General features: G+C 40.6%; 3 protein-coding genes across 8 annotated transcripts; 1 reads left to right on the plus strand and 2 right to left on the minus strand.

The window, feature by feature from the left end:
- Window positions 1-98,136: 98,136 nt before the first annotated feature.
- On the minus strand, window positions 98,137-111,148 carry QRSL1 (glutaminyl-tRNA amidotransferase subunit QRSL1). Its single transcript, XM_027454756.3, has 11 exons — window positions 110,684-111,148; window positions 110,405-110,564; window positions 109,077-109,175; window positions 107,532-107,628; window positions 105,908-106,084; window positions 103,466-103,641; window positions 103,250-103,362; window positions 102,013-102,205; window positions 101,502-101,619; window positions 98,998-99,203; window positions 98,137-98,577 (listed from the first exon to the last, which is right to left on the minus strand). The coding sequence occupies exons 1-11, from the start codon at window positions 110,981-110,983 to the stop codon at window positions 98,408-98,410; spliced, it is 1,809 nt and encodes a 602-aa protein (XP_027310557.2). The 5' UTR covers window positions 110,984-111,148; the 3' UTR covers window positions 98,137-98,407.
- RTN4IP1 (reticulon 4 interacting protein 1) lies at window positions 108,245-130,697 on the plus strand. The gene is made up of 10 exons (XM_072036145.1): window positions 108,245-108,335; window positions 109,815-109,872; window positions 112,474-112,625; window positions 112,960-113,028; window positions 113,293-113,417; window positions 118,003-118,051; window positions 119,571-119,707; window positions 121,744-121,927; window positions 123,277-123,369; window positions 130,562-130,697. The coding sequence occupies exons 2-10, from the start codon at window positions 109,818-109,820 to the stop codon at window positions 130,676-130,678; spliced, it is 981 nt and encodes a 326-aa protein (XP_071892246.1). The 5' UTR covers window positions 108,245-108,335; window positions 109,815-109,817; the 3' UTR covers window positions 130,679-130,697.
- A 1,118-nt stretch (window positions 130,698-131,815) lies between these two features.
- CRYBG1 (crystallin beta-gamma domain containing 1) lies at window positions 131,816-227,952 on the minus strand. Of its 6 annotated transcripts, none has more exons than XM_072036138.1 (23): window positions 227,672-227,952; window positions 194,262-194,391; window positions 172,008-173,497; window positions 165,043-166,504; window positions 164,782-164,958; window positions 162,456-162,503; window positions 162,239-162,357; window positions 160,695-160,848; window positions 159,610-159,749; window positions 157,087-157,213; window positions 156,740-156,775; window positions 156,214-156,356; window positions 155,352-155,478; window positions 155,097-155,242; window positions 148,859-148,985; window positions 148,634-148,666; window positions 146,724-146,833; window positions 146,332-146,461; window positions 142,675-142,814; window positions 140,759-140,882; window positions 139,348-139,506; window positions 136,351-136,513; window positions 131,816-133,551 (listed from the first exon to the last, which is right to left on the minus strand). In XM_072036138.1, the coding sequence occupies exons 1-23, from the start codon at window positions 227,851-227,853 to the stop codon at window positions 133,463-133,465; spliced, it is 5,556 nt and encodes a 1,851-aa protein (XP_071892239.1). In that variant the 5' UTR covers window positions 227,854-227,952; the 3' UTR covers window positions 131,816-133,462. The 6 variants fall into 6 exon arrangements, with proteins under 6 accessions (XP_071892239.1, XP_071892242.1, XP_071892243.1 ...); XM_072036141.1 differs by lacking the exon at window positions 227,672-227,952 and adding an exon at window positions 199,506-199,656; XM_072036142.1 differs by lacking the exon at window positions 227,672-227,952 and adding an exon at window positions 199,489-199,507.
- Window positions 227,953-241,510: the final 13,558 nt, after the last annotated feature.

Below are 241,510 nucleotides of genomic sequence, written 5' to 3' on the forward strand. Positions count from 1 at the left end.
TTTCATCTTCTGTGTTGGTTTTCCTTTTAAAAGCAGAAAAAAGGATGTTCAAAGTACTTCAACTTCCATTGTGACTCAGAGACAACATTATTTTGATTAGCATTTGTAAACATTATTGCATCAGGAAATAGAAATGTATCTGTAGGCTGCAATGCACTTTTGATATATAAAAAAGCAAATAATATAAATAAAGGTGCAATAGGGATGGATAATCATATCATTTGGAGTCAAGGACATCTTGTCCTTTCACAGTGTCCAGGTCCAGAGGTATAAAAGATTGTGTAAATCACATAGCAGGAACTTTTGAATCCCCAACTGGTCCCTTTTTCTAAGATGAAATGGGAGGAGTAGCTTCTAGATCTTGTTCATCTATGCATTTTTGAATCATATTTGTGTGTGTGCATTAATAAATAAAATAAATAATAATAAATAAACAAAGGGCTCCAACTTTCTCTGCACCTGATGGACTTGAGAGTGCAAAGGAAAGCAACAAAAATGCATGAGGTTTAGAAATTCTGTTAAAAAAAGTTTGAAGGAACTGGACCTGTTCCTCAAAATAAGGAAAAAACTCCATGACAAATGTCTGAACTAACCATCTAGTCAGTTTTGAGAGTGATGTAGGCACCTCCAGGATGTGATTCATCTGTTTCAGATGTCTATGTTGGAATGAGATAAATTACATCGCTTTTCTTCACCATCAAAAGTTTCCAGGGAGATCCACTTGATGTGGATGGTTGCTCTAAGGTGAGCCTTCTTTCCTTTCAATGCAAGGTGGTTGATAGGTTTTCAATTGCTAAAACAGTTTGTTATAAATTTGACTGTCATTACTATCTGTGAGCTTTACTACGGTGACATAAAAGATTGCTACTTTAAATTTTCAACAAAGATATCTATTAAGAGACACTTTCTGTACAGACAGTTTAACGAAGAAAGAGGGGACCTATGGACTGTGGAATACTCTTCACTGAAGTTTTCTGAGAATTATGTTTAAACTTGCCTCAGATCAGAAGATGGAGAAACTGACTTTTGATCCTTTTTATGTCTTCATGTCTATAGATTTCTAATCTGACATTAAGCCTCATGAACTAAAGGAAAGCCCTGGTTTGGTTTTGTCCCATTATCTAGTAACGTGATACCAAATAATTCCTGAGCATGATTCAGGGGTTGGCCCAGGCTGGGGACAGCTTCCTTCCAACAGGCAGTTTAGATTCAGCCACCCTTTTCTGGAGGCTAGGAGAGTTTAAGAATATGGATGTGGCTAGACATGTGAGTTGGCCTGAAGGCCAAAGAACAGGCTCTGTTACTTCTAATTTGTTTGTATTGATGTCACCCAAGAGCTTAGTTGACTTTGAGAGAAAGGTGTGCTTTTGGACAGATCTGAAGCCACACTGTGCCATGCAAGCCGACACCATCCCTTGAAGCTGACTGGGAAATCAAACAACCCATTGCTATATTCACAGGAATATCCCAGCCCAAACCAGGACAGACAGCAATTCTTATCCTCAGCATTTCTTGTTGAGAGTATTCCCAGAATCACAATGTCAATTCTGGTCAAACTTTCAGTCTTACGATTCTGGGTCTGGAAATCATTGTTTAGCTTACCTCCATAATTACTTATCTCTAATTAAGCAGCCTGATGTTTTTTTGCCTCAGATTGACATGCAACAGAAACCATGCTGGAATCCTTGTATAGTGATGGTCTGAATCATGGCAACAAGGCTCATGTCTGAAGACGTGTGTAGCGGAGTCCAATCATCATTTAATACCAAGTGGAGATTTACAATTCCACCAACCCTGCCTTCCATTAAAAGCTCTACTAACAAAAAAAAAAAAATGAATATAAAATCTCCACTAGAAGAGGGAACATAACCCTCAAAATATGTTCCGAGTGCTTAACCAAGATTTGTGCCAAACTATATTGTCCAGATGTCTAAAATGAGTTTCAGCCAGCCACCTCCCATCAGTGTTTCAGTCTTGTTCTGCAATGCCAGTGAAGGTGCAATTGTAAGAAAGGTCCAACTGTAATGAAGGATGCTTCAAAAAAGCTGGTGAGTTTTGAATTTGTGGCTGGAGCCTTGATGCTCCCTCAAGGTGAGTCCTTCCCACTAACAAGTAGCAAAAGAAGAGCCAGCCTAGCTTATGAAAAGACAGTGTTTCTATAGATTAGAGAATATGGACCTGTGAGTTTCTCAAGGCACAACCCTTATGGCAAAAACGGACATCAAAGAAACTTATCACCAGAGGATGTCAGCATAGATCAGCATATGTAGGCTAGACAGTGCACGCTGGAAAGCTGGATTTCCCTCTTCAAACATCTCCTTTGTAAAAAGATCAGAACCTAAAACATAAATGCATAACATGCTCACAGTCGGGGATTAACTAAAATAGCTCATAATATAGTTGAGCGAGTACTGAGAGCTGCAGTGCACTCTGGAATGAGCTTAAAATGGTTGAAGACCCTGGGATGTGCCACAGTGTGTAGAAAGTTTCAGTCTATACACAGCCAAGGAAAGTGAAGAGCTGGTTGGCAGCTCAGGATCCAGCAATTCTCATTGGCAATTGATGCTCCTAAAATATTTAAGCTTAAATGAATTGAGACTGGTAGATAAAGGCAACAGTAAATTAATGGTTAACTCAAAATAAATTCTCATGATTTCCACTCAGTGCTCTGACTGCACCTGTTTAACTAAAGCTTGTCCAAATTTAACTACATTGCTTTCTAGTACTTTTACATCACTTTTAAGTATTTTTACATTACTAGTCTCAGAGACTACTTCTATGCTCGCTTTTATAGATGACTTTTTATTTTTTTTTTTCTGCCTGTCATTTCAGCCAATCCTGTTTGCTAATATATTATACAAAACAGCACGAGTTTTACTTCTGTTCACTAGATTGTGAATTGTCTTTTGCAAAGTTAAATATACTTAAAACTCCCTATTGGGATATACAAATTAAGTTAGATTTAATCCAAAGGATTGAAGTAGCTTTAGCCCTTCTCTTTGTTAAGCTTTCTCATCGTATGTTATGTATTTAACTGGTAGAGATGCTGAGTGCTGTTCCAACCTAGAAAAACAAAGGAAGCAGAACAATGGGAGATTTAACAATGGCATTGAACAACATATGTCAGCATCATGAAAACACACAGCTATCAAAGGATGTGTGATTGTTCTGAGAGAGTATATTTTCTTTTCTGAGGGGAAAAATAATAAAAAAAATAAAATTCAGAAGTGCCTATTGGCCACCAGATAGCAGTGCTTCACTTTTTGCAGTTCTAAACTCAATTACAGTATTTCTTGCTTCTGTAGAAATATCCACATGTTGGGTCCTAGTGTCTTTATCAGATATATCTCTAACAGAATTCATTAGAGACTTCAGATGAAAAAAAAGTAAAGATTTTGGAAATAGGTGTGATTAGGTGAATCCTAGATCATTTCAGGATTTATGGGTTCAGGATAAATCATGGATATTGCAGCTTTACTGAACGGGGGGAGTTGGTTGTAGAAATATAATGGAATATAATTATCATTCCCAATGACAAAAGTTTGGACTTTTGTCATTGCACTTAAATAAAAAATCTTGCACTTAAATATTGTAGTGCTTCTTCCTTGCTGCTAATATATTTCCTTATTTGCATTAGTATTTCAGGAATAATTCAGAAAGGTGTGTTTTTTGGCCTCAGAACATAACCTTATTTTAAAGCATCTGCATTTTTCTTTATTTAAAAGAAAGGAACAGACTTTATAATATTTTTTAGCAAGAAGACACCCCCCATTTTTAGTGTAATTTGTTAAAATGGCAGAAGTGTGATATACTGTATAATAATTAGCAGTAATATAATGTTGTATAGGTTCAAGTTTCCTTACAAGAACCTTGCACCAGCCTCACTTTTTACAGACAGTTCCAGACCTCAGGCAAGGTGCACTGGGTAGAGAGAATGGGAAAGGCGTCTGGGTGTTATTCCATCATTCCCATCTGTCCCAGCTTTGATTTTAAGGTGTCTCAGCTGCTGCTGTAACCTGAACAGCCAGCTATGGTCCCAAGGGGATCATGCAACACTGCCTTTCATCCCATACCAGGTGGGAGAGGTTATAATGGAAACTGTCTCTGTCCACTTTACACAAGAATATTCTTCATTGTGGAGAAGAATATTGAAGAGCCCTGGCAGGGTTGCTTTCCTTTGGCAGCTCCTCCAGTGGCAGAACAGGGATCTGGTGATAGAATAGTCTAAGCCCTCGCTTATTGCTGTGATTCACGTGACTTCTCCCACAGGGAATTTCACCTTTTGTGGTGGTATCCATGTCCGCAGGGTGAAAAGGTGACTTTCTCTCTACCATTTGTGGTTTCATGTTAACTGTGACAACTAAAGCAACCTGTTCGCAAGGAAAAGTGGTAAGAAGAATGTTCTCAGCATTGTCATCCTTCTTTTAATTTAAGTTGATCACAGTTCCTTTTTTTTTTTTTTTTTTTTTTCCTATTATCTCTCTACAATCACAAAAACCCAACTTCCCCAATAACCAGCTTGAAGCAGACAGCCAGGAAATATTCAGAAACAGAAAATCCTCAGTTTGATGACTCTTCTCGGAGTTCCCCTATGTACAGACTATGCCTCTAGCAGTTAGGAACTTGACTCTGACTGTGTTCAGGGATTTAAAACACAAGCAAGCACCAAAACCATGGAAACATTACTCCAGGTGTGCTTCGGGCTTTGTGTAACTCTCTGAAGATCTTCCATCTTGGTACAGATTAAGGATTGTATATGGGGTAATACAGCTTGCAAAACGCCACCATTCCTAAAAAATCAAGTGGCTATAGCTTTGTTAGATGTTCTAAAACAATTAGGGTGGGACTGGCTTTAGGATTATAAATTTTTGCCTAGCACAAGCCCCAGCATCTGGTCCTGCAGCACAACCATCTGTGTTTCCAGTGCCTCAAGACCAAGCTCTAGCAACACCTGAGGACGCTCACGGAAAGCAGTCCTGGTGCTGGGGACAGCAAATGAGTCAGGCATGGATTGCTTAACATACGTGTCTCTTCACAGTTTGTTCGGGGATAAACACGAACACTTTTTAAAACCTATTGATTAGTTTGAACTAAAGACAACCAGGCATCTTCTTTTAAATGGAAGTAACCACTTCCAGAATGAAGCCGTCACACCAGCGTCTTCTTGTAGCTTACAAAGCGGACTCAGACCACTTTGATGATTTATCTGTACACCAAGACACCTGCCTGATCATTTGGCGAGGCAGAGTATCTTGGGTGAGCTGAGGGAGGATTTACACACAGCCACGACACCGACCGTGCCTCCTCAGCCCTGCTCCTACCATCTGGAAACACGGCTTTCTTCACCTGTCCCCCTATCATTCGATGATAGTTTAATAAAAAATTGATGTTTTCACAAACATAAGAGTTGATCTCGGAGTATTTTGCCACCCCGTGCCTCACACCCTCCACCACGAAGCCGGGGGCAGCCCTCAGGAGCCCGTGGGGGAGGCAGCGGCGGTCGGCGGGGGGCGCGGGCAGGCCGTGCCCAGCCATGCCGGGCCGGGAGGCGCTGAGGGCGGGTCTGAGGTGTGTGGAGGAGGGGGAAGGCGGTGGCAGGGCGTCACGGCGGCCATAAAAAGGCCGGGCGCGGCTGAGCGGCGCAGCTGGGTCGCTCGCAGCCACCAGAGGTGGGGGAAAGCGGTGTGGGGACGGCAGTAGGACAGCAGTGACGGGCATGGGGACGGCGCTGGCGGCGCGGCTCGGCTTGGGGCTTCTGCTCCTGGCACTCATCCTACCCACGCAGGTGAGCCTCGGCGGTGGGACGGGGGCGAGCGAGCCCTCCCGAGCCCTCCTCAGCCCTCCTCAGCTCCCCGGTGCCCCGCAGCCGCTGTGTCCCCTCAGGCTCGGGGGGCTCCTGAGGGAGCGGCGCCGCCATCTCGCTGCCCTGGGTGGGGGACAGGGCTCGGGGGGCGGCGGTGGGGCTGTGAGGTGCCTCCAAAGCTGGGTTAATTTCAAGAAGAAATGAGCTGAGGGTGCAGCGAGACCCTGCTCTGAGTCACATCTGGGGTTTGGGGGAGATCCTGGTGTTTAGGGCATGGTAGGAGTGGGGGGCTCGCTGAGGGGGAGCGGCATCGCTGCTCCCAGACACTGAGACCATGAGCTCCACAGACCTCCTGTGGGGAAGGGTCGGTGAGACAGCGGTAGGGAAACATGCAACAAAGAGCTTTCTGGAGGCTCTTTTAAATACTTTTAACCCTTTTCTTTATAAAGGAGGACGTCTTCTCTTTTCCATTGTCCTCTGTAGAGCAGGATCGTGCCTTGTGGGCACTGTAAGGAGGTTTGTCGGAGGTCCCTTATATCGCGATATCGTGGCACCCCTCTCTTTTGTAGGCATGCATGTGCCACTAGGCTTTGTCTTCAAAACAAAGATAACAAAAATAATATAACTTGAGTGTGTTGGATACTGTGTGAAGGCTGAAAAAAAAATCCGGAGTAGGTTGGGACTTGCATCCTGCAAGCTGATTAAGGAGGTTTCTCTGCAATTCGGTATTTATCACTTTAGCTGCTTTCAACAGAAACTTCCACACCGTGATTTTTAATTTTTATTTATTTATTTTTAAGTCCTGCAGTCCTGAATGGCTTCCAGCATGTTCCTGGTTGCCCCAAATCCTAACTACCAGAAGCTGTACTTGGTCATGATATCTTTCTGTGATGTTCTTTTGTTCAGTAGAAAATGCTCAAAGGATATGGCCATACAAGATTCAAATGAATTTAGCATTGATTTAATGGCTTCAGCACTGAGCTATTTTTTATATATATATTTCTGTTAAGGGTAGTTAACCTTTTCGGTAGCACTAGAAATATGACAATAAAGACCTTTTATGGAGGGTATTTATTAAAGTAGGTGTTCTTTTAGAAAATATTTTTACTTTAGCTGACTCTACCATTGTGTACCAGAAAGCTCTGGTACAATGCAAGTTTCCTGCCACAGAACTGAAGCCAAGTTTGCCAAACTATACTTTTTCAGGAGCAGATACATTATTCTTGCTCTTGCTTTTCATCCTTGTGTATCACACATTCTTTTCTAGGAGAGAAGAACATGTTAATTTAGCTTTGAAAATTTTCCTGTACGTGTGTAGGACATAGCTTGACAACGAAATTAAAAAGTGCAAAATTTTTATGTTCTACCCCTATAATTTGGGGAGGAGTGGAAGGAGACTGTTTTTTACCTTGCTTTCTCTCAGAATCTTCATTTATTAGTGTTATACTGACTTTCCACTGCGTTTCTTATGTCTGCTCTAGCATGCCAATAGGTTGTGGTTTAATCAGTATAATTCCATTGTTTTAAGATCTGTGGTTCAGTGCTACCATAGCAAGATAAGAGATGTGAGGCTGAAAAGAGAAGTCCATTTACACAAGCCCCACTGTTACTTGAAAGGGATACCCAACGCAGTTACAGAAATAAAATCAATAGGTTCTCCACTGTTTGCTCATATTTCTATTTGTGGCTCAATCTGCTAAAACAACGGATTCATGCAGTTATCTGGAAGTCTCTTATCAAAAGAATTGCTCTACATTTCATAGATTTTTTTTTTGAGGTTTTTTGAAACCTACTTCTCTATTGTTTTGGTAAAACTCCATAACAGAAAACATTTAGGAAAATGTTAGATTTATTTCTTTTGAATTCCAGAAACAGGACTTATTAAACAACTCTGTCCTCTGTACAACAAGAGGCATGAGCAACTCTGGATTATGAGTACTGTGACTGTGGTGCTACGTGTTGTAAATTACTACTAATTTATGTCTTCTGATTTAAAAACAAAACACTTCTATTTAACTTTTTCTACCCACATTCTAGATCTACTGCAATCCCAATGGAACAAGTCCAACACCTTCAAACAATTCTTCAGCAGCTTCCACTTTGTCAGCTGTCGTAAATTCACTGAACAGTACCACCCCTCACGGACATGGAAATTGCCTTCACTCTGCCACAAGCCTCCTTTTCATTCTCTCAGTTTCCCTTCTGTATTTTTGCTGTTAAGAGACTCTGGCAGGGAAATGGCTACCACTCCCCACCCAGTTTCCTGAACCATCTGAGATGGCTAGATCTTCGACCCAGCATGAAAATGAATCAGTCCAAACTCTGCATCAAACCGGCTTGGTTCCACTCCATACTGTAATTAGTACCTGTCTGACCTAGAGAATCACCTGCTGCTCTCACTTTCCAGAGCTGACCCAATATGAAAAGGATGTGACCAACTTCAGCCAGGAGGTAAAATGAGCTCTCTCACCAGATGAGTTTGAATTCAAAGTACAAGATGGAAGCAAAAAGACAGTATTGACAACTCCTCCCAATTTAAAGCTGAGAAGAAATGCAGTGTCCTTGTTGTTGTCCAGGTTGGATGATAACACTTCAGCAAGGCAGAAGGCTAGAGACTTTATCTACCACTTAGAATGACAACTTGAAGAGATTTTATCTTCCTTTTAAGTTCATTAAAGTCAGTAGCTCATAGAAGTGCTAGAAAACACAGAAAAGCTCAAACGGTTCTGTTCCTTTCACAGCCTGCATGGTTAAAATCAATGGGTAGTAGGAATGTATGCAAAAGACACAAAGTAACAGTGAGAAGGGTTTCTTCTAGATTTAATTTGTATAAAGTTGTTATGAGACTAAAACAGAACTCCAAATTTTGTAATAATCCTTATTTTTATTTCTGAGTTCTAACCAAATGGCTAGTCAGGCAGGGCTAGTTCTGAAACATTGAAAATAAACAGTCAAGGGTTTTCCTAAGAGTTGAATTATTTACCATGGGGATTTGGTTTTGACATTTTATTTAAATTGTTCATATATTAAACCCTATGTGCCAGAGTAATGAGGTGTGGAAACATTGGGAAAAGTACCAGGAGCTTTTTGTAAATGAAGTTCAGACAAAAAAAAAAGTCAAGGGATAACGATCTCCTCTTTCCCCTATTTCTCCTCCCAGTTCTACAAGTTGTACAAGTCCTTTTTGCTCCTGGAACTTTCCTTAATTATGAAGGATTTATAGAACCTCTTGAGTAATGTTTTAGTGCTGCTTTTTTTTTTTTTTTTTTTTTGGCACAAAGTAAATAACTTACTGTTTGTTTGGAAGAGTTTTCATTGTGATGGTTTACTTTAAACATGGGCTAATATTTGTGGTGGGGAGAAGGAACGGGGAGAGGAGAGAAAAACGCCAAAAAAAATAAGACATTAAATGATTAGGTGTTTGGAATCTGAAGACTGGAGTCTTAATTTAATCAATTTAAAAATGACCTTTGTAAATACTTTTTAAAAAACTTTCTGAATCAAAACTGCTACACTTGCACAGATTGTTTCTGTATCATTCAACCCTTTAGATAATAGCATCTGGTAGTTGATCAAAGCAAGCTCAGTTAAGGAAGTTCATCTACCTTAACAACACCTGATGAAGAAAAAAGTTGATAAAACAGGAGCGCATATGATCATCTCACTCTGTATATAGATATCTATCTCGGTATAAGATCATGTCAAATGAAAGTGGCTCCCAATTTTTTTTTTTTAATCCACATCTTCCAGTTACATTACCACCAATCCAGGTTATCAGATCCTAGTAGCAAACTAACACAAATTCCTGTCAGTGAGTATACATGGCATTTCCTTCTGCTTATCATTTGTATTGAGTAAACTGTTAATGATTGTATTTTTGTGTTTGTGTAATTATGCTTTGATTTACTAGCTACTGATTTTCAGTGGGGGGGGGGGGGAGGGGGAACCTGTAAATAAAGCAGTGGACAGGCAATGCATTCCAGGTGCACTTCCAGACACTCCTGCAAGAACTTGTAACTTGCCTGCGTTAAGTGAATGAGCTGTTAAGCAAGGCAGTGTATGTGATTAAAAACCTCAAGGTCTAGAAACACTGACGTGTGTTAGTTTTATTTCTCTCTCAAAGGTTTAGTGATATTACGAGCCTGGATTCTACTCTGAAATCAGTGAGTGAGATTTTGTTAATATTGCTAACGAGTAGCTTTTCTGTATTTATTACTCTTCCCTTTCAAAGTAGCGTGCTTTCATTTTAGGCAAACGGTGCTTAAACAGAGTTTTCCTTTGTTTCTTCTTGGGGCAGTGAGTTATTTCCCTTATAACAGCTAAAGCTGTTTTTCAGCTTGTGGTTATCGAGCCTGTGAATTAACTGCTTGAGGTTTCTGACTCCCACACGCTACATTAATATAAGAGGAGTATTCTAATAATACAAGTTTCACCATGCTTGATGAAGGACAGAGGCTAGAAGAAGCAGTAGTATGTGCAATAGAGCAAAAAATAAACTGGATCAGAACTCCAAACACAGGTATTTACAGTTCATGACATTCCAGAGTTGTGTTTTTTTTCCCAGTTATGCTCCTTTCTAATAACCCTGTGTTCTGCATGATCATCTTTACTCCCTAGATATGGAGCAAGGCACTTAAAAATGCCCAGCTACTTAGGCAGGCTGCACAACACTGCATTTTTTTCAGTGGGAAAGAGGCCCCCAGAGAGGCCTCCTGAGGCTCAGGAGGGCAGGCAGAGCGGCAGCCCTTTGATGGTGTTCCTTTACTTTTCCAGTAGGCTGAGCAAACCCAAGAAGCAGAAGGGGTTTATCAAAGCTCGCTGTTTGAGCCTATCTTGGAATCTGCGGGGACTATGGGAGTGCATTGTTCCCTTATTTAGCTTCCCTCTCAATGCTTCTAGAAGGAAGCATGAAGATAAAATGCTATACCAACTGCTACCTGGCTGTCTATCTTTTTGGTAAAACAACTTTGAAAACACAAACATTCAAAGACTGAGAACAAAGGCTGCCATGATAGGCCTTCGTTCTATGAAGTATCAGTAAAATGAATGAAACAGAGGAACATGCCTGGAGTTCAGCGTTTGCTAAGTATTTAAATGGACTAGGATGGTTGGTTTAATTGGTGGTGTTTTTTTCTTTTGATAAAAAAAGAAATAGGGACAGATTGCTTTTTAATAGCATTTAGGCATATTTAAACTCTCGAGTTTTCACCAGACCAGACGACCGATTTAGAAAAATGCTCGGGTCACCTTTGTTCCGTTCCATCACAGAACAATGGAATCACTGATGAAGAAATCCACGTGGAGAAAGAGAGCTTGATGGATTTATTTAGCGGAAGGGGAAGGCGGGAGGCCAGGGAGGAGAATATAGCCTCCCTACTTCATGACTCTCCCATTTTTTTAAAATGACACCTCTAATAAGTGGAACCAGCTCTTACCTATGCCTCTCACTTTCACAAATCTGCCCAGCTGGAACGTGTCTGGATAATGTATATCGCAATGACTGAAACGATTCTTCTGTTTGATGCATGGCACTGCTTTCGTTGTAAATGTGCTAGCCACATATGTCCTGAATAAAGTATAGCATTATTGTTTGAATGAAATAACCCACAGCGAGCACTTAAGCTTTGTGTGCAGCCTACTGTTCATTCCTCCACAAAATTGTATTCCTTACTTTTTTTTTTTTCCCAAATCAGTTTTCATCTCTTTCAGAAAAACGCAGGGGCTTTGAGCATCTTTCATTCAGTGAAAATCTCCAGGTGGTGAAGTATCCCAGGCCACAAAATTTAATTCACATAACAACCCAAGAGCTTCTGCTAGTGGCCTCCTTGTTTGTGAGATGAATTGGTGTGCCCTGAGCCTTTCTCCACGTGTGCGAAGGCAGGGTGTGTGGGGCTGTGGTGGTGTGCTAAGGGTAGCCCCCCTCTGTCTGTGTGGAGACATGATGTTATTAATGTCTCAATAAAAGACTTTTTGAATGAATGCAGCACTATTTTGCCAAGCTATCCCAGCTTTTAGCCTAAGCCCTTGGATGCTTGGGATTTGCTCATGCGATGCAAATGCTCTTGAGGAAGGAGCACAGTGTAATTTCATTAGCACGGAGTGGTTTCTCCGGAGAGCAGCTCTGAGGCAGCCTCTCGGGCTGTGGGAGGGCTCCTGGGACCCAACACTTGCAGGGCCTGGCCCTTGTCATGCATCTGCCCAAGCCAGCGTTTCCCTGCACTCGGGTTACACCAGGCTCCACGGCACAGCTCTCAGTGGCACCTTCTACCCGCGAGTGAGGCCGTCTATAAGCACGCGGGTATCGGAGGTGTTGCAGAGCAATTTGCACTTGGTGTGCATTCGGGCTCCGCGGGGATGTGACTCGCCCTACATGACTGAAATGACTTAGGTGGCAGCCGTGGTCGTTCAGCCACTGTATTGTAACAGATCCAGCTGGAAACATTTCTTGTTTTTGCATTACAGATAACTTTGAAATGGGATCTGCCGGCTCTGCCTCGCAGCGGCACAAAGCCCTTCATTATATCGCACACGCTGCACTCTGCGCGCCGTCCGGGCCTGCCGTGCCCCGGCGGGTGGAGAAGCTGGGGACTTTAAACCCATCGGGTTATCTGCAGCAGCTCTGAGAGCACGAGGCTGTCTGCGAGACGTGCTCTGAGGCGGGCTGCTTCCACCATTACGCGGTAGCCTTGGGGAAGATACTTGATCCTTGCGTTGGTTATCAGCCTTGGCTTTTCCAAGCAGAGCCCTCAGCTTCCTGCTCATGAATGCGTAATTGCTCCGGCTTAGTCTTCATCAAAACGTCTGTAATGAGTGACCTGGAGCTGAAGAAAAACATAGTTAATTTAATCCAGCCCGACCACAACCCTGATCTAACAAAATCGCGTCTAGGAAGGGCCATTCAAATCTCTTTTGAATCCAGCAGCACTCCCTCCAATGTATGTGCTATAAATACATGAATAAAACATTTTCAAGCTTTTCAGAAGCGATCCGAGACCCTTTCATGCTTTCAGCTTAGCGGGAGCTGTGCTTTAACAACTAATGGGGATACAATATAAAAATTGAGCACGCAGCAGAATTAAATCGTGGTAGCTTGGTTTTGCTGCATAAACTGAATGATCGCATTCCACCAAAATCTCTCTTGAATGACCTGGTGTGAAAAGTATTCTTTATGTGGCACAAATTATTAAAGGAAGCAACGCCTCTTTAAAGCAATTGTTCTGTTTCCCTCTTTTCAACAGCTGCCGCTGAAAACACAGCTTGGGCATTTTTCAGATTGCTTACGGTGCACAATTTGGACTTACAGGCTGCAGTCATAATACTGAAATGTGTAAGCTGCCCATGACAAAACCTGCATGTTTTTTTTTTCTACTGAATTATATGGAACACAGATTTTGGTTTTGTTAGGTAGGACATGACTTTGAGGCTGGGGAGGTACGTCTACCAGAACACAAGAACAAACGCTGATTGATCAGACCTGTAGGATTCAAAACTGATCGAGTGCTCAGAGCCATAATAGCAAGGATTAAAAAAACAATTTTAAGTTGGATGTAAACTCATGTGTTGGGGACCTTCACTGGTTAGGAGTCAGGGAGAATTCCCCCTGCAAGCAGACGACCTGCTAGCTGTTTAGGGCTTTCTCCCTTGAAAAGCTGGCTTGGGGCATGTTAATAGCACAAAAGCAGTCTCGATGGAGCCTTGGCTCTAACGTGGCAGTTCCAGGGTTTTAATGCTTAGATACAAACAAGTTTTAAACAAGCAAGAAGAGGCTTGAGGCTTTGGCAGGACTGTGAGGGTAATGGAAAGACAAGATGGCATTAATGCCCTAAGACATGAAGATGGTATTTGCTGTCGTATATCTACTGTACCTACTATCTACAAATCTTCCTGGTGTTTTCTAAAATTTGCTGGCAGCTAGTGTCCTTTCATAAGCTTACAGCGATATCATCCAATTCCATTTTTAGGTTAATCTCTTTCCTGTTTCAGGAAACTAATAGAAAACTACGTGCAGCACGGCAGAGTTTTTCAACTTGAAATTATTCTCTGCCTCCATTCTGAACTTCTTAGGCTCCCATAAGGTGTGCACTCTTGTAAAGTACTAGCAGAAAACGAGCCACCATGAAATATTACCAGGTTTATTATTATTTTTTTTTCCTGCCAGTCTGTGCTTTTACTGAAATTAAATTATCAAAACAGCACTCGGTTGTTTCTAGGACACAATGCAAACTCCACATTAACTTAGCCCTGGTAATGTGTCATTGATCTAAGCCCTCTGCCACAGTTTCGCAGTAAGCAAGGGGACATTGCCAGCATGGTGGAGAAACTGGTAAATGCAAATGCCCGTGACCTGAGCAGGCTGTCAGTCTTGATCCCAAAGCACATGATCCTATATGCTAGGGATTTGCGGATATCACTAGCTAGCTGATATGGGTCTGGGATTTGAATGGCTATTTCAATGTGTTTCCATTTAACATGTTTGTTCTCACTCAGCGATGCAGCCTGGTACAGTTCAGCTTCTACTTTGCTTGTGTTTTTCTCCAGTCTTATGTCGTGCATTCCTCCAAGCAGAGGCAGTCACTGCTGAGTGTCTGCAAAACCCCTACCAGCCATTAGCTGTTCGTCAGAAGGTTTCACATTGCTTTCCGTAACAGCCGTAATTAAAGCCCCTGTCTTCAGAGGTAATTTGGTGTCTGACTTCTAGTTCCTGTTGAAGTTAGTATCCTTTTGGGTTGCAGCCTGACTGCTTTCCATGTAAATTAGTAACGATACTGAAAGCTTTTATGGATCTTCTGGGGTCTCTGCTCTCTTTTCAGGGAAATGACAGTTGAGCTCCTTTCTTTTTTTGTTTTTCTTGCTTCCTCTGTTGCAGGAGATGCTCTTTTTTGGAAAGACCTTTCCATCAAGGTGGTAACTCTCACCTGTGCTACAGGAGGGTGGAAGTTTTTTTGAGTTCAGCTTTGCCTGTTCTGCATCGCTTGCCAGCATTCCTGCCACGGGGAGAGGCCCCCACAATGGGGGCAGTGCCCTGCAGGCAGCCAGGCTCTTCAGGTAGTTGAAACCAGGGATGCCTTGGGGGCTTGGTCAGGACCCAGGTTTGGGCTTGACCCAGTGCTGAAGACCTGAACTGCAGGTTTGTGCTGATTTTGGAAAAAACGGGAGCTGAAAGAGAGGCTTGAGTGAGAGGCTGATGAACTGGGACTCTGGCAAGCTGCATTTTCTTCAGCTGGACCCTTCAGATTCGAATTCCAAGGACACTGACATATGGTATTTACTCTTATCATTTATGTTATTGCCACACTAAAACTATGAGATGAGATAGTCTCAGACCTGAAAAGCTTGCAGGTTCATGGCGAGATTTCGCTGGGAGCAAGGGACGATGCTGCCTGCCCATGCAGGATCTCCTCCCTGTCCCCTCCACCTCCCTTGGGGTAATCACCTCCTCACTGCGGGGCAGGGGGGGATGATCGTTGTCTCTGGGGCAGTGGGGGACGATCACTGTCTCTGCTGTTAAAAACAGGTTGCCTTAAATGCAAGTCTGGAGTTACTTGGTGCAACAGCATCCAGTTGTTTGCCTAGAGCTGGGATGGGAAGGAGAACTGGGGAAGGTAGAGAGGGGGAAAACAAAAGGGGCTGGAATTAGGGTAACAAGGAGAAAGCAGAGTAATGACAGGATTGAAGGAGGCAGTGGCAGTGCAGAGTCACAAGCCTTGGGGCCGTGGGGGCAATGAGGCCCTCTTCCCTCCCACCTGCAGCAGGCAAGGCTCCACTGCCCTGCAGCCCCCTCGGGGCAAGAGGGAGCTGCCGGCTGCAGATTAGGATCAGGGCAAGCCCCGGGCTGGGACCAGAGCAGCAGGTTTCTCCCCAGGGTGGAAGCTGAAGCCGGAGCCCACGGTGGTGGCATGCACTTGTGAACTCCTCAGCTTGAGAGCATCCAGAGCAGGTTGGGAGAAACGATTATTACCCTTCATTTGACTCCAGTGGGACTGCATTCACAACACAGTGCTCAGCATGGGATCCCACCAGCACAGGAGTAGACAGAAAGGCCAGAAGAAAGCCACAGAGGTGGTGTCAGACTTGGTACATGTACTATAAGAGGAGAGCTGTAGAAAACTGTGTTTAATCAGTTGTGTTTAATCCTAGGAAAAGGAGGACAAACTGGGATTTCATTGAGTCTTTCACCATCCTGAAGAGGAGGGTGGGTTGGAAGAAGGCAGAGCTGGGCTGGGATCTGCTATGGGAAAGGGCAACATCGTGAAAAGACTGAAAAAAGAGAAATGTCTGAAAGGTGTTTATAGTAAATCCTTCACCAGAAGTCTTAACAAGCCCCAAGGATGTAGTTTTTGTGTTCAGTTTTGGACACTGCACTTAAGAGGTACAAGCCATTAGAGTTTAGAGTTGAGCAGCAGAAACCATGAGAGGTGTGGATGGAGAAAATGGGAAGAGTAGAGCTTATTCAGTTGTGAGGGAGAAGTGGGAAGCACAATGCACCTTGCAGGCGAGAGGCAGCAGCTAGGATGTGGGGAATTGCCCATCCTTTGTGTGTGCTGTCAAGAGAAAAATCACCCACTTCAGCTGCCTCAGGGAGGCCGTCAGCTCACAGGCAAGGCAGAAATAACCTCTGGGGAAAGTGGTGGAGAGAGTGAGTGCTGAGGTAGGTTGTTGAGGGGCTGTAGATGTTTCTGGAAACAGGTTCAATAAATGTCATTTGGGAGTAGTTAGATCTAGCTGATCATGCCTTTGGGCAAGGGGAGGACTGGTTGGCCTCTCATTGCACTTTTTTTTTCTCTAATTCTGCAATAATAGCATTGTTACCATCCCTCCATTCCCGTAAATGGGAATTTTCTTCTGAGAAAAATGACCCTTTAAACAAAATAATCCAAATGAATAATATTGAGTTGTTCTAGCTTCCCACTTTTGAGAGCACTGCCCTCCTAAATCAGTTGCTTGGATATTGAACATTCAGATGGTTCCTCTGAGATTTAATAAAGGCTATTTGCAGGTGGATAATACAAGCTTAAATGTCATGCCTGAGTTAGACCTCATCTTTCTGTGTGCGTGTGTTTAGTGCCTAAAGTAGACACAACATCTTTTGTTTCAACTGTGTTAATATAAAAAATATAGCCACAGATACCTCCAGGCTCATGCATTTACTATGTCATTTTATCCCTTTTGGTGACCAGTTGTCAGTAATCAGGAGAGGTTTGGAAGCATCTTTCCCCAACACCTGCTAGCAAAACTTGTGGATAGGAGTCTCCGGCTCCTACCCATGCCTCCAGTTAGCAAATCCTCATAACTGGATTGTCCTTTCAGGTGCTTGGGTAGAGCTCTGCAGGGTATGTTTGAAAAAGGGCTATCACAGCTTCACCACAGCCCTAACTATGGCAGATGAGAGGTGTGAAGACTCTTGCACAAGTAGACATCGGTCTTCAGAAGCAGGAGGAGGAACTTCGGCTTGCACAGCACTCCTTGAAGCTGGAGATCTGCAAAGCATGTGTCAAAGAGGCTGGCGTCTTTTAATGATAGTGCAGGGTGGGGTTGAGGAATTGTTATCAAATTACTGTTCTTTTGCTTCTGAAGTTAACATTTTTATCTTCTAATGAACATCCCCATGAACACTGATGCTGAGGGAATTCCTATAGACGAGTCTTGTGGTTTCTGGTACCTAACAGATACCATCCTTGCAAGCTGAGCCTTTAGAAAGACTCGCTGTCTTTTTATATGAGACAAGAGTATGTGATTCCCGTTTTCTCAATCAGGGTTTTTAGATTATGTTTTCCCTTTTCCCAACTTTTTGTTTTCATGGGGTGAGTAGGAACTTAATTTTGTTTGAGACTTCAAGCACCCTGCCAAATCCGGTTGATATGGCCAGTGGGTTCCAATGCCCAAACTGAAGAAATGTGGAGATGTGCATGCACCACACAATCACACAAGCTGGAAGTCAGTTAGCCTGGCTGAAAATTAAAGAAGTTTTAAACGACAGAAAATCTGCCATACATTTGATTGCATGGGGGAGGGTGTAGGGAAGAAGAAAACATTCAAATAAGGTGTTTGTAGATGCTCTCCTTGAAATATGCTTCTGTATATGGCAACACTTAACGTGGTGATAAATCATTGTCAAATGGCCTGAATTTACTGTGCTTGAAATTGAAAGAGGAGTTACTGAAATTTTCGTAAATGCACAGGAGACCTGGAGCTCATAATATAGTATGAAAGGTGTGTTTGTTTCATTGAATTTGCGTCTTTCAACCTTTCATTTTCTGTGGAAGGAGATATAATACGAACAACTTTTTTAACAGCAAAGATTCTCTAAAGGTTACAATAGTCTCTGTAGTAGTCTATTCAGCATGTTCAGAATGCAAAGCAGTTCCACATCAGAGTCTTTATGGGAGTTTTTTCATTACAGGAGGACATGCAAAGCACTCAACGATTTTTATTTTTATTTTTTAATTTTAGATAAGGGTGAATCAAAAAATGTATGGATCTTTTTATTTGTATTTTTACAAGACTTTTAAATACTTTTCCTATCAAACACAAATAGGAAAGTATCTGTATTTCTAGGTATTTGGGGGCTCTTTTGAATCAGTGAGCAAAGGAATGCTTAATGCTTTGAAACTATCTATTGTCGGCGCTATCAATTATTTTAGCATCTTTTCAAAAGCAAAACAGGATCCTCACCAGACCAGCTTTGTGTCCCGTTTTTCTTGTTCTGACAGATTGTCTATCTGTGCTGTAATGAGAAGATGGTCAGACTAGCTTAATGCTTAGCACATGATACTTCAAAATGCTTTGTGAGTATCAGCAAGCATATCAACAACCTGTGTTTCTCCAGTGAATACTTGTGTGGCTGAACACAAGCAACAGATCTCCACTCTTTGAATAATCTTGTGGGAGTCATTATATACAGGTGTTAATTTTAAAGCCTTTCGGATATTAAGTAGGGAAAACTCAGACCTTTTTGAGAAACTAAGCTAAGACCCATTGGATTTCTTGTGATTAGTAGAGTTGTCTGCTGAAGGCTCAGTACTACTGAGGTCTGGTTTTCTAATTTTAGCTGGGATTTTTGTTGGAAGCCAAGGACTGCAGTATTGAATTCTGAATGAAGCAGTTGTCTTGTTATTGGCAATGTATAGGGACTGAGTAAAGCTTTTGGGACTCTACTAGTTCTTTTTGGTTTTACTTACTTTTTCCTACCGCTTTCAGGACGCATCAAGAGAGGTAAAAATCTGTCTTGAGCCTTGGCAAGAAAGACAGAGAATGCAGTATGAAAACTCTGTATCTTGATGGTTTGTTGTTAGAAAACTGTTGGGAGGGGATGTTTATTTTCTAAAGAGCTCTCACTTATCAGAGATGTAAGGCTGTCATGCCAAGCAAGGTGATAGAGAAGAAATGGAGCAGTTGATTGTTCACTTCTTGATATCAGAAACAGTTAGATGCTAACTTAATAAGACTTGACTCGTGATGTGTGTTGTGGTTAGAAAAATGATAACCTCTTCATCTCAGAGGAAGAAATAACTCGGAAAAGTTGAGGAAACTGCACCTGGGAGATTTCTAAGGAGGGGTAATACAAGGGTAATACCCTTGTACATGTTCTTATTGCTGAATGCTCAACATTTGTATGTAAGAAAAATGCAATGAGGAAAATCAAATGGGATATGAAGTTTTCTGATTATATGTTATTTAGTTTACATGACCTTTCCTATTTTCTTCTTATTTTCCATTAGAAATTATTTCCTTTTGCTATTTCAACCATTTTCTTCCCCACTGTTCTATTTTTAGTGTTAATTATTTTTTTCTTGTGATATCCAGTACATGAATCTGTGTCTGGTTTGGACTATTTTAGCATCAGCTATAATGTCCCCCTCCCCAGTCTTAAACTGTGCATATTTCTGAGAGGCTTTTTTTATGATCTAGAAATTTGTACTGTGTCTTAAAGATCTGTTCCCTTCATTTCTGCCTCACTAGCAGGATTTTTTTTCCTCATAAGAAATTATTACTTTTTATACAACTATGTAGAACCAATTCCTTTTACAGCTTTCTGTAAAAAAATCTGTTATTTTCCTCTGCTTTAAAATCATAAATTGATAATACAGATGGTAAGAATATTCCGAACTTGTTGAATCATTACAAAAGCTCTGTAATTGCATTTATTATTAATGCTTCTCATTAGTAAGTTCCTTGAGTTTACATTGGTCCTTTCATCCAAAAGGATTGTGGTACTGTGTAATAAAGCATCCATTACATCTTAAAACACCCCTGGAAGACAAATGAATCCTTGCTGAGGGAGGAACTGAGGCAAGGACTTGTTACCAGACAGGAGCAGTGAGCCAGTGGCAGAGGGAAGAATTATTCTCCTGAGGCCCCACTTCTCCCCTTGTGTTTCAGCCACCTGAATTTGTCAGGAAACTTTGAACGAGCTGTATCTACACCTCACAAAGTCACAAGCATTATTTTCTTACAGGACAGCTTATTAATAAGAAGGGTTTCTTGCATATTATTGGCACCACCTGAGATTTTTGCTTTTCTCAGATTAAGGGAGGAGAAAGTGATTGAGCTAAACAAGAAAAGATTGGGAAAAGAGCAAACTGAAAACTGCCTACAAAGAATGCTCAGGCTGCCAGACTGAGGGTGTGGAATGAGCTGACCATCAGTCACGTTATACAGGCTATAAAAGAAATGAACAAAATACAGTTCGTCACATAACAAAACAGTGTGTGGCACAAAGGTGATTGGCATCCTGCAAAACTAATTATGTTCCTCAGTCTGCATTCGCCCCTCCTGTTAAGCCTAGAAGCAACCTAAACTAGTTGATCTTTACTCCTATACCAAATGCAAAGATTTCCTTCCCAAAAGTAGAGCCAGTGAACAGGACGGAGTACCATTTACATTGCAGTTCAAGAGCAACAGGAACAAAGAATTATCTGAGGTGACCTCAAAGCTCGACACTTCTTTTGTCCAGGACATTAATTACAGAGCCAAGGACTCCCTTTCCCACGACTTCTGAACTAGCACATGGCTGGAGATGGGGCTGCTAAAAAACACACTAGAAATCAGAGCAGGCTTCCTCCCTCTCTCGTGCTTTTCCAGAGGTTAAGCCTCTGACTGCCTCTCCTTCCCCAGCAAATGCAGGTGCTTCCCTACACGGGTTGGTGTAGGGTGCATGTTTGGTGCATGAGGGCATGTCCAGGAGAGGGGAAGCAGCCTCCCTCCACCCAGAAGAGAAGGAGACCACAGGAGAACAAGAAAACGGGGAATTTCTTTTCTCAGCTACTGAACAATGGGGGCTGTGGTCACAGAGGCTTGTCCTTAACGTGGCGTGGTGGTGTGACACTTTTGCTCAGCTCTCTGCAGCTTTACATCTGGCAGTGGTACTTGGACACGCACCTGAACTTCCTTCCGAGTTCAAGCCCATGGTGCAGCTCTCCTTTGGCAGCACTCTCTGTCCCCAGTGAATGGAGAAACACGCACTGTGGTGCTAGCATCAAATGGCACTCACCTGTGACCGGAAAAAAGAGACAGAAATGTATTCAAGAATGAATTTTGTCAGCTACCCTGGATGAGATTTTTTTTCTTTTAATAACAGCAGAAAGATGTTCAGAAGATCTTGTTTGGTGTTTTTTTACCCACTTTGGCACTGGAAACCTGAGTAGCTTCCAGTTAATCACTAATTTGCTGGAACTAGAGCAAAAATCAACATCCACCATTCTGGGGAAGGCAAATGCCTGAGCTGTTTGTAACAAATGGTTTCTGCTAATGGCATGATCCTTATTCTTGCTAATGAACAGAAACTTGCTTTGATCCATGGGAGTAAGGGAGAAGGACAAGCTACATATTAGGTACTGCACCTCACTGATGGATGGATGGGTTAAACTTCTGCCCATGGCCCTTCCTTGTGATGTAGGGGGAGTTTTGTGGGTGGGGGGACTTTATACCCATGAAATGACAGGAACATTTCTCAAGGACTTGGGAGAAATGTGCTATAGGATTTGGACTATCTTTTACTGAACCTAACAGTTCCTTTCACTTTCCAGACTTGCCAGTGTTAGACTGCAGCCGCACAACTTACCTGGTTCTGCTACTTGCTCACCTCCCTGTTTCCTGTCTGTTTAAGAGCCCACAGAGATCACACACAAGATCCAGGGGGGAAGAAAAGGCCATCAAATTGCACCAATCCACTTATGTCTGATCTTCTTTTTTTTTTTTTTTTTCTCAAAGAAAATTATTTGGCTTTAATTCTTGTGATAGAGTTACTTCTAATCAATGCCTGCACCTCAATTTGTTTCCCTATCATTTTAAAACACAAACAACTCACTACAAGTGGAAAAATATTTTTGCAATAAATTGACAGCTTATGAGACAGAAAATAATGTATCTGAGCATCAATCTTGACTCAAAATTATAAGTAATTTTCTCTTTGAATCTAGCTTCATCCTTCTTAGGTAAAATAATCCAGCATACCATTAATTCCCTTTTAAGGGTCATTTGGATACAAGCAAGCACAGAGCTATTGGTGACTCAGTAGATGAATAAGTTCAGGAGACTTGAAATGAAACACTTTCATTATACTGACAGTAATTTCATATGATTGCATGAACTGGCTAAAATGTGATGAGGAATTTGGAGAGTAACACAAAAGTCTACCTGGCAGAAGAATAACATGAGATCTGTTTAAGAGGAAAAAAATGCAGCATCAACCTAGAGTTTGTCCTGATTTCAAAAGTAAATTATACTCAAAAAATGCAAAAGACCAAGAGGTAGAAAGAAAATTGAGTTTCTTTCCTTGTTCCTGAAAGTGTACATCATGCAGATGTGAAATTTTCTGAATCTTTTTCACACTTTTGACTCTAATCATATCAGTTTCCGAGGCAAATAATGTAATTTTCAGAATAGTCTATGGTTTTTGTGGCTGATGAAACAAATACCTAAAGTGGTGGGAATCATCATGCAACAGAGGGACTGTGAGGTATTCTCAGACTGAAAAGTTCCCAGCCAATAAGAGACTAAATTATATGAGCTAGATTGACCGTAGGGAAAACTGAGTCCTGACAGTAAATGTCAGGAAAGATATATTAATGTACAGTAATGGAGTTAGCAGATAGCCTTTCTTTCTTCTATGGCAACTTCAATAATCACTAGCACGAAATGTCTATTAAGTGTATTTTTAAAAGACATAAACCAAGCTAGACTATTCCTTCAATAATCACTAGCACAAAACGTCTATTAAGTGCATTTTTAAAAGTCATAAGCCAAGCTAGACAATTCCTTATATAAATGCTTGAATTAAATTTAAAGACTAATTGGATGTATGTAGGGAAATAAATTGGTACAAAAAGCTCCCAGACACTTTGTAATCATAAAATATGTTTTAATACAGTGATTTCTTTTGGCCTTTTAGGAGAATTAGGTGAAATGTTCAGTGTATCCTTAGTTTATTTTGTTGCCATTTTGTAAGGAAAACAAGGAGCACCTGCATCACGTTTCCAGCCACTCTTTCTTGAATGACCAGCATGGGTGACATGAAGGCACCTGCTACCTGAACCCCTCTCCTGTGAAGGGTTAGAGCAGTCCTGGATGAAGGGCAGCCATCCCACGCCATGGCAAGTTCTTGAGGTTTTTGAAGTCTCACTGTATCTTTTGTGGGAACAAAATACAAAGCAGCCCCTTTCGAATGCCTTTGTGAAAGAGAGCTGCGTTGAAATGCCTGGTTTGAGATCAAAGACCTCAGGCAACCAACTGGGGATTTTAATTCTGGTCACAGGCAAAACTCTGTTGAAATGTTCCTCTGAGATGTTCCAGCTTTGATGTAGCTGGATATTTACCTAAATACCACTTTGACAGTGTCCTGACCATGTCTGTGGTTTTGGTGCCTTTGTGCTAGCTGGAGAGGAACTTAAGCAGGGAGAGCTGATAGACGAGGAGTTATGAAAGGCCTGGAAAGGGAACATGAAAACTTGATCAGGTGTTAGCTCTCTGCAGGAACCAGCCTGCTTAAATTGAGACTTAGGTGCCTAAAGCCCAAGGCTCAGACAATAATCCGGCCTGTCTGCTTCCTGCACTGCAAGACACCTCCACACTCTGCTTGAAAATTTCCTTGGTCCCCTATTCATGCCTGAAAACACCTGTTAGACAAGAGACAGGTATCTCCTGCTCCCCTGAGCCACCAGGGCTGGGGCAGGCAGGCACCTGAGCTGCGTGACAGCTCCGGGGTGGCCTGGAGGCCTGGATGTGGCCGGGGCTGTGACTGCCTCTATCTGAGGGCTTGGTGTGGGTGCTGGGACAGGACACACTGGTCCTGAGGGAGCATCAGGCCTGGCTGTGGTGCTCAAGTCCTCATGCTGCATTTGTGTGCAGCCATCCACAGAAGGAAGGGATAAGGCCTTCCCCCAAATCCTCTAAGGCCAGGGGGTCAGAGGGCTGTCTTCATCATACAAAGTCTAAATCCAGCCTTTCTTGGGCCAAGCAGAGCTTAGAAATCACGTTTTTTGCCCATGGGAAATCTCCCTGCCCTTCGCCAGATCGTTCTGGGAATCCCTGCAGCCAGGGCAGGTGGACTGACCCCCGTCCTCCTGAGGGACATAAAGCACCTGGAGTTTTTGCAAGGCAGCGTGCAAAATGAGTGCTGAAGTCAGGTCTGTATTACAGCTCCATTCCTATATCCTCCAGCGTCAGTGGTGGTAAGATCAGGCCTTTAATATACTTTGCAAATGTGTTGCTGGGTATGACACCTCATCCTGCTGCAGGTGGTGGGTGTGGAAAGCAGGGATTTTTTTAGAAGTTATCTGCATCTGTGTAGATTATATTATTTTTATATTAGACAGGTAAGTGGAATGAAGAGTATACAGTCTTGTGGGCACTTAAGTGCTGGCTGGGAGAATTTTCTCATTCTCGTCTAGAGCAATTACAATACCTGCTCAGTACTAGTGAAAAATTAAATGTCAAAGTTGGGAAAGTCTGGGAAGTCATGGCTTTGTTCTCCCAGGTGCAGTAACTTAGATGAAAAAGCATCTCCCTGTGAATCACATTTGCAGGCAGCAGTAATAACAGAAAACCAGGAACCCAGAAATAAGCTTCTGTAGGATAATGCATCACACACACGCTAATGGAGCATCTGGATGTGAATGCCACTGTCTGTGGTGCATCCTCCCCCACAGAGACTTAAATGCTTCGCTTTCATCACATGGACAGACAGGTACAAAAGTTCAATTACTCTTGGAGATTCATGTAGTAAACTGGGAAATTAGAAACTGCCCTTCAGAAAGAATTACACACAGAGACAGAATTTGTGGCTCCTGCACGTCCTCATAAAATCTTTCAGTTTTGTTCTAAAGTTTGTCTTAGAAAGACAGCGCAGTGCCAAAGCGGCCAGCAAGCATTTATGGTAACTCAGCTTCAGCTCTACCCCTCACACACTGCACTGCATCTTGGACCGAGTGGCTGATTTCTATATCCCACTCCTCACCCATAGAATAAATGACATATATATATTTTTTTTTCCTCCTAGAATATAGGTTCCTCTGCTTCAATACTATTTCTTCTGATGCGTATGGAGGAGGCAATCCTGTTTAATGCCTCTGAGTTTCTACAGTACGCAATTATCAATGTTAATGTCTTCAAATTGAGGGAGTGATTGGATCTAGCAGACTGCTTTGTTGTTTGTGTGTTGTGCAATTATCAGCATTCATCACAAACAGGTATGTCTAATTTTTCCAGCTCTCAGCAAGCTGACTACAAAGACGGCATTATGAGCTGGGTTAAACTTACTGGAGCTGGTGAGTGAAATGGCTGCCCTTCTGTTATGAGTAAATGCAACAGGCACGGAGCTAGGCAGATAAAAAAAGGGAGGGGGAAAAAGGGCTTGTTCGATACATGAGCTGGGATTTGAACTGCTCACAGAAGAGTTGAAAACAGGGAGCTTTGCTGGGCTTTCCCAGGGTATTGTTTAACTGTGTGCACAGAGCTCTCCTCGATGAGCAAACAGAAGGTGAAAGAGGTACTGGAAACAGCAAACTGGAGTTACACTGGAAATATGCTCTAAGGAGATGTATACAAAAGAGAACGCACGTAAGCAGCATTGCTAGAAACTGATTTAGAGCAAGGAGCAAAGGAGCACCCACTGTGCCTGGAGACATTGGGTTTTGGCCAGCCTGTGTGAACACACAGGCCTGCATCAAAGGCTGTGTCCTCAACTCAAGTGCAGTGTATATATGTATATATATATATTTCATTAAGAAAAATATTTCTGGTGCTCAAGGACACTGCTGTATGCCTTGTCTGTGGTGTGGCTGGGAGGCTGGAGCTGCACTGACAGTCTGCTCATCAAACCAAGCAAGTTTATTACCAATGAAAAACAATAAGGAAACACTGCTGTAAAAAAAGAAAACCCTTCACACTTAGAGATTTATCTGATGCTTAGAAGAGAGAGAAATCTTTATTCAGTAGGATACTTGGCCTCTGCTTCTCCTTTTCCTGCATTTTTCTGCTCTGCCTTGGCACAAATGTTACAGCTTGCCCAAGAAACATGATGGGCTTACAAGCACAAAATCACAGCCTGCGTCTTTAGGCAAATCACCTGGCCCCATGGCAGCCTGTTGCCATCTGGCAGCCACCAGTGTACAAAATGAGGCATGGTTACGGTGTGGTGGGAGGCCCTGAAGATGCAGGGGGGAGTCTGTGCATGCCCCCGTTGTGTCAGGAGCTGAGGACCAGGTGCATGGCCAAGGGACCGAGCTGGCAGTGGCTGGAAATCCAACAAAGCTGCTTTGTTTGCAGGGGTGCAAAGGGGGCAGCTCAGTGTCACAGGAGGGCTGCCAGGTGACAGGCACAGCCTCTGTGATGCCCAGCCCCACACGAGTGCAGGAAGGAGAGGAAAAAAAGAATTGCAAAGCTCTGCTGAAAGGAAATTGCAGGGGAAACACGTGCAGTGCAAACGCCACTGCTGCTCTGGAAACCCAAGGCAATGTTTCCCTTTGTCTTGATAGTAACAGAAAGTGTTAATTCCTTGTTCATAGGCTGCAAGCGGTGTGGCTAGGCAGGAGGTAAACCCCTGCTGTGAGTGGGTTTATAGAGGTCAGCGTGCCCAGAGAAGCTGCGAGGTGTGGCAGAAGGGCAGCTAGGGGAGATGGGATGCTCCTGTTGTGAAGGCACAGCTGGCTCCTGTGTCACTGCAGAGGATCCTTGCACATGGCTAAGGTCAGCCAGCTAGAGCATTATCTGGGAATATATGGACAGATATGTTTTGCTGCACAATTATTCATCCGAAAAGGGTGTAAGCACATCACATGCAGTAGACACCAGTCTTGATGTCTGCACAGAGCAAAGAAGAAACTTCTTGTTCACACGCTGCCTAAATTTGATATAAGAAAAGTAACACCACGACTAGGTCTGAACTGCAGGAAACAACATAAAATTTTCAAATCGCCACTGGTGATGCGGGGGAGCCATCCAAAAGCACTACTGAGGAAGAATTTCAAAGTTTCCTTGGCTGCAAACAGAATAAATAAATGGAGTGGGGTCTGAAGAATTATTTGTTGTTGGATTTGGTTAAACCCCCACTAACATGTTGTTAAATCACTGCAGACATTTTAAAAATTGTATTTTTGGCCCAGAGCAGGTTATACAGGGAAGAATGTCCCAGTCCATTCTCTACAAGTGTTACCAAGCAAGCATTTAATGTGTCTGCACAAGCAAAAGGAGAAGTGAGAGGCTGATGGGCAGTGGAAGGGGGCAAAGAAATGTCTAATAGGGGGGCAGATTAAAAAAAGAAGCAAGAAGGAAAGGTACAGCAATACTTCTTTCTATGCATAATGTTTTAAGTCTTTTGATGATGTTTTGTGGGTGCTTGCTTTGGTTCTTACTTTTCAGTCTATTACCATACAAGCAGGTCGTGTAAGGTTTTCAGGTCTCTCCAACACAGGCTCTGCTTACAAAGATGACTGAATATTTTACCCCGTGCCTCTGAATATTTTGCTGCTCTGCGTGCACTTTGCTCTGTGGATAGTAGTTAAAATTCTAGTGGGCTGCCCTCCTATTAAAATACCTTTAATGTTTTATTGGGATACCTCCCACTTGAAAATGGCTTAGCACATAAAGGTGCTCTGCTCATTTAAGGAAAAAATACACTGCATTTCTGATGCAGAGGCAAGATCATTTCAGCAGCTCTCCTGTAGATTGCTCTTTATGCAAATGGTGCCTTGGGAACCAGCAGATGAAAGTACTTCAGGGTGGGATGGTGATGCAGATGTTTCACCTACCTGCCTGGAAAAGCTCTGCTGCTAAGAGAGAGAGGAGCTCTGTGGGGAAATCAGCTCCCCTGCACGCTGCTGGCTTATCTCATTCTGCTGGAAATTTTGGTGTCTACACTCAAAACTAATAACTCATATGAAGTAAGGAAGGAGCAGCCAGTGTGTCTGTTTCTGAACATTTTGGTTTAAGAAGATAAATTCATAAGTTTGAGTTGCTGTATCAGTAGAGAGGGAAAAAAAGAAGTAAAACTGAAAAGGCTGATGTGGACTAAAATGCAAGAAAGAGAGCAGGTGAAATCTGAGTATGAGGAAAATGTAAGTCTACATATGTTAGTTGTTTTAAATGGCCAGGACAGGGTTTTCTACTCCCAGAGGAACACATGGGGCAGTTAACACTGAAAAGAGCATTTCCCAAGGCAGTTTAAACAAAAAGAAAGCTGCACTTTAGTGAAGAGAGGGCAGACCAATTCATCCAGGCTGGGAGCAGAGGGGAGGAGGGATTTCAGCTCCAAAGCTGCTGAGTAAACCTTTTTACAAGAATCGGCCTCGGCTGGGTTTGCTCAGCCCTCATTTTAACACGTTCGATGACTGTCTGCACAAATCTTTCTCTGAGCTTTCTTGTTTGTTGTTGTGGTTGCTGTTGTTGCTTTTAATTAAAGCATATGAATAGTGCATATCCATATTTTGGGGGTGAAGCAGAGCCAGCCCCAGCTCCGCTCCCTGCAGAGCAAAGGCCTCATTCAGCACCGGCTTCCAGGCCCCAATCCGCCGCTGTCTGTTTACGCTCCATGGAGATGCCCACAAGGGGCTGACTGAGCAAACTTTGTTTTTCGTGCCAGCACTTCAGACTGGCAAAGGAGGGATTAGCACCTGGGGGGTCTGCGGATAGCTCTAACGCATGGGTGTGTGTACGGAAAACTTGTTGTAGATAGCAGTAACCATGGCACGAGTTTTCTGTTTGCCATCCTCACAGAGCATTTCCTTGGCCACTGAACCAGCCTCCAAACAGCACCCTGTTATTCTGGTAGTCCGTGTACCCACAGTGTGTGGCATGAAGCTAGGGGAGGCACTGTCAAACACCCGCTACCCGAGACACAATGGGTACTGCAAAGAACTAATGGGAGTTTTCTGTAAAGAAAATCCCCATACTTCCCCATAGCAGTGGCTAAAACCTTTCAATCATCCTCTGCAAGGAGTAAGACGTCGACTACACCACATCAGAATGTATTATCCCAAATGGCGTCTGTAAACCAGACCCCTGCCACTGCTGTTTTGGAAAGGCTATGTAATAAATATCTTTCCAGCTATATAATTAAAATACTACTGCTGCCTCTCTCAGGAGCTTAGTTAACAGCCGGCTGCAAACATGGAGTAAACTTGTAATTCCAGTGCTACGGTACAGACCTGCTATGTACACCTAATTTAATCAAAATGTCTGGAAAATAGTCAGCATCTGAGGGACAAAATGCCTTTTTCTGTTGTGCAACAGCTCTTACTGGAATCTCTTCAACTCCCACTGAAAGAGAGCAGACGTTCGCCTCTTCCATTTCTCCTCCCTCTCATCCGTCCAGAGGAGGAGAGTCCATTTCCTCCACTGATTTAATTAAGGACTGAAAATGCAATTGGAAAAGGAAGAGTGGAACTGAAGATTTATTTTGATATGCAGAAATCTGGGGGGTTGTGTGTGTGTGTGTGTGTGTTTTTTGTTTTGTTTTGTTTTGTTTTTTCCTGCTGTTGTTGTTTTGTTTTGTTTTTCCTCATGTCTGGCTGAGAATGGCTCTCTGAGGGGTAATGGCTACTTGGAGCAAGATTTGTCAGATGTGTCCTGTCCACCTTCCAGACTTGAGAACTGATAAGGCAGAGAGGGAATATGATGGCCTGAGTGCTGCTAAGGGGATAGAAGTAATTGTGCCTAGAATGAAAAGACCATCAGTTCCAGAAGCAAAGAGGCTTCCATATTTTCTGCACTGCTCAGAAAAGTCAGGGGAAAAAAGTAAGAGGGAAGGGAATACTGATCATACTCAAAATTTAATCCCACTGACAGTACCCATCTTCCACTCAAATTAAAATTTCAGGGCAGAAAAATGAGTGGGGAGACAAAAAATATGGAAATATGGCATACTTCGTTAGTTACATGAGGAATAAGGAGTGGTCAAATCTGACCTGCAGAGGAAAGTTAAAGGAGGAAAGTATTAGCAAATCACCAAGGGAAATGTCTTCAAACTAAAATGCTGAGGCCTTGCTGCAAGGTATTGTACAAAGAATTAAAAACAGGTTAATGTGCTCAATATGGATGTCTCAGGCTGGGATACTTAGTATGGTAACACTCCAGAAGTCAAATAAGGTGATCGTGTCATTCCTCCCCAGCTTTAGCATTTCAAAGAGATCCATTTTTTTCATAATTAAGAACTGAAGGTGCTGAAAAGAGGGTTGGAAGCTTGTTGTAATCATGTGGGGATGAAAATTTAAATACATGAGTTGCAAGGAGGAAGGAGAGATGCAGGTGCCTGGGGCAGGTGGACACACCGGTCAGTCTGCTGTTTTGGGGGAAAACCTAGCTGCAGTGGGACTTATGCACGACATCTCAAATGCTGTCAAAAACACTGCAGTCCTAGTTCAACCTACTGCCAACTGTTTTGAAGGGGCTTGCAGGTAGGAGGAAACGAACCCTAGGCATGAATGCAGAAGTGTGGCCAGCAGGCATCCCATTTCACCTAAACATGCTAGTGACTTCTCCAAACCAGAGGGGGTGACAAGCTGAAGTGAGGCAGTTCACTCGCTCACGGCCACCCTGCTAGCTGCTGGAGTACCAAACATCACCTGCAGCACAGCTCAGGATCAGGACTGGCAATTTACTACCCATCAACTTAAAAACTAAACTAAATGAAGCTGCTTTTGGTATGAATGGCCAAGAACCACATTCTGAAAGGCAGGAACAGAAAAAAAAAAAAAGAGAGAGAGGAAGTTTGTTTTGCTTTGTTTTTGGATTTTTTTTTCTTTGCTAAAATTACACAAGAAAGCAATTAGAAGAGCTAATTTCTTTTTGATCTGCTTCTTGCAACTATCTCTGCTTGCACTGGCAATGCTTTTTTTTTTTTTTTCTTTTTTCTTTTTTTTTTTCTCTCATTACATGAAAACCCAGCCTTAACAAGACTTCACACAGAAGATGGTTACAGAAATGACTCCAAAGGTGGCAGTATCCTTTAGGTTGCAGGGAGAGAGGTAATGCCTACACCTCCCTTGCAACGGGCTCATATGTCAGCGATCAGGGAAGCCTGGGACAGTGTTTCTTATTAGGTTTCTGTAATATGATGCACACCCAGATAAGTAAGCCACTCATTTTTGTGTCTTGAGAGAAAGGAAGGGGGGAAGTCTGGGTGAGTCTGGTGGGGTTTTTCTCCTCTCCTTTTCTCAGGCTAGAGGCTAGCAAAAGAAGCCTGTGGTGGCTACAGGGAGGCTGTGACACAAGCCCTAGAGCAGTCAAAGGTACTTCTGTAGGCCCTAGTTCTGCCATGTGTACTACCTCAGAGTAAATCTCTGAGAGGATCTGTTTGTTTATAAAATTCAGCCTTCTACACATATTGAAAGGGAAGATCAGAAGATTAGGCATGCTGCTGGAGGCAAGGGTGGAGTCCAGATGGAGATGTATTGAGATTCTGATGGTAAGGGAAGAGCAGCTGCATAGACGGCTCAAAATGTGCCCAGCAAGAATATGTAGAGCATGAACTGTTTAATAATGAGGGGGGTGGCCATCCACGAGAGGAAAATTTTATCTAGTGGAGTAGATTGAACTTGAAATACTAGCACAAAAAAAAAAAAAGAAAAAAAAAAAGAGAAGGTGGGGGGTGATGGTGGAGGAGGGAAGATATAATGCATGTGAAGAAGGCATGGAATTTCCATCAAAGGTCCAAAGTCATGTGGTTTGTGAAGAGAAGAAGACTAATCATTAAGGTTTTCAGACCTAACTGAGCATCTAAAATAATAATAAAGAAATATCGTCACATAGAAGATGGAGAGATTTTCTGAGGTGAAACAGTGTCTGTTGAACAAAGAGAAGGTGCATTGAGCCAGTTGAAAAGTGCTGAACTGAGACTTACTAAAAATCAAGCCAAGACTTGCAAAGGATATTAAAAATAAACCATGAAGGATGCTATGGCCATACAAGTTGAGGAGACAAAAGAAGTTCAGCTTTCACCTTAAGATAAATTAAAAATCATTAACACATTTCAAATAAAATTAGGAATGTGTTAATGAAACTTACAATGTGAAATTAGGAAGTACTGGTAGTGTGAAGGAAAATGAGAATATTATGAAGAAAGAAATAGATAACCTTAAAAAATGAAGAAATATATATAGATACGTGATGAAGTTTAACAGAATGAGGTCAAATTCATGAATGGTGACTGCTAATAGCAGTTTATGCTACCAGAGAGGGCTGTACAAGATGAAAGAAAGATAAAGAGGCCTCTTTGTAGCCTGTGTAATATAACCATGACAGAAAGAGAAAGGCTAGCCCAAAGTTGTCAGGGAGAGTATTTTCTCCTTCATGTAGAAAATATGAATCCTGTAGTACTTGTACTTGCAAGGTACTTGTGAAACCTCTTTTGCATAGTTTCTGAAATTCAAGCTGCTCAGAAGCATGAATTCAAGTGGAGCAGTTGCCAAAAAGGGCAAAGAGAACACCTAGAGAGTCTGTAACATGAAAGGAGAACACAGGAGCCCGGGGAAATAGCAGTGGGGATGACTATTGGTGCACACTATGCACTGCAAACTTCTACGGTACACTATGCACTGCAAAATTTGGAGGAAAAAAGACCCAGGGCAAGGCTGAAACGGGAATCAGAGAAGTAAACTAATTATAAGTAAATTTGAATATTTATAATCAGTAAGGCATTGCTGTTTATAAACAATATTTTTAATCCTTTTGCAGTGCATAGACTAAGGATAGGATGTTAAGTTTCTAACTGTCTGAGGAGGGAGGTTTTATGAAGACTTTCTAACAGGAGCAGAGGGGACGGAAATTGTAATGAGTTCTGTGATGGAGCTTAAATGTCTTACAGAAAGGTATTACATGATGTCATTCCCTGCATGAACAGGGAATTGCATTTAATAGCCCTTATAGTCTTCCAGTTCTAGGAAATGGATACAAAACAGGTAGAGGGAAACAAAATACAGAGGTTGAAGTACAACAGGGAATTGTTCAGGAACTGGTAATCCTGACAGTTTCTCAAAGTGAGGGTCCTGACTAAAGTACAGAAAAAAATGCATAAAAGAAGAAAAATATTTGCTAAATGAGGACTATGTGCTTGGGAACCAGTAATGAGTGGGATGAAAGGATTTTCCTGGTACCTGTTTTTCACTTTTTATTGCTACTTGACTACAGAAAGGCTTTCAGCTTCATAACTAGACCATATTTTGGTAGCTTGTTATCTCTAGAGAACAAATGTTGCATCTTATAACAGTCTCTGCGGGATGTAGGCTAATGCCCTCAGATGGAAATTCTCCCGAATTCCAAACAGCTTCAGATTTGAAGTTTACTTATTAGGCCATTATTTTATTCACAGCAGAGTGCGAGAAATAACTGTTCTTCACTTGTATACAGGTATTCACCTGCAAACAGAATTTGTAACTTGCTCTATTTGTCCCAGAGAAATGAGCAATAGCATATGATTTGGGGTGACCAGTTACATAGTGCACAGAAAAGGGAGTCGTATCCTGGAGAAACTGGGAGAGGTAGCATGTGTGATGAAGTATGTGACATGACACGCAGGTTTCAGGCATGGGTGCTGGGCAATGTACGCTGACCAGGAGATGTGGTGACAAGGAGGAGCTGCAGAGGTCTGTGTTTTGCCACTTGCTGACTATCATCCCTGTGCTATGCACAGCAATGCTCTTGAGGTAATCTGTCACCTCTGCTGCTTCTAATTCTCTGTCAAGAGAAGTCAGCAAGCACTCCGGCTTTTGCTTTTGTATATAAAAGGCCCAGCTGTTACTGCAGTTATGGGATTGCTTTTATTTTGGTTCTTCTCTGAAAACTGTCCCACAGATTTGATGACCTCTCTTCCAACTGTAGGCTCTTATCCTTTCATAACAGAAACGTCTCCTGCTTTATCACAGTCCCACTGCCTCCCTCGGGTGGTGTTTTGGTGCTGGCCAGAAGTGCTCCTGCAGTGCTTGAAAACATCTCGAAGGACTGCAAGGCTTACTCACTCACCAATAACAGTTCTGTAAGGGTAATTTCTTCCTTCTGTCCCTTGAAACACAAAGTCTTCAGCATGTTCGTAACACTGATGTCAAATCCAGACTGATGATGCCTTCTCAGTTCATCTCAGCCTGCCCCTCTCTGTTATCCCAGGAAACCAGAGGATGAGGGAGAGGTGGGATAATTTGGGTGAAGAAAAACAAGCATAGTGCAAAAACTTTGTATATTGACAAAATATTTACTTGTCTTCTGCTGCAATGTTCCTGCTCTTCAGGTTCACATTCTGCCTATCTGAATTAGGTGAAATAAGGGTTAAAATCTTCTTCTGCTCTGCAACCCATGTTTGGGGCATCCCAGGAATGCTGGACCTCAACTTACACATGTAGCACACCTGGCCACAACTCAGGCATGGTCTGTTTAAAGCTTCTAGATGATATGTGATAGACCCGAGCACTGTGCTGTGGTACATGGGATGTTTCTGTCCTTGAAATGGAGGCAGTGTGGAAATGAAGGCAACTACCCCTTCCCATAGTGTGCCCTGGTGTTCCTCCAGTGCTAATGTGAGGTCTTTCTGTTTAGAAAACGCAACCTTGCAAGTGGAACAAGATTTTAGTTTAGAAAAACGTTACTTTCCAAGCTGCCCATATAGGTACCACTCTCCATGTGACTGTAGGTGTTGTGCGTGCATTGCAGCAGCTCCCCAGTGCTCCCAGGAGACCCCACGCCCACCATCCTGGCTGGTTTTGTGATGTGGAGAGTGAAGGCTGGAGACTGCTGAGAGCTCACTGAACATGCTGGAGCTCTCTCCTCCCTCAGCTGGCAGCTGCCAATGCATTCCCACAATAAAATGCCTAATTAGAAAGCTTTTGCCTGAGGAGTGAGCGCATGTAGAGCTAAATTTACTTCCTGACTTCAGTAAGTTTCACTTTCTTCCCTAATTATTTATTATTTTCTCTTTTCAAGCAGGTGCTAGCTACTCTTCCTTTTCATATGTCTAAACTGTGTCTCATCAGCATGGATGAGCAGGCTGCCTGCAAGGCGCAGCCCAGTGCTCTGCTGCCTTTTCAACGTGGTAATTGGACTGGTGAAAATTTGTGGGAGTGCAGGGGAGGTTTTCTATACCTGCTTTTGTATGACATAGTACATTCTTCTTAGATTAAACATTTACTGGAGGAAAATTGGGTTACTGTTGTATGGAGCCATACCTTTGCTTTGCCAAGGACTGCAGTCTGGTCAGGTGCCACCTCTTGTGTTCAAGCCCTGTGCTCAAGCCCTTGGATTCCTGTGACCCACCCACTGCTTTTTCAGTGCTTCAGGGATGTAATTTGATTTTTGCTGTCAGCTTTACTGCAGCGTTAAAGTGCAGGGAATCCTATGGCTCTCATCTATTTAGGCAAAATATAGAAAAATCAAGAAGAAAGCCTCTTTTCCCTGAAACCCAACAGTCCAATGAGTGCCATATAATAAAATGGTATTTTAAAAAGCCTTTGATGGAAAGGAGAAGCTAGCTGAATGGCTCTACACTTGCAATCTGTATTTCAGATCACAGGAAAAAGAAATTTGGGGAAAAAATTAGGGCTGTGCTGCATATTTCATTTCTTTCTTTTGATAGAAAATTTGCAGGTACCAGCTTTTCACGCAGGCAATGGCAACATTATTGATATGCACTGGAGGGCTGAAACTTTATTTATGCTATTTCTTGTTTTCCTAAAGCCCATTATTTATAAGGATCCACTGCAACATATTTTAGGCAATTAGCTCATAAATAATCAGAACTGTACATTTAAATGTTACCAAGCATCTGCATACAGACAGAAACTGGAGGTGATTGACTGCTGTCCCTTCCCAAACAATGGAGCTGCTTCATGTAATAAAGAAGAAAAATTAAATCTGCTGTCTAGCAAAATGTTTTTTTGTTAGAATTGCAAGTGAGAAAATTAGAGATCTAGACATCGCCTCATTTATGAACATACAGACGTTTCTGGCGGTTTAGTAAGTGATGCAATGTTTATTCTTTCAATAAACTGTTTTAAATTGGTTGTTAAGCCGTAGTTGTAATTCACATGAACTGCAGGGGAATTCAGAAAACTAGAGCAAAATTCATATAAAATTTGAGTGAGTGCAATGGGAGATTTCAGTTCAGTTTTGCTCAGAGAAGGTGGAAATCTGGGTTTACAGCAATCAGTAGGATGGTCTGAAACAAATGACTTTCTTAATCCTTTTTTTTTTTTCTTGCTGAAACCTTTGTCTTATTTTCCTGGGAGATGTTTGTTGCCTTGAGTAGCTGTTATTTAACAATCTTTAATTTAGTTTTCTTCTGAATTTGGACTGTAATGTCAAAATGAGTCTCCCTGTCTTACCAAACATGCCCCCATCCTTAAGAGACTGTACCTTCTGTTCTCACATGTTGCTTTGATTGTGCAAACTTCAGGGTTCAAAAACTTGAGTTTGTCTTTTGGTAACTCACAGTTTCCTAAAGTAGTTTCAGGCAGTCCATGCAGGTGTATATGAAGTGTATATGAAGATATTTCCTCTGAAAACAAACAAACAAAACAAAACAAAACAAAAGGGCTCTCCTCCCTTATAATACCAGGAAAAGAAAATGGCTGTGCCCCCCTTCAAACTAGGCAAGCCAGGGTACTGCAGTCTCTCTCTCCAAGCAGAAGGACTATAAACAAGACCCAGTTTTTGTATTTTATAATATTGAGAGGCTTCTTCCTTGCAAATTTTTAATTAGTTTAGAAAAGCACAATAAAGCCTTACTAATGATTTTCCGTGGTGCCCAGTACCAGGACTGGAGGCAATGGACACAAAGTAGAACAGAGGAGGCTCCCTCCGAGCACCACGCAGCACTTCACTGTGCAGGTGACGGAGCACAGGCACAGGTTGCCCAGAGAGGCTGTGGGGTCTTCGTCTTGGAGATCTTCAAAAGTCCCCTGGACATGGTCCTGGGCAAACAGCTCTGGGTGTCCCTGCTTGAGCAGGGGTTGGAGCAGGTGGCTTCCAGAGGCCCCTTCCACCCTCAACCATTCCGTGTTTCTGTTTTTTATTGCTGCTCCAAACTCTGTGCTGTAAACCTTTTATATGCCAAATAAGCCAAATTACACTCCCCAAAACCAGAGCAATGCCAGTGGTGGAAGAAAACTAAAAGGTTTTCTTTGTCTTACCGTAAAGACCTGAATGGTACTTTTCCACAATTTTGGCACAGTGCAGGAGGTTAGCTGTGGCAAAACTGCACTTCCAGACCCCAGGCTACATCACCTCTTCCATACCAGGGCTTTTAGCTGTGCCTGTGGCTCTGCATGGCATGCAGCTCGCAGGTGTGCTTCACGCCCTGCTTGCACGTTGCACAACACAGGCAGGAGGAATGACAGGGCAGCTTCCAGCTCCATGCAATGCTCAGCTTCCAGCTGTCTGCAGCTCTGCCTGCTGGAACCTGCAAATTCTGCGTCCCTCCAGGCTGCTCCTAGACCCGGCTGGTGAGTTGGAGCTGGGCAGGAGCTGCGGGTTTGGGGTCTGGAGGCCATCAGGGCTGAGAAGCAGAGCATGCAAGGAGGGCTCCAGGTGCTGGTCAGGCTCATGAGTTTGAGGGTGTGTGGTGGAGATGAGCAGGGGGGTGGAAAGGTGTGTGTTGGCTTGGGTAAACCAGGGTAGAGACTGCAAGGGACAAGGGATAGGTTGTTCTTCCTGGGGCAGAAATCATATCCCCCTGGTCTGCACAGTGTGTGGCGAATACATCTCCACTTTATTTCTGATGTCTTTCTTAGGGTATAATGTTCTTCTTACTGCTGGTAGTGGCTGGGGAATTGCAGTTGCTGTCATCATCGGCAGGAGAAGCAGATACTCAGCACTCCTCTGGACTGACCCTGAGGAGTGAGACACCAAACTGGGGAGTCTGAAAGTGAGACACCTGAACAGCAGCCAGCCACCCTAGTCACTTATTTATACACTGGATGAAGCTCTCACTTCACATGTTTCGCTGTGGCACAGGCAGCCAGGAAGTTTCAGCCATTAAGTGACTTAAACAGCAGCCACCAGCAAGCCCAAACCTTTCAGAGGTGATGAATTCAGCAGGACTTCTGCTCTTTCACCAGGATTATTAGGCCTCAGAGCCAGGCACTGCCAGGTGTGCATAGTGTTACTGCTCTGCGCTATACCACGGGCCAACCATGGAGAAGACCTGTGGTGACCCCTGCTTTGGCTCCCCCAGCTACAAAGCGATGTACCAGCTCCTTTAGGTTAGAGGGGCTGAGCTTTTTGATGTTGCTACTTGAGGTTTTTTGTGGGCTTGGCCTGCTGTAAGTGTTCAACCCTTCTTCGAGGCCCTGGTGAGTTCCCACCTGGAGCACAAGGGGCAGGATTTCCTCAGCAAGCTCTCCTCCCGATGAGGAAGGATCCTCTTGATGTAACCTGCCTTTTTCAGGCAGGAAAGAGAATAGGTTTGCCTGGAAGCGCCTGGATGTTTGTCAGGTACTCTAAGTTCATTAAATAAAACGGAATGGTGCTTTTAGCAGCATTATTAGCAAGATGAAGATAATTTAAGAGTGTAGGAGAGTGCTTCATTTCCTACCTTTAGCAATAAACTGAAAATAAAACGTAAATGTCAAGTGGCAATGTGGCAGTGTGCTTAGCAACCAGATTCTCAAATGTTATGAAAATGCCAGCAGCAGTAAGTCAGTAAGCTGCGTGCTCGTGCGTTCGTGTACGTGTAAATAATCTGCCTTCCCTTCCTAGGACCCAAGTGTTGGCAAAGGTTATTTTGTTCCTTTCCACTTCTCCATCTGAGCGATAATTAGCTTAATGAGATTAAAAGATAGTGGAGAGCCAACATAACTTTGATAAAAAGGCAGACCTGGAATCTCCAGACACCGTAACATGCCGTGATATTAGCCTGGCAATCAAAGTGGTATTAGCATGGATAGCAATGTAACAGACTTCCAGGCTCTTACCGGTGCCAAAGTTGGTATGAAGAGTGGATGTCTGATAAGCATGACATTACAAAAGTTCCCTCAGGTATCGAGATGAAGGTCAGATATATTTATGGGGATTAAGAAAGAAAGGAGTATGTAAAGGCACAGCCTCCCACCTTAGGATGTTTACGAGCCCTTCGTTTCCATTGCGAGACAAAGGGAAGGCATTCTTAGGATTTGGAAAAACTTCTTTCAGCCATCATCAAATAAGGAAATTACCCCACACACTATTCAGGCCATAGTGCTAAGTATTAGCATGGGCCTACTGACCACCATTTCCTTGTTTAAATGTTTTTCTGATCATACCGCGTTACATTTCTTTCATTTCTCAAATATTTGTTGAGTATTACCAGTTCTTGCACATATGCTCTTGTGTTTTTCTTCCTTTTGCTGTTAAATCATCCCCTTCAGGGCATCACACATAGTTTTGCTGTTTTTCACTGAACTACCTGTGTTTTATCAATACCTTTTAGGCAATGAGTTACCAGGTCTTACCATGCTATCTGAAGAGTGATCTCATGAGAGCAGTAACTAGTGCTCCTAGCTCTGGAGCAGCTGCATTTTATGAAGCAAAGAGATGTTTTTCCCTTCCAGCTGCTTCCAGCAGCCCACAAGCACTGAAGGGCTGAGCTACTCCACAAGAAATCCCTTCCCATGGCACCAGTGGTGTGTAAGCTTTACCCGTGAACTGAGGCTGGACATGGTGCTAGGAAACTGAGAACAGCCATGGGCACCACCAGCAGCAAAAATCCATGAGCTTTTCCTGGAGACCATGGAAACTTTGGGAAAAGATGTCATGTGTGTAATGCAGATGGAGTGCTTGCTACTACTGCACGGCTTCCCAGTGTGACCAGTCACTGGTTTGAGGGTTTATAGCCTGAAAGATGCATCCTGGATAAATGAAGTGCCTTATTTAGCTCTCTGTTACTGTTGGATTTGTTAAATTTTTCTCAGTATACTCTTTCTCCTCCCATATTGATCTGTTTCATGTGTGTTAGGGAGCATTTCTTCACTCAACAGCTACAGCCCTGGCGTCCTGTTGTCCTCTCTGCCATAGATAGCAGCCTGTGTGCTGCTTGGCTCTTCCCATTTCGGTCCCTCTGCCTGAAGAGAAAGGCTAGGGGTCCGAGTAGAGCTTTGTGTTCTTTGTCATCCCTTTAAATACCAAAACACATGAAAGGCAAAGCTCTCACTGACTTCACTGGGGACAAAATTTTGTGTAATTTAAGGACTGGGATATTTTTTTAAATAGAAAATATATGATTGGATATAGTGTGTCTATACCTCCAGATGGATGCAAACAAAGCGTTCTGTCTTAAAAGTACAATTATCATCAGTTAACCTAACAGGGAGGCTGAGACCATGAATCTCTTTCTAAAGCTTCCCTGAATCCCATGCTCAAGAGCTGTATGGCTTGGTAATGACTAGATCTGGGGAGGAGCTGGATTTTTTTCTCTTGTGAGAAATGCCACTGGTGAACAAACCTTCTCTTTCTTACAAAGTTGATTAGAATTTAAATATATATATATACATGTATTCCTTTTCTGTGGGAAAAAATAAAAAACATCTGAAAGCAATCAACAGAAAAAAAAAAAAATGAAGTCCTGATTTTGATGTTTGTCTTTAAAAATTTGAATCTTTGAATCTTAAAGGCTTGGAAAAGTTTTACAAGTCTTTTTGCAACAGCAAACGGAAGAGTTGTGTTCTAAAGAGGTAAAAAAGAGCATATGCTAGAAAAATTGAGCAGATGCTACTTCTGAAGACAGCATTTATATTCCAATATTCTCTTGAAACAAATCTGCCTTCCTCTTTAAAAGCAATTTCCAAAGGAAAAACTCTTGCAAAGTAAGTGGCTGATGTCAGGGAGCTCACTTTTTCCACCTTTGTTTTGTTTGCTTAGCTCCTCTGGCGCACAAAATCCTCCAGAAATATCATGTACATTCACCACTACATAACATATGTGGACTTGCTTTTCTGAGTTACTGCCACAAACCCACAGATCTGGATTTTGTAGGCTGAAAACCACTAACAGAGCTGGCCCCAGGCTGTGTCACTGAGGCATGGGCAGCGACAGACACTTTGTCATGGTCCTCCCTGGAGAAGCAGCGTGTTGGCTTGTTTGCTAGAAACCAGAGAGGGGCTGGTTTATAATGAATGTTGCTACTAAAAATAACAGCCCATTAGAGGAAAAAAAAAAAAAAAAAAAAAAAAAAAAAAAAGTAGATTTGGGGTCGAATTAACTTCTTCCTCTGAGTTAAAGAAATAAAAACAGCTGGCTTTCCTCCTTCAGTGTCACTGCTGTTCCATATCAAAGCACCAACAGTAGAGGACTTTGGTGAAGTTCTGATTTTCTGTATTGTGACTTCCATTTAAACCTCTCATATCAATATAATGACCCAAATGTACATGTAGGTCAGTTTAAGTTGCGATGATCTGAAAACAGTGTATGGGGCTGCCTGGCAGGATGAATATCCAAACAAAAAGAGATCCTATTGGTAGTGGTTGAAAGCTCCTCTCAAGTCTGACTTTGGCTTTGTAACTGTAAATGATCACCAGCATGCTTTTAGGGGCTGGTATGTGTAAGGGTTGGTAACTCCTCCAGCATACACTTCTGCGTGTAATGCTATGGTGCTCTGCTGCTATATGCTAATCGAATTTTTGGCCCCGTTGATACTGATCCAAACCTGATCTGAGCTACAATGCTGTTATCCCATGATCTTCACAAAGTTGCATACTGCACCCCACAGAGTTTTATTATAGTTTGATTTTGTGCAATTGCTTTGCTAAATACCAGCAGGGCATAGATCGTGGCACAGTCTCCCATTTGCTGGAAGAACTTGAATCCAAGGAGGAAAAGTGAGCTAAACGGGGAGCTTGCAAATGTTACTCAGACATCAAAGTTGGGAATAAGTCAAAGCATCAAGAAATCTGGACAGCTCATATGAGAGAAATTCCTGGAGGCCTGAACAGTGCTGCTTTCTGCAACAATTCAAATTACTTTTGCTGGCGTGTTTGCTGCTTAACGCCACTTGCACTCAATTAATAGTGCCTATGTGCATAATATAAGCAAAACTGCAGTAGGCAAGAACATAATAATGAGTCTGCTTGCTTTCTCCACTCCCAACAAAGAAATAACACAAGCCATCCATTTCTCCTTGATGATTTGAAAGTCCAAATAGCACATTTCTACACTATGTGCATGTTTGTGTGCACTAAATTATAACATTTGCATTAGGTGGATGTTTATGAAATTATATTGTAAAGATTCGTGACTAACTGCCTTTATTTTTATTTTTATTTTCTCCAAAATTTCTGTAACCTTGATTATTTCCTTTTTGAATATAAGAAGACTTGTTTAGGGATTAGATTCAGCTTTGCAGCCTTGCAGCCTGGGGAATTTTTCTTAATGTGCTTGCTGGCTCATATTTCAGAGCTCTGATTTTTTATTTTTTATTTTTTATTTATTTTTTTGGGTGGGGGGGTTAGGGGATGGAGGAGGAAAGGTGGGGGAGGGATTTAAAACAAATGCAACTGCCACCAGCCTTCTGAGTGTCAATAAATGAGTTCAATGCAGTTGTTTTCTGTCATTAATTTCAATCAGGAATATTTTTACCAAGACATCTCTTCTCGGCTCTCTAAATTGCAATTATTCTCCTGACTGAGAATACATGTTGCCTACTGAAATTCTCCTGTATGGTTTTATGTAGACTTAATGTATTGATCTCATCTCGCTCCAGGCTAGAAGCAGAGCTTCTCACATGTTCTCGCATTTGAAAATTAGTTCTGCCAGATTCCTGTGATTAATTTTTCAAGAGAATTTAACTTTCAGAAATAGGGGAACTATCAGAGGGGTTGTCTTAATGAAGCTGTTTCCATTTTGCTCCTCGATGACTGATAGGTTTTATCTTACACAGTTAAACTATAACACTGTGATGAAAAGGAACTCCAGAGAGAAATAATCTCTGAAGTTATGCTGAGTACCAGCATTAGCTCTCTTCTCTAGAAGGCTGACTATGTGAATATGCACATATACTATTTTTTCAGAGGTTATTTTTTCGGTCTGATCGCAATGTTTTGCACAGAACACTTTAACTGTCATTTAATCGGATTGATATACTTGCTGAGGAAGATTAATAGATTCACAAAGTTCCTAAGAGGATTACTAATCACAAAGCTGGGAGAGTGGCAGTGGTTAGTTTCTAAAACCCCAATTTAACAATCTAATGAGACTGCAAGCATAGTTCTGAAGAGTTTTCTCCTCTGTGTGCGCGTGGGAGGAGAGAAAGAAAATATTTTCTGCCAAAATCTCTGTGATGCTGCTGCTCACTGTGTACAGGGTACACGGGCTGCATCTAGGATGCTAAGTACAATGTCTGACCCTACGGTCTTTTTAATGGGATGCGTGCAGTGAACTCGAGACCAATGATGGGCAGTTCACAGCGAGAGCTGGTAGCATGTTACAGAACATTTTCTAATCTTTTTGATCAACTCTGGAAGAAAAGAAAAAAAAAAAAAGAATCCATTAGCATTATGAAATAAAAGAGCTGTACAACTTAATTACAAAAAATGCCACTCACTTCTGCTGGTTCTTTGATTGCTCTGACACATCCAGCAAGGTTGGAGCCCAGCATCAGTGGGCTTTTCTGCCAGCACCCACCTCAAAGGCAGGCAGGCTCATAGGGAAGGAAAGAGAAGAGAGGGAATTTTTAGGATTACAGCTGGAGGCAGTCTAAAGCCGATGACTTAAAAAGACATGGAATCTGCTACAGAAAGTGAAATATTTATCAAGCTCCAAAAAGCTTTTGCATTCACATACTCTGATCTTCCAGCTAGTATCAGCCCTGGGGCTTCCTTAATTCCAATTTGAAGTCAAGCACGTTTTTAGGGGGAAATACTTGTTTATTACTATTATTGTTATTATTTAAGTATTGAGGGGTAGAGAAGCCACCAGAAAATCTAACAGCTTATTCTATTATCTCACAGCATATACAATTAAAGATTTGCACCTTACTATTTTTATTTTCTATTTGTCTACCTGTAGGTTCCTGCCTTCTGTTATACGGAATGGCTCTGTATCTCTAGTATTGTACTGTATGGCTGGTATTTATAGATAAATATACATTATATAGATATGTAGCAAGCTGGGATTAGATCAAGGTACAGAACTCCTGATATTGGTGTTCAAACGATATTTTCTGATCCTTCATTAGTTCCTAGGACTCTCCTCTAAATACTGTCTTGTTTGTTAAACTCTGTTAACCTCTTTCTACAACTGTGACCACTAGAACGAGTTGAGGTTCTCTAATAATGCTCACATCCCATAAAAAATACAGAGGCAAAACAGAATCTCTTTTGCTGCCCTCTTCTCCTCCACTGTTCAGCATGAGATCTCTTTCAGATGGTTGCATAGGAGACCTGGCTCAGCCCATGGTCCGTGGTGATGCCCAATTTCTCACCAAAGATGCTCTTTCCTGGAAGAGAGACTCTTGGCCTGTGAGTTTGGCCCACAGCCTTTGTTTTCAGATGTTTGATTGCATTTTGTTTGCTCCTTTATGCTCTGTTTTGTCAATATCTCTAGTGTTGAGCCCTGAGAGCCTCTCCTCCCAACTGTTCCCATTCTCTGTTCTTCACGTTACTTGCATGCTTGGACCCATATCAGTTTTTATACCTCCATTTCACTCATCAAAATATTGCAGAATGAATACCTGTGAGAACCTGTTAGAAACCCACCTGTTCAGTTATGATTTCTTGCTTACACAACCTGTGATTTTAATTTTGAATCTGGTGCTCTTCCTTCCTTCCTTCCTTCCTTCCTTCCTTCCTTCCTTCCTTCCTTCCTTCCTTCCTTCCTTCCTTCCTTCCTTCCTTCCTTCCTTCCTTCCTTCCTTCCTTCCTTCCTTCCTTCCTTCCTTCCTTCCTTCCTTCCTTCCTTCCTTCCTTCCTTCCTTCCTTCCTTCCTTCCTTCCTTCCTTCCTTCCTTCCTTCCTTCCTTCCTTCCTTCCTTCCTTCCTTCCTTCCTTTCTTTCTTTCTTTCTTTCTTTCTTTCTTTCTTTCTTTCTTTCTTTCTTTCTTTCTTTCTTTCTTTCTTTCTTTCTTTCTTTCTTTCTTTCACCATGTTTAACGCCCCATATTCATATCTAAATTTATTATATCAGTGCTGTTACTTTAACAACCAAACCTGCAATGTCACAAAAAGATCATTACATGCATTGGGCAAAATTGATTTTCTGTAAATCCATGGTAACTAACATTAGTTATTCCATCTACTTTTTAACTGTACTAATTGTCTCTCCTCTTAGCTATTCAATTATATTGACTAGGATTGTTGCCCAGCTAATGATCTGGTATTTATTTATCTTAACTTCTTTTAAAAAGGCTTGGCACGATATTAGGTCTCTTCCCAACCTTTGGATTTTCTCTAATATTCAATAAGTTTTTGAAAAATGACACAGTCTGATCTGTACAACTCCTTGACTAACACTTTTTGGCGCAACTTTTAATGATTAATTTTTTTTTTAATGTTTTTATGTTGTTTAGATTTAACTACTCATCATCCCTCTCAATTACAGGTCAAATAAAAAGCTTTTTAGCAGCCTCTGATTTAACTATACCATCTGTCTTTTTTTTTTTTTTTTTTAAATTGAAACTTAGCAGGGAACTTTTGAACAATAACTTCCAATAAAAATATGAACATATATTCTAAAGCCAAGTTCAAAAACAGATCTGTAATCAAATAAAGTTATTTAATTAGAAGGCATAAACAGAATATTTGGATAATCCCACAGAGGGACAATGAATCTCCAGAAGTTCTGTACTGCCAAAGTCGTCTGGTTGAAATCTGCTCATATGTCCTTGAAGAAGCTTAAATGTGGCCTGAAGTATATTACAGAGATCTCTTCACTGGGTTAGTGGAAATATTAAACACCTAACTTGCTTGATGACTGATGTGGTTCAAGGTGGAGAGACCCCTTGCCTGAGAGAGCATTTCCAATGTGAGAGGGAGAGATGTACCAGCAGAAGGGAAGGGGCAAGGGGCTGCACTTTGGTTTTAAAAGCTGCACAGAGGATGGGCATGGGAGGTGGTTAGGAAATGCTCCAACCTCATGGCTCAGTGCCCACTGAGAAGCGGGTGACGTGGACAACCAAGGCTTGCAAAAAAAGGGGACTGACAGTGTGGTGAGCACAGAGAAGCCCTCAGGGTGCCTTGCAGCCTGCAACTCTTGGGATCAGCAGGGTGGGAACTGCCGCTATTGCCACACAGCCCTGATTGTAAATGAGCATATCTAGAGATTAAATCATCTGGCAATGGAAGCAGATGTCTCCCTAGATAGCAAACCCACTGGCACAGCTTTATTGAGTCACTCTCCATCTCCATCCTTGGTACGGAGAATAGCCCTGTGGATGCTCTCCTCCAGGGCAGGGTTTTATTTTCTGAGCTCTCCACCTCTGCATGCACAGGGTGGATTTATGCACTGTGGTACCTGCAGGAGCAGAGGCGCCTGCCTGGACCATTGTGCCTGCTCGGCACTCCGTTTTGGCAGCCCCACAGTGGTGCTGGGAGGTGGATTGCTGATATAGTCTGATGCTGAAGATGTCCTTGAGCTTTTTCATTTATGCCTTTCAAGTGCGGGGAGGCTTCTTAAGAGGAAATGTGAGGCCCTCATAAGCATCTCCCCTCTGAAGAAATCTTAACAGCTTATATACTTTCCCCCTTTACTGTTGGGATTCACTTTACTGGTAATGCTCCATTTCTGAAAGCTGAGCAGCTGTACAGCTACTTACAGTAAACAAAATCAGCTGGTTAGAAGCCTGCAGGTGATGCCTGTGGAGGGCAGGATGCCCCGGGAAGGAGCACTCCCACCACCACGGCCAGGTTTCCTGCTACCACCAGCCACCATGGCCCCAGGGTCACTGCATGTCTCCTTCCCAAGCTCTCTGATGAGCTTCTCTCCTCCAAGTGACCTGCAGGTCGGGAATATAGAGGCATGAATTAGTGGTGAGGCAGAGAGACAGAGCATCTTCTATGTCTCTCTCTCGTCTGTATGGCATTTCCTCTGCTTCCTCACCTAGATCATGCAATAAAGGAGAGAACTTACTAACAGCTTTGTTTTCCAGTACAGTTTTGTGTTTTCTACCTAGTCACACCACAGTAGTGTGACAGAACCTCTGTCGTCTAAGGTAAAGTTGCTTTTGTAATAAAAATGGTTTTACAGAGACATTCAGAAATCAGGAAATTAGACTCCTGTCAATCAGCCCTTTCCTCCTCTTCCCTTTTCAGTAAAGCAGAACTTATTCTCGACTTCCTGGAAGTGTGTAGCTCAGTTTGTCAGTAAATGTTTTGACTTTTATCAGTGTTTATATTATAGGATTCTACCCTGAAATGCTCTTGGTGAAGTGGGGGCTTCAGCCCTAATCGCATTGGTGGCAGCACCTTTTCTCTTCTGCTCTGTCAAGAACCATTTCAGGGAAGAAGTTGGGGGATTTGTTTCACTGGTCAAAAGCTAATCTATGATCCGCAAGAGTTCAGAATAAATGTTGCTCTGCAGTATTACAAATCTGGAATATTGTCTCTTTAGGACCATTTGCATCCCCAAAAAGACAAAAAGAACATGTTCAAATCATGTGTGCCATAGTCCCAAACACCCTCATGAGGACAAGCTGATTCTTTTTTTTTTTTTTTTTTCTTTTCAGGAAAAAAGTATTTATCTATGTTTATTTTTACAATTAGATTGAAACCCCGATTTGTAAGACATCTCAATGGTGCAGTTATAAAACCCCTGTGAGCAAATACAAGCCACCCTTTGTCCAGGCACACTGTTAAAATGACAGCAGGGTAGCGTGAACACCTTTTTAAAGGCAGCAAGTTGGTGTGAATTTCCTATATTGTGTGAAGACCTTCTCTCTCCAGCTGTGGCAATGAAAGGAGAAAAGCAGGGCAGAGGGGGCCCCATTAAAAAAATAAGCAAGAGTCCCATTAAAAGTATTTTCTCACTGTCTGTATAACTTATTTAAATGAAAGTGACATTTCTTTTTATTTTGATGTAACAGATTCACTCAAACCCTCGGGTACATTGCTCCCAATTTACTAAAACCTGTGTGTGTGCCTAATGTAGTCTTTCAAGGATAACTTTTTCAAAGTGTGGAAGACAGCTTAGTTGCCATCAAAGCAGTAAAATCCAGCTTTTCAATTTTCCTGTTAAGGTTTTATTAAGCCATTAAGTGTGCCGGTGCCAGCAGGGCATCCTTGCAAACTTAAAGAACAAAGGCAGTTATTTTGTAATATGCACATTCCAGGACATTTAAATTATTGACCAGGTATGTAAATAATTGATAGCTCACAAACGTATCAGTGTAAGAGCCCTGGAAAGCGTCGCATACATTTGCCAGGGAGATGGTGAGGTCAGGCCTTCTGTAGAGAATAATGATTCATTCTTTCTTTCCTGACTTGAATGCCATTATCCTGCTCAGCTGCACGAACACATTTAGGCTCAAACCAAGGAACAAACTCTTGACACACGTGCTAGGTACAAGGAACATTGCATAAAGGTGCAATTTAGCAAGAAACATGTGGGTCTGTTTTCATTTCTGCCCTGGCTCTGAGCTCAAATGGCCTTGGTGTTGGCACTTTTTAATTCAGTTGCAATCATCAAGCTTCAAGGCTGATGATTTGCCTCCCCTGGCTCTTGCCATAGGCTGGCTGACCATTTTTTTGTATACCATGTTTAGCCCAATGCCCAAGACTTAAAAAGGGGGCATGGAAACATGAGAGGCGAGCATGGTTAGAGGTGACCTGAGCTCGGGGTGCCCCAGTAAAGAGGGTGAGAGGAGTGAAGAAAGGCCATTGGGAAGTCCAGAAGAAGGAACATCAAATGAGGCTAGAAACCCTTCTTTAGGAGGAAGATATTGTGTGTCCTTCCTCACCAAATGAGAAAAAAGAACATTTTAAGGGTAAGGAATGGCATGGGAAGGTGAAGTGTAAAGAAAGAGCCTGAGACCCTTCATGCTACTGATTCATCAATAAGTTGGGGCCCATTTTGACATCCTCCAACCCCTCTACCCCCTGGGCTTTTTGCCAGTCAGATAGTTCTCATTCTGTACTTGATTTTTTTCTTCTTCTACAGTGTAGCATTGGCATTTGCCTTTATTGAATTTCTTCATAATGATTTCATACCCTCCTTTCAAGCTACCATAGATCACTTTTAATTTTAACCCTGTCCTCCAAAACATTTACAGCTTACAGTTTGGTGTCATCCAGTCTGTGTACTTTCCCCCCATCATTTAGTTGTTAATGGAAATATTGAGCGAAGGAGAGCAGATACCACCAGGACTCCTCTTGACAGTCTCTCTCCCCACCTGACAGTGACTCATCAATAAACCTCTGTGCTAAAAGCAGTTTTTCAACTCCTTGTGCCGATACCTAAGGCTGGTTACAGATAGACTGTATTTCTAAAGCTTGTTTATGAGAATGTAATGTGAAATGATTGTAAGCTAGGTATATAGCTTCCCCCTTAGTCCACAAGGCTAATTACTGTGCCAGAAAAGGACATTATTTTCACATAAATTATTGACAAAAGCAAACTGTTTTGGCTTTTTGTTATCTTTTAGGTACATTCAAATTGGCTGTTTGCATTTTTCTGGGACAGCAATTAATCTGTTCTGTAATTCCCACGTCTTTCTTCACAATGAATTCGTCTTCTACAAACCTCTCCCACCAGCCATGCAATATTGAAAATAATTGGTAGCAGTTTGATGGTTACATTGGCATGGCATTACTGTAATGACATACAGCCATGAACACCCGCCTGACCTGGAAAACATCATGTGCCATGTCTTGGTCAGAATATCGTGAGAGACTCAATGAATGCCAAATCTTCCCCAACTCGGGGAAGGTCAGTGATTGCTTGGAGCAAGTAACCCAGTTATAGGTGAGGAATAACATCAGGCAGATAAATGTGAGAAATGGGGAGGAGAGAATTAGGCTTCTTAATGACAGCACTTTTTAATTAGCTAATTATAGCATGGTATATAGGTAAACAGTTAAACTGTTTTTGTGAGAAGGTTTTTGTTTGTTTGTTTGTTTGTTTGTTTTTCCTGACAACTATTTACAGGCACAAAAAGAGATGTATGATTTTAACCTTCCTTTCCAGAGGTTCTTTGTTCTGGAGGCTGCTGCTCTCCAGTGGGTTGTTCTTCAGTGGGTCATTTTTTTTCTCAGTCCTGGTTGTAGATGATATCCAGAAACTCCTCAAAGTCAGGGAAAGTGATGGCTTTTGTGTTCCCCCTGGAGCATCTGATTCAGCTGGGTGCAAACATCACTACAAGTGTACGAGGAGGGAAGATAATAATTTATTTAACTTATTTAAAGAGACAGAATAATAAACAAATTTGAAGCCAGCTACCTGTCTTATGCTTCTGAAGACATTTTCTTAAGCTGAAGCGCTATAATATGTATATAATACATATTTTCAGAAGAAAAAAAGGCAAACAGTTGTCACCAAATATATGTCTGAACTTTAGCACACTAAGTCTAAGCTAGTCACTTTGAGCTTCATTTACATCACTAGAGAGCAATAGGCCCAGTTAGAAGGTAATTCATCAGGCCTACTCTAGTTACATCTCTTTATATTTATCTCTTTCATTCTGTCAAGGTACCTGTTGCTCCCTATTCAGTATAAGCGAAGCCCAAGAGGACTTGGATATCTTCAGGATGTCTGTGTTAGATCAGACAACTGTTCATCAAGCATGTCTGAACTTGTTTTCAGAAACAGAGTTTTGGGGCTACTTCAGTCCTTGCTTTTAAAGAAATACAGTACCAGCACTTATGGAAGAGCCATAGAAAGTGAGTTAATAGGCTTGAGCTGGAGGCCGTTGAGCCCAGGAGGATTCAGGAATATTCAAATTTCATTCTTCTGAAAGGCAAACTAATTACCATCATCAATTTTAATGTTACAAAGCTTCAAGCAAATGCAAAAGCATTCAAAGACCAGTCGTTTGTGCTTTGCTTTCAGTACAGAAGTAGCTGAACATTTGTTTTCCTAATCTTTTATGCCTACTTTATTGTCATATGTTGTTTGACATTCAGGAAATAACACACTCTTTTAATCAACAGTGTAGGATTGCATTAAAACTTGATGGCCCATGGCTTAATGGCAAAACTGACTAATTAAAGCTGTGGCGTAATATTTGGAGTCAAGTTCTGGTAAGCTCTGGGCTGTGTGGAGAGCCTACCACTAACTAGGCCTCCTCAGGAGACATGCACTACTGTGCTCTTCTAGGGGTGGATATTGTCATGGTTTGGGCTGGTATGGAGTTGATTTCTTTGCAGAGGCTCACACAGTGCTGTGCTTTGGATTTGTGATGACAACAGGTGTGATAACGTGGGGATGTTCCAGTTAGTGCAGAGCAGTGCTCGCACAGAACCAAGGCCTCTCCTGCTCCTGGTGCTGCCCGGCCAGCGAGGAGGCTGGGGGTGCCCCAGGAGCTGGGAGGGGACACAGCCAGGACAGCTGGCCCAGGCCGCCCAAAGGGATGTCCCACACCATGTGGCGCTGTGCTCAGCGACAGCAGCTGGGGGAAAGGAGGAGGCAGGGGGGATGTTGGGGTGATGGCGTTTGTCTTCCCAAGGAGCTGTGCCGCAGGGTGAGCCCTGAGCTCCTGGAGGTGGCTGAGCCCCTGCCTGCTGATGGGAAGCAGCGAGTGGATTCCTTGTTCTGCTGTGCTTGTGCGTGGCAAAAGCCACGCACAAGCCATGAGGTCTGGCACTCTTACCTCTCCAGTTCTCTCCCCCATCCAACCAGGGGCAGTGAGTGAGCAGCTGTGTGAGGCTTAGCTGCCTAATGGAGTTAAACCACAAGTCCTTTCTGACACTCAGCATGGGACCAGAAGGGTTTGCAATGATGACAGATTTAATTGCAGCATGGAGCATGCTACTCCACATTGGACTAGGTGATCTTGAAGGTCTCTTCCAGCCTAGATGATTCTGTGATTTTGTTATTCTGTGAAATTGATAGATGCTATAGCTGTTTAACTGCTAATTGGCAGGCTCCTGTGCTTGCCATGGGGCTTGCTTGCCTTACTGTATGTTAGAGTCCAGTGCTCGTTCATAGCTGCTTTTTCTTCTGTTGTTTTATTTTTCTACTGCTTATCATTTTGCTTTGCTGTGCCTGGGAACATTTTGATAACAGCTATGGCCATCCATGCGGGCTGGCAGGCACCCAGGGCATCGCTGCTGTTCCTGTGCTGCTGTACTGGACAGTAACCACAACACCGAGGTATAGCCTATGGTGATGATAACAGGAGACTGTTGACTAGTTTTCCAGGCACAATACCTCTTTGGCCAATAGTCCTGTAACTGGAATAAACAACACCGAGAATACCATTACCACTAAATATCGAAGCCGCTTTTGGTGCAAGCCAAGGAGGAAAGCTCTGCACTGACCAGACCCACAGTAGACTGATGGGTATCTTGTGTCTCTGACAATTTAATAGGAGGATTTTGATTACAGCTGTGAAGAAAACCCATGCTGAAACAGCATAGTGTGAGATAGGTTTCCTATTGTGTCCCAGAGCCCTCTTCCTTCTCTCTCACTGTCTCACAGATCACCTAATCCATCAGGGGTGAAAGAAGTCTTAAACTTTGGTTTCGCTGTCATATCTGATATGATGAATGTTTTAAAACTTGTGCATAGGATGTCTGTTTTGTAGCATCTTCCTTTATTCTGCCAACTTATAGAATGAAGTAAAAAACAGTTCAGGTACCTTACAAGAAGATTACCTTCCCGGAAATGTTTGAAATCCACACAGTACGGTATGTACACTGCTCTTGGGTTTGCCTATTGGCACGTAGTACTTAGAAAAGGGAGTGTTTTGGGAAGGAAAAGGGTCACACTATTTCAATTTTTCAATATTTCTATTTGCCAGCTCTGCTTTTTCTAATTCTATCATCTAATAGGTTTGGAAATTAAATATTTAAGTTTGAACAAATGACCATGTGGCAAACTCCTTTGAAGGAATCAGGATGGAAAACGATGTACACATCACTCTCTGGGGAGAGCATATCACAGAGCCATGAAACCTGTCTGGATCTTAAGAAGAACACACAGAAGTGAGACATAGAATGACAGACTTCCTGACATAGACTGAATTGTTGTGTTTTTGTTTTGTTTTGTTTGTTTGTTTTTAAAGGAATAATGTGATTGCACTCAGTATTATGGTAGGCAAAAAGGTACATACAATCCATACCTCCTTTGTTGTTCAGCATAGAGCAATTAGGTGCAGAGGGGCAAGCACTTACCACTGTACCCAAACCTCACCCTGCAGTACCTGTTTTGGGAATTAGAAAAACTTCCTTTAAGTCTTCTCTAAAACATTATTCTTGTTCTAGGGATATATTAAGTAAATGTATGTCTTTCATGGTACTTCTCAGCTGTCTTGTAAAAACAGTATTTTTCTATGTTAAAGCATAATAACTATTCTAAGTAGTAATACTAATATTGGCCCCCTTCTTCCTACTTCTTTTCTTTGTGGGATGTAGTTTTGTCCTCTGCCTATCTGGCTTTTTCTGCTGGTTAATAAATAGGGAAGGAAGAATCTCATCTCTGATCTTTATGACCTTTCTCTGAGAGATTCAGCCCTTTTCAGAGGTCCTAGTATCCCTCAGAACAGGAAGCTTAATATGCACTAGGGATACTCTGCAGTCTGTCTTCAATGTCTGTATTTCATGTCAGAGAGACGAAAGAGACCAGGTGGTGTGATAAAGTAATTATGCACTGGAATCTAAAGCACACTTCACCTCATCACTCTGTAGCAGCAGAGATGAAAAGAAGCCATGATAATGCCAACACTTACCTGAATGAAAAGATTGCTCTGGCTGTAATAGCATTCATTTGTTCATTCATATTGCTCCTTGTACAGGGAGTTCATCCAGGAAAGAGAAAAACTGATTTAGAATACAAAAAATATGTGCATTTACCTAGCAACTAACTGGATATATTCCAGTACTTGCTGAACCCCCTGTGGAGCAATTCTTATTGATTTGTCATGGAACCTATCAAAAGACCTATTCCTACTGTAGATGTGCTGTCTGTGAGACTGAAACTGGTGAACCGTATCGTGCTCTGTTCCTGGAAACCTTTCTGCCTCTGAGATCAAAAGAAAAATTAAAGTGTCTTATTCTTTTCCTGTCCTTTTTGTATGCTGGTATCTCTTCGCTCAAACAATTTAGATGCTTCTCAAATGAAGTTGGCAAAGGCTTCAGAGTGGGAGAAGTTTACTTGTGTATGCAGGTTTGTTACTAGGCAGTATTCCAAAAAAATAACCACGCTAACTATGGTCTGAGATAAGGTCTGCATAGTCTGGCCTAAGTTAATCATAAACTGGCTTCTTCTGGCTTGATTTCTGCCTTTCACCATACCATTTAATAAAAGCCAAATAGAAAATTTTGTAGCTGAGAACGAAGTTTCAACAAGAAAGGATTACAGGTCCTTGTCCTGAGAGTGGCTGCACAACTGACCACCTCTGTGAAAGCAGAACTATGGCCAGACTTTACCCAATGATCTCAGGAACCTATCTTGTAATGGCCTGATAGCATCAGATTTTGCTCTGAGACCATTTAGACGCCCATGCTGATAAGTAAGCAGATTCCAGGAAAGGCAGCTTCCTCCCCTCCCCCATGGTAGTATTTGGAGAGTTATTCAACCAAGAATGGAAAAAACACACAGAGAGCACTGCTAGGAGAATATTGAATGATCTAATTGAGAGAGAGGGAGTGAGCGGTAAAGCTGATGTAACAAAAATGATGGGAATAGACATGTCTGAAAATACTTGAAATTTATGGTGTTATCACATTTTTTTATACTCTAGAGCATCACAATTTACATTCAAACAGTCTGGTAGGTTTAAATTTTAAATGAAGCTGGCTTAGAATTATGAATAAGGCCATTAAGTATTGCCTTAATAACCTTTTATTGCATAGAACAACTTTTATAATTGCAGAGGGGAAAAGAACTTCAAGCATTTGCATTTGAGTAATTGATGGGCAATTTACAATGTTTGTTTTCTATTTTCCAGGGAGAAATGAAAGGGTTCTAATTCTGTTGTTGACATTTGCTTTTCTCTAATGGGATTTTCAGAATCCAGTCCTATTGATCTGGAGCAGTGTGCAGAGCTTATAGAAGCAGCCAGCCAGTTTGAACCTTGGAGGGGGAAGATCACATAAATTCAGGGGATGAGAAGTGTGGGTCTAGTTTGGGCCAACTGGTCTGTGCATGCTTTCTGCTGCTCTGTAGGGATGCCAGCCTCACTGGTCTTACTATAATTGCACGTTGCACTTCAGTCCAAGGCTGCAACAACATCCATAAACCCAGAATACAAAGTATTCTCAGGGATTAGGAAATGAGAAATAGGTCTGAGAGTGAGTTCTTTAGAAAAAAGTGCTGCAAGCCTTTTACATGGGAAAATACATGGTCCCACTGATATGAGTGACTGTTGAATCAGAGCAAGTACTTACACAGAACGGGAGGTTCAGATTGATTGGCATGATCTTGGCATTGCAAAGCAGGATTCAAATACAGCAATGAAGATTAAAAGATTGCAGTGAAACAGAAACGCTGTTGGCTTGACTTATGTGAGAAGTTCGACTTGATCCTTACAGCGTTCCCTGCTGGCTTTAAAAATCTGTTGATGGATTTCACTTTACGCTCCAGGTTCCTTCAGGTCAAGGCTAAATTGTGCTTTACCAGTGCTGCCCATGCAGTTTTTGTTTTTGGATAAATATTATGAGTGTTCTTAGCCTGGCAGTTTTCACTAGCACTAAATGGTTCTTAGTGTTTTAATTGACTTTGGCCAACAAACGAGGAAAGTAGAAACGGAAAGAAGCATGTGGCAGCACAAGACAGAAGTATCAGTGCTCAGGTACATCTAATGCAGGTGGATTTCTTAGAAAAAATACTTGAGTTGAATAGGAGCTTGCAAGAGACCAACGTGGAAGTGGCAGAAGGTGAAGAACACCTAATTAAAGGTATCTGCATTGACAGAAATGGTATTTTATAAGGCACAAAGCAAAAACTTCAAATTCTTCTGAAATGTCCAAGTGTCAGGGGCTTGGAAACTTACTTTTATCATTAACTCATCGTGTTTTCTAAAGAAACTCAGAAATTAATGGCTTCCTATTTATAAACTCACTGGTATGTAAATAATGGAAGGTTATTATTATGACACCAGTTTTCAAATGCATTTCAGAGGAGATCTGGTAATCTATGGATAAATACATCTGCTATGTCTGTACCAAACAAATCACTAGGAACTGCACTAAGGAAAAATTGGTATCTGCATGGGTAAATATGATATATAGGAGAAGAGCAAACACTGAAAATGCTTAATGCTTATTAATGCATCATAGTTTTATTTTATTTATTTTATTTTTTATTTTATTTTATTTTATTTTATTTTATTTTATTTTATTTTATTTTATTTTATTTTATTTTATTTTATTTTATTTTATATTTTATTTTATTCTGAAGAGGTCAGCAGGGACATTGATACAGGAGATCCAGCTGACAAAGCCTGCTTCAGCTATCAAAAGGCATGCAACAAGGATCTCAAAGAAACTAGGCTGCTATGGCTATTCATCCTCATAAATATGAAACTAGATAAATGAGGAGTGAAAAGTATTTAAGAGTCATGGAGAGTTCTCCCAGTGGAAGAATATCAGCCTGCGGGGCCTAATATGACTTCATGTTGGGGAGGACTGGGGTTCAATGTCACTGAAGGGGTTGAACAGGCAGACTGTGAACAAACTGGTAGTAAGATATTCGGGATAATAAAGGCAGAGTGCAAAAAGTGAAGAATCTGCTAATACTGGGTAATAAAGCAGCAGGTGAAATTCAATATAGATAAATGTAAAATGAGGGCAAAATACAATTCTAATTTTACCATGTTGGATTGTAAGCTGCCCCCTTTTTCATGTAGAAATGAGACGTTGTTACATAGACACTGCTAGGAAACTTGGCAAAGGAGAACTAAACAGATTTTTGTTGTTGTTGTTATTATGTTGTTGCATACTGCTCTGATGTTTCAGCATCATGAAACCTGTCCCAGCTCTCTGAAAAGGTATAACAGAACTGGAAAAGGCAGAGAAGAGGGAGTGAAAACCTGAAACAAATGAGAAATGGCTAAATAGATGTGGCCCTTTCAGCCTGGAAATTACACATCTGAGGGAGGGTCTGAAAGCTGTCTATAATATTGCTACAGGGTATGAGGAAGAAGGGTAATGAAAAATTGCTTATTGTATCTCACAGCACGAAAGGTAGGAGTCCTCCAAAGAAACCAGTGTGCAACATATTCCAAACAAACAAAACAAATCATTCACATAAATGAGCTGTGAAACTTCTGACACAGGATATAATGAAAGTTAGAAATTTGTTCAAAATGCAGCTGTATAAACTCTAGAAGGAAAAAAAAAATGCAAAGATGAATAAAAAAAAAAAAAAAGCAAGACCCCAGGGGCCCTTGAATGGGAGATCTGGGCATGCTGAAGATAAGAATATACAGCTTGTAAATTCAGGTGATAAATAGCTTCCGGAAAAGTGTACAAGAAGGTAAGATGTGAAGTTGAATAAGGAAAGATTTTAAGATGACAATAGTTTTTCCTCTTACAAGTCTGTGGTGAGTTTCCTTTTTGCATCTTCAGGTGTGGAAGAACAAAAGTAGTCTTCTAGTTCAGTAGTCTTCTAAAAAAATAAACTTGGACCTGTGTTTTACACTGAAATGATTTGGAGCTCTAGTCACCAATACTTAAGCCTTCAAGATAGACTTATTATTTAAGTGCCATCATATGACATGTTGGAAAGCTTCCTGTGGAGCAATCTGCTACAGCCAAGGTAAATTTTTTGAAGGTTCAGTCCTAAATATGATTTTCCTTTCACCAGACGCTAACTGAATGCAACAGCATGACGTTCTGCCTTCACTGACGTTGGCTTGTGCTTGCCACAATATGAACTTGTCGCTATACTCACGTACTACACACTCTACACAGAACTGTACACCTGGTTTAATACATAAAAGCACTCATTTAAAGCTTCCTTGGAAATATCTGTTTCTTGGAAGCCTTAAACATGGGTGTAAACTCAACTGAAAAAAAAAAATGTAACTGGAAATGAAAGACATTATCTGGTGAAAACCACAGTTTTTCTCCATGGGTGTCTCCATATACAGGCAAAGTCTTCTCTAGGAATGTCTGCATAACTTTCAGCAATCCAGAGAGATTGCTGAAAACAACTGATAATGGGGGTTTTGAAGCTTGATGCAGAGCTGTTATCTGCAAATAATAGTCAGAGCCTGTGCTGGAACATCAGCTTGTGTTACAGATACCATTTGAGACATAATTTTGTCTATTTTCCTGTGCTTATTCAGTGGATCATTTCTGAAACGCTCTCCTAAGGTGCTTTCAAAGATCCTATGTAGATCTCTCATTTTTCTATGAAATCACAGGAGGTTTGTGGGTTATTTGGTTGGGCAGGTGTTTGTTTCTTTGTTTGCTTGTTCATTTTTATGCAAAAAGACGCTGTGGCACGAAGGTTGAAGGTCTTGCTCACAGTAAGAGGTAGGAATGGGTCCAGGTCTGCTTGTTTCCCTGTACCTTGGCACCTTATCTGCTGACTTGCATTCTCTCTTACATAATAAACAGCATAGCCAATGCCAAATTTAGCTCTCTGCATCAGGGCTTATCATGGAGTGCTGCGCTCATCATAGCCACCAGCCATTTCATTCAGAGCTCCTACCCACCTGTCATTTCCTAGAGGTTAGTTCTTGTGTTTGCCACAGAAAGGCGGACATATTCCCCTTGATATTTAATTTCAGAGTTGCATATTTATGGCTTTGACAACTTATTCCAGTCACTTTCTGGATACCTGTTCAGGTAGTGTGAAGGAATCTTCTTCATTGTTATTGCCATCATCAGGACCACCAAAGACATCAGATGAGGATGGGGTGGGAGATACTGTAGGACAGTGCCTTTCTATTTTTCCCTGATGATAAGAGACACTGTTTTTTTTTTTTTTTGTTGTTTTGTTTTGTTTTGTTTTGTTTTGTTTTTCCTCTATGTTGAAAAATTTCTATCAGTCCATCTCTTTGGAGTAACAGTGAAAGCTCTCTCAGAGAGTGTGACCCATGTTGAGGTTGGTCAGGAGGATAGCTTTATGTGCACACGTGTACATGACTGTGAAAATCTAATCTGCCACCTCCTCTGCTCTTATCCCCCTGGTAATCTTAGTATAAATAAGTCACAAACCGAGCAGAGAAATATTCTTCTGTCATTTAACTCCCCTCTGTTCAAAAAAAAAATGCTACTCTATATACCTTACTCTATGCTCTCCCATGACTGCAGAAGGCTTTTTTCAATAAAATATTCTCAAGCTTACAATAAAAGTCAATACATCATGTGTCTGAAAAAAAATATATTTGTAACATTAATGGAAGCAAATTGCTTCCACCACTTACCATCACTTCCTACATTCTAAATCACATCTTATGAACACGCCATTGATGCTGCTCATTTTTCAGTTCAGCATTGGCATATGCCACTGGAATAAATGTCTTGACAAGCAGTTTTCATAACTTTTTTCCTTCTTCTTTATATAGTAACTCAATACAGAATTGTCAGTTTTCCCACACACTGTGTTATATGTTTAGAATGCATTATGTATTAAATTACTTTGAAATAGTTGGTGCAAACTAGCTGGCATCTCTCTGATTACTCCTGAGAAAGCTAAACATAATATGATTGCACTTTTAAATTATCTATAAGCAGTTCTGTTCCGTCTTCAAAGGTGAATGCTCAGCTGTATTTCACATCCAGTGCATTTTTGTTTAAAGCTTGCACTTAAATGGGAATATAGTAGCACATGAAAAACAAAAACAACAAAAAAACCCTAATGTATGTTGTTAAAATTTCCACAGATTTGAATAGTTTTAGTGTTTATACTTCAAGAGAATACAACATAGAGCATAATTAAAATAGCAACGACAAAATCATAAGGAATTGTAAATTGGAATCTAAAGTTTAAAGGCTATGTTCTCTTGAAAGAGAATGTGATTTCCAATTTATAATGGCATTTTGCCACTTTGCCTCTCAGCATTGCTTTTTCTCTATCAACACCAAAAAGTCTTTTGTAAGAAAGGAGAAATGGAGAAACTGTCTCTGCAGTCAGATGTCTGCTTTCTAATCATGAATTGCCCCCAGGTCCATGAATTGTATTAATAAAAGTTGATAAGACCTTGAATTTGAAAATGACACTATGTACCAAATTGTTTTCTTATTAAAATGAAACTTTAAAAAGACCTAGCTGAGTAGCTATGATAAAACTAATAGTAAAGTCGGGGAAATAATTTCACATGAAAGGAAGTTCATAACATGACTGCCAAGCCTGTTGAAAGTTGGTTGCATGGGGTTTTAGTGGAAAACATTTTTTAGATGGCAGTATTAACTTGGAAATTTCTTTGCCAAGTGAGGAGACAAAGAAACCCAGCTAAAATCTAGGGAAATCTGTAGTCAGGACTTGCCTTGAAAATTATAATCATATGCTGTAAATAAACATTTGTGAAACTTTGTGTTAGAGAAAGAAATAACCTGCTATGTCAGGACTTGATCTGAATCAAATTGTCTGGTAATATGAATAGACCTGAATATCACAATTCCATTTCCATCATACATAGAATAAAATAGGAAAATGATTGCTAATGGGTCTTGGGCACATGTGGTAAAATTCTGGTGCCTTTAAATAACTAGTGTAGCACCATACTGTACTAAGTCCTAACTCTAAAGACAGCTCACAGTCTATATAATATGGTAGATGATCTGGAGGATGATCCACAGCAACTCTGTCTGAGGACTACTTTCCATTCATTGCTCAGGCTACATTTGTAGAAGGAAAATGTGACTTTCCTCCACAGCCCAAACCTTTGACAACTGTTTGTATTCAAGGCTTTTTCCTCTCCTTGCTTCCAGTTTGCTGTTCACTGGCCCATAGAAGTGCCCCAGCCTCCTTTCTCACCTATCACTGATTGCTGCCCAACAGCTCCAGGAGGGCTTGGTGTCCTTGAGTATAACCCAAACTCTAGGAGGAAATACAAACACACACACACACCCTTTTCATACTTGTTTATTTGCCCCTACAATGTGTGCACCTCTATTTTTAGTTTAAATTTTGTAGACAAGTACTTTTATTTGCTTTTAGTTTAACCTTGTTTACCTTGGAGTGATTTTAAAGTAATTACCTGAACTCTTATATTCCCTATGGCAATCTTAAAAAAAGAAAAAAAAAAATCTGGCTGGTTTCCAGGTTGACAAGCTCTGTACTATATTTTACACGTTGTCTGAAGTCAAAGAGGTTGTGTCTCCACCTGTCTACAGAGGATAGTTTGAGGTTAGATTATAGAGGAGTTGGAAAAAGAAATGTCTCCTACTTATCATTATCAGCCGGGCAAGATCTCTTGCATGTAGCAAACAAGGAGAAGCACACCTCATCTCCAAGGGCACTTTAAACTTCTTATTAATAGATTGATTTTTCTTCTGCAGGGAACATCATGTGTGCTTTTAATATAGGACAACAGTTCCTCAATAAATATTGGCTGTGATTTAAAAGTGCATGGACAGTTCCATTCTTTTAGTTCATCTTTTCTTCATTTAATCCATTTAAACCGGGAAAAAGAGATGAGAAGACTGTGATAGGAAGGCAGAAATTAGATAAATATAGCTTCAGGCTAGCTAATTGGGCCTAGCAGATAGTATAACTGTGGCAGCACAGTATTGAATTAAGAACATTTGTTCCTGGTCTAAGGAGGGTTTGCAGCCTGTGCTGTGCTCAGTACTACTTCAGGTACTTTGTATGTAGCACCTGAGCCAGCCAGCCTGATCACATCTAGTAAAGCTGCAATGTAACAACTCACACAGCCTTAGCACTCATTTAATGGGCAGTGTTTTGAAATATTCATGTGGAGCTAATTCTGCTTCCTGGAAAATAAATGGAGTGTGACTCTCAGGTCCAACGATGGACAACTACTTCCCTCTCTTACCCCCTTTCAATATTCAGTAATCAGTAAGCTCGTATGGCTTGGAGTATCATGTGTGAAAATTTTAATATTGTTGATATGTATGGATTTTTAACTGACAGTTAAGGAAGAAAAAGCTATGGCAGCACACTAAAATTAAATGAAAATACCGTTGGTTAGATTAATTTTCATTAAGAGAGAAACTAAATGTATTTGGTAATATGAATTGAAATATCACTACATGTCATAAATATATCACTGTGAAGCAGCCGCCTGCTTGGCCCATCACAGATGAATGGGCACCAAGTTTATACTTAGAAACCAATCACTCTTACAGCTGCATATCCCTTAATCAGACACTGTGGAAGAAGGGGAGGTCAGTGCTCTTGCCATACACATTTTGAATCTCATTGTCTAACTAACCATGGCTGGGAAACAATGAGCATTAGGAAAATGTATCTCCCTTTCTAAGTATCAGCTAAGAAGCCCTGATCCTCGTGTTGCACATCATAGAATCACAGAATCACAGGATGGTTTGAGTTGGAAAGGGCCTTAAGACCATCTCTTTACAACCCCCCCTGCCACGGTGAGGGACACCTCCCACCAGACCAGGTTGCCCAAAGCCCCATCCAGCCTGGCCCTGAGCACCTCCAGGGATGGGGCACCCACAGCTTCTCTGGGCAGCCTGTGCCACTCCCTCACCACCCTCTGAGTGAAGAATTTCTTCCTTATATCAAATCTAAATCTACCCTCTTTTAGTTTAAAACCATTACCCCTTGTCCTATCACTGCACCCCCTGACAAAGAGTCCCTGCCCAGCTTTCCTGCAGGCCCCCTTTAGGTACTGGATGGCTGCACTGAGGTCTCCCCAGAGCCTTCTCTTCTTCAGGATGAACAACCCCAGCTGTCTTCATGTATTGAATAAAGGATAGCTCTTTCCAGCATTAAGTATAATATGTAAGAAGTATGTATTACATACAGCAGGTGACTAAACCCTAGTAAAAGGTAGAGGAGCATTTTTACGACTCACATAAGCTGGACTATTTGCTTTGAAGCACTCCCCACTGGTGCCTTTATGATATGTAGCCACTCCAGGTGGTGGGATCTTCTAGTAACCTTCCTCTGGTTCTTGTAAGGTGGATGGAAAGAATCCGAGGCCAGATGCTCATATGCTCATATGCTACTAACTGTCACTGCTCTGCTGATCCTCAGCCTCTCTAGGCCAGTCTTTGCTACCTGATTAGCAGACCTAAACTGATTTTGTAATTATCACAAATATGTAATTAGAGTGGATTCTCTTGTATCATGGATGGATTTAATTCTGAAATGGAGGTAATAAAAAACTGTTCCTTGCAATTGATAAAAGAAATCCTATGTTATGTCATGCCCTTGAAAGTCCTTTTTTAATGAGGCTATAAATCATGATGCCATAAAAGCAGCATGTATGGAAATTTGCTGATTATTCAAGATCCTGATCTTGCAGGTTAGTAAGCAAGTTTAAAATATTTATCTACTAAATGTAGATGTCTACATCTGAGCTACTCACCTTCAGCTGTCTTTATAGTTGACAGAGATAGAGTTGTAGATGAATAAAATTCATGATGTGTAAGATTCATGTCATCTTAGAGTAGATTTCTAAATTTAACTTAGAGGAACTGTTCCTTCAAACCACCCATTTTCCTCCATCAGATGCAAAGGAATCCCAGAGTGTCTAGACATCTGCAGTATAATTATCTACATCAGAACCAAAGTGAAATGTCTCTCATTATCAGTGATTTCACACTGCCTAAATGTTACTATGACTGAGAGAACCTGTGATGCTGTCCTTATTTGCACTGCAAAACCAAGAGAAGCAAAACCAGTTTATGAAACCCTGCACCTCCCCTTTTCCCTTAAAGACTAAGACTGCTCTATTAGGGAGCTGTGTTGAGTTTTGCTTGTTTGGATATGACTTCTGCTCCCATACCACCCCTCTGAGAAACCTAAGAAACCACTGACCTGTGGATGGAGGTGATGCTGAGACAGAATCACAAATTTCTTCTTAGTTTTGGTGCAGGTGAGAATCTGCTGGCTCACATAATCTAGATCATAGTGTCTTCATGCTCCAGAGAATGTCATCATCCTATAACTCTGAGCATCTGAGACAGTATAGTCTGCTTCTACCATGAGACTCTGCAAGGCCTGCAAGTGAGGCACTTACAGCTCTTTCTAGGAGGCAACAAACATTAAAATACTCTTCTGAAGGCTCTAGCGGTCCCTGAACTTTATTTAGTACCAGGGTTGGAAACGAGAGCAACTTTCAGGTTTGGAAGATAAATGCTGAAGAATTAATTTTATGACTGGGTCTTGCCAGATACTCATGTTTAGACATGATGTATGGTGCCTGAAGAGACAGGTTAATAATGTAGAGTGCTCCGTGGAGTAGGGTTGACTTGGGATTTAGTTAAGGCTACTCTTTGGCTTCATTTGCTGTTCAAAACAGTCAGAGCAACAAATGCTAGATGTTTGCAGATGGACAAACTGGCTCTTGGAGGGAGGCTAGTGTGGGGCTCCAACAACAGTTGCAGGGGTTAGAGCTAAGTTTGGGAACAAGGTTTGGCTTCTCCTTAAGGCAATGGACAGCTGCAACAGTTAGGCATTTAGCTGTAGCAGAGATAATCGCTGGGTTACAGGCTGGTTTCGTAAGGCAAGCTGGTTTTCTGCCTTTCTGTGGCCTACAGCTAAGGTGGGGGCAACGGTTAGCAGGGCCTGATGGGAAGTAGGTGTCTATACAGCAGTTTAAGGTTGGAACTGGCGGACAGAAGGGAAAAGCTCATTCCTTCTAGCTGTGATAGTATCTCCGGACTCCTAACTGTGGCCAGACATCAGGTTAGTGCAACAGAAGGCAGGGCCAGAAGAGTGGCATTTAAAGGTACCGTACAGAAGGCACTGTGGACAAAGACACAGGCTTGTACCAGAAGGCAAGAATACTCCGTGCTTCTCCACAGCCTGCAAAGGAGTTTCAAAGATATAATCAACTTTGGGGTTGGGAACAGCAGAGCTTGAAATACTGGTTTTACTATTTGAGTCCTTAAAGGTGCTATGGTCTAGGGGTCAGGCAGGTATAGCTTTTGCAGTTGCATAACACAGTCTACAACTATTCCGAGTGGAGTTTGGGGGTTTGAGGGCCAGGCCCTGAAGAGCTTGGCTTATTACAAGTTCATGCAGCCTCTAAGATGAAGAGCTGTGCAAGAAGCGGAGCATGGTCTTCATATTACTTCAGCCTCTTTCAGAAGACTGTACACACACATGTAAATTATGCACATGCATGTATACACATGTACTTTATTTATTTTCTCTGTTTGGTTAAGGGGATAATAACCCTCTTTGTGCTAGGGCTGGCAGAGGTATTAACAGCAGGACCTGAAGAGGTATACTCATTTCTATAGAATTCAAGGTTTGATCACTTATAATGAAGAGAATTTCTAGAAGGGAACAATAACTTACAGTTTGCTTTTTTCCAGCTTGTTTTCTCTGTGTTAAGACTGGTTCCTAAATTCATGGCTGGGAATAAAGTTGAACTTTTAGTATGTAGGACTATATATATTTAGTATATAGGACTAGCCTAAGCCAAAGTCTTGTCAACTCATTTTCTAAAACACTCTACTCTAGAATGAACGGCAGAGGAATTGTTTCCCCACCCCTGTTGTCCAGCAGCCACATGCTACCCACACCCCTAATGCCAATCATACCAAGAAACATCTCCCAGAAGCAGACGCATTCATGAGGAGTTTGCTTCCTTTTGGCACCAGACCTCGTCCTAATCCATTAGACTTGCCAAGACCAAGTATAAACTGAGTCCTTCAGTCTCTATAACCCAACCCTAACTGTAACCATAACCTCAACCCTAGCCACAGGCTTAATAATAATAAACAGCTTATCCAAACAAGAAGAAAGGATATGCTTTCCTATTGGTAGCATTCCAGTCCACAGGCATTTCAGGATCTGTAAATCAAACTAACTCTTCAGTTGAATCTTGACTTAGTTATTATAGCCCAGAACTGCTTCTTCCTTTTAGTTCTCCCTCAAATTTAGATTAACAAAGAAACCATTCTCTCCCATGGCCCTACATCTCATCCTCTGTCATTGAATCCTACACCACTGAGTTAGATCTTCAGTCCCTTTTCCATAACCCTCATCCTCTCTCCAGTCTTATTCTTAGATGTAAAAATTATCCAAGAAATGTAAAAATCAGTCTAGCTTCCAGGAATAGACTTGCCATTTTTAGACTTAAAACAGTATTTTTTTTCAGCATGAATCTCTATCGCACCCCTCTGCAAATGACATATCCATGAAAAAGCTCTTCCTGCTTTCAGTAATTGTAACCCTAACCACTACCCTAAACTTTCTTCACTAGCATTCACTAGCATTCCAGAAACTAGGTCCAAGTAGGACCTAGCAAATATCCTAGGAATTTGTTCTTTCCAGTCCAGAGCCTCACATCTAAGATCATCCTGAAGCTAGGCTTACCTGCAGCTGGAAAGATCCCTATCACAGCAAGAACAATTTAATTTCAGCACTGACCCTTGTTCCAGTTCAGAGGGCCTTGCATTTTACTTTGACCTTCAGCTGTCTGTTCTTTGCAACCCTATCTCCAGCACCAGTTCTAACCATGGAACTAAATATATCCCAGAAATATCTACCTGCACTAGCAAAAAAACATACACGTTTTTCCTTCCTTCTTCTGACCACATTTGCTTTCCACATCAGTGAACCATGCAGAAATGAGCCTCGCCTCCACTGCTGCAAATGTTCATGTCATACCTCTGTTCTGGCTCATTTTCTTCCTGCCCTACAAGTGACACCAAGGTTGCTGTTCCACCTTTGAGTCTGGTCTTTGGCCAAAGACATCGTGTGGGAGAGCAGTAGGCTTAATCCTATAAATATAGCGTCTGATCCAGGAAAACACCCCTGATGAATGGTTTCCAGACCTTCCGGATGTTGCTTTTGCTTCAGGAAGAAGACACGGATAGTGTGTTCCCACGAGTCTTTGTGGCTTTTCTCCTGGCTGTATGGACAATCTGGGCCCAGCAGAGGAGCTTGGACTAGTGGAATCCCGTTGTCCCAGAGACATAGTATGATCAGCAAGGCATGCAAAACTTCTTTCTGCAAAGGCCACAGGCAAGGCTTCTTGCTGGTGTTACAATTGCACATTTACTGGATGAAATCTTGATACCCATGTCTGTACTGCAGAGTTGCTATTTCCCCATGAAATCTCATAGCCACTGACTCTTACTGTGAGTGTCTGTTGAACCAGCAGGGATAGGCAAATCCACTCTTGACAAAGTTGTGGTAAAAGTTTCTGAAGCTGTTCCCCAGATTCTCTACCTCTGGGTAGTGAGAGTGGGAAATGAATAGGAACTCATCAAAGCATTTCTTTTCCTTGAGTTGCCAGGAAGTACTGGTGCTTTTCACAAGATCCAGTCCCACCCGCTGTCTGGCCTGGGGTAGGTAGAGCAGCAAGCACCAGCCTCGATGAGTGCTGCAAGCCTCCATGGCTCACCATCTTGGCCAGCCAGACAAAGGAAGAGTTGCCAGCTATATGGGGAAGTGACAAGCGTCCCTGCAGTGGAGGAGTAATTGTCATGGTCTACCATCACACGACAAAGTGCAAATACAGTGACACACGGTCACTGGTCAGCTAAGGTGTAACTTCCTTATTGACAACTATGAGATGTATTAGATTAACTCTGTGTCTATTACAAATAAGCAAAACTGTAGTTAAATGATACTTGGTAAGGTTTTACACATCATCATAGAGCATCCCAGATTCTTGTGTGGTTTCTCAGGTCCTGGCAATGCTCCTTGATTTTTTTGGTCCTGATCTTCTCTCTTTAGTTTTCCTCTCCACTCAGCTCTCCCTATCAATCACTCTTTACGTGCTCCTATGTGCTATACTAAACTGCTTTTTTTGCATCCTGTCACAGGTTTTATCACATCTACTCCAGATATTTGACTCTTACTTGGCATTTCTTTTTACTTGTTACAGTCTCCAAACCGCCTCCATCCAGTTTAAGTTCTTACAGAGCTAGGTTAAACACAAGCAAGACTTTATCTGTTACAAGGTCAAGTTTTTCCCAGGTCCTTGCATAACACTTTATCTAGCCAGGTTGTTTTGAGACCCATAATACTATCTGAATAACAATGCCTCCCTTTGCAGCTTGTTATGTACTGCAAAGTCTTCTTTAGGAACCTCTAGGTACAGACTGTCCTACAGATTTTGGTGCATTGGCCAGACAGGATAACAGACCCACATGTCCCCATGAAGGGTGGGAGGACACCTGATGTACACTGGCAGGGGATTTTTCAGATTTGTTTTGTCTGAAAAGTGTCTATTTACATGCATCAAAGCTGTGTGCAGAGGATTAATTTTCAAAGCATGTAAGGGCTCTGATTTAAAAAGTAGACTCTCACAGTAATATCCTTAGACCTACCCCAGTAACCCCCACCTGGACCAACACAAATGTAAGCCATTCTCCACCCTGATAATGCTGCTGTATTAGGTCAGCAGGCAATACACCTAGCTCCTCCACCTTCCATGCTCTACGTTTGAACCTTCCCTAATTTATTAGCACGAGGGGAGCAGCAGCATCCCTCCTGTGAACAGTAAGTTTTCTCCTCGTCCTAGCTGTCCATGTCCCTGCTGTCCAGCCCCTCTTACTTCCTGCTACCCTGACAGGCAAATGAGCCCTACTCACACCTGAGTTTAGCCCTCACACACTGGTCTTTGAGTTTTCCAGGATCTGGCTGTAAACTTTGGACTCCGCTGTTGGTAACTCTAATCCTTGTTCAGCCTAAAAGCTGAAGTTAAACCTCCCACTCCATAGACTATTCAAATCACTTTCTCCTTAACATAAACCGAACTCTTCACTCCCTGCTTTCCTAAATGTTAACTCTAAACTTAGCCCTAATCCCACTGCAATCAGTCATCCTATTACCCCAGCTTGATCCGGTGCTGGCTTTATGCCAAATGACAGTGAATGTTTTTGGAGCCTGGTGCCTAATTTATTTATTTATTTATTTATTTATTTATTTATTTATTTATTTATTTTAAGTACACTGTAGCTCATTGTATTCAGTGCCATTTATTTCCTCATTTGTTGCCAATTCTCTTGTTGATGCTAATGGGAAAATAAAAATCACACATGATCTGGGCTAGCAGTCAAGTTATGGTTGTGAAGGAACTAAGGTTTGGGGTGCATTATACTTCAAAGCCAACGGAACCAGAATTTAGAGGCACGGTTAGGTGTCAAAAGTAGGGCTTCCACTACCTCGTGTCTGGATCCCATCCCATTTTGGAAGACAGTCAAACCTGGTTGATGTCCTGGAAGATAGCCCTTCCTCCTTTCCCAACTCCCTATTTCCTCCTGATGAGGATGTCTGCATATTGAACCGCTCACTGAGAAGTGCCAAGGTGTGACCAGAACCGTGGACCAGATGGGTTGAGGGGGATGTCTCTTGTTCGTTGTCACAGCCACAGCATGATCACCACTGCAGCCCGCTACCAATCCCACTGTGCGGTGTTTTTATTGTAGAATCTTGTCTAAGAGCAGATGAGGTGAACACTCCCTCAAGAGACACGGTAGCCATAATTTTAATTTGCAGAGTAATAATCTTTATTCCATGGCAGTGTCACAAGTGAAACATGGGCCTGAACAGTCTTCTTTCCATGAGGCTGCAGAGAGTTAAGGTACAAGGACCTCCTTCATACTCCCTGTTAATTCAGCTGAGCACCTGAATCATGCATACCATGGGGCAGACATGAGCCAGCATAATGGGTGCTATTTAGCATTGCTGTGGCATATTGTTTAACCTAAAAAACAACAGAACCTGAAATTTTCTTGACGTGGCAAGAGGCTTATTTTGCTGAGACTAAAGGCAAATAGGTAGGGGTCCTGTGACAAAGAAAAACTGGCATCTACAGTAACGGAAGTCCTTAAAAACAGTCCCTGTCTCTGCTGGTAATTGTGTACAAAAAAATTATACGAACATATTAACACGATACCTTCTAAAACTGAATGCAAGCCTGTTGAGACATGTCATGTTGGCAAGGCTAGAGAATGAATTCACCAGTTATGTACAGCTAGCAGTAATTTATTTACCACAGCTTACAATGCAGGCCTGTGTGAAGGCTGAATTCGTCGTGGTGGGCTTAAAGGCAGCCTGCACACACCTCAGGAGCAGTTTGGTTTTTCTGAGTGATGACGAAACCGAGGATTTAAAAGGCAACTTCCATTCACGTTTTTATTTTTTCATGTTTGCCCTTCAGAATCCCTCCGCTGTTGATGGAGAGGGGGCAGAAGGCCGTGCTGTGAGGCTGGGTTTCAGCCATGCACGGGGTGTGTGGCTCTGTCTCAGCCCGAGACATTACATACAGTGTCTAATCCCGTAAACCATAAAAATCTCACGTGAATAGTGCCATTGATGAAGCTTGCAGGTAAGGGACTGCTTGTGTGAATGGCTGCTTGAAGGGCAAAGTCCTCTAATTTTGGTCTATAGGAAACTTTCCTAGCTGTGTTTTGTGTAAAAACACCTAAAAATCAGATCCTAATAACATTCCTGGCAGACTTGCAGTGTGGCAAGGAGGTCTTGCTGATATATAGCTTATCATGAAAAACGATGAAGTGATAAAGGTCCTGGCCAGGCTCCTGTCAGAGCCGATCGGTTGCTCCTGGAGCAGAAGCCGCTCCTAAATTTCACTGGGGCTGGACCCTGGGACTAGAAGTAGGAGATAGAGACCATGCCTGAAAACACTGTGAAACACAGCAAAGCTCACCTTCCAGTCCGAGTATTGTGCCCAAGGGAAAAGGTAGGAGGGGGGCGAAGGGGAAAGACTGCTGTTAATGAGGTTGTCTGTTAATGACGTGAGTCATTCCTCCGGTGTCTGCAAAGAAGCACTTAATTCATCTGCCAAGAATAAATTAACACTGTAACTGCTTTGCCACTCTAATTACCTTGCGAGCTGAAAGGAAATGAGGGTTTGTTGTTCCTTAATAACCTTTTCTTCAATGAACTCCTTCAAACATTTTGCACCAAAATTAGCAGGGCTATGGAGGTGTGCGTGGAGCAAGATCGGTGTTTTGCTGTGAGTAGCGAGGTTTGTTCATTCTTACAGAACATGGAGAAAGGAAAGTTTAATTCTCTAAACTAAACAGGTACATTGGATATACATTGCAAACAAGTGTCTCAGGATAAGATGCTGGGAGAAAATAATTCTCCTTGCCAAGACTGCTTTGTTACATACAAGGAAGATTTTGTTTTCCTAAATATTTTAAAAGAATATAAAATACTGATCATTCAAGACCAAAGATACAGATGATCTTTTATTACTATTAGTAGTAGTAGTAGTAGTAGTAGTAATAGTAGCATTCAATAACTTCTTTTGTGCAAGGCACAAGTACAGAGGTAATTCAGGTAATCATTTGTACTCATATTCTGATAGAGCAATAAAGTTTTTGTCATTGAAAACTTTTCCTAGTGGCCTAAAGAAGGGAATATGAAAAACCATATATTCCTAGGAAAGTGAATTTGAAGGATCCAGATATGCAAATCTCAAATTCTGTGTCTATTTGCTCTTCTCAGGAAGTTTCAAATGATGCCACAAGCGTGGCTGTGAACATTAACTATGGAGTAAGTCCTATAGTCTTGTCTGTCTGGCCATAGCATATGCAACTTGTTTTGAGGAAAGCTGAGATGCAGTTGTATTCATACAATAACCTTATTCCTATAGGGTTCCCAGGGCAGAATCAAGCTCTTTATTATGGTTATAAAGACCTACGAATTCTCTACAGGCAAGTATTTGTGGGATTTCTTTTTCTAGGCTGAAAATGTCACAGAACTAAAATGCTACAGTGTACATAAAGGAGAGATGAGCTTATTTGGAGACAATAGTTGAAGAAGAAAGAATCAAGAAATGCCCTTTGGGAATATTTGTACCTGCAACTCCCCACTCAAAACTAGTATTTACTGTGAACAGGCTTTCAGAGTCTGCCTAATGTGACAGTTGGTTGGATTAAGTACCAATTATTCATTACTTAGTCACCGAAATGTCTGACAGTACATCAGTTTCTTAGCAATTGTACAGCTGGTTAAGAAAAAAAAAATCAATATAACACCTACTCAACAGAATTTATTGACTTTTGTCAAAATTAAAATGTTACGTGGAGATGCTTCTGATTCAGTGGAAGCTGCAAACAGATATTCTCTCCCAGGACCACTGTGCTTGATGAAAAGGTCTGTTGCAGCTCCTCTGCCATGTGCTGCCTCCCAGCTGAGCTCCTGGACAAGTGCTCCCTGATACTCTTCCTGCAAAATCTATCCTGGCAAATTAAAAGTGTGAATGGGGATAATGAGCTTGATTGCTTAAATATGCTTTAAATGAATGAGAAAGCACTTGGGTAAGAAAGTCCTGGGAAACAGTGGCCTCTTCTACATCTATGGCTGGGTTTGGTGAGGACTCCCAGAGTCACGAATATGCCTGTGGTGCTTGGGTCCCCACGAACCAGATTTCCTCTCAACCCTCTTCTGACTCCAAACAGCTTGTTTTCCTGGTTCCTCTGGCAGGTACCCAGGGCTTGGAAGTTTCCAGCTCCAGGGAACCTGGCCAAGCAGAGGCTCTTTGGTGCTATTTGGTAGATATAAAATATTTTGTTACTAACAGTGAGTTTTAAATTCTGCTGGGGATGAAACTGTTTTGAAAGGCTGACGTTTTCTTCACAGAGTTTCATATTTTAAGATGCCTTTATTTAAGAAGTTAAATGACACTTTTGGACTGAAAGTATAGGAGAAGACAGGCTAAAAATGCTGAAGACTGAGATACAAATTTGGTTCCCATGCAAAATGGGTAATTCTATTAGTTGACACGGGGTTGCAGGAAACTGGAAGGATGGAGATTGGAAACTCTCTTCAGGGAGATATCATTTCAGTGGGCTTTTGAAAAACCTATAGGCATTTAGAGTAGTCTCTATCACCAACCTTCTTTACTTGTTATGTCTCCAAAGTAGAAATGGTAAGATAGAAGAGGGTTCAGTATGGAGCAGTCTTCATAAACCCTAGATGAAGAATGTACTTAGGGTGAAGAGTTGGGAGGAAGCAACATAACCTAGCTGGTATCAGAATGGCTGGAAGTACAGTTGTGGTACTTCTCTGAACAGCCCTTTCACTGAAAAGCCTGTTTGAAATACGAAGCTTTCCTGTGTTATGACAGTAAGGTAATGAGTCTCATGCCCCAGGGTGGTATAGGCTGGGGATGATGCTCAGGAAAACTGCTCAGTGTCTCCTCTGTCTGTCTTGTGTGTGGTTTCTGTATGAAGATATACACATATCACATACACGTATATCACATATAAGGTGTTTTACAGACCTTAACCTTCTATCAGAAAAGCAATAAGGCCAAGCAAATATATTTTTTAATCCTAAAATCTTTTATTCTTGACACTAATTAAGAACGTTTGATATGCAAATTTTGTAACTCAGATTAAACCAATTTGAAATTTTGAATTTCAGGGTGAAATTACTGGAATCTTATAAACAAAATATACACAAAGAGCTATGTAACTGAGTATTTATTTAAGACTGTGCTTTCAATATACATTTAAAAACATTAAATGTTGTCACCTAAGAAAACATGTTAGTTTAATAATTGTATATTTTGAGTAAAATAGTGGTCTTGTTTAATATGTTTTGCTTTCACTAATTCTCTCTCCAATTGTTGATTCATGTTCCTATTTAATACTTTTTTACGTACTTTCTAAAAAATTGTTTCTTGATTTCCAGACAGTTGACTGGAAAAGAGTAAAGAATCACTGGGAAAGTATTTTTATTTTTATTTTTTTTGATGGAGAAGAAATATTTTTGCTGGATTTTCTATAAGAGAGCCCAAATTGCCCAAGTGATGAGGGGATGAAAACTTTTCTTTGTAGTTAGAATTTCAATGACAATGTTTGTATGCATTGGTTTTATTTCCTAGCAAATTATATATTGGTCAGATATGAACCAAATTATCTCCTGTTGATACTGAATATGCTGGAGATTTTTAGTCATCCTTTCATTTTGAGGTGGGGAGAAGAAGGTAAAGTGCAAGAGAATTAAATTATAGTTGAGTATGATTGATTATGTCTGTATTTTTTTCCTTATTTATAATGTATTTTTCTCTTAGAATAGTTTGTCTTACGTGCTAAGGTGTCAGGAAGATATTTGTACAGTAGTTATAAATCTTATTTTAAGCCTAGAGAAGGAGATGAATAAGTAATACCAAATCTGTCTTAACTTTTTATATATCCTCTCAGTTACTGAGGACTTCCATAAAAGATTAGATCTTCATACGCCTCAGAGATACATTGGTGTGTTATACTTTTAACCTTGTTACATGTATTTAGTTCAGGGGTAGATTCTCAGTAGTGCAACCCATGAACAAGCATTTTGAAGATTGCTCTGCAAGTGTCAGACCATTCTACTCAGCTGTGGAGCTGCTGTGTGTGTATGTTCAGGGCCTCATTTCTCAGAAGACAGGAACAACCACCGACTCCAGAGCATAAGGGAAGAACCACTGAACTGAGTGCTTATTATCACTGAAATCCAGGGTTTCTTGATCAAAATTTTTACCTTTGCAGAATAGGAAGGAATAAAGGTGTGTGTACTTATTTATTTTTTAATGACCAGAATCTGAAAATCTCTGGATAGGTAAACTAGATTTATAAAGTGGCACATTTATGAGCGGAATAGTTAAATTTTGGATGCTGGAACAAATTATTTCCTCAGCTGCAGATTCACATAAAATGAATATATAAGCTCAAATGAGGGCAGACTGACATGTAGGTCTCTCACTAGCTATGATGTAGAAACAAACAAACAAACAAACAAACAAAACCAGGGTAAGTTTCTGTGACTCCTTTGCAACGAGTCCTAAAAGGCTGTCACTATTTCCCACAGGAAGAGCTCTCTCACCAACATTTGCAGCTAAACCAGGGCCAGGCAACTCCAGAAAACCTCAACTGCATTTTGTGCTGGATGACAATGCCTTGCCCTCTTGGAAGAGGAGGTTGTCTTTTAGTCCACAGCAAAGGCTGTCCATGGGTTCCCTTTTGTCAAGAAACACCTTTGTATCCACTCTAACATAAGGGTAAAGTTGTGCATCAACTGATCAGTGCTCCTGGGAGAACAGGGGGAGTGAAACAAGAATTGAATGAACAGAAAGAAAACATTAGTGAAGTTAGTTAAAGCTTGGTAATTCATTACTATTCTCTACAATATTGGTGGTATTGCACCTGGCACACTGGTTATAGCAAGTGTGTTGTCCAGAACACCTCATTACCTCATGGAGAGAAACCTTCTTATAATAGAGAGTCCTTCAGCTTAGAAGGTGGTCATAGGAAAGTCTAGTGCTGAAACTAGAAGAATTATACCAGAAATAAAATGCGTAGGGCCATTGAAAATGCTTACATAAGCATGAGTGGTTATTCAGTTATAAAAAGTCTTTAATTTAGTAAAATACCTGCTGTTTAGGAAGGGCTGGAATTCATATAAAGGTTGCTCTGGGACTTAAACTCTATTAAAAAGACTTGTGAATAATTACTTGCAGTAAATGTTACTGACCTCAACTCATAAGGCCTGATGTACATTGGCTAAATGTTCCTAATAACAGGTCTTATAAATCCAGATACTTCTACTTTCAAATGTCCATAAAATCCTGAGAAATTAAGTTTTAGATTAAAACTTTGTTGGATTAAGATAATCCAATACAGGCTTTAGAATCTGCGTGATTCTTCTAATAAAAGGCCAGGTATTTTACTTCTTTCTTTCTTTCTTTCTTTCTTTCTTTCTTTCTTTCTTTCTTTCTTTCTTTCTTTCTTTCTTTCTTTCTTTCTTTCTTTCTTTCTTTCTTTCTTTCTTTCTTTCTTTCTTTCTTTCTAGAAATCACTCTAGAAAACTCATTAAAAATTTTGAAATTAATGCCGTGCTTTGGAAGACAGAAATAATCTGTTGTCTTGCTTTTCCATGACCTCTAAAAAATGGATTGGTTTGTCTTCTTTGGGCTTTTCCTTTCTGCTTGTAGCATCATCCCCTCTTTGCTCACAAATCCAATATTGTTGTGCAGAGATGAGTGTGGGGTATTTGTTTTAATTCTTGTGTCTTTAGTGCAGCATATAGACAGCAGTTCTTGCAGGGCATAGAGACAGCAGAGCAGGACAACCTGGCTGGAAGGGCTCAGGCAGGGACAGAGGACTGCCACTGCCAGATGAGTTTCATGAGTACGTGGTGCTTTCTCTGTCACAGAGAGATGGCATGAAAGACAAACCTTGTAGCAAAAGAGATTGTGCTAACTGCCAATGTGATTTTCCTGCACGAGGAACAGCACAGTAAACAGAAGCCCTCAGCACAGTGAGCACCGGGCAGGCCCCTCACATGCAGGTGACAGGTGACAGATAGATGGGCAAGTTGTATTTTACCTCCTAGGCAAGTGGGTTGAGTGGCCCTCTTACACGCAGCTGAACACAAGTCAGAGCTGAGTAAAGGGAGGGCTTGCAGAAACTGCTAGCTCTGATCTGTGCTAGTGCTTCCCTACTACATATTGGGAGTGTGTGACCAGCCCCTGCTTATTTTCAGGGACATTCCTTGCTCCATTTGTGCGTGATGTTAAGTGGTAGGGGGCCAATTCTCACTGTGAGACTCGAGGTAAAGCATGCTCTAGTTACTGGTTAAGGATCTATCTTCAGTGTGAACTGTCTTCTCTGAAGACACTCCTCATCAGCACGAGGAGGCAGTTTTTGGATAAAAAACAAGAAGAATCTGTCTTCTACAGAAAAAGCTACTAAATCATGACTGAGGATGTCAGACTGTACCCATTAAATATTATATTATCCTATGCATCATGTGTTGTACCTGTGCCCCCAGTGAAAACATCTACTATGAGGAAAACTTCTGAAAAGTTGTATTAATTACTATGTAAATGGCAAATGTAATATGCTTTATTGCAAAAGTCAATTCAGTATTTCATGAAGGGTGTTGCACTGGAGTGTGATAGCATGCCAATTCTCTCTGGCATGACATGGAAACTTCTGTGCAGAAGTCATAACATGGCTCTCTGGAAATGTTCATTTCGCAGCCTATAAATAGCAGAGGCCTCCAGCCCATAAAGAGTTACTGTGTTGCTGGCACTTTCTGAGCTCCAAGGGAAGTTGTAAAAGGAGAGTTTAACAATTTAGTCATGGAACTGGAAGGAGAAAAACATTACTCTCAGAGCTCAGGAGAAGAAAGGAGCAAGAGTTCAGAAAAGACACGAGGGACAGGACACCTTCAGAAGACCTGGAGTGGAGGCTCCCTGGATGCTGTCCGAAGGCTTGTGTTTGAGCATGGAAGATCTGGATGGGTAAAGGTGAAAGTCTGGAAAAGATAGATAAGGTTTTACTGCTCCGGAAAAGTTTTCTTTCTGTCAGACCGTGCCAGAAGGCCAGGTACCCCTCCTTGTTGTGACACGAAGTTCCTTGAGATAGACTTTATTGCTCTCTACAACTACCTCAAAAAAGGTTGTAGTGGGGTGGGGGTCAGACACTTCTCCCAAGCAACAAGCAATAGAATAAGAAGAAATGGCCTCAAGTTGCACCAGGGGAGGTTTAGGTTGGATATTAGCAAAGATTTTTTAGCTAAAATGGTTGTGAGGCATTCAAACAGGCTGCCCAGGGAAATGGCTGAGTCACCATCCCTGAAGGTCTTCAAAAGACATGTAAATGTGGTGCTTAGGGACATATTTTAGTGGTAGGCTTGGCAGTGGTTAATGACTAGATTAGCTTAACGGCTGGATCTGGTCTTAGAGGTCTTTTCCAACCTAAATGGTTCTTGATTCTATGATTCTATGAAAAAGATCTCAAACTTCATTGATCCCACACCAAAGTATGTTTTAATTTGACTTTTGTCTCCAAAATAGTATAGCCTATGTAAAAAAACAGAACTTGTGATTATATTTAAATGCTTGAACTTCCAGGATCGATGGGTGACTTTAATCCTATCTCTCAAGACTTATATATTGATCAAATAGAGTATTTCTGCAGAGTGCAGGCTGTTTATGAAACAACACCACTTTGAAAAATTAGTGATATGTCATTGGTTTCACGAGTCTCTGTGGATCATGCCCATGACTACCACAGTAACATTTCCACTAGTATGTCCATTCATGTCTGTGTGGGAAGAGATGCTCTGCATTGCATGAGAGATGCTATCCACTCCTCCTGAGCAGTACTTTGCAGTTCATGGAGGTAAGGCTTATCAGCACACACACACAAAACATATATATATATATTTTTTTTTTTTTGTGGCTGTTGGGGTCTTGTCAGATGTAGAAACACAGGAAAATGGAATAGATCAGAAAAAAATAATGATTTTAATAGCTTCTACAAACAAAACTCAATAGGTCTTTAGAGAGAACAACAAAAAGAAGCACTGTAAAAGCAACAAGCAACAATAGTACTCTGCAGCCATTTGTATAAATCTCTTGATTATGACAGCAAATGCAATAACATTTTCTACCCATTTCTGAAGCAGAATAGCTTTTCAGAGTGAGAGCTTCATTTACTGTGAATAACATGATCTTCTTTCAATTTAGAAAACAATTAAATATTGTGACTGCTGATGCCTCAAAACCCTGGAAATATTCAAATGTTTGAAATGTTTATTGTTGGGTAGGTAGAAAAGAATAATCTGCTCTGTAATTGAGTGTTTTTGAGACCTCCATGAAACAGCATTATGAATATCTAAAAATTAAAAAAAGTGATACAAACAAATTATATGAATTTTACTGATGTACTATTGCTTGCAGTTGTTACAGCTAATGTCTTATTTTGAAAACACCCTTTTCTCTATAAATTAGTGGTCAATAAGAAGCAATACTTTCTTCCAGCTACTTTTCTAGATCATAGGCAGCATAAATCAGGGGGCAAACTTACTCCTGAAATTGATATAGCTTTGATTGCGTTTTGATTGCTTTTCTGGCGATCATCAGAACAAAATTTTAGAATCATTCTGTCAGCCCTCAATGCATGGAATCATTGAGGCACACCCTACTAAGATGTTTATCTCTCTAACCTGTAATGAACAGGATCTTAAAATATTTTACAGCTCCTGTAAGTTATTTCTGCACATTAAGTGAGGCTACAATAATTAAAGTTTGTTTATTAAGGATGATGAAGAGCCTCTTTCACTGATTGCATAATGTTTCTCTTTAACAGCACACCAAATGTTTTACGATAGCCTTAAAATCAAAATAATTGCATCTTGACTGTGATATGTTAGAAGAACTTCTATAAATACATTAGATCATTAAAGAACTGATGACAAATATTTTGAATATAAGTGTACCCATACAAAAACACATCATTGCCCAGTAAGATACAAACACATTTTATGTAATAGTCTACGCTACCTCTGAAATATCTGACTTCCTTTCAATTTTGAGAAAGCACAGTCTTAGCTTAATTCAACCACTTTCTCTGGAAAAAACATGTAGAGTTCAGGCAATTCTGCTGGTCACTAACACATACAGACTTGACAGAAGGTTGGATACTGTGTTTGTGTGATTAGTACGACATGGAGAGACTGGGGAGTTTGTGTTTACATGCTGTGGGAGCATTGATGTAGGAAATACAATAATTTCTTATCTGTTAAGCCTCATTTTCTTGGTTACTTAATAAAGTCTATACAGACTACATTTGTATCTACTCCTGACCTGGTAGTTAAAAGAATATTTCCCCTGGGTAAACTAATTTGGACATAACCTGATAAATAATGATTGTACTAAGGTTAACTTTGAACTAATTTCTATTTCATGTGTATGGAATAGATTTTTAAAAAATCTAAAGTGGATAACTGTTACTTTAAGTAATACATACTTGTATTTGAGAGCATAAAACATACACTTGCCAGAAAACTACCTGATCCGTTGAGACACATTTTCCTAAAATCCCTCTTAAATAGAACTTTGTCAATGAGAAAGACTTTTGCAAAGGGAAATGAATGGTTTATTCTGTCTGGGGGAGATATGACAAGAAATACTTCTCAGATTACTGCAAGGTTAGTCAATGGGAAAAGCTTTTCAATGGTAAAACTAGTGAAGTAGTGGAGCAGATTACCTGAGAGGTCTGTCAAAGTTTCTAGACTTCCAACTGTATAGAACAGATTAGACAAGTAGCAGGAATTAAATACATAAACCGGGGTTAACTCTGGAGGAGAACTGTAAATTATTTCCTGTGATCCTCCTAGGTTTTTGTTTTTTTTCCTTCTCACCCCTCATGTGGTCTTTACTCCTCTTCAGAAAAGACTGTCATCCTATACCACTTGCTTTCACAGAAAACCCTGTGAAAACCCTGTGCCACTTTGGTTATAGCCTTGAGGTTTCTGCATCACTAGCAATGAGTCAACTATTTACCCATGAGCTAAAGCACCTCATAGAGCTGTACTTGTGGCCATTATTCATAGACATGCTTCCCTCTTGCTTGAAGACTGTGTGGAAATCCCCAAACGGGGGGTTTCCTCCACAGTCTTACTACAGAGTCAAACAGTTCTAAATGGGGCTTTTACCCTTTGGAGTAAGTAAACTAGTAGTTTATTCCCAGGCATGCATGTTCATAAAACCAGCCTTTATGGGCTATCTGGACTACAGATGGTTACAGATGGTTATTCAGAAATAACCAGGATGAATTTATCTGCCTCTTAAATACCAACATGTAATATATGAAATATGTATGCCACAGAGCTATGTGGAGTCTCGTGTGCTCTTCTTAAAGCAACTTGTCTTCATGTGATTGTAATTTCAAGTGGAGAAGGGCTTATGGCTGAAAATGAATGTCTTGTGTTGAGAATTTCACTGGTTTTGGCAATATGTCATTTTTAGAGTCATGGCCTCCTGTCTCAGGATCAGATTTTAATCCATTTGCTTTTCTCTTTCAAAGTCCACCCCATTTGGGGTAAATGGGACAAGTACAGTAGTTTTAAAATATGTTCTAAATAATTTTTTTATTCATCAGTAAGAAGCCCTGTTCTTTGCCTGTGCTTCACCAGGTGGCATCTAGCTTTAGTGATGTTAGCTTCTAGTTAGTTTGTGATTTGTTTTGACACTTCAAATTTTGAAATTATGTGGAGTGACCTACAACTTTCTCAGGTCATACCTGACAACCTTCTTTAGCAACCAGACACTTCACTTGCTTTCTGCGTGCTTTCTGAAGATTTTGGGTCTGCTTTGTGCTTAACTAAACAGTGATATCTTGACATTCCTCAGAGTTTGTTTTAGTGCTTTGTGCTTGTTGCTGTTGTTGTTGCTGTTCTTGCTGCTGCTGCTGTTTATGTGGCATTTAACTAGTAGTAAATGCAAGCTTGTCTTTGCTCCATTATACTGAAAAAGGACAATCTCTTTGAAAAGACCAGAATAAGTGAGAATGAATGGAAGTTTACCAACTGATTTATAAGTGAGGAATTTATAGTTATTTTGTAAGGGCTTACTTAATTTCTAACTGAATGTAGTTAGTAACTTTCTAATAACATCAAATATGTGTATTAATGTAAAAGTTAACAAATGTAGTACAGATGTTTAGGGATTTGTTGGTTAACCAGTATATTTTTCACTTTAGGCTCAAAACAAATAACAAAATAAATGTTTTATACAACGGCACTGCTGTAGGACTATTGATGATGGCAGCAGAGTGCTTAAAGAGATCAAGGGAGAAGATGGTTTTGCCTTCAGACTGGCTGCAGTCTGTGGTGTGGGTAATGCAAGGACTTTGGCAACTACTGCCAATGCAGTCTTAATGGGAGATTATACTGGAGCAGAAATTCAATTCAGTTTGAATTTATATTGTATTTTTTCTCCCTCGTGAATATCCATACTGGAATCTGGCACTGTGTCTGAGAGGACAGACTCTGAAGGACTCAAGATACATAGTAGGGATCAATCAGATAAAATATAGGATGCAGATATAATTCACTGAAAATTAGTTATTTGAACTACAGCCACGTCAAGCCTTTCCCCTTCTTATAGGCAACCATAAATCTATAAAAATTAAACTATCCTTCCTTTCTCGAGTTTTGCCAAGAACTTTGCCAAGAAATTACACTAAACTTCCTGATCAGCATTTTTTCTCAATGCTTTTCACAAGTCTTGGTGTTATAAGTCATCTTTATGTAAGCCTGGAACAGTGCCAAAAATGGGACTGAAGAATTGTACCTCAGTCATTTCAGGAGCCAATGCCTGACTTTCGTCCAGCGCAAAAGAAGGATTCCAAAAAAATTTATTTGCAATGATTAGATAAGTTCTTGTGACTGCAGACCTAACGCTGGAGGGTATGGAGGCTGCTTCCTTTTAGTGCCTCCAGGAATGCAAACCACCCCAGATGTGCAGGGAGGAGGTAGAGATGGAGTTGCACTCTCTCCCTCTGTTAATCCAGAGTGTTGGCTGGCCTTTAGAAGCAGATGGCAAAGCCTGTCTTCTCCTGCTCCTCTCCTCTACTACCTCCTGCAGGTGTACCTGCATCCTTTGGTATCCTTAAAGTCAAAGGGAGCTTCTGAAGATTTTGCATAGGGCTTTCCACAGTCTTCATCAATGATTCATGCAGGTTAAGATAGTTAAGATTGATAACTGGGTATTCCCTGGTTTCACTTTTTTTGATCAATGCAGTTGCATCAGAAACTTCTGGTGCAGGAGGCACGTAGCTGGGTGCAGTGCCATGCCAAGCTTCTAACACTGAGCTGTGTGAAAAGAATACAGCAGCACGGTGTGTTTGGGGTACACAAACCCTTAGAAACAAAGGCTAATAGTGTTTAAAAGGATCTAATTGTTGAGAAGTGCAAGCCAAACAGCTCCACCGCTTTTTGGAGGTTATGTTTTCAAGCCCTTATATTTTATGAGTGATGCTTAGGCACGGTAGAAGTGGCCAGGATGTGAAAAGAACAAACAGTTCAATGTCAAAAGCAAATCATGTGGCTGCAAGTCAGCCTGCTCGCTCGCTGCAGTAAAAGCGCAGCCAGCCTACAGCTGGAAATTCCCACTTGGGACATTAAATTGGAAACTGTTTTGTGCTGAAAACAGTGAGGCGGCAGGGGTACAGCCATCCATTACAGCACGGTAACTCTCACGTTCTTGAGAGGGCTTTAATTAGACAATAAGCCGGGTTTGGGGATGAAGTTGAAGCAGCGCAGGCACCTTGAGGCTTTGCTGCAGTCCACTGAAAACCCTGAGTCTAAGCCAGCCATTGACTGCATGGCTGCACCATGCGGCCTGTGCCAGGGCCCAGGCTCCTCTCCCATCCAGGCACCTCCAGACAGCTGCTGGCACACCAGGGATGGTCACCATGGGGCCTGGGTGTGCAAATTTAGTTGGGACTGGCTGCAGAGGCCTGGCTCACACAAGGCTCACAGAGGAAGAAAGGCACAAAGGCCCCGAGGGGGGGTGGGTTGGGGTTGCTGTAGATGTGCCCTCACTCTTCTTGCTGTTTTTTGGCAAAGGTGTCCCCTACGCTCTCTTTAGCAAAGGATTGATGACGTGTAGCGATCCCCTTCTGACGTTACACCATTCTCAGGGCAGCAGGACTCGTTTCTGCTTTCTCTCCCTCTTTAACAGTTAATGATCTGGAAAGAGAAACGAGGGGTAAGGTGACATTGGCAGCACCGCAGCTCCTGGGGCAGACGGGCTCTCTGCAGGAGATCACACCCAGCCTGGACATGGGGGGCTGCTGGGGAGCCCCATCAGGAGCATCATGTTGTGAGGAAGGGGACAGCACCCTGGGGCACCTGGGGGGCTTGCAGCAGGATGCTTAACAGGCTGGGAGCTGCGTGGGGCTTTATTAGGCACAGCAGATTAATGAAGGCCTGGGCTACAGATCAGATCTTGCTGTTATTGTAATGCCACGTACAGCATGATTTAATGTCGATACTCCTTTGGTGAAATCCCTAACGTAAACACAGCTGTTCTAGCACAGTGTTGTGTATCAGTAGGGCTTGGCCTGTTGTGACAAGGCATCCACGGTGGCACTTTCCAGAAGTAGTCTGCAGTGCAGCCCCACCAGAGGAAGCTTCAGCCCATAGAGGGCTCAGTCTCTGCATTTTTGCCATCAGAAGAAATGATGGTAGCAGCAGTGGCGAGGCAAGGCAGCTGCTCCCACAGACACAACCTCTTTTTGCTGTCCGTACAGTGGCAAGTGTGTTAATGGGCATTGGGGGAACTGGAAGCAAGCAGCAAATGGCAACTGTTGAACTTGCTGTGGCAGCAAATAGCTATCAATGACAGGCTAATTCTCATGAAATTAAGACACACTGGACACAGGTGCTTGCTAAAGTTGCTAGCCACTTTATGGAGACTCGGAGCTGCTTCAGCACTTGCAGGAAGAGCTGCGAAAAAACAGTGAAAGTGAAAGACAACTCAGGACGGGTCTTGGGGTGTGAGAGGAAAGTCTCATGGTGAAGCATGAAATCTCAACACAGCATCTCTCTTGTCCAAAACAAATGTCAAAACTTTCAAATCCCAGATGTCCTGAATACATGCTCTGTCATGTAAAATGGAATTTGAATTTTAAGATCATGTTGGGTAGTCAATAACTCCTAATGAGTATATTTAATTACTCCTGCCTCACTTTTATGCATCTATGCTATCACTATAAAGCAGCTGCTGGTGTTTCCAAAAAACAGCCAGTTTCCATTGCATTTTTTATCCCTGAGACTGGGACAGGAAAGCAATACTAGGAATTGTAGAGTATCCACTTTGAAAACCATTACTGGACCAGGCTTGATTTTTTTGGCCAACCTGGACTTTCAGATGATGCATTTTCAGAGAAAAAAACTACATATGTTTATGAGATATAAACAGCCAGCTGTTGTTTTAAAATTGTCAAAACATCACAGCTGCTCAGGTATCAAGAATGTCAGCAATACAGCAGGATGATAGGAGCAAGGCACTCTATCTCCTGCCTTGGACAGAAACACCACATGAACACTTGTAATATTCTGATCCTTCACTTTGTAGCTGAGAGCAGAATTGGAGGTGGCAAGGAAGCATGTTTCAGTTTTACACTCTCAAATATATTTCCAGTGTATTTCTATTTTTGAGTTGGATGAATTGCTGGAATATTAAAGGCTTTATTTCTTCCCTGAATCCAAGTAAATGTGCAGCGTTAAGTCAAGATTACTATGATTAATAAGGATTAATCCCTTTAGTCATTGTCACTTTAAAACTCACAGTGGCAGTGCTGCTTGGAGAAAGTGAACTAAGTATTTTTATTGGCTTTTAAGCTATGCAGCAGGGAAGACAAAGCTCCTCCTACCCATATTCTTGATGGTGCCCTGCAAAATGATATGATAATTACATCACACCAAATGCACATTCACAAAGTCAGCAGCTCAGTTTTGCTTAGCTTGCAGCCTGCTGTGGGCATTTAGGGATGCTTTTCTATTTGCAGGTGGACAGGATGTTCTGCTTTGGGACTTTCTTCTGGAGATAACCAGAAGATAACTGCATGGCATTTTCAGTTAGATCTCTTTCTACTCCTTCAGCCATATCATACATTTATGGTCTCAATACTAATAATTTTGTTTTGGTGTCAGTCTTTTTTGTTCTCAGCTCATTTCTGTGAAAAACAGTCCTACTGCATTTTTTTTCAGAGGGATAATCAAAAAATGCATGTCCCCAGGTTCCAGAAGAGTAAAAAATGTTGTTGGTTCAGGCGCTTCACTTCAGAAAGGTGAAACCATAGCAATTCAGGCTTCTCATTTTTCCTGAGTCCCATCATGTGAGACACCTTGGGTCATGTTATTTGATCTGGAAGGGCAAAATGCTTGCACAACTGATCACATGCAGGAGAACACAGTGAGGACTGCCTGGGCACAAGGACACACGGACGGGTATGCTGGCTCCCTGCAGCCCTGGGGAAGAGCCTGGGGCTCAGCAGCTCTTTCAAAACCATCAAAAGCTTCAGGAAATAAATCACCCTGTCTATGGGCTGGCCACGGAAGAGGCAGGCAGTAACTTTTGATTAAAATGCAGCTCAGAAATGCAGGAACCTGCTGTAGTTTCACCTTTCATGCTCCTTAGGACATGCCTACGGTGCACAGTTTATTCTGTTATGGCATGTCATGGCAGATAAAATGGTACAAGGTCAGTGTGGGTACAATAAAACTAAAGCAAGGTATACAAAGAAAAGTCACAATTCTTATTATAGCAACTGGTGCACTGGAGAAAACAGACGAGATTTCAAAAACTTTGTTTGTTTTGTTTTGTTTTGCTTTTATGACAGACCAGTTTACACATGACAAGCACACCTGGGTCCTTGGTGGCAAGCAGGATCTGAATGGTGCTTCAAGGCTCCTGGCAGCTGTGAGACCAGGTTGGGGTGGGCTGGAAAGTCCAAGCAGCCTTGCTGAAAATCAATGAGTTTCTGCACAGCTGTAAACAGTTCATTCATACATTTGCTACCCTGATGGCTCTCCAGATGCTTCTTGTATATTATGTGTTGGGTCTAGGTTTTGTGCTTTCAAAAATGTTCACGTTACCAGCTCATTCATATGCCATAGGAGTTGTGAGGGATGATCCTGGAGGGTTTTGACCACTGACCAGAAAGCAACTGGCATATAGATAGGATACATTATCTCAATGATTTTAGTGTCACGACCGGTGATGAGACAGCTGGAAACCTCCTTATTCAAATGGTTTTCGGCAGTTATGAGACCAAGCAGTCCATTGAAATGCGTGAGGCAGTTCACGCTTTCGGAACGCCATCGATTCAGCCACTCTGCCAACTTTGGGAATTAGCACTGTAGCGATTTGCACTTGTTTCATGTTTCCATAGCCATAGATCTGGAGACTTAGATCCAAACCCATAAAGAAGCCCTTAAATATTGGAGGATTTGGGAATCCTGAGCACCATGGAGTACTGATGAAAGAGTGTAAAGTCCTGGATCTCATTCAGACACGCTTGTTAGTGCAGCCTGTACCTTTGTTCTTGGTGGCTATTTTCTAGTGCTTTTTGTTTTGCCTTTCTTTTTTCCCCTTTTTTCTTTCTTCCAGCAGACTCGCAAGGAGATCTTTGAGACCTGCAATACCCTTGTGGCAGTACTGGCTTTGAATTAAATCAAGTTTCTCGAGGCATTTGAAATAATAAGGAGGTCATTAAATGTGAGTTTGTATCGGGCTAAGCAAGCTGAGTAAGAAGTGGTTACAGAGAATGCAATAAACACCTCCTAAGTAAGAAAATGCTTCAGATGTGGGAGGAAAAAGAAGTTTCAGCTTTTAAAATGACTGTATAGACAATGGTTCCTTTAGGACACTCATCTGAAAAGTTGCTTTTTTGATCTCCCAAGATGATGTAAGATCTCTCAACACAAAATGCTGAGCCATTAGAAGATTTGGATTAGGAAGGAATCATTTCTCCTCTGAGAGTAAGAGAATACTGCAGCTGAGGTTTTTTTTTCTGTGAAGACATATAAAGGGCTAGAAGTAGAACATTGTGCTACTGCATTGGCAGGACGACAAGACTTCAAAGTGGCAAACACATTAAATAAATAGGTGGAAGTGCAATTACTTTGAATAAATTGCTTTTTCTCTCTTTTTCTTTCACCATTTTTCTCACTTTCTTTTATTATTGCCATTAAGTACTAATTACACTACGATTTGTATTACAATCTGCAAGAATAATTGGTCCTGTTTTAAAGCACATCCTGTAAAAGAACCATTTTACAAGGCATTGACAGAAGATTGCAAAAGCTGTTCTCGTTCAATGTCCAATACATCTCAGGCCAGATGAGGTACTGATTCCAAGAAGCATGGGCTTCTGCAGCTTTGACTATTTGTGCAGGACAACCATCCTGATCAAATTTCGTATAATACTAAAAATCAGGGGACAAAACCACACTTATTAAAGACTAAATTTATGCAGAATAAAACAATTTTATCCTTTAACTGGCCTCCAGTATTTCTAGTGACACTTTTCCTATAAAACAATGAAAACTAAGAGAAGCAGCCAGGATATGGAAACATACAAAGAATGATTTTGGCTTCAGAGGGGCTCATTCCTGTCTACTCTCCTCTGAGGTGCAAAACTACTCATGTGGCAGTGTAATTTATTTACTTATTTATTTATTATTTTTTAAGGGGGGAGGAAGAGACAAAGCATCACATTGTCAAGTATTAACCAGAGTAACAACAGAAACCACTTGTGCATGCCTAAGCAAGCCTGCAGGCACAAATTCATACCAGGCAGAAAGGAGCAGCTATAAAATGGCTTCAAAGAGAGCATTTTTCAGGCAGTACCAGCATGAACCCTGGGTGTAGTATTAGAGTTGTGTTTAATGTCTCCTGGCTTTGTTTGAGGAAGGAGGCTGTTCTTCTCTTCTCTAAGGTTTCTGAATGAGCAGGAAGAGCCTGATCCAAGGGCTGGGGGAAAATCTGCTGCTTCTTCCCTTTGTGGGGAAGGGACCCACAGCTGCCAACATGGGATCTCTGACAGCTCCAGCACTGGTAAAAAGTAAAAAGGGGAAACAAATGAGAACCCCTTTAGCCCCTAAACCATGCTGGGGTGAATAACACCAACCCAAATGTCCAAGGACATGATGAGGAGAAATTATTTAGCTGCTTAAACTAATGTGAGGAGCCTAGATAATAAACAGAGGAACTGGAATTGCTCATTTATGAACATAAATTCAATAGAGATGGCATTGCTGAAACTTGATGGGAAATTTTTTGTGACTGAAATCTCTAAATCACTAGTTATAACCTCTTTAGAAAGGTTTAGTGGGCAGAAGGAGATGAGAAATGGCATCCTATAACAGAAAAGAGAAAAAGCATGATTTATTTACTCGTGACAAATGACAAAGAAATGATCTCATGGATTGATTTCCCACCATGAAACACACAAAATGGAGTATTAGTTGCTGTCTGTGAGAGAACAGCAGTTTTTATGGAGGAACAGACGACTGGCTCCTTGAACTACCATCTATAATGTATAGTAGGAAAAAGAAACATGCATCTTCATGGGAGATGTTAATCCAAATGATATACGCTGGCAGTCTCATGTGGCCAGGACTGAAGCATCTTCAGAATCACTAAATAGCACTCTTAATTTTTCTTGTTAAAAAAGTATTGCACCAGAGACCAGTGAAACTCTAGGCTAGACTTTTGACTTAGCAGAGGGAATGAATCACAGTAAGACATAATGGTATAAAAAGCAAAAATGTTCATAATTTGATTACATCTGTTGAAGGCAAACACAATGCAAATAAGTAGCTTCAGCTGATGTAATTTCACAGTGCTGAAAACAATTCTGGGCTAAGTCAGCTGGGAAGGAAGAAGAATGTAAATGGTACTTAGAAAATGTCAAAGAATATTTTACAGGTTGCCTAATAAGCTGTAATTGAGGGGGAAAACAGGGTATGCTAGTTTCAACAAAAACAACATCCTGGCTGAGAGGGAGCTGTTAAAACAATACTCCTTCTCTCTGTGAATGCATGATAAATAGAAGGATAGGGAAGCTGATACTGAAAAATACAAAACAGAAACTTGTAACTGAAAAAGCTGATCCAGGTCTTTCCATAAGATAAGTTACAAAACATTTGAGACAAGGTACAGCATTAAATACTTGAACCCTAAGCTTTCTTAAGAACAGAAATCAACCTTCCCTTCTCAGCCTAACGGAGCTCCTGGTTGCCTACCAGTGCCATTGGCAAAGTGGGAGTCAATAACAGCAGGGTAAGCACTTAAATATACTTACAAATACAAACCAAGGATGCTATAAACCTGACACATGACTGTGCAGTATCTTCTCCTCCTGTAATAAGTTGGGAGAACACTAAAAAAGAGATAAACATTTAAAAATGTGCAGCTTCCAGAAAACAGAGAGGCTTTTGTGAGTGTTAGTGTGGTCACTGGGGAAGTTGCAATGAAAATAGGAAGGAAGGAAGGAAGGAAGGAAGGAAGGAAGGAAGGCAGGAAGGCAGGAAGGCAGGAAGGAAGGAAGGAAGGAAGCTAATGTTATTTAAATAGGCACAGTCAGTCATAACCATATTGGGTCTTAGTCCCAGGAAAAATAGTAGAAAGCATGATGTGGGAGTGGATGGCTATAATGCTTTAAAAATACTTAAAATTAGAAAAATGCTTCCTGTCAAAGTAATCTGAGACCTTTGTGCTCTTGTTATAAAAGGTGGGTAATAAAAATAATGCTGCCACAATATATTTAGACTTGTAGAGGGATTTTTTTTTATTGGATGGTATTTGACATGCACTACAGTAAGCATGGCTAGCTGGCCCACTTCAGCAGGATGGTATGAAAAATTATTTGTCATGAAGTGGTGCTGGTGTGGCTTCTGAGCGTTGTCCTTGTCTTTGTAACGTTTTCATCAGGCTCCTGGGAGGCAGCCTGAAGTCTGACAGCTGATCAAGCTTTCAGAAGGGTGCAGAGAGGAGGACAACTGCTGATAGAAAGCAATTTGGATGACTTGGGGAAGTTGCAATCAAGCAGATGCTTTTGTTTGCCTTGTGCTTTGATCTGAATAAACATGGGTAGAAATTCACTGTGAGGAAACTTGGCTTCCATAGGCAGAGGAGGAGGTGGCAATGGTGAAGGATCTGCTGGATACGCTGTGCTGTGAGTGTCACAGGCACCGTGTGTCCCCTGGCAGGTGAGCAGGGGGAGATGGGGGTGGCCATGCAAGGCTGTCACTGATTCCCTCTGTGGTGGCTTGGCACAAGAAGGCCTTGGAAGATCCTCCGGAGCCAAGCTATGAGAGTGATTGCAAAAGAAGAACACACCTGCTGTGTTAAGGCAGATTTTGTCACAAGTCTAGGAGGTTATTGGGTATGACAGCAAATTGCTCTCTTCTCCCGGGAAAGGACTGAAAGAGTAATGAATAGAGATCAGCTCCCAATTTGGGACACCAGATTCAGTGCTTGGCTCTGCCACAAGCTGTGCAATTAATTGGAGTAAATCACATACCCACTCTTAAAAGTCCTGCCGTAAGTACAGAGCTAAGTCACTTCTGAAAAAGATCACTTTGAAAATGGCATCTTTAGTTTCCCTGTGCAGCTGCTCTTCCTCTATAAAGCTGAGAAAAATCAGTGCCTCCCACCTATCCGTATATCGAATAGAGGTATCCAGGTGTTATAAAAGTGGTATATAGGTAGGGACCCGACAGCATTGGCCTTATGAAATAGGTGGATATCTCCAAAGGCTATCCACGAATAATTAAACTCATTTTCAGATTTCATTTTCATGTCCTGAGTTTATAATTTTTCAATATTATTTAATGCCAGTGCTCCTTAATGGTAATTACAGATAAAGGTTACAGCTTGCAGCAGGTTTTAGAAAAAGACTTAAGAATGGAATAGATAAAAAGAGTAGTCAAGCAGTATTTAGTTTTCCTGTTTCCCACCCGTCCACTGGGCTGATACTTAAGGCAATGGCAGCAATTTCTGATTGTGAGAAATGGAGTCTGAGATGGGTTAAATTCTTATACCTTAAATAATATGGAAATACTTTCTAAAATGGCTCCAAAGTGGTGTTAATTCATTAGTGCATTTACGTTAGTAATACCAGGTAGTGTAGAAATATGATGTTCATTTAGTGAGTTTGGTCCTGAAAGCCAGAAGTGATGGTTTAGGGAATGTCTGTGCTTTCTGTGCTTTCAGGGAGAATGGCAGGAGGAGATTTTTGGACACCTGTGTTAGGCGAGCACATACATTACTATGGTTACTGACTGTGAGATGTTTTGTCTTGTCAACAGCACATCCAGTTTATTGACAGTAAGTAGAACAAGTTTTCTTCTCACTTTTCCTCCACCATCTTGTCTGTCATTGAAATCCATGTTTATTGGCCAAATTCATTAGGAAATCTTATTTTTAAAAGGAATACATTTATTAGCAGCAAAGTGTCAGAGGGGAAGAGCAGTAATCAGAGATGGTCTACTTGGAAAGTGCAGCTGTCACCCAGAGCAAAGCAATAGCTCCATGAAGATCCTTGATGCTGTCATTTGTCAAAGGGTCTCACTTTTAAAGAAGAAGAGCAAATAATTTAATCTGTAATATTGACTTCATTTTTCAGTTAGGGTGCTAGTTCAGTGCAGGTTCAGCTCAGCTAGCAAGCTGTTAGCAGTTTATCTTAGCAAGAAGGCTTCATTTTGTCTATAGGAGGTTTGGTTTTAGTGCTTCAGCATTTCCATTGTTCACAGCTGAGAGTACATCATTCAGGCTCTTACGTTTCCAGTGCTGTGGATACAAAGCAAACAGGCAGCTCTTGTTCAGAACAGTTTATTATCCTGGGTGTTTTACTGCTGTTGTTATGGGTGGGGTGGGAGAAGGAGGGGTTGGAGAGATGCACAATAGATGGAAGATCTATCAAGAGGCAGGTTCTCAATATTCTTGAACAATGTTCATCACAGAGGGGCTCTGTTTGCTTGTAGCCTTCAAAGCAAGTCACAATGAAGCAGAGAGTGGACCAAAACTCAGGTTTTTGTTACGGGTGGTTGGAGCTCCTCAGCCTATAGCTAGCTGTTACCAATAGGCAACGCGTTGTCCCAGTCCATCAGGGCACAGGTGACACTTACAGAGGAGAAGCTGAATTCCATTGTCCTCTGAGTCCATCAGCAACAACGGCTTGGAAAGTTATTGCAATGAGGTTAAATTTACAGTGATAAGTAAAAGTGATTTGAAGGACATGTTTCTGATGACATGAAGCTGGGAGTTGCTGTCAAAACAGTGGAGAGTTGGACTCTACAGGAAAAACTGGACAACGCTGATAATATGAATAGCATTAAGGAGTGTGGGGTTGTGAACCTGGAGGTTTAATAATGAGCTTTCAGCTCATACCAGAAATGCTTATCCACTGAAAGCTGTGGAGACAGAGAAAGCCCTGAGTGCACTGGTTAATCATGAACTTGCTTTGGGCTACTGGTCCGGTGTAAAGCATCTGAGCAAAACACGAGTGCAATTCCAGTTTTCTGGGGAGTAACTTTTCAAGAGAGATGAAAAAATATTAAGGCCATTGTGCTTGTAAAACTGCACCTGGAATTGTCTTTACAGTACTGGTCACCCATGTCAGACACAGATGAATTCAGCTGGAGCAGGTGCAGCGAGCGGCTATGGGGATTAGCAGTGGGCAGTCAAACACGCAGGAGTAAACTGGAAGAGCTTGACTTATTCGTCCTCGCAGAATAAAGGCTAAGGGAGAACACCACTGCGTTCTATAAATACAATAGTGAATTAAACACAAGGAGTGAGAAGGCACATTTAAACAAAAGAACAATATTGCCTCGGGCAAACAGGTGTGTGTGACTTGGCTGCAATCAAAGTTTTTAACAGAAGGTCCTGGATGGGAGAAATAAACCAGAATATCCTTTAGATTAGAAGAATTTTGATGAATTTATGGAGATGACTGCAGAAAATAGTTACCTATAAAGGGAAATTTGGTCCACAGGTCCTTTTTCAGTGTTCCTAGGTTCCCTGCTGTTAGCAATGTTTTCATTTTGATTTCTGTTAAGCAGATATTGTGTCTACCTTTCTCAGACAGTAGCACGCCCTTTTGGACCAAACACTTGCAATGCAAGTCCAAAATGCTCTGATCTTGGAGCAAATCAAGCAGGCTGTCTAGTTCAGAGAGGTACGATTCAAAAATGTACCCAACTTCAAAGGTTTCAACTTCAGAACATGAAGCCAGGGAACCTCCTTTACCAGAACACTTCTGCTTCCTCATCCGTATGTCCTTCATCTCCTCAATCTTCTTGTCCCGGGTCTCCAGCTTTGTCTCCTCTTCCATGTGTTTTCTATCTCTTTGTTTCACAGCGTGCCTAGACAACTTCCTGTATTTCTCTGTCTCCTCCTGAGCTGAAACGTCACATTTTGGGTGGCACAATGAAGTGCCTAATGCTTTTTACTTAAGCTCATGTCCCTGTTGGGATTAGCATCGGCCAGCAGCAGTCACATCCCATCAGCTGTAGCAACCACAACACAGCACAGGAGGTGCCAGCAGATACTCACCACCTTCCCACCACCACTCCTGCTCCTCACTGCTGCACCTTCTGCACCTGCCTGCTGCAGAGCGGTGTGTGGCGAGGCAGGTCACACCAATCCCACCACCAACCAACGTGTTGATGCACAAGGACAGCCCTCCTGGCTAAACAGCCCCTGTTCCCAGTGCTTTGAAGGCCATTTCAGCACATGCTATGCTACATTTGACAGTCATACTGTAGACAGAGCTGTAAAACCACACGCAGGATAAGTCAAAGCCCCTTGGCTGGGTTCCTGCTTGCTCCTCTGAGTGCCCTGCATGGCTGAGCTGAAAAATCTGTTTACCACTGTTCAACAGGAAGCATGGGAGGATGCCCATGCTGGGCGGGGGAAAAAAAAATCCTTTTTCAAAAAAAAAAAAATTAGCTTGGAATCCCTTAATTGCATCTGGACATTAATCAGCCAAAGGTGTGGGTAAGCTAATTAAGATGATTATGAGTGTTTTTCATTTCCTGCCTCTCTCTAACATTCATGTAATTGGATACCTTCCTCTTTATTTGAGAGACTTAATGAAAAATAACAAACGTAGATAACCTTTTTTGCTCCTCTGACTTTTTCGTTTTTTTTGCCTACTCTCTCTGGTAGCATCCTGGTCACTAGTTTAAAAGGAAGTATGACTGTCATATAACCCTATCAGGGTCTCACATTTTTAGACATGCTGTGCACACCTCTTCTTCCTTTTTCAGTGGCCCATATCCTGCGTGAATCCAGTGTTACTGCTCTCAAATGGAATAGTATTCTGGGGGCCCAGAGCAGAAGGGCGAGCCCCTGGGATGCCCCAGGCATTGGTGCTGGCAGGCTGCAAAGCCCATTTCTCATTGTAGTTTTCCAGACCACGTGAGTTCTTAGGTGAACAGTAAAAGCAGAAAAATGATTAACAGCATGTAAGGGGAAGCAACAATGAAGTTGCAGTAACTGTTAAGTGACCTGCATCTCAAAACCGAGAAACGTAGTAATAGCGAAATAGCTGCAATCACCAGCTTGTTTTGAATTTGCCCTTACTGCGAGCCTATTAAGCAGAGTGAGGAGAAAAACAGGTACATGGAAATGGCATGAACTGCAACACCACACTGCAGTTGTATTTAAAAACACCTTACAGGGAAAGGTCTTAATTTTCTTCTCAAAATAACTCCTCCACTATATAATGCCCTTATAATTTCCCATTGCCTGGAGGGGAAAAAAAAAAAAATCACACTCCAAACATTTGAGTGCTTTGACAAAATTGAGCTTTAACAAAACTTGTTTGTTAAACCTCCAGCTTTTGTTTCCTTCAGGAAGCACTGGAATTATCCTCTAGCTACAAATCCTTCACAGTGCTCCCTGTGTGATAGGGTTACACCTAGCCACCTGCTGTGGCTGTGCTACAATGTCATAAAAGTTGCAACTCTATTATTTCAGCAAATTGTTTTTCAAGACAGCTGTACAAAATGTTCATAGGCCTATTTTTTCCCCCCAGAGCTTCCTGTGTTCTAAAATTCCTCTACTTCTGTAACAAGGGTTTTTGAGCTTTTAATAACCCATCATAGAAAATTCACTGTTTGTAACTCTGAAGCCAGGACTTGGCACTGGTAGCAGCTGCAGGAAGATCTGCTCAGAGAGACTGCTCACAACCATCGTATCACCTAGGGGTAAGTCAGGGTGTTAAGCTACTTCAGGAAATGCTGAGGGGCACAGAACCAGCTACTTAGATACAGTTTTTTAACACAAAGACAGCAAAATCCTCTTAGATACCATGTGAAAATTGAGGTCCTCTTGTTTTCATCCTGAAGCTCCTCAACCATGCTGGTTCCTAAACTCTCACCTCTGGCTTGGTGAAATCCCAGTATTCAAGAGGGGAGTGTAGGAAAAGCATCTGGTACATGGTCCCCAAAACCACAAAACGTCAGGGAGCGGGAGGAGGACAGAAGCCTCAATGAGGCTGCCTTGAAATGAAAGGCCCAGAAATGTACCAATCTAACCAGGAGTTCCATTTCCGAGTCTTTGCAATGTATAATTCAAAGAGATGGGTCTCAACCACTAACAAAGTTCTACATGCCACGCTATTCAGGGTTGTAGGATGGATGTCTGTCTGGCTGGTACCCTGCTGCATACTTCTCTGCATAGCTGTTCCACAATTGGCGTCTATTAACAGAAGAAATTCTGAAGGACTCGTGTCAGAAGAGCCAACTGCCTTGATCATCTGAACACTCAGTTGGAGGATGCTGGAGGCTGGATTCAGAATGCCACTTTAAAAAGAAGTTATAAGGTAGGAAGGTGTAAGATTTTCCCTTCACCTACCCCTCCTCTAGCTGCTTGGCACACATAGGGTGAGGCTCTATGCCTTGATCCAGTTTTTCCATCAAATTTAACTTCAGGGGGAAGCCTAAAGAGAAAGATTGTCTAGTATAGAAAGGCACTTTCTGCTGGGCCAGAAATCAGTGCAGAATTAGTTCCTAGTGGAGATCACCATTTCTTCTTTGCCTGTTTTTTTTCCATGACACTCCAAAGCTGTGTCCCTCTAGGAATACCCTCCACAATTGGGATTTTAATCTCAATCTCTCAGCAAAAGACACTGACCCTTACTTTAGGAAACAGTAAGTAGGTGGGAGATCTGGGTTTGGGGCCTGACTGCAAATCAAAGCGCAGGGATTCCAGCTTGGTTAGTGGATAATCTCACTGAAAGATCTGTCTGTTAGGCAGCTAGAGGATAAGACATGTACAGTGACAGAACAATTAAAGCACACCTAAATTATTTAATAAGACAGTGGTCAAAGTAGTCTTTTGGGACTACCATTTATCACCACCCACTGAGGAAAAACAATTTCCCTGAAGACCGGTCTATGGCAAGAAGAAAGAGCACAGCAGACTAAAAACAAAGCATACCTTTTTAAATAATGTTTAGTATATACATTATTAATCATGTGGGAATTTTTTAATTGTGCAGTGCTTAATTGCATGGGAAAGGTATTGGCATAGCTGATACTGGGGTTTGGAAGATACACCATCATTTGTGATTTTTAGAAACGGGATAATGTGTTTTTTTTTCCAGCTGTGACAGTATGGTCTAAGACAAGAGGTAATTGAGGAAGATTCTTTATGTTAGCACATTACAAACATTTTCCCTCCTCAGTCTACACTCTGTGAAAGCTGTAAACTATGACTGAAAACAAATCTGATGCAAAAACAGATCTATAAATGTAACCCTCCATACTTTTTCCAACTTTGGAAAAACAGAAACTACAACATTGATAACTTATTAGTTTAGTAGTTCTGCCAGTAACTAATACTATGGTTTGGAAATCTATTTCTAACCACTATTGTGTTGAATAAACATCCATGAAGGAATAGCTGGTATTACACTTATGGAGAATTACACACCAGAAAATTAATATTAATTAAGAAATTAAGTGCTGATTACAGAGAACAGCGGTGAAGAAGAAAACAGTTAGTCAAAGACTAGTTGGCATCTTTCCTCCAAAGAAATCTGGAATTCATCCCTGTTATGATGGAAGTAACCAGAGTCATCTGCAAGATCCCTATACCTGGAGGTTACTTCATCTCTTAGAAGAAAGGTGGGGTTGTTTTTTGTTTATTAAAAAAATAAATAAATGAACCATCTACATGCGATTCTCACAATTCTGTTGGCAAACAGACCCTTGGTAACTTTGTTCCATTACAGCTGTCTGGTTGTTTCCATTACAAAAGCCCACATTCCAAAGGGAAGCCAAGCCCTTTGGCAACCATGCAATTTTCACACGAAAGTTCAGGTTAGTTCTTTAATGAGCCAGATACCTTACATGCCCTCTGGGGATGGAAAAAAAGGCAGCTTCGCAGACGTAAGATAAATAATTTCAATCTGATGTTTTTAATATCAGTTAGAAATGGCTTTTAGTAACACAGACGTGTACTTAATGATTCACTTTGCCTTAATTACACAGAAATAAGCTCTCATGATTCCATCCTGCTTGTGGTCTTCTCAAACTGAGTTATTATTTCTGCAGAAGATACCTGCAGAAGTACATTTTTAGACCATCCCTACAGCTTTCTTGCTTTAGCTGACCAGCAAGTCTCATCTTATGAAAAAGAAGCAGATTTCTGATGCTGAAAGACACCGTGGTCATGCCCCTTTGACTTCTTCTAGCTGGATCATTGGGAATTTTACTTGTTTTTCAAACCACTTGGCTACAGTGAGAAGCTGCTTCTCCTGGAATGAACGCCCAATGAACTGGAGCCCAACTGGCAAGCCTCTCTCTGAAAGAGCTGTAGGAACACTTATGGCTGGCAATCCTGAAACAAAAGAAGTTATGCATACAAAGATTTACTATTAAAAAAATCCAGTTAGAGTCATTTTTGTAGCAATTCTGAGAGAACTAGAACAAGTTACGCAGAAGAAAAAGACTACTTAAGATCATTTGAGTAAATGAACTATGGAGTGTCACAAAAAATGAATTAGATCAACTGAAGGAGTCAGCATCCTCTCAAAGGAGAACCAGCTTTCCTCAAAACAAGATCTTGGTCTCTGGAACCTGAATGAATTCACCTTATCTGGACTTTATAAATAAACAATACCTACCTGGTTATCCTTGGAAGATAATACAAGAGAGGGGTGAGATATCTTAAATCTACAGACGAAGTTAAAAGCTGAAGGGAATAGACATTAAAACTGACTAGACAGGAGAAAACAGTTGAATTCCTGTCCCTACTCACCAGCCATATTTGCAGCCTGTGTTAGGATATCATCTTGTGTGCTGCGGGTTCTGTTGTCTTCTTTGATGAATTCTATATATGGGACTGCGTCGCTCAGAGTGGTAGGAGTGAGTAAAATATCAACACCACTTCTAAAAACTTTCACAAAGTCATTGGCAATGAGGCGTCTGACTTTCTGTGCCTTGACAAAGTAATCCTCATAGTTCCTAGAAAAAAAAAAATACAGATGTGAGAGCAGGATGCTTTAATTCTGAAAATGCTGAACATTTTCTCAGTTACCATAGAAAAGACAAGCCCACTATTCTGCCTGGTTAAGAGACCAGTAATACTGGTCTCTTACACTGATACTTGAGTTTTTGATATACCACAGTCCTAGTCATCAGGTTAAGAAGTTTAGTGTTTATGCTCTCATAGCCACGAAGCTGTCAGAGAAGGAAGAGACATGGAAATTCTGTTGAATAAAGGTGAAGGGAAAACAAAACCCTAGTTAAAAACGCTCAACTAAAAATCAGAATACTTGCATGGCCTTTCTGTAACCAAACCGCACATTGAATTTCACAGCAGAACAACACAACAAAGCCTAGAAATAATATAGAAATAAAGCAGGTTTTCAAAATAGGCATTAGTCATTTAGGATTCAATCCAGATAGATACTTAAAGTGTTTGAAAGAGTCCCATCATCTACTGAGATCTCTGAACGGACTGAAAACCAGGTATGTATTTCTAGCATACTTCTTCACAGACCATCACAAAGACCTTATCTTCCTCTGATTTTTTTTTTCCCCTTAAGTAAATATGTGATTTATGGCTTTCTAGACTGTCTTTATACAATTCAGAAACAGAAACAAACTAAAATAGTTAGCTTTTATGTTTTCTTGTCCTTTTAACTTCACAGGCAAAACTGGTAAATGTTCAACAGAATTCTTAAATTCAGAGAAGTTTGGTTTCAAAAGCAATCACCATCTACACCAGCAGCTACACTTCAGAAAAAAGGAGGGGGAGAAGGGATATTAAAAACTACCGTAAGAAAGTAGAAAAATCAATACATACTGAAATGGATGGAAGTAGAATAACTGAAAATGACCAAAAGCTTATTTGTCAGCATAATCTAAAGGTTTAACTTTCTGAAATACTGTAATGAAAATGGTTGCAATGAATAGGAGACAGCAGAATCTAGTTAAGAAGTTACAGTATTGAAATTAGCCATTCTAGAGTAATTTCTGAGGTCATCCTATCTATTAACTTCAGGAAACAGTAAAAGGAACAAAAAGGGCCTCAAATAATACTTTAATAACATTGGAAACGCTGTTTTGGATGTTTGAAAGAAGTGAAAAAACACCAATAAATCAAAACACATACTCTGTTAATTCTGATTCAATGTTTAGAAGCAATGATTATTTCATGAATGACCACCTAGTTATTTTACAGATTTCAAAAGCAAGACAAAAATAATCTGTAAAATGCAACATTTGCAGGAGACACAGATGTTTGTACTTTACTATTTATACCAAGAATGCTTTCTGAAGCCTGGATTACTTCAAATCTGATTTACTGTCAACAGGAACAGGACTCTCTTGTTCAATCCTGATGGAAGCCAATCTTACGTTCCTTCACAAAGAAAAGTGAGCTGCATGAATTTTAAAGCAGCCTTAGGAAAGTTGATCAGGACAGTTGTGTCCAGAAGGAACACACTTGGCAAGAGTATCAGCATTCCATAAAAGCTGGTTGTTACATACTGACTGACAACATTCCTGTCTCTGAGAGCAAGCAGAAGTCACTTCTGATGAATACTGTTGCTGACAGAGTTCTTTCAGTGGTGCATTTGTTTTGAGACCAATTACATGACCAGTTTTTCTGTTAGTAACAAAACAAATTAACTATGACTCCTATTTTCTCTCATAAATTAGGACTGTTAAATGAGGGGTGAAAACTGAGAAGAAAAAGAAAAATCAAATTGATCAGATTCTCTACATGCGCTGGATAAAAACCTATCACCTATAAAAACATTAATTCAGTACCTCTGCCAGTGCCTTCGCTTCCTTGTGTACTAAGGCAGAAAGCTATAGTTAATTTAATTGCCATATCACCTGACTTGCTCTAGAAGATCTCAGTAGAATGTATCAGCAGTTTTTCCGTGCAGCTTTAATGAGATTAACACCTATAGAGCTTTTAACGCTACAACAGCGATGGCTGCACTATGATTTCAATGTCATGCTATGGGATAGATTTTTCCTTAGTTTACCTAACAGGTCACAATCTGTTGGGGAATAAAACTGTAAAGCTGTTGTACTTAATTCAGAAGGGTCACACTGGTATAACTAAGGGAAAGCATTTTCATTCACTATTAACAGTTCACTAGGTATTACATAGGTAAAGCAATAATTGTATTAGAAGTAGTCACTAGTGTGAAGACATTAATTTGTTAAGGAAATGGTGATGAATTGCTCATCAAGACATGAAAAAGTAACTTAATAGATCTGATTTTCAAGATGCGTTCCACTTACTGTTTCAAGAGGAAGTAGTTTCCTGATAGAATTCTTCCTCTTACAACATCATTAAAGCCTTCTTGTCGTGTTGCAGCATACATACTTTCTGTGGACTCGTTCACATCAGAACGATGTCCTGTAAAGAAAAAGCAATTTAGAAATTAAGATTTGTGATCCTTAAGATTTAGCAACATAAAATAGTGATACACTTAATAATACAATAAGCCACTACTGCAGTCTGACATGCTACTGTTCTGGAAAACCATAAAAGCATCTTTCTATTTTATTATGGAGATATTAAAAAAGATTTTACCCCCAGATACTCATGTGCCTACAAATGAAATAAAGTATTTATGCACTTACTCCAGCTTTTATTTGCACAGGGGTTTTTTTTCTATTCCAACCCAAAGAAACATCACCAGACATTCAACCATGAAATGTTTATCTATCAAAGCTATACTTTTAAATGCCATCCAGCAAGGTTTTTATCTTCTGAGAAGAACAACAACAAAAAATTCAAAGGCCTTACCATATTCCAGTCCATCAAACCTGGCCATATTTGATGCCACTTCTGCTGTGCACAGCACATGATAGCAGACAATTGAGTAAGGAGTGTGTGGTAAACTCACTTCAATTACTTTAGCACCTGCATTCTTAAAGAGGTCAGCAGCTTTTGACCAAACAGCCAGAATTTCACTAGAAAGCCCTGGTGCGTTGTACTCCTTAGAGAAAAACAAGAACTAAGGTGAGTGATTTTATATACCAGTTTACTTTTACTGACAACCAACACAATATTATTTTTGCTAAAAATACCTTTAAACTATTTGCTCAGCACTATAATGTTTTGAATGCTTATTATAGATAAGCCTTGTAGCTTACCTAAGCCTTGTAGTTTATCTAAGCTATGCTCCTGTTTTAAGAGGTAAGTTAAAGACACCATTAAAATTCTCACTTTTTAAGATATCTGCATTAGTCCTAACTCTCAATGTGTGGGTTAAAGTACTGTCTGATCTCTGAATAGCTACAACTCATATTAAAATATGCATGTACCTGTTTAGGATTATCTGTAGCAACAGAAGACAACTGTCCAAGAGATATAAATAATTTATCCATGCCACTATTTTAGATTTGCCAAAATCAAAATAGTATGCAGCTAACTAGTTTTCTAAAGATACACTGTTTGCCTTTCAGATATTCTCATTAATTAACTGGTCAGTAGGCATCTTTTTACCATATCAATCTTTCATTTTGATAAAAACATTAATGGCTACAATAAAGTTTTCCTTCAACACCTACTGGAGCCCTGTGAATCATGGCTCTTTGTGCCATTCAAATGTTCAAAAAAAAAATAATTATGTTTTAACACAGCACCACGTAGACAAGGATTCAAAAACACCACAGAAACCAGTGCTAACCTCACTGTATGGGAAGTCACCAAGAGCAACTTGTGGGAGGCTACAGAAGCGACCGAAGGAAGTGCCACAGAGAGAAGCAAGAAATTAAGTTCCCCATTTCCCCTGGAACTTCCTGACAGTGTTTCCCACAAAAATGACAAAATATTTTAGATGAAGCACTAGCACATGCTCACTGAATTACCTACACAGGCAACAGAGCACATGATGCTCTTTTTCTGGAATTTCTCATACTATCTTCACTACTTTATATCATGAGACACTGTGAGGTGATGGTCAAGACACACAAATCTTTGTTTTAGAAGTGCTATTTGCTGTTCCAATCCACAACCGTTGACAGGATTTAAGCGTTACCTTAGGAATCCCTATACACAGCTTGCTGACATCAGGCATGTTGGGCAGCTCAAATGGCTGAAAGGCATCCTGAATTGTGGTAGAGTCTTTAGGATCGTGTCCAGCAAGTGAACCTGAAATATGACATGAAAAACAAGAGAACGTACACTGTGTAGCTGGAATGCAGTTTGCTTTTGAACAAAGACATGTATACAAAGACATGGGTAGCAATAATACCTAATACAACTGCAGCATCATCCACACATCTGGTTAAGATTCCTGGCACATCCATGGAGTTCACTAGAGGAATGAGACCATGGCGAGATATCAGTCCATATGTTGGCTTTAAACCTACTACACCACAGTGAGCAGCAGGGTTTCTGGTAGATCCTCCTGTGTCTGACCCTAAAGCTCTATGGTTTCAAAAGGATTACCATTAGTAAAATGATTCGGAACATGTCCAAAAAAATAAATATTCATGTCTTTTATATGGATTTAAAAGTGTGTGAGCTCTTCCCAGATTAAAAGCCATAACCACACAAACCATATTTTAGTTAGCTCCATTTGACCACTATTTTTCATCAGTATTTTTCTTAGGTCCTCTGAATTGGCCACAAGGAAAGCTCAGTCCTCTCCACAAACAGGTAAATATGTGGAATTTAGGCACTCTGACTAAGGCCCTAAATACCTGCTTCCTGCTTCTCTGTTTGTCTGTTCCAATTCTGTGGTCTCTGAATGATACATCTCATGATGTAGCCTACAATTTCCAGATATTTGTGTTCACTTCACACACTATGAAGTAGCACATTGCAGCATACGAGGATGCAGTGACACAGTATGTTTTTTACCCCCAATAACAAGGCATGCTTTCCAAGGTCTAGGATGCTTTTCCTGTTTCCAAGCCTACAAAAAATAGCATCAGAATGCCCAGTTTAGAGTAGCTGAAGTTCAATTTCAGAACACAGCGTTCTCTTTTTTTTTTTTTTAAAGTTGTCTTCTTATTGCTCTTTCACAGACGAAACCTTGTCCTAAACTGAAATTTTTATTTCAAAAATTGTAATGGAATTGGGAAGTCACGTTGAAATGAAAACTCTTCTTCTGTTTTTAATGACTTTAAACTCAAACACCATTTTAAAAATAAGCCTGCTTTTACCAAAATCTTAACCAAAATAAAAGTCAGGAAGGAGATATAATTTTTACTAAGGTTGGTATGAGAATTTTCCTACAGGTATCCATTTCTGAGATGGCTGAACCAAATCCATTGACTTTGATGAAGTGTTTTTTTTTTAAGCTTTTATACTGATACAAAAAGAAATCCTTTCTGTAGCATTTCTGTATATCCAAATCTAAAACTGAAAAGAGAGACTGGCAGCATTTCTGCTGCTTGAAAGAAATCAATAGAGTGGATATACAATAGGTTTTAGGCAATAAAATAGCTGGACAAAGAATCACCCTGATCTGACAAAATGCTGAGCAGTGCAAAATGGAAGTTTTGTTGCATACCCAGCAACATAAAGGAAGATGCTAGGCCACCTCAGGATCAGGCCATTCTGGCTCACAACAACGACCAGCAGTCCTCAGGGATGGCTGCACTGAGTTCAGTTTAAACAACATTAAATCTTTGAGTAGACTGCATCCTAGTGAAGGGTAGTGAGATGTAGACGTATAATCAAAAGGAAAGGCAAAAATCAGGTTTGTATATAAAAAAAAAATAATAAAAAACCTAATCAATATGAGCAAAAATCTTTTAACAAGATAGATACATATAATATGTATGGGTAAATGAAAACATAGTAACTAAAGAGCATTTTAAATACCCTCCAGTTAAATTCACAGAAATGAAATCATCCTTTATAAAATGTGCTCTGCTATGTAGCTCTCAGAACTGTATAAAATGAAAGGTGTGAAGTTTTAAGTAACAGATTTCCTTTAACAGCAGGATGGGGAAGATGGTATGAACAATTCATTTGTTAAATAATGTTCTGCTATTCCATGCGGGTAATTGCTGTAAAAAATACAGCTTGTTTATTTATTATTTAAAATAAACTAAAACTCCACTCACTTTTTTTTTTTTTTAAAGCAGACAAGTTTCTTAGTATCCTTGTAGCTGGCTGTCTTTTGTTAAGTCAGAGATTTGAAAGCTGTTAGACCACAAATCTCAGGTATCTGTATTATTACATACTTTGCTATAAAAACAAAGGTGGGGAAGAAAGACTACTATACTGTTACAAGTTGAGGGATCTCATCATTTGCTCAATTAAGTTTTCAGTGTGTGTTTGTGTAATGCGCTTAATGAGGCAGAGGATGTGTCTCAAGCCCCATGTTATTTTTAAGAAAATATGTGGAAATAACAATGAAATCGTCACTCCTTTACTGCCATTATCATTTTACTTCATGAAGTGCAAAGTGGTCATATCAGTATGCTGAATAACACTTAAAATGAGTAAGCCTCAATTTGCCTACAGGGAATTATGCTGGCTTCGTGCTATGCCATGAATAAACCAGGGATGTTGAAATAAATTCCTGCCTGCCAGTACAAATAACACTTGCATTTCAAACAAGATCAATATCTTTTTGAAAACCTGATCTATACACTACATGATTAGAAAATTACAAAATGAAAGCTTTGCGACATATTTCAAGACATTTAATTAAAAACAACTCTAAAAAACCTCTTACGCAAAACACGTGAAAGATGATACAGCAGCCGCGCTGCCTCCCGAGCTCCCTCCTGTTATTACCCATTTGAACTCTTCATGCTCAGGATCAGATTTTGGTGCAGATTTTTCCTTGTACTGTCTTGAATAACTCCATGGATTTCTGACTGGTCCAAATACCCCATCCGTACTCCCAGATCTGAAACAGCCAGATAGCACAAACACAGACAGAAGTGACAAATGGCACATTGCTTTCACCAAGCTTTTCTTTAAACAATTCTTCATCCTTCACCCTAATAAATCCAATCTCAACACAAAAAGACTGGTGTATGTACATCCTCGTGCAGTCATCTTCCACAGCGTTGTAAACTGTAAAAAGGGATCTTCATCCTTTTCTGCCACAGAACCTCAGTTGTTCTTCTTTCTAACCTCTGCTAATGCCACTGGAGAGAATGTAATCACTAAAAAATAAAACTGAATTATAGTACATAACAGTAAATCTGTAGGTCTGCTACAGAACACAGGCCTTCTGGTTTCCCAGGCCTGCATTTGGAAAAGGCAAAAGATGGCCACAGTGATGTGGGAAACCACCCTGTTAGAGATGAGGGACAAAGCTCTACAATGGCAGAAACAAGCACTCCTCTGTAAATTACATACTATTACTTTATAGCCTTCTCCTGAGAGCACAGCCCGTTGGTTGGGAGTGCTAGCCTGGCTCCTCAGAATCTGGTTTCAGCCAGCCTGAGGTAACCTAAGTGTGGGCTGCCACCAGGAGGGAGGGACTTTCCACCTTCCTCACAACTGCCACCTCATGTTCCCTGACTCCACAGCGTCAGTGTTATTAGCCAAATCACCAGAGGTGGCAGTTCACACAGTTGAAAATTAACTTAATTGAGACATTACTTCTAAGCTGGATCGGCTCCCTGATCAAGATTCATGGTGCAGCCACGTTGGGGCTAGCGTAACAGGACAAGCAAACACACAATCCAGAGATGAGGCCTGGGGTGAGAAAATCCTTTTAAATCTGCGGCTTTAATGAGCTTAGACTACTTATAACACTGTATGATGAGTTTTCTTCCTGTGCTTTTTCTCTGCCCTTCCTGAGGCATATCTCTGACTTTACCCAGAATGATTCAAGCAAAGTATTTTCACCCAATCAAATATATCTCTTTAGCTATAGCATACCCAAATCAAAGTGTTGCTCTAAATTATCCTATTCACAGCAAATCAGAGAGTACTCATACAATGCTACTCCAGCAGCTGACTGGTAAAGGCAGTAACTGTCATCATGGGTGTGATGATAATTAGCTAAGGACAGAAACCACCAGTAAAGAAAGAGAAAAAGGCAACAAATGACTAGTGTAGTAACCAATTCTGACAACACACTTCTGGATTTGGAAGTCCACTTGTCTGCGGCCTGCTAAGGCTGTGCCACTTCCTCCCTCTCAAACACAGCCATAATTGAACATTCATTTATTTTAAAATAAATAGACATTTGTATCATTTACCCAACAGTATAAAAGTTCATGCAACGTTTGAGAAATTCGTGGAACTCTAAACACTCTTTGCAGATAAGTTTAAGGATTACAGATAGATCAGAACAGATGAGGTGAAACCACATGTTGAAAATAATAAACGTCACTCACCCCATTGCAAATTCATCTAGGTTTGTTTTTCCTAAAAGCACAGCTCCCTGATCCTGTAACTTCTGAACGACTGTAGCATTGTAAGGAGGAATATAACCTGAAAACAATCAGAACAGTTAAGGGAGTGATTAGTGATATATGGTTGATTTTTAGAAATAGCTATTCCTCTGAACACTTCAACCTTGCCATTATTAGCGTATAAGAATTATCAAGACAGTGCCCAAATTTTGCTTCAAGACAGTATCAGTAATTCTCAAAATTTTAAATAATCTCAAAATAAACCAACTACTGTTTTGTCTCCAGTGTCTTTTTTCCTCCACAATTTATCATCCAGTAATTCCGGATTATACATTTCTACATTGTGGAGCTAAGACTTTACACAAATGAGTTACCACAAGGTTGGCTGAATTTTGCATGAAAATTGCATTCAGGCAATTTGCAGGAGCTGTCTAAAAGGAGGAGAAATGAGAAATACCTCTTTACAGATGAGTGCTAATTTGCCTTGAATTATTCCCATTATCATGAGATATAGGTGCATATGGTTAGCCACAAGCTGAAATACTGACTATCCTGTGAACAAATGTGTACCCTTAAGCACTTTGACCTTATATAAACTACTATGAGAACTGTGTCACGTACATGAAATCCTGGGTAGCAACCAATTCCTTTTGTTAATAGTGACAGGGATTTCTCCACCCCCACACTCAAATGGGACAAGGACATCACCACTCCTGATACTCTCAGACACAATACCACAATCAGCCACGAAGGGCCTAAGGATATGCATAAGGAAAAGCACCTCAGGTAATAACACTTTATTTAAATGGCAATGTCATGTTTTGTTTCTTCTGCTTAAAAAAGTGTAATAGACTTCTGATTTCTTGAACTAATCCTATCTTCCTCAAAACTTGCCAGTTTTACTTTGTGCAGAATAAAGCTGATATAAGAAATGTTTTCTACTTTTCCTTTTACTATGGAAACATTAGAGTGCCTTGAAAGTTTTGATGGAGTGCTAAAAGAAACAATAAGCTTAGGAAATTTCAAAAAATTTAAGTCTTACAGAACATGTTTATAAGTCAGGAATGTAGAGACAAAAAACACATTACTATCTACTGTTCCTTCAGCAATATGAAAACACTATGTAAGTCAACAATTATAAATAGAACAAATAATTTGTCTGCATTTTGCTAGACACAATAGCAGCAAAAAGTACTGACTGCTCTTCTGTAAATCTAAAAGCAACATGAAAAAGCGTGAGCTATGGAATAATTCCATTTTAATATAAGACCTAGAATAAACATTGCATTGTTAAAAGCAATGGAACAATATGAACGGAGATAATACACAAGAAAAAAAGGTATATCTAATACTAGATGATCTTGGCAGAAGAAATCAGATAAACACATTTTCTGAAATCAATTCTGCTTTTTACTTTTTTTCTTTTTTTTTTTTTTGAAAATATTTAGATCTCTGGAAGACTATTAGACCTGTAAGGAGAAGAGCTCTGAAATAAGATCCAATTTTACTTTAAAAGCTCTACTGTACCTTTTAGCATGTTTGATGCACATGTTGTCTCAATGCCAGCTGTATTAAAGTTGTCTTTTACTGCAACAGGAATTCCATCTAAAACACCGAGTGGCTGACCTGCATTAGGAATTAATGCAAAGAAAACAGAGATTAAATCAATGTGCTACATACACAGTCTTCTCATCACTTACAATTTATTTTACGTGTCACTCCTGGTGCTTTTTGGAATAATGTTATCCACTTAACATTTGATGGTTGTCTATTACGTTTTCAAGACCCATCATCTAAAACTACTATTAAGAATTACGCCTGCCCAGACCAGACCTGTACCTGCAGAACACAGCTCTGCAAATGTCTCTATGCCTGCAGGCATCTGCTTTTGGATAGGATAGGTAGCTCAAAGGAATGTTTAAATGTTTACTTCTTCAAAAGTGACCACACAATGCTTATTTCAGCCTTAGGTGCTGTCTAAATCTACTTCATCCCTAGGCAGGTGGCCAAAAGTTCTGCCTACCTGACATACACAGTAGATTTAACCAAAAATAATAATAATAATCATCATCATCCTGAAGCAGAGAAAGCTTTCCCTAAGTGATTAATTATCCACCGTGCAGGAAAAAAAGATACTAGGAAGCTAAACTTCCTGGCTGGCAATTTTCTTAAGCTGTCAGGGGATAACAAGTGTCAGTCAAGAAGGGAAAAAAAAAAAAAAAAAAGTACCCTATCAGGTGAAAAGTTCCCTTTTCTATCTTTCAGGAAATGCAAAGGAAAATGAGGATGGTCAGGGTGGCACCTCTGCCTCTAAATGCTGCAGGTAACAGGATTTAACGCTGTTCTGTTTACCCAACAACTGAAATTAAAGCTGCTTTCATTTGCTTTTTTAATTTAAAACTTGCCAGGCTTAGGTGGATGTTTCTCTACTTTAGTGTCCTACAAAAGGACTGCACCTACAGCAGGCCTACAAGAAGAAGACCACTGCACGTGCCTGCTCATTGTAATCACTGGCTACCAATCTAAACCAAACTTCTGAAAATAAATGCAACCAGTGACAGTGCTGTCTGATAACTACAGAGCACATATAACCTGCAACACCTGCCTTTGAACTAAGGTGCCTGTTTTGGAGCAAGTCTTGCTTTTGGTTTTTGAACTGAACACGCTGCTGGGTGCCAAAGCATGCACCCCCCACAAACACCCACAGAAACCCCAGCTGCAAACCCCATCCCCTAACAGTCAAACGAGCTGCACAAACACCTGTGTCGGAAAGAAAAATCACTTTATCTACCACGGTGAGCTCCTCCACAAGAGTTTTTTAAGGATTGCTATCAGCTGCAAGCAAGCCAACGTACCTCTTCGGTATCTTTCCTCTGATTCCTCAGCCTGCTTCAGGGCGGTTTCTTCAGCGACGGTGATGTAGGCGTTAAGCAGCTTGGTGCTTTTGATGAGAGCCAGGCACTTGTGGCAAAGCTCCGTCGGAGTGACCTGCCCTTCCTTCAGCGCTGCCGAAACCTGCAAGGATATTCGCCCTTTTCAGCGGCACGCTGCCCGTGCGCTAAAACACCTCCCAACCACCACCACAATCATTATTACTAATAATATTACCACCACGACCTCCCCGGGCCGCTCACCTGGCGGAGGGAAGCTCGCAGCATGGCTTCCCCGCGACCACCACCACTCCTCCTCCTCCTTCTCCTCAGCGCCTGGGCGCCGCCATCTTGTGGCAGCCCCCAGCGGCGCCATTGGCGGCGGCAGCGAGGCGCCGGCCGCGCATTGGGCTGCGGGGCGAGGGAGGAGGGCACCGGCACCGGGACAGGGACAGGGATTGGGATCGGGACCGGGACCCCGGGGAGGATGGGGCGGCTGCCGGCCCTGCTGGTGCGGGTGCCGGTGCGCTGCTTCGGCGGCTCTCCGCGGGCGCGCTCCGCCATGCCCTCCTGGGTGATCGACCGCTACGGCCGCAACGAGGTGCTGCGCCTCAGCAGGGAGATGGCCCTCCCCGCCATCCAGTTCCCCAACGAGGTGGTTGTCCGGGTGCACGCCGCCAGCCTCAACCCCATAGACCTTAGCATGAGAAGTAAGTGACGGGGACGGGGCCCCCCGGGGCGGCTTCGGCGGGGCCGTGAGGTGAAATCCTCGCGTGTCGCCCCGGGCAGCTCCCGCTGGGCTCCTGGCCCTCTGCCCTGCCACAGGGGTGTTAGCAGGGGGTGGCCTCCCCTGGCAGGCTCCCAAATTCCCCTCTCTTTGGGGTCAGTGAGGCTGAAGGTCAAAAGCACCTCAGTGTGGGTGAGCTGCCCCGAGCCATGCTGCACGTTGCCTTCTCCCGTCGTCCCCAGCTGGCACCATGAGCTGACCCAGGAAGCCCATAGCTTTGGGTGACTCTGTACTTGACACGTTTCATCTGATTTTTCCTCAGTTTCAGGCTTCAAATTGCAGGAAGGCTGCAGTGAGGAAGGCCCCGTGCTTCATGCTGAGAAGGGATCCTGCCTCAGATTCAGCAGCACCTGCAAAAAGCCCATTGACAGAGCTGTAATGTGTGTTTTGGGTCTTTAACAAATGAATTTTAAGACATCCTCATATATAATCTTGATTTTCATTATGTGACATTTGCTATCTGAGGATTGCAGTTGTCACCCGCGTGAGCTACTAGGATGCAACTGGTATTTTGAGTTCAATTTAAATTATTTGGAAGAAACTACGTTTTCATCCTGCTTCACAGGTGTCAGCTTTTGAACCCGTTTCATTTCAGTATTAAAACACTTTCTAGCACAATAGGTCACATAGGCAGACTTCTCCAAATAACTTGAAAGGACATACACGCCCAAATGCAGATTTATTTTTATTTTTATTTTTCTGAGGCTGAGAAGTGTTATTGGATGTGTAGTTTCTGGACACCACAGCATTTAGCTATTCCGTACTCAATAGAAGTTAAGATTACTCATCTTAATATATGTTCCTTAATTTTTACAATGGTGTTTATGTTGCTTTGTTTATAGTACTCTACTTGAAAAGGTGAATTGAAAGTTTGGAGTTCTTTTGGATTCCTAGCTACATTATGTTGTTGGAAAATGGAGCATGTCCAGCAGAATTTTTAGAATTTCTGACTGTTAGTGCATATTAAATATTTTTATAACAAAAAGCCATTTTCTGTGGAGTGATTAAATCATGACAACAATTTATTTAATTGTTATGTGGTGATTTGTGTTCTAGCATGTACTGTGTGCTCTTAATGGGGGGAGGGCAAATAGGCCATAATTGAGGTTTGCTCTTTATTAGTAAAATCTGTAAAAATACTGAAGGTTTTGTACATGCTTGAATCATAAAAGAAATACAGAGTGTACTGAAAATGAGGCATATTATGTACATACTATGCCTTCTAAACTGAATTGTCCACTTACTGAATTAATTTAATGTTTTTTAGGTGGTTATGGTGCAACGGCATTAAATATGAAGCGGGATCCCCTGAAAATCAAAAGCACAGAAAATGAATTTCCACTAACGCTTGGTCGAGATGTCTCTGGTGTTGTCATGGAATGTGGACTAAGTGTGTCTTATTTCAAACCTGGAGATGAGGTGATGTCACTAATCTGATGTTTACTACAAGCATATAGTTAAAATATACCATGAGCTGTTCAGCTTTCATTTCCCTTAGTTCATTTATTTTTTTTGAAAAAGTGTATTTTATACATGGTATAGTTTACTTATATAACTCAGTAATCCTTCCTTGACTTGCTCTTTTGATGTTTTTTGTTTAAAGAGTAAGCTAAACTGGCATCTGATGAGCAACAGTGAAGACATTTTGCAAATTGGAGAAAAAAAAAATCTTTAATGAATGTAACTTTTTGATATAGGTATAATCTTTTCTAAAGTCACAAAAGTTGATTGTTCTTTTTCTGTTTGTTTTTAGGTATGGGCAGCAATTCCTCCATGGAAACAAGGCACTCTCTCAGAGTTTGTGGTAGCTAGTGCAAATGAGGTAAACCTGCAAAAATGTGACTAACAGACAAAAAGCCCAAACTATGAATACTGCTGTTCTCTCTTTTTTTTTTTTTTCCCCCCCCTTGGTGCATAAATAACTGTTTCTTAATGCTTGAATTGATCTCGACTCCTACTAGTTTTGAATCTTCATGATGGTTGAAAACGTGGAATACACGATCTGCAATTCAGTAAAGCTTGTTTAAATATTTCAGTGTCACACAGGATCTACTGGGTGACTTAGATAAGGTTGATTTTATTTCAGGTGTCTTTTAAGCCCAAATGTCTCAGTCACACAGAAGCTGCCTCCTTACCATATGTAGGTCTTACCGCCTGGTCTGCCATTAACAAAGTCGGAGGACTGAACCAAAGTAATTGTAGTGGGAAAAGGTAAGTAACCCGTTCTGGTGCTAAAACTTAAGTGTTTCATTTTTATACTGATTAGCAGCTCGTAAGACGTGTCTGGCAGTGATGAAGGCTGTTGTGACATCCACAAAGATCAGATGACCTGAATATTTTAGGGTCAGACTGTGCAAATGCTAAGGAGGGGGCTACTGTAGAGGGAGATTGAGATGTGGAGCCTAAGTGAAGTTTTACTAGTCATAGCTAGGGGAAGTCTCACTTCCCTTGCGTATAATATAAGGTATGTGTACTGTATTTGATTATATAGAGAATTTAAGGATGGTATCTTTAGAATTTAAGGGTATTAATCCTTTAGAATTTAAGGATGGTATCAGGACTTTGCCTTTCTGCTTGCTAGGACAGCTATCCCAGAATAATTCTCTCTCAGTTATCTTGACAGCTCACAAAAGGCCTTCTTAATCACAGTGCTGTTCACTTAGTTGCTCGATGCCTGCACACAGGAACCATTTGGGGCAGACTGGTTTTCCAGATTTTTAGAAACAAACAGGTGACTGGGTCTCGTTTGACCCGTGGGACAGAACTTTAATGAGGTCAGGAAGGTAGAAGAGGAGGGGAAAACAGGCAAGACTAGCAGCCAAATAGAAGAAATTGGCTTTGTTTATCGCCCTGTTAATCTGACAATAGCAGATGAAGGAGCAGAAGAAAAATGCACTGAAAAATTGGAGCAGGTACCATTTTTCTCCTGATAAGGGAAGTTTGCTGCTATTTTGGCCTTCAGATGTTTGTGTAAGTAGATAGCAAAATGTTCTGAACAGAAAGAAGGGCAAAAGTAAAAGTACTGAAGCTGAAAAATAATAGTTAAAACAGCCTTGCTGCATCAAAAGTTTAAGTCATAAAAGAATAATTGGGCAGTAGGAGTCTGGTTACCTGACCTTTTATCTTGGGTGTTACTGTTGTAATGCAACACATTGTAAAGGACACTAGACTTACTGAAATTCTTAACCCACCTCTTTAGAAGGTAATGGAGGGAGGGGTTGTTCATGTATCACAGTGAATTTCATCATGAAAATATGAAGTGATTGTTTGCTCTAAAGATAAACAATGTATTGAGAAAATAAATGGCAAAATTTGAAACAGTTTCAGAGACATCACTGAAATTAACTTAAGCTAGTGATAAAATTCCGAATGTATCATCTCCCTTTTTATTTCTTAAGTGTTTAGATTATTTTGTCTTCCATATGTAAATAGAATTAATGTTGGTAGGCTAGCCTTGTTTAAAGTATCTTTCCAGTTTTCAGATAAGCATTTTGATTGTTCAAAGTGAAATGCAAACTCCATTTACATTACATATTTACCTTTAACATTTACTTTTATGTTCCCAGTAAGTATTTAAATATTCTGTCAGCAAAAACATTTTTATGTACTTATAAAATTACGGTGTTTCTCATCTAGAACTTTTGAGTTGTAAAAACAGCAAAGAATGACTTATGTGATTTTTTTTTCCGTGAGAAGTTTCTTGTAGGAAAATACATATAATGCAGTAGAGCAGCTATGCAGAAATATATTTCATGAACTTTATATTAACCTTGCAAGGCAGTAATCTTATAAGGCAAGAATTTACATCATGTTTCTTAATTTCTTGAAATAATTGAACATATTAGTAAGAAGTTACCTACATCAGTAATTTTATGTTGGTCTTTTTGTCTCCTGTAGGTGTTTGTAAATAGCTATGTAGGAGGGTGTTTATACACACGAGTGTGTCTTATATTGAAAGAGCATCTGTATTCCTTGATGAAAGCTCCTTCACTGATACTTTATTGCAGTGTTAAGACATCTTAAAAACAGCAAGTTTTTCTATTGGTGTGTATTGTTTTCTTTGCCTTTTTAAAGTGGAAGGGTGGGCAAACTAGAAATACTTGTTATCAGTCCAACACTGATTGTATTTTGGTCTGTCAGGATTACTTTCTGCATCTGCACATGCTTTCACAAAATTTTACAAGTTATAAACCACTGTGATATATGTAAATATTCTTACACAAGGTAAAAGTGAATGTGCTTGTTACCCACAGTGTTCAGAATGACTCCGTTGTTTTGAAGTTCTCTGTGGATAACAACCTGGAGAGCTCATGTGTGTGAGGGCCCTGTTTCAGTAGAAAGGAGATATGCCTGTCAGCAATAGCTGCTAAATCTTGCATGCTAAAAGCATGCTAAAAGCAAACCTGATAATTTGAGAAGTCCTGGAAAACTTTATGTTGATATGAAACAAGAATCTTTATCTAAAATACAAAGTCAACATTTCATACATGTGAGTATGGCGGGGAGAGATACATCAGGATTCTGCTACTCCAAGCTATTAACGTTACACTTCTCGTTCATATCTTTGCAGTGAAAAATAATATAGTACCCCAAGAAAATGTGTTTTTTTCAAAGGCTGTTTGTTATTTCATCATTTTATCTGTTGAGAAGTACAAAGTGAGTGTAGGTTGTAATATTTCTTGATAGGGTAAATGCTTCTTAGTACAAGATTAACTGTTAGGGAGATTTTGTTGGCTTAACCAAATGGAACTTTATTTTATATTGTAACAGCTCCTGCACCTTCAAACACTTCCCACGTCCTTAAGTTATGCCAAACAGAATGCCTTGTCCCCAGCACTGTAAAAACACTCAGCTGTTGAGCTGTGGCACACGATCTCCTGTTTTTACAAGGGCTTTTGAGCTGAAAAAAATCCCTGCGTGCAGATGTGTGACAGCTACAGCAGCACACACGCAGCCCAGGGCAAGTGCTGTGGAGTGTGCTGACAGTCTCCTGCAGGTGACCTGTGAGCAGTGTGGGTGGCAGTCACTTGACACTTGGCCTGGAGGGTGCTAGATTGCTCTGTGGGGTGTAGGCAGTTTGTCTCTGAAATAAAGAGCTTTCTTAAAATCACTATGTTTGAGGGAGCTTTAATAATGAGAAATTTTGGTAGGAAGTAGCCCACGTAACGTAGGAAGAAAGCAAATCTGGACCAGATTTCTACCTCAGGAATCTCAAGTGTGTCTATTGAAGTTGTAGCCAAGCAGCTCCCCACAACTGTAACTATTCTTGCTATGTAAATCCTTGAGCAGGATGTATGTTTTGAAATTAGAGCTTTGGAAACACAGTTTAACAAGTTTTGTTTGTTTTTGTTATTATTTTTTTTAAAGGAGTTAACTGTGACTGTCCTTTGTAGCATCCCGGAGTCTTTTCAAGGATAATCTGAATATTAATGTTGCTTCAGATGTCTGTTGTTAGAAGCATGCTTCTGAGCATAAGTACATTTTGGCAGGTTTTAAAGTGGCAGGCATTGTGGTTTCAGATTCTTCATCTGAATTTTTGCAGTTTGGATCAGTGAAATAGGGAACGGAATCTGATGAGTTACAAAAGAGTATCCCTTTTAGAATGGGTATTGTTACCAAAGCCAAGTCTCTTAGGTTACTTCAAAGAATTTTAGTAAACTGAAACTGCAGATTGTATAGCACAATTTTGACTGTAAAAGCAATTTCCCTCAACATCCAGCACAGGGAGATTTAAAACAGGAACATCACCAGCTTTTGAAGGTACTGAAATTTTTCTGGCAAACTGAAGTTTTGAGCAACATGATGCTTCACAGCCCTATGCCAAAACTGCATCTTGGATGTTTCTTTTGTTCTGGAATTAGCAAATGGGTCCAAAGTTGATGCACTGTGGCTTCATCTGCAAGGCTTTCTTACTAATTCTCTTTCTGAAGTTTAGTTTATAGATTAAAATACTAATGAAATTTTTGAGCAGTGATTAGGCTGCTAACAGTAAGTTTCTCACACCCCTTAAGTTGAATTCTTTTCTATAAAATTTAGGAGAGTACGTTCAGTTAAAAGGAACTCTCACTGGATAATACCTTGGTAATAAATGCTTTATTTTCTTGCTTGTGTGGCTGTTAAAACAAACGGACATTTTACAGTGTCTTGTCGAGATATGCCAAAGTAGAAAAATTCTTCTGCCTTTATCTGAAGAAAAAGACAATTTAATAGAACTTGTTTATGGGGCTTCTTCACTATATTTTGTCTTCTAGATAAATATTCAGCGATACACTGGAAAATTATGTTCCATATATTCTGAAGTCCCCAGTCCCTCTAAGTAATAGGCTACTAAACCAGTTCTTCTGTTAGATAACATCAATTTATGTTAAAATGTCAGCAAATCATTTTTATTTTTATTTTTTAATTTAGAAAATATGACAGTGGAATCTGTGAGATGGAAACATTCTTACTGACTTTGTTCTGAACTAAGCAATTATTTTGGGGAAAGTGTGTATGGGAACAGGATTTTCTGGTGATCAGTATTAATGCTGACAGCTCCATTGCCTGGACTGAATGGAAAGCATATGTGAGGAGGTCTCTTTGGCTGGGCTGAGGGAATGGTGATGGCACAGGAAACAAGATCAGAGACGTTAAGTCACATTACTAGGTATCCGAAGAGTTCACTGTTAAGTAACACTGAGTGAAAAATACCATCTTTTCCTTAGAGTAATCTTGGAGATGAATAAGAAGCATTAGAATATGCAGTTGCTATGCCAAATATTTGAACTATTTAATAAATTTTAATTTTCTCTTACAGAGTGTTGATATTGGGAGCTTCAGGAGGAGTCGGTACATTTGCTGTACAGGTAATAGAGCACAGCACACACAGGATACATCTTCAAACTATTCAGTACAAACAAAATTTAACAGAAGGGAATTGAGGGAAGGAGAAATGAAATACCAAGCTACCGACTGATCTGTCAGATCTCCAAAAGCGAGATACCTTGAAATTTATTCCTTTCCCTTTGTTATATTGTATTAGGTTAAAGTAGGAAGCAGGGAGTTTCAAAGAAAGACGCTGTGAGTGTAGGCAGTGAAAGATTGCGCTTCACCGTTCAGGAACAGGAAATCTCTTGATTTGTGAAACCTGAAATATGTAGCCTGTTTTCATTATCTTTCAGTCAGCTCTGCTCCATACATATGAAAAGAACTTGATGTATGAGGAGAAAAATGATGGAGAATGTAGATGATTGCAGTTGTGATTTTCCGTAATATCTTACTATGTTTAGCTGCTGTGGGTGGTCAGATGATGTAAGAGGCATGAGGCTTTTATGTGCAGTGTATGGAATGGCTTAGATTAACGTTCCCTCACTCTTTGCCCTGCTGCCTTTTTGCCTTCCTTCATTCCAGTAGTCCTAAACTTTGGAGAGCCAACATAGTCTTGTGTTGATCCTTTAACTGTGGGACATCCTCTTTTCATGCTCCCATTTAACTGGGGGATTTTGATCCTCAGTGGTGTCATCATGAGCAAACATCTTCCTCTTGAGAATATGGAAAATGTATGGGTTTTGTGCTTGCATCACCGTGTTCTGTGTTACTGGACCATAAGCAAAATGGTTTGAAGAGGCTCATAAGAGAATTTTTAGTGGTATGTTCTTTACCTGATCTACGATGAAGCAAGTGGCTGTAGAAAAGGCCAGCCAACCACTGGCTACTTGTGATTTATGCATGATTAATGCTGGTTAAGCTATGTAATTAAACCAGAGTAAATAAATAAATTTAAAAAAAAGATTACTGTGAATGAAAATGAGAATTACAGAAGAGATAAATACCTAGCAAAAGTCCTTGCTCTGCTTTAACTTTGGGAGTAGAAGATGACCTGACATCCTCCCTGTGGTAAATCAGAGGTGACTATTTCTTAGTATTAAAATTGTATTTATTTACAGTGAGATAGAGGTATGGAATACTTAATGAGCAGGTACAAAGATAAAATGTTTTAATCCCTACAGTGGTTGATCTGCTGACAGGTTTACAGATTGTTAGCTATATAACTGTAGAGTAAGAGTTATTGTCTGAGTTACCGGATTCAGAAAGCAAACCGAGTATTTTATTTGAAGTCTTACTTACCCTGAGACCTGGTATTTTCAAGCAGAATTAAAAAACCCACCCTCCTCGCCCACACCAGCTCCTCACTCCTTAAAAATGCCTTAAATATGAATAAATTCTAGCCGTGTGACAAGTCACTCTGTGTTGGAACAGTCCCCCCACTCCCCAATAAAACTACTCACTTACTATACAAATATAATGAGATTTTGTCTTTTTAAGCTGATTCATTGTTTCACTAAATTCTATACTTTTCACCCTTTTTTTCCTTCTTGTTTTTAGCTGGTGAAGGCCTGGGGTGCTCACGTGACAGCGGTGTGTTCTCATGATGCTAGCACGCTGATGAAAAAGCTTGGAGCAGATGATGTGATTGATTACAAATCTGGAAATTTGGAAGAGCAGCTTAAAACATTGCCCTTGTACGTGTTTGCATTGCTTAATACTGAGATGAAGGAACTGGCGGTTGGTCTTTCTGCCTTTTGATTTCTTGGCTCCAGTCTATCAGGACTCCCTCTTCTCCATTTTTTTTTTCTCTGTTTCTAAAGCCTTACTTTCTAAAGCAAATTTATCCCGGCCCTTTTCAAATGTAATTTGCCAAGTGGGTATTGCAGGCACAGATTTCATTGTCAGATTAAGCCAGTTAATTGGGATTGTGGAGGCAAGCTCACACTTCTGCGTGCTTCTCTTCAAAGACTGTGATTTGAACAGTTCTGGCAGTTTCCATTCTAGGATCTTGGAGCACTTAAAACGCATGAATAAATTAAAACAAGTCTCAGGAATCCTGTGTGATGTTAGTAAATAGCAAAATTGATCTTGTATAGGGAAGAAGTGTGTCATAAAGCAGTTAAGTGACTTGCCTGAAGTCTTCTAGCCGCTGTGCTACATAACTGGGAGTAAATTTCTCTCTTGTAACGTTGAGTACAGCTGCCTCTGATGAATAATCGCATTTATCTTGTCACAACAGTTATGTTTAAAGTAGCTGGGGGGTTTCTCCTGAACTGAAGCTTTTTTTTGCCTTTGTAATCTTTCCATCTGTTTAAACATGGTCTGCTGTGGCTTTCATTTGAAGATGGTACTTACGTTGCTGTTCTTAGCTAGATGGAATTAATTTGGGAGGAGAAATAGAAATTGTTCAATCTATGAAAGTCTTAGTTAATAACCATGCTGAGAAGGCCTGTGCCCTTTATCTGCGGTGTGATTGCTGGCAGGCCTGAGATCAATCGTGGGGATATTGGCGCTGTCTGTGTGAGCAGAACATGCAAAAATGAACTTAGCAGTTTGCAAGCAGTGCTAAATTGTGCTAAACATCTTAAATGCTAAACACCCGATCTAGTGAGCAACTGATGTTAGGAGCTATGAACAGTGCTTTATCAGGGTGCAGTTTCACAGTACAGCCAAGCCCATCAGTCAGGTGTACCGAGAGGAATCAGTCCTACAACCTTCTCCCTTTCAGTTGGACTGATTCTTCAGACTCCGTGGCAAGCTGCTTTTTTTTTTTTTCCGGAGCATTAGTTTTCCCTGTTTTAATTCCTATTTTGTTGACAGCTGTCAGGTTGACTGAAGAATAACGTGAAATCACACCCTTGGAAGACAGGCAGGAAAACTGTCTTTCCAGAGATGAGAACTTTTCATTTGCATAAAGGATTTTTCCTCATGTTTGTGGGTTAGCTAAATGAGATATATGTGTACACACAATGTGTTTCTATTCCAGTCTGGAGATTTCTGGGCATTTACGGATGAGAATGAGCTGTGCACCTAACAGAATAGGTACTTGCATAGCTCCCAGTTGCCATATTCATCCGTCACAGGTTCGTGTGCTGGGATAGATGAGAATGAATGCTCAAACTGTGGCTTGGCGCCAGAGGCTGCATATACCTGTGCATATACCTACGTTTTAGACCCTTTGTGTTGTTAGGTTCTACTTCAAATAGGTAGATGCAGAGAAGAGAGCAGTTAGTGGAGATGAAATGTCAGTTGATTAATTTGTTTAAGTAACTTTGGCCGCTGGAACTGGCTTCCACGTGAAGGCAGCGTGAACAGGAGATGTTCCTGGTCAGGGCAGGAGTCCAGACGAGTGTTCAGATGCACACAGCCCACCACTGAATGGTAGGACCAGACCTCAAGCCTGTCCCAGTGGTCTCAGTGGGAGGGATGAAGGGAAAAAGCTCTAGAGGGCTTTAGAGAGAGTGCATCTGTGCCTCTACAAGTCTGCTTTTTGGAGCGGTTTAATTATCTAAATAGCCTGTATCTGCTGTGCAGTGAACGGGCAATATCCTGCGATTTTAACTCCCTCTCTACAGTAAATTGGCATTTAGTTGAAGTCTTGCAGGCAGATTGTTTTAATGTATTGCCATGACAAGTAGAAATGCAACATCTGATTTCTGATGTGCCTTATTTTAATCATGATCACTTTCCCTATATCATGATTTCAAGGCTGTTCTTTACATGTCTACAGATTTGATTTCATCCTAGACAATGTCGGCGGATCCACTGAGAAGTGGGCTCTCGATCTCCTGAAGAAATGGTCGGGAGCAACATACGTTACCTTGGTGACACCTTTCTTGATCAACATGGACAGACTTGGAGTAGCTGATGGCATGTTGCAAACAGGAGTCACGATAGGTTCCAAAACTGTAAAGGTATTTGACACGTTTCTATATAGTTGAAAGTTATGTTATATCCTCATGGCTTCCTTTGTGGCTTGGATTCTAGTGACGTGGTTCATCCGGAGGCATCTACCTTATCTTCCTCATAGATCTTTAACCTACAGATGCATTTTTATTCTTCCCTTCTTTCTTGCACCAAAAAAAATAAATATTTGGGATGATGCTGATTTGTATATGTGGTAGTTTGGGGTGCTTTGAAGTTCTGAGTCCTTGTTGTGCTTTTCATTGTAGCCTTTTCCATATGGCCTCCTGGTGAGTCCCGCTGACAGCTAGTGTTTTATGGTAAACAGAACAAATCCCTGCCCCATTGAAGTGAGGGAGGGGTTTTGCTGCTTGCTTTAGGCTGGTCAGGGTTTCTCTCAAACATTGTTCCATGACTGATTCTCTTCATCCTATTCCAGCACCAGCCAGTAATAAAAGTGGTTGAGGGTGGCTAAAAAGTCTTTCATCTCTTTCATGTTCATGTGTCTGGATGGTGATATTGATTTTTCTAGTTTAAAACAGTCTCCCAGTGGCCAGTTCAGCGAGGCTTTTTAGAACTTTTCCCTTTCTTCTCTCAACATGTGTACTTGCTCTCCAAATTAATGCTTTTCAAGCTGTTGCCATGGTTTTCCTGTGATAGAATGGCTGAATGAGTTTCTAGGTCCAGGACCAATATTTTCAAAGGAAAGCTCAAAAATGAAATGAAAAGCCTGGAAAGAAATCATGCAACATTATGCATCATTTTGCAAGTTTCCATGATGTCCTCATTGTATGCCATTTATTAAAAATCAGCTCTCTGTGGTGGATGAAGACTCTTCCAACAACTTTCTCAAAGGAAGTGCTCTTGACTTGTGCTCGTGTGATCCTCCTAAAATGCTTTTCACATGAGCTGCCATCTGTCATCTGATGGTGATGGCTTTGGCAGATGTGGAATATTTAATCACTGGCTCTGAGGTGGAAGGTTCTGAATGCCGTATCGGAGGGTTTATTTCAACCACTTTCTGCATGTGCATAAACATAGAGCACCGTCTCTCTGTTACGTAAGAAATAATGCCATTTGTGGCTGTGGAGACAAGGTCGTTGTTTTTCTCAACTAGCTGACTTGTGCAATTGGACACAAAATTCACCCTGATCCTATTGTGGCAATACAACATCTCTGTCTGTACATTTAATCCATATGCTTAGGTAACATATTTTTTTTCAGACACTGGCAAATAATTTCAGTGTTTTGTTTTGTTCTTTTACTTAAATTGTTTTTGTAGTGCTGCTGTCCTTACTTCTATTTCCCATTTCAGTTTCTTCTCATGATTTTAAAAATATGTTTTTGATTTTTCTTGCAGCACCTCCTTAAAGGAGTCCATTATCGGTGGGCATTTTTTATGCCAAGTGGCCCGAGTTTGGATGAAATAGCAGAACTGGTTGATTCGGGAAAGGTATGTCAGTTATTTGTGTTTTTGTGCTGAAAGAGGTACTGCTTTGACTCAAAAACAGTGTAATTCACAGCTGAGGAATAAAATGTTATGAGTCACAGTGAAGAAAACTAGTTAACAATTGATTTGTTACAGTTTCTGGTTTCTGCCTTCAGCAATGAATTTAGGTATTTATAATCCCTAAGGGTGTTCTGCCTTCTCCCTCTCCTTCTCACCCTTTTAAAAAACACAGGAGGTTACAAGGAAAGAACGTCCAGCGCTTGGTTTTAGTGCCAATGGGAGTCATTTAGCATGAACTGTTGAAAATTAAACTCTTTTAGAGGCCTCATTTTGTTCTTTTGGTGAGGATGAACACGACTGTGCATATAGCTGCATATGCAAAGTTCCCTAGGCTGGATGATCAGGAGCCTTGCACTTAATGTGTGCAGAATGAGAAATTTTGGGTTATTTCAGGTTGGAGATGATCTGCTTTGGCAAAGTGGTGTCGAATTATCCCAGTGCTTCAGAGTATAATGTTTGTGGTGATTCAGCCCAGCGACCTGATACCTTTTGAATGTTGGTAAGGTTTGGGGGCATCTCAGAGGAGAGGCACAAAGTAGCAGATAGAAGTAGCAGATAGGTTACTGCTTTCCTCATCTTTCCAGGTTTATGAGCTTTGTAGAAGAGGTGTGTGCGAGCACTTTATCACCTGTTTCTGGAATGTGTGGTGCTGTCGGTCCTGGCAGTCTTCTCTCCTGGAGGATTTCATGGTGGCAAAATCTCTAGAGCAGAGAATATGGGCTGGTAATCTTTTTATGTGGAGCCTAAGTAGAGGAGGAAGTTGAGTCTGCCCTGACAGCCCAGAATTGCAGTATGTGAACTGCCAGGCCATCTTGTGCTCAGGGGCTGGGCACAGTTAGAAAAATCTAGCACTCTTGAAGGCACTTTGAGTTTAGATCTCCCTTTTCTCTATGCGTTATGTTCCCAAATTTCATACAACAGCAAATACATTTCTGTCATGCTTTTATGACCTGTTTGCCTCTATTTCCCTCTCAGTGCTGCTGGTCAGAGTGAAAATCCCAAATTCAGCCACTCCTACCCCTCTGTTGTGACTGGGGTGCGGCTGATACAGCCAGGGGAGAGTCTGTGTTTCATAAAAAGTTGCCTACTCATACACAGAGCCTGTAGCAGCAAATACGCTGTGGTGAAGTTGATTCTGGTTAGTTTTACACAATTCTGCATTGCACTTTGAGCAGTGCCTAAGGCCTTATTCCATAGTCTAGGAAGAAACCCTGGAAGATGCTTCTCATCCTATGATCTCATCCAAACACACAACTAAATTACAATTGACTAAGGAACAGAAACGTCCTTGTCTTCGTTCCTACCATTTGTCCTGATCCTTAGCAACTTGTTTTGTGTTCTGCTCCTGCCTTGTATGCAAAACAGAAATGCAGAATATGCCTGTGAAAGCTTCTTGGAAAACACCTGTTTATGCAATAGAGATAGGGCTTAACTAGTGTTCGTCTGCCTAATAATCTGGACAGGTGAACTGTAATGCCTTTTTAAAATGTACGTCATGCATACATGAATGTCCTGATGTGCTTTTTGTTGTAAGATGATCGTGGGGATAAAGATGTTTGCTTGTGTGTTTTTTTTCCCAGTTATTATTCTGTGTCTGCTAGAACAGGTCATAATGTCAGGCTGTTTATCTGCATAGTCATTGCTCTACCAGGATTTTGCTCGATTTTGTAAAATATTGTAAACACCTGTGTTGTCAACAGCCTTGTATCCCCGAGATGTGTTGCATTTATACACGTTAGCAAGAATGAGTTTTATTGTCAAGAGACAAGAGTTTTCCTAAATGGACAGATCGTCCATTCAGAAGAGTAGGTGTTTGGAAATAGGGGAGGTGGGAGATGTTGGAGGCACTATACCATAATTTCCTGTAACTAAGTGACGAATAAACGTTAGTGTTTGAATTGGAGCAAAATAAATGAGGATTTTAGGGAAAATAAATAAATAAAGTGTTAGAATGTAGCAAGAAGACTTGGGAAAGCCAGCAAAATGAGCTCATATAGTTGGACCTAGTTTTGAGTGAGTACGGATTAGAGTATTGCAGATTTGGTTACGTTGAAATTTCAGTGAATTTTCCTTTCTTCTGTTACAAACATCTTAATTTTGGGATTGTGTGATGTCTGAATAGGAGAGCTTCTGAAAGAGAGGCATTTTTCAGGACAGCATAAATCATGAGGGAGGATTTAAATGAAGGAAATTGCAAAGAGCTGATGGTGTAGAGAGATGTTATAGCAAGTGAAGCTTTGAGGAGCACACCCCTGAAGCAGCTGCAGATATCTGTCAGGTGCTCTTTCTTTAGTCCTTTTGCACCAACACAGATTTTCAGTTCTGATGTGTTCCATCACGTTCCTTTGTAAAAGCAAAAGGAATCCCTGTCCTTCAGAATAGGCACAAAGGCTGAAGAACAGGCACAAAGGGGGTATTTTATTTGAAGGTACTTGGGTTTCACACAGGTGATTTTTGCAATGAGGAGTAAGAGATTTGCAAGATGTCCGCTCTGAGGAAGAGTTCTTCAAGCAGCCTTTTTTAACAGGGAGGAGAAGGAAGGAATTTGATGAGCTGGTAGGGCAAAGAAGGAGCATTGTTTTCTTTTTGTAATTTACCTGCACATCAGCTCAGTTCTGGGGATGGTAAAACCATTTTCAGCTTTTGAGCTGTTTTCGCTGCCTTGCAGCATAACATCTTGCCAGGAGACTGTTGTGAGGCTGATGGGCCAGGAAGCTGTTGCAACAGCAGTGGACAGGCAGAAAATCACATATATTCTTGTCAATTTTAGAGATAGTGGCTACTTTTATATCTGTTGAGATGTCTCTTCTGTGGGTTCAACTCAGCCAGTTAATTACAAGCCAGTGAGGACTGGCTTAACATGGGGCCCACCAAATCAATTGATGAAACGAATGGCAGGAGCTGGGGATCTCTTCCCATGGCAGAGCATTCCTTACAAATTGCGAGGCTCTCAGCTCAAGACAGCTGAAATCAATAGAGCCTTTGGTTCAGGACATAGATTTGCTGGCATACCATTTGCTGAAGCATTGCCACCGGTCTCTGCTGGCAGCGTTGTCACTGAAAGGCTTGGTAGGGATTAGTTTGATGTATTTGTGATGAGCGTTGTGGGTTTGACATTGACAGTCTCAATTTTTGCTGCTTAACTTCTTGCTCCTTTCTGAAGTTGTGCCACTTAGTCCCTGGCGAAAATGTATCAACCTCATATAAATTGGTAGAAAACCTTTAATTTATAACTGAGCACACACTTTGCCTTTTGTAAAGCCTGGTGGAGGAAGGCAGGCTCAAGAGTGTAATAAGGGGAAAGTACATGTAGGTTGCTACGTTCTTGCTGGACCATGGCAGAGTTTGGGTTCGTGTGATTTCAGAGAAAGGAAGAAGTAAGGTCTCAGATCAAGAGAGGATCACCCTCTATTGTTGCCTTTCCAAATAAATGTTACAGCACAGGCACACCTAAGGAAAGCAATGGATGTGATACTGGGCATACTTTTTGCTGCAGAGCCTGGTTGCCTGACTTAGCAGCCTGCTTTTGTGGATCCAAGGCTAGGATGCGCGCTGTTCTTCGGCCCTGCTGTGCCTCTTCCAGTGCAGTGCTGTACATACTCATTCCCATGAGCATCCTTCTCCGTGCTGAATTGCGAAGCTTGTAGCTTTTACTTTAATTTTGTGTCTTCTTGTTGCAGTGCTTTTGCTTGCCAGGGTGGGTTGTTGGCTAGAGCCCAGAGTTGATAACCAAGGAGAGGTTGCCAAAGACTCTGTTCAGTCCCGTCTCTTCAGAAAGCAGCCTCTCTCTGCATTTAATTATGGCCAACAAAAAGCAGTGATTTTTATTAAAACGCATCTGCTTCTGTGCCTACGAGTGATGTGGCTTGCTCATTCTCTTTATGAAGGTGGAGTGGGATTATGTCACAAAACGTCTGTGAGGAAGACTAGTGGAAACCTTACAAACTGGAGAAATAGCATTCGAGTGTGTGAGCTCACATAAACCATGAGGAGGTCTGGAAAAATTCAGCTGATACCTGGTGTTTAATCAAACGTGCTGCCTCAGCCTGATGTAATTGTGTATTTTGTAGAAAGTGAGCTCCCCACCATCTCCTAGTGGGGAACTATGTCCAGCAAAGCGGTGAATACAGGGCCGAGAAGACAGCTCGTGTCTGCTGTGGTTTAATTTGCTGAGGCCTAAGGAGATGCAGGTCATAAGGGAATGTTTTTATAAAATCTGTAAAATATATAGCATGCTTTTCTATATTTCATACTAAATATTTGGACTAAGCTGGCATGCAACCCCTTCTGGGCGTGCTCCAGGTTCGTACTGCTCTTCATTGTGTTGTGTAGAAGCTGTTGTCAGGGCCAGGTAAGGGACGAGAGGTTTTTAAACCTCTTCACACTCTGAACCATAGCCTGCTTAAGTAGGATTTATCTTCTGGTATTTTAATACTTGTAGTTGATACTCGGATACCCAGTTGATACCCAGTGTTCTTAATGTGCATGGAGTGAAAGTACACTAGGGAAGGGTGTGCTCAGCTAAAGGGAAGAAATGACAGAAACAGCAGTTTCTGTCGGAAACAGAACTCAGCATCTTGAAGGGGGAGACTCACTGACGGCCAAAGCAGGGTATCAGCCTCTGCATTCGTGCCTGGGCTCACGCACCACGTTTGGGCAAGGTAATTTCTTCATGCTCCTGCTCGGTGAAGTCACAACGGCCGGCTGGCCTTCTCCGTCAAAGGAAGCCCTGGAGGACGTTGAGCACGGTGGAGCACATCGCCCAAGCCGTGAGCAGGGTCGTGCCAAGGCACAGCTCGTGTGCTGGGGGGCAGCAGCTGGAGGGAGGCACTCTGCTGAGCAAGGCCACCCTTCACAAACCTGGGGAAGAGCCAATGCTCCGTCATTGCCCTTGGAGTCAGAGGACTTCTGTCTTTTTGTTTCTGTCTTTTTGTTTCTCTGTGGGTCTCTGGGGTTTGGTTTTTCTCCCTTCTGAGAAGTTCAAGGCTCTAGGTCTCCCTCCAGCGGCAGGCAGCGGCTCCAACCTGACTCACAACTTGTTAATAGCGAGGGTCAAAGCTTTTGTCATTCCCTTCATGCTTTCTTGCTTCTCCCCTCCTAATTAATTCAAAGTGGAGCCTTGCTAGCACAGAAATGGAGACCTCCAAGGGTGGGCTTGACTTTGCTGTTAGCTGGAGCGTTTCTGCTGACCAGTCAGCTCCTGCAAGGTCTGCTCACAGCCTGCCGTGCTCACAGGAGGATTGGGTATGAGGCCACATCAGTGCTCTGTGCCTTAATCAGCACCAGCAATTACTCTCTTTATTTTTTGAAACACATGAGTTTGTTTCAAGAGACCTAAGATTTATTTCTATATGTTCTGCATCAGAGAGAGTGAAGAGGAAGAAAACATCTTTCAGTCCCAATGTGTTTTCTGATAAACATTTCAGTGCGTGTGTGTGTAATCCTTTCTCTCCCAGACTTTAGCTTAATCCCTTTTCCCTGAACAAATAGGTGTCCCCTGGCAAGGAACTGATGTGCGGCTGTAAATAGGCAGTGTTTTTATTATCCAGTTAATCTCCATTTTTCATCGCACATTCAACAAACAGCAGACGCTTCCCTGCTTGTTTGTCTGCTCACAGGAAGAAATTTTATCTTAGTCAGTGGATTATGGTAAAGGCTGAGTGAATCACTGTGCCGCAACATGGTCAGCCCTTTCAGGGTTATTCAAACAATGGCGCTGAGCAGCCAGCCAGATAAAACCTTTAATGCTCTAGATTGTCAGGATCATCAGTTCAGTATTCACGGCCCTCTATAGCATTGCCTACAGCCAGCGCTTAAATGGCACGAGGGGTGACAGCAGCGTGGCAGCAGATGGGCGCTCGGGGTTGGGGGGCTGTGGTTTGGAACCACTGGGCTGAATTTGGGGTTCCTCCGAGTCCCCGTGTCACCACTTTGCAGATGGGGTGCCCTGAAGGGCGTGAAGCAGGGCTTTGTTAGCTGCCGTTGACAAGAACCGCTTGTGCAGGCACTGCACTTGTGCACGGCCCCACAAGGTTATGAAGGGAAGGGTCGGTCTTCTTCCCAACAGGCCCTGCTGAGCAGCACGTGCCTCCTGCCCATTGTCACGCCGTTCACTCAGCTGCTCGCCTTACCCCAAGACATTATCTCATCCAAGTGCTTTTGCTGCCAGGGGGCCCTGAGATGACTCCTCTGTGCTGTACGCTGGCTAAATGGGATTTTGTCTTGAACTTAGAAGAGCTAGCTGCACCCCCAGCTAGTGTTAATGTTTTCCTCTGGTGAGAGGATTAGGAGCAGTGGATCAAAGTAAAAGTGTGCTCTGGGCTGATATCAAGGTCCAAGGTAAGAGACCCAGCTTTGGGAGGCAGTTTTGTATGCAGAGCTTTTGTTGGCCTCCGGAAGGATGATTCAGAACATAATGATAGTCTCTTCTCTTGGACTGGCAGTGACAAATATTTTTCAGAAGCAGCTGGGATTTCTTTTCCCTCCACTGTGGGATCTAAAGAAAATGCTGGTAGGGTTTTCTGGCTCCTTAGTCCACGATGGGCACAGCAAATATGGTAATTTCACCTTCCTTATTAGCAATTGCTCTAAAACAATCCAGAAAGCTACTCTACAAAATTAATGCCAAAATAGCAATTGATGCAAGCTGGGCTTAATGATCTATGCCCACTGGAATACACAGTGGCTGAGTTTTCAAGTGCATCTGAATGATTCAGCAACAAACATTAGTGTACTTTTTTTTGTACTTCATTTGTGGCCAGGCCTTTTGAAGATACCAAGGCACGTACTGATGCAGATGGGCACTGGCTTCATAGGTATCTTCAAAACATCCAACCCTTTGAAAATTCTTGGGTTTAAAAATAAAACCCTTATAGAAATGAGAGTTTAGAGCCTTGCATGGTGAGTTTATTTTTAGAGGCACAAGGTAGGGCTCTGATCTGTGTTACTGAAGAGGTCTCAAAACTTGGGCAGAGAAGGGACCGTGGAAAAGAAGTTAAAAGCTAGTCACTACATCAAGCAACTTCTGGCTTAAACACTATTGAGAAACCTTCCCCTTCCTTTATACAGCTTTGAAATGTGAAGGTGCTATAAGTCTGTTATTTTATTCCTAATGTAGTAATGCTTTACCCTGCAGATTCAACCAGTTATCGATCAAGTCTTCCCTTTTTCTGAAGTTCCCAAGGCCTTTCTGAAATTGGAAGAAGGACATGCGCGTGGAAAAACAGTGATCGATGTTGTTAATAAAAAATAAAATATCTCTAATCACTGTACTGCCTTCAGTCATCCTTAACTGGTAAATGACACTTGAGCATGAAGTGGTACAGAGCAACTGTTTTTTCTTACAAAGCTCTTAAAAGATGCACTGTTTTAAAAAAATCACCTTGTTTCAGAAGTCTCTGATTTCTTTGTATTCTTACTAACTGTGAGTACTCAGGCAAGAAACACTGTCTCTTCAGGTGTTTCTATATGAGAAACATGTTGCAAATGTAGTTGTGACTGTTGCAGGATGTTCCTCATTCTTGGGACATGAGCACAGCAACATCTTCAATTTATAGGTCTTAGAAGCTTTTGTTTTCTAGGTATTTTTAGCTAAATGTTGAAATGGTAAGACACTTAGATTTGATTGTCAATATGAAATTTGTGTAGTCCTTTTTTCCCTTTCCTCAGTTCTGTTCACCATTGTTCATATATAGAGTAACAGATACTAATCAGTTCTGTTCACCATTGTTCATATATAGAGTAACAGATACTAATAATCTGCCCAGTTCATTCTCAGGACCTGTGTGAAGTAGCCATGGTGCTGTCTCAGGACTACTTCAAGCTTGATGTACTTGGACCAAGCGTCTCATGACATAACTAATCTGAGCAGAAGCATGAACAAAATCGGTCTGTAACTGGTAATTATTCTAATTGTCTAACTCTCAGTACAGATTCAGCTGACTACAGTGTTCAGGTGGGTAGGGCAGACGTGATTTTGTCAGTAATCAGACCTGGTTCCTTCCGTGCCCTCTCACTGCTGCTGGAGTTGCAGAGTCTGAGGGGTATGTGACCCTTGGTCTGCTTTTAGATTTACCTTCTTGTCAGAGGTGGGAGGGAGTTACTTCTGTGCAGGCAGATCAAGGGGAAGCGGTAACCTCTGAGTTGAGACCTGCACAGTTAATGTGGTGCAGCGATGAGGACAGGAAAACCACGTCACGCAGTGCACCTACCAGGGGACAGAAGCAGCAGCCATGGGATCTGCGGCCCCATCTGCAAGTGCACTGAGCAGCTGGTTGTGTAAGGGAGGCAGCCCTTCCTCAGAGCCCGCAGCTATTCCCCACCCTGCGTTCATTCATTAGGCAGCTGCAGCACAATAATTACAGCCAGAGAAAAGAGACAGAAGCAAAACTGTTGAATGTTAGATTTTTAACTTAAAAATAATTTCAGTGAAGTGTTACCTAACTTATATTTATTTATGAAATGCTATATTATATATAGCAAGAGCACATCAACATGACAAAGTGCCACTGCTTGGAACCAATAACACATTCGCTATGAAGAACTAAAAGCAACACACGAGAAGGAACAAAACTTCTGTACAAAAGGAAGAAAACTAGCGAAGCACTTCCTCCGTGGTGGTAACAACGAAAGCACCAGTACCCTCTGAGGCAACACAACAGTCACGAAAGCGTTACTTTCGGACAGACTCATTGTGCCAGCCGAAGGCCTGATGCTCCTAGGAGCAGCATGTAGTAACACTGGTCCAAGCCAGAACAAAACACAGCAGCATGTACAAAAGTTTCTTCGTATTTTACTTTTCTGCCAACATCATTAAGGAACGCTAACAAATAGGTTCAGCACCGGGCAACGGAGGAACCTCCAGGAGTCACCTGAGTATCTCTCACTTGCCACAAGTTCTTCACTAAACCTGCAGTGCTTAATTCCGAATGGGTGCTGCCCCTGTGCCCATGACAAGTATCCAAGCTTGGCGGGCTGAGGGCTCCTTCCAGCAGCCCACCACAGACACTCAAACATCACCCGGACTACCAGGGAGTCTGGCATCCTACTCAGTAAGCCAGAGCACAGGCCAAAAGGTGGTGGCTAAAAAGGGCACTGTGCTTAGATGCTTTTGCAGTCATGCTTAATGATAGTTTCCTTAAGAATTTATTTTTTTTTCCCCCCTATGTGGCAAATGATTCTAGAGTTCAGGAAGACTACATTTACTGGAGCTGTTTTAAAAGGTAAAAACTTGACTTGGCAAAGAAGTAAAATACTTGTAACAAAATATCAGGCAGCCTAGGAAGTGGGCAGGCAAGTTCTTCACATTCTTATAAATTATTTTGTCAGTCCTGTATTTTTCTAAAACACATCTACTTGTTTATATCTTCTCTCTACGTGAGAAAATCATATTTATTTTTTCTTAATTTAGGACTTACTGTTTTAGCATACTATTAGCAAAGATTTGAAGGCACGTGTTAAAAATTCTTTGGATTTGCTGTGTGCTAGAAGTCTTTAAGCTTTCAGTAAACATAAGTTTGTTCCAGTGAAACAAATATATTAATTTTCAGTAGTGAATATTCCTCTATCCTACAGCCCATAGGCCTAAGTCGCTATACCCACATACACATTGCACTCCTGTCCTTTATAAAATAAGCTTTAATTAATGTTTTTAGCCCTTCTCTCAGTTAAAAAAGAAACTTTAAAAAATAATTTAAAATTACACTTCTTGGCTATTCTGGATTAGCTACTCCCTGACATGATTGTAACTGTGGGGTCTCTCCCACCTCTCGTTCATCCACGCTGGCCTGAGGCACGCCACCATTCCCTATCTCCCTTTGCACTGTGACGATTACAAAAAGGCCGAGAGATACTCAAGCTTTCATGGGGTTAATAATGATAGCTAGCGAGGTGTGAAGTCATTCTGTTGCTTGCTCTTTTTAACTGCAAAGAAAAGACAGAGCTCTCGTTGTTGATCCTGCATCCTTCCAGGCTGGCAGTGCCGATGCTAGCGTCCAGAATAGCGCCCGATCCGCACGTCGCCGCTGCTCGTCTGGAGTTACACGACGAGTGGTTCCCAGCACTGCGTCAGCCTTTCTTCGTTGACTGTGTTGACGACGACGTGATCGCGATCGTACTGCGAGCCCCCTGCGAAGGAAAATTCAAAGAGCACAGTCTATCTGTGAAATCAGAGGCAGGTCCTACTCTTGGTTTCAGGGCTGCTCTAAGTGCTGATGCAGGCAGTTTCTCCCTCTCCCCAAAGCACTGTAAAGACGAACTCATTTTCATCACCGCCTGCTTTTGGCATTTCTTTGAAACAGGGAGGCCTGCCTGTTCCTCTCCACCGCCCTTCAGTAAGTCAGTGCTTCCTTTCCTGTTCAGGCTGAAGAAAACATGAATACTGTCAGGTCTAACTGTTAAAATGGCCACTTCCCAGAAGTCAAAGTTGGGTTTCCCCACAACAGCTGTCACTTTGCTCTCAAGGTGATGTTTACACTACGGAAGTAGTCCTGCTGTTAACAGTTTGAGCAAAACCATAAAAATAAATACAGAATAAGCCAAGGGATGAGGCCTGGTACTCATTTATGCGTAACCACTGTAACCCTGTATTTTGACCAGCTGCATCACAAGTTGCTGTACACAGCCCATCACCCGATGTCCAGCTGTTCCCACTGGTAGCTGAGTGCACCTGACTGCAAAATGCTTACACTTCTTCGATGGGCTTAAGTTACGCACTTTATGCAATGCCAAACATGTTCCTGTAGAAGAGCGCTGTTAGAATACTAACTTCAGCTCAGAAGTAAATGAAATGTTAAACCAGAAAGTCAGAGGTGACTTTTTTTTTTTTTTTTTTTCAATCTAGTACGTACTGCAGAGGCATTAGGTGCATACATCTTGCACACCTGCAGTAGCAGGCACTGCTCTCACTGAAGCAGCTGCCTACACTGAACACCAGGATGCTCCCACGGACACCCTCCTTCCTTCTGCACCTCCTCTCCCATGCCTCCCTACAGCCTCATCTTCCCAGAATGAGCAAGAGATGTGCCCGGCAGCTGAAAGCCTGCTCTGAGCATCACAAATACAGATTACAGCAGATCCCAGAGACGTGCTAAGTACTGAGCCCTACTTGGTCAAGCACATTTAATAGCAGCTCTTCTGTACGACGGAAATGCCACCTCAGGCACCGTAGCTGATCTCCCCTTTAGGAATCTGGGGGAAGATTCCAAAATCATCACCATCCCAAATCATAAAGGGTCTCTGAGAAGGTTAACAGCAACATGATTTGCCTCCTTCCCATCACCAACCAAGTATTAAACAGCAGCAGAGATACGCGGCGGAAACATTTGAAAGCTCTTCAGGAACAGGAAAAAACTTTAACCAGCAGCTATAAAAAAAAATAACGTTAGTCCTGTAGCTCAGTTATCACTGCGAGGGCAAACAGTCCGTTGTAAGCAGTATCTGGTAGACTATAAACAGGTAATAAAGGGAAAAGATAAGATTTCTTTCAGCGGAGCTCCGGGTTCCTTTGATGGAGCCGTGCTCTGGGCAAGGCACTGCACCATGCCGAGTATCCACAAGGTGGCATTGGTAACGCACGGTCGAACACATTCATTTGCTGAAGAATTCGTCAAAGCTCAGTTTGTGCTCAAGAACAGATCAGCAAAACTGGCAAAAACAGATAAAGTTCCTACTACACTTTCTCACATAAAAGCTAAAAGGAATAGATTAGCAAAATTATGATCCTACATAAAATTGTGTTCCTACATAATTCTGCTGAATGCATCTGAACTTTTGTCATCAGACCTACCCATGGCGAAGTCCTTCAATTAGTGCAGAATGTGTAACGTGCTTTTAACATGCTTAACTCAAGACAAGTCGGTGCAGCAGTGCTCCTGCTTTTTGGAGCAACTCAAAACTGACTTTAAAAAAAAAAATGTACGCAGAGTCATTGTGAATCTAGACTCTCCTTTGTCTCCTCTCAGGGTCTTTCTGATAAATTTTTATGGCAGTAAAGCGAATTTATGACTATTAGTGCCAGCGTTGTATCACGGTCAGCCATCACATAGCCCTTACCTCACAGTTCTGCCAGTCCCGTCCCTGTTAGTCCCAAAGTGCTGACTGTTGATTGGTAATTTTTGTTGTTGTTGTTGTTGTGTTTGTTTCTTTTGCAATTGTTATAGCTGATGTGTCACAGCATCAATCCAAAATTACTTCTTAAATTATTAAAGAATTAACAGCTATACGATTAATATCCCCAAAATGCAGAGTTATGTAGGAACATCTAATCACAATTTTGCTAATCATTCCATTTGCTGCTTTATCAGACCTATGAAATTATGAAAGCCAACGCAGTTCAGAAGCAGTATCTACATGAAACAAATTGCTGTGACAACAGCCACAGTAAAACATGCACAGAATTAGGCTGCTACAACAGAATCTGATGTTGACAATAAAGGTATAGCCATTAACAAACAAACAAAAACACTTTTTGCATCTAATCACATCAGCGTACAAGCCTGCCTTTGCTTTCCTAATATCCCTTGGCTATTGCATCTCCAACTACTATGTAAGAAAATTTGCTCTGCACAAATTAAAGTTAATGAAAAGCTAGGTAAGAGAAACCTAGCTTCAGCATTTTTAAATAATTTAATTATATTCACATCGCCCAGTGCCAAGTAAAATTAGCTGAGGGTATCTACACTGAGTGGACACCAGGAATACAAGATAAGCAAGTACTGTGAGTTACTAAACTCTGTGCAGGAAAAATGAGATGAAGTCCTAGGGCCTGTATAATTCAGGAGGTCAGACTAGCTGATCGGGTCTTCTCTGATTCTAGATTAAAGTAGCTCTAACACCATCCTTAATTTATAGGCACGTTTAGTGCCTATCCCACTGTAAACACCATGTAATTAAGACACAATGTAATGAGATAACACATTTGCTTACCTTTGATATCTAAAACCAGCTTCGGCTTCATCTTGCTGTAAATCCTGCCATCAGGACTAATATGCCAATACTGTTTGTCTTCATTCCGCTCAAATGACAGACCGAGTTTAGAGCCAGGAGTTATAAGATTTCCAACAATTGTCAAGCAGCAATCCTCTGCCATCTATATAACCAGAAAGGCAACAGCAATTACTCAAAAGCCCTTACTTCTAATATCCACTGGTTTTTAATCAGATAGGAGGGAGGGATGTAAGCAGGCGAGAACAGAATGTAAGACCTACTTTCCCCTAAAGGAATGCATTTTTCCCCTAAACTCCAGACTATTTATTTTTCCTTTTGTTCCTGTTTCTGCTGACACTCTCCACTACATAAGAATATTAAAATAACCATGTTGTATCAGATCAAAAGGTGCAATTAGCACCTGCCTCTAGCAGTGGCCAATAACAGATGCTATGGAAGATTACATTCACTCTGTTCTTGTATGCTGCATATTCCTGCTATACTCTCCCTGTCTGCAGCAATTTCTAGCCCAGGGACTTTTCCTTGAAAAGCCAGTATCCTTAATATCTGGACATTTTCTGCCCCATGTATGAGTTTGTTACTCACTACTCACTGAGATCAATGTAACCCTTTTACATGTACACTCTTCTGTATCGTAACCTTTCTGTAACAAATAGTTCCACATCTTTGCTACTACTATAAAAAAAAACAAAAACCAACATATCTTTGATAGATAGCTACAGGCTTTATTTGATGGTCTCCTTGCTGCACCACCCCTTATTTTAAGGGATGGCTTGTCCACACTACCTGTAGTCATACCTACTTAGTCTCTTCCTCACATGGAGGCAATCCACCTCCTTTGATTTTTTTGTTGTTGTTGTCATTTTTCTTTAGTCTTTTCTAGTTCTGTAATAACATTTTGAGGTAGAGAAAGGACAAAATTGGGCGCTGTATGAAGTGTCTGGATTTCACAGTACATCACAATGGTATTTTGTTCTCTGTTCTGTGATTCTTTTCCTAGGTATCTGTGCTACTGGATGTCAGAACTCTGCAGATTTCTTTATTGGTTAAAAAAAAAAAAAACACTGGCAAAAATCAAGGTTACTTGACAAGAATGTCAAGGCTGTATTAGTAGTAAATTGTAGTGAATTATTTTGTGGGAACTGATTTTCAATACATCACCACGAGCCTTCTTTTAACTTCTGTATTGACTTTAGCAGCAGTTTTAAACATCCAAGTGCCATTGTCAGTATGGCCCTAAATTATTAAATACACAGCTTTGAGAGAGCAGAACTTCCTCCTGTCACAACCCAGAACTGAAATACAGCTAAAATGTTGGTCAATTTAGTTCTCATCTCTGTCTAATTTTTTTTCTACCAGGATGTGGAGGACTCAAAGCATGCACCTTACAAAGGTTCATGAGGCACCTGCTTCATGCATCTCTAAAACTCATCATGACTAAGGAGACCCAAATTCTTCCCTGCTATTTGTATCTGATTCTGACAAATGAGAGGAATGATTTTGATATCCTGCTTGGTTATCTCACCTACCTGAAAATGTCAGGCACACCTCAAGTTGATACAGTGACCCTGAGTTAGTAAGATGACCTAACTTACAGGCACAAAGGCAGAAGCTCTTCCAATGAGCTATGCCTGCCTGTGTGCATGCACCTACCCATCCATGAGCTTATTTTTTTCTGAAATGCAGTGAAAACCACCTGCTTGTGCAAAATACAAAGATTTTTCTACCATTCAATAGAGAGATGGCAGAGCTCCATAAAGAGTTCAGTGATTTAAGATCAACGTTGTCATCCTGCACTCCATACTCAGCTAACAGGACTGCCAAACAGCACGCGCTGTGCATTTTCTGTGCACAGCAAAATTATGCTATGGACTACATCGACAGGGAAAAGAAACCAAAGAGCATTTATCCATAATCATATCCTATCACACTGTTGTGATATGAATATACTATTTCCAGCAACATGTTTGAGAGGGACCGTCACGACATAAGTTTTTTGTGTGTGATATTAAAGCTTTTAGCTTACTGAGCACCATTTCACTGTCTGCATAAATCCCTTTCACCACTGCCTGTGTCCTGTAAACATGTCCAAACAATGCCTTCCCTTATTAACAACAAGATTCTCCCCTCCAGCATAGATGACGTGGTTATAAACCTCTCCTTTGAAGTTATACAGTCCTATAGAAAAAGTTCACATGATTCTTTGCAGTCAAGCTGTTTAACAGTATTAAAGTAACTTAATTTTCTTTGGCCTGCATCCCTACCTAGGACTGTTCATGCTTAAACATTATGAACTGCAAATACCTCTGCTCACCTCAATGACAATTCACACATGATTAGTTTTATGGACTGTGAGAAAAGTAGGACCTCATTTGGAAACTTGCATGGAGGAATGGAAAAAGGGTGGAATTTGACAAATACGGAATTACGAGCAACGGAGGGGAAGAAGTAGGATTCGATCTTTAAGCTTGCTGAATGCAGAAGAGGATATAACCTACAGCAGACTAATCTACCCACCACAACGTACACCTGCAGCTATGTGTAGTTCAATTGATTATCAGGAAGGTTTTGCATTTTAAAAGGTCTCCCTAGTTTTGATAATTTTTATGATATTTTCACCATGGAGAAAGTAGAAGGAGCTTGTGAAAAGCACAACAATGATCTTCCAGTGTTGACTGTGCTTATAAAGCTACAGTTCTTTAGGGTAAATCACAACTAAAGTCTCAGAATTTCTATTACATCAAACAAAGGTGTCATACAACTAGTTTATGTCACCTGAAAAAGCCAGAGGTCAATGCAAATCAAAACAAAAAACATACCAAACAAACAAAAAAAACCCAAAAACTCCATAAAAAAAAGAAAAAGTTCTATAGCTGGAATTCCTAGAAAAATTAAGACAATATAATAACAATTGAATTCAGTGAGTCCTGCTACTGAAGAGCAAAAGAGATAATTGACATTGAAATTGAACCCTACCCGGCATCTTATGAACCCATCCTGATAAACCCAGATTTGATCTTCCGAGTCTGTATCTTCGGCAACCTGTATTCTGAGAAGATTCAGGTTGTCTAAATTTCCATCCGTTGACACAAATTTCCCAGTTTCCTTGTTACGGAGCCTGAAGTACACACGTTTCTGCAGAGAAAATGAATAAATAAACAAAACCAGAACTCTAACCACAATTTTTTTAGTGCAGAACACCTCCTGCTCTGGTAAACTTCATAGCAGTTGCTACTCAGTTCTAAACCTGGTGAGTGTCTTTCACAAAGCTTAACTTTTCTGTTTGAGAATTTTATTATTTATTAGTTATTTACTTTTTATTTACTCTTATTACTCATTTATTTGAGGATTTTATTTATTATCCTTAACTAAGACAAGTCAAGATTTTATATTCTGCTCAGACACTTAGTTTTAAGCTTGCCTATACACAGTGGAAGGCTAAGAAAGTTTTGAATTCAGAACAGCACCGACTTTACTGTGTTAAATTCCAGTATAGATAGATGCTTCACAAAGGGTGCACTCGTGCAGTGCTGCTTATGTCACTGGCAGCAGCTATTACAGTGCACATTCATGCTGCGGCTTGTTTCATATTCACATTTCTGTTTAGGCAAGCTCTCAGCCAGGGCAGTCAAAATACATTATTCCTAACTCTGCTTACGGCTATACAAAGACAACTCTCTGACAGTAAGCAAATACCTTTCTTACCAGTGTAAATAATCTGTGAGTTATAAAAAGTTGTCTCCTCAACAAAATACAGCCCAGTAAGAACTTCTAATGTTAAAGCTCAGAGGACTGCCACAGCATTTGGACCAAATCACATGGTCTCTATTTAGAGAGCAACACAAAAATAACAACACGAGAAGTTTTGCTTGAGATTTGCAAATTATTCTGCTACATAGTAAGCACAGAAGGACTTTTCATCCCCTAAATCAACATCTTATCACTACTACTTGAAGTAATCCATTATTATTGACCAATTTTCTTGTTGCTCCGAAAATAACGTAGATAGTACAGACAGTATACCAGTGACCAGTTTGGGAGTTAATTATAAAGCAACCTGAAATAATTTTTATTAAGTAGTTATATCCATTATTTGTTTATTTGTTAGTTCAAATTGTTTAGCCAAACCCTTACATGCTGTCTTCAATATTTTGGTTTAGACCATGTTTAATGAACAGTTTAAGCAGTAGAAATGCAAAACCACGTAGCATATTCAAATCACTTTTACTACAATGAAACTGTAGAGTTATTTCTTTACACAACTGGCATTGATGAAGCTTGTGACATGCATCAAGATTTTAATGTTGCTTTCATCTGCATAATATCCCACCACTCCATTACCCAATATAAATTGGTACTTCACAACTTCCCTTCAGAGCCCACTCACCTGCAGTAAAGGTCTCAGAGAACCTATCTGATGACAGCCACTCAGTTTATACCAATCCGGAATTTCACTTGGTGATAAAAACATCTGACGCCCCCTGTAATTACTATGCTCATAGATTATCCATCTATGAGGGGGAAAAAAAAAAAGAAAAAACACAATGCTTTTGCTGCCAAATCCTGCTTTAGAATCAATAAATAGATATAACAGAAATCTGACTCACAAGATAGTAGTTTTTAAGTACTTAAGCCAATGACCCATAAATAATAAAATTGTGTTCTGGTTTAGATCAACAGCATTAAGATGTATATACAGGATTTCACATTTTAAAGTCTTGTTATTTAAAAATTACAAGTTGAATGAAAACAAAACATTTTCTTGTCTTAAAGGAAGAACGATTTGAAATTTCATGTTTTCAGGAGCACGCTCACCTTAATTTTGGAGCTTTTTCATGGCCTGCTACACATCTATCCCCATATGTGAAATGAAGAGAATGATAAATGGATCTCTCTTCACTAAGAAGACCCTCTCAAAATGGGGAGACACATTAGGAACAAGTGCACTCGAAAGCCAGATAAACTCCAGAGGTCCTTTCCAACCTAAGCTGTCCTGTGATTCGGACCAGCAGCTGACACTACTACAATTAAATCAGAATTTTTATATCATAGTCTGTACCTTCACAATGATCACAGTGATCAACCAGAAAAGACTTCTACATTCGCTGGACAGGAAACCTACACAATCCACCACTCCATTACCTGGAACCATAATAACCATGTTCTTGGCAAAGAAACAACCTGATACTTGGCTTCATGTTATTTCCCCTTATAGAAAGTGAGAATCAGCTACATCGTGGTTATGGTGAGAGATGCAAAAATCTCAGGATACTCAAAGATATAGCACGTGTATCTTCTGCACAGCTTTTCTCAAGACCTTTAGGTTTCAAACTTCTGCTCAATGAGCTAAGGAAATCCTTGACCCACTTATCCAGACGGGCAAAATGGTTTGTGCTAAAGACCTGGTTTGAACTATCCACTTGAGGGCGGTATTAAGCTGTTCAACAGCATCTCTCATACATGTGCTTCAGAAATTTACCTCTTCAAAAGAACACATTGAAATGCAAAGCAACATGGACATATCATTTAAAAAAGAAGCATGATTCTTCAAGTTAGAAAAAACTTACAGCAAGTATCCTGGAGGTAAAGGCTTGCATCAGAAAAACACAAGAAAAGAAATTTAACAGAGCTGCTGAGGTACTAGAAGAAGCTAGCAGAATAGTTTTCAAAATACTTCCAGACAGTTTTTAACCATCACAGATTAGTTTTCTTAACGTGATCTTCTGGAGTAAATTTAGAGAACAAATCTGCTTAAAAATAGCTTATGAATTTAACTGATAAAAGTATATCCAAAAGTTTGACCCAGTTCCTGAAGTGAAAGGATTTACTAATGAGGAGTTACTAATGCCAAAAAGGGCAGGTCATGATCTGATTGTATCTGTGTCCATAACATCTAGGAAAAAGAATGAATACAAAGCTTATTAAAACATTTTGAACCTACATTTTGAATGTAGGATACAGATCATGAACTGCATGATTTGGTATGATCAAGACGTAAACCAAGAGCACAGGAGTTCGTTTTAAGGTTGCTGCCTATACAAACTACCTTTTATAATATAGCAGGAGAGATCGGACCAGTTTCATTGTGAGCTTTATTCAAATTCATTGCAGCTTCTTAGAAAAGCACAGGGCGTTTTCTTGTGAGTAATTACGTTGTAGAAACAGGAAGAAAATAAATTTCTGTAAATACGATGTGCACTGAGCACATTATCTTATTTTATTTGCCTTGGTCTCTAACACCTGTATTTTTTCTATTGAGTAAGCACATAATTCTAAAGAATCAAGATGTGGTTTTGAACTTACATGCCACCAAGGACTTGAACTGAAGCTATTAGAGGATTATATCCCAGGAACCGCAGGTTTAAGATTTCTGTACTGAATTCGATTTTCTTTCCTTGGAAATGCACCTTTTCAAAAAGAGCTATGCACGGCTCAGACAGCTCCTGTAAAAAGAAGATGAGCATTTCTATAGGATGTTAAAAGTCCAGACGGTGACTGTGAACTTCATTTCTCCATGCAACCCTTTTATATTAGAGTTTTCTGCTCGATTGTGTCAGCTCAAAGACCCTGAAAAATATTTTTGCTCTTCAGTAGATTACTTAAAGGAAACAAACAAAAATGCCACAAAAAGACCTTATACGAAACACACAAGTAGTCTTCTTCCATTCAACATAAGACTTCCTTATCATGACACATACAAATGTCTCCGTGATCAATTCTTGCGTATCTTAATTGTATTTTAAAACATATTTAAATTAATGCAATATTCCTCTCCTATTACACTAACCTCCATTCACTGTAAGAATTTTCATCTTCAGATCTGAACACACAGTAAACTAATACTGATTTCTACAGCTTCAAACAATGACAGCCTTGTCAACACTTCCTATTGCAGTTTTCATTTTTAACTGATACTGGCTTAGCCTACTATCAAAATCTCTGACTAGACAAAAGCTTCAAGATTCATACTTCTGAGGTGAAATTTATGACTCAGGCAAAAACATCTGAATCTTCCCAATGGCTCAAGGGTGATGATTCTCCTCCCTTTCTGTCAAAATGCTTCTGGTTTCAAAAGGATCCTACCCACATGAAACTCCCTGTATCACTGAACGAATCCATTTTAACTGTATAGCTTCTGGGTAACGAACCTGGGATTCTCTTCTGTGTTGCAAGTATCTGTAGTGGATTGGAAACAGTTTCTCACAATTAAGGCCCTTACTTGGAAGCTGGGAGGCAAGGGATTGAAATCCCTCAGGGTAAAATTAATTAAACTGGAGTGTCCTGGTGTCACAATTTACAGTCATAGATAGGGAGTGGCAGAGTCATTTCTTTCTCACAAGTCTTCCAGTCACAACTGAGTAAATCCAATGGCATAGCCAGAAGAGCTCTATATTGCTGGCATGTTTTCGGCGTGCTTGAAACACATCAACAGATCAGGAACACCCAACGTGAAGCAAGGTCTCAGACTCACAGCTGGCCTCAGGCATGGAAACAGGCCATGTCAAAGCAGAGGTGGCTCCATATGCTCACAGCAGCAGGTTATGTCTTTACCAGGAAAAATCTAATGTCAACCAATTTCTAGACATTACTTAAATTCCTCTGTAACCTTCCTTCAGATGGTTAAGGGCTCAGATAATGGTGATGCTAATGTAGCATTATCATCTCAGCAGCAGCCCAGGTTATCACATAGCAGCTGAGCTATGCTCCTGTTTGCGTGCATGTTATTAGTTTGTGGAAAATGCCAAAGAGGCCTTTTAGCTTACTCCAAAATCAGAGTAGACTAATCCCACCATCAAAGGTTAATGCAAGTTAGACTATTAAGCATCATCACAGGCAAAAAGCCCAACATGAACTATGATTATGTCCCAGTGTCTCTGAACCCTCAGTACCTGCCTTCCGTGATAGAAAACTGGTCAGACAGCAACCCTTGAGCCATATTCAATAGTTCAGAAATAACCTACTTAAAAAGAAAGCACAGAGACAGAAAAGGAAATCCTCCAGTTTTCAACCACACCTTCCACTCTGGGCATTTTTTAAGATTCAGCAGTAACACTTTTATAGAAGCATTCCCCATAGCAAGGAGTGCAAGGTCAGCTTAGAGTTTTCTAACTTGCAGTTCTTCCCATGTTCAGTATTATATGGAGCTGGTTCCCATGTATATCTACATTTCGCTATTTCACAGAGTTGCTCATTAAAAATGAGTATTTACAACATGACTCCAAGTATAAGCCACACCCACAGTTGTTTTTGTAATATGTTCAGGGAACAGAACACATAGCAAATTCAAGAAGGAAAAACACTCTTCCATCTGCAACACAATTAGTTGGAGCATGCAAAGCAAGCATAATGAAGCAAGGATACTGAGCTTCTGAACAAAAAAAAAAAAGTGCATCTTGTATAGAAATGTCACAGAAAAGTCATGGGGAAAGTTGTGGGACCAGCAAATGGTGGGGAGGAATTAAAACTGAGACTGCCAAAAAACAGCCACAAAGTAAATATGACAGGTGACACTGGTATCTAGAATAATTAGTTCAAACTTCTGTTAAATCATGAAAAATGAACAGTATAATATGACCATTTCCATCTAAATTCTTACTCTCTGTATTCTGGTTTGCTACTAAACCACTGAGCAAAGCAACCCATTTTCCTCTTCTCCTCAGGTTAAGAAGCCTCTGAAAAAGAAAGCACCAGCAAATGACTTGCAGATAGACACATCTCTGCACTACTATTGAAATGTGACAAGTTGTAGGGCTAGAACAAGTTTCAGAAGCTTTAAGAACTTCAAGAACCACAGAACTGACACATTTGGCTGTTTTACCACAACAGTCTCTGTCGCAAATAAATTTTCCTACAGAAAGCTGATCCTTCCAGTATGAAACAAGCATTTGAAACCCAAGAACTTGATAATGACATGTACAGAAGAGTCTGTTTTAATACATGGTGATCACCCACCAAGTTTGGCTAGAACCACTTCTATTATTTTTAATATGATCTGTCTACTGGACAGACAAAGAGTTCAGAAGGCAGACATACTTGATGCAAATGTTTGTTTACACTGTACATCAAAATGCTCCAGAGACTTGAAAGAGGATGACACATTTCAGTTCTCCTTCGTCAACTACACTACATCACTGACAGGTTACCAAAATTACAGTGGAGTGCAATACAGTTGCCAAATTCAAAGGAGAGAGTCAATAATGCAGTCTTCCATTTTTAAAATGAGTACCACCTCTTCACATAGTTGTAGTAAGCTCCTGGATTCTTGACTACATTTTGCTAGTAATTACTTGCAGATTCCATAAGTGATCTATCATAATGATTGGTTAAAGGCTTGAACAAACTCGTTTCTGACCACTGATGAGTTACAAAATATGTAAATGTTGTTTAGATTTGTATCCACTGCACATAACAACAGTGTGTCTGATTTTGCCAAACGGCATTTGGGCGTTGCTTTGCTTTATCTAGGAGGGTACATTGTTTCATGATGAACACAAATTGCATTTCCCTGATGCTAGCAATGGTGTTTTATAATTGCTTGGATTTCATGCAAAATTCTTGAGTTGAAGCCTGCTCTTTTTAACATGCACTTAAAAGCACGGACCATAGTACAGATATTACTTCACTCTGTCCTACTGGTATTTCTCAACCTATTCTAAGTGATCTCTCCTAATGGGAAACAAAACGTCTGAGACATCCTTAATTCATTTTACAGAAGTCCCTTCATAAACTGTTGTTAAGAAGAGCAATGCCAGGCAGCTGCTTCCATGAGGTACTCTTCTTTGCAAAAACAGTACAGGGGTCCAAAACCTGACTGCAGATAGGACATTTCACTGCTACAGAATAGGGGAAAAAAAAACAAACAAAAAAAACCTGCTCTGTTGTCCACCCATCCCTATCATTTTTATTGTCACCAAAAAAAATGGGGAGATCAGAGACATTGTACTTATCTGCTTTACTTACAGTATTTATAATCCGTAATGATTTTAGAACTGTTTGGGGTGAACAACCCATCGCCATCAGATCAGGATAGATTCCTTCTTCTAACACATACTGGTTACCAGAGAATTCCTCCTGGTCAAACACTATGCAGCTGCAGGAAGGAGAAGAAATTGTCTTTTAACAAAGCTGTAAAAAATAAAATTATGCTTGTATTTCTTGGTCTTTGATAAGAAATACTGACAGAAACATCATTTACAACGTTCTGTCCTGAGAAGCTAAAGGTTGATACTGCAAAGCGTTGTTCTTTGTAATTCCCCATAGATGAAACCATTTCAGATGTTAGAAAGCTGTTTGCTTTTTAAAAATCTTTTCCCATTTTAGTGATTTTACAATATTCATTTGATGTAACTTACCTGCCACCTAAGACTTTTGAAGACTTCACTGCAAGTGAATCAATATATCTTGTGTTTTTTCCAAATATTTTGCAGTTACCCTTGAATTCAGGCTCTGAAAATAACTGGACCTTTAAACAACCACAAACATTTAAAAACATTTTATTCTTTAACCTTCATTAGCATGTCTCTACCATTATTTCAATGACTAGGTTACAATATACTTAAAACCCAGATTCCCTCAGCGACATATATTTTTTGTTACACCTCCTGTGTTGTTACCTTGGTATCTTGAACTAGGTTTGCAATACCAAAAGCTACCTCTGGATGTTAAATCGTTTAGTAAGATGTAAAATAATTCCAAGAACAATAACAAAGGTAGCTGCTTTGACTATCTACTGGAGATTATTTTTAAATCCCCACAGAATGGGGAGAATAGGCACATCATTAGTAAAGGGTGATAAACTGTTCTGTTTTAGTTTCTTAAGCCATTTAATCTTCCAAATGTATTCTCTTTTCACTAAATGAAAGATGTCTGTTTCTCAGAACATAAATGGTGCATAATCTTGGCAAAGTACTCTGGAGCATGCCAACAGGTGTGGTATATATTCCCAGGACTGATGTGCCTGTTATAACTACAGTTACAGTCATGTCAGTTCTTTCTTTCTGCACTCTGAGAAAGAGAGGGTATGAAAGGATAAGTCACCTGGAGTCTTTTGTCCTTGTTGAAAAGAATAAAAAAAAAAAATTCTGAGCAGCAAACCTGCTAATTTGGTTAGAGGATAATTAGCCCTGATCACACAGAAGTCATTCACATTATCACATGCCTACCAGCTTTATTCACTCTTAACAGAGATACAAGTGCAGGCATGCACAGCACTTTCCAAAGAGGAACATGCTGACGAAGGATACAGTCTGTTGACTACAAGCCATTACTTCTTAGTTTCCTTAGGATAATGTCTTAATAGGAAACATAATATATAGATGTAAATATTTTTTTATGTATACAGCAGAAAATAAGCAGCCTTAAGATTTTTATCCCCCCTAGTTTATACATCCTTATACAGGACATTCCAGTGAGGCATGCTACTAATTAAGAATGCAAATTGAGACAGCCAAGACTTTTCTCCTTGGTTTTTAGTTCCATGACATTATTCACAATTTGACTAAAAATAAAAGTAACTTTGTAAAGGGAAAAAGACAAAAAGGAACGGAATTATGAAAGAATGAAAAGCTCCCCATTACTCTCACTGTCAAAAAAAAGTATTATTCTTGCACACAGGAGAAAGTCCAACATACAAATACATTAACTCACTGAAAATACAAGTTCTCTGTCACTTCCTACACTTCATTATGGACAAATACAACCTTAACTTTTAAGCACACTAGGAAAGCAGTACTTGTGACTGAATGAGATTCACTTCAAGTATAACCACCATTAGCAGAACTGTTAACCAAAGAACTAATTTCTAAACAAATTAAGTGTTGACTGTAAGTTTACAACACTTTTCAACTGTAAGTGTACAACAACCTCTAGCTTGCAGAGCCTTTATCTTTGTAACATGCTCCAGGTACCTTCACTGGACACTGAAGCTCTGCATAGGTGGCTGCAGACTCCAGCTCCTCAGAACAACTGCTGATACCCCCAAACCGCTCACATGCGGACCCAAAATATTGCCTGGGCCCCCAAAAAATTTGGAGGGACAGCTGGGTATTAAATCCCAGCTTTCCTGGAGTTCAACGTGCCTTAGTTACCAGGCTCAGAAAGCAATCTTCCTTCTTCACTTCACAAAGTTCTCAGTCTTTGTCTGACTAGTCAACTATCCATGCAAAAACATGCATGATACAGTACATAAAAAGCCTGAGGCCATTTGTGTGTTACACAGTCACTACTACGCAGTACAATTCATGCACTTACAGAAGTATCTTACCTTGACTTTGCCCCTTTCACTTCCAACAATATCCTACAAAGGTTTGGAGAACAAAAGAGAAAAAAATAATAAGAAAAACAATTAAGAAGCACTAAATTAACAAATATACAAAAGCTTATTGCTAATTATTGTTGAAAGAATATACATAAACTGGATTTGATAGAAAAGACTACCTAGAAATACTTCAGAGAAACTTGCAAAACAAGAATGAAATGAACTCCTTACCATAACAATGGGTTGAACTGAAGATATTTTGCAATTCTTCCCCCCCCATGCCTCAATGCTGGGATAGAGCCCTTTATCCAGTATGTACTGCTCCCCTGTAAAGTCAGGATTCTCATATGCCACCCACCTAAGAGAAAGAAAAGAAAGCAGTGAGTAAAAATTATACTACTTTTTCACCAAAAAAAAAAAAAAGTATATATTATCTTAACATAAGAACAAATAAAAAATTTCTCCCCAAAATGACAAACCGATGCTATTAAAACCCTAAATAAACAAAAACATTCATCTGATACTCCAGAACTCCAGCAAATTTCACTTCCATTAGCCCCACCACATCAACATGAATCAGCTAAAGCAGACCACCAGATCAAATGCATCATCAGCGAGACACCTTTAGAGCATACTCCAGGAAGAATATTCTGAGATACAGTTCTATTATTTTATCTAGATTAAGTTCTTCTCTAGAAAAGCAGATACATATCAGAATGCAACTGTTTTGGATAAACTAAAAGTCATCTGTACAATATAGATACGTACAGGCAACATTAAAAAAAAACAGTATTCATAAACTTCAGGTTTTTTTAAGCAAACACACAGAGAACTTAACAGAAAGTTAAGCTGCAGCAACAAGTATATATGCTAATGAGGGCAGACTGTTCCCTGCTTGGGATCACAGACATCAGCTGGAAGAACATCCTTGACAGTTAAACATTAAAGCCATCTAAAATTTAACCAGATTAATGTATATAAATTCAAAGCAATTATTATGACTACGTAGACCTCATGCCTATCACAGGCCACAAACTCAGATTTCTGCAAACCCATAACTTCTGTCTCAGCCAGTATATGCCTTCCTGAAAATGAGATAAACACTCTAGCTACTGGAAAATCAACCAAATCACATAAGTCTCTCCAACATTCAGTTGCCCCTGCAATGTTTTATTACAACTCTGAAGGACCCACTATCAGCTAGCCTTGCTATGCATAGTCTGCTACATTCAAGAAACCTTCTGTTAAAGCATGCTTCTAACCCAGAGTCCATACTGTAAGTCCAGATAAAGTATTCCTGCATCAGTACTACCTTTGTTTTTCCATAACCTACAGAAATTGTTGCCTTCCACTTTTAGATTTCCAAAACTTTCCAATAATTACATTCTGGCTCTTCTGGAAACTTCTTTTTTTTTTTGAGGAGTGTACAGACATCAGAACTGGCCACAATAACAGCCAAGCTTCATTCATTATATTCACGCAGGGATCAGGACATCTTCCTGGTTCTACGAGATAACAGCTGGTTGACTATTAGTAGAATAATTTAGCCAATGAGTTACATAAGGAGTTACCCTAGGTTATGCCAAAACCCACTTTCAGTGGGGTCTCCATACAGAATGTCAAAACTAACAAAAATTTGATATCATAAAGCAGTGAAACTACTGAATTCAGAATGTGCAGTGTAGGCTACCTCTCACTATCTAAATTTGCCACAAAAAAATTTACATGTGCTGAGCAACTAGATTGTATTAAGCTGCAGTTTTAGTCCAAGAACAAACACTGGAGTCTCTGCAAATATAAAAAATGGGATAACTTCAAACTGAAATAAAAGCTGTGTCACATGTACATACTGCAAGTATCAACTTCATATTCGTCCATGGCAAGTACTCATATAGTGATTCACATTTATCACTACTCACATCTCTTGGTTTGCCTCAGATATAATCAATTATTCCAAATTGTGATGCACTAATTACTTAAGGCACATTTCAAGGCACATTTCAAAATCACCTCACAGTAATTCATTAAAGAGACATTGGTATGTACAATAAATTAAGCAGAAAGTTCAGATGTCCCAGGTGTGTTTAGACCTGTATGCCACACATACCAAAAACTGTGAGGTTTCCTTAATCAATTTCTTGAGCAGATGCTTATTAGATTTTTCCGTGCACAGACACCAAGGTATAACTACAAGGCATGGCAGTTTAACTTGATTAACGTCTATGAAAATAAGTGTTCCTGATTTTAAGTGAATGATAAAACACGCCAGATCCCTCCCCTAAGACTCTCTCAAAAGCAGTAATTTATTTTCCTCCTACCTAAAAAGAAGCCTGAATATAGAAGTAATGAATGTATTTCACTTTAAGCATATTTCTGCTGAAAACAATGGGATTTAAATTAATAAGCACTGCTCTCCCATGCAAGTCAGCCCATGTTGGAGGATTGCTAGAGCTAGGGCTTACTGGTGAAATACTTGTGCTTCTCCACTTTGTTCAGAAGCTCATGCAAGCTGCCAAGAGTACTGGTAATGACGCCAGGGACAGGAAGCCGAATTCAGCAGCAGCTGAACCTGTCAGACCTCAAAACTATCCCCAGGATGAAGCGTTGCTTTAATCCAGCTTCTGACTAACCAGGAGGCCTGGAGAGCAGGAGGCAGCCTCCATATCTGAGGGAAAGAGTCGCACCCCGGCTGCCAAGCACCACAAGAGCTCCAGTTTGACGCTGCAGTGTGGCAGCAACATCCCTACCCCACAGGGAGCGACTTCTCTCTCAGTAATTTTGTAACCCCCAGCCCAACAAATTGCCATAGTCAGGCTTAGCAACAGCCTCAGCCCAAGTCAATGCCAGAACCGTGCTGAATGCCTCACGCCTCTGCACCAACTGTGCCAGTGGGACCTAAGATGTAGAGAAAACTGACATTTATATACTGTAAGTGATAGTACACACAGAGTATCTTTCCCCAAAGCCTCAGTATGGGATGTCTAGTAAGAGCAACTACAAACAGGGCCTGGAAGAACAGCCAAGAAATGAATCCTGAGGCAGATACCTTGCTAAAAGATGGCTTTTCCTACGGTCAGCTCAGGATTCATCTTACCTAACTTTGTCTTTTAAAACATTGACCATTTCTTATTACATATGCTCTTCCTACAATCAGCTGAGAGGACTAATCCCACTTTTTGTGTTGTTCAGACTCGTCTTACAACAGGACAGACTACCTACTGGAAGGGCCTACCTCTCTCTCAGCTACAGAAGAAATGGCAACACCTTCATTAAACTAAAGGGCAAAGCTGTAAAAAGTTAAGGTCTCAAGCACAGAAGCACTCCTTTAGGTCTGAAATAGAATCCATAATGTTTAAGCCTTAAATACAACACGGAGACAACAGGTCTAAATCAGCCTATATAAGGTAACCATAGACCACATGGGGCCAGGGAGAAAAACTGGCACTTGCAGATTTTTAGCATGACTAACAGGGAGGAAGAGGTAATAAAATTCTCTTCGTAGGAAAGAGGGGAAACAGGTTATTTACCGTACCCCTTTTTGCTTGTGATTTCTAGTACCCACGGACCTGTGAACTTGGATTTTGTGACTCCTTGAAAGGTTCTCTTTGGTGTTAGCTCAGCTCAGTTCAGACATGGAGGGAAGAGGAAGCTTTGTTTGAAATGTCCTCCTGCAGAGTACCTAAGGGCTCTCAACCTTTTCAAGCTTCTCAGTGGAGGTTTGTTCTTGTACATAGCGTCTTTAGTTTCCCTTACATTACCCCCTGCGTATGTCTAGATTCAATACATTACATTCTGGCTCCTGCATATGAACTACTCATCACTTAATGTTTCCTCAATATCCCTACACATAAATGCACTAGAAGCAGCCAAATCTGCACTATGGACTAATTACTTGAAAAGTGGAAGGAAACCTGTAAGAATTACAGGACCACAGCAAAACAAACACCTAGGAAGAACACACATCTGTCAAGTTCTTCAACCAAGTTAAAAGACAGGGGCTTTTTCAGTATTTTTGGCAAAAGCTTTCCATGTTTACAGATAAAGAAAAGGCACATTTCGAAGCACGCAATTCCTGTGATTTGATCACTATTAAATATAAGCTTGAAGAATTATTAAGCAAAGAGGAAAGTCAAAATTGTACAACACAGTTCCTTTTAGTACTTGCTTAAACTTGTAAAGGGTGTTACCTCTTGCTACTAAATACTTTCATTTTCCACCACTAACAGTTTGCCAACTTTGGAGTAAAGATCAAATCCTACTTAAGAAAGAAAGGCCTCTCCTATTTTCAAGTAGTTTGAATTCCTTTCTCCCGCCCCAAACGGTAGAAGAATAAAATACCCTGGATTTTGTGCTTGTCCAATTTCTGAAGAACGCTCAAAAGCAAATCATTTATTGATTTAAAAGGAGTCAATTTAATTTAAAAGGAGTCACTCACCATCTTTGGATATATTTTTCAATGTGTCTTTACAATAGATTAAGCAAAGGCATTAAAATATTGCTTGGAAACATTCCTCAGAATCTATAGCCGAAAATTTTAATGCAGCAAGTTCCCCATTACCCCAAAATGAAATATTCATTCTCCAAATGCGGAGCTAGGCTGTCTTCAGCATACAGTTTAGAGATGTAGTTTACCTCAGAACTTGTTCAGTAATATCTGTGTTCTGCACTGTAAGCCTTTCTTTTCTTTGATATACCCTTTAAATTACAGAGCAATCAAATTAATTATGTGGGAAATACAGATCATAGGTTATCTGTTACTGCTGTAACTGCTTACTACAAATACCTGTAGTTAAAAAAAAAATGTTAAGGAAAGTTAAGCTGCAAGAAGCACTGAACCTTTTTTTTTTTTTTTTTTAAATGAAGTATTTTCAATATGATACCAGGAAGGTTGCTTAGGACAAGCTTTTATTGAACATTTAACAGTTCACTATGACATCATATATGTTCTAGTCTAAATAGCTCTGGGAATTGCTCAATGGATTATTCACCACTGTATGACTGATAGGAAAGGAAGATATAAAATTCTTCTACCTAAACAGTTACTTATCACTTAAAATAAAATATTTTATTACCAAGAATGAATGACTTAACATGATTCACTCAACTATCTGACACACTGGCATTTACTAAGACCACCACCACAAAACTCTAAGAGGCTGGCAACCTCTTCGCAAACGAAAGGGTCATACAAGACTGTAAAAGCTGAGTGGTGGTCACCAGTTACAAACCAAACACCTAAATAAAAAATTAAAATTAATGCTACAAATTACACCTTTAAGAGACTAGAAGGTGAGATTACGGGAGCAATTGCAGAGTCTGTGGGACAAAGATTTTATTTGTAATAACTTGTAGCCACTTTTACCATCAAAGTATGGGAGTCACACTTAATTACTAGAATACTCATACAAAGTACGATTCCTATCTCAGCTGCAACAGTCACATTTACTAGAACAACTACACAAAGGGTGTGATAGGTGACCCACAATTTGTTTCCCAACCTTCAGAGATGACTCTTTCCCATGAATCTCCCTTCCACATTACAGAAGACAAAAGGGCACAGTGGCTTCAAAGGTCACCGTGCAGAAAAAACTGCTGTCACACCATATTGTACACAAATCAAACACATTCCTTTGGAATGCACCGAGCTTGATTCTGCAGCCTCTACCCAGGCAAAATTTGCAGAGATATCACACAGATAACACACAGAAAGATTTAGGGTGTGGCTGGGCAAGGCAGATCTTTCAGCAAGTCACCTGCAGTCCAGACAAGGAAAGAGACTGTAAATCGCGTGCTCTTAGAGTTTGTGTATTGGAGACATGATTGCTAATATTTGTTTATATTTCCAAAATACTTTGATGCAGTCTATAAGGCTGTGGAAGTCAACCTGCAATTGATGTGCCCAACAAATCAAACATTAAGATTTACAAACTTATCAATTGCATGTGACAACACAAGAGGCACCAGGAATAGGAGTAGTCTTAATCAAAAGATTTAGGAACCTCAATGTAAAAAAATAAAATAAAATAAATAAAAATAGTTGTAGTAAAAAAAACTATTAACCTATGGGATTCACTGCAAAAGCAATGTTACTTTCCAGAAAAAAAACTTCATTTTACACACAACCCTGAGAAAAAGCAAGGAATTTGCCTCAGGTCAATCACGCCAAGCCTAGAATTAGTTCCATAACAATTTTGCTGTTATGGAAATGCTTTTAAAAACACAGCCACAAGAACAAACTATTTTTACCTCTCTGATGAGATCTTATCTCATATACTATCATACTTTGCAAGTCAGCAAGCCAACATTTCCATGTTGTAGCCAACATGCTGCAGTCAAGGGCAGGAAGTTTAATCTGAATTTCCACAGAGGCATTAGATGTCAGAGTACAGAAAAACATCTTCAAACACAGAAACTCTAAAAAGTATACAAGCATATTTAAAATTAAACAACAGTTAAAAATATCACTTACACGCCACTTAGCACATTTATGGATTGCGTTCTCAGCCCATATCCAGTGTCTTTCAAATTGGAAATAATTCCTAACACATTAATGTTGGAACCCTTTGATCCAAAGTCTTTTTCACTGTACATTATCATATGGGAGCTTGTGAAGTCCTGTTCAAAAAAAAAAAAAAAAAAAAGAAAAGAGAAGCACCATAAGGAAAATGGAACATGATGTTTCAATGGACTCAGGAGATTTCTACTACACATTCTTGGAACTTACGCCAACAACAGGTCGCAGTGACTGCAACTCTTCATCATAGCCACCCCAGTCCGTCCAGTCCCGATACGCTCCTTCTTCCAGCAAATATTGATGGCCTTCAAACCCAGGCTTCTCGTAAGCAACCCAGCTAAATAACAACAGAATCTGTGTGTGAAAATGGACAACTGCCACTATGTCTTTTCAGGGAACAGAAAGATTTGTGAAATTTGTTCTTTTCTTTTTCTCTCTTCCATTACATATATAGGAATCTCCTAAATACCTTTTCCATTTGACATTAATATAATTACATAATCCTTTCAAACAGGAAAAAAGTCCAATAAAAATACTTGCTAAACTTCCCAGAGGTAAAACAAAAAAGTAAGAGTGACATTATGTTGACCACTCTTGGTGGAGAGACAAGGCACAAAAAAAAAACAACAAAAAAACAACACCACACACCACACCTTTCCTGGCTTGTTATGATAAAGAACTTCAAGTTAATCTGAGAAACCTTCACTAACCAAAGCCAAATGAAATTCTGTAACTAATCCACACCTGAGGTTTAAAACAGTTAATCATGGAAACAGCACTACAACAGGAGAGAGGGAAGTTAGCTGACTTAGGCTGTTCTGTCAGCTTGGCAGCCTTTCTACCCCTTCTCTCACAACTGTGAAATCAGGGTGACAAAGAACGCAGTCATTGCTGTGAATGTTTGCAAACTTACCTCAGACAAACAAAAAAACCCACAAACTAAACCAAATCAACAACAACAAAACTAGGAAGACAAAAGCAAACAGGTACTGAATTTATCCACTGCAAATTCCAATCTACAGAGTTACCACTTCAGCTGAAGGGGAAATAGTGCTGGCGTTTTCCCACTTACATTCCTCCCAGTACTTTCATGGATCCCACTGATGTAAATGGAAGACTTCTCTTTTCTTCAGATTCCTTGTCATTGAGCATAAAGATCTCTGATTCTACTTCCACATGTCTTCCTTCAAAGAAAGGCTTCTCATAAATGACTACCTGTCACAAAAATGAAGTAAAAGAAAAGCTGCAGAGCATGATAAATTCTGACAACAGTCAGTTTCTTTTGTATGGGCGCCTAGAGGAAGAAGATAATGAAACTAAGTAATGGGGTCTCTTTTTAAGACATCTTCTCTTAGACACGCAACATTGGGGCTTAAATGTTCACTACTTGTCAGCATTATCCCAACAGCTGTTAATACTGTCATGTACATGTGATAGATGCAAAAATTTTACAGAAGTTAGTTTCATGGTGTGGTCACATGCCGCACGACAAGCTTCAGTAGTCAGTACACAATCAAGATAGATTTATCCACCCACATGTAGTTCATGTGTATGTTGATAATATACCTTTCAACAATCAAATGAATACTGATTTTTACCTTTGGCTCTCCAGCACATTCAACTTTGCGACCACCCTGTGGGCAAGGAAAAAAAAAAAAAAAAGAGAAAAATAAGTAGTCACCTATACCAAGTTGTCATCAACTCTTCATAAGAAGCTGGAATTAGGATGAAATCTTTTTTGTAGGCCACATATGGAGAACAAGAAGATTAAAAGCAGAAATAGATGCAATCAGATGTTAAAAGTTCAAGAATTTTATAGGCTAAAATGTTGTTTGTTTTTTTAAAGACTTACATTTCTGTGAGGCTTGAGAAATTTAGTCACCTTAACACACTATTTCTAACATATAAAAGGTGATGTAGCTTGCAAGTAATAACAACATTTTACCATTTTCAAGGGCCTCATGGACCTAATATAGGCTTCTTTCTTCTCCCAGAAAGCTAGATTAGGATATTCACCAGGCTCCAGCATTAAAGGGACTCCCTGGAAACCAGGTTCTTCATAAATTAGCCATCTAAAGTAGAGGAGGAGTGGAAAGCAAAAATTAAAATAAAAACATTTCTGAACAGTAAAGAACAAGACAAAGTGTTTACTTTAGAAAAAATATCACTGTACTCCTAAAAAACCTTTGTTTCTTTGTCTTTACCACTGAAGTTCCCAACTATAAGCTGGTATACTGGCAAACTTCTGTGTCTGTGCAGGAACCACTGACAATGCATGTTTTGTTTGAGCAGGCTAAAAAAAATCAGTACAGTGAACAGGCAGTGAGGAATTTGACTCTGTCTTATCTGGGGGCAACATCAGTTTTAGACTGAAGTTTCAAGATTTAAGGTTACTGTGTATTATTTTTAGAATAGCTTTAAAATACTCAGAATAAATTTTCCAGAAGTTGAAAGATCTCTGCTACCCTAGACTTGGATTTATTGCAAAATCTGATCGAAACAGAACTCTAAACTTTTGTTACTAATTAATATGTAAAAAAAAAAAAAAAAAAAAAAAAGACTTTGAAATCTGCTTCCAAATTACTGAGTGGGACAGCAACAGAATTTTTTCAAAGTTTTTAACCAGTAATCACTCAAGGCATGTTCTGAGCTGATGTTAACTGGTATGAGTTGGCATAGTTTCATTGCAGACATATGGTTCCAAAGAAACAAAGAACTTTAATTTTATTGGTATCTATAGCCAAATATTAGATGCATTATGTGCTTCATAGTTGCCCCCTGCTCAGTAAGCCCTCAGCTTCACTGCAAGAATTTAAACACATGGGAGACCAAAGAGAGAGTACAATCAGAAGATAATGGTACGTTGCCTCATTTTTGTTGGCAGCTTTTAATAAACAATAATTAAGCACGCACACTGGGAAACCTTAAGATACAACCACACCCACATGGCAAAGTGACTCAGAATCAAAGCCTGCCTCAACTGCCAGTACAATGAACTATGTCATGCTTATAAACTAAAGGAAAGAAAACTTGCAAAATGCAGAAAAGCAGCAGCAATTTACTGAATTTCTCACGCAAGCAATTGGCAGAAGAAGTGACATCTTTCTACACTGGACTAGTACCCAAGAGATTGCTTTCCAACTGTTTCATTTCCTGATTGAAATACTAGTCCTCTTTCCCTCAAGAGAGCCAAATGCAACAGAGAGAAATTAAGACTTTACTAGTTTACACAGATTTAGTGCAAAAAACTCTCACACTGATATAAAAACCAGAAATAAAGTTGAGAGATAGATGGAAAGCTGAGAGGTAGATGGAATCAGTTGATAACCAACCTCCAAATAACATATCTGCCAAGAGTAATAAAATCAGATATGTAATTTGCTTGCAGTTCAACACAAACTTCTGCCAGAGAACCAGTTATATGAACATCTTAAAATTTTCCTACATACCTGAGTGCTTCTTTTTTTTCCCTCTTAAATCAAGATGTAAAAATTTAATTAGATAAATGTATTTTATCTGATAACTAAAATGTCTCATCCATCATGAGGCGTATTTGAATACATCTCTGCAGCAATATGTAATATTCGTCTTTAGCTGGGTAGTTTTCAGTAGTTAACTAAAACATCTGCAGAAAGGCAAATCCTACCAGAGCCCAAACATGACACAGCCAACAGGTAGCAAACAATGTCTGTACATTCTGTAAAATGCTCTGCAAGACCTAAGATTACTGAAAGTGGTTCCACACTCTCACTTTTTCTGAGCCATCTATTTCTCCTGCACTGATTTGCCCATGCCACTTTGAGGGATATTTTCACTACAGATTTTTAGGGTTACTTATTAAGTTATCAAAATTGCCATTTCTACAGTAGCTGGATTGTTTCTTGGAGGTCTCTTTTAACATAAGTCTGCATAGTTCATAGCACACATTACACTCCTGATTTACATAGCCAGATGTTTTCAGGTGATATAACACACATTCTTAATCATCACTATAAAAACACTAACTAAAATGCACCGTGAAATAAAAGGATGCTTTCTCAAGTCCACACTTGACACTACATCTTATAACAGCTTAAAAATTTCTTTTAGTACGAGTTAAAGCTTAGAAATGGAAGCAAGTAGGAAAGATGGTTTTATCATACTATTTCATCTCCCCCCTCTCATTTCTTAAAAGTTTGACTGAATGAGAAAGAGCAGCAGAGAAAAACTCATTCCTTTCCTACATTTTTTTTTTTTTTTTACTCCGTGCAAATAAAGAAAAACTGTCTCTAACACAAAATATTTTCAGAGGTCAGCCTCTCCAAGAGTGAAGCATTACAGTGATGTACTAACGTTACTGTCAACAAAAACTACCAAAATATATGACTGGAATAAATATAGCCTGCTTGAACGTCTGATAGGTGTAACCTGTGGTTTAAAACCAATTCCTTTCATAGCAGTACACGTTCACACAGAACTATGCACTTACATGCCCCAGTGTACTTTGATAGAACAAGTCTTCTGCGTGGTGCCAAACACCCCTGTTTCTTCAGTGTCGTCAAAAAAGGAAGTCACAATTCCCAGCCCTTCAGGTTCTGTGTACAAATCAATTCGGCTGACCCTGTAATCCTGACAAAATGAAGAAGATTGCAATAATCACTTCATCTGTGCTGTGAGTTCTGTAATTAATGTGGATAACAGTTTTGTAATTCCTGTTTGTTTTAAATCGTTTCCCCTCTTGTCAATTACGGCTATTATCAGCCACCTGTCATAAAAGTAAAACTAGGCCAGTTGCCTGTCTCTGTGTGGACAAAGACAGCAGTCAGCCTCTTAACCAACATGTACCTTGTTTACCTTCTGCCATCTAGGCAGGAATGCACCTTCTTTCACCATGTAATACCTCCTCTAGCAAATTGAAAGCTAATGTAACACCAAGCAAGGCATTCCTGAAAAGAATTAATTTAAACAAGAATTGTAGTTACAAGCAATGCATATTCCTCTTTTTTTTTTTTTTTTTCCTAGTCAAATACCTTTACAGTTCATGCTTACTTTGGTGACCTGCAAACATACTTACTGGTAGGTTAAAAGTGCATGTAGGAAGGCTGCTCCACCATGTGTGAAATTCCCTGGTTAGTTTGTGCATGTACGTGTATTTTTTTTAATATCAAAAGTTTTGTGGGTGTAAGTTTGGTAAGAAAAGAAAAACATGAGCAAAAATACCTTACACACACTTCTGAAATTAGGAGTCTGTAGAATTACTGATAGTTTTCTAGAAAGCTTTTCCTACCAAGCTAAAAAGCATATACTGTACATTAAGTTTCTACAGCATTTTGGAGGCTATTCTGATGAACACTGTTCTCTTCCCAATGTATTCTTCTAGTAAGTTTTCTTCTAGTAAGTTTTACCAGAATTTCTATTATTAAACAAACAAAACAACAACCACCCCCCCATCCACATACATTTATTTTGTGATTACACAAGAAATTCAACCTCGAAGACTGAATTTTTATATCAGTCTAAAACTTCACCAAGCAGTAAGACTTGCGTAACATTTTCTTTAATTACATTACTTGCCTTAACAACATGTCTTATTGAACCAATCACCACAGATTTGCATTCATTTTGCTCTTCAGAAGCACTCGCACCCCAGATATCTGAGAGTTCCAGCTCTCCTTCTTCCAGAGGAACGGAGGGGCCTTCAAAATTTGGCTTCTCATAGAGTATCCAGCTTAAAATAAAAAATTCTCATTTTTGTATGTCATTTTACCAAGTGTGATTTCCAAAATCATGCTCCCATTTAATAACTTTTTTTCCCCACAAGAAGTATTATTTCTAGACCCTCCAAGCCACGCCAATACAGTTAAATGACCCAACACTGCTGATGCAAGTCACTTCTGGTCTCTGTGATATTTTTAAAAGCAATAATAAAAATAAAGATGCCTACTGCTGACTTTGTAATTTCATCAAAAACTCCTCCTCCACCCTCTTTAAACTGATGATCTGGGGCAGGAGTGCTGTCTATGTATACCAGACTTTTGCATGAGATATTAATCAGAACCAATATGTAGGTCAGAAAATGTTGACACTGCAGACTGCTGTGTAATGTATAAACAGACAAGATACTTGCTTGAATCCTGTGAACAGCAGCCTGGAGTTCTACACAGGCTGGTATTGATGTGCAGAAGGATGATAAGACTGTTCAGAAGACAAGTACAACTTCATTTTTAGCTGCAGGTTTCAATAGCTAACTAGATAAAAAACTATATCCATCTGCAATTATAAAACACTCCCCTAGAGCTCTCAGTTGCAGGGGAGGAAAAAAGAAACAAAAATAGCTCTTAGTGAAACTCCTAGTAGCTCCTAGTGAAAACATGCTGGACAAGAAGAGAGTCCTGGTTCACACAGACCAAAAGACTTTCGTTCAGAAACCAGCACGCTTCCTAGTATCTCCTACTGCAGCTGGCCCTTGTTGCTCCAGCTTTATATTGGATCGTTCCTTTTGAGAACCTGCTGTTTGACTGTATTATAGCCTTGTCACAACTTAACTTGCCATGCTATCCACACCAGTAATGACTTGTTCTTTAATGCTGCAAAGAAAGTTAGGAGATGAACTTGTTTTGAATTACTCTCATATAATCTGGCTTTTAGAAAAATTTCCTCTGGACTCACCACAGAAATAGTCTGTTATCTTTACAGCATTGTTTCATACCTTTGGACAAGGAATTCATCTTCTGCATCCAGGTTAACACAGCCTAAACCCACATCAAAACTTTTAAAAATCCTTTGCTAGCCTTTTACACCAAGTCAAATACTACCCAGGAAGCCATAAAGGAGAGAGGAGTCAAAAGGGCAGCGAAACTGAACAGAATCTGTCTTTTCATCCCACCAGGGTAAAATGTAGTACTCCTCCAGATGGTAACACTAGATCCAATTATCAGCAAAGTCAGCTAGCACAGAATTTCTTATTGCAGGAGGTAAAATAAATACCACATTTCCTTTTTAAAGGTGTCTACAATACATTGCCACCTACAAAGTAGCCCTATTATGAATTACTACTTGCACTGTTCCAAAGGATTTCTGGACAGATCAGTGATAAAGAATTAAAATTTCTCTCTTACCATCCTCTGACGACTTTAACTAAAATTGTCGGTGACAGAACCCAAGAACTGCAATCCACAACGTCATGGAAAACTTCAATACCATTCTCTTGATAGTCTGATTCACAGTATATCACCAACTGTGTTTAAAACAAAACAAAAGCAACAATATAGAATTCTATCTTGCTATGATTTTAAATAAAGAGAAGAACAGTGAAGATCATAAAATTGATCTTACCTTCCCAGGTCTGGGATTGATTTTGCTTTGTCCATTTCTTGAAAGTGTCTAACAGACAGCAAGGAGAGAAAAGTCACAAATATAAAACAAACCATAAACCTATTCAATAAAGATGCTCAGCTATTAAAATAAGTTAGTGAAACAAAATAAAATTATTCTGAATAGTAAGAAGTTGGTAACACTTCACCTACACTTATTTCCTGCTTCAATTCCTTCTTTCCGGAGAGCTATATATTAGTATGAATTACACACTTAATTTTTTATTTAATAAACTCTGAATTATCATCTCACTGGAGACAAGTAATCTCAGACTTGAAACGTTTTAAAATCCTTTTCATCATCTTTCTATATATTCCAGAAGCTTCAGACAAGAGTAGCAAGGTAAGTATTCTTCAGAAAGTGCGAGGCTCTGTGCAACTTGACAGACTAAAAATGCTGAGAACAAATGAAACACACTCAGGTATACAAAATCTAAAGCAACAGTTTTACATCAGTGGTGAATTATACCATACAGAATATATGGAAAAAGCTGTGGTTGTATCATGTAATCTTGAAACAAATAAAGAAAGAGTTGCAATTATGTGTTTGGTTTCCTAGCAAAGACTGAAGTGCTCATTCTTGTACAGGGTCCTGTTCTGCTAGATAATATTCGTACAAACCAAAAGAGAGAACCTGCCCCCAAAGAGCTCACAGCCTAAGATAACCAGCAACACGTGCAGGGAATTAACGAGAACATTTTAGCCACCATGCAGGGCAAGGCAGCGGTCCCAGGACAGAGCTCCTAACCAGCATCAGATTTTTGTAGGCATCATCAAGACAAGTTGAAGCACGACTGGTTTTTCAGCCTGTGCTTCAATTCCAGTTAGAACTCGCTCTGTGTTTTAAGGAACGCTGGAGTCATTGTTTTACACTGCCCTTACTGTTTTCTTCCTTCACACTACCCTTTAGCCTCTTCATCACCATCATCTTAGTCAGTGAAAGATGTGCAGTAGGCACACATCACCCAAACATTTTTGACTCCTGTTTAAGTTGAGCAAGACACTTCAGAGACAACAACAGTGCTGCAGAAGTCCTGAAACCCTACAGAGCCTAATGGGTTTTTCCCAAGAGCAGTCCTATGTGTGGATACACACCCTTGCCACATCAGGCCTCCATATTCTAATGAAATACTGCAACTCACTCTGGGACAACAATTTAAGTGACAAAACATCAGTATTAGTCATTTAGTTTCAAATTCAGGTGTTGAAATCTTAGCAGCACCATCCAGAGTAGGAACCCCGTTTTAACTTGCAGCATAAGCCTGCATCACTGCAAGTAAACCCCCTAACTTACATCCCCACATTAGTTAAAAACTTCTCCTGACAGAAAATCTACACCCTCAAAACCACAAGGTAGGATGGCTGATTTCTATCTGCAAGGCAAAGAAGGAAGAATTTATTTCTACTTTCCCATCCATTTTAGTAGAACTGCAACAGCAGATAATCTTCTGCTTTGAAAAAATATTTCTCAAGCTTATGATATGCTACTTCAATTCCACAAATCACTTTAATATCACTATTAAACTTTGGAAAACATATTTCTTCCCATGGTTCCTCAATCTCCTCATCATATTTTTCCTCTTGGGCAACAACAAGGACCAACATCCACAGAAAGAGTGGATGCTATAGCATGTTGATTCATAATTCTGAAGATCGAAATCAATTATCCCACATTAGGGTAAAGTTGCCTTTGAGGGAGAATGCAGGTCTGCCTCTACTCATCATGAACACATGCTCAGAGTCAGACCAAGGGGCATTCCTCCACTGCAGCAGCACTTTCAACAAGCACTACTAATCAATTCTTAAATTACTCCTACAGAGTATATACCTTCTATCAAGTGTATGGGAATACAGGGACCAGAAGGGATAGACTAAGAGAGTTTGCTCTGTTACTCATTTAACAGTGCAATGACTGAATGTCTTACAGAAGGAACAGAGGGATTAGTACCAAAAGAGGTAGATGCAAGTTTTCTGAAGTTTGCAGAAAGCATCCTAGCAATTTACAATAAAAAACAGACATAGACTATTTATAATAGTGAAGAGTCTCAGAGTAAGGGCACCACAAAGAAACACAATCATGTCAACAGATGCCATCGCATGCACCTCATTTTTGTGTGTAGCAAACATCAAATAAACTGCTACTACATCCATGCTCATTTTGTCCAGCTATAATCTATGCCTATCCCACCAAAAGGGAAAACTAAACAAAAACAACATACAGATATTGTCTACAGAAAATATAAAACTGGGTAACTTTCCAGACAGACTTTAAATGACATGATACTTACATCCACATCTAATAAACCAGTGGGGACATTTGATTCATATCTGTTTGTCCCTAACCAGCTGGAAAAACTTTTCTCAGGGTTCCCATAGTTAGGCATTTGTAAGCTTAGTTCTTTTTTTGCGCTATCTGGTTGCATGTACTTCTCCACATAACTTGGAAACTTCATATCTGAAAGACACTGAATTGCAAAATCAAAATTAGCAGCCATCCAGCAGCTAAACAGAATCTTACATGGGTGCATTTCATGAATGATCTTTATTACCTCCGATTTTTGAGGCATGCTGAATGGCCCAGGAACATCCTGTTGTAGAGAAGGCATCCCCGAGGACTCAGCTGTAAAAGCTGTTGTGTTATTTACGGAAGTCATGGAAGGATTAAGGAACTTTTCTTTAGATGTAGCTGACAGCAAGCTTGAGAAGAGTGAGCTTTTTTCAAGGCGGGATCTCTTAATTTCACCATCTGTACTATCATTGATCTCTTTTCCATTTATTTCCTGAGTAAAGGCAGGTTCGTCTCTATTACACGACTGCAGGGCTTTAAATATTATGCTCTGCTCTGTCGATGCACGCTTGGGCCTCACTCTGGCTATCGTTTCCAAACTTTGCATTTTAATCTGTTGGGCTGGTAACAGATCCTGTGTTTTTTCCCTTCTGAGTCCCAAACCAAAGGTAAATACACTAGGATCAAATACTTTCTCTAAGTTGTCTTCATGAATCGGAGGCATTGCAAAGTGGGGTGCTGGCGACTTGGGAAGCTTCGACCTTTTCTTCTTCTGTGGTAAACAAACTGAGCTGTCTAAGTTTTTTATTGTTTCAGCAAACTTCTTCATGTCAGTTGGGGAATCAAAAATGCTATCATCTTCAGCAGAGCCATTGTACGTTTTGCCTGGGCTCGTTTGTGCATCACTGTCGTGCTCTGATACCAATATATTACCTAGACTGCTGTCATCTTGCTGCAGTGCCTCAAAGCTCAAGTCTCCGGGCTTCACCTTCTTATCTCCATTTTCCATCTTCTGAGGTTCTGATTTAGAAACCTGAGGAGATTGTAGAGGACATTTATCATTGCTGCAAGGAGATAAAACCTCTGTGTCTGACAGCACCTTTTCTTCATTTCTGGGGAATTCTGGGCTTGTGTTATTTCTCTGGGAGGAATTGTCTTGAGCGCTTTCACTTTTAACAGGTGAGAGCAAAGACAGTTTAAAAGGCGAACTTTCTTTTTTAGCTGTGGTTAATTCTGGATCAAGTTGCTTCAGAGAGACACCACCAGCATCAATTTTGCTACTTTGGTTAAAAAGGGATATTGCAGCCTTTACTTTAAGCTCTGTTGCCTTCCCAACATCCTCATGAGATGCAGAGCCTTCTTCGGTTTTGCCTTTTAATTCCGCAGTGCTTTCCTTCTCTGATGTGCCATTCTCAAATATCTTCTGGCGACTGTTTTGCTTATTTAACGTTTTATCAGGCAATTCACTTTCCTTAGGTTGTTTTCCAAATTTCAGCTTTGCTCTGCCAACAAATGTGCTTGGTACAGTACTATTTTTTGAAGCAGAGATGTCAGGAGGCCTCTGGCTCTGGTTAGCGCATTTATTTTCAAACAAGGAGATTTTGTTGGCAATGCTGCTATTAGTTTTATTAACTGGTTTTTCAAGAGTTTCCTGCTCACTTTCTAAACTGTCTTGATTTGTAGGTGTTTTAAAATTCAGTTCTACGTTCTTCGGCTTGGCTGGACTACAGGAAGCAAAGTGATATAGTTATATCTTTCAGTAACCTTGAAAAGACTTTTAACAGTTTTTAAAACAACAAAATGCAGCATTATCATGATTTTTTCCATAGTCACATTCAGTTCAAATTTCGGTTTCTAAAAAGGAAATTAAAAAGGAGCAGCTACGTGAACAGCAACAAAAATAAATTAGACACTAAATAAGAATACGTTTCAAACATGCACCTAATACTTTAATGCTCTGTAAAACAGAAACACAGCAGCCTACAGCATCTGCAAATGAGGCAGAGAACTACTTATGACTGACAGACATTAAAATTTAATAGTGAATAGGCAGAATAAATTATACACATGCAATTCCCTACAGAGCTTAGGAAACAAATCCCAATTCATTAAGGTGATAATGAGTTGGTTAACATTTGAATATACCTCTCCAACAAGTTCTGAAGACATCTGCTCAGATTCTTTGCAGTCCTTTTACTGCAGAAGCAACCTTAAATCAAGTGAAAGACCTCTTCTGGATTCATTATTGCTGCTGGAAAAGATCATAGTCCCCGACCCACTGCAGGTGCTCATCACTATTTGGCTAAGCCAACACCACATGTGAGGACTCTCCCATTTCCTTCAGGTCAAGTCAGCTAACAATTTAAATTGTGTAAACTAACCCTGCTGAATTTACAAGAACTGAATTGGGAAACGCTTGTAGAGACTTCTCCACCAGAGTGGCTGGAAAATGAGGGCACAGCGCAAAGTACTTGCATGCTGTGGCAGAAGGCTGCTGATGCACAGGTGACCATTTCAAACCTCCTTCATCTGAACACCTAGATCCAGGGAAAAGCATTGCATTTGTCTGTGTCGCCTGCTGCTGCAGGAACAGTATGAGCAGCTGTGAAAATCAGGGCACGTCCTCAAAGTTTATCAGTCAGATAGGAGTGCCAAGCAGCCCACTGCCACCTCACAGTCAGAGCTGCTCTCCAAAAAGGTATCTGGAGGCATTCAGCAGCGAGAGGATTTACAGAAACAAAACTAAAAACAATGGGAGATGATTAAAAATTAGCTTGCAGGGGCCTGATAAGCTCTATCAATGATTCTGGTATTCGTGCATTTTGTTCCTTTTTTCCTACACAAACTGTTCACGGAGCTGCCAGACAGCTCTTCAGCCCAGCGACGAAGTGTGAGGTACAAATGAATTAACACAAAAATCCTAACACCGAAACTACTCCTTTCTCCTCTTCCTCAAGAAACCTGGCCCAAGTAATAAAGGAAACCCTACCAAAACCTCTCTGTTGCACAAGCTTCTTTTCTTGGGAAAAGCTTACCACCACACCAGAAGGAACCCAAGATCAGCTGCCTAAGAAACTATACAGAAAGCAGCTGTTACAATCCCCATGTGTTTTAGGAGACTTCCTGGCAGTGCTCACTGTAGCTACCAGCCTGCTCCAGCTGGCTCACGGATGGAAGGCTCCAATGAAGAACACAAGACCAATAAAACAAGAAAGAGCAAACTTACAAGATGACTGACTGGCCATACCTCAAACAGAAGCTAATAAAAAATCACTTGGAAAGCTGAAGTCCTCCTTCTGAGAGGAGGATGGTGGGGAGGAAGCTATCACACAACATAAAATTTGAGATATTTAGACCCTAGTTTTCATTTCTAATACAACTGTTTTTCCCTAAACTTTTCACAGTTAAATTACTTTATGGTGTTTTCTTTTCTTTTCTGAAATGAGTACAAGAAAGGGACCTCAAGAGGTCATCTAGTCCAGCTTCCTGCTCCAAGCAGGGGCAGCTTCAAGGCTACCAATGGCTTTGTTTGCCCAAGTTCTGAGCATCTCCCGTGATGGAGACTTCCCAGCCTCGCTAGAGGAGCACTGCAGCAGGTCAGCCACTTCCCCTCTGAGCTGTTTTTTGCCTGGTATCCCATCAAAAGAGCATTGTTGCCACTTGCAACCGCAGCCATTGTCCCTTCAGTGCACGCCAGAGAAGAAGCTGCTCTGCCTTCTTGATGCCCATGGAGACAGGCAGAGATGATGCTAACATCTGCCCGTATCCTTCTCCCCACTGAACAAACCAAAGTGCTCCAGCTTCTCCTCACATGGCATACCCCAGTGCCACCACCTTCTTAACAGCCTGCCACCAGGCTCATTACAGTTTGAGATCATCTGAGATCATCTCTCTTGTGCCTGGGGAACAGATCTGGAAGAGGAGGGAAGGTAGCGCTCCTCAACATGGCCCAGATTTAGCCTCACGAGCACCAAACCCCTTCTCCTTGGACCTGCTGGCTGTGCTCCTGCCAGCCTACACTTAAGCCTGTCAGTCCAGGCTTCAGCTTCACCCACCAAACTACACACTACACAACGGTGGTGCTTCTCCTTTCCTTCTGCCTGTACTTCCAAGGGGTGTCACTAACAGCCTGGGGATCTGAACAGCCTCATTCCCACACCATCCTTTTGTCAGCCCGTCACTTGCACCATCACGTGTGTTTCAACGAAACAACACGCATCTTCCTGATAAAATCCTCCTTTCCTTGTACGCCTTGCCACAAACAAGTGCAACAGTTAACACAGAGTTATCAGCCACACCTACAACGTATGGAAACGAGAAGCTGACACCTCAAAGGTATACTTTTGAGCTTTGCAAATTCACACTAACAACTGCTTCGGCAGCCTGTACTTTACGCGTCGGTATTTCTGCACAGCAGCAGCCAAACAGCTCAGCCTGAAGAGCAGTGGAAAGCTCAGCCTCGGAGCCCCATCCGGCAGGGCTGGCCTCGCGTGGCTAAGCCTTTCATTACACCTCTCCCCACGCTGATTTACAAGGCAGCTGAAGGATGCGTCTCTCAGCTTCTAAGCCTGTTTAAAAGAAGGGCAAGCTGATCAAGTAGCCTTTAAGTCTCCTGTCTAATATGGGGGGAAAACACCGAGAGATGGATTCACGTAATGGTACAAACACTCTCCTACACACCTCCTGGTGTGGCTGATCGCTGCCACCCATTGCTGATCTGCAAACTGCTTGCTAGCCAGGAACAAGCAAGAACAAGAGAAATACCAACGTCCTTCTCTTAGGCTATACCTTGCAGTTTACCTGTGGAAGCAAGCAGTTAACCCTCTTCTAATACAGTCAGAAACGGAAGGTGACTCACGTATCTGAAGCTTTCTGTCCAAACGACCTCGTCAAGCACGTAAGTGATGCCAGAACATCAGATCGAGGCAAGCAACGAAAAATGGCATGTTAACAGAGCAGAATAATTCAACAAGTGGGCATAGCACAAAGGCAACTAAAAAACCACGTCTGAAAATCAAATATGACAACTAAAGCCAGGAATTTCGTGAAGCACATCAAAGTGACTACTGCCTGAGGTTTTATGTGCTGAATAAGAGGTAACACAAAACTAAATTTAATCTCAGGCCTGGTAAATTCTGCTTTCAAAAGCTAAAAGCAAAGTATCCTGTGACTTCCAAGTCCCACTTTACACAGACATAAAAGGAGAAAAGAGAAAATTATATCACTGCTTTGAACTGGCAAAACCAACGTCTTTTGAGAATGTCCCTAAAGTACCTTGATGCCCAGAATTGGCACAATGTCATCAGTAACAGACATGATGTGTTTTTATTTTAAGTGAAAACTACTTTGGTTATTCCATTTTATAGGAGTCAAATGAGTCTGAGTGAATCAGTGTTTTTCAAACTGCAAAGGTGTGGAGTATCTAAGGGTAATTTTTAACCTTTACAAAATGGAAACAGTAGCTGCTCTCTAGTTCAAAGTAGTAAGAAGAGAACACAAACAAACCTTCTAGTAATGGCATTAGTACATTTTTCCTTTCCCATTTTATAGCACTTTAGTTCACATCAAGCTTTCTAGTTCATGTGTTCTCAGCAATGACCACAAATTACACCGGTTAATTGGGCCATATCAATTCCTCTGGCTAAAGGAACTGCCAGGAACTGTGCAATAGTATCTGTCGGGCGCATCAGAAACCTTGAAGCACCAGGGCAGTCCCCACCCTGGGCTAAAGTTCTTGTAGCAGCAGCAGCTGAAGTCAGGGCACCAAGTGCCACACAGCCCACAACACTGGGTGAAACATACCAGGCTGTTTAATCATCAAAATGAAAGCTGTCAGAAGGGGTACTCAGCTATTACTTTAAGAGCACAGCAGAAGATAATTCCCTGTACAGCAAGCCATGCAGATATCCTGAAAAACAAAATCCAGCTACGCGAGCACTGGTAACTTTATCAGCACTAATGACAGTGACACAAAGAGAAAAATATGCGGGCTACTCTCCTTCAAAGCTGTGAAGATACACAACTTCAGAGTTTACAATTTGTAGTCTCTGCTGCCAGATGGAAAAGCATCACCATACACAAAAATACCACAATTAAACCATCAGAAGGAGATGGTTTTAATTCAGTTAAAAAGGAACAAGTCAGATGTAGCATTTCACAAATTGTGCAAAGTATATACTGCTACAGCTCCTAAAGTTCCTACACTTCACAGATGTGAGAAGCACAACCAGAAGCCTGTGTGCTTCTTAAGCTGTAACGTTGAACTTCCTGACCCTCTAACACAAGCAAAAGACGATTCTGAACACTCAGTGTCCCTCAGGTGGACTCTGACAGGACCTACAAATCAATACAGCAGAGAGAGGACAGCAATCCTGCTACGTACCCATGAAAGTCAAACAACAGAAATAACAAATGCAATAAGATGATTCACCGTAGAACCAAACTATAATAAACCCAGGAAATCAATAGCTGGAATCAGACTATTGATAACAGCACAAGCAGCAAATACATCCACCTCTTTGTAGCACTAAGGAAAGCGCAGATCACATCTGCTTGACAGAGGACAACCTCTTGAAAACCAAATCCTGCAAACTAACACCTGCATCATTCTGCAAATACCTGATGTTATGCCCATGCGTAAGATTTTACATGCTTCATCCTGCACATCCATTTAGTTGCTGTCATAAGTATTCAAATTCCTGGTGTAGGATTTACCATATCATTTGAAGTACCTAGTAAGTTCTACATTGCATCCTACCTTTCTTCATAAAATAACAACTGAGCAGACCTGCTGCTGCTTCAAAGCATAACCTGAACACATCCCTAACTCGGGGATTTTAATGTACAAAATCTTCAACTGGATCCTCAGTTGACTGGAAACAGCAAAACCACATTAAGGTCAATGAGAGCTGAGCTAATCCGAGCAACAAAAGGGGCAACAATGACGACAGAGCAGTTTTTATGTGTATTAAATTATTCCATATAACAAAACTGACATGAACTGCCTCTACATGAAAGAATTATTTTTCTAACACATGCATATTACAGTGTTTGTTAAGTGGTAACTGTAAATATGATCCAAAACAAACAAACAAACCCCACTTTTTAATTAGCTGAAAATAACCTAGATAGCAAATACATAGCCAGTGCTCCTATGCAATCTTAAATACAAATATAGGCAAAATTACAGCCACAGTGAGAAGGTAAACTGTAGTTTATGTTACTTACAGGCTAATTTTTGTCGTGACAACTTTGGAAGCATCCAAACTCTTCAGCTTCAAGCTGTCTAAATCAGAACTTGTCTGTCTCTCAGCTGGCATACATAGGTCTCCATTTTTAATCCCATCGGTACGCGAGAAAGCTCTTCCATCAGAATCATTACCATGCTTTCCTGTCTTGGTTTCATTTCTGCCTTCAGCAGACAACAAGGTGTTGTTTTCTGTCTTATCGGCCAAAGAAGCTTTGGGAGACTCCAAGCTGTCTTCCCCAAAAGCACCAGGTGTAGTTCCCTTTTCCACAGAAGTTCTTTTTGTCATTGGGGTACTCTCCGTTGATGCTAAAGGTTGCTTTTTCGAGGAGTAATCTTTTATCTGACTCTTCAAACCAGTAGGGGAAGTGGGTACAGCATCCAACTGGTTCTTTTTATATGACCTTCTCCTTGTGGGGGTCGTGCTCGAGATCTGCTGTTTACATTTGTCAGTTTCATTTTTGGATGTGCCTTTGTGAGAAGATACAACTTTGAGGTCCGGGTTATTACCTGGGGAAAAGGAATTCCTTTCAGGAGTCTGTTGAGGAGACTTCAGTTTTCTTTCCGAGTTTATAACCTTGTCTGAAAACACCTCGGAAGGGACATCATCCTCAAAAACGGAGTCTTCTCTTGCAGTGTTCTCGTTCTGGTTTCTCTCTCCATTTGGAATATCACTAGATGACTGAGATTTTCTTCTTTTTCCAGATCTTTTATTAGCAGATTTCTTATCCATCGTGTCTGAATCACCACAACTTTCTTCTGATATAACAGTCACAGGTTCATTAAGGAGTTCGTCTGTTTTTCTAAGATAGATATCGACTGTTAGCACTCTAGCAGAATGTGGGCGTTCACTTGCCACAGTTTCCAGCTTGTATGGCAAATCCTTTGGCGTTGCATGCCCAGGCTCCTCAGACACCCACGTGTTCACTAGCTGCTTGTGGCTTAAGATACTCTTTTCTAAATCTTCACTAGACAAATTCCTCAAGCTTTTTATAAAATCTGGAGTTGTGGAATTATTTATATCTGGGACAGACTCCTTCTCTGCTTCCAACGTTTCCAAATTCAGGCTACTCTCAAAGAAAGAGTTTTTAATGGTTTCACTGCTGCTGCTCCAGTCTGGCGACCACTCGCTGTCAGAAGAGACTCCTCTACCACTCCATTCTGAAATCGTATCGTGATACAGAGTTCCTGCTTCCCCACTGAAATTATATTCCTGTGTCTCAGAGACACCACTCACGTTTCTCACTTGCTTCTGTACTGGAAGGGCTTCAGGTCCTTCTTTTAGATGTTTACAGTATATTGGCTGCACTTTGTGAGGCAAAACCAACCTCTCCCCTTTCCAATGGGAAGTGTGATCTAACGAACTTTTGACATTTTTCCTTTTCCCTGTACCAAACAGATTTCCAAGTCTCTCCAAAACCGGTTTCTTTTTGTGCTCTTCTCTCGAACAATCTGGAAATTGTGAGGTGGACTATAAAAACAAACAAACGAAACACTTGGTTAATGCCAAACACGTTTCTTTAATAAGTATGTTTGCACTAATACCACCTTGAAATTAAAAGGATATGATAAATGGGAAAACAAAACAAACAAGAAAAAAGCCTAACTGTTTACTGAAAAATACGAGTTCTCAAAACAAACAAACCAGCTCAGGAACAGTTAGGATCCCAGGATTCGGTAGGTTTTAGCCTGTGTTTGCTTACAGGTGTGCTCATCTTGCCTTACAACACCTGTGTTGTACGTCCCAGATCTCAGACTAATGCACAGTTTGGTTAATAATGTGCAAAGCAACAGAGGAAAGCATCTCTGAGTTTGCAGGACTGGGGACACGTACTGCTTGGTTGAAGCTTTAGACGTTAGAAAAAGAGAGGGGAGATGAACTTTCCTTCCCACGTTGGCTGCTAGATCTGAGCTTTCTGCTTACAGAGAGGAGTCTTGAAGGTGTAAGCCGCGTTACACTTTTTTCGTTTTTCCTTAACGAAGCTCTGTAAGCATTTGGCTTGTGCTTTGGGTCAGAAAGCCGAAACCAAGGAAAGCCGGTCCATCAGTCAGCGCGCGTTACTGGGTCAGGCGCTGCCCTGCATCAGCCTCGCCGAAGTTCCCCTCGCAACTTCTAATTAAGGCGGTAAACAGGAAACACGCAGCCGCCCCGCCGAGCGCACGGGGGCATTTGCATTTTAATACGCGAGCACTTTGCAAACGCCGCCGCCACCAGCACCGCCTTTACCGGCCGGGCATCGCCGAGCAGCGATTTGGGGAGCCCTCGCAGCGGGGTTCAACCGCGCCCCCTGCCCCTCGGGCTGCCCCAGCGCCCTCCGCACCCGCTGTTAGCGGGGGAGCCTCCCCCGTCAGGGGGCTGCTGCCGGCGCCCTTCCCCTCCCCGCGGAGCCTCGGGAGGCTTCCCCCGGTCTCCGAGGCGGCTGCCTCGGCCCCGCTGAGCCCGGTTGAGCCCGGTTGAGCCTCGCCTCGCCACTCACCGCCCGGCCCGGCGCTGCCGCCCCGCACCGCGCCGCTAAGCCCGGCGCCGGCCGTCTGCCCGCTGCGCTGCGCCCCGCTCCGCTCCGCCTCGCCTCGCCCCGGCCCGCCCCGGCTCGGCCCGCCCCTGTGCCGCGGGCAGCGGCTCCACCTGGCCGGGCAGGGCGCTCAGCCTTCGCGGAGGGGCGCTGCCGAGCCGGGCCGGGCCGGGCCGGGGGAAGGGAGATGCTGAGGGCGGCCGAGCGCCGGGGGCCGGGCTGCAGGGGGGTGGCGGCCCCGGTCCGGGCGGCCTGAGAGTGAGTCCGCCGCCTCGTGGTGCCGGCGCTCTCCCCGGGCGCTCAATTAGTATTGAATGCTTAACGAGGGCTGAGGTAGTCGTCTTCTAATTAAGGCTTAATGGCTGCTGTGAAGTGGAACAGCCTCGACAGGAAGGACCGCGCCGCTCTCACGCGGGCGCTTCTGAGGGCCCCGCGCGGGGGCGGCGGAGACGACAGGTCAACCGCCCGCAGCCAGCCGGGGCCTCCGGCTACCGAAGAGATGGGGCGTTTTTTACGCTTCTTCCCCCGGGTGGAAAAGCAGCAGGTTATTTGTTTTTGCATCATCAGCAGGCCGGCGACTGGCCTCGAATAAAAACTCCTCCGAGCGGGAGTTAGGAAACGTGGTCTGGGCCCCCCGGGGAGCCCCTCTCTAACGCTGGCGGAGCGATGTGCGGCAGCTAAGCTTGCCCAAGCACATGAAAACATGCAGAAAACCTCAAACGAGGAAATTCATACGTATAGTTAGCATATCATACTGCAACCAAACAAAATCCTTTGTCTTTGCCCACCTTTCTTAAGAGTTTTGCTCATACAACTGGTGAGCAAGTGTACCAGCACCAAGGTCTTGTCCCCAGTGCCCAACAAATAGCCAAGTCAATGATCATGACCCCGACTTCAAGTTTGTTTTTCCTACTTTGTTTTTGTGTGTATGTGTGTTTAGCGTTGATGAAATATTCTGCAAATGAGAAAATTTTGTGTAATTTCTTTCCCTCCCTTCACTGATTTATTTAAACCAGTAGAACCAAAACACTCCAAGAGGAACGTCAAGGACGGCATAAACTTCATAAGGCTCAGACAGTTAAAGTGCTTTTGTGATAACAAAAACAACTACAAATTTCCCTATATCTGATACAACTATCATGAGTAATGCAGCCCAATTACTATCTAATTTCTTGACTCTACGTATGTATTGCCAGTACTAGCTAATTATAGAGAAGGCATAAGGAGACAGTAATGAACATTGCTAGCTAAAAAACAGTAATAATGTGAAATTTGCACAAACACTTAATGCAAGCCAATAAGCAATGAGTAATACCGTCTGAAAATTCATAGTAATTGCAAGTGTGAGGAGGATGCACTACGTTAGTCATATTCAAAACTGCCAAAATACCAAAATAGGGGAAATTTAACTTTATTATGGTGTCAATCTGCATCTTAATATTTGACTGAATAATAGTTGCCAGTCCTCTAAATTAGTTGGGATTGCATTATCAACCTGACAGTCATTACACTTGCAGTCAACCTTTGGGTTTGCAAGATTACACTTGGAAAAAATTAGTTATTTGAACTGTGGATCTGGATTTCTTGCTTCCCAGCAGTTGATTTTCATAAAGTCCATGGGAACTTAATTATCTTTGAGACGTCTCCCCCTTTCAAATGTACTTTAAACTGTCCAACAAGTTCAAAAGGTGTTGGATGGAAGGGAGGAGGGACAGCCAGCCAGTCCAGTCACATAAGCCTTGTTTCCTCAGGGAACGAGGCTAGAAATTTTTGCTTGATCTTGAAATAGCTGCCCTATGTAAACTGTTTTGAAGTAATTTCTTCATACAAAGTACTTTAATTATATACAGCTCTTTCAAAACACATAAAAGGCCAGGCACTTGCCCTGAAGAGCTTGTATTTTAACTGAGATAAATGTAGATGAGCCAGTATTGCCAGTGCAAGAGGGCACAGAGACCAGGGTTCTCAAGATGCAAGAACGTGGAGCCCAACCTGACAGAGCACAGCACATAGATGTTTGATTTTCAGAGGGAAAGAAGTATCCTTTCACTGTTGAACAGGCTCTTTCAATGTGTTTCAGCTTAAGCAGTCTTAACCTTGAGAAATTAGCCATTTCAGAAATCCCTGATCAAAGGCTTTGGCCAACTTTAAAAAAAAGGAGAGAGAGAGAGAGGAGTTGCCTACTCTTTCCTTGGACAGAATGCAGGAAGGTGTTTCAAGTATACTGCATGAATCTTTGAAGCTGTGTTCTAATCTGAAAGCAAAATGCCTTCTTCTTAACCAAGAAATGTAAATCTTGTTTGTATTTATATTCATACCTGTTTATGTTAGCATCAAAATATTTCCTCTGTTTTTGGCTGGTTATTTTTTCTCATTAGCTAATGTAAGCTGCCACAACCAAACCCCTAATTTAACAGAGTAATTAAACATGTGCTTTGCTGGTCTCCAGCGGATAGAAAGCATAAGCAACTTTGACTGATTTGTTGAATCAGAACTTCAAGTTGTGTCTTGAGGGATCAATTGGGTGTTAGTTTATCAGATTAGTTCATCTGAGTAAATTGAATATGACTGAAAACACTTCTTAGAGCATGCATTACTGAAAAAAAAAAAGTATTTTTAGTAGTCATTAGAAATTCCGTGGTAGCTAATAGGTGGAAATACCTAGTGTGAACAGTTCTGCAAATTGAATGTGCGTTTGCTAGCATATGTTCACTTTCAGAAGGAAAAAAAGCAACAAACAGTATGTAGTGAAAAGTAGGTTTGACCTCTGTTGTTCACTAGAAGACCATACATAACTGGATTTCAAGTAACGTGCGAACTTCAGATAGCCTTCTATGTTGAACAATTCTAACAATGTAGGAGCCTCCCAATTTCATACCGGAATGCCAGGAATTTTGGATCTCTTCAAATCACAGTGTCATAATTCTCACAATCATGAGAAACAGAAAGCCTGACTTCTAGCAGTCATGTGATACCCCAAGAAGTGCATTAGCCAAAACCATTTAAATAAATAAGCTATAACTCTTCAGGCTCTAGCATTTTGCACAGCGACTGAGAGTCAAATGTTCAATGCTTGCAGCGCCAGGCTTCGTTAAGGCTGAAAATTCTGCTGGAGTATTGCTAGCACAATGTGCTATAAAAGCATTAGGAGGAAAACTGGAAAGAAGTCTGTACAAATAAAAGCTAAGGGAGAAAAGTCTGAGCAGCATAAGATCCAGTCAATTCCCTGCTTCCAGTCCTACAGAGAGAAGATTTCATGCCACTCTCCCACTTCCCAGGTGAGTGCCCTAACTACTGAGAGAGGGAGCTGTAGGCAGACATAAAACCTTGCTGCTTTTGCTTGTGTTCCTATTTAAAATGCACGGGAAAAAATAACAAAGCATTTGATCTAATTTTTTTTTCTTGAAATTTACCAAGGGGACAAAAAGAAAGCCATTTATTTCAAGTTAACCTAAGTGATTTCTATTCTTAACCAGTTACCTTACCATCAGTAAACTTGAATGAATTAATTCCGTTCAGTAAAATATTTTTCCTGGTTTATGCTGACCCTTCCCAACGCCACAAAAGAAGGCTTACTTTCTTAAAAAGTAAGACTATGTTCCTCTAACCCACGCATTGTCTTCCTCCAAGTAACAAAAGTTTGGCACACGCACACTAAACATTTTTAGAATTTCTTTTAATGTATCAGATTTCAGGTTGACAGTTTCCTCCTCAGAGGCAGAGAAAGAAATGCACTGTAAATTTAACAAGTCTATCCGAGCATGGAATTTACTCCCTCCCTCTGCCAGCTCTTTGACTGGTATGCTTATATAGGATAGAAACAGCAATAGCTGGATTTTAAACAGTTTCATTTTTACCTGAGCTCTGTATAAAGGGAACATAGTTAAATTGATCAGGGAACTTATCTGAATAACCAAGGAGCTATAAATACAAGACTGTTGAGCAAAGTGAAGTGAAATGAACAGAAGTTTTCCTAATAGTCATATTTTTCCACAAACTCTTTATGTATCCTATTTTCCACTAAGGATATTTTAGCAAAGCAGTTCATGCATTCAAGAGAATAGGACCTATTTCCAATTTATTTTTTCAGTGTATAACTAAATTTTTAGTTCAAATGTAAAAATTGACCATTTTGGAACAGCATATAGAATAACGAGAACACCGAGCCTATAGATTTAACTGATTTTTGAATGAAAATAATCAGCTCAGGAAGCACAGATATAAGTGTAAGTCCCGTATTACTTCTTAGGTGCCAAAAGGAGAGATTTAGATTTAGAATGTATCCAGACAAAACAACAACAACAACCAGTAAGCCTGAAAGAAGCAAATCATGCAAAATCAAATAAATAGAAATACTTCTAAAAAGCTCAGCAAAGGCAAAGAAGCACAAATAAAAATTGAACAGATCCTTACATCAGTATTTAGGAAAGAAATTTGATAAAAAAAACAGACAGGCTTGTCAGAAAAGGCATGCCTGTTCCCATCTCCTCTTCCCCAGAGCTAGTTATTTCCATACACTAAAATCCTTACCCCCTCCCCTTCTGTCAACACCAGCATCTGTTACTTAAAGAGACACTCTATAAAAATATTGGAGATCAAATCGATTTAATGATTTTAAAAAATTAATCCTATAGGAACCCAAGATTTCTGGTGGTTTAAGGGAAAAAAGAAGAGTACCGTTCGCCTTACCATGATGATGATAATTCTTTTTGCTGTTTACAGAAGAATAAACAAACTATGGTGTGTGAGATGCAGTCCTGTGTCATTAACCAAACCCTTTCTTTTTTTTCTCAGCAATCCTCCCACGCTTTAACCCCTTCTTTCTTCTGGCAGCACTCAGTTAAAAACAAGCAAAAAAGGAAGTAGTATCTGAAATGCGCCTTTCCAACTGATAAGTCATTTGGCAGACAAATTATAGCTATGAAAGGGATTCAATTAGAGGATAGTAGGAAGAGCTGCAGAGGGGTGGCAGCAAGTCCTTCAGCAAGCTCCTCAGCAGACGCAGAGAACCTGTTGCGAAGAGCTCTGAAGTTAGTGTTGGGCAAAAGCCTCACATGCATTAATTAACATGCAATACTAGAACGTAGATATGCAACAGCAGGAAAAATATACCACACACGTTGGTTCTCACAAACTTGATTCAAGTTTTCTCATCCACATTTAAGATGGCTAAAGAAAAAAAAAATCACTTCTGCCTTTATTCAGTAAGAGATTGATTTATACAGGCATCCTTGGTTCTTCACCTTCCTGAGCTGGTATTTTAATTATGCATTTTTCTAGGGTATCAAGAAAAAATGAAACTAAGAAGGGATTTGAAAAAGCAGAAAAAATGCAGCTCCAAAAGTACAAGCAGGAATCATTCAACATTAAAGAACTGAGAGAACATTTAAACTCTCCTGAACTGGGAAGACATCCAGAACTAAAATTATATGCAAAAAAATAGCATTAACATAAATTATAGTAGTAGTAAGTCCTTGTGTTTGAATGTAGGAGAAGGTGAGAAAGCTTGATATTAGTTAACCTCACATCTTTGCTCTCAGCATTTCTAGCCTTGGTGCTGGGTCAGAACTGTACCATTAGATGATCAGTCTAAAGACTCAGCAAGACATCACCTCTTTTGAAGTAAAGAGTGAAAATAAACCCATATTATCTGTGTTTCATTTTAAGATACAGGAACTTGAAAGTGCCTGTCTGTTGAGCAATAGAGGACAAATGGCAAAAGCATTTTGGAGGGGAAGAGACAGTGGCTTGGAAGTCTCTTTGGTCTCTGGAAACAGAAGACACAACTAATAAATACAACCCATTTCCTTTTGTTTTTTAAATTCTGAATGTGGTTCATAAAGATAAAAAATCTGATGTGTAAATGTTTTTACAATCACTGTAGGTCTCTTTCTTCTGTTCTGTGAGAAGGTACAGCATCTTGTCACTAACTCTAAATAATTTGTTGGTAAGTACAGGTTTACCATAAACTGTCTAATTTAGACCAATAGCTCACTGTAACACTTCCCAATTCCTTATAGATTAACTATTTATGTGTAATTACTGGAAACAGGTTTCTTTTGCTCCACATCTAAGCATGTCTGCGACAGACTAAGCTATGAATGTCTGGAAATCAGTTCTTCCTTAAGCATCATCAAATGCTGCTCTTGATCTCTTCCCCTTGCTTTCATGTAAAATTGTTGCTGTCAGTAGGAGCTTCACAGTTCTGAAAGTACATGGCGTTTGAACAAGCTTTGCAACATTTCAGGGCATGTACAAGAATCTCATAAAAGTATCAGTAAATTCTATGGGCAACCAAAAGTCAGCTACTTTTGAAAATGACAAAAAAAAAGACCTGCAGTTTTCACTAGTGCCGCCAAGCTTACAGTTGGTCAAAACCCCACAAGTTAGGTCAGCTAAAAATGTACAAGTGACAACTCACTATGTTTTCTATTCTGTATCTTGCTAATCAAAGAAAAGGCATTTTAAGTAGCAGTCTGGATTTCTTTGCTAAGCACAGAGTAAAACTAATGTGTATTCTCAGAAGGGGAGTCTCTCTCTTTGAGATCTACAAAGCTGGACATGGTCCTGAGCAAGCAGCTCTGGGTGTCCCTGCTTGAGCAGGGGGTTGGAGCAGATGGCCTCCTGAGGTCCCTTCCAGTCTCAACCCTTGTGTGTGTGTGTGATTCTGAAATTAGGCACACTGAAAACACTTTCTCAGGAGAGTTTATACATTTTTATATTCAATGGTTGTTGGGCAAAGGAGCCACAAATACTATTAGCCTTTGCCAAACGCTGCGCTGATGGTGGCCACCCTGTGCTGGCTCCTCCTGAGCTAGCTCAGGCATCTCAATGCGATCCTGCATGTAGCTCTATTTCTAGTGCACTCCCATGCTCAACCTGCTGTTAGCTAGCCCAGAGTGCTCACCAGATGAAGGACTTAGGCTGGCTCACTCTCTGCTTGTACTATGTAGGAAAGCTGAGTCCTTGCAGTTATAATTCAGCCTAAGGAAAATATGCCTAGGAGTTACACTAAAACGCCTAAATGTTTTAGTCTTCCACGGGCACTAGTCCTGAATACCCAGTGATGATAACTTGTGATGTCATTTGAAAGTTGGAAACCTGGGGTTCTATTCACTGTGTGAAACAGTCTGAAACAATACCTAGAAAACTGAAAGTCCTTTTGCTAGCATCATAAGGTTTTTCCCCAGCTCAGGCACTGTAGAAAACAGGCTGTCGGAGGCACACAGGGCAAGAGACAGAAAGCTGTCCTTCTAAGCTCTGCTTTGTTATTGCAAGGCTGTAAAACTGCTAAAGAATAAAGACAAATTGGACTGCAAATTGGAGTGCTAATCTGACCAAGCCCAAATTTCATAAAGCTAACAACAAAGAGAACCGCATGTTTGGCATGCTTGCTTTGGGAAGTAGATGTGATGGTCCTGAAATAGGAAAAAGTCGCTGTGTGTATGTTTATGACTGAAAACGATCCAGGAGGATGAAAAATGACAATATTTAATCAAAGGATATTTAAATGTGAAATTAATAGAATCTCTCCTCTCCACAGACAGTCTCATTAAATAGATAAAAATCATGCAACGTAACTTCCATTACAAATTATCCCAGGGTACCATTTGGGATCTTTAAACAAACAGAACCTTTCAACTGAATGGTGTCTCAAGTCAACCCCCCCACAGTATGAAGGCACCCAATGTAGCAGGTGCTTTGGAAAATGTGGGCTTGATAGTCTATGTGCTTCAAAGAGGCCTCTTCTAAAACATAAGGAGTGTTTACATCCCTTGATAACTTCTTTGATGTACAGAGTTTTCATCTTGCACAGATGAAGAGTATTAAAGTACAGGGAACTATTATTACTAAAATACCTTATCCTGACTTTATAAAAATGGCTGGACATCTCATTTTACATTTGAATTACAATGTTATAAATGTTATAATTTAGTGTTTATTCTAAATAACAGTGTTCACCTGAGGCTCCCAGAATTCCCTCAAACTAATTATTATAATAATTGTCACAGAGAATTGCCTTATTATTAATTACAGTAAACTTTATAAAACCAGTACAGAGAAGATAGGAGTGACTCAGGACCCACTGGTTCCCTGCAGTGGGCAACTCTGCTCTTAATCCCATGGTTACATCAGTATCACTTAATATTTACCATAATGCAACAGGAACTTCTAAGAGAACTTTTTAATGAAATGTACTTATATTCTTAGGTATGTTTATATTAGGCTCCAAACAGATGTAATTATTATATAAAACATTAAAATAAACAATATGTGCCTGTCCGGAAAACAGATATATTATTACTTCTGAAGAAAAAGGGAGATGCATGTCTTCCTGCTATTAAGGATCTATTATTACAGACATGCTGCATCAACCTGCTGTGCACACAGACTACTAAATGCTAACTGCTAAAGAGATGTAGCTACAGCAGCACCTGAATCTCACTGGTATTACCAGTGGATAATTGGATGAGTGTTAAATATTCCTACCTGGTATTCTTAAAAAGAGGGGAAAAAAAACAGGTGCGTGTATATTTTTTGATTAAGAACCATGTAATAGGGAATTGCATCAAGCTGATTTAAGCTGTGCAGTTCACAAATACCAACGTTTCCAGGAAATGTCAAGAAATACACAGGATTATTGATTCCACGCTTCAATTTCTGAATAAAGATATTAGTTTGGACACTGGCCAATCCAGCACGCTCTGGGACTGCATTGGTGCCTGTGGCTTAGAACAAAGAGCCATTACAACAGGCACTTTTTGAGTTAACCATTAAAAGCATCAGGGTTAAGCAAATACAATTTTAACCACCAGAGTTACTGTGTGCAGCCCAAACTGATTGAGAACCTTTCTAAAAAACGTCTGGTAAAAGCACTGCTCCCTTAGCAGCACTTTGTATGAGTCCCCTCCACTGTTCCTCGGTGCTTGAGGCCATGGGAGGCACCTGGGACAGCCCGGTGAAAACCTGGGAGGCTCCAAGTTCTTCCTGTCCACAGGAGCAAGGAGCGTGTGCGTTCTCTCCTGTTCCTACTCCACCGCTCCCCTCCTACGCCTTCCTGGCAGCTGGCTGGGAAGGGGTGGGAAGAGAAACCTCTGCTATGCCATGCAGCTTCCCCCAGCTACCTAACCTTTTTGTCTGCAAGTGACTCCAGCTTCTGTCTCTGCTGCAACTCGGGCTTTCCCAGCCAGCCACACGAGGAGCCTGATGAGTCTCTCCTGAACAGCAGCCAGCAACAGGCAGGGTGAGCTGCTCTGTTGCTGGGCAGCTGCTTAGAAAAAACAGGACACAAAAAGTATATACCTTTCTCATGTTTGGAAAGGTTTTTTTTTGTTTTTTGTTTTTTTCTTTCTTTTTTTTTTTTTTTTTCCCAGCTCCAGGAGTCATAAACTTATATGTTCAAAATTAAGTCCTACATGCCAAAGAAAAAAGCAGACCCTCAGCATTCCCAGAAGCAAAATAATCAAAACACCTCTGGAGAAGAAGGGAGGTGCACATTCAGAACTACCACTGATAAGCCTTCTAAAAATCACAAGTTTCTCGAGAAGAAATACCAAAAAGTAAACAGATCTTAATGTTCTTTTTATCTAAATACTGGTTTCTAAACATTTACCATGTAGTCTGTTCAGACTTTTTAAGGCATCTCAACAGCTAGGCTCTTCAATACTCCTCCTAGACAACTTACTCTCTTTTTCAGCAAATATACCTTAGAAATTAAATAGGTAAAAAGAGAATAAAAAATGTGGGGGAGGTAAAGATGGGAAAGGAAAAGAGGTTGTGTTTTTCCTTGCATGTCATAAGGTGTAATTTAGAGGAAATTACCTTGTCATGTTCCATTTTAAAAAGCAACATTTATAGAATAAAACATTATATTCTATTTAAATTTGCAGATATTGTTTGCAACCACAACAAACTCAAAAGTTATCTGTTGAAATGTAACCCACTCTGCTTTAGAAAATTATCTGAATAAAGCTAGTTTGTAGGAATGGGATTATTTTAAAATCTCTAAGTCTCACTCAAACAGTTTAGGCAATTCTTAATTAAACTGGATCACTCTTTCCACTTGGGATCCCCACAAGGGATAAGTGAAGAAGCATTCCAGCATATTCACTATAATTCAGTTCTCAGGACAATATAGCCAGAAAGATGAAGTTTTTTGTGACTGCCCTGTGCAAACCCATTATTATACTGCAGTTGGAACTACAGAGCAATAAATTACACACATATCATTTACGTACACACACACACTTTCCTAGTTGTCCCATACGCTATATAGAGTATAAAAGAGCAAAAGCCTGGTCAGGAGGAGTGAACTCGTACTAAAAGCTTTGTGTTGCAATCTTTGCAGATCTGAGGGTGCACAGGTGTGCTGTGGATATGCTGAGCCACCTGATCACGTACCATGGCAAAATGGAAATACGGTTACACCCAGAGAGAGCACAGCTGGCTGCCAAGGACCCGAAAACCTTTCCAACACATTGCACAAGTGTGGAAGTGGTACAAGAAAAGCAGTCTGCAGCTCTCCACACAGATCACTACACAATAGCCTCGCATGGAGGCCAGAGACAAACTCCCAGTGAATCAAACAGCAACTTCACAGGACTGTACTTACCGAGGGAAAGAGAAGGGAGGAGTATGCCCTTTGGGAAGAAGGTGGAAAAGCGCCTGGTGTCATCCTAAGAAAGACTTACATGGTAGCATGAGCAATACCAGTGGGATGTTGAAATGCTACCCGGCTAGGTGTTTGGCATGATGATACATGAAGGTGGGGTAGATAAACGGTGCCCACTGATAACGCTGGACTGCCCAACGTGTGCTCCCGCGTCACCATTACCAGGCTCATTACGTATGATCCATATTTGATCACTGATGACAGACTTCCTCACTGCTTTGCAAGGCATGAATGGCTCCCTGCTTACGGACAGGCTGCATATTATCCAGTGCTTCGGTTCTGAAGAACTCAGCACTATCAGACATCCTGGATGACTGCTCGTGTGGCTGCCTTTTCAGCAGTCGCTAACTATCTCTAACACATTTTCACCCATTGCATCTCCTAAATTTCTTCACAGCATCACATGGAGCGCATAATAACTAAAATGAAATTAAATTCCAAGCATAGCTCAACACAAAGACTATGTGTGATGCAAGTGTAATGTGAAGTTGGACATGGCTTCTTTACAATTCTCCTGTTTTGAGGCAGATGTGTTTAAGTGTTTGGAAGGAGAGTGCTCTCAGTGACACCTGTCTTAAGTTGCCAGCCAAGAGTAAATAAATGTATGTTGTCTGATACATGTTACTGTTTTTTTCTTTTAAACAGCATGTAAAATGTTTTCAAGGACTCAACCAGCTGCAAGAACTGGGCATAACCTAAAGGTTATTTTTAGGAAATAAGAGACTCTTACAGAGTCTTTTAGGAAATACGAGTGTCTTAAGCCAGGTTGCAAATAGCAAAATTAACACCTTTTAAAGTTAATACAGAAATGAATTTGTGGTTCAAATGGGGAGAGAAGGTGTAACAAGCTGTGAATATGGAAAAAAGTGGAATGACAAGGAAATTGCAATGATGCCATCCATCCAGTCAGCAGGATGGTATTTTATTAAGCAGAGAAGTAATTGTGTTGAGCAATGCTCAGAGAGCTTCTGTCACAGATAGCTGAGAACCTCTCTTGTGCTCTAATTACCTCTAAATTTCAAGAGGTTTGGAAGATAAAAGGATGAGAAGTCTTCAGTGTGCTGTGTTACAAAGCCAATTCATAATAATCAGATAGTTTTGTAGTGCACCTGGTGTCCAAGCATTTTGATATCAGGACTTCTCAGAATTTCGGCCTCTCCCTACACAGTACGTATGACTGAGCATATATACCTAGCTGCTGGATTCCTCTACCTTCATTATTAACAAATGCAGTTGAATAGAGGCCACCTAGCAATTTTTATTTTTTTTTTCTGTGAACAAACCACAGTTTTGTATCCAGAGCATCTTTGCTGCAGTGCTATCTGTGCTATCTGTGTCCTGGGAAATCTAGGCAGAGCGATGCTTAACCAAAGGCACATACTATTATGGGTACTCTTATCTCAGTAATTCTTACTTTGTTGTATACCTCACATCAATCATGCTTGAAGGAAAATTCTAGTATGCATGGCTTACATTTCTGGGGATGCAATTACCACGGTAATTCTTCTAACCAGAGACATAAAATAAATCAGATCTGCATTAAGACCCTATTGGAAGAGTCCTAGAGAAGCGTAACAGCTTACTGTGTCTTCTGAACACTCCTGCTTTGGTTTTGGTTTTGCTATCTTTCCTATCTGCTAGGAATTTAATCTGCAAACAAGTAATTACTGTTGCTTTGGTTCGGGCATTCTTTGGTTCCACCCTTTCTTTCTCTCCTCTCTGGTATCCCTCTTGTGCCCTTTTCCTCTCTTACTTAGGCCTTGACAAAGCACAGACACAGATAAAGCAATGAAGTGCAATCATCAAAAGCAAAACTGCCTAATGTACACACATTCATAGTGTTTATCTTTTTTTTTTCTTTATTGCAGACACAATATCTGAGATCCATCAGCCTGTGAAGCATCGCCAGTGTTGACTTACAGCTGCAGGTGGCTGTCCCGCTGCCCTGATTCAGCCTTCCTGCATGTACGCTGGTACCCTTGTGCTACAAGAAGTGAATTGGTTGTACAGGGGCTTTGCTACCTTTCTAGCTCTTAGTGTGAATGCTAAGAAATATTTATATTAAAAGACAGTACAGAATTAACAAAAAATGCAGTTCAGTCTTCCACTGCTACTTAGCACTGTTCTTTAGGAAGACCTGGCCAACATCCTCTTTAGGAAGAGGGCAACATGTGGGTTCTTGCTAGCGGGTGGTATTACATAATGGCTGTCGGTACATGCTGGGGCCAGTTTTGCCTCGTCTACATGACACTGAGCATCCCTTTCTGTCAGGTATACTCATGGTAGTCAACACTGCTATTACATCTGTAGACCGTGCTCTTAAATATTGTCTTAATGGAAAGGCTACTGACAGAACCTATCTCCAAATTACTCTCCCTGCAGTCCTTTGTTGATCTTAACACTTTACAAGATCATTTTGGATTAGTGGTTACGACACTACTCACCAAATACTGTTGAAAAGTAATTTAAGATACAGTGGCTTCTCTGAGCACAAGTGTCTGTGGGAGACATCGGTGCGACTTAAGTGGTCAGCTTTTAAATTCTGTCCCAGTTCTGTACTTTCTGGCTTCCATGATGACTTCAGTACTTATTTACATTTTGTTTCTTATTGGTTGTTGTGTTGTTGGTTTTTTAATTATGAGTTGCATATTTATCAACTAAATCATTCTGAAAGAATATTTCAGTATTAATCATCTCGAACTATTGCAAAACATAACATGACTCAGAGCTAAGCATCCTATAAAAACTTTAAAAGTTTAAACAACAGACAGAGCAAATTAAATATTTGCCAAGTGTAGTATAAATCCTTTGTCAACCATATAAGAAATGCTGGCAGGGCTAGGACAAAATGAGGCATTCTTTTTCCCTTCCCACATCTCTCCACCCTACTCAACTGGTTTGGTTTGAAAATTTGATTACTTTTTTTTTTTTTATTCCTCCATGAATTTCAAAGCAAAGACTTCAGTGCTCTTTTCCTATTAACATCACTTTCTTGCCCAAACAACAGTATGGTTGAAGCCTAAGAATAGGTACAAATTACATAGATAGGATAAAAGGAAAAAAAAAAAATAAGCAACTCAGATGAACTATTATAACTTTCTCATGTTTTCCTAGACTTTTTGACCACAATAAGGAATTATGTGCTGGGCAGCCAGCACAATAACATCCTATTAAAATCCATATTATAAGCCACACAGACAATGAATAATGTAGCTATTCTAAATTTTGTCAAGAGAACTCTCATGTGATCCATGCTTCATCACATTTGATCTTTTTCCATTCTCTCTATACACTCTTCACTTCAATTCATACAAATACATCAAGAGGGTGATCCCAAATACATGGCTCATGGAAAACTTCCTCCAAATTTTAATAAAGTCATGCAAATACATATAAATCCATCTATCTATCTATCTATATATAAATATAAATAAAATCCTTATATCTTTTCTAGCCTATAAAAATCTCCATTGCTGTATTTTTGGTTCACTTAAAGCATAGAAATTTATTTCTCCAGGTTTCCCATAAATTAGTGCCTTAGAGGCCCACTGCATGCAGGTGGCTGTCACAGACAAATCTGGTTATTTACGGAGGTTAAAAGTTATGCTTTAAAATTTAAAATATGGGAGGCTACTCTCGTCTCTGCCGTAATGACACTGGGGAGCATCATGATTAAAAAGTAGGCCTACTGGAGTAAGTAAAAGCATGATTATTTGAAAAGGGAATAAGTAAATGCCAGCTTTTTGTTGAAGAATATTATGTGGAGATGGTCATGGGATTTTGTACCTGTCTTCCTAGTAACGGGGGTGGGGGGAAGAGGAATATGATTCAACACGTTAAGCCTCGGAGGTAGAAAGTGCCATTATTTCAAGGAAACAAGTCACACCCGTCGCGAGGAGGGTGACTGGAAGCATCATGCGGCAGCAATGAATTATCTGCACTGAACACACAGTACTAGTGAGGCGTGAAACCCAGATTTAGTGACCCCTGCTATATTGCTCATGCTAGGAATGACAGGAGTTCTACCAGGCAGAGAACACAACGGTTATACTGAAGCAGAGGAAGGAGAAAACAAACAAACACACACACACAATTCAGTACAATTAAAGTACATTACTTGACACAACAGCTGAGCATAAATATAATTAAGCCAATAGAAACTCCAGCAAGAATTCTGACATCCAGCACAACACAAGCAGAATATTTTCCCTGGTGGTGTTTTTTTTTTATTATTACTATTTGTTTTGGTAATACAGAGTTTGTCCTGCTGCAACATTCACTCCGCTAGGAAGGTATAGGTTATTCCAAAGAGTTGAGGACCTATCCAGATTTTAAAAGAGAACAAAACAAAACCAAGATCAAGCCCACCCACACCTTCCAGTCTCCTCTTTAGTAGATGCCTTGCTGTACCTGCCCTTCAGCTCAAAGGAAAAAAGTCCTAAAATGTCATGTAACTTCCCCTTCCTTTTACCCGAGTGTTTGCACAAAGCAGGTGAAGTGCTTTCTCAATTTTTTTTGTTCTCATCTAGAAAATACACAAAAGCAAATACGCTTGGGCTTTGCATGACTCAATGGTAGGACTTTGGCTATAGGATTTCGCTTAGCTTTTTGATTCCAGGCTGAAGAAAGATTCCTTTTCTTCTTTCCATCTGAAATTTTGGGAGGAGATTGGTTAACCGCTGAAAAACCTTATCTCTTGAAAACTGTGGTGAACCTTACAGCAAAGACTTGCACTCCTCAGGGCAGGCTCTGCTCACCTATCCACAGACTGATAATTCTGTTGTCTTACTCTTCACCTGCTTTCTCGCTTACTTGGTACTGGAAGTTTATCAAGAGGCAGTATAAAATGCTTTGCTTGCACAATTTGTAACTGGCAGTTTTGTTATTTCTTGAGAAAATAAAACACTGTAAGGAGAAACACTATGAGGACCTGGGCTGGATTGCTAACATTACTCTGAGCAGGGCAGAAATGAAATTGAAGAAGTAGATAAGGAATCTGAAACTGAAAATATCCTAGACCTTGACTAGCTTATCATCTCGTAAGATGAGTTAAAGGGCAGGAGGACTTTCGGATCTGTATATCTGCTGTCTCAGGAATATGGCAAAGGCAGTGATAGAATAAACTCATTTAATCCAGTAATTTGACACAGAATCAAAATGGGCTTCCATAGCCACACCTGGGTGTTAGAAGTACTCCACCCAGTTTTCTTAGTTAAATATTCATGTCATAGGACTGAATCTTTGTGTGAAAGGCAGTGGCTGTGTTCAGGTAGCAAGTAGGTGTGAGAACTCTTATCTAGATGGAGAATCCTGAGAAACCTTTACACAGGTACCTGGTTATAGGACTCAAAAAATGACTAATCAACAGCTTGATGTAAGAAGAGAGACAGTGTTAGAGCACACGTATGGGACTGTTAGAAAACAAAACAAAACAAAACAAAACAACAACAACAACAACAACAAAACCACCGTTTAGACCTAAATATCCTGCAAGGAATTTGAAAGTCTAGATTTTTTGTAATCATTGATCCTAGTGAAGAGGAAATGTACAAATAATGAAGGAATAAAACACTATTTACATTTACTTATTTTACTATCAGCAGAAGCCAATCTAAATTTAAAATTGTTCTTTACAGGAGCAAATGCATTTCAGCCTAACTGAATGGGAACCTATCAGCTTAAAGCCTATTTGTCTGTAAACTGCATAATTTAAGGTCATTTGAGTTTGCACTATTGCAAGTAGGACTCCTCTATTTGTATTGGCATCCATTTTATCCCTATTGAAACTGTATGACTACAAAATACACAGCTATCTGTGTTTTAGTCCTCAAATTGAATTATTATTTATTTGAAGAGAACCGAATGCAACAAACATTCAGGAAGTTGCTTCTTCATTCATAGGAAGAATACTGGCCACATTGCTTTATTAATTTAAACAGCCTTCAAAATATATAAAAACCTGTCATAAAATCATGGCCATAGCTGTCTATTTCATGTAGTATAGGCAATATGACAGCTCAAATGATATTCAGTGTCGATCTGCACAGACACTCAAAGATAAATATAAACAGGAATCTAATCAAGCTGTTTTCCTTCATTTACAGACAAACTCAGAGACATAAAATACTCCTTCTATGTAGATCCCAGAAAAACTTGATTGTGCAAACATGACCAACTACAGATTGCATTACTTGGGTAAATGAAAGGAATACGCAGAATTTTATAAATCTAGATATAGAGTACTTTGCAGAACTAACATCTAGAAATATTTTGGCCATTTTGTTTTGGTTTGTTTGTTTGTTTTGTTTTTTAAGTATTTAATAGTGTTACCAAACTTATTTGCCAAAATAAAGGTAAACTGTGAAACTTCATTTCTTTAAAACAATTGTTTTGCATACTAGAAAGGACTGGAAGAGTCAAGAAAATGAAATGTATTTTTATTTTTTTATAATTTATTAATTTCGCATAGATCTAGTTGCCCCCAGTGATTTAATAATTATATGCTATTTACATGTTTGGTAAGTGCACTTAAAGCAATCTTGTTGATTCTTATATAGCTGTTATTTTAAGTTGTTCAAATCAGAAGCTTATGATAAAACAATGTGATATATTCCAGACTGCTTTGCAAAGGGAAAAAAATGTGCAGATCTTGTACAGAACTAGAAATACATCTGAATCAGCATCAAAAGTATTTGATGAGAGAACAATATTGATATAGAATGATGTAGCTTTTTTTTAAAAAAGGATGTAGTGAGAGGAAATATTTTATCCTTGTAATTTTGGCAACACGAGATTTATTGACTGAGCAACACTATCAAACAAGCGCATTTAAACATTTTTTTTAGTTTCCTTATGCTTTACCACCACTATTTATAAAAGCTAAGTAAAAAGAAAGAGGAAGAAAGGTGCATTGTATATCAAGAAAAGTTGCTGTGCAGAACTAGAATGGGTAAGATGAAGATTTGTTAAACAACTCTGGAAGAAGATGAAAGGCAAAAAACAGGGTATATTATGATAGAAGTTTATTATACACTAGTTAATTGGGTGGAGAGAAGACTGTTTTTTGATCAAGCAAAGGAAGCATCCAAAAGGACAGAACCTGACAGCTTTAATTACGTCTTGGAATTAATTTTATTTTTTTTCTGCTGGAAAAGAAATACACGACAGAGACAGTCCAACAAGTTCTTGGAATATGCTGGGGACAGCTTTTTCTTCAGAAGGTGAAGAAAACTATTAAGGGAGTGGCTATTTTAGATCTTCTGCTGACTAGTAGGCATAAACTGGCTGAGCGGAAGGGAATTTAGGTGAAAGTGAACTTTGTCATTTAGCAATCAGTACTACTAAAAGAAAAGGGGAAACAGCAATATATATATATATATATATTATTTTTTTTAGAAAAAAAAAAAAGTAAACAAGCTCCAGAGACAGATAAGCAAGGTTTCTTAGGAAGACTGTTTAATTAGTAAAAGAATGCAGGAGAGCTTGTCTGTTTAAGTCATTGCTAGAGTCAGGTCTTAATTATCTGAGGTAAAGGGAATAACCTAAATTAGGCAAAAACAGAGGATAATACAAATTAGGCTGTGTAAATTAGTCTGCAAGACTCTCTGTAGTACGTTCACCTTTAAAAGGCTTATGAACAGATTTCTGTAGAGAGGAAAGCAACAAAGAGGAGTCTGGTGCAAGCAGCTTATGCTCTGTGTCATGCAGTTTTCTACCGCTCTCCCACAAGAAGTGCTGAGGGAAGACAGGGTTTCATTAAAGCCCAATCCCCATAATTCATCTGTCATCATCAGTGACTCTATATTATTATGCACAATACCAGATTATCCCAATACAAAAGAACTGCTGAATTTTCTCTCTCTTTCTCTCTCTCCACCCTGATTCCTATGAAAAAGGAAATTAATTAATTAAAAGAAAATTAATTTCCTTGATTTTTTGTATTTATCTGACAACCAGACCTTTGTGAGAATTCCCTGCAAGGAGTTAATACACATATCCATCAAAGACAGTGACACTGTGAACAGCAATTTGTTCTATTGGGAAGCTAAGTCCTCAGCTGGCTTTGACTGTAATAGAAATTTCATCCCATTTCCAGTACAGCAGCATTTTGCAGTTTCATAACTGTGCTCTGTTCATGGGCGTGTTTCTACAGTATCAGTGGAAACAAGGTACTGAATGAGACGACAAGGGATGTTTGGGGTTTACATTACTTGTCTATTCAATTAAAGGCCAATGAGTCTTTTCCAAAGGCTTCATACACAAATTATTAGATGAGATTTCCAGGCCTGACCAGACTAGACAAGACATTTATTAGTTTTAAAGACAAAATATTTTAGGTTCTTGTCATATATACTCAGACGAAAATTAGTTCCACAACCAAGAAAAAAAACCAGCTTTTACAATTACTGCACTTTTGTTAAAGTGGAAAAAAAAGTATCTCTCTCTACATGGAAAGATTAAAATAAAGACAAGAACGGCATTGCACAACCTTGCCTGCAATCTGCAATGAAGTTCTCACATTAGAACAGAAGTAATTAGCATTTTCCCTAGCTTGCGTCCATGCAACAATACTGCTGCCAAGCACATGAGTAACACTACATGAACTACATGAACACTAGAAAACTAATGCATAGCTATTTCTCCTTCTCTGGAATAAAACTTTACATAGGAAACAGTACAGGTTAAGTGAGAAACTATGAAAGCGCAAGTGCTGTTCCTTTATTATTTGGCTTATATATATTTTATGAACAAAAGGAAAAAGGCATATGGTTTGTGAGAGCTTGTGGAAGATCTCCTCGAGCCATTTCCTTTGTTGGCTGTTCTTGCCAGCTATAGTCATTATGTACCTTCCTTATTTCCGTATATGATATTCATTTGAAAAATTTCCAGTACTTCAAACATAGGTCTTTCAAAGGAGGATTGCAATTATACCTAGTGTTAAATTCTGTTTTCAGATTAGTTGTCCTTTTTATTATATATATATATATATATATATACACGTTATATGTACACACATGCTTTATGTAAACAGATACTTAGTAGTCTCTTACCTTTCTAAGTGCTGCTGGTAATGAGGCAGTAGACATTGATATTGCTGGAATAACGTAAGCGTGTGGACAGATTACTGATGGTAGTTGGTTTTCTTGTACAGTATAGCGTCTGCCTGATATATCATAGTACCTGAAAGGAGAGTAAACATTGTCCAATTAATACATGCTAGTGAAATAAAGTCTGAGCTAATATCCATTGTATTTCTTGACAAAACACACTAAGCTGTTTTCTCCTGTTGTACTAGTTTTGGGCCTCCAGTACTTCTGAAGTTTATAGCTTTTTTTTTTTTTTTTTTTTTTTTTTTTTAATTTGGCCATACTACTCACTGCTTTTATTTAGATATTAATTCATCCCAGCTGCTTCAGCTATCTGAGACTCTAACTTGTCAGCTTTTTCCTGATACAAAACCAAATGAAACTGATTACAATATTCAGCAAGGTAACCACATCAGAGCCACAAGGCAGAAAAATTAGTCCTATTATCTTATGACACTCCACCTCTACAGACACAGCAGATTACAACATTTGGGGTTTATAGTTCCACGTTACATCACACATTCTGCTGACCTTCCCTCTTGAAGCAGTCTCAATAAAGAGTCAGTTGAATTGACAAAACTGAAGGTCATTTATTGGAAATATACTGCCACAGTGACAGTATCTTTTTTTTCCTTATTTATTTTCAGTGTCAGTTTTGAAATTTGGAATGCAAAGAATGTAGAAAAGTTCATTTGGTCTCCTCATGGGTGAGAAATAAACAAGTAAAAACCAACCACTGACAACTTATATCATGTCTTGCATTTCACTGTCTAAAAAAAATACAAAGTAGCAAGAATAGAGAATTCTCTGAAGATACGGTTTCATTAAAAAGTTTGATTAAAAATGGCATTTTATATATTTAGTCCTTTAGATGAGTCAAAAATTAGTTAAAATTCAGCTTTTTTAATGGATGTATTTTGATATTTTTATTTCAAAATCAGACTGCATTTTTGCATGGATCATGTGATAATTCAGGTTGGAAAGGACCCCAGGAGGTTTCTTTCTGGTTCAACCTGCTGCCTGAAGCAGGGTCAGCTATGGGATTGGGACAGGTTTCTCAGGACTTTAACCAGTCTTGATAGCTTACAAGCACAGGGACATCACAATCTCTTCAGGCAACAGTGAAAATGCTTTCCCTTATGTCCAGTCCGAATCTCACTTTTCTCAATTTCTGCCTGGTGTCTGACACCCTCCCACCACACACCATTGTGGAGAGTCTGGCTCTGTCTTCCTGGTGTTTGTGGGCCTCCACCCTCCTCACCCCCCAAAGTTGCCTCTTCTCCCAGGCTGACTAAGCCTCAATCCTCCATCCTCTCCACACATGGCAAGTGCAACCTTACAGGCAAACCCTGACTGTATCAGTGTCCTTCCACTGAACTCACCCCGGCTTGAAACACTGACAGATTGTTAGGTATAAAATAACCTCAGCAAATTGCCTTCAGCAAAAATAATGTATCAAAATGTTTTTGTTTGTTTTGTCCTTAAAATACATGTGTTTTTCATTTCAGTTAGGTAAAAACACCCTTTCCCGTAGGCTTTTCCTCCAGACTCATCAAAGTCCTAAATCCAGCTCTGTTTGTACAGCTCTAGCTGCAAATTTAGTTTTATACCTGATTGTCATACTGTTTTCAAAGAGTAAATAAGGGAGCAGAGAAGCCTCAGGCTTATTTAGAGAGGTGTTCAGTTTATTGCATAATTGTGGTGAAAATGTTTTGACATTTTAACACATACCCCAATAAACATGTGCAATTATTTTGTTTATTTACCTATTTTTAAGGAAGAAACTGCACAGCTTTCAGTGGCTGGTTACCTCCTCCAAGCCACAGCTGACTTTAAGCTGTCCATCTGGTTTTTCATTTTCTGCCTGTCGTCTATACAGCCTCTGCCAATGGAGGCTGCTTTGGGGTGGTTCCACATAAATTGTAGATGAGAGAATTCAATTGTCACGTTAACCAGCTGCTCGTCTAATACTGAAAGATTCGGTTACATCCTTCCTCATCAAATATATATACCGGAAGCTTCTGTAGGAGTGCTCAAGGGAACAAGAGCACACTGAGGACTATCAGCTTGGTGATCAAGTGATTTTCCCTAGCTTGCGTCCATGCAACAATACTAAGTACAGCACATGAGTAACACTACATGAACTACATCAACACTAGAAAACTAATGCATAGCCATTTCTGCCTCTCTGGAATAAAACTTTACATAAGAAACAGTACAGTTTAAATGAGAAACTATAAAAGCGTTAAGTGCTGTTCCCTTATTATTTTGGCTTATATATATTTCATCAACAAATTTCATGGCCAGCAGGACCAGGGAAGTGATTGTTCCCCTGTACTCAGCTCTGGTGAGGCCGCACCTTGAGTACTGTGTTCAGCTTTGGGCCCCTCATTACAAGAAGGACGTAGAGGCCCTGGAACGTGTCTAGAGAAGGCTACAAAGCTGGTGAAAGGCCTGGAGCACAAGTCCTGTGAGGAACAGCTGAGGGAACTGGGTTTGTTTAGTCTGGAAAAGAGGAGGCTCAGGTGAGATCTTATCGCTCTCTACAACTACCTGAAAGCAAGGTGTGGGGAGCTGGAGGTCAGCTTCTTCTCACAGGTAACTAGTGATAGGACCAGAGGGAATGGCCTCAAGTTGCACCAGGGAAGGTTTATGTTGTAAATTGGGAGACATTTCTTCTCAGAAAGAGCAGTCAGGCATTGGAATGGGTTGCCCAGGGAGGTGGTAGTGTCACTGTCCCTGGGGGTGTTCAGGGAAAGGCTGGACCTGGTGCTTAGGGACATGGCTTACTGGGTGACATTGGTAGCAGGGGGATGGTTGGACCAGATGATCTTGAAGGTCTTTTCCAACCTTAATGATTCTATGATTTTATCAGAGCAGTGGAACAAGTGACACAGTATGGGCAGGAGGCTGGGAAGGCTGGCTAAGGAGGAGGAAAATGCAGGACACCATGGGAAGCAGGTGAAAGCGCAGCTAAGCGCTGAGGTGACATGAACACCCTACAAGAGGCTGCCATTTGCAATGGTGCTGCTCAGCCAGCACCAAGCTTCTGCGCCCCAAGAACTACTTAATGCACATGTCAGAAACAACGTGTCTCCATCTTGCACATCAAAAGCCAAGAGGAAGACAAGCTGTGGGAGAAAACACTTCCTGGGTAGGAACTAATGAGGTCTTCTCAAATCCCTCATGTTTGCTGTGGAAAGTGGCTGTGCCTGAAGTTTGTGAGGCTCCTGCTGGCTCACTTCCAGCAATGGAGGCTGGGCCACCCCAGAGGCCACCCTGAAACCTCACCCCCACTGTCCTGCTCCTGGCCACCTGTTCCTGGAGCCCAAGGGCCAGAGGATGGGCCATCAGGTCCTGAGACACCAGTTAACCTCAAGGTACCACCAAGTGTACGGTGCGGTAGCCAGCAAGCCGCTGCTTTCAGAGCACGGTGGAGCAATACCATTTCTTTCAGATACCTTTCTTTTAAAGGATGCAATTTCAGGCTGAAAAATGGAGCTGACAAAAGCTCCAGAAGTTTCAACCTGAGGACAACGCGCTGGCAAAGACCCAATGGTGGCACTTCAGGTTTCCAAACAGGATATCAGATCTTTAAATTTCTACGCAATTTCAGGTCTATCCTCGCAACAATCTACTGATAGCTGAGCCACAAGGGCCTCCCAAAAGCGTTAATTTAGAGCAGGAGGCAATTTTCCAGGACAGTGCTGCAGTACGCTTCCTGCCTCAAGGCATGGGCACACAAGCAAGCTGCCACGGGGCAAGCCGGCTGTGAAGTCTGCGGTAACTGCCCGTGTAAATTCTTGTGTTCCAGCCTAAATGCAAAGGAGCTCACCCCAATCTACTGAGACATTCACCGTGGGGTGAGGGCAGGCTGGTGGACAGTTACCGTGGGGCAGCTGACGCACTGCAAATCCACACCCTTGCTTTCCTCACTCTTAACTTGTTTGTGTAACCATACCCACTCGTTCAAAGCCCGGCAGGCCCGGGGGGGGAAAGAGTGTTTGCAACACGCTAGGAATGTTATGAAACCCTCCCAGACATTTTGCAAGGCCCATCAATCGTCTGAGGCACTTGGAGAGGAGGTTGTCTGTGGAGGTAAGAATTTTTACATCAGGAGAAATGGTGGGTTGAATATTTATGATAGGCTGAGTAGTTTATTGTTTGTTATATGTTTGGCTACTAAATGGTGCAACTAATTATGTCAAAAACACTCAGAATATGTTTCCACAGCAATGACTGTCTGGCATGTTTTCATGTAGCTAATGAAAATAATAATTCTGTAGTGAACCAAAAGGAAGAGCAGAGAGAAGGCCTTAGAAATTACCAAGCTTTTGAATAGAGAGTGAGGAAGGAAAAGCTTTGTAGGTAGAAAAGCCTTCTTTTCGCCAGTACAGAGATGCTCGCTCACATCAGAACTACTGACTGGAAGAGCAATCATAGACCATTAAACAGAAATTAAACTGGAAAGTGAACTTTTTATGATACAGACCACACACCATAGACATATCACTCTTTCTTGTCCATGCCTAAGACCCTCATAGTGACACAATGATATTCTATTAATTGTCTTAAAAATTAATCTTAAAATATTAAGACAAGTAGAAAGCGTTTTGAAGGGAATTAACCTGAAGACAAACATACACAAATAAACCATGTTAGAAACAATAAACAAAACTCACAAGCAAAAAGTAGAAAAGAGGAGATTGCCATATGTTTTAAATTAATAATGCTTACTAAACTGACAGCCTTATAATTTTACAGCCCTGGCTTCCCTCATCATCCATCATATTCAGCCCTGATATCCATCTACAGTCTGCTGTTTTTTAGAGCAGTCTTCAGTCTGTACCTTGTACGTGATTCTTGAATATTAGTTCTCATTTTCAATCAACACTTTTACACAGGATGAGATCATGCTTTAAAAAAGAGAATGCATGTATGAGCAAGAACAACTTGATTAAAACAGAAAGATATTCTGTTTGTTTATTCAGATCCTCTGCCCAGTCTCCCACCTCCCATGCCATATCAGCACTTAATTTTTTCTTTGGGACCAGCAAATATCAATCTGATCAGCAAAACCTCTGTGCTAAAGATTTACTGCACAACACAGAACAGCATTAAGAGCAGTAGGAGGCTTTCCCCCCGCTCACCCACCAATCTACGTGCTCTTGACTATGATGGGTCTACCTACACTGCCAAGTGATTTACCTCCCTGGTTCACTCCCTGGTCCTGGTCCCCTTGTCAGCCATACTGCACATGCACCACTTTGTGCCTGGGCTCTCTGGAGGAAACCAAGTGCTGCCCTCCGAGGAGGAGCCCAAGCGCAGCTCTGAGGATGGACTGCCCGAGGGATGGCAGAGCAGGGATGGGGCTATAGCAGCTTTGGCTCCTCCTGCCCTACACCACCCCAGCTAGCCTCCTGCCCTCAGACACCCCCAGTGTGCCCCACACCACACCCCACACCGTGCAGCATACCTTCGGCATAATGTTATAAAAACACCAGTCTTGCAGGCAGCAAAGCAGCCCTCACATTACCTCAGACACTTTGAACTGAAGCCACAAAAATATAATTATGGTCACAGAGCCACAGGGGCATCAGGCCCAGGTCAAGTGTTATGCAGCACAAACACAGCCAGTTCACTCTAGAGGCGTGTAATCTGGAGAGGTGTGGATGCATATATAAGGATCGCTCCCTGCGGCAGATCCTTTAGCAGTGCAGACTATTTTAAACAAGTTTTTTTTTTTTTATTGTGCATTATTTGAGTTGCTGTAGTTACCCTTTTAATATATTTTGAGCATTTCAAACAGCCTGCTCTGGGCTGAAGTTTTCCATACAAAGCTTGTTATTCCTTCTGTCATCTTTTCCACAAAACCTGTATGTGGACTTCCTCAACAATCTGTAGCAAGCTCCTGTATTTACATCATCTCTTCCCACTGCCTCAGCATTCCCATTATTGTATCCCTGGTTTTAGCTTTTTCTCTACCCTCCTCTACAGCATTGTTTGAGCTCCAGCTGACTTCAGCTCCCATATGAAGCAGTTTTGCCACATTTGGGTAACGTAGCACTTCTTGCACCTCCCTACTCACACAAGGCTGCATGCAGTAAAAAAACAGAGCTCACACACAGGTATCATGACAGGACACATGCGTGGAACATGGGACACATTGGTCCTATAAGTGATGAGCTGTGTGGGTGTGATTTTCAAAGGAAAACTGAGCACCTCCAAATTCCAGCCGCTGGGACTGATGAGTGGCCCTGAGGTGTGACACTGACAGGAGATGGACAGGCACCCGTCCTCTCATACCCGAACCCTGCCATCTAATGGCCGGATCTCAGATTCACAGCTGAACCAAGCTTTACGTTTCTGCCTCCACCTTTCTTGATGGTAGAGATACAAGGTCTGTTTCAACCACCTTAGGTCACATCTTGTCACGGCAGATGTATTCCCACTGGGTTACTTAGAAGTGTCTTGTCATACACCTTAATAACAGGGTTAATACCTCACCTAAAAGTACCCTTTGTTATAGTTACTCCATTCTGCCTTATTATGACAGCCTAAATAATTCATCTCTTTGTTTGGCAAATTCACACCATTTAAATATTTGCAGTCTTCAGCTATATCTCTCACTCAGTCATTATTTAGCATAATCTTCCCTTTTGTAAAGGAATTCCTGTGTTCTCCTCTCTGTTTCCTTCTGACAACACCTCTCTGGCAAAGCTGTGTCCAAAGCTGTACACAACATCCCAGTTCCAGCCATACCAAAAATCCCAAACAGCAGGTCTGCTGTCTCTTTGCTTTGTTCCACGATACATTTGCACACACAAAGACTGCACAGAGACTTTTCTGAGCCACTGCAACACCACAAACTTGTCATACTTGTTGTCCACTGCCAGACCTATGTGTACTTGTTTTTTCAGCCCTACTGTTTTCCCAGTACAATATATTAATTTCAGGTTATTAAGTACATTTGTTTGCATTTGGCAGTTTGTTGAAGCTCTGAGCAACTCCACATGAGATGAAATGGTTTCACACTTCTGGCTTTCTTGTGCTTCAAACAACATGCAATTGGGAATACTACATTCATTAGTCCTTCAAAACATGTTTTTCTGAGTCCTAATATAGATACACAGTGTTGCTCTATAGCGAAATCTTTAATACACCAAATCCAAGCAGCTTCTAGTTTCTTATTCCAGGTGACCCTTTTCTGTTTTACAAGATCAAAAAGCCCAGCTGTCCCAGAAATTATTGCAGTTATTTATTATGCTTAAAGGTATCTATCTTCTTTTCCACCTCTATTGACTGGAAATAAACCCAATACAGACACTTGAGACTGGGAATAGCTCCATCTCAATAACAAAGTTATCTTTCAGATAATCTGAAAACTTAGTGAAGAATGCTTTTAGCCACACCAGAAACCCAGCCATTATATAGCTGGTTAAAATCTTCATGAATCCACATCAGCTCAGTACCACATGCTCATCACTGTTTCACTCTTTTGTCTTCTCACAATTTCAACTAAGGAATGTCATCATTGTAATAGCTTTCATTTTATATCTTGCTGGTATCATAAATACCTTACAGCAACTCTACTTTTTCCCTTTTTACATCCACTCTCCAGTCTATCATTCTATATGAATGTCACTACAAGGAAATGCATCATAAATTTCAGTTTACACCTGCCACTGACATTCACCTTTCTTTAGTTGTACTTCTAGCTCTTGTTTGCATAACAAAAAAAAAAAAAAATCTAACCAAAACAACACAAATAGCACCTTGGTTTGGTACAAAAGTACTTGAATGTACTAACACAATTTCTAAATTGAGGTTTCAAAGACATAACATATTTTGTCATTTGATTACTTGGAAACTATTTGAATTAACCAAAGCTCTTTTTTATTCTGTAATTTGACGACTATTAAGCAAACTTTGTCAGTTACTCCTTTTCAAGAAACTGAAACCCCTGTTGTTCATGTGCCAACCAATAAGTGTAAAAAAAAAAAAGTCCAAAAAAATTATTTAAAATATTATCGTAAGATGCTGTCCTTCACCAACTTTTTCTTTTTTTTTTCTTCATTAGTTAGAAAAATTCATTATTGCCATCTGGCCACTGGGTGGCACCTCTGCATATATGCCGATTTGCCCCAACAAATCCAGTTGCCTGTGATAACCACTCCTCTCATTCCACAGCCAACTCTTGACATTACACCAGCTCCATATATGTAACCGTGTTTGCAAGACTGCTAAAGTTTATTATTAAAAACTGACTTTGCAAAATATTTCTGAAGTTTTTCATTGTGATTTTTTTTTACTTACCATTTTTGGGAATATGAAACTGTATAAAGTAACCTCACGGTGAAATCTTGATTCCTTGAATATGTGTAAGCATTGGGAACTTTTGAACGTTTGACATTTAACTTACAGATTTGATAGAGAAAGTACAAAATGATCTTTTTTTGCTGTGCATTAATATAACATAAATGATGTCCAAAGCATTGTGGGGGCATTCAGAGAACCCCTTCAGCAAAGTCAAAGTTGGGTGGCAATGAACAAATACACAGTACTGACATCCTCAGCCCCAGACACTATTTGTAACCATGCTGCACTAGAGTTGTCTCACTGACTGCAGAGATAATCTTGATATTCATATTCTAGCCTAGCTTTAAAGCATTGTATAAACAATAATCATCACATTCACTTGCCAAACAAAGGTAGTATCTCATTTCATATAGTAAGAAGCTCAAAGAACCAGATGAAGCTGTTTGAGGAGATGGAAAGCCAGCATCACTCATTTCTTTAAACACATGATGCTTTTCTTTGTTCACATTGACTCACCATGACTTGATGAACCAAAATATCATGTTACCACGTAATTTTTCTGCTTTCCTCTAGCTACATTGAGAGATACAGAGCAGTATTTACAATTTCTGGGATGTGAAAATACTTCTGAACATAGACTCTGAATATAGACTTGCAACATTTTTTCCACTGCTTTTTTTATGCGAGTATTAGCATTTGGTTCAAAGTGATAGTTGGAAAAAAAAATAGCAAAGTCTTTGCTCTTTGCTCTTGAAAGTTGTGTGCATCTAGTAACCTGCCATAGACTAAAGTTCCACTTTGAAAAGCCCAATTTATTTCTAAATGCAGTGCCCCTGCAACAGCAAATAGGAAAGTCTTTCAATTCTTAGAAGAAAAATATTCTGTCCACGAGAAGGTATGAGGCAGGGATGAGACACCAGAACAGGCCTCTCAAGTTCCCAGGGGCCAGCTGCAGGAAAGCCTGGGCAGGATGGGTGCAGGGGAGGCAGGGAGGCACAGCCTGGCAAGCACACACCTTAACACACCATCCTTCAGCACAGCAGCATCCTGCCACACAGAAGCGACCACAGCACTGGGCTGAAGGCTGCACCTTCCAGCAGGATTCCTGCATGAGATCCCGGAGGATTACCCCACCATAGAGCAGCCCAGTTCTTTGCCTCAGCCCTACTCCAACCTCTCCTGTCCCCTCAGGTCCCCAGCTGTCCCACGCGGGAGAGCAATGAGCAGGACAAAGCCAACGAGATGCATGCAGGACAAGTGAGGATTGGCTCGTGCTGCATAAACTCATCAATTTATCTATTCATCAAATTCTTCATCAACCGCACCCTGCAATTACAGCAAAGGAACTCTCCTAAAACTCTCCTAAGCTGATTTCATGACCTGAAATTAGCCCACTGTCTAGAACAAAGGCAACCAACCAGTGTGGGACCAGCCCTTTTACGTTCTCATCAATTATGCTAAGTCTAATTGAAACTCAGGCTTTTGGCAGCAAGGAGATGAGCCACATTTTGCTCAGATAAACACACAGGGGCTTACATTCAACGGGGATTTGTGATTACAAGTAGCCTTGATATAAGAGTTTCTTATGTCATTTCCGAATATCAGCAATCTAAACATGTAGAAAACCTAGAAAACAGTTCCTAACATATTACAGAAAAAAAAATATATATATTTATATATATATGTATATATTTAAAGTGTCACTATAAACAGAAGTGCCAGTTAAGAATCTAGACTTGGGGATTTAGCTTTGAAATTTGGTCATTAAAATTTTACTGAGCTTTAAATAGAAAGGAAGTAAAATGGTTGACCAACTGTTCATTGATGCCAGGAGTGGAATATCGAACTAAAACGATATATTTGGAAAGACCTAATATACATATATAAAGTCATACTTAGGTAAGTCATCTCATGTAATGTGAGATGTTTTGCTGTTTCCAGACTTAATAATGGACTGTATAATTCCGTGTTTCAAATAGTGATAACTTCATTGCAAAAGATACTAATCTGCATTTTCTCACCTGCCTAAAAACAAGCACCTGCAGAGATTTTAATATAAATCCAAACACTTAAAAATTTTGTTTTAAGAAACCACTGATTGTTCCCACTCAAATTCTCTGCATATTTCTATGGTGACAACTGAGTGAAGTTGGAATTGCAATTTAAGGTAATCAGATGATAATACTCGATCACAATTTATGAATGTGTTCAACAGGCCACATCTATGACTCTCATGTCTTTGAGAACACAGTCTAGAAAGTTACATGTGCGCTTGTAGTTGTATTTATGGAAACAATTTAAAAATACTTTAACACGGACATATTTTAAGATACAACTTTTTAAAATCTATTTTCATATTTCCTATACCCTTTTAAGTTTACTTAAAAAGTTACTTTTCCTAAAAGTAGTTTAGGGAAATCTCAGAAATTACTAAGCCTTTAGATAGGAGAACAATGCAGAACAAGCAAGACATACCAATCATGGTCATAGATGCAGCATAAAAAGTGGTTTTGCCACAAAGTTGAGCACAGCACCAAAATGAGATGTTATCCATTTCACAGTACAGTGTAGCCTGACAGATTGTCATCACAACTCTTCATTCTTTTATTTTTAAGAGCAATGAGTGAGTGCATATATTTAAATTCTCAAAAGTTGAACATCAAAATAAATACATAGATGTGGATGGGCTCTCTTCATACCTCCACATGGAAGAGGCTTTCTGCCAGCTCAGAAAATCTGTAAATCATACAGATTTACATTACCAAGTGCTTCTTTGAAGTTTTATTGGCTTTTTAGAAAGGACTAACTTATACAGCAAGAAGCAGCAGACTTCAGGATACAAGCTTGCTGCAAGGCAGCCTGCCTGCATCTCTGCATCCTAACACTACAGTCAGAAGATCACAGACTTTGGTTTCAGACTTTGTTTTGCTTCATCTTTTGAGGAATGTCTAGTTCTCTCCTGACAGTGTTTTTGCCTCTTCTCAAACCTATTTATCACTCCTCTCTTTCACTTCCTTCGCTTTTCCGCAAAAGTTAGCAAAAGTCACGTTGCAGACAATGAGGGAAGGTAAAAGAAGGGATGTAAAAAACAGAAGAGAGGGACAAATGAGAACAAGCAGATCCTGGGAAAGGAAATGCCGGCAATCTAGAGAGAGTATTTTCTTAATCAGGACATTGACAGCCCAGTTAATATTGTGCAAATCTTTGTTATTTAAAATTATGAGCACTTTGTTACAATTCAGTACACTTAATACTGCTTCATTAACAGCTCTCTCCTAGCTAACTAAATGATGACACCTTCAACTATTGGTTACGGACAGCTCATCCTCCAGCCTCATTGCTTGTTCATCCTAGGGTGCTTAAATACCTCCTGAGCAGGAAACACCTTCAAGTTAATTATATTAAATGTCTGGGATGGAGTCTGCCAAGCGGTCCTGACCACAGGAAAGCAGGCAGAGGCTCCTTGTGCTGAATGACAACAATGTCTTCTTATAATGAGATCACTATATCAAAAGAAAAATCCTATGAAAACTCTCGGTTTTTAACTTTGAGGAAGCAAAGATGATTTTTTTTTGTTTTAAATTTCTATCTCCTGCTGTGGCTACAGCACCATAAGAGAAATGCCCATATCTTGTCTCTTAGTCAGAGCGGAGGTGGCTATCTCAACACCTTTGCATTTCTGAGTGAAAACAAGTCTGATTTGTCCACCGTAAGCATTAACTCTCTCAGCCACACCTACTCTTCTAATTCAGTCAAGTCTACTACTAATGAAAGCTCCCTCTCCACGTGACAAGCAAATTTAGAAGTAGTCCTGCTTATCTTTGACTAAAGATGTCATCCATAAAATTATAACATTACTAAAATTGTGCTTGAAGCTGAATTAAGAAGAAAAACGTAAGGGAGTGAACTTGCTCTCTTACTAGCCTGCGGCTTATACCATCACGTATTCTTAATGTGTCTACCTGACCTGGTCTGCACCTAGCAGCAGTAACCTCCACGGAGTTTGCTGAAGGAAGTAATTTTCGTGTCTCAGTAAGTGTCATGCTTCAGTTCTCTGTCATCACGAAATAAATGATTTTGGCAGGGTGCTAGGTGACAAACTGTATTGTTCAAGTGAGCCTGCATACTATCTCAGTGATTCTGAGGCTTTATGTGCTTTCAGTGTGTAAGCTCCTGATGCTTGTAGTCTTGAAAAGATCACGTAGTCATTTAAAAACAAACAAACAAAAGCACCACACAACAATGTTTATGGTGTTCCTTTGGAAGATAAGGGCATTATACCACCCTACTGTCTCTGTAGGCTTAGGAACCTCAGTTTGGATCTAGGCCTTATGCTCCAAAAGATGCCTAATTGACAGTTGAGTGCAAAGAGTAATTAAGTAAACATCTGAAATCACACCAAATAATTCTACGACAATTTCAATCACATTTAAATTTTAAAACAGTTCACACATTAAACTTTATCCTAAAGCATCACTTGGTACAAATGTATTATGAGTCTTGGACTTTATACATGAAATACAAGTCATCCTGGAGCCAGTTCAAAGACTGACTTAAATCATCTAGGATGTCCTATTTACAATAGCTTACTACAGAGTCATCTGCCAGCAACTCTGTAGTTACCTGCTAAAACCTTCTATTTTAATTTCTGTATTTGCCTACTTTCAACCCTCTAAGGTCTAGAACCAGTTTAACAAGGCATTTATCTTGTCATTTGTGACCCAGTTGGGGCAACATCTTCATAAGGGATAAAGAAATTACCATCTCCCACACATAAATCCTCTGGATTTGGGAGGAAAACATTTTTGGTACTAGGTTTTACTGCAGGGACAGTCCTGATGGACAGTCCTTTATAGGGTCCTGATGATTTTTCAAAGTGTAAGATAAACACTTCCTTTTGTAAATGTCCTTCTCACAACTGAAGGAGCCATAGATTTATTTTTTAGATTTATAGGTGTCATCGTTTTAAAACCCTGGGTAATCCATCCTCCAAAAGAGAGCAACAGGAAACAACTAAAGTAATCAACGTGATTACTACAATAGGTTACGCAAGGGGGAAAGGGAAAAAAAAAGGAAGCAAGAGGTCACGTTTTTATCGTATTACAAATGCAATGAAACAAAAGACAATTTCACAGTCTTTGGGCTCAAGTCTCCAAACTGAGTCCTTCAAGCATTCTGAAAGCCTGCCCCAGGCTGCTGTGTACAGTAAACACACATTTGAAAACACAGTTAACCTGGCAGCAAACCTTTGGGGCTGCAAAGCTTCTCCCTGCAAAGATACAGGCTGTGAAATCTCTGTCAAGAGATATTCATTATCCATTATGCTGAACTGTATTTATTTCTGTCTTCATATAAGATAATACTTCAAAGAAGCCAAGGATCAGGAGGAGGAGGCAACTCAGGATGAGAAGCAATTACTGAATATTTGAAAATTATTTTCCAGATAAAGAGATCATTTGATTAGTTTACATGTTGTAAGTCATTAAATTATAAATATAAATAAAATATTACACAATTTTGCTGAAGTATCATCAAGAAATGACATTACTAAAAGACTTGATCTGTACCCTGTTTTCATAAAAAGGCAGCATTGCATCCTGGTCTGTAAATCTGTTAATTACAAATCTTTCTTTCTCATAAAAAAAAGTTAATGAACCATCATTTGCTATTAATGCTTCCATTAATTAATGGGGAAAAAAAAAGAGTAGCTACAGAAACAAGAGGACACTGGGGTGTTGGTTTCACTAATTAAAGCTAGTTCAACATCATTTTAGTAACTCAGTCTCACTAATTAACATGTGCAATGACATTTTTAGGAACTTCAGAACAGCAGTGGCTGGACCTGTAAATACGACCCTATCATTCCCAGGGAATGGTCTCTGGGGTAATGTCCAGCTCTACAAAATAACCTACACAAGCATGCCTAATACCCTCCTCCCTTAAAGGTGTGTCACAAGAGCTAATGAGAATGGAGGCAATAAACACTAATCAAATGTTATGAATTTCAGCAGAAAAATCTAGAACTAACAACTTTCATTTTACATACCCATCTCACTATTGCACCAGCTCTTTCATGAAAAGTTTATTTACTTACCACATAGGCCCAAATAATTTACGTATTACCCCAAATATCTTTTATCCTCCCAGTACTGACATTTCATCGGTAGTCACATAAAATGTTAAAATGCAATGTCAGACGCCTAAAATAAAAGGTATAGCCAACGTATAGCCAAGGTATAGCCAAACACCTGTATGTGTTAATTGGGAGAACACAAATCAATAAAAGCAGTTAGCGCCATGAAGACAGAAGAAAAGATTGAAGCCCTCAACTAACAGATAAATGTGGGAAGAGGAAGGGCAGGACAACCTGATTATGTTACCCTTGTGTTGTTTTAGCTTAATTCTATGTCCTCGGTCATTCCTTTTTAACACTTTGCTATGCAAATATTCAAGAGCTGGCTCAAGAAGTAGTTTTGCTACAGACACCTTGGCAGGCACTTATAAAACTGCTTTGGCTAAAAGGCTCTGCTCGTCCCTCACAGAAAGCCACAGAGGTCTCATTAAGGAGCAGCTTCAGTCCAGCTCTGTTTTCGCAAGCTGGACACAGCGGTATTTCTGCGCCTCGCTCTGTACACAAGCACAAGGACACAAACAAGCGCCCTGCGAAGCCTGAACAGACTGAACCATAGACCACAATAACAGAAGATGCAAGATGACTGAAGGGTTTTGCTTTACAGCTAACTTTTGAAACCTCTCCTCCCCAACCCTCACCTGCATTATTAAATTGTAATTTGGTCTAGATTAAAGGACAGTGGAGCGGCATAAAAGAAGAGGTGGAAAGCTAACCAAAATAAGCACATTTGTAAAGAGACTTAGGGAGACGAGAAGATTATTAGCAGATGAAAATAACAAGACTGTTCCAGGCATATGAGACATACAGAAATCAGAGCGGAAGAAGTAAAACACTTCAGAAGGTATAAGAGATGAGAAACATACTTTAAGAAAGGAAAAATACAAGAGGGTGAGGACTTTTTCAACAATGAATAGAAGGTCTCCTCAAGCCATGTTTTAACCATGTATTTCTTACTCTTGGAGGAAGTGGAAAGTAGTTTCAGGAAAAACAAATTTGTATAAACATTACAAAATTCCTTGTACCGCTTTTGAGATTTGTTACTCTGTTGCATATGTGCTGTGCAGACTCCACGTAGAAACTTTGACCCAAATATTAGTCAATACAATGTAATCCTGTATTAAAGACCAAAAAAAGGGTGTAGAAGGTAAGATCTATCGTCATTTGCACTGCAGCTATGCTGAGAATCTTCGGAGTCTCACAGTGGTAGGTCCTGTCCTAAAAAGCAGGTATATCCAATAAGTGGGAAGGGAGGTGACACAATTATGCTGAAACGTCTGCAATTACATTAACTTTCAGAACAGCAGCTGCGTTATCAGATTTATAACCACCAAGACCCAACATCTGACAGGGAAGACCTGTGGCATCAATACCAGGTAACTGCAGGTGCAAACATCAAAGCCAACTGATAGGAAGTGAGCAAGCTCCTGGGAGTCATCCAAGGCATAACATAACATATGTACCTCTATGGTCTTTTGGATGAAGATCAAAGACAATAGTGACAGGCACCCAACCTGATGGCATTTCCAGTAACCTCCACAGTAACAGACGTATCAATGATAGTGCTCTGTTACCAGCTAAGTAATGATGCAGGACAGCAGGCAATGTCACGTAATGGGAAGACACATCCAGTTCTTTGCTCGGACATGGATTTGTGATCAAATTCATGTTTACATGCATCAGTAACCACAAACATATAAAGACACCATAAAATCTTCACAAAGTAAAGTCTGCACTCTGCAAGGAACAAATGAAAATTCCACAAGAAAAAGTTAAAGAGAGTGAAATAATATTAGGTGAGCAAAACTGCATTTCAATAAAGCGTTATAAAGACCATATTTAATTTATTTTGTAAATGAGGTAGGGGAAAATCTCCTCTACTTAATTACTCAACAGAGTAAATACTGGGCAAAAATAGTATTTCCTGTCTTTACTAGGCTATCTTATTAAGCCCTGAAGTCTCAGGTTTATTTTTTCTTATTGTAAACTTATGAACTACAAGTGTTCTAATTTGTATAAATTATCTAGGGCTTTTGTAAAACTAAGCTGCTACATTTGATCTCACGTGCACCCCAAGCAGTTCATTTCCAGAGCTCTCAAAAGACAATGTCATGTATTCTTCCCTTTAAAAATAAAATAAAATAAAATAAAATAAAATAAAATAAAATAAAATAAAATAAAATAAAATAAAATAAAATAAAATAAAATTCCTTGAATAATTTGGTGAGTTTTTCATTAAAGATCCTGTAAGGGTTTTAAAGGTATATAAAACAATATTGTTTATCATATTTATAAAGAAGGTATTCATGTTTTCCTCCTTTTTTTGGTAACTTGTGTTATTTCAGAGACCTTTCTGATCTTCAGGTTACTTCTATTCTATTTTTCTCAGTCTAATGAGCTACATATTTGCATAAATCTCATCATGCATCTAATCACTGGTGCTTCCACCAACCTTTCAGTCCAGCCACGACTTTAGTAAGACAATCCACAAACTGATATAATAAATAGGGAAAAAGATTTTTTTATTTTTATTTTGTAAGAGGACAAAAAATCACTAACTATGGATAAGAACTAAGAGTGTATCCTGAATGTGATTGAGATGGAGTTAATTTTCTTTGCAGCACCATATGGTGCTGTGTTTTGGGTTTCTTACTAAAGCAGTGTTGATAACACCCTGATGTTCTAGCCGTTGCTGAAAAGAGCTTGCACAGTACCCAGGCTTTCTCTACTTCTCACTCTGCCCCCATAGCAAGTAGGATGGGCTGGGCAAGAGGCTGGGAGGGGACACAGGTGGGATGGCTGACCCCAACTCACCAAAGGGATAATCTGTGCCATGTAATGCCATGCTCAGCAATAAAAATTGTGTTTGTGGTGATGGGGGTGTCTTCCCAAAGTAGTCCTTACTCAAAGACTGGCTGGGCATCTGTATGCTTGTGGGTGTTGTGGAGTCTACATTACTTGCTGTTGTGTTTTTTTTTCCTTTTCCTTTGCTTATTAAACTATCTTTATCTTGACCCATAAGGCTTTTTCTCACCATTGCTCTTCCAATTTTCTCCCCCGTCCTGCTGTGGGGGTAGTGAGCAAGCAGCTGGTGGGTGCTTAACTGCTGGATAGGGTCAACCCACCACAGAGTGAAATAATTTCTGTGGGGCTACGATTATGATTCCTTCACAGCAATCTGTCCCCAGGAGAGTCCATGTGTTCAGAGGCCTATTTGTGAAATGTATAGCATTTTTTGGTCATCATGCATAAACTTACATTGATCCATTTATAATTTACTGTCCTAATGTGTTGTACTATTTCTTTCACTTAAAGCAAAAATGTTGTTTTAATTCCATCCTGTGTGACTCTTATACACAGCAAAAAAGAAGCTACCTGAGCTAAATCAGTAATGGCCATACGCCTACTCCAATGTAAGTGCATGCATCATAAATGCTGAGACTTGATGAGCTTGTTGTAGCAGTTCCTATGCACTTGATGTTCTCCATATGTAGCTGAATGTTCTTTGCACCAATGTCATAAAGGTCAGCGCATGCCCAAAATTTCACTTTCCTCATGAGCATGCAAGCCTAAGTTGCCTTATCTGTAGAAAAAATGGTTGCAGAAAGTGCATATGGACAACTTATCTTAGGAGAGCTACATAACAGATGCTAAAAGAATTCATTTCCTTTATTTGTGATTGTCCACCGGCACACACGTGAATAATTACAAAGGAATAAACAGTCAACTCAGAGGTGGAAAGTAGAAGGGAGACTTACAGGACTGTTTTGCTGAATATACCACCAATTTTGGATGCCCTGAGAAACCATGTAGTGTTTTATGACCGTGAAACTATAAAACTGTCCTTTGGAACTCTTAAGTAAGATAAATACAGTTTTTAACCGTGCTGGAGGCACTACTTCCGGAGCTCTGGCAGCCTTGGTCAGTTTGACAAATCCATTATCCAGAGGTCATTTGTTCCTTGGCAGACACCATTCCCAAGGCTGTTTGCCGAACTTCCAGCAATACTGGCTGGCTCTTTGATGTGGTGATATGTTGCTACTCCATCATGTCTTAGACATTAGCTCTCTAAAATCTTGTCATTTGCAGGGCAGTCATCTACTGACAACCACTTCATCTGGAGAGGATGAGGTGGGAACAGGATTTCTAAGACCTGTGAACTCAATCACTGTCTTACAAACATCTTCTTACCTCAGGGACTGCTCCTGGGTGCATGTGGGGCTGAAGGTTCCCTCACTGCACCACCCTGTCCACCACAAATGCCCTGCATCCCTACGCTGTCTCAGAAACCATATTTTCCTTCCAGCACCCACTCATTTTGGCAAGGACAGAGAATATTTACAGTCTGACTTGGAAATGAGAAGTCATAAAGCAGATTTCAACATTTGCCAAAAGATGAAGCTCTAAACCTTCATGGAATCACAGAATTGCAGACTGGTTTGGGTTGGAAGGGGCCTTAAAGCCCACCCAGTCCCAACCCCCTGCCATGGGCAGGGACACCTCCCACCAGGCCAGGCTGCCCAGAGCCCCATCCAGCCTGGCCTTGAGCACCTCCAGGGATGGGGCATCCACAGCTTCTCTGCATGGGTCTTACCACCTTTCTAGCGAAGAATTCCTTCCTTATATCTAATCTAAACCTACCCTTTTATTTTGTTTAAGGCCATTCCCCCTCGTCCTATCACTGCACTCCCTGACAAAGAGTCCCTCCACATCTTTCCTGTAGGCCCCCTTTAGGTACCGGAAGGCTGCTATAAAGTCATGTAAAAACCTTCTCTTCTCTAGGCTACAAAAACTGGACTTTCTCAGCCTTTCTTCACAGGAGAGGAGTTCCAGCCCTCCAGCCCTCCTGCAGGAAATCACAGAAGGTAGATTGCCATCCCCATGGCTCTTCTGAGCCTGCTCTCCATTACTGACAGGAACGGTCTGATTCGATTTTACAAGGTCTACCTGCACTGCATCAGAGACAAGGTACGATGGCTAATTATAAAAGCTTGGGGAAACAGGATGAGAAGCATCACGTCCTCCTAGATTCCTACAAATGGTGAGGAGTCATAGAAAAAGGGAACACCCTTCCTTCACAGTGATAGCCTTAATGCCAAAGTTAGCCGGGACATCACGCGAACTGAATGCCCTGAATGAAACAGCAAAGCGGTTTCAAGTTCCTGGATCATGAGTCAGTGCTCCCAGATGCTCAGATGCCCTGAAGTATCTTGCATTCTCCGTCAAATATACACTGGCACCTTGGGTTGTGCCAGCACTGGTACTGGTAACAAGGGTCTGATAACAAGATGCCACAGTGAGGGTCAGTGTCCAGGCTGTTTCGTTATTGTCATTCGACTGTGATCCAGCTCTGGGAGAGAAGCAGAAGGCGCTGGCAGTGCCACAGCACCTCTTCCTCACCCAGGTTCTTTGGAAGCAGGTCACTGACATCAGGAGCTGCATGAGCACCACTGGAAAATATTCACAGTTATAGTTTTGGGAGGTGGCTGCTACTCCTCCAGATGCCCCTGATCACTACCTAAATTATTCATGCGTCCTTCTTCAGCTGTGCAAAATCTGTCACAAGGGACCTAAACCAAAGGACCCAGGCTGATAAATATCATTGAAAACTGAAGTTAAAAAATCGCTGACAACAAGAGGCTAGCACCAAGGCTGAGAAGTGAACTGAAAGGAAGAGCAACCCAGGGAAGATATAAGAACTGCTGAATCAAATAAGCTTGTCTACCTTTCAGTATCCATTTAGTATTAAAGTTCATGACAGTTAAGATGCTTTCTTTCACAGATCTTTTCCCTCATTCTCCTTCCATTATAAAATAAAATTTAGTGTTAAGAAATAACTCAGTGTGGGATTTTTATTTTTATTTTTAATAGGCATCCAGACCATCACAGAAAGTGAATGGATTTTTAAAGCAAAGGAATATACTAATACTACCAAGAATACTACAGTTTAATGTGAGAGATGAATATGCCCACAGAGAGATCAAAGGAGAGCTAAACGTTGTACTGCCTCAGAAATATGGAAAACATGATTGAAGATCATGTGGTGATATGTTTTGTATGTTTTATATGTGATATATTTATTTTTTCATATTTCATTATATATCTTTATAGTAATACATGTAGATGTTCTTCCTATAAACTGGCTAAGATGGCACTTGGAAAAGGGTTCAAATCTCTTAAGGTAGGAATGACTCAAGCACTAGATGCGGTATTCCCCTACCCTGTAGAAGCACCAAACACCACAATCTACCCTTGGAGAATCACAGCCTGATTGCTTTTCAAAGTAAAAAAATAAGCATATGACTTCCATGCACACCATGGTCACCAACACATGGATGGTGACACCTACTTCACTAGATGACATGGACATCTCATTTGTAATCAGCAGCAAAAATTATTTATAATCATCTTCAAGTGTAAGGGACATCTTGCTAGTAAGAAAATACAGTCATTAAACCAAAATGCATACATTAGAATGAACATGAGTACTACACTTTTGCCTATAGTGCTGCATATAAAATTCATTTCCACGTATAGATTTATATTCAGTAAATCTACTGTACACCTGTGCTACAATATACATGTAGACTATAAATCGGTAAGTCTTCTGGAAGTAGACAAAAATATACTTCAAAGTTATGAAAAATAGATTAGATGGTGGACAGCCTGGGAAACAGTCCAGAAGAAGAACTGAAGTTGTATGTTGGTAAAAAGTAAGTAGCCTTACTGATTAAAGAGAAATCTGTGTGTCTTAGTTACAGAGGTGCACAATTGGAAAAAAAAAGTTAAACTCAAACAACTCTGTAATTTTTATGGAGCAAAGCCAGAGCTGATACTTCTGAGTGTGGGAAGAAATGAATACATGATAATATTTTGTTGTTTTGGCAGCAGTCCCAGGGTAATGACTAGGAGACTCAAATCCAACTGGAAAAGCACATTCAATCCATTACTGGAAGAAAAGCAATTCCATGAACTGTAACAAGGAACAGTGGGAGTAGACAATTTCTGGACTTTGATAAATCTTGTAAACCACAAACCAAAGGATAACCAAAATGTGGATTCTTCAGATTGTAAAGGACTTGCTTTAAGATGGATGCAAGGAAGGAACTATTTCTGCAGACAACATGGTGGGGGGGGGAGACATTGTTTAACACCATTACAGCATGGAAATATGCCAGAAGTTGGCAAGTAACTCCCATCTAACTGAAAAAAAGATTAGACATGTCCAAACAGGTATACAGAGGTTTCTTCTTCTTCTTCTTCTTCTTCTTTAAAAAACAAAAACAATAAAAACCCACTGTAGAGTACAGCAAGTTAGTCACTTACAACTGTAGTGATATTAAGGAATCGCCCTGATCATACTTCATAAAAATAATGAAAGCTATTGTAAATAAACAATTGTTGAAGAAACCTAGTTAAATAAAGTAGACAAACAGCAGCTGGCAGTGAGAGGTGATCTAAATATCTTTCCAACAGCAAAAAGAGAACCTCTCATGGACTAACTGTATTTCATACCTTTAAAAGAAATTTGCATAATGCTCAAACATGTATACCCATCACAAAACAAAACCAAAAAAACAAAGCTTTAATCAGGTGACACTACGTTGTCATCAGAAAAAATACTGTTATGCTCAATATTTGAAATTGCTAGAACTCATTTAGATACAGAATTTTAGAATGTAAAGCTGCCCAATTTTTTTTGGAAACTTCCTGTTCAGTTCCTTCCCAGCAGTCACACCAAGCATCCGTGCAACGTGCAATCAGTGCTTGAATACCTGCGTGGAGCTATTATTAATCCCTCTAATGCTGCCCCACTGGTTTAGCAGCCAGTGGGACATTCCTCAGTGCGAGCACCCTGCCTGCTTCAGACAGTCTCATGCACGGCTTCCGAGCACAGTGTGACAAAGTGGGAAGAAAAAAGATGTTCAATTTAAAGAAGATTAATTTAGGATGCAGAGGACTTCTAAAAATGCTCAGGGTGAAATTATTACGCAATTTCAGAAGCTAATACATTTTTACAATTGAGGTCACTCTGTTCATGTTTTCAAATTACAAGTCTTACTATCACAATATATTGAGTATTTACAGGGAAAAAAATGGGACTTTTGGAATAACAGAAAAGACAGACATCTGACTAGATTTATTTCTACCAAGAAGTTACTTTATGAACTGTGTGCTGATTTTCTACTTTTTTATGATTTACAAGACAGTCTTATCACACTGGCACACGTGTAAAAGTTCTTTGGGATGACTCTTACTTGTTTCGAACTGAAGTTTATAAAAGTTAGACATTTTCTAAAGTATGCTTTGATCCAAACATAGTATGCTTGCACTAACAAATACTTCTTGAAAGTTGAGATGAGAAGTCCGGTATCTTGGCAGAAAAAAAATGCATTTTGGATTCAGATTTTTTTTCATTATGTTAACTTCAACAAGCCAGTAGAGAGTACTGTCTTATCTCTAACCATTTTTATCTTTTCATTCCTTAGCACGTTATAGTGAAAATATGAAATGTCTCCCACAAAATTTGGCTTCCTCATAAAATTACTATATCTCATAAAATACTAAAAAATCAGTATTAAAACTATTACCTCTACCTCACCTCAAAGGTTTTATAATTTTTTTTGTTTGTCCCAAATAAGAAAGATATCATCTAGATCTTATTAAGGAACTGGTTAGTTCAATTACCAGTCGCTCCAAGCCACAGATACATGGCGTAAGATAGTGCAAACAACGAGGCAGACTCCCATGCACTGCTGTGACTGCCTTTGGATTTTTGCTGTACCAGAAGAGCAACACAGGAAAGCGACCTCCATGATGCAGATCTGGTAGTACTTTCTAGAGACAAGCATTTTCCTGACAACATCAGCAGGTTTGATCCCAAATACAGGTGGGAAGAGCCTCCCTGAAGTCCTGACTATTCTCAATTTCTGCCAAATGTGACAGGAATGGGGACCAAGCTAGTCACTAAGAACCAGGCAGACAACCTCACAAGAACAGACTTACCATCTGCAGAACTGTCACCTATACTGTGTTTCAGATACACCCCTGTGGAACTTTTATGGGCCTCTCAGCCTCTTTTTTATCTCATCTCCTCAAACACACCCTTTAAATTACACAAGGACTATAAAGCCTGATGCATTCCATTCTGAAATTCAGAGCTTTTGAAAGGTGCCAACTGTTTTTTGGTCTTTTCTGCTGTTACTCACTATTTGCATATAGAAGCCATAGTCAAAATCTGACCCCATTATTCCAGACATTTGATAAACACACAACCCAAGCCTGGGAGAGATCAGACAGTAAACTAACAACACAGACAAAAGGTGTGAGAAAAAGATTTCTTAGTACCTAAACTGAAGACAGACAAGGCTGCCTCCCATTGAATAACTTACGGAGTCCAGCCTCAAATCACATGAATCCCATGAGGTTAAATCAGAAGCCATCTACGAGGTGGGGTCAGACAGACGTGTCTTCAATACATCCAGGTTTAAGACAGCTGGGTGAAAAGCAGGTCTGGTTTGCAAGACATGTCACTATGTTCGTTAAGGGTGGTGCCATGCCTGCACACTTGTTCTTGGAGTCTGAATACATGGGCTGGAAAAAAGTGCTCAAAAAAAAAAAAAAAAAACAAAAAAAAAACAACCAAGCAGCCAACCGATCAATAAACAACCTGCCTCTTTACAGGATGTAATAACATGAGCACTGACCTATATCACACAATCACAGAATATCCTGAGTTGGAAGGAACCCACAAGGATCATCGGGTCCAACCCCTGGCTCTACACAGGACCACCCAAAAACCAGCCCATGTGTCTGAGAGCGCTGTCCAAACTGCCCTGTGGAGCCTGTCCCAGTGCCCGACCACCTCTGGGTGCAGACCCTTTCCCTAACCCCCAGCCTGACCCTTCCCTGTCCCAGCTCCATGCCGTCCCCTCGGGTCCTGTCGCTGTCCCCAGAGAGCAGAGCTCAGCGCCTGCCCCTCCGCTCCCCTCGTGAGGGAGCTGCAGGCCGCCATGAGGCCTCCCCTCAGCCTGCTCTGCTCTGCTCGGGGCTGAGCAAACCAAGGGACCTCAGCCACTCCTCATGCATGTTGAACCCGTGTTGCTTCCACACAGAGGGCACTCCTAGGCCACTTCTAACCCAGAAAGACTGCATATGCATAAATCCACACCTCCTCCTGCAACCTAGTTTGTGTGGGTAAGAATACCGAGCCTACAACAGAAGTAGCACAAGGGCTGCCATTTCAGCAGTTCCACTGAAGAATCTATGCTGCTACGGTCAAACATAGCTGTAAAACACAAAGTCAACAATTTCTCTTTGCCAAGTACAGGAACACTCTTCAAACAGAAAAAGTATACCATTGGTAGGTAGGTTTCCTTTCACTTCCAGTTCTATTTTCTTACCCATTTGCTTCAGCCTTTGCATTATAGCTAAAGGAAGTCACAGAGATGCTTCAGCAGAGGACAACAGGTAAGTTTCAGCAAGTAGCTACAGGTGTCTCCCCTACACCATGCAGTATGAATTATCTGTACTTTATCTGCACTTGGTAATAATGAGTGAATCATTAAAATACCCTCCTTAGAGACAAATATGGCCCTATAATGGTATAGATTTTTCTTTATTACTATTCACACGGTTTGGTTTTATGCCAAACATGCCTTACTGTTCTGAAATTCTAAATATACGTCCTGTCAAAAGAATTACAGGTTACTTTTTAAATGCTTTGTGAATGGCAAGATTCTCAGCCAAGGGTAGGAAAACATTTCAGCATTGCTCATCACAGAGTGCCTCCTTGGCTGCTGTGGAATGTCCACTGTGAAATTCCAACTGATGGTTTCAAGGAATTACAATGATGGAAACCAACCAACCAAACAAGCAGATCTGTAAACTCTTCTGGGAGTCAAAGAATAAGATACTAGACACTCCCCCTTCAAAATCCTCAGGTTTACAATGACACTTGGAATTCTTGTACTTCTCAGCGCCAAGTATCTGCAAGCCCATAGTTTTCACATTACTACCAGACATTATCAGCAGTGGGCCCTTGTGACAATGCAGCCTACCTGCATATGTCCAGCACAAGAAAAGTGTTGACAAAATAGAGTGAATATAGGGAAGAACCACCAAGATGTTTAGGTGCATGGGCAAAAGTTGAGACAGGCTATGTAACGGAAGGCAACTTCTCCTTGGAGGTGCACAGGGACAGACCAAGAGGAGATGGATATAAGGTACACCATGAGAAATTTTGTTTAGAACTGAGGAAAAAATTTCACAGTCTTCACAGGGAAGTTATTGAGTCTCTGTTCCTAGTCAACACTTGACTAGAAAAAACCCTGAGCAACCCCCTCTAACTTCAAATTGCAAGCTAACTTTGAAGCTGGCTCTGCTTTCAAGCAGAGTTGGACAAGACAAACTCCAGAGGTTTCTTTCAACTGAAATCAACCTATTTTGTATTTCTCATATAATGAGGAGAGTGTTCTGTTAGTTTCTTGCCAGAAAAACCATCAAACTCCCTCACCTCCTTAAGAGCAGCCTCTCCTCACAAGTAACACAAAAGCTTCCACTGGAGGTTCTCTCCACCTCTCTTAGCATTAATTAGAAGTCACCTTTGACTTTGCATGAGGCCTGAGAGCATGTGTTGTGGCACCTGCTCCTGGCCACAGAAGAAGGAACAAATTGAAAATGATGGTTTCCACCAGGTCATGCAACTTAAAACTTTTCTGCTTGGCTAATTCTGCTTGGCCTGATCAAGCTCTGTGAGCTGGGGCACAGATCCTCACAGATTTCCAAGGAGCTGGGCAGCATTCCTGATGCACAGCCTTGTCTCAACAGCTTGTCTCACTACAGTTGTGGCAACAACAGCAGTCCAGTCACGATAATATAATAGTAACTTACAAACATGAAATGGCAACTAAAAAAGGTCAGTTATATGGCCCCTCAGCCCTCCTACAATTCTCAAAGTACTTATGGAGTTACTCTAACGGTAGAAGGAACTCTGTAATTAACATAAAGAATCACTATTGAGGAAAAATAGACTCTCGTCGAAATATCAGTTGTGCTTCTGGTATTAGGCTCTACCTGAAACATGAGATTGAGGAACTCATCAAACACATCTGTTTTACAGATTTGCATAGTTCAGGACATTCTTTAAAAATTTAGTTTGGTCAACTTTACAACTGTAAATCCTAGATGACTAAAGGATTCACTTACCCAAAAGTTCTATCTTACTAAACTAATATTTAATTTTCATTTCAGAATTTCCAAAGTGAGGCTAATGAAAAACGACAGAAATTTTACACACTTGGGAATGAAAGATATGTACAAGATGATAGATTCTTTTCTTTAAATTAATTAAATACAATGATTTTTTTCAGATGGCACCACAGGAAAAGAATATTCCCTTATATTGATCAATCTGCCTGTCCTTCCCTTCTTGTCTTGAGGGAGCATTGAATGATGAAATATTTGATGATAGATTGAGTTAGCTCACAGTATGTGGCTGCATGAACAAACATGCATGAGAAGGAAAACTGTACAGTAGAAAGTCAGCAAGGTGTAAGAAGTGACTAAAATAAGAGTAGTATGTACAAAGATACATTGCTATCTGCTACATGGTATGTAGACAAACCATTACATTTTTTATGTTTGCCTTGATAGCTAAAGAGAGGGGATTTTTCATTTGAATGGGAAGTTCTGATCATAGAACATCTCCTCATGTTTTTATTTTATTTTAAAATGCAAGCTGCTAGAGGAAGAGCTAAGTACTGTTAACAGTTCCCCATTCTCCCCATTATGTTCCATTTCCAGGAGCCTTAACATTTCCTAAACATTGCCATTTTGGCTAAAATTCTACAAATTAGACCCTGGGTCAAGGAGCTTCCTCTTCCCTCTCTCTGCTTCCCCTGTTCTCTTTCCACAGTCATCTGTGAAAGGTTTGTTTCCACAACTTTCCCACGACTTGCCCAGCTTTACGTAGGAAACAAAGCAGAAGTAGGAATCAACCTGCAGTTCCTTAAAGACACTCGAAAACTCCTAGCCAGAATCAAGCGAAAACACAGAAATTATGTGGAAAAAGCATCTTCATTGGGAAATTCCTCGTACATAAAGAAGGTCCCTTAAGGTTGCATGGGAAAGATGAGAACATAGCTTTGGAAGCTCTTGGCTGACTCCACACTGTAACATCCTGCACGGAGCTATCAGTTTGTGGACTCCTCCTTACCAAGTAACACAGATGGCATTCAGCTGTCCAAATTCAGATGTTGGAGCCGTGACCTTCAGGTGCCTTTTAAAGCCAATGAGGAAAACCTGGCATTTCTAATCTGCAATTCATTTAGCCTGTTTTAGACGCTCACCCTAGGGTAAGATGAATTGCACACCAGACATGCCTATTTGTCCTCCCTGATTATAAAGGGAGTAACCAGTTCAGATGTAGATATCTGAAATTAGAGGATATGGATGCCATCTTGTATTTGTATATGAAATAAGTCAAACTAATTATATTCACCGTTTCAATAACAGATATTAATTTTACTTACCCCTGGTATTTAGGATCACCAAAAATGATGGAAAATGTCATCTAAAGACAATCACATCTCTTTCAAACAGATTTTCTTACATTCTGAATAAATTAATTCCTTTCTTTTTGTTGTTGTTGTCCAAAGGCATAATTTAGCAGCATTTGAAATTACCTACAGCATCCTCTTTTTTTTTTTCTTTCTAATGTGTTATTTCCATAAATTCAGCAAAAAAGAGCATGTTAAGAGAATAAAATAATCCATTTCTTCAGGTCTGCTCTTCTGTGCCAGAAAGCTTGTCTAATTTTTCTGATTACACCAGCTGATCTACAGATAATACTTCTATCTACAAATGTTGTCCAGCAAATGTCCTGAGGCCATCTCAAATACAATAAACTATCACTCTTCCAAATGCTCAATGCAAGCTGGAAGTCACTAGACAAAGAAGGCTGAATTGCTTGATGCAAATCTCAAGAGGTCAGAAAGGGAGGGATAGATGGGATGGACAGTTGTAGGAACAAGGGAACAAGACAAGAAGAAAAGAAGGAGACAATTCATCAATATTAGGAAAGACTAGAGCATGAAAACTGTTCGTGGTGGTCTTTTTCCACATTTAGACAAACAATACTCACTGAATAGGAATACAATCAATATTTAACAGCGGTTTTATCATTCCAGGAATTATTATGTGCCAACTAGATGCATTCAATGTGAACTTTTTTTAGTGGATCTTCCTGGGGACTTTCATAAAGATATGACATTTTCATAAACATTTCATAAACGTGTTTAATTTCCCAACAATTTCTCAAAACACCTTTTTATTTGTCTCCATTTCAAAGTGTGCATCTGATACACTGAAACCAAAGGTATCACAACTGGCACCTGGTTTGAGAAAGGTAGAATCTGATTTTTCAGAACAGTCCTTGTTTTAATAGACATTTAATTCTTCAGGACAGAGCTCACATTGCCTCAGATGCCTCAGATACTCATCACTACTATAGATCAGGTTCACCTGAATACAGAAGGGTACACTGTCCCTACAGAATATACATGCAGCTAACATAGAAGAGCTCAAAAAAATAGGAATATTCTTTGATTTGTGAATGGCATGAGCCCATTGACTCATTTCACATGAATAAAAAAAGTGAGCAATTCTTCTGCAACAGAATTCAGGAATGAGATCCCACTCTTTTCTACCAGGATGCAACCTTTCACTGACCCCCAAGCAGGCTGACCAGAGAGCCACTAGCATTCTCACTGGTTCAGATTTTTTTAGACTGGCATTTGGTTTTTAAAGTGACAAAATGAAAAGGAGAGCATTCTTCTTCACGGTGGTGTTTTCACAGCTGCCAAAACTGCAAAATCCATGGCACAGCAACAGCAGCCCATGTTACCTCATGCAGGAAAGTCAGATTATTACTTCCTTGGCACAGATGTCATTCGGTAGGGTTTCACAGAACACTATTTTTCACTTCTTGAGAATGCAAACAGAAGTGAACATTTCAGCACGCCACCCCTCTTATCTTAGTACCTTTCTAGAAACATATTTGTTTAATAAGCAATGATATCTTCATTAGGTCACACTACAGATAAAATTTTGAGCAAAAATATTCTGCATGTTATTATTTGATCATGATAGTTTAGCAGAACTTCTTTCCTGTATAAAACAAGACTAATAAACCTTTATACCCAAGGCATTTTGCTTACAGTACAGATTACCAAGAATTATACTGCAAACACAATTACCCTTTTTCATTTCCATCTCCCACAAAGTGCAACCAGCAACCCTTCTAGACATCCACATTCAATCTTGCAAAGAACAGAGGTGAACGATTGCATTTTTCTTTCAACCAGACAACTCATAAAAGTAAAGTTACACAGATAGCCAAAGTACATTGAATCAAGAACATTTTTGAATCAAGTACATTTTCTGTTTATCACAGCTGACTGTATGACAGTTTTCCTCATTTTGTTTTTGTCAATCAATCAAGCTACTAACATTCTGTGGCATTGCAAGCTCTGTTTTGAATAGAGTGAAACATTTGTTCTCAGTCTTTCTGCAAAACATCATGTTACATATGGGCTATGAAGTATGATTTCCTCACTTCCAACACAGAAGTCAAAGAAGGATATGGTTCCACCACCGCTTTCTTCTGCAACACATTTCTTTGCCCTTCTCCTGAATGTGTGTGTTCCTCTCTGAGATAACATCTAATTATTCCACAGTCTAACTATCCTTGGATGTAGCCTAATACCAAGTTTTCCTTTGCTTTTTTTACACTATTAGCGAACCCTAATTCACTATTGTCTCCCTGCCAAATCATTGTAGAATAATGGTCATAGAGGTTTTTTTGCCTTCACATATCAGCATTAGACATACTTAGTCCTAGCATTCTCAATACCAAGGCTGCCAATTACCAGTGATTCTTCAAACTGAGGAAGTAATAAGTCACAAAAATGTTTTGACATTGACTTGTTTTTGGCAAGAATCTAGCTTTATGTGATTTGTTGTTAGCCAACCCAACACTGGACTGAAGTAACATGTCTGGTCTTGACCATCAAATACCAAAAGCTCCAGGTTCTTAGTGTAGCATACATTGTGAGAAAGGCTGCTAAACAATCACACCCCAAAGATAGACAATTTTCTTTGTCCTCCTGTATCCAACTTCCTCCTTCAAAGTTCAAATCTAAGTCATTGTCTTCATTTTTATAGCTGCTCTTTGGTGAAGATCATTCAATGTCCATGACATGACAGCTCTGTAACCTGATGTTTGGAAATCACAAACTTTGTGACTTCCAAGGGACCAAGCAAAATCAGTTTTCTTTATATGCTGCAGTTTTCCAAGGCATGGTAACAACTGTCATTCTTTCCCATTCTTCGCTTTCACCACAGCTTCTTCTGTTTAGAGGCTCCAGTTTGTAACTATTATCTCTGGGAAGGAGACTCTACCAGCTTTTGCTGCAAAACAAGACCTGAGGATTTCATCTGCAGACACCCATGAACAACATACCACAAGCTTTACTGAGGCATAAGAATGCATACTTGTAGCCTCAACTTGGAAGGAGTAGAGCTGCTTGCTTATTGTTTTATGGCAAGACATTTTTATGCCATATTGGCTACTGTTCTTCAAGATAGGTAACCTAACAGCAAAGAAATATATTGGCTACCTAAAAAAAACATCATAAAAGCTCATTGGATAGTTCTTGAACTGGAGTACTGTTTAGATAGGTGTCTTCAAACAGCTGGCTTTCATGCTAGTTATTTGCCAATCTATGTCTTCCTCCTACCAGAAGGTGGCCATTAAGCACACCAATTTTTCAAAATCTTCACTGTTAAAAGTCTACTTTTATTTGGTCTATATAGTATTCTCACAGCCATGCATTACACCATACCATTCACATAATAAAAAATAAAATACTTCAAACAAAGCTATTTCAAAAATGTCACCATAATCTTCATCATGAAGTAAAAAAAAAAAAAATGCATTAAGCATTTTTGACTGTGTATTTTTCGCTGTTTTGGCTTTGTTTATTCCATTTGTTAAAAAAAAATGACAATGGTAAAAAGCTACACAAACAAGGGAAGTTTGTACTCCCTGAAGATGACCAACTGCAGGTAGTGATGTACTTCCATGTGCTGAAGTGCAAGCCCAACCTGTTACCAATAATGGAAGGATTGGTTCCCTGTCCAAAAAGCAGGAAAACAGTTATTTCGTAATGGGAGTTACAAACCCATCATTTCAGAAGCCTTGCAGTTAATAGATTTCACTCCTGTTTTTAGCACAGAACTTGATAATAATATTATGCAGAAAAAATACCTTCCATTTTTTTTCAGGTGTAACAACTGAATCCCAAAGCCTGTACAGCATTTCTGGTATGGTTTGGCACTAGCTGCACAACACGTCCTAGCTAGCAACACATACTAGCTAGCAACACATCCAGAAGGACAAGGAACTGACAACTAGATGAAGGACTTTTTCCCTTTTTCTCACCATTCATCTGACCACATCTAGGTAGTCTGTTCAGCTTTGGTCCCCCACAGCACGAAACAGATGTTGATAAACTGGGATGAGTTCAGCATTGGGCCCCAAGATGCAGGGACCTGGATGGAGCACTTATGGTGAGAGGAGAGGCAGGGGGAGCAGGGCTGGTTCAGCCTCAGGAGAGGCGACCTTGGAGGGGACCCAACAGCTGCCTGACAGTACCATGAGGGGTCACCAAAAAGAACCATGAGGCTCTGCAGTGGTGCATGGCAGCAGGAGAGGCCATAAATTGTGAGAAGAGACATTCCAGCCCTGTACCAGGAGAAACCTTCTCACATGTAGGCAGTGACGCAGCTTGTCCAGAGCAGCTGCCCACCCTCCCTCTGTTCCTGGAAGATTTCAGAACCCCCCTGGACATGGTCCTGAGCAAACTGGGTCTGAACTCAGAGCCAACCCTGCTCAGGGTTCCCTTCAGCCTGAGTTACATCCTCTGCGATCCTCTGATGACAACAGAGCAGTCTGCTTTCTGTCTTATCCAGCTTTCGGAAGGCAGAAGAGAGGTCTGTTCCTGGCTGAGGCCACCTGCAGCACCACCCTGAGCTTGGCCACTCAATGGCATTGTGAGATACATCTTTTCCTGGCTGAAAAGCAGACTTCACATTATTTTTCTATACATGAAAACATAATGTAAGTGAACATAAACTCACTTTTTCTTCCTTTTTTTTTAATCGTAAAAGATGTTGGTGTTTACAGTTCTCAAGAGTACGTTTCTCTACCAAATGTAAGCATCATTAGACTGTACTTTAGCTTAGTCTGCCCGTCTATGTGAAGTCCATTGTAGGCAAATACTGTAATTTTCTGTAAAACTACTATATAAACATAAACAATAACAAAAACCCACAAAGAACTTCTGCAACTTAGAGGCTTCCCGGTCTGAACCGAACACCGGAGAGGCCAGTAACTTAACAGTGTGCTTTTCCCAAGTCCCGGTGGCACTGACACCTTCTCATCGCCTGGGTCTCGCCGCTCGGACCCGAGGGGCAGCAGCCAAGCCCTTCCTGGAGGCAAAACCCCGAGCTGCCCGTGCCTTCCCCAAAAGCCAGGCAGTGCTGCCGGGTCCCCCCCGGCCCCAGCGCGGCGCCGCAGGCTGCAGGCACCCGGGGGAACTCCTGCATCCATCCTCACCGGCATCGCCCGGGGGACACCGGTGCGGGTGCTGCTACCGCCGAAAAGCGGCGGCGAGCCCTTTTCCCTTTCCTCCCCCCTTCCCGAAAAATAAAGCGAGGGCAGCGCAGGTCCACAGGTGCGGGAAGCCAGGAGGGCACTGGGCTCTGCGGGGCTGGGAAACCTCCTTGCCCCCTTCCCTCCCCGCCGTGCTTGGGGTGCCTGCTCCATCCCCGCTCCCCCCCAGGCTGAGGGTCTCCCCCTTACCGCGGCGGCTCCGGCGACGGCTCCTTCCTCCTCCTCCTCCTCGGGCGCCACGGGGGGAACGCGGGGCGCCGCTCGGCCACGGCCCCCTCGGTTTGGGGCTGGGGTTGGGGTTGGGGTTGGGGTTCGGGCTCGTCCTGCTGGCCCCGGCCGAAGAGGCGCTGCAAGCGGCCGCGCCGTGCCATGCCGGGCTGGGCGTCCCGGGGGGGGCCCGGCCGCCGGCAGCGAGGGCAGAGCGGGGCGGGTTGGGGGGGAGGAGGAGGAGGAAGAGGAGGAGGAGGGGGAGGAGGAGGAGGAAGCGGCGGGCTCTCCGCGGGCATGGACGGACGGTGGCTGCCGCCCGGCTCGGGCTATGCGGGTAATAAGGCGATCGCCGCCCGGTCCCTCCCCGCCGCCGCCGAGCCCGCAGGAAGGGGGCGGCCCTGCCCGCCTGCCGGCCGTGCCCGGGGGTGCCGAGGGGGGCATTGCCCCGCTGCCGAGCACCTCCAGCTTCGTTTGTAGGCTCCTCTCTCCGTGCCCGACACCCCAACAGTCTGCCCTACACCCTAAAAGACAAGCCCGCCTTTGCCTGCCTTCGCTCCCGTTTTGCTTCCAGCTGCTGGGACGCTCAGGTCACAGCTGGCTGCCCCGAGCTGCTGGAGATGTTAAGGGTCCGTGTGCTGGGAAAGCTTTATGGTCACCGTGAAGAAATGGCCATAATCGGGTGATAACTCACCCATAGTAGGTACACTCCGGTGGCCGTCACCTAATGCTGAGATCTTCACAGCAGGAGGAGAAGGCTTGGACAAGCCTTGAACAAGGCTGGGAAAAGAAAATACAGGAAGAGTTTGGCTGAGCAGCCCGCTGAGACTACTGGTTTAGACAAATAGACTTGTTTTGGGGGTAAAATCAGTTATTTTCCTGAATTGCACATAATTGACTTGGCTAGTGGTTAACTGAACAGACTAATATATGAAGAAAGTGTTTTTTCCCCAAATTAAAGTAAGTTGATGAATACTGTATAATATGTGTCATAACAAAATTGGCAGAACCAGAAAGGTGGACTGTTGTGCCCTCAGGAAATACATAAGGGATTGAGAAAAATTGCCCATTTTAGCAAAGCAATTTATGTACGCAGGGACATCACAAAACCACAAAATGGGTGGGGTGGGAAGGGATGCTGCCCAGCCCCCCTGCTCCAGCAAGGGTACACCAGTTGCTCAGGACCACATCTGGCTGCTTATTAAGCATCTCCAAGGATGGAGACAGGAGAGCTGGTGGCTGATAATGTGCTGTCCTTGGTGGATGCCTAGGAACAAAGCACGAGCTCTTGTTTGCTGAGCAAGGGTGAACATCAGTGCTGGTGGGCCATTTCAGCTAAGCAGCACTGGGGAGAAAAAATCTGGTGTCATTCAGCAGTGGGTTCTCCTCTCTCTGCCACTGCACCCGCTGGGAGAAGGCAGTCAGCAGGATCTGCTCAGGCAGCCAGCCTGCACATGGGCACATTATAATCCACCAGGGTGGACACAGTGCACGCAGCATCCACCTTACGATGGTGGGCAGCAGCTGATGACCCTCAGAGGGTTCAGCAGACTTGTGCTGCTCCATTCCTCAACAAAAAGATGTGTATGACCTGAAAACATACAGTTTAAATCACAGAGTAGAGAAAAAGAAAAGTAGAAGAGTGCAAAGCACACATCTTTTTAAATCCTTTCAGATTGTCTCAGCGGGTTTAGGATCAACATCAGCACCACAGCGTATGTTGTTCCCACCCTACAGAGTTCAGCATCCCTCTGGAGTGACAAAAGGAAGAGATAAGCCTGCAACATCAACTTTGAGGTCTGCATCATTTGTGCTCCAGTGCTAACATAAACTACAATATCCTAATAAACAAAAGTAGATAAAGGGGATTTGGTTGACACTTACTCAGTCTGGCCAAAATTAAGTCTGAGTGTTAGATGTGGCAGTATCAGAACACCTGATCTCAATGCAAAGAGATTCGTGGAGGGCCAGTACTTGTACTACTTGTTCCTAGACTCATGTAGAAGATATGGACCTCTTCTTTCAGGAAAGACATTTTAAATACCATTAGTTAAGATAGAAATTCATTAGAATTAGCCAGCCATTTAGGAAACTTTAAATGATGATCATGTTTATGTCAGCAGTCTTGACATGTGTAACAGAACAAGTCAGTCTAGTTTTTATCTGAACCAACTCAGTTTTGCAACAGTTCATAGTAATTCGTATCATAGAAAGATATTAAGCAACCAAGCCTTCTCCTGTTTGGTTTCATTCCAACACGGTGAAAAAGAAGATGATCGGATATCTAGATTAGACTTAACGTATTCAATATCCATCTAGCTTGACAGCACACACTATGTGAGATTTACAAAAAACAACAACAAGAACCACAAGGATGATAATTTTGGAATGAGAATCAGACAAATACAGACTCAAAATCTGCAAAGCTGTTACAGAATCTAAATAACACCCAAGTTAAGATAGCGCTATTTATTCAAATCATTGTTCCTCTCATTTTATTATTTCAGAGCAGAAACATTTTTCTAATATAAAGCTGTTCCAATGTATGACACAGTATATTGAAAACCAACAGCAAAACAGCAAAATCAATCTAAATCCCATAAGCAAATTATAGAAAAACACAATTTTGTGTGTAAAGTTTACATTTAAGGTATTGTATCTGTAGATACTAAGAGGAAAGGACTGTCATCAACTTTGTCACCAAATATTTTATCTTCTCTTCCAGTACAATAGAGTTTTGAAAATTCCTCCAGAAACAGTACCTGCAAGCTAAGATTTGAGATTCAGATAACTCACTGTCAGAATATGTGAAGAGTGTGTTTGACTTCCCACACTTTGGAGCTGCAGATAAAAGAACAATAAAGCACCCAGGGTCCCACATAAAACACGCGAGCCCCAAACTATGGTCCTGAAATCCCACATTCATTTGACACCTCACCCTAAGGGCACCTAAATTCCAAAAGTGCCTCCCTGTTTGTCTTGAAAGCGCCCCAGGTACTTAGGGACTCACCTCTTCCCGTGCCCAGAACTGCCTCAGCCTTCACAAGACTGAGAGTTTGGCGGCTGCCTCTTGCCTAAGTCTGACAAGGAGCTAAAAACCAGGTATTGCTTGGCCTAAAGCTCCACAGGAACTCCCTGTGGTTTGCAAATTTAGGTCTTGTGCACATAGTAACACCAGGCTTTGTACAAAATGTCATGCCAGCTTCCTTTTTTTTTTTTTTTTTTTTTTTTTTTGAAGAGTTTACTGGCTATCCAAGGTATGATGCAGAAACAGGGGCCCTAATTCAGGAATATCCTGCCTACAAGGTGGATGCCTCACAGTCATACCACGGTTCTACCTCACAGACATATTAGCACTGATGATTTCTTTCTGGCCCAACATGACTAGAGGTTCCCTGGCTACACTTGAAAAGAGAAGGAGTGAGTCCCACTTCGTAGCTTGAAAGAAAAGACATAGTTACATATCCTCAGTAAATTATAAGGCATGGTGGGATGTGAGTGATCATTCTTGGTGGCTAAAGACTGCCTGCAACCAGAAATGGAAAATGCAACTAAATATTATGACCAGGGAAAGCCAAGGAACTCAATTAGCTCAGGGGCAGCCCGGCCAGAACTGCAGCCACAGCAGTAGGTAGGAAGTCGGAGAATCTGAGAGACCCTTAAAACAAACAGAAGGACAAAACCCATAAAGGTCAGAAAGTCCATCTCACAGGGGAGGACTCTGAAAAATTGTAGGCAGAGACCAAGGGACTGGGGAACCTGGAAGCAAGACCAAGTAATTTCAGCTTCAAGCAAGAAGTAAGTTTAGGAGCTAAGAAAAGTTTTAGGCATTGCATTATGTGCCTGGTAGGTGGGGCAAAACATCTGTCAGGCTCAAAGGGCAATATTCTGGTAGTAAATGTTGTTGCTGTGCCAGCTGCCATGGTTTACCCTGCTGTGTCCGGTGGCCATCTGGCTGGATTGCCATGGGGGCGCACGGGCGAGCACACAGGCTCTGGAGCTGAAGCAGGTGGAGACACCTCAAGCTCTGAGTGAAGTTTTGGAGCGGGGATGAAGTTACGCAACCTCATGCTTTGAATTTCTTCTTACTTGCATGATGACTTCAGATAGTCCTCTAACTTTGTATGTTGGGTGGTTTCAATCCCTTTCCAAGGTGTCTAGGTCCCCTCATGGCCCAAGCTGGGATTTTGGCATTCAACTCCATCTGTGAGCCAGTGCGTTTGTTGGAAGCATGCAGTGCCCTTTTCGTAGCTGTTAGTTACTAATTAGATCAAGCCCTGAACTCCTGCGGTCCTTAGACAGGTTCAAGATTTCACCCATTATATTTATTCTTCTCATAGCTTGGATTTAATTTGTAATCCAGGTATTCAAGGATAGCTCTGCCAAACCCACCGGTACCCACTGATAAAGTAAGATTTTTATTCCTTAAACAAAGTAGTCCACAACAGATAAAAGCAAGTAGAATTTGCAATGAAAAATTAGCATAATCAGTTATTCAATTTGACATTAATGTTTTCCTGTTCTTATCAGTGCTGTAAAATGCATTTATCTGAGCCTTTGTGTTGCATGTATTTTCACAAAGATGGAAGATGTCTCATAGCCCTCCCTGCTATCACACACCTCCTCTCAGCTACTCAGACAAAAGTCACTCAACCCATCTTTGGGCCTTTAAAGAGGATTTTGCATTAAAATCCTACAACCCAAGGGAAGGAGACAAAATTAATCAATATGTAGTTCATGGGGTTGGATAACTTCAGTGTTTACCCATTGGAACTGTCCTACAACATGGCCAGGGTGTAGCCTGTCATCTTTAACTTTAACTACAACATGGGGTTTTACAGTGCTATCCACAGCCATCCTGGTTTTTGGTTGTGGTGGAATTTTTTATGCTTTTTTTTTTTTTTTTTTTAACTGCAGAAGTTAACTACTACTGCATGAGTTACTACCTCCACACATAATGCTCCCATCATGATCCTAACAGTGAGAGTACTCCGTCTGATTTTAATACCAACTAGGTACAGCCCATGAGTCCAGGCAGATAGCCAAATAGATTTCAGTGATGAAATGTTCAGGAATTACCGGTGTAGGACATTAATTCTTGCTAACACAAACGTGGCAGTAGTTTTCATTCCTTCTCCAATCGGTTCACAGAAAAATACGTTCCACAGAAAATATTTCTTTGAGTGGTTTTCTTCTGTTACTTTCTAAGTGCTTTACTCACTCTGTTAACGGTAATCCAGTGTTATTTTCTCTTAATGATAACTACATTTCACTGAAGTGCTGTGTCAAGTATAAAGCCAAGACAACACATATATCTCACTCCAGTCTTGCTCTAAGTATCCAATTATTGTGTGCTTCTGCTCCCCTGTAAGAGACTGATTTTTCCCCTGTATGTTTTTCAGCTCACATTTTATTCAAAGCTTTCAATATCTGGACTTGCCAGTTTGCATAAAGAATTTACATAGAGATTCTGTGCCTTTTCTCAGGCTGAGCAGTGAAATATGTAAAACACTGTATGTATGCTATGTTTTTCATACCATCCTCTTTAACGTCAACATTGATTCACTATGGCATTTGTTTGGTATCTGAGGTTTTTCAGTAAGTAGTCATTCCTTCCTGAAACTGTGACAGGCCAAGATAAAACAGCTATGAGAAAACAAACTCTGCAACTAGACTGAAACAAATGCTGTGGATGTTTTTCAGAAGAAAGAACATCCCGTGTTGTGTCAAACTATATCTTTCTTTCTCATCTTAGAAACTGAATGGGAGGTGGGAGATGCTGCTTTGCAAGAGGGCAGGGTGCTGTTGATTGGCAGTATCGTGCTGCTCAGTGCATTGGGGCCCCGGGTTCCCCTAGGGTTTGATTAAAAATAAATAAATCATCATCATTCTATCACTCTGCTTTCCTGTAGTCCTGTAATTTAATGGTATGCTACTAAGACTGTAAATCAATTCAATTACAAAATACCAAAATTAACTTATTAGTGAGGCATTAGGAATACAATACCAGCAAATTGTTGATTTACTGGATAATATCAAGATGTGCCCATGTTTTCCGGAGTAGGCATAACTTTGCTGAAATATATGTATTTCCAGGTTAATGTTTTGTAGTTCTGTTTCTTTTTCTTTCTAGTTTTTCCCTAATCAGAGTACTGCTACATTATGTTGGTTGCTGAAAAGCAAGGCTAGGTTGTGTGTGCTCATTTTGCATCCTCATATACGTATTTTAACTATTCTCTAAGTTCAAAATAATTTGGAAACCTGTCACCCCAGAGAATATTTTTATTTAAATTTGACTAAATCAGCAATGCTATTCTATCATATCTTCTTCATTTTTTCACAGAAATCTGCTAACCAGCATGACTTAAGTTGGGATATGACCTTTCTATTTTGGCTTTTAAGTGAGGCAGAAGCTACCATGAAATTTAAAATGAAATATTTTATATAGATTCCATGTACATTACTTTCTTAGCATCCCTGGAAATTAAATACATAATTATCATTTTTTTATTATTATTTATAGTGACCAACAGATGAGCTGGGAAATGTGCAAGCATGCAGGATGGTAGGTCCCTATCTTCAGTAATTTACAGTCTAAAACCAAAATGCTGAAGATTGAAGCGTAAGCGTAGCTGATTACATTGTTAAGGGAAATGAGTGTTGTGTGACAAATCCAAGAACTATCCAGTCTTCTGTAACCTAGTTAGGTGCTGAAGAATCTGCAATTAAATATTAAGCTGACCAATTGTAATTAAAAGCATAACTGTTCCTATATATCCACAGATAATACAGGAGAATTACTAGGAAATTGAAACTCTCTGGTCATAGTTATGTTTGCCACAATCACTTCTTCCTCCCAGTCCTTGTATGTTAAAAAACCCTTTCATTTGTATGGAGACCTTGTGAAATCATTAGCCGTCAACTCTGTACTCTTCTCAGATCAGTCTAAATCTTGCACCGTCCCATTAAAGTTATCAAAAAGAGCATGTGTTGAAACAGCCTGATGAAGCACACCAGTTACCGGGAGTCCCGGGGAATAGAAGGGTGAAGTGGCAGAGCTGCTCGTCAGCGTTTGCTTTTCCCATGATAATCAATTGTGATCCCAGAGAATATGGATGTAATATTTAAAACAAGTGCTGAGAGTGACTGTGAGAATGCAGGTCGGGGAAGTTCTGCCATTAATAAACAATAATTAGGGAGTTATCTACTAGCTGGTCTACAAAAAAGTAGATGAAGGAGAATGAGTAAGCTGAAATTTATTCAGACTTTATAACCATGCCCTTCCCAGTAGGCTATCAATGAAACGATATAGTTACAGGTTGAGACAAAAAAAAGAGCTGTCATAAACCAATAGAAAGTAAGAATAATTACTCAGTAATCAATAAGAACTCAAACAAACAATGGAGTTCCTCAAACATCTCCAATAAGATTGGTCTTATTTAAAATATTTATTGATGAGCTATGATAAGTAGAAGCACAGTGAAATTTACATGGGGTAGAAAGTTGTGGGGAAGAGGTAAAAATATAGAAGTTCATGGGGAATTCAAGGGGTATCCAACACAAATCGCAAACTGAATGTAACAGCCCCATAAGGATAGAGTAATGGTAACAGTGGCTGCAGCTCCCTTCTCCAGGGGCCAAAGCCTCCTTTTTTAGATCAGACCCACGGTGAGCTTGGCCCAGATGTGGGACACTGGAGAAGGATTGATGAGGTCTTTGGATTAATATCAATTTCTCTTCACCCAGCTGGGCACAAGCATTGCTGCCACAAGAGACCTTGAGCAGATCAGCGCTGACTGCTGTGCTTGAGGAGCTGTGGTAAAGCTGCGGGACAATGGTGGTGGTCTTTTTGATCCAACCAGTTAAGGAGCTGGCCTCAGGAGGAGAGGATGTATCCTGCAGATCAAAGCCTGGGCATGTGGCTGGTGTCACAGGCAGGGCCTTTGGCTTCTATGACCATGGACTGACTTGGGGGAACGAGGAATCCTGGAGAATGATGACACCTCTGTGAGAAAGAGAAGCAAGAGCATCTTTCCTAAAAGGCTTGCTAATCTACTGAGAAAAGCTTTTAAGTAAGTTCATCAGGATATGGGATCAAAGCCTAAAAAGAAGTGGAGAAACAGGTTGAATTTAAGATGCTAAGGGGAGTGAGGAAGGTACGCAGCAGATTAAAGGCCTGGACTTCAGAAGAGTGGACTTCAGATTGGTCAGGAAACAGGCAGGTAGGAATCCCTAGGGAGCCTGCCTTGAAAGAATAAAGAGCCCACTAGAGCTGATCTGCAAATAAAACCTCTTTGAAGCCTGAGAATTGTCCATTGTGATTGCACAATAAGATGGAAAGATATAGCAGGAGGACAGGCTGGCTGAAGAGGGAAGTTTTAGCTGAGCTCAGACACAGGAAGGAAGTAGATAGAAAGTAGAAGCAGGGACAGGGTACCCGGAAACCTAGCAGCATCACCTAGGCATGCAAGAGTCAAATTAAGAAAGCTACACAGGGCTGGGATTAAAAACAGAGAATGTGAAAGGCATCAAGAAGGGCTTCTACAGTTAAGCAGACTCAAAAGAAAGATGAAAGAAAATATAAGGTTGCTGCTAAGTAGTGCAGGCAAGCTAGAGAAGAAGGACCTAGTCACAAACCCCTGGAAAAAATTGAAGTACTCAATGCCTCCTTTGCCTTGCATTTTATTAGCAAGGCCAGGTCTCTGTGCCTAGTAGCAGAGAGGGCAATGAGCTGCTACCCACTGTATAGGAGGATTGAGTTAGGGAGAATTTAAGTAATTTTGGACAGGTGACCAGATGAGATACATTCACAGAAGCTGAGAAGGCTGATGTCTTTGCAAGGCTCCTCTTAATCAACTTTCAAAGCTAGGGGAAGTTCCCAGTTCCCAGTAAAAGGCAAATCATTACATCATTATTTTAAAAAGCCAAGAAGGAAGACCTGGATTACTGAAACCTGGTCAGCTCCTGGGAGAATTATGGAATGAGTTTCCCCGCATTTCAGGCACATGAAAGACAGAAGGATGACTGGAATCAGCCAACACAGACTTATCAAGGTTAAATCACCTTGATCGACCTGATTGCCTTCTGTGATGAAATAGCTTATCTCTGTGGATGAAAGGAGAATTACAGATGTAGTTTATCTGAAGGAAGACTTTCAATTCAGCTTTTCATAGTATACTAATAGCCAAACTGAAGAGATGTGAACTGGATGAGTTTAGTGCCACATGATTGAAAAAGGGGCTGGACTGCTGAGCTCAGAGGGTAGTTGTTAATGGTTCAAATTTTAACTGGAAGCTGGTTACCAGTGATATTCCTCCAGCATCAATACTAGGGCCAGTGCCATTTAACATTTTCACTATCATCCTGGACAATGGACCAGAATGTAAATTTGTTGCATTTTCAGAAGATATGAGCTGAGCAGGGTGGCAGGGTGGAGGGGGCTGACACGCTGGAGGGCTGGGCAGCTGTTCACAAGGATCCCAGCAAATCAGAGGAATGAGCCAGCAGAAAACCCACGGAGTTTAACAGAGGCAAATGTGAACTCCTACACCTAGGACAGAGTAACCCCACTCATCCATACAGGGGTCTGGGTGACGATAAACTGCATCTGGGTTACAGGTGCACCCTGGCAGCCGTGAAGGCCACACACTTACTGGGCTGCATTAGGCAAGGCACAGCCAAGGTCAAGGGCAGTGGTTGTTCCCCTCCAGAACAACCTTCAGCACTGGTGAGGCCACTGGTAATTACACTTGCTAAGGAATCTGACAGGCTTCAGGTTATTTATTTTTCCCACATCAACACTAACACCATCCTCCTATTTTATATCTACTGTTTGCTTATGTTTTTCCCGAGAAATCAGAGTGATTTAACAACCAGCTCATAAAACAAATCGTTTGTCAATACAACAAAGAGAAAAAGAGAAGAATTCACACCCAATATTGATTTTCGATTCACTAAAAGTCTTTATGAATATAAACAATCTTATTTACTTCATTAATGGAGAAACAAAGATGTATGAGAGCTTCAGAACTGGAGTTTTTGAAACTTTATTACTATGAAATAAAATGAATTTGGAATCACTGAGGAAGTTTTTTCCCTGGGTAAAACCACTGATGATCACCCAGTCATACCATAAAAAAAAAAAAAAAAAAAAATGGAATGGATAAATCCTGTATGAATGAGCAGTATTTCCTCTCAGAAAGCTAAGAAAAAAAGTACTGTTCTAAGCAGTTATAGTCAGATGTAATAGGCACACATCATTAGGTCCAGTGAGAAAAGAAATTTACTTTTCTAAAGCTACAGTGACTTGTATCAGCATGACATCTGGCCTACTCTATCTGTGCTACACTTAGCATTACACTGTTACTCATGAACCCATTTGATATTTGACACTTTATTGCAATAGCGTGTCACTTCATAAATTAGCCAATAGACTAGATTATAATGAATATCTGTGAATAACATTATCTAACTCAGATGCTTTAAATTAAGCATTGCAGCAAAGAAAAAGAATGAAATTCTTATTTGAAGGATTTCAATATAAAGCTATACAGTAGGTAGTTTTACCAAAGTATATAAAATTACCTATTGATAAGCAGCAGTTAATGCTAGCATCAGTCCTGGGAATTCTTGAGTCCTAAATGACTTGTGGGTGCCTAGTGTCTTTGTTATACTCATGAACAGATCACCTTTATCTGGGAAGATGACTTTGCAACAAAATTAACAGGTTTCCATTCAAATTAAGGGTGAAATATCTTCTTGCCACCCCCTCCAAAAACAAACAAACAAACAAGCGAACAAAAAAATAACAATAAACAACAACCTAAAGACTGTTCAAATAGCCAGACAGCACAGGATTATTACATTATTGTATTATCCACCAGAATTTTTGTTTTACTTCCTGGCCATGCTATGGTTCAACACTAAGATAGTGGTGATCCTGGGTCATAAATGGCTGTATTTATGTATCAAACATAGATGGAGCCAATCCTGTCACATATTGAGACAGTACCAACAAAGCCACTAACCTTTATTTTTTTCAGTCTTCCTGGTAGAAAACAGACGGGAATCACCAGAAACCATCATTGTATTACCTTTTGAATACAAGAAACTCCTCCTGATAAGTGACAATTCTTGACAGAATAGGTACTACTTAGTTAACCAGAAGGGTAAAAATCTAAGTGAACAAATGTCTGCTGGCACTATTTATAGATAAAAAAGAAAGCTTCTTTCTGATTTATGCTAATAAGGAATCACGTTTCTTACCTGATCTATGCTAATAAGGAATATCCATACATACACACTGTACAAACTTTTAAAATTTTATTTCCCTGCTCCTCACTAAGACCAAGATGCCTTAATGGGGCTACTACAAAGCAGCAAACACGAGAAATTTTGTTCAAGGTGAATAATAACCAGCAAACATAGATCTAGGAGTCTCTAATATCCAGTCACTTTTTTTAGCAATAACAGATTACCTTGATAGTCTGAAATATAACTTACAAATTTCAAGATAGAATTAAAACAGGAAATAATTGAATTAAAACAGAATTAACTACTGTGAGGTAAAGCTAAGAGAGCTGTCAGCACAGTTCAGTGATTTAGAGAAGGAGTTTTAAAACAGTCTAGAATATTTCCAAAAATATTCATGTTATAGAAGGCAAACATTAGTAGGTGAAGAGGGCATGAAAGGAGAAATATATATAGGTAAGAACGACTTTTTACTTCCACAAGCATATCAATTGAAATCATCTAGAAAACATTATGTGCCATTAGACATGGTACTTCTGTCTTGTAATATTTTCAGACAGGTCTTGGATGAGTGAATCAGCTTCTCATGTAATTAATCAAATTAATTCTTCACTGTGACTAAGCAACAATGAACTATTTAGCTAGATATAAATAGCAGCATTATGAGTTTCATTTGAAGCTTACTCACTGTTGCATGTTAAAAGGCGCACATAATTATTCTCACAATCTGTTTTCATTCACATACTCAGAAGACAATAGCTAGGAGATGAAAACAAAATATGTTTTGCTTGCTATTGAAAACTGTTAGAGTAATGAAGAAAAAAGGAAGAAAAAAAAAAAAACAGCAACCGCTGACCAGTTCCTAATACAGCAACACTGCAATAAATAAAAATCCACCTATCTTTGGGAGTGTTGACATTAATGGAGTCAGGATGTTACACAAAGAGGACACAGGCCTGAATAAAAGGAAATTTTGGTCAGTCTGCCAGATTTCTTCATTCTAGAAATAGAATGATCAAGGTATGAATGATCATAGAATATCCTGAGTTGGAAAGTACCCACAAGGATCATTGACTCCAGCTCGATCCTTACTTTGTGTTTATGTAGGTGCCATAAAATACCAATTCTATAAAATCAACATTAAATTTGTTCCATTTGATCAAAGCAATTAATGTCAGTTATTCCAGTTACAACAAAATATACATGGTAATACCTTTTCACCTTTTATTTCAGGTAACTTTTCATTAACCAAATGTTGGTGTTACTTGTCTTCCCCAGCATGATCTAACTTTGCAGCTAGCCCTGCTTCAAGAAAGGGTGTTGGTCTAGAGGTCAGGAGAGGACTCCACACATCCTTTCCAACCTAAATTACATGGTGATTCTGTTTACAGATATTCATCTCCACTACCATTACACAAAAACACAACTACCCACAGGTATGTATAGCATCTGTTCCATTTCTCTTATTTTTGTTAGAATTAATGCATCTTTAATTATCATCTTGCCCTTTACGAGCATCTTCACATTCCATACGTACTCGCTGACAGGTGTTTTGGTTCAGCTGCCATTAGGCAGTGACTCACCATGTGTTGTCTGATGATGAAGTTTAAAATAGGGGAATACTGCTTGAGGATCTCTGGAATTGGAAATATGTTGAGCTCTGGGAATCTCTTCCCCCTCCAGTTCAGGCTGGTCCATTCTGCTGAGTGATGACGTAATGCGAAGCGTTAGATAATAACCTGGGAAACAATATGACAAAGGAGGTGATTCCTTTTTTATTGTACCTCTTTTGACATTCCATCTTAGCTATTATTTTAATGTGCATTATTTATAGTCATATTATTATTTTAAGTTGGCATTCATTGAAGGTTTACTTTATTTTTTTTCAATAGTTACACTGTATCTCATGCATTTGTTTACAACCAGGTTCATCTTCCCCGTAGCAAAGCAGCATTTGCCTATGGAACTGTTGTCTTTATAATCTCATACGGATTTTACAGTGTCTCCTGCTGCATCTGTGTCTGGTAACTACATCAGCAGTTTGCTAGGAAGGTTAAATAGCAAGATACTTTAAATAGCAAATTATCACACTTTAGGACTTACTGTGTTTTATTCTTCTTATCTTTTACTTAGATCCAGCAAAAGACTTGGGCACTTTAATGGTGTTCAGTTTTCAGCCTATAGAGTGGAATCCATATGCCTGAGTCAGGTGCCTAAGTTCCTAATATTCAACATGAGGGAATAATGCAAAAGTAAATGTTTAATCTATTTGGTAATTGTCATTAGTAATCAACAGGATGCTGATTACGGAGTCCAGATGGCCAATGGTATGCTTCAAGAGCAGGTAGCAGTAGAGGTTAAGTATGGTGTCAGGAGATAAGTGCAAGGAACGGGCAGCACAGGCCACATGCTCAGGATATGTTTGCCGTCAGTATTATTGCTAATAGCAGTACGGGCAGACTTCCTGCTCGTGAGAAAAAATGAGTGGGAGCGGTTGTGTCAGTGGATGTTTTGGGGCCATTTTCTTTTCAGTATCGGCTGGTATTAGCTTTAATGATGATGCCACGGTAA

This window comes from Anas platyrhynchos, chromosome 3 (assembly GCF_047663525.1).
Source record: "Anas platyrhynchos isolate ZD024472 breed Pekin duck chromosome 3, IASCAAS_PekinDuck_T2T, whole genome shotgun sequence".
Classification (NCBI taxonomy): Eukaryota; Metazoa; Chordata; class Aves; order Anseriformes; family Anatidae; genus Anas; species Anas platyrhynchos.

Excerpts from the sequence above, each read along its gene's own strand:
- RTN4IP1 (XM_072036145.1), top strand. The coding sequence starts at position 109,818 with ATGCAAAGGAAAATGAGGATGGTCAGGGTGGCACCTCTGCCTCTAAAT. Across the intron at positions 109,873-112,473 it reads TCTGCCTCTAAATGCTGCAG|GTGGTTATGGTGCAACGGCA; the intron begins GTAACAGGATTT and ends AATGTTTTTTAG. Across the intron at positions 118,052-119,570 it reads TCGGTACATTTGCTGTACAG|CTGGTGAAGGCCTGGGGTGC; the intron begins GTAATAGAGCAC and ends TCTTGTTTTTAG.
- QRSL1 (XM_027454756.3), bottom strand. The coding sequence starts at position 110,983 with ATGGCGGAGCGCGCCCGCGGAGAGCCGCCGAAGCAGCGCACCGGCACC. Across the intron at positions 109,176-110,404 it reads AGAGGAAAGATACCGAAGAG|GTCAGCCACTCGGTGTTTTA; the intron begins GTACGTTGGCTT and ends TTCCTAATGCAG. Across the intron at positions 98,578-98,997 it reads ACAGGCTGCAAATATGGCTG|GATTGCCAGCCATAAGTGTT; the intron begins GTGAGTAGGGAC and ends CTTTTGTTTCAG.
- CRYBG1 (XM_072036138.1), bottom strand. The coding sequence starts at position 227,853 with ATGGCACGGCGCGGCCGCTTGCAGCGCCTCTTCGGCCGGGGCCAGCAG. Across the intron at positions 157,214-159,609 it reads ATCAAAGTACACTGGGGCAT|ATGGCTAATTTATGAAGAAC; the intron begins GTAAGTGCATAG and ends CCTCTACTTTAG. Across the intron at positions 156,357-156,739 it reads AATGTGCTGGAGAGCCAAAG|GTAGTCATTTATGAGAAGCC; the intron begins GTAAAAATCAGT and ends TTTTTGTGACAG.